General features: G+C 44.3%; 29 protein-coding genes, 2 long non-coding RNA genes, 1 other non-coding gene and 1 pseudogene across 36 annotated transcripts in view; 14 read left to right on the plus strand and 19 right to left on the minus strand.

Moving 5' to 3' along the window:
* LOC133907689 (CDPK-related kinase 3-like) overlaps nt 1-4736 on the plus strand; it is a 5253-nt gene extending 517 nt beyond the window's left edge. Inside the window, exons 1-11 of the mRNA XM_062349760.1 lie at nt 1-505; nt 1825-1955; nt 2224-2265; nt 2352-2460; nt 2576-2654; nt 2796-3092; nt 3225-3334; nt 3658-3768; nt 3899-3961; nt 4058-4225; nt 4312-4736. The exon at nt 1-505 is cut by the window's left edge and continues 517 nt beyond it. Of these exons, the coding sequence (XP_062205744.1) occupies nt 1-505; nt 1825-1955; nt 2224-2265; nt 2352-2460; nt 2576-2654; nt 2796-3092; nt 3225-3334; nt 3658-3768; nt 3899-3961; nt 4058-4225; nt 4312-4452 (1756 nt within the window). The 3' untranslated portion in view covers nt 4453-4736. The remainder of the gene's footprint in view (nt 506-1824; nt 1956-2223; nt 2266-2351; nt 2461-2575; nt 2655-2795; nt 3093-3224; nt 3335-3657; nt 3769-3898; nt 3962-4057; nt 4226-4311) is intronic.
* Nucleotides 4737-19543: 14807 nt separating this feature from the next.
* LOC133907516 (auxin-responsive protein SAUR32-like) lies at nt 19544-20742 on the plus strand. Its single transcript, XM_062349569.1, has one exon. The coding sequence runs from the start codon at nt 19879-19881 to the stop codon at nt 20233-20235; it is 357 nt and encodes a 118-aa protein (XP_062205553.1). The 5' UTR covers nt 19544-19878; the 3' UTR covers nt 20236-20742.
* A 3145-nt stretch (nt 20743-23887) lies between these two features.
* On the minus strand, nt 23888-28304 carry LOC133907310 (probable methyltransferase PMT18). Its single transcript, XM_062349325.1, has 6 exons — nt 28084-28304; nt 26453-27174; nt 26169-26379; nt 25754-26051; nt 25199-25663; nt 23888-24486 (listed from the first exon to the last, which is right to left on the minus strand). The coding sequence occupies exons 2-6, from the start codon at nt 27167-27169 to the stop codon at nt 24261-24263; spliced, it is 1917 nt and encodes a 638-aa protein (XP_062205309.1). The 5' UTR covers nt 27170-27174; nt 28084-28304; the 3' UTR covers nt 23888-24260.
* Nucleotides 28305-31269: 2965 nt separating this feature from the next.
* LOC133908097 (protein ROOT PRIMORDIUM DEFECTIVE 1-like) lies at nt 31270-33705 on the plus strand. The gene has a single exon (XM_062350224.1). It carries the CDS (start codon nt 31417-31419, stop codon nt 32581-32583), a length of 1167 nt encoding a protein of 388 aa, XP_062206208.1. The 5' UTR covers nt 31270-31416; the 3' UTR covers nt 32584-33705.
* A 152-nt stretch (nt 33706-33857) lies between these two features.
* LOC133907853 (uncharacterized) lies at nt 33858-35007 on the minus strand. The gene has a single exon (XM_062349947.1). It carries the CDS (start codon nt 34807-34809, stop codon nt 33952-33954), a length of 858 nt encoding a protein of 285 aa, XP_062205931.1. The 5' UTR covers nt 34810-35007; the 3' UTR covers nt 33858-33951.
* Nucleotides 35008-39780: 4773 nt separating this feature from the next.
* On the minus strand, nt 39781-40826 carry LOC133906931 (uncharacterized). Its single transcript, XR_009907876.1, has 3 exons — nt 40402-40826; nt 40126-40305; nt 39781-40031 (listed from the first exon to the last, which is right to left on the minus strand). It is a non-coding gene; the product is annotated as an uncharacterized LOC133906931 (long non-coding RNA).
* Nucleotides 40827-43606: 2780 nt separating this feature from the next.
* Nucleotides 43607-44308, plus strand: LOC133907859 (formin-like protein 18). The gene has a single exon (XM_062349954.1). It carries the CDS (start codon nt 43662-43664, stop codon nt 44229-44231), a length of 570 nt encoding a protein of 189 aa, XP_062205938.1. The 5' UTR covers nt 43607-43661; the 3' UTR covers nt 44232-44308.
* A 5543-nt stretch (nt 44309-49851) lies between these two features.
* LOC133908124 (small nucleolar RNA snoR77) lies at nt 49852-49987 on the minus strand. Its single transcript, XR_009908095.1, has one exon. It is a non-coding gene; the product is annotated as a small nucleolar RNA snoR77 (small nucleolar RNA).
* A 4402-nt stretch (nt 49988-54389) lies between these two features.
* LOC133907478 (protein RESPONSE TO LOW SULFUR 3-like) lies at nt 54390-55105 on the plus strand. The gene has a single exon (XM_062349531.1). It carries the CDS (start codon nt 54527-54529, stop codon nt 54857-54859), a length of 333 nt encoding a protein of 110 aa, XP_062205515.1. The 5' UTR covers nt 54390-54526; the 3' UTR covers nt 54860-55105.
* Nucleotides 55106-63487: 8382 nt separating this feature from the next.
* On the minus strand, nt 63488-65672 carry LOC133908017 (probable plastid-lipid-associated protein 10, chloroplastic). Its single transcript, XM_062350150.1, has 5 exons — nt 65472-65672; nt 65288-65392; nt 65013-65153; nt 64486-64581; nt 63488-63867 (listed from the first exon to the last, which is right to left on the minus strand). The coding sequence occupies exons 1-5, from the start codon at nt 65670-65672 to the stop codon at nt 63778-63780; spliced, it is 633 nt and encodes a 210-aa protein (XP_062206134.1). The 3' UTR covers nt 63488-63777.
* Nucleotides 65673-69165: 3493 nt separating this feature from the next.
* Nucleotides 69166-72504, minus strand: LOC133907825 (uncharacterized). Its single transcript, XM_062349920.1, has 3 exons — nt 72339-72504; nt 70159-71535; nt 69166-69544 (listed from the first exon to the last, which is right to left on the minus strand). The coding sequence occupies exon 2, from the start codon at nt 71491-71493 to the stop codon at nt 71062-71064; it is 432 nt and encodes a 143-aa protein (XP_062205904.1). The 5' UTR covers nt 71494-71535; nt 72339-72504; the 3' UTR covers nt 69166-69544; nt 70159-71061.
* Nucleotides 72505-82018: 9514 nt separating this feature from the next.
* Nucleotides 82019-91355, minus strand: LOC133907323 (uncharacterized). Its single transcript, XM_062349339.1, has 20 exons — nt 91001-91355; nt 90765-90896; nt 90135-90302; nt 89949-90032; nt 89636-89686; nt 88873-88929; nt 88714-88796; nt 88172-88295; nt 88038-88097; nt 86919-87161; nt 86644-86727; nt 86426-86573; nt 86037-86164; nt 85838-85885; nt 85138-85268; nt 84496-84578; nt 83786-83889; nt 83391-83461; nt 82749-83044; nt 82019-82627 (listed from the first exon to the last, which is right to left on the minus strand). The coding sequence occupies exons 1-20, from the start codon at nt 91214-91216 to the stop codon at nt 82449-82451; spliced, it is 2490 nt and encodes an 829-aa protein (XP_062205323.1). The 5' UTR covers nt 91217-91355; the 3' UTR covers nt 82019-82448.
* Nucleotides 91356-100324: 8969 nt separating this feature from the next.
* On the minus strand, nt 100325-103597 carry LOC133908020 (uncharacterized). The gene is made up of 4 exons (XM_062350156.1): nt 103312-103597; nt 102643-102779; nt 100469-102111; nt 100325-100358 (listed from the first exon to the last, which is right to left on the minus strand). The coding sequence occupies exons 1-4, from the start codon at nt 103595-103597 to the stop codon at nt 100325-100327; spliced, it is 2100 nt and encodes a 699-aa protein (XP_062206140.1).
* A 2411-nt stretch (nt 103598-106008) lies between these two features.
* LOC133907957 (uncharacterized) lies at nt 106009-107980 on the plus strand. Its single transcript, XM_062350096.1, has 2 exons — nt 106009-107192; nt 107568-107980. The coding sequence occupies exons 1-2, from the start codon at nt 106097-106099 to the stop codon at nt 107582-107584; spliced, it is 1113 nt and encodes a 370-aa protein (XP_062206080.1). The 5' UTR covers nt 106009-106096; the 3' UTR covers nt 107585-107980.
* A 1570-nt stretch (nt 107981-109550) lies between these two features.
* LOC133907958 (uncharacterized) lies at nt 109551-111791 on the plus strand. Its single transcript, XM_062350097.1, has 2 exons — nt 109551-110916; nt 111258-111791. Exons 1-2 carry the CDS (start codon nt 109788-109790, stop codon nt 111272-111274), a joined length of 1146 nt encoding a protein of 381 aa, XP_062206081.1. The 5' UTR covers nt 109551-109787; the 3' UTR covers nt 111275-111791.
* A 2101-nt stretch (nt 111792-113892) lies between these two features.
* LOC133907430 (uncharacterized) lies at nt 113893-114597 on the plus strand. The gene has a single exon (XM_062349474.1). It carries the CDS (start codon nt 114072-114074, stop codon nt 114513-114515), a length of 444 nt encoding a protein of 147 aa, XP_062205458.1. The 5' UTR covers nt 113893-114071; the 3' UTR covers nt 114516-114597.
* Nucleotides 114598-116164: 1567 nt separating this feature from the next.
* LOC133907429 (uncharacterized) lies at nt 116165-120385 on the minus strand. Its single transcript, XM_062349473.1, has 6 exons — nt 120207-120385; nt 120055-120110; nt 119845-119968; nt 118830-118936; nt 116768-116834; nt 116165-116687 (listed from the first exon to the last, which is right to left on the minus strand). Exons 1-6 carry the CDS (start codon nt 120286-120288, stop codon nt 116608-116610), a joined length of 516 nt encoding a protein of 171 aa, XP_062205457.1. The 5' UTR covers nt 120289-120385; the 3' UTR covers nt 116165-116607.
* Nucleotides 120386-120447: 62 nt separating this feature from the next.
* LOC133907424 (tubulin-folding cofactor D-like) lies at nt 120448-131070 on the plus strand. Its single transcript, XM_062349469.1, has 17 exons — nt 120448-120849; nt 122036-122583; nt 122818-122920; nt 123165-123341; nt 124440-124622; nt 125321-125437; nt 125579-125683; nt 125959-126129; nt 126250-126465; nt 126918-127116; nt 127231-127436; nt 127616-127840; nt 127962-128513; nt 128931-129200; nt 129606-129650; nt 130080-130262; nt 130345-131070. The coding sequence occupies exons 1-17, from the start codon at nt 120577-120579 to the stop codon at nt 130636-130638; spliced, it is 3867 nt and encodes a 1288-aa protein (XP_062205453.1). The 5' UTR covers nt 120448-120576; the 3' UTR covers nt 130639-131070.
* Nucleotides 131071-131128: 58 nt separating this feature from the next.
* On the minus strand, nt 131129-136301 carry LOC133907428 (methionine aminopeptidase 1A-like). The gene is made up of 16 exons (XM_062349472.1): nt 136232-136301; nt 135827-135877; nt 135209-135343; nt 134435-134510; nt 134211-134258; nt 134081-134125; nt 133891-133990; nt 133667-133718; nt 133537-133578; nt 132965-133026; nt 132784-132882; nt 132516-132589; nt 132353-132422; nt 132167-132232; nt 131771-131859; nt 131129-131471 (listed from the first exon to the last, which is right to left on the minus strand). Exons 1-16 carry the CDS (start codon nt 136294-136296, stop codon nt 131394-131396), a joined length of 1152 nt encoding a protein of 383 aa, XP_062205456.1. The 5' UTR covers nt 136297-136301; the 3' UTR covers nt 131129-131393.
* A 126-nt stretch (nt 136302-136427) lies between these two features.
* LOC133907431 (uncharacterized) lies at nt 136428-138398 on the minus strand. 2 transcript variants are annotated; one of them, XM_062349476.1, is made up of 4 exons: nt 138213-138397; nt 138061-138116; nt 137851-137974; nt 136428-136942 (listed from the first exon to the last, which is right to left on the minus strand). In XM_062349476.1, the coding sequence occupies exons 1-4, from the start codon at nt 138292-138294 to the stop codon at nt 136809-136811; spliced, it is 396 nt and encodes a 131-aa protein (XP_062205460.1). In that variant the 5' UTR covers nt 138295-138397; the 3' UTR covers nt 136428-136808. The 2 variants fall into 2 exon arrangements, 1 of the variants encoding a protein (XP_062205460.1); XR_009907963.1 differs by having other exon boundaries at nt 136833-136942; nt 137083-137974; nt 138213-138398.
* A 55-nt stretch (nt 138399-138453) lies between these two features.
* On the plus strand, nt 138454-148996 carry LOC133907425 (tubulin-folding cofactor D-like). Its single transcript, XM_062349470.1, has 17 exons — nt 138454-138855; nt 140042-140589; nt 140824-140926; nt 141171-141347; nt 142446-142628; nt 143327-143443; nt 143585-143689; nt 143965-144135; nt 144256-144471; nt 144924-145122; nt 145237-145442; nt 145622-145846; nt 145968-146519; nt 146937-147206; nt 147612-147656; nt 148086-148268; nt 148351-148996. Exons 1-17 carry the CDS (start codon nt 138583-138585, stop codon nt 148642-148644), a joined length of 3867 nt encoding a protein of 1288 aa, XP_062205454.1. The 5' UTR covers nt 138454-138582; the 3' UTR covers nt 148645-148996.
* A 138-nt stretch (nt 148997-149134) lies between these two features.
* On the minus strand, nt 149135-154542 carry LOC133907426 (methionine aminopeptidase 1A-like). Its single transcript, XM_062349471.1, has 17 exons — nt 154413-154542; nt 154238-154307; nt 153833-153883; nt 153215-153349; nt 152441-152516; nt 152217-152264; nt 152087-152131; nt 151897-151996; nt 151673-151724; nt 151543-151584; nt 150971-151032; nt 150790-150888; nt 150522-150595; nt 150359-150428; nt 150173-150238; nt 149777-149865; nt 149135-149477 (listed from the first exon to the last, which is right to left on the minus strand). The coding sequence occupies exons 2-17, from the start codon at nt 154300-154302 to the stop codon at nt 149400-149402; spliced, it is 1152 nt and encodes a 383-aa protein (XP_062205455.1). The 5' UTR covers nt 154303-154307; nt 154413-154542; the 3' UTR covers nt 149135-149399.
* A 702-nt stretch (nt 154543-155244) lies between these two features.
* Nucleotides 155245-160339, plus strand: LOC133907060 (U1 small nuclear ribonucleoprotein 70 kDa-like). Its single transcript, XM_062349058.1, has 11 exons — nt 155245-155469; nt 155571-155685; nt 155786-155865; nt 156527-156602; nt 156685-156749; nt 156866-156928; nt 158594-158675; nt 158764-158926; nt 159174-159239; nt 159356-160030; nt 160149-160339. The coding sequence occupies exons 1-10, from the start codon at nt 155371-155373 to the stop codon at nt 159867-159869; spliced, it is 1323 nt and encodes a 440-aa protein (XP_062205042.1). The 5' UTR covers nt 155245-155370; the 3' UTR covers nt 159870-160030; nt 160149-160339.
* A 781-nt stretch (nt 160340-161120) lies between these two features.
* On the minus strand, nt 161121-162899 carry LOC133907843 (uncharacterized). Its single transcript, XR_009908043.1, has 2 exons — nt 161901-162899; nt 161121-161804 (listed from the first exon to the last, which is right to left on the minus strand). It is a non-coding gene; the product is annotated as an uncharacterized LOC133907843 (long non-coding RNA).
* A 2796-nt stretch (nt 162900-165695) lies between these two features.
* LOC133907656 (protein YABBY 3-like) lies at nt 165696-169430 on the minus strand. The gene is made up of 7 exons (XM_062349726.1): nt 168767-169430; nt 168415-168678; nt 168166-168322; nt 167612-167660; nt 167220-167295; nt 166944-167021; nt 165696-165931 (listed from the first exon to the last, which is right to left on the minus strand). The coding sequence occupies exons 1-7, from the start codon at nt 168965-168967 to the stop codon at nt 165851-165853; spliced, it is 906 nt and encodes a 301-aa protein (XP_062205710.1). The 5' UTR covers nt 168968-169430; the 3' UTR covers nt 165696-165850.
* A 33329-nt stretch (nt 169431-202759) lies between these two features.
* LOC133907951 (protein GRAVITROPIC IN THE LIGHT 1-like) lies at nt 202760-204761 on the minus strand. Its single transcript, XM_062350085.1, has one exon. The coding sequence runs from the start codon at nt 204520-204522 to the stop codon at nt 203119-203121; it is 1404 nt and encodes a 467-aa protein (XP_062206069.1). The 5' UTR covers nt 204523-204761; the 3' UTR covers nt 202760-203118.
* A 7157-nt stretch (nt 204762-211918) lies between these two features.
* LOC133908100 (monocopper oxidase-like protein SKU5) lies at nt 211919-215794 on the minus strand. The gene is made up of 8 exons (XM_062350227.1): nt 215416-215794; nt 215197-215306; nt 214831-215101; nt 214597-214735; nt 212875-213607; nt 212719-212797; nt 212393-212595; nt 211919-212312 (listed from the first exon to the last, which is right to left on the minus strand). The coding sequence occupies exons 1-8, from the start codon at nt 215551-215553 to the stop codon at nt 212201-212203; spliced, it is 1785 nt and encodes a 594-aa protein (XP_062206211.1). The 5' UTR covers nt 215554-215794; the 3' UTR covers nt 211919-212200.
* A 1247-nt stretch (nt 215795-217041) lies between these two features.
* Nucleotides 217042-224092, plus strand: LOC133907712 (chaperone protein dnaJ 13-like). Its single transcript, XM_062349787.1, has 13 exons — nt 217042-217308; nt 218451-218737; nt 219374-219571; nt 219657-219771; nt 220729-220815; nt 221039-221127; nt 221227-221311; nt 221573-221626; nt 221853-221933; nt 222080-222157; nt 222497-222736; nt 223597-223704; nt 223809-224092. Exons 1-13 carry the CDS (start codon nt 217165-217167, stop codon nt 223863-223865), a joined length of 1623 nt encoding a protein of 540 aa, XP_062205771.1. The 5' UTR covers nt 217042-217164; the 3' UTR covers nt 223866-224092.
* A 6380-nt stretch (nt 224093-230472) lies between these two features.
* On the plus strand, nt 230473-231985 carry LOC133907811 (heavy metal-associated isoprenylated plant protein 39-like). Of its 2 annotated transcripts, none has more exons than XM_062349904.1 (3): nt 230473-230721; nt 230807-230885; nt 231606-231985. In XM_062349904.1, the coding sequence occupies exons 1-3, from the start codon at nt 230713-230715 to the stop codon at nt 231809-231811; spliced, it is 294 nt and encodes a 97-aa protein (XP_062205888.1). In that variant the 5' UTR covers nt 230473-230712; the 3' UTR covers nt 231812-231985. The 2 variants fall into 2 exon arrangements, with proteins under 2 accessions (XP_062205888.1, XP_062205887.1); XM_062349903.1 differs by having other exon boundaries at nt 230492-230721; nt 230804-230885.
* A 583-nt stretch (nt 231986-232568) lies between these two features.
* Nucleotides 232569-234537, minus strand: LOC133908021 (pentatricopeptide repeat-containing protein At1g55630-like; annotated as a pseudogene).
* A 1294-nt stretch (nt 234538-235831) lies between these two features.
* LOC133906900 (low-temperature-induced 65 kDa protein-like) lies at nt 235832-238217 on the minus strand. Its single transcript, XM_062348860.1, has 5 exons — nt 238039-238217; nt 237638-237934; nt 237369-237503; nt 236279-237232; nt 235832-236184 (listed from the first exon to the last, which is right to left on the minus strand). The coding sequence occupies exons 1-5, from the start codon at nt 238100-238102 to the stop codon at nt 236093-236095; spliced, it is 1542 nt and encodes a 513-aa protein (XP_062204844.1). The 5' UTR covers nt 238103-238217; the 3' UTR covers nt 235832-236092.
* A 20619-nt stretch (nt 238218-258836) lies between these two features.
* LOC133907412 (uncharacterized) lies at nt 258837-264186 on the plus strand. 3 transcript variants are annotated; one of them, XM_062349453.1, is made up of 8 exons: nt 258837-259529; nt 259618-259803; nt 259898-260017; nt 260150-260202; nt 260459-260597; nt 260903-262966; nt 263457-263578; nt 263682-264186. In XM_062349453.1, exons 1-8 carry the CDS (start codon nt 259449-259451, stop codon nt 263866-263868), a joined length of 2952 nt encoding a protein of 983 aa, XP_062205437.1. In that variant the 5' UTR covers nt 258837-259448; the 3' UTR covers nt 263869-264186. The 3 variants fall into 3 exon arrangements, with proteins under 3 accessions (XP_062205437.1, XP_062205438.1, XP_062205439.1); XM_062349454.1 differs by having other exon boundaries at nt 260462-260597; XM_062349455.1 differs by lacking the exons at nt 258837-259529; nt 259618-259803; nt 259898-260017; nt 260150-260202 and adding an exon at nt 260317-260334.
* A 6233-nt stretch (nt 264187-270419) lies between these two features.
* LOC133907613 (non-specific lipid-transfer protein 2P-like) lies at nt 270420-271227 on the minus strand. The gene has a single exon (XM_062349685.1). It carries the CDS (start codon nt 271009-271011, stop codon nt 270727-270729), a length of 285 nt encoding a protein of 94 aa, XP_062205669.1. The 5' UTR covers nt 271012-271227; the 3' UTR covers nt 270420-270726.
* Nucleotides 271228-272322: the final 1095 nt, after the last annotated feature.

The following is a 272322-nucleotide window of genomic DNA, read 5'->3' on the forward strand; positions in this document are numbered from 1 at the left end:
AGGGAGAGGGGGAGGGAGGCGGAGCGGGCGGCCGTCTCCGGCGGGGACGCCGCGCGGGGGGAGGGCGGGGGCGACTCCGGCGAGGTCGTCGGCGGCCGGGAGCCCCTGGGCGGGGAGTCCGCTCCCCGAGGGCATCGCGCCGTCGCCGGCGACGACGGCGTCCACGCCGCGGCGGTTCTTCCGGCGCCCGTTCCCGCCACCGTCCCCGGCCAAGCACATCAAGGCGTCGCTCGCGCGCCGGCTGGGGCAGCGGTCGCCGGCCTCATCGACGCAGGCGCCGAAGCCGCCGGTCGAGGTCCCGATACCGGAGCACGGGGCCGGCGGCGGCGGGGAGGTGGAGCGGGAGCTCGACAAGAGCTTCGGCTACGACCGCCACTTCGCCGCCAAGTACGAGCTGGGGAAGGAGGTGGGGCGCGGACACTTCGGCCACACCTGCCTCGCGCGCGCCCGCAAGGGCGACTTGAGAGGGCAGGTCCTCGCTGTCAAGGTCATCTCCAAAGCCAAGGTCTCGCCATTCGTGATCTCACGCTCCCCTTTTACTAAATGCACAATCCTTCGAGTTTCTATCGTCTTGGCTCACAAAAATCATGAACCATGTACTTGGGGATAGAATTGTGTAGTGATCCTTTGAGTTTCATTTAGTAGATCAAAGGATTGGTTGTTAGTTTCGCAACAACAATTCAACAAACCAGCAATGCCACTAGCACAGACGTTGTAATGATAAGTTCATCATTTGTTTCTTGGCTGCCTTGTGCAGTGGGCAGGGTATTTGCAATCGCATTGGCATTGGCATTTCCTGGAGGATTAGAACTTTAGAAGTACACTGTGGAGATCTTGCTTCAGCAATGCCACATTTAATGCTTTGTCTGTTTTTATGATACGAGTGCTTACCCATCTGCCACCTGTTTCTTGTTTTCTTGTTCTTTCTTTAAGATATCACGGGGTATTAGTTTATGCAGTGTCAAATCACTAGCTTGGAAGTAGCTGAGTTCTCTGTGAGACCTCAGAATCTAAGATAGCCTGTCGAATACTAGCATTGTAGCTGGAGTATTTCTAAGATATTGTTGACTGTCATGAGTTCAGGAGTTCCTCAATCCATTTTGCTGCAGTTCGATGGTATGATGAGAAGTCGAAGAAACATAGGAAAAATGGTTAGGAGGTAAAGAAATATCTTTTAGATTTGGGTATCAAAGCTGAGAACATGTTGACATTGGGAACAACTTCCCACTGAGATTGTCATTGTGGAGACTCAGATTGTTGCATTAGACAAGTATTTAGTTTTAATGGCTGTTTCCCTTGACATCTATCATGTTTGTGCAGCAAGTTTTCGAGAAAACTTAGTTTATACAATAAGCATGAGAAAACTTTACGTGCATATACGACTCTACGTGCATGCCAGCATTGATGTTCTCATGCCCGCATGTTGCCTTTTTTCATGACCGTTACGACTTATATTGATTATTGACTATTTCGGTCAGCTATAATTTTCTCTACCGCAGAAGCTTACTTACATAAATTATTTGAGCGCTAGACGTGTTTATTGAGTCTAATGCATTTCTTTTTTATTGTTATTTATTTGCATCGAATGCAATTTTATTCCCTGTTACCATATATAAGGTATTAAGGTATGAATTTCACTCCTAGTAGCAAACTGTTGCTCAAATGATTCTTTTGATTAAGCAAAGCGGTTTGCTTGGATGATGTATCAGTTAGCGCCAAATTCATTTTCCTCGCTTGTTAGGCTAGGGGAGAAAATATCTCTGGGTCGTGATTTAATATCTTATTTTGTACCTGTGATCTTAATCTTTTGATATTCTCTAGCAGATGACAACAGCAATTTCTATTGAGGATGTGCGCAGAGAAGTGAAAATTTTGAAGGCTTTGTCTGGACATTCCAATCTTGTCAAATTTTATGATGCTTGTGAGGATGGCCTTAATGTCTACATAATCATGGAGTATGACTTTTTCCCCTTACCTTTGCATATCATCAATCGAGTAAATGTAAAACTGTGAATATTCCATGTGCCATTTATCTTAGTACAAAATGTACGATTATGCTTAAAAAGTCAAAAGTCAATGTCCTCCTTGGGGTTGATGTTCTCTTGTAGCACATAACACTGTGTAGAAGAACTTGCTACCTGTTACGATAGGCCTTTTCTTTCTTGCATGATTAGTCCAAAATTACATGATAATTGGTATTTTCGTCACCTGTCATTTGATCAGGCTTTGTGAAGGTGGAGAGTTATTGGACAGAATCTTGTCCAGGTATTACATTTTCTTGAGAAACAGTTCGTGAATACCAACCAATACAAGCATAGCTTTGTTACAGTATTGGTTGTCTGCTTTTTCAGGGGTGGAAGATACGCTGAGGGAGATGCAAAAATTATCGTTGAACAGATACTAAATGTAGTTGCCTTTTGCCATCTTCAGGGTGTTGTTCACCGTGATCTGAAGCCAGAGGTCTGCTGTCTTCTGTATTGACTATATAAATGGAATATGATTTGTCTTGCTAGATAAACTGTGGTCTGTTGACTCTGTTCCTTCTGACAATTCCACCCTTGAACTCTTTTAACAGAATTTCCTATTCAGCACTAAGGACGAACATTCTCCTATGAAGTTAATTGATTTTGGCCTCTCAGATTTTATAAGACCAGGTATTATTTCCACACAAGGATTATACCAATCGCAATTGGCTTCTGTTTTGACAAATATGTTAAAGCCCACTGATATAAATTAATTATGTTAAGACCTGTTTTAAAATGTGTTCCAAAGCTGATGCTTTTTTCGTTTTACAGATGAAAGGCTTAATGACATTGTTGGTAGTGCATACTATGTTGCTCCGGAAGTCTTGCATAGGTCATATAGCACAGAAGCAGACATGTGGAGTATTGGTGTTATCACTTATATATTGTTGTGTGGTAGCAGACCATTCTGGGCACGAACTGAATCAGGGATTTTCCGCTCAGTGATGAGAGCTGATCCAAATTTTGATGACTCACCATGGCAATCAGCATCTCCTGAAGCTAAAGATTTTGTCAAAAGACTTCTTAACAAGGATTACAGAAAAAGAATGACTGCTGCCCAGGCACTCTGTAAGTACTCTTGCTGACGATTTTTTTTTTATTTTACTCTGTAGTGTCTGCATATCAACTGTATACAACATTTCATTTTGAAATTTCCAAATAATGGCAGTAATTTTCTTATGTGTTGTTTGCATGTTGCAGCTCATCCCTGGTTGAGAGATGAGCACCGACAGATACCTCTGGATATGCTAGTATTCAAGTTGGTTAAGGCATACCTTCATTCAACGCCTCTCAAACGGGCAGCATTGAAGGTTTTACCTTGTGTATTGTAGTTCCTTTGGGCATTTAACTATACCAATTCAATTGAAATACATTTTTTCTTGAATATCAGGTAGAGCACTGCACTTAGAGGCTTACCGTAGTGTTTTACGTGGCATGCATTTGAACTAAACCACCTTTACTTGTACCTTGCAAAAATATCTGGTTAGGTTTGATAGACTCGATGTAGGGAGCTGGGGAGCTGTAAAGATACAGCTGTATGCGTCATTGATACCTTTTCTCGTTGCATTGGTCTTGCTGAAATCATATTACCTGATTTGCAGTCGCGTAATCATTTCTCTCTTTCATTTGACAGGCTTTGTCAAGAGCAATAACAGAAGATGAACTTATCTACATCAGAGCACAATACAACTTGTTAGAACCAATCAATAGAGATGGTCGAATATGTATCGATAACTTCCGGATCGTAAGTGCTTAAAAACAACAATTTGCAATTGTTCAGATTCTAATTTGAAATGTATCACGATATATTAAAGTTCTTTCCACATTTGGGATACTAAACTCAGTTCTTTCTTTTCATCGCTTTAATTATGCAGGCTCTTCTACAAAACTCTACTGATGCTATGAAGGAATCCAGAACCCTTGAAATCTTAAATGCAGTATGAAATATGCACTCTGTAGCTAACCCTCTCCATTTTGGATGTATATGCCATATATGGTTCAGTGTTTCATTTTACCTGTGTAATCACCTTCAGCTGGAGCCACTCGCATATAGGAGAATGGACTTTGAGGAATTCCGTGCAGCTACAATCAGCCCTTACCAGCTTGAGGCTTCGGCACGGTGGGAAGAAATCGCCAGCACTGCATTCGAGTACTTTGAGCAGGAAGGCAACCGTGCTATCACAATTGAGGAGCTAGCTCAGGTATGCGACAGAAATATACTGAGTGATGAAATAAACCTTTGATCTCGTGTGTATGCTAATCTAATTACCTCCCCTCTCACATACAGGAGATGAATCTTTCCTCGGCAGCGTATTCTGTTGTTCGCGACTGGATTAGACCGTCAGATGGCAGGCTTAGCTCCCTAGGCTATACCAAGTTTTTGCACGGATTGACGATGCGAAGCAGCAATGCGAGGCGGCACCATTGATTCTTTTGTTGCCTTCGTTGCTTGAATTGGTTCCATTGGTTTTGTTCATGGGAGTTCGAGGGATGTTACTGTTTTGTCCCTCTTCTTTTGGTGGTTTAGCTTCTTATAGAGAATGCTTGTAGAGGGAAAGAAAAAAGAAACGAAAAGTGATAGCTCCAAATGGAGTTCTAGAAAAAAGGTCATGTTTTGCATTTTTTTTTTTTTTTTTACATCTTGGTTCTGATACATTATTGTCTTTGGCTATGAATGGGCATTGTACAGCTGGCCCATGCTACATGATTCAACCTGCTTCACCTAGTGATATGGGGAACTTGGGTTGCAGCCAATAAGAATGGTGCTGCAATTTTGGTGAGTGTTGAGGTGAACTATGGATCGTGTGGTCATCTTAATTGGTTGGGAAGATAACGTGGTTTAGCATCTTGCTGTTATCATATGCTAAAGCACAGCTATTTTAATGCTAAAGGGGCAGCAGAAAATATTACGTCTTGCTTTTTCCGGACACTTGTATGGCGCACTTTTCTTCAGGATAATTAACAAACACGTGCAAGTACAAAAGGTGTTTAGGAAACCACCAAAGCCACCGGGGAGTAAAGGTCTTATCCAGGGAGCACACTTAGAGCCTGTTTGAGTTGGCGAGTCTCTTGATTGACAGAGGAACTAGTTTATTTTTCCCGAGAGTTGAAAGAGATTACAAATAAACCCTCATCATCTGAACTATTCCTTAACGAACTTATAGAATAGAAATGAGATATTTTAGTGAACTAAAGAAACATATAGAGAGGATTTTAGATAGGATTAGATCTTCTTTAGAATAATAATACTACATCTTATTTATCTTGTATTGATCTGAGTTTGTTATAAAAGGTTACATAACTAGCCTAGATAGATATATTCTAGTCGGTAATTTTAACTAGCCTAGATAGATATATTTTAGTCGGTAATTTTCTTGCTTGGCTTCAAGCATATTCTGATTTCTAATGACTTGTTTTCTCTTTTCCCATGGAGTTCTCACGCTCTATATATACAGGGGGGCGCATGTTCTCTGGAGTCTTTCTTCTCGTTCTTGTAGATAAACTTATATATTTACAGGATACCTTAGGTTCTGACAGGTAGTTTTTTCCTCTAGGGATCTTCTTCCCAGAGACAGAGATATGCCTCGAGAATTACAAAAAATCTTAAGGTACCTAGATATAGCAGTTATCCAGTAGCCATCGTCAAGCCCTCCACCAGTACTTGAAGTAAGGCTTTGACGTGCAAGTTCTTGACCACCAAAGATAAGCATTTTGCCTGACCGCATCATGGTTCTCAGATTATCTATTCAGGGTTCTAAACGCCTTCGAGTTCTCAAACAAATCCTCGAGAAGGTGTTCCATCTGAGTAGAATTTTTGATTAGCCCAAAAATATCACCCCGTCCCTATGATAGGACAGGGAGGAGAAGACTTGTTACTAGTTGGGTTCGAAAGTTGGACAGTTGCAGTAGAGATTTTGGGTAGTAGTGAAAATCTTTTACCAGACAAGATATCATGATTACGGTGAGGAAACGCGAGCGTGTGACGATGTGATGCACCGAGTTCCTTGGGTTACTACTACAACTGTCCCGCATACATCAAGCGTTAAATGCGATGTGATGGTAAAGCAGGATATCGTGGCCTCGAGACGTGATGCCAGTTGAAGAGCCGTTTCCGAGAGTCATCGTCCTGTATAAAAGCAAAGGGTGAGCCCACTTCATCTGTCACCCCATTGTCATCGTTTAACTTCCGTCACCTCTCCGTGCCTCTTGCACCTTTGCCCCCCCCCCCCAAACCCTCCTCCTTCAATTCCTCCACCGCCATGGGTCGAAAGAAGATCGAGAAAGAGAGTTCCTCCACCAACAAGATGATGAGAGAAATTCTAGCCAGGCAAGAGTCCGAGATCAAGGAGGAGGCCCTGGAGAAGGTGGAGCTTGATGAGATGATTCCTCCTTGGGGCCTAATCCCCTAGTCTGGGTTAGGCCGGAGTATTCGGGTTCAGACCCTCCAGGTGAGGCTGGACCCTCTGGGTCAACCTCCGGTTTGTGTTCTCGGTTAACTCCTAACTCAAAATAGTCCAGACTATCTAGGCTAGGCCGAATACTTTGGGTTAGCCGAACTGTCCAGATTATACTCCAAGAGAGAGGCTCTCGGTTAAATTTCAACTAAATTACCCGGAGTCTCCGGGTGGACCCGAATACTCTGGATGCTGGCATACCAGATTCTTGCGGCGATTTTCGCAGTCGATTCAATCATGCATGTTAAATCCATTCCACCTAAACATGTATAAGGACTAGTACAAGGGTTCTAAACTCAAAACACATCGTAAACCCTAATGATTTTTTGAACACAAATCAACGGGGTTCTCACTGGGCTACACGGACTATCTGGGTTCTACCCGGAGTGTTCATGTTCCTACAGAACATGATTTCACGGTGATTCATCAATCAATTCGACTTGCATGTTGAAATACACACTACCTAACATGCAATGGCACTAATGCCTTAGTTCTACACCTACCACACTCACTCTAGCAACATGATTTACTAACTTCACCTCAGTCAACATCCTTTTAGCTCTAACACCTCAAGAACTCGACATTGCTCCGCCATTCTTACTAAAGAAAACCATAAGGACTTACCCAAGTCTTCATTGGGTGATGGTGACCTTCAGTTGGAGAAGAAATCCATGGGGGAAGCTTGGAGAGGAGATGAACAACACGTTGAAATTTTCAGAGAACAAGGTGGTGACGAAATTGATTGCAAAACCTTCAAACTTTCATGCATGTGAGGAACTCTTGGATGGATTTGAAGCCAAGAAAAAGGGGAATGCAATGGTATAACATGCATACCTTGATTTCTTTTTCTTGAGGGAGATTTTTGAGGAGAAGAGTGAGAACTTGAGAGAGAGGAAGGAGAGTTGCTGCCCCTTGCTGCTATCCAACTGAGAGAGAGAGAGAGAGAGAGAGAGAGAGAGAGAGAGAGAGAGAGAGAGAGAGAGAGAGAGAGAGAGAATGAGTGAGGTGGCATGAGGGATAAGGGAGGGGTGGGGCTGCAGCTGAGACAGAGAGGGAGGGGGTGTGGGCCAGCTCAAGTGGGCCCCAAGAGCAAAAGAGACAAGTAGTGTTCAGCTGAAAATCATTTCTTTCTCTCCCCAATCTATTAGCCTAAAAGCGAAACTCTAGGGTTTCAAAAATTCTAGGAAATTTGTGACACAATTTCAAAACGATATGAAACCTTTCTAAAAGGATTCATTTACAATGAATAGGAGGAGGTTTTAACTAACGATAATTCTGTCATCAGGTATTTTTAAAAATACATATAAATAAACAAACCATCAATTGATTTAATCAAGCAATCCAAATGCTTAACAAATAAACAAGATGCACAATTATGCTTAATGACCTGATTAAAGAATTGGGACATGACAGAAATGCTCGCGAGCTAGCTCGAGCCAGCTTGTTATCTAAACGAGCTAAAACTTTGGCTCAGCTCGTTAGATTTTGGAACGAGTCGAGTTGAGCCAGACATGAGCTAAGCTAGCTCACAAGCTTTGAGCTTTTTGTCCAACCCTACATATGATATCACCAAGGACTTCATCAGGTGCTGCCTGAGTCTCCTGAAGTCGAGGATCATCGGCGTCTGGCAATTTCCAGCCGAAATGGACTCATCTCGAGAAGGTGAGACAAGTACTTACCGATCCCGAGTAGCTACCTAAAAGGAATAGCGATCTTAGTCCTCACAATTTGTTATTGCTTGTCGCCTCCCACAATGTTTTCGCTAGAGATGACCGACAAGAAGACCAAGCTCATGTTCGATGCAATTCCCTCTTCTAGCCGCTCGGACGTCTTGATCCCCATCTTGAAGATGGATGCCAACGCTCAAGGAAGGATCATGTCGATAAGTCATATGAATTTTCTCATTTTTCCTTTGATGTTATCTTCTTTTCGAGTAATCGTAACCATAATGATGGTCACCACAAATTCACGAAGCTTCCTAGGCATGGGCAACCCGACCCGGAGGCCGAGAATGCAGGCACTCCAGCTGCGGACCCGGATGAGGTTCTGATCACTAGGAGCAGGGGTCCGAGCGAGAGCAATGGGGGTGGCGCCACATCGCAGGCCTCATCTCTTGCCGGAGGCACAACGCTAGAAGGGGATAACTTATTTGCTGAGGTCGACTCGCCGGCGAGGAACTCCAATCCACCGATGCTAGCCGCATCAGCTCCCCAGCCCTTGTGGGCTCGGCGCCTGCGCTGCCTGCTGGAGATACAACCCCAGTGACGGCCACCGAGGTTTTGGTCGCGGATCGAGCACCCAGAGTAGTGACCCTGACTCTGGTAAGTTCAGCATTAACTCAAAGCCTTTGTAGTCGCATTGTTTGACTTTTGCTGCATTTAGGCCCTGTTTCAAGACCGCGGGAAGGCGATCATTGTTATGGGTTCGTCAGGCAATGCTCCTATGGCCCCGTTGGGATTAGGGGCTAAAGGAGGCATCCTCGAGAAGACACTTAAGAGAGTGGTGTCCCTTCTGATCCCGGTAAAATCTTCCCTGATTAAGAAATGACCCATGTGAGCGTTGTTGCCGTAAATGTCTTTCCTATGTTGATAGGAGCACTTCATTCAAATATTTCTTTCTGCAGGCTACTCAAAGCACCACCTGCAGCTTCCAAGCCCTGGCTTTCTCAGGCCTTAGTCGTGACCTCCTCCGAGGGAGATGGGAGCAGGCCCAGTGAGCACCCGCCTTCTGTCGTCAACAACTAGGAAGAGGATCTTTCGGTTCCCTAAGCTCTTCGCCCGAACCTGATCTATGGGCTACCCGGGGAACTGACTTGGAAGGAGATTATCGAGGGTCCTCGCGGTCGTGACCCGGATAATTTCGTCACATCCTTATTCATGGTAAGAGCTTTCATGCAAAATAACAACTTAGTTGGAAAAATGACAGGTACTAACCTGAGGTGCCGTTGCAGTACTCGTCATGGCTATGTTAGGTCCGCAGGGAAGCCCAGCGAGCGACCTCTCGAGTAACCATAATAGAGAGGGAGGTTGTCGAGTTGCGTCAGTAGCTTTTCCGAGTGACCGCCAAAAGGAGAAGGCGGATGTTGAGCTACAGGGCCAGGCGAAGGGTAAGTCTCTGGTCACCCTAATATGTCACATCTTCATCTTGTCGCTTTAACACATCATTGTGCATAACTTCCCGTGGCCCAAGAAGCAGTGGCTCAACAAAGGGCCCAAATGTCAACCGTCCGACAACAACTCACTACAACCCTCAACGTCTTTTAAGAGGCGCTCGCCGGGGTCGGAATACAGGTGGAAGCTATCAGCGATGGCGATGTCGCTGGACTGGCCACCTAGGCGACCAATCTTGCCAAGGCATACGGAGGGCTCCAAGGGAATATGGCCACACCTCTTGAGCTAGGCCAAGAGAGTGTGAAGCAAATAGTTATCTTCGTGCTAGCCATACTAAAGGCCCACTACCCAGACATCGATGTTCTCCAGGGGTGCGCTTCGGGGAAAGATTACAAGAGCACACTTTTTTTTCAGAGGAGAAAGATCCACAGACTATGCGGTGCTTGATTTGTTCGGAGCCGTCGAAACTACTTCTAGTAGAGCTCTTTTGCTGTACCCTCAAATGAATATAAGGCCTCTATTTCTTCTTATGGGAAGCCTTTTTTAGATACTTCGAAGCTGCTGCTCCTGATTCACAGAGATGGACGGGAAAGAAGCCCAAAGGTTGAGCAGGACGAGTTCGTTTGTGCGAAGCCCAAAGGTTGAGCAGGACGAGTTCGTTTGTGCGAAGCCCAAACTTCCCTTTGCTTTTTAGCCCAGCCCAAATAAAGGATCTTTTCGCATTTCATACGGAGCCCATCAGGCGCGAATGGACCGCAACAAGACCTTGGGCTTGCACCACCGTCCCATCTACGCACAACACTATCCGGATCCTCATCTCAGCCATTCCATCCGTGATGAACGCTCCGGATCGACTTTTACAGTAAAAGCGCTACAGTACGGTAGCCTATGTACAGTAAGCTGAGTCACTGTAGCTACAGTAAAATGATTAATTAATGTCGAGCGCTATAGCACAAGACATATTCACTGTACAAACAGTATTCTCTACCTTAAACGTGTCTTAATGCAGAGGACTTGGATCCCACCGTTGGATACCTCCGCCCGGGGATCACCTGAAGATAAACGTCGATGCAGCAGTTTCTCGGGCAGGCAACAAGGGATGCGTTGGTGCTATATGCAGAAATGTAGAAGGGAAATTCGTCGCGGCCAGTCCTGTGATATGGAATGATATAACTGGCCCAACAACTTTGGATGCTTTAGCATGAAATGAAGCTCTCTGTCTTGCAGCTGATATCAATGCGACGAAGGTATGTTGCCAAGAATTTTGAAGAATGCACTAGATGCAAGTTCTCGACGGTAATCACTGAAGTCCAGGTCCGAAGGTGCCAGTTCGAAACACTGGAGATTCATCATGAAAGACGCGAGGTAAATGTAGACGGTCATAAGTTGGTGAAATATGCATGTTCACTTGAAGGAGGCTGCCATGTTTGGCTCCTAAATCCCCCATCTGTTGCAGGCATGCATTTAACTTCCATAATTATTGAGTAAGGACTCCCGGCTTTGTCTTAAAAAAAGTTATCCGTTTGGCTTCTTCTCTAGACTTTAGCCATCTCTCTTTCTCTTGGACGTCTCGCCATCAAAATCGAAATGAGAACAGAAACTAGATTGGTGAGCTGGATCTGTCCAATTGGCTTCTTCTACAAGTCCATTCAAAGCCGACTGATGCGTTAACCGAAGAAAATTAGGTTAGGGGAATCGATGAAAGAGGAACCAGTCCACCGCGCGCACAAGGAACGAATTATCCCATGAGAGCAGCCACGAACCAACCACTGCCGCCATCGACGACTCCATCCATCGCCAATATACGACCTGCCTTTTCCTAACCCGGAGAAGATTTCTCCTGTTCCAAATTCAATTGCTCGGTCAACTGGTACCTTCACCTCCATTTCACACAGCAACATCATGCAGCTCTTTGACCCATCATATGTTGGCACAGCTAGCAAAACGCTGTGTTTTGCGTTTCCAGACGAAGTCAGAATTGTTTATACGTATCTGTATGGAGTGAAGATCACTCGAGAAACTCACCAATCATATATGCAGTTCGAAACTGCCAAATAGAGAATATGTGCTGTTTTTAAAGGGCGACTGGAAATATAATATGGGTTGTGCTTGCGTAGTTTCATTTCCAAATGGAGTAGCACATATTGAAAATTAAAGAGTTTGATAAGATAAAAAAAAAAAGAAACAGACGTCAGTTGATCAACTGAGACGGGCACTATCTTAGCCCACATCAACCCCGTAGCTGTTTGCATGTTCTGAAATCTGCTCTCTTTCCATTGTTTATTTGGTATAGCACATAAGCATACTCTGATGCATCTGCCACTCTAACAGTCTGTCTCTTGTTGCAGTCCAATTGTCCAAAAATAGCTAAAAGAAAAGCAACTCATGTTACTGTAGATATGTAATTCGGCGATAGAACAGTAAACGGAAACACAGAGGAAGGATGGTATGTGAAATGTGCAACACAAGCATCGTGGCCTGCATGTTTGAAAGCTTAACGTACTGAAAGCGTCCGTGTGGCCTCTAGGGGCTTCAGAAAGCCAAAACCGTCTCCGCCTTCAACAGTGGAAACGAACGAGGCCATGCATGCATCTTTCCTTGTCCGACTCGTTCGGCGCCAGCTGCCGTTGACTCCGCAACAACAACGATATGTTCCTAAATAATCGGAACATACTCGAGACCTGCCGATGCAGTTGCATCATTATCTCCTAAACTGCAATTGCCTGGCTGCATTCGTAGATTAATATTACATCGGTTCTGAAATAGATATCGTACTTAGAATACGTGCAGTCAAATTTTAAAACTTGAATAATAATATATATAAAACTATTAAGATTTGACACTAAAAATGATAATAATAAATTTATCATAAAAAATATTTTAACATCATCTAATTTTTATTAATTTTATTAAAATATAATTGTCAAAAATAATAATCAAACGTACTTGTTAGAGACATATTAATATCCTAAATAACAAATAAAAAACAACAAAGGTAGTACACACATCCCTCAAGTTTCGATCTCCAAGTGTCAGCTCTTCTCGGCAAGCCAGGCGAAGTGGCGCACAAATAAAAAACGGTGCAAGAGTCGCATGCGATCGACAGCTAAAAGCTTGCCTCCAACTATCCCGCGTCCCCAAACGACAAGCGGAGCAATGGGCCATAGAGAATTGCTGCGCTTTGACTTCCACTACACAGCGCTCATGCCTATCTGTGCAAGACCTCGAGGTATTCTGGAAAACCTGTGTCGCGTGTTCTGGAGTCAGGCCCTATCCCTTGCACCTGCGGACTGCAAGCCTCCGATAGGCATGGAATAATCAGCAAAAGTCACAGGCAGTCAAGCACGTTAACCTCCTAACCGTCCGATGCACATGTGAGCATGTGAAGGCCGTTTCTGACTTCTGAGATAAGACCAAGCATATCAAAACCACCAAGTTTAAGTCCTGTACTTTTTTTTTTGAACTTGCTTCCAATGTGGTCTCATGTAACGTATACAGAGATGCCCTGAGATTGCAGAAGCACGTTTCGCAACGCGAGAAGCCAAAAATCCTCCGGGGTACGGGCGGCGAGCATGCGTGCGCTACTGGTGTAGGCCGGCCGGCCCCAAGCGAGACATTGCCGGCACGCAAGCGCCGGTTCTGCGTCCGTGCCTGCCTCCACCTGATCCCGCCTCCCCCGTCCCACCCAAAACCAATGCCGACCGAGTTGCCGACGCCGCACGATCCCAGTTTCAAGGCGAGGCGTCACGTACGTACGTCAGGTGCCCTGCGCTCCCTCCTGCCATGCGTGCGACACGGGACCTCCTCCAACCTTGGGCCCCGGGCGACGTGTCTACGCTTCGCCGCGATCGAGGCCGTGCTTGGTGCGTCATCTACCCGGCGACGGGTTGTCCCGTTTGGGGAGGCGATGAAATCGTAAGTCGCCAGGGTAAATTTGATCAGGATCAGCTGCAAGCATGCATGCGATCGATTTCCAAATCCTACAGGAGATTCCCAAGTACCACTGAACCTGCCATCTCTGACTTGCAAGTTCTGACCCGGTTGGTGGCACGTACGTACGCAGGGCCGTCCAACTACCGCGCGCGGAAGCTAGGCGCGAGCGGCGTGAGCAGGGTCCAGTCTGTCAAGTGTCAAGCCTCCAGGACTCCAGGGGACTGAAGCCGTCTCCTGACGCATCGAGCGGCCCAAAAGGCGGCGTCGGTCGGCGCGTGGCGCGGCACCGCCTCCCCTGGCCAGGCCCCTCTCCCCCCGCGCGCCGCGCGCCGAAACGCGGAAGAATGGCATCGATCGGTTCTTCCGCGCCCCGCAACCCCGCGTCCGCGCGCGGTGCGGAGCGGCACCCGACCCAACGAACCAGCCCCCACCCGCCCGGGCGCCGCTGGTGGCTCGCTCGAGTGCGCTTCCACTCCAAGGAAAGGAAAGAATTTTACGCGGGGCGCACTTATCTGAGGCTATGACTTTAATTTTATCTAGATGTGTATTAAACGATATATGAGTATGTTCAGAATGCTCGACTATACATGGCCTAAAAAATTAGGGGCCCAATTTCTACTCAATCTTCACTCATTACACCTCCTAATCTTGGTACTAGTAAACAGTGATGTGAGCAATCTACAGGTCTGCAACTGTTTACGTCAAAAGTTAACAGGTATGCAACTTCCTCAATGACATCCTGGCTTATTTCCATCTCTCTGTATAGTTAATAAACTCCCATCAGAACAGTACTCCTAACTAGCCCATAATTTCTAGAAGGTACTGAACCGGTGATTTGTGACCTCAAGCACACAACTTTTCCTCTTGACTTTATGCTGTTTTGTCAAGTATTTATTCCGTCAAGTGTTTTGTCACCGCCACTTAATGGCTAGAACAAGCTGTTTATTATGCCAAACCGTTCTATTAACTTATTCTTGATATTTCAAGCAAGTTGTTTCAAGTAGACTTTTATATACTAGTTTATCCTTTGGGTTTGTCTAATTTTAAGATGACTTAAAATTTACAAACTCTTACACGACCTAATCTATATGGATCCCCATTCTTGACCGTATCTTAAACGCAACTCTTCTATAGACACTATACTTTTAAGATCGTTTTTTAAGCAAGATGTAATTATGTGCTAAAAGTATAATTGATATAACACTATTTTATAATATTTTCTTAAGAATAGGACCCAATGCAATTTTCATGTTTTGCACAGGGCCCTCAAAATTCTAGGTACGGCTAGGAACTTTTAGTGCATTTGGTTGGAGTGAAAGGTTGCATGGGATAGAGTCATTCATATATTTTTTTATGTAATGATCTAATTTTTTATTTGGTTGGGATAGATAAAATGAGTTAGTTTTCTGTTTGTTTGGTAGGATTAGAGTGGATAGTATAAGTCAGTTTTCTGTTTGGTTGATGGGATTAGAGTGGATATGATGATCTATTTATATTTATATGTATTTTGTAAGTATTTGAATGAATTTGTACATATTTGAATTCATTTAAATTCAAATTAAATTAAAAAGAGAATATCACATTAAATGATAAAAATACATATAAATAGAGTACTATAAAGTAACTCACTTTTTCACCAAATAAACCAGGATTGGAAATATTTTTATAAATTAGTACATCACATTAGAAGAATATTAGTTAATTTTTCAGATTTTTGCGAATTTATTTGAGTACTAAAAATTACTAGAAGTTACAATAGTAGGATTTTTTGGAGAATTTTAGTTAAATATTGACTCATACTTTTTAGATCAAACCAATTAAAACATGTGCTAGTGAGCTCTAATTTGCTCATAAAATTTTTTATAATTTTTGAACCACTCTCGTGCTTATAAATAAAAATAAGAGTTAAATAAAAAATCACCAACGTGCACGTATGAGAGCACGGACGAGGCGAACTTGGATCGCTTGGTCCGATCAATTTCGTCCGGATCAACTGATCCAGTATATGAGAAAATATTTCTTCATATTAACCACCATATTCAACCCATACAATAAATTAAACACTAAGAAAACTAAATAACTTCTTCGGAATAGGTTCATAAACAAATCCTAATAGGATGTAACCACGTGGATGTGTGTCAACATGACGTGCATGGGTGAGCGTCTGCATCAGACTTGAAAAAACGCGCGGCGGGGCCGTTCTAACGCGCGTGGGTTTAGTTCGGCCAGGCGCCCGGGCGTGGTTGATTGTTCTAGATGGGCTGGCCGTGCTTCATGTGGGGTTGATGCGGTTGTACGACCGGGTTGGACGCGCATGGTTGTGGTGCGGCGTGGTCCAGTGGGATCGATGCGGTGAACCGGTGAAGTCCAAGTTCCGGCGTTTAATTCTGTGACAGTAACGGATCGATACGTGATTAGCGTGAGGGGCATGGCCCTGTATATGGCTTTTCAAGGGAAACGTGTTTGGTATGAGACCGTAAAGTCTGTAATTAATCATATGCAAATTTGACAGCGACCAGTAAATACTTTCTCTAGATATAAATATTTATTATCTTGATTAAAATTCGATCAAACTTTTAAAATTTTGACTATCAATACCTTCCAAACTATTTAGTTTAAAAATATAAAAATTATATTTGTAGATTTATCTTAAAAAATATTTTCAAACATTATATTTTATTAGATATTGTAACTATATTTTAATAAATAATAATAATCAAAGTTGTATATCAAACACCTTGAAAAATAAAAAGGGATAAGTATTTATGACTAGAGAGTGTACTAGATAATCATAACATGAGGCAGTGAATCATACATCCTCAGCATTTCTTCTTATTTTTCAATAGCACTTCTATATATGCTCTCCAAAAAGTATATATGGTCTGCGACGACCTGCAGCAACACTACACTTTATTCTATTGTTTGAAGGAGCACGAAACTTTTTTCCTCATGATACATGTTTCTGGACAGCGAGCCTATCTATATATAAGCAACTTCCCGATCCAAGAATGAAGTAGAAGCGCAGGCTTCGTTATTGTGGTTGTTCCAAGTCTCCTACTACTACCAAACACCTAGTCACCTAGAGTCTGCCAGCCTGCGTAATTTCCGGTGGTTGAGGTCAGACTAGCTAATCCCGTGTAGGCGTGTAGCTTTGATGGTGAACCAAGGGCCCAGGCGATGCTTCCAGGAGCAAGATGCCAAGCTCGGTTGAGGCGTTGAGCTCTGCTGTGCCGTCCGTCTCACGACCGATGCCAAATCCACCCGAACGGCCATGGAAGGCGGTGGCGCCATCAACCTCTCAGCAGCTGCCACAAACTCGAGTGTCCACCAAGTTCGTGAACGGTGACAGCCCGATTGGACCTGCTCGATAAGTTTGGCATAATATCCAGATCAGTTCATATATAGTCCCGTTCGACCATTAGAAATACGGTCGAATAATCGTCACCACGCATCGTGACGACACCAGACGAGAATCCAAATTAACCGGTAACGCTCGCGGCATGGGAAAGGGGCGCGCACGCTGGTCTTTATTGTGGAACGTACGCGGCCGCGACGCTGGCCACACGTACCGTTCGAGCCACACAAGCATGTGGTGCGGTGGTTCGCCCTCTCCAATCCTTCAAGAAAAAATCTCGCGCTCCCAGCACCAGAATCCGGAGGAGTTCCGGGATGAGGCGTGACGCTTCCGATCGGCTCTGCCGGGCGGGCCCCGTGCGTCGCGGATCGAGCTCTCCTGCGGCCAGGTCCGACGAAACGTCAGGTGATTGCCGCGAGGAACAGGACGATCTGGCCTGACCAGGCTGCGAGAGTGCGGGATCTTTCTGCAAGCCGTGCGCCTGTAGCTAGCTCATGGACCTTGGACAGGTCCTTGGCAAACATTAAGCCATGGCACTACTAGTGCTCCATAAGCACTATGAAACGTGTACTTAGGGCTGACAATGGTGTGGTCAGGTTTGAGTGGAGCAAAACTATGTCTGATCTGAAATCTGATAGCTCTAACCTGATCTATATCTGAAATACTAAATGGCTAAAGATTTAAATCCAAACTCAAATCCGTCGTACGCCCGTCGGGTTCAGGCTGTTGGGGCCCGGACGCGTCCCGCCCATCACGCAGGTGAGAAAACAACCAAAAGATGGCGTGCGCACCCGTGAAACACACTATGGCCTGGGCGGCGGCGCGTGTGACATATCTAGGTGAAACCCACCAAGTGTCCCGTGGCCAAAATTTGCAAGGTAGGGACCGCATACTAGCTCCAACTCGAGTCGACTCTCCATGCTGTGAGGGTCCCATTAGCTGCTACGCACCGAGATTCGAGCCACGGCACCACACCTCGCACCCCACGACGTATGACTCCCCATGAGCACGCACATGCTGACCCCACAATGTGTTGGGCTAGGCTACATACATACGCATCTACCGGGTGACCCGTGCGCACCCACAGGCGAAATACAAAACTCGAGGCCGATCCAACACAATTTGGGTACCGACTTATCAAGCACATGGGTGAAAATTTGACTTGAACACGAACCCATAGATCCAATTGTCAGCCCTACGTGTATTCCTATGCATTTTCCAATAGGGTTGTCAACAAGTTGAGCTTAAGTGGGCTTGCGAGCTCCATAAAAGATGGAGCTAAGCTTGAGCGAGCCAACGATGGCAATTGAACTTGCCTCGAGTTTGGCTCGCTTAAGTTCGATAACGAAATAAAGCTTGAGCAGATCTTGCCGTCTTAGTTTGTTGTTATGATGTGATCACCTATGTACGCTTGAGGATGATCTATTTTTTTTTGTCCTTGCAACGTTTCTTTAGGCTTTAGAGATACATAAGGAAAATTAAGATTTGGTAGAGTGATAAATTTAAATAAAAATTGTAATATTTATTAACTCGAGTCTTATCCTAGCTTCGAGTTTAGCTTGTTTTGAGATAAAGCCGAATTCAAATCAAGCCTAAAATAAATCAAACTTGAGTAACTCATGAGTTTTGAGCTTTTTCAACAGCCCTATCTCACGGGACATACCTGTTCCATGGACCTAGCTAGTGTGATGCAAGTTATATCGTCGATCGTGGTGAACTGGCAATAGGCATGTATCGAGGTTCCAGAGACAGCAATAAAATAGAGGTGCAATACACGATTTAAATTGAATCCTAGTTTTCTCACTTCTTTATTTGGTTAGTTTGTTTTGGTGACATCAACGAAGAAAAATTCCGTTCAACTTTGAAACTCCCTAACGAATAAATCAACATGCTTAGCAGCAATGATCGTATGTCAACCCCACGTAGACATAGCTCATCCTTTCCGTTATATATCTGAAACTCATTATATCCCAGTCAACCCCAATCTGAGGATTAAAAAAAAGCAAACGAAACCAAACACTCCATCATCATCCAGTAACAAATATGAAGAGCCAAACCCGTCCCAAGCAAACCCTAACCGTCCTTATCTGAACCCAACGCACCCCTCCCCAGCCGCAACCCGCAACCGCAGGCCACCGCACTTCTTCGGGATCTTTTTAATAATAGCATTTTAATGAAAAATTGTGAAAATTAAATTCAGAAATGGAAAATTGTAAAATAGTTGTTAATTGGTACTCCAAGTGTTGACATATCATGTACGACTATTTATCGACACTCGGAGTGCCCAGAGGCCTTCGGACATAGCCAACAAACCCTGTATAATCGAGTTGGACACGTGTCATCGAGAGTGAGTTTAGTCGGCACTAACACCTATTTTTGGAATTTTTATTTTTTTATTAAAATACTATTATTAAGGTCCCTCCTAACCCCCTCGCGCACCCGGCACCCTTCCTTACCCCCAAAGAAACGCAACGCGCTCGGCGCGCAGATGCACATAGCACCGCCCAGACCCGTACAGCGGCACCGCGCTGCCAGACAGTTAGGCACAGCCGCGTACGCACGTCTCCACGGCTCGAGTCCGAGTGGGAAACGCGACCCGGCCGTGAGAAGCAACCGGAGGCGCGCACCAACCAACCCCGCCTGGCGGCCTCGCGGGGGCTATAAAAGCGGCGCCCATTGCCTCCCCGCCTCCCTCTCTTGGCATCGCATCTCGCAACTCAGAGGAACAGGAAGAAATCGTTTTTTTGAGAAGGCAAAGTGGAGTAGGCCATGTCCAACGTGCCCACCTCCCTCCGCGACTCCTCCCTCACTGTCTTCCGCCTCGCCATCTCCAGCTCTGACCCCTGGCCCTTCTCTTCCTCCCTCTAACCATCAGCCTCCCTTAGTTTCTTCTTCTTCTTCTTCTTCTTCTTCTTCTTCTTCTTGGATTTCTTCTTCAACAACCAACAACCAAGAAACCAAACCTGACCTTGGGCTGGTGGATCGACCTGGCTTGCCTGACCATGCACGGCAAGCAGCAGCAGCAGCAGATGGTGCCGGTGGCGCCCAGGGGGTGCGTGACGGTGCGGGTGGGCGCGGAGGGGGAGGAGCAGCGCCGGTTCGCGGTGCCGCTGGGCCACCTCAAGCACCCGCTCTTCGGCGCGCTGCTGGAGGAGGCCGAGCGCGAGTACGGCTTCAGGCACCAGGGCGCCATCGCCATCCCCTGCCGCGTCGACCGCTTCGTCCAGGTCGAGCATCTCATCGACCAGGACCTCCACGGCAGCTGCGCGCACCACCTCGTCGACCTCGACGGCCGCGGCGGCGGCCCGCACCACCAACACGTCCACCTGCCACGCTTCGTCGGTTGCTTCCGCGCCTGATTCGTCAGCTCACTTCTTCCATATGTCGAGGTGGTTTCTTGTGTCGGTTGTTAGCTCTTGGTTTGTGTCGTCCTCCGTTCCCTCTCGCGTTGGTTTGTGAGGGTTGCATGATACCATTGGTTTGAAGCTTTGTGGTGAGAGAAATGGAGGACGATTCGTCTAGATGTTGATGGTGACGAAAAATCAAGACGATCTCAAGTGTAAAGATCTAGAGAATGTTGCTAAACTTTTAGCCTTAGTCGCGGATGGGCAGTTAGCCCGATGGCAAAACCTAAAAGGTGGGAGTGAGCCGATAAAAGTTCGAACCTCCGTCCGCATATCTCCGTTGAGACGTCCAAAACGAATGCCGGGTAAAAGGAACTCTGATCGAAAAAAAACTTTTAGCCTTAGTTTTTTCTTCTTGTCATACGTCAATATACTACTTTGCTAATATGCTCTGGAAAGTGGGTTTGTTCTTGTAAATTACCTCCTTTTTTTGTATAGAATGATTTGTCCGAATTGCTTTAATGTTACACTGTTGACATCACGAACGCGTTAATGCTAATCCAATCGATTCGATGAGCCAAGTCGCTTTCGCCTCAAGCCGACGCGAAATTGTGAGAGAAACTTCGCGAGAAGAATAAGTTGTTGTCAAGATTGCATCTTGAGGATGATTAATTAGGACAAAATTAGCAAGGGGTCTGCAAGTAGCTTACATGCATGGCAAATTCAGAACGGGTGGCATCACTCAAATTGATATGCTGCGTCTCTCCATCTTCTCGTTGTGAGCATATTCCACTGTAATATCCGGAGCATATACATATTCTTATGGTCATGTCAAACTGGCCTGGCGAAGTAGCTTAAAATAGGCAAAGTTACTTAAAATAATGAAAGATACATTTTCTAATCATTATAGTTAAGAAAAGTACACAGCATTACTTAAAAAATAGTGGAAGATATTTCTCCGGTCGCATTGGTTGTTAATGTTCAGATGATCAGATCGAATGAACAAGATGATATATATCACAAGACTTAGACTATTTTACAATCCTAATTCATCAAGAATTAGACTATACAGTTGATGTGTAGGAAAAAAAACTATACAGATGAGTTTGATGTTTGATCTGGGATTGGATAAGCATGCCACAAATGACTCCTTAAGTATCTAAAAAATATACTAAAAGGGCTTTCTGAAAGTCGACATCTCTACAAATGTCCCTTCCCTTCCTAACCTGCTGATCTTCAATCAAACACCAGATGTGTACACAACAAACCGCCTTTTGAATTAGTCCGGCCTAAACCATGCCGTCCATGAATTTTGCAAATCCTCGCACGTTTGATTTGGTTGCGCGCGGTAGTTGACGGTTGACGTACGCAAACGGTTGGAAGCGTGGAATTGAACAAATTACGGAGGTTGATTGAATTTTAATTTCACACGCCTACCAACTTCGAGTTTTTTCTTTTCTTTCCGAGGATAACATCAGCAACTTCAAGTTGAATCAAGTGGAGCTGGCGTCCTTGAGCCAAAAGTCCAAAGCCAGCTAGGCGTCAGCACCAGCACGGAATGAGCGCAAAACCTGATACCCTTTCCCACTATCCAATTAGTATTTGATGCCCCATAGTAGGCGCATTTTATTTTAGGAAAATTAAAATTTGTATAGCATTAAATAAAATTATAAGAATATTTAGTATATAAAAATTATATAACTAGGTTCATAATTCAAAATGATTTCACACTATATAGGTTTTGTAGATATAAATGATATATTTTGTGAGAAAATCTTAGTCAAAATCTAACTTCGAAGACCGAGCCAAAAAACTATGTCTACTATTTCTGAACGGAAGGAATATTCGATTAACTGTTATTATTTTGATTAAACTTCACCATCTTGTATTAGTATGGAAATTCTTTTCTGTGATACATAGACGTTTTTACTGTTGGGTTGTGCAACCCGTTCTTTGTCCCACTCTCCAAATTAATAATGCATGTATGCTAGGATAGTTTTTTTTTTTAAATCAGTATAACTCGTAGACGTACGTACATATTCACACCACTACAGAAAGATTGACGAAATCATTACATACGTCTCGTTGTCAATAGGTATGTCGTTTACCACTGAAAAAAATTCCGCTTTGGTAAGACATACAAAGAGTAAACATAAAATTTGATCCTAATGAGTAAGGAGTATAATCACATCTACTAACTATCCAAGCCAATTCTTGATTCTCAGATATTTTATAGTTTCCACATTGGCCAATTTCGCCATTTATTTGAAAAATTCATACTACCTTTCGTTGTAACGGACTGCTAAAAACATCCCAGCACTGACATCAAGACTGAACTCTGGTAATTTTGTATTGTGACTTGTCGGCACGAAATTGGGCTACAAAGAAGCTTGTTCGGTTAGCCGTATCTTTCAAGGGCGGACAGCGTCTAAGGCATAATGACATACATTAGCTTTTAACTTTCACATAAGAAATTCCATAATGAGAAAAATCAGAGCTTTAATAAAGTGGTTAACGGCTAAAGATCCAACAACGCCACACCAAAAGAAAAGAAAAGGACAAGGGAGTCATTAGGCTTTCCTCTTGAAATCGAACCATTAGGCTCTAAATTTGTTGTTAAATCGGTGAGCATAAGTGCGCCGAAAGCCTGAGGGTTGGAGGTGAGCAAAGTGGTTTTGTAGGGTTTATTTTTCCATCACCACGAAGGCACTAGTTTATACCGGAATGGCATCATAATATCCACTGAAGCACTGCTAATGGTGTAGCGTTTATAGACTTTTCCTATAACGAATTGCCAAAATCCCTTTTGTGAGATGTAGGTGCAGATGCTAAAGTGTATTTGTTGGGCTCTTGATGAATTCCACAGTAGGGGCCAAAATTTTGCAAAGAGGACCTATTGAACACTTTTATTCATGGGCCATTCACTAAAACAAAAACTTATTCATGGGCCAAGTCAGGGAAACGAAGCTATCATATTTTTTTTTTTTAAAAACTTCAACACTAGGTATAAGCTGTACGCACGTCCAAACGCACACTCTACACGTCCTATAACTCACGGTAGATCTACAACCTATACTCTCACGCGTCTACTGAAAATATTCACGAAACCTCAAGCTCCGCTAGCAATGGGCACATCGTCCTCCCATTGTGATCCACAGACGCTCGAGGCTCCCCAATGCGTGCAACGGGATCAAGCCCAGACAGGTAGCCTCCGCATCGGGATGCATTACCAACCAAGCTGAGCTCGGTTCACAACAAAGCTATCATATTGTTCTCTTCATCCGTCGGTTCAGACTTTCAGACTAAGATCTCAGAAGTCAGAATTGCTATCTACATGCTGGAACAACCAGACTCTATAACTGAGTGGCAGTGTTTGAAAATGCGACAGTAACCGTTCGATTATCGCAGTTACCGGCTAATTCAGTCAGCACCGCATTTAGAAACTGAGCGATTACTGATCAAACTCAAATTCAAAATTCAAAAATTTAACAAAATTCAATCGGTTTCTACCGAATTCCACCTAATTACTATGCAGTTACCGATCTCAGACAGTTTTCGAGGGTCTATCGAATTTGTGAACCCTGCTGAGTGGTAAGGCACACACAAAACTTAGAACTTGCATGAACTGAACTGACCATTTCAAGCAATTCAAAGTTCAGAAGCAAACTGAATAAATACCTATTTCAGTTATCGCAATATAGAGTAATAATAACTGCCTGTTCGGTGCCATCATATTACAAACTAAGATCTATGCTCTTCCCCTCGTGTGAAGCTGGGAGCCTGGGACAGTAACGTGTGCAAGATCTGCAAATCATCCCCTGCTACAAAACCAACTCTTGTATCACTAGAGGCCCAACCACACCCCAAAACCCTCCCTTGACTTCTCATTTGATTGGAACTACAAAGAATTGGAGAAAGGCGAAAGAAACAAGCGACCAAGTGGTCTCATACTACACTGAGATGACGGAACTCTGATGCCATCATCACAGCTGGTGAAACAAGCTCGGTTCAGGCTTTCAGTGAGCTGTGTTGCCTGTGTGCTAATGCTGCTCCGATGCGTCAGCGGTCCAGTATGTCTTGACCGCCATGAGGACCTTCTCCGGGTTGAAGGGGCCGTCCTCGTGGTCCATGATGCGGCTCTCCCACCGCATTCGTTTTGTTATTGCCTGAACTTTAGTGAGGACGTCGACCGTGTCACGGATGATAGCTGTGCCCTCGGGCCTCAATATCCTATCCATCTCCAAGAGGATGTCGGTAATATCACACCTGAAAAGTTCAGGAATTAAACACTATTAGAGCCTGTCTATAGTGAATTGTCTTATTGTGTGTTCTGGGTATTTTAGTGCTGGACCATTGCTCCCACAATTGTTGTCACTCAAGTGAACAAGCAGGGTCTGGTTTCAGGCAGCGAGGGTGTGAGCAGCAGTATAAGTATCACAAATGCGCTTTCAGAAATGTCTACAAGGATAGCAGTTAAACCAGAGTCTTGTGTAGTTGTGTTACAGGCAATATCAACAGTAAATTGTACTGCAGAGGACATGCAGTCATCAGCTGGGCAAGGTAATGATCTTGCAAGGACTGAAGGACTATCAAGACATTAACCTTTCATTTACTACAAGCTTGTGCCTCTGTTTCCCTCTTCTACAGTCTCACATTTAATATGTGATGAACATGCCGCACTGAGCTGTCTAGCATGATCTTCACTATAGTTGGTTAGTTGGTTTCCTAAAAGAAAATGATGCAAAGTACAGAACTACCTCTCAAATATCTTCTAAGAATCATAAACCACAAACATTTGTTTTGGTAATAGTAAGCTGGTGCATTCCTTAAAGGGCTATGCTGAATTATCAATTGATTATGATTTTCGAGTCAGATAAAAGTGATGACACAACAAAAACAAAGGCAATAAGAAGAAGATAAAAGGCAATGACGACTTGAACATGGCTAAAAGAAAGGCTGAAATATATAATTTCCTTACCTGTCTTGGTAGATGCTAAACAAATTGTCAGCATGTAAGAGGTCATAGGTTCTTGGATACGTGGAGAAAGCTTCACACCAGTCCTGGTATGTGCCGATGAATCCTCGCTCGTATATTGCCCCAAGGGTATCCCGGTCAGAATTAACCGGGACAACGTTCATCACCCAAACAGGGTACTTTACTAAAGAAGCAGCAAACCCGCCCATGTTTGCATTCATGTCCATCACATTTCTGTACCTATTCTCTGCTATGGGTGTGGTGCGCTTGTAGTATGCCACCCTCTTCTCCCACAACTTCTTGTCCTCATCAAATTTCTTAGCATCTAATCCTGGAATCATGCCCCTTTTAATCCTTGGGGGAACTGTAAATGCCCTCTCTGGCCATTTCTCCACCGCTCCACCGGCAACTTCTCCCTGGTTGCTTACTTCAGGCAATGGAGTAACACAGGCTTCCATCTGCTTGTACCTGTATATGGAAAGGGAAAAGAAGATAACTCAGTAGCAGACAACTAAATTACTTAAAGAGAATTTTATTGTTGATTCAGCAATTCCATACCAAGCAGCATCAGGATTGTCACTCTTGCATATATGGGGTATCTTATAGGTCTTCTTGATACTGGCACATTCGAGATGGTTCTTAGGCTTCTGCCAGATGGAGAGATCCGCCTTCTCAACCACCTTGTTCCAGCAAAGGCTCCTGGCGACATCCTCAATCTTGTCTTGCTCTTGCTTAAGGTCGTCCTTGGTCCTCTCCCACCCCTTGTAGTGCGTCTTCCAATTGATTGGAGGACCCGAGAGAATCCAATAACCTCCTGGCCTTAGGATTCTATCGACTTCAGCAAGGTATAGTCCATCTAAAGGAAATTCGAAAACATCCACTCAGTTAGTCAATTTGTTTTATATCCAAGAACAACTGGAAAAGTAGAATAAGATACACATTGGAGCGAATTTCAGAGTTATTAAGTGCTCACCATGTGCATACCAAGGAATCAGACAGCGCGAGCAATGCGCCATATCAAATGCCCTAGATGGGTAAGGCAACCGATGTTTCCCCATCACACCGATGATGGCAGGGACACCTCGTTCGAGTGCAAATTGCACCTGAGCTTCATGCGTGTCCCTCGGCGCAAACGACATGGCAATGATGTTTCTCTTCAGCAAGTAAGCCCCCCAACTAGCAACCTTCAATAATAACAAAAGCATGAGCACCATCACAACATCCATAAACCCGAGCCCATGATGTTCTTCCTCTTACCCCGCAGCCCGTGTCGATCGCCGTCCTGATCTTCCCGTCTGTCAACGAGATGAGCTTATTAATGTCGTCAATGTAGGCATCGGCGCCGCGTGGGAACATTGTGCCGCCACCGGGGAACCGGAACTTGTTGCCCTCCACCTGGATCCAGTTCTGCACGGCCTTCTCAATGCTGAGCTCCTTGTGGGGAATGTTGTTGAACCAGGCATAGTCTCTGCTCTGTGGCCACTTGAAGGGGGTCTTGTACTCGGGTGGCGCCGGGATGAGGCACCGGACCTGCTCGTCCTTGCCGGGGCAGTGCCGCTCCCGGTACACCAACATGGCGCGGTCAAACCGCCGCCCGCGCGTCCGGTCCTCACAGGGTGTGTACTCGCTGAAGTTGAGCGGGCACGCCGGGAACTGCTGCAGCGCCGCGCCGGCATCTGTGTCGCTGACGTTGAGCTGGTGGTGCGCGTCGAAGTCGAGGGCGTCATCGGAGCCCGATCCGAACGACGGCACGGAGCCGGAGGAGGTCTGCGTCGTGGCCGTGGCGGGGTCGCAGCCGACCTGGGTGATCGCCGCGGAGTTGCCCACGGGCTTCGGCAGCGTGGTGTTCTGCCATGCGCCGAGGACGTAGAAGGCGATGCAGAGCGCGCTCACCACGAGGATGTAGGTCAGGCGCTGCTTCTTGGACTCCTGCAGCTGCTGGGCTTTGGGAGAGGCTGGGTAGTCTTTCGCCATGGCTCCTGCAAGGTTCAAGAACCATCGAGGTGTTAACTTAGCTCGATCTCATGAAGAAAGGAACAAAATTTAGGAACGGCTCGCAGAATTCAAGAGTAGAGGGATAGACTGACGAACTTATGCTACACATATTTGATTTGAGCTGAAAAGGAAAGGTGAAATAACAGGGCTAGCACTGCTGAATAAATTAATTTTGCTCTAAGCAGTGAATGAAATACTTCAAGATTTGAAATTTATCATGCTTCACTGAGGATTTTGGGCGCCATTACTTGACCAATTGGTGAGATCTAAACTAGATAAGTTTGAACATGAGCGATAAATTTCTGATTACCAAATAGTTGGCTGCGACTTCAGATTTCAGAACATAGAAATTTAGACAGTGGAAGCATAGCAAGATAGCAAATTTGATTGATCTGATTTCTGAATAACACCTAAATTTATGTTTTCCTATATTTAAGCTGCACCACCTAAACAACCCATGAAAAACAACGAACAGGTAACATTTATAGCAGCAGTCAGAGGAGAAGATTACTAATTGGGGCCTCAGATCACGATAAAAATCTCAAAAAAAAGAAGAAGAAGCTCCACACAAGAGGAGAGAACTATACAGAAGCATATAGACGTGCTTCCAACTAAATCAGCATTTTCAGCAAGATTCATGCTTCTTGCTGACGGCGAGGATATGTGACTAGGATAAAGGGCAAAGAGGATAAACAGTAAAGATTACAAGCAAAAGGCAAAGCTGAACCTAGAAGACAGTGGCAGCTAAGCACCAGACTAGAGGAATCTAAAAGTCTGGCAAAACAGCAAGCAGACCCATCAATGTCACTCAGTGGAAGCCGTTGCATTTCCTAACGGATCCATCTTCTCCAAGAACCAAATCGCAAGAAACGAAATCAGCAAAGCTACCAGACCTGTAAAGAAGAAGCCAGCTCAGGAAGGAAGAGCAGTGGAGCACGCCAAGACGAAGAAGAAGCAGAGGCCCCCCAAAGCTCCAAAGGGCGAATGAGTCGGGAGAGTAGCACCACGGATCTGCCTATTTATGCGAGCTCTGCAGCAATGGTGAGTGAGTGAGGCAGGCACTAAGCCAGTATTGAGGGAGAGTGGAGTGGTGGCGTGATGCCGAACGCGTTGCTGACATGTCAGCAGCGCCCCCAGCTAAGACCACTTGCATCCATATCTCTTCTTAATTTATTTTGTTTTCTTTTTAATTCTCTTTCTTTTTTTATTCTCTTTTATTTTCTCTGATCTTCAATAAATTTTTTAAAAAAATTCGTAAAAAAAATTCCGTTCTGAAATAAATGACATTCAAAATCATTTCGTAACGAGAACTATGAAGAAAAAACTTTGAAACGCTGAAAAAAACAAAAATTCCTTTATGAAAAAATTCTATCCCCCCTCATAAGTAAAGAAAGCGGATCAGGCCTAATGCATTTGGGGCCGATCCCGTGAAGGATCTGGATCCCCTTATTAATAATAAATTAATGTAGAGAATCACAGTTTACACAGTAAAATAAGTCTAAGTACTACACTATTGTGCATTTATTTACTGCATTAACAGTAATATGGTTTCCTGTGCAGAAGTTTTGGTACTGTAGCGGTACTGTAGCATACGATCCGGTGCATCTATCGTAAAATCAACTGCTCAGATTAGGAGTAATACATTTTACTGTAACTACAACAGCCTGTTGCCGATCAGTGAGGATCCCGATCGGTGAATGGAGGGCCAAACCCAGAAAGATGAGGCCGACATGGGAATAAAATAGGGTGGAGTTGGAAAGAAAAAAGCGGGGGCAGCGCACCGAGGGCGAGACCCCTGCCTGTCCTTCTCACGTGGTAATGGCGATGGTCCAATGGCTATGGAGTATGGAGACCCCAGTGGACTGTGGCTTTTGGGAGGAAGAAGATTTGGAAGAAGAAACAGTCCGGTCCTTGGAATTAGGCCTCTTGCACGAATGTGGTCTGGCACTGACGTTTCTTTCCTTCGTGTTGTCAACAGACGATGGTGTGTGGACCATGGCAAGAAATGTGCTCTGAATTTCTGGCCTATTGGTTTCTGAACAATCTTTGACATTTCAAGAGTCCACTTCATTTGTTGTTTTGCTCTTAGGCAACAAGAACTGATCAGCTGCCATTTGCATGCAGATGATGATATTTTAAGTGTTTTGCTCCCAAAGCACAACGATAGACAACTTTTTCAGGACATTGCATCTACCCGTTTTTGAGACAATGTTAAGAACAATCTTGTTGGCTAATATAACTGACAACCTTGGAAGAAAAACAATTAACACTGTCAATGACCAACATGACAGACCATGGACCAAACATCACTCCGAGATTGAAAGCAGGAACACAACGAAATTAAACACACAAGAACAGCATTTCAAACTTGGAATTGCTCACCTTAACAACGTAAATCCTAGTATTCCCTAGTCACCTTAGCAAATTTGCTCTGCCTTCTCTGACTATCGCCCACTCTATCACTGCTCTGGGCAGCTTTGCCCGGCATGATGGTTGGTTGCAGTAGAAGCAGGGTAAAAACCAAAAGGCTCTCCTTTTGATCTGTTCCTTTTTTTATCTGTCTCTTCACACACCACCACTGGTGATTCTCTCTACCCTCCCTGGTTTCTGCCTGAATGGAGAGTGGACAGGATTTGGTCAATGACGAAAGGGCACCACACTACCACAGAGGGTTATGGGGAGAGATTGTCGGCCCTCCATTTGCTCCCAGCATTTCCAGCTTTTCCTTTTGACTTAGAAAATAGTAAACCTTAGAACCGGATGGAAAAAAAAGATGCAGTTTTGGGATCACATGCTTGGATAGTGTCGGTGCAATAAAATGCATGGACCACAGGCATAGACTGATGTAACTCTTTGTAATGATTCATGTGTGTGTCCTACTTGTGTTGGCCTGATATTTTGCACAGGATTTCACCAGGGAATAATAAATGTTGTGGTTCCTCTGATTCTCGATTGCAGCACACCTGATTCCTGAGTTTGATTTTTTCAGAGAAAAACGATATTACAAAAACTAAGTGGATATTCAGAGGTGCACTATTTCACATTTGACATGGTAGAAGCACATCCTATTTATGGATCAAAAGAAATAGAAAACCACGGAAAAGTAAAGGAAAAGAGAAAAGGCATGCCATGGATGAAATCTCAAAAAAATGAGGAAAAAGTGGACGCACACCGCATCCCTCCTCTTTTCTACCGAAGCCCGCACGGATGTTCCTTCCCGATGAGGGTTTCTTGGACGAAAATCCCCTCTCTCACCGGATCCAAGAATCGGAGTCCCTCACGCGATCATCAAAACAAGGCAAAAGAGCAATGCGATTCCACGGAGAACTTGAAAGTTGAAACTCACCTGACAAGGAACTCAACGGCAGAACTCGAGGGGGAGGAGACGATCCACGCAGCAGTAGCAGAGATGCCAGCGTACGATCTCTGAATTCGTTCCTATTTTCTAGGGATTCTGGGGTCGTTTGAAATTTCGTTGACGGCATATCTACCACGAAAAAAAAGTAAAAAACTTGACGCCAATATCCATATACAGTCAATACAGAATATAGCAATTTGAAAAAGGTAAAATAATATTTTCTCTAATTACAAATATATGTCGTTTTGGACTCCTCAACTATTTTCTAAATATAAGTTATTTTAACTTATATGTATTTTTTTTCTCTTTTGTTTCTTACCCTTGTTTGATAAATACTACCACTCTCACAAATAAATAAGTTATCTTTTTTAATACAGAATAAATAAAGAACAACAAGTTCATTTGATCTATTTTCTTAATTTTTATGTACAAGTCTAAAATAACTTACATTTCAATCAGAGTATAACGTAGAAAAAAATTATTTGCATATCAAATTTTTAAAAAACACACGTGCATGGTTGCTAAAAAAAGAGCACAATCACCATTAATTCCTTGATTCATGAATGTGGAGATTAAAAGTATTTTTGAAAAAAGAACATAATTCAATTTTATATAATGATCATTTGATCTATTTAAATAGATGATAAAGATTGTTTGAATCTGTCGTCACTCGTTTATTTTATAAGAGTTAGATACGGACTCGGCAACCAAACCCTTATGCTAGCAGGCCGCCGCACCACCACAAGCCGAGCCCGTTAGGCCCAACGGCCCAGTTCCCAGACGCAGGTCGGCCCATCAGCCCAAGACGCGAACGCAGCGGCGCCAGAAGACGAGCGCGAGCCGTGCCGGCCCGGCCGGAGCCGTCCCCATGCCGCCGCTGCGGGTGCCGGCGCGGCTGCTGCACGCGCGGGGCAAGACCACTGCGGCGCAGCACGTGGCGGCGCGGCACCTCGACTACGCCTTCGAGCGGCTCGCGGCGGCGCACCTCCCGCTCGTCGCGGCGTCGCCGCTGATCGACGCGCTGCGGGCCTCGCCCGAGCCGCTCGCGCTCCCGGGCCTGGCACGCCGCCTCCCGCTCCGCCTCCACCGCAGGGGCGCGCTCCACTTCATCCGCCTCTTCCCGCGAGTCTTCCACCTGCGCGCCCCGCTCCCGCTCTCGCTCTCGCTCACCCCGGCCGCGGCCTCCCTTCTCGCTGTCGCCACCTCGCCCGCCGCCGCGGCACGGACGCTCCATCGCCTCCTCGCGATGTCCGGCTCCCGCTCCCTGCCCCTCCGCGCTGTCTTCCGCGTCTGGCGCGAGCTCGCCCTCCCCGACGACTTCGAGGACTCCGTCGTCGCAGGGCATCCTCACCTCTTCCGCCTCGCCCCCAATCCCGCCGAGCCCAACACGCACATCCTACACCTCGTCGTGGATCCGGCTACCGAGGACTTCCCCCTGGCGGTGGAGAAGACCCGGCCGGACAGGTACGCCTTCAAGCTGCAGTTCCCGCCGGGGTTCAGGCTGACCAAAGAATACCGGAAGAAAGTGAAGGAGTGGCAGCTGCTGCCGTACGCCGGGCCATATGAGGTGGTGAGTCAGAGGGCTGGTGGAAGCAAGAAGGTGTCCAAGCTGGCGAGGAGGAAAATGGAGAAGAGGGCGGTGGCCATCGCGCACGAGTTCCTGAGCCTGACCGTGGAAAAGATGGTGGAGGTGGAGAAGTTCAGCCAGTTCAGGAAGTGGTTTGGGATCGAGGTCAATGTCCGGGACGTGTTCTTGGATCATCCTGGTATATTCTACCTCTCGGCGAAGGGGAAGCGGCACATGGTGTTCTTGAGGGAGGCGTATGATCGTGGGAGGCTTGTTGAGCCAAATGATGTGTCTGAGGCTAGGTCCAAGCTCGTTGAGCTGATGCTGCTGCGCCGCCGTGGGCTTGGGAACGCCAATTCAAGTGCCAACATGACTTCAGGTGCCACTGCTGACGCCAGAGAGAGCGATGACGGTTTATATGAGCACGAGGATTGCTTGTTGGACGAATCAGAGAAGCAGGAGCAGTAAGGATGTTGTCGACATCATGAAGAATCCTGTTTAGCACAACATGTTCAAGGGTGAGGGTGCTTCAGTGCTTGGCACACCTTCGATGTGGGCGGTGGTGCAATTCAGAGGCAGGAGGTTTGCGTGCCGGCCATTACCAGCTGAGAATGTGGATATTTTTTTCAAGGAACATTGGTCGGTTGTGTGCCATGGTCAATACGCTTGTGGGATGGGTTCAATATAGCTCTGGCTGTGCATTCTTGAAACTTAGATATTTGGCAACTGGCTGTGGGTAGGCAAGGATGAACCGTTGAAGTTTAGTTCCACTTAGTTCTCTGGTGAGAAGAGTTTGTGCTGGCAAATCAATCTGCAAAGCTTGCTTAATGTCAGGTAATTCTATAGGATATGTTTCTTGAGTTTTCTCTAGTCCCTCACTCTGGTCCTTCGGAGGTAGTCTTTTGGCTAGTGTCTGGTTGGCGGCATTGCCTGAATTGAAGAGCAGGCACTCTTCAGCAATTTGTGCAACTCTGGTCATTACAAAAGCATTCTCAGCTTTATCAGGGACAGCAGGATATGCGGATTAGCGATGGACAGTTTCAGGGACGCACACTGCCAATTCAGCTTACCGTGGATTATTTTGGGGATCAGTTCATCCTGTCAAGTCAGCCCTGATTTGGAAACAAAGGGTGCCTCTGAAATTTTTCTGCAGGTTCGCATTGCAGAACCAGTGCATGATGTCCTGATGATCGAATAACCCTATGCTACCTAAGATAGAGTTATGCTTATGGAGAGACAGTTCAGCGCCTTCTAATACAATGCTCATCTGCAAGATTGGTGTTGCTGTCTGTTTCTTCATAGCTAGCAATTTCGTTGCCGGCAAATGTACCACCAAAACTCTGTCTTGAAGATCGGTAGTTACAGTCCCCCTCTTGCTTGGTACATAGCACGGCTGTTTTCTGATGTTTACACCACACTACAGTTGTATTCTTTCCTCCCCTGTAACTAGTGCTTAGTGTTCTCTTAGGAACAAAATGTGGTTAGAAGAGAAGAAACATGTGCTTTTGCCATGTTGTCTGTTGTCACCATTTTTGAAATTTGAAACTCTCCTTCAGGTTCTTCCAATTCTCAGTGTGCCGTCCAAATATTGCATTTTGGAGAGGTTGGCCATGGATTTACCTGTTACATTCTTTCCCATTTATGATCCATTCACTATGCTAACTGATTTCCAAGTACAAATTTTGTTCGTTCATCAAAGTTTATACAACATTATTAGGGAGATGGAACGATTCTGTTCAAGAGGCAAAGAGTAACAAGTCAGCCATCTGAAGCTGATTACTCCTGCACATTTCCTATTTGATCCTCTGAAATCCTGACTGTAACTCAGTTTGGGAATTACAACGGATTATGGATGTTCAGGAGTAAAACTCTAGCCTGCAGCAGCTTCCTGAACACCTTCTCGCTCCCGCTCTCGACCGCACCAATGCATTCCTCTAGCTCCTCCAATGCTGCCACCGCCGTCTGCGGCACTACTTTCCTGTCTGCCAGCACGACGCCCAGCCTCGCTAGCCACTTGCGCGAGGACAACGTATGTACCACGGCCGACACGCCCGGCGACATAGCCGCGCACCCCAAGAAGACGACCGCAGACGCTTCGGCTATGGCCACGGCCGCCTCCGCCACCACGTCGACCACCTCGGTGTCCGTGGTGACACCTGCCGGCCTCGACGACGCCACTGTCGCGTGCCGCATTGTTGCGGCGAGGTGACACAGCTCCTTCTCAGTTCGCCTGTGCGCGCACACAGACGCGGCCAGCATCGCGCCGTCCCCGCGCCGGACGCCGGCCCGAGCCTCCGCCACGCTCTGCTTCGCCGCGAGCAGCGCAGACCCGAACGTGCTGTACGCGTCGGCTAGCGCGAGGAAGCCTTCGAGGACCTGGTCGTCGGCGTCGTGGAGGGCCACCGCGGCTCGCGGTGCCGCGAGCAGCTCTTCTAACGCGACCAGTACGGCCTCCACGAGCGCGAGCCCTGACCCAGAGGACATGCCCGAGCTCGAGGCCGAGGCGGACCACGACCTGAGCTCGCGGACGCCGCCGTCGAGGCGCGCGAGCGCGGGGTGCGAGTGGTGGCATGGCTGGCTCGCCGACCGCGCGTGCGCCGCCGCCTTCCTCGTCGTCCTCACAGGGCTAAGCGTTAGGTGCATCCTTGAGACCTTGATTCTTTGACTAGTATTGGCTTCTTGGTTTTGCGGCATGTCCGTGAGCGGAACTGAGCGACGACGACGGGAGTTTATATGGGATGGCCAGGGGAGAGGAGGCGGTGGTTGCAAGTTGCACCAAAGAAATCGTCGGCTTCACAGGTCGCGCTGCTGTTTTCGGCATCCCGGCATGCCAGCAAAACAGGTGGAGCATTAGAGGTGGTGGTGGTGGTACCATGGAGTTGACTCTTGGCGTAGGACAAGTGAGTTCAGTAGGGAACAGCTCTGCCTATGGACATACATATTCTTCTTCTTGTCATGCCAAGGTGGGTGCAGCGCTGACAAGACTGGCACGTTCAGAAATTCAGATAAGGCGCGAATGAACTGTCAACCTCGCTCGAGTCGTGGTCTTCCGGTTCCGGTTTGCTGGGGGCTTTGGGGCCTCTGTTTCGTGAGGTAGAGGGGTCATGCGGCCAAAACCGGCTTTGTCAAACCCGAAACCTGTTCCCGTTCCCGGTTCGATCCTACCTGCTCAGCCACCGTTCCACTACCCAAAAGAAGTAACCGTCGAGGCATGAACGTTGGAGGAGGTCCGTGGCTTGGCGCTCTTGCCACTCACATCCGGAGATGTCATTATAATGTAACTCACTTTTTTACCATATATATTAGAGTTAAAAATAATTTTAGAAATTAGTCCATCATATAAGATAAATATTAGTGAATTGTCTCATATTTTTAGAAATTTATTTGAGGCTTTAACAATTGTTAAAAGTTATTAAAGTAGTCTTTTTTGAGAATTTTAGTTTAAATTCTACACATATTTTTTAGTGAATCCAATTAAAATGGGTTACACATGAATTATGAAATATGTACAAAAATTTTAGGATTTTTGGAGCAACATAAGACCACAATTTTATGTAAGGAAGAGATGAAAATATTGATGGAAACAGTGATTTCAACAAAATACTGTTCACTCGGCACAGCGTGTCAGCCTGTTTACCGCTAATTTTTTCTATCAAAAATCTATTTATTTAAATATTAATATTAGAAAATATATAAAAAAACTCCCGTGTGGGAGCCTCCGGGTTTCCCCCGGCCCTCCTCAGTCCGAGCTGCATCACCAGGCCCGGTGCAACCGTGCAAGGCCCGTTCGTCAGACGGCCGAGGGCCTACCACGGCTTGCTTGCTGGGGCTGCACGCATGGAAAGATTCGTGCGACGACCGTGACAACTGACCACGCACATGTCTCGTGCGACGCTACTCCTATAGTCCTGTCCTATTTTTTTTGACGCAAATCTTGCATCGTACATCGCCGCCGCAAGAACGGCCAGCCTAGAGCCTGGACGGAGGAATGAAAATTTTCATTAGCGTACGCGGACATATAAGTCATTTATTTGCGTAGTTTTTCTTTTTTTAAAAGGTAGGTGAGATAATCAGATGAGTATAAATGTAAAGAACAAATAAAGATTGGCCGTACTGGCGATATGGGGAGCTGAGTTGCTCCAAGCTGTAAAGGAGAACAACGAGGGACTAAGGTAACTTGGTTGCAGATAGTAGCTAACTTTTATTATTGTGATATACAGGTATACAGAGAAGAGAAGTGTATAAGGTGAAAATAAAGCTGATGTAGAGGAAAATTTTATTCATGTGGAAGAGAATTTTGTAGGATTAACTTTGAAAAAAGAAAATACGAGATAACTTTAAATATTATGAGGTATGAAAAATTAAGAATAGAATTTTTTAAAATATACTAAGAAAAAAATAGCAATTCGAGATAAACACTGAATATAGCCTGAGAAAAATGCGACCGCGAGACCAGAGGCGTCTGGCATTTCAACCTAGGAACAGTATACTGTTTGTCTCGTTGTGCTTTAACTAGTGCCGTTGTCTCTTTGTGCTTTAAACTAGTGCTGTTTGCTGCCCCGAGGTCCTATCCCGGCACGAATTCCGGCCCTGATCCAACCAACCGAAACATGTCTATATGTCACGTATTCACGTGGATATGTTAACACCAAACAAAACGAATTTGTATGCACTAATAACCATACACATGTGATATGTACGTACAATTTTTATACACGTACATATATATACTCCACATCAGTGGCGTATCCAGGATGGCACAGTGGGCTATGGGTCACCTATCAGCCCTTGAATTTTACTGTATCTTCGGTACTGTAGCATAATTAGTTTATTTAATTGTGTTAAGTTGAATCACCTTTATCTACAATTCTGGATCCGTCGCTGCTCCACATTCAGTATATTGCATTAGATGGAATCAGACATCTTGCATCGATTTCCTTTACATCCTCACCTTGGGACAGGTGCTTTAGGTGTTTCGAAGAAAATCAGGCAACTACATAAGTTAACATTCATTTTTTTTATAGCCCAGTCCCTATTCTGAGGTTTATATTGTAGGTCCTAAATGGAGGCGTATGTCTGGGAGTCGAATCTGGAACCGATAAGGTCGTGTTCGTGCACCTTGCCAATGAGTCGTTTGCTCGCATGCAAAGTTGTCTGAAACTAGGTTAAAATTCATCTTCAGTGGAGGCTTTTATGATTTTATGTTGATAACGAGAAAAGGGCAAAAATGTAAAAATAGATAACACGCTGGCGTATTTATCAAAATAGACAACAGATCGGCGTATTTACAAATTTAGCATATGTATCCGGTATCTCAAAATCCGAAAACCCGATTTGGATGCCTCAAATACCGAAAATGAGCAAGCCCCACCTTTTTCGACAACTAAGGTGCCAAATACGATACTGTTCACTGTGCTAGCCAGCGAGAAGCTAGGAAGCTAAAGTGCATAAAATTGCATGTTTTTTATTTAAATTACCATGTTTTTTAGAGTAAAAAATAGTCCAAAATTTTTAAACATGAGTTAAATAAAAACTTGCATTTTTATACGCTTCAGCTTCCTAGCTTCTCACTGGCTTGGTGCACAATAGAGGGTGTATTCGGTAACCAAGCTGTCAAATTCGACAGGTCAATTGCGGCAACTGAGGTACCGTATTTGGCACCTTAGTTATCAAAAAAGATGAGGCCGGCCTGTTTTTGGTATTTGAGATACCGAAATTGGGTTTTCGGATTTTGAGTACCAAATACCGTGCTAGATTTACAAATACATCGATCGGTTGTCTATTTTAGTAAATACATCTACGTATATTGTCTATTTTTACATTTAGACCCGAGGAAAAGCGTTCGCCTGATCTTCTTTTCAGCTAAACGTTCAGAAAGTGCCTGAAACCAATTATTCCAACTGATTATTCTAGGTTACATCAAATGGACCAAGGTCGTGTGAAAAGTTTAAAGACCTGTTTGTTTCGGATTGTAAATCTAGATTGTGATCAAAGTCTAAAAGCTAAAATAAACATCTGGATTGTAAAAATTGGATTGTGATCACAATCAAAAAACTGAAACAAACAGTTGGTTGGAAAAACTGAATTGTTACAATCCAACATTCAGATTGTAATAATCCAGTAATCTGTCTTTCACCAGATTGTAACAATCCATAATCCAGCTTTTACAATTCAAATTTTACAATCTAGCTTCTTACAATCCACAACTTACAAACTGTTTTTCACAATCTCTAACTAAAATAAACAAACCCTAAACCCAATAACTAACCAGTGCATTAAATGAAAATCGAACAGTCCTAGCTTCCAAGCCAGAAAAGGCTCTTACATCAATACCAAGACTGTTAATGCCAATCAAGCTTGCTTCCTGCGGAACATATCAGATTGCAAACTCAGCTTACTCTAAAGGAATACGTGTCCTATTGGCAATATTAAAGTGACAAACAACATCATGCATAATTAACACAGGAAATGGTAGTAATGAAAAAAAAATGAGCATCAAGGGGAGGACGTCTCACTAGGATTTTATTAAGAGGATGTAGTATCCCGAACTCGGACTGAGTAAGTGAAATCATATTCGACTGATCGTTAGTACCGTAAGAGATTTGGCAAAAAAGAAGAAGAAGAGAAGTGTATCGTATTCAAAGTCCAGGCATTGCAGTAATGAAATCACAAGGCAAAAGAAGTGCTTATGGGCAAAAGGAGATACTGCAAATTTATTCAAAGCCACAACAACTAAACAAGAAAAACAACATGTATCGTATTACCATTTTTTACAATGGAATACTAAATGTGGACATATGGGCAAATGCTGAGCATTCCAAACATAAGAATGGTACTTTCAGATTGTGAACATGAAAATAAGGCATCAATGAAAGAAAACACACCTCAACAGTAAGGCTCTTTTTCCTATGACAGTGACTTGAGAGCCATTGCGCACTTATCATTGTTTTCTTTGATCCTTTCTATAATCGCCCGTGCAGAATTTGTTAGAATATCTGGTTCTGCATCTTGAAAATCTTATGGATCGATCATCAGTTGCAGCAATCCACATAATAGAAGAAACTATAATGACCATCATATCCGCTTTGGTTGTTGTAAAATCTTTTTTTTTAATATAACAGATAGCTCTCTTGCTAGTTCTTTTAAAATATATATATAATGACCATCATACAAATAAAAATCCGGCTAATTATATGATATTCTGAAACAACACCAAATGATATGGGTGGAGAGGGAAGCGCATTCATTACCTGCTTCCCGTAGATGGAAAACAACTCAATTGTCATTATCTCCAGCTTGTAGATTATTGAATCTGTGCTCAAAGTAAAAAACCCAACAACATACCTAACAATGAAGTCATAAATCGGCCAAGCCATAATTTGTTATTATATAGAAGAGATAACTGTGGAAAAAATGCTTACATGATGTTACCTGCAATGACAGCTTTATTATCTTTTCCCTTTGTGATTTCAAAGAGGAATCATGAATAACCATAACCAAGAATCTATTCTCCTGCCAGAGGTCCACATGAACAATTCAGAATTCCAGCATAATGCATGCAAAGGTGGCAGTTATAGTAACATTATTGAAACGTTGATTCTTCATAAAGCATTTGCAAGATGCCAAAAAAAAAGAACAGAATAGCAGCATACGAACCTGCTCCTCTACCATCGAACCTGATATCGATCCAATAGACCAGCAGATAGTATTGAGGTTATTCCAACTCCAGTCTTCTCCATTTAATTGCTTGCTCAGTTTGTTCAAGATCCGGAGTTCAGAAGAAATTAACCTTAACTGCTGGTTTCAATTCACAAAAGGTGACCACGGTTCCTCGGACATCTTCATGTGGGACTTTGAAGGATTCACCGGTGATCATACGCTGTCTCACCTGCCCTTGCGGCAGCATCTTGAGCCATCTGCAAGAAAAGATGTTTAATCATAGTGTTAGACCTCAGACTTGGCATTGACATAACACAATTTTTTTTTGCAATGTGCAAGACTCTGACGGACCTGCAATGCAGCCATTTGTTCATGGAAGGCTTCCTCCAAGGACTTGATCTTGATCTCATACTCCAGCCACCTAATGTGGTAGCCCTCGATCTGCCGCTTCAGCACGACGTTCTCCTCCTTCTGCCGTAGCTACGCCTCCGCCTCCACTGCCTCCCTCTCTAGCTCTTAACCGATCAAAATCTACAATCAAAAACCAACATCGAATCCATCAAATTGTGCCAAATCGTCCCTCGCTCGAAACCCTAAATTGTAGGTTCGTGGTGGAAGCCGCCTGACCTACTTGATGGTGATGAGCTCTCCAGAGTCCAGATTCATGCTGAGGTAAACCTGCCTGAACGCGCCGCTCCGATGGGATCTCCCTTTCGCCACCGGATCGGCGGGATCTCCTCTCCTCCTCCTTCTTCCCATATGGCGCTACCCCCCACCTCTTCTGTCGGAGGCCGCGGGCACGGGCGGCGGCGACGGCGGTGGCAAGAGGCGGTGCATGGGTGAGGGGCTCTTGGACGTCCTGCGAAGGCGGTTGCTGATCCGCTCCCTGAACCCACCACCAGTGGCGGTGACGGTGGAGGAGAACACGGGCTCATCAAGGGCGGCGCCCGTGTGGAAGGATATGGAGCGGCACACGAAGTCACAGACGGCATCCGCCGACTAGGGGCTGCGCTGCGGCGAGCTTAGATTGGGCAGGGGACGAGGCAAAGGTGGTTGCGGCTAGGGTGGTGGAGGAGGTGGAGAGGAGGGTGGAGGAAATGGAAGCGGCTACAGCGGCGGTGATGTGGGGAGGCGGATGCGGCGATGACTGGGTGGCGGAGGAGGTGAGCGGCTCGGGTGTGGAGGAGGAGAAGGCAACGACGGTGGGTCGATTGCGCAAGGGCCCACCTGGTGGCGTGACTCTTACGTGAGAGACGGGGATGGGGTGGGAGAGGGACTCATGGGACTACGGAGAACGCGGGACTCATTTTTTCGCCCACCGCCGCCACTCGACCGCCGACGCCCTGATCCACCCCACTGTTGTTGGATTCGTCTGCCCCGCTCGTCATTGTCCTAATCGGGCGCGCCACTCCACCCAGATCTGCGCCGCCCGTTCCGATCCGACGCTGCCCTGTCTAATGCCGGCCGCAGCGATACGTGATTGGAGGGAGAGAGAGCAAGCAAGGAAGAGGGTGTCGATGTGGCGGCAGCACGGGGACTGGGAGATGCTACAGGGCCAACCGCGGACGAATGAGACGGCAGAGCGAGGCGCGGGCAAGAGGGGGTGGAGGGCGAGCGCGGGGAAGCGGGAGGAGGAGGGCCGATATGAGCGGCGCAAGCCGTGTGTAGGGGCGGCGTGTGGGGTGAGTAGGGGTGTTGATTCTGTTGTGGGGCCAGGTCAAGGCAAAAGACAGAAACATGTGACACATTGCGGTAGGATGCGAATCCTCTGATTTTGGCAAAGCAAAGTTAGAGGTGCTATAGTAATTCGTGAGTGCGTGAACTATATCATTGAAATCCTGACCGTCCATTCATGATTCGACGGACGGAAAAATTACTGTAGCACATCTGACTTTGCTTCGGCAAAATCAAGAGGATGCGAATCCCATTGCGGTGAGGATAAAGGGATTGTTGGATTCTATTTAAAGGGGTTGGATGAAATGCTCGATACCAATAGCATTCTCAACTTTATAGTTTAGATAAGAAGAGGCTAGGGGCTCAGGCAGAGAGCACAGGAAGCAAAAGCCGGAAGGAAAAGAGAGCAACAAGACGAAGCAAAACAGAAAATAAACAGCAATGAGGCTCCGGCTTCACGCGGTCCTCGGCCTCGCGCTGGCGGTGGCGGTCGTGCTCATCGTCTACTGCCTGGCTCACACGCAATCTGCAGGCGGCAGCGCCAGCGCGGCCAATGACTCGGGCTTCCGCGACGATAACACCGAGGAGGTGGTGCCGTGGTGGTTGGCAAGGAGGAGCACGGCCGGCGACACACGGAGCCGCGACGGGTGGGCGGTGGCGGGAACCCATTGATTGCATCCATTTTGTTTGTGCCAATCTAAAAAACGGGAGCCTCTGCCTAAGATTTTCCAAACAAATGCAAGTTCCAGTACAAAATCAGCTCGATCACCTGGAGCAGCAGCGGCCGCTCTTGGCCCACATGACTACACGAGTCTGTTCAAGCTCTTCGCCATCCTGATCATTCTGTCCACCGCAAGTGTGCCATGGCAGGTTGCTGTTTCTGGGTAAACCAGCGAGGGCACCACCAGCGCCGAAGCCGGTGCCTTAAAGAACTGTGGTTCGCCAGGCGGCGCAGGGCGGACGGCAGTCGTGACATGCGGAGCCGCGATGGCTGGGCGCAGAGATCGGGAGGCCGGCATGGGACGCTAATATTCATCAGTGGAGCTTCCGGTCCCTGCCGCCGGCGACGTCGTCCGTGCAGGAGGCGGCTCGACCGTGCGCCGACGAGCCACGAGGCGAGCAGATGTAGCTGGCTGTGGACCTGTGGTTATGCATTATCAGGGAGCGATATCAGCTGTGCGCGCGTGGGCACAACGTTTGTGCTCCAGCGCGTTGTGGTCCATTTGCTCCGTGCATGGTTTTAGCTGTGAAGTGTCGCCCTCACTCAATCAATACTATATATTAAAGCTTGAAGGATTAGAGTGATTCTAGGGGTCCAAGTACTGCAGCTATGGTTTATGTGGATTATACATATGTATATATGTATATATATGTGTATGTATGTATATATATATTCATATATTTACATATATAATATAATTTTTTGGGAAATTTTAGAAAAATAGCGAAAGGTACAATAGTTATATTATAAATCGGTTGAAATAATCTAAAATGCACAGAAAAATATCTAAAACTCAAAAAAATATGAAACAAATGTTGTTAGGTTGGTAGTATTGTCGTCTACATATTAAAATTATGTGCATGCATAAAATAATATTATTTTCTTCATAATTAAATGAATGTGTTAAATATTAATAAATTCATAAATAAATATTGAGATGTCTAAAATTGATGAACATAATTTTTTGTCTTCTTTTATCATGTTCTGTGAAAAAAAAAACAGACGCGGCGTAGATACACCAATCCACCTAGTATCATGTATGCACCGAAGGACATCAAATGGATCTCATTTTACCGCCTGTGCGCCACCAGCAACTGAAGACATAATGTCAAAATGGATGTGTAATGTCGCTCGAATGAACATATATCTTTTGTAACAGGAGAGCTATTACGCACCCACACAAAAGCTCCGATCCTTGCCGTTTTACTCGATTTCCATATTGCAGAATCTCTGGGAATTCCACTTCAGGATTGTGCAGCTTACTACCTTGCCGTTTTCCCCTAGGGCATTAGCACTGGTTTAGTGGTTTACCCACTCCCTGTTTCAAACGCACAAAACCTCGGGCTTTAGGCTTCAGCAGTTCACCTCAAGAGATCCAAGCGAACTTCCTCCCTATGGCAGGGCAAAATACTGGATGCTTGCACTTCGCAAATTAGATCTGGTAGCTGGAAAGCATGACCAGGGCCACAGCCCCAAGACGGGACTCGGAGTCATGTCTCGTGCTGGGTCATGCACATCCACTGGTATCAGTACCACTGCCGTACCAGTGGTTCAACAGCTCATCCACAGCACCTTGCGAGTGAGACCAAGAACAAGTGCCAAATTTGTCATGCTTCCCACAAGCCCAGGCCAGTCTGATCCACATTCTCTGATAAATTCAGGAGGCAGGAGATGCCATTGCCATTCGAGGTTGGAAAGCGTCACCAGCATGACACTCTCCTCGTGCCTTGTCGCCGGATCCCTCCTGATCGTAGCAGTAGTAGCTCCGGTTTATTCGAGCGCCGAGCAGAGGAGCAACGGGCGCGGGCAGTTTTTGGTTGCCAATGCGAGCTCCGCTCGTGATCAGAGGCAGGCTCCGTCTTGCCACACATCACCTGCGCCTCCGCCGCCACTTCCACCATGTTCTGGCCACCATGATCATCGTCAAGAAGCTCCGGTTCCACCGTTGAGACTTCTTGGTTCGCGGAGGCCTGTTGCAGGCCCGCCCCCGCCGCAGCACGGACCTCCACGGGGTCGTCGTACGAGGTATCCGCCGCCGCCCCCACCGCCGCCATGCTTGTAGCTGTAGCTGTTGCAGATGGCTGTCTTGCTGGCGTCCCGTTCCCTGTATTACTTTAGTAATAATATTTCCTCGACATTTCCATGCCATTGCATTATTTTAGTATGCCATTTGAAGGAAGTTTCCAGGATATGAACGCGTTTTTTTCAATTTCCTTGTGCGCAATGACTCGAAAGCGTTTGTTTACGTTGCTGACCGGTGGCCATTTCATTTGAACGCACAGAAACCTCGGATTTGTGAACTAAACGCTTGATCCATTGACCTGCGCAAGCCAAGAACTCTGATTGCATCATGTGTGCGTGTCAGTCTCAAGGTGGACATGCCATTAAGTATAAATTCAGGTAATCAGATCAGCGAGTGCAGACGTTCTTAGCTTGTTAGCCAATAGCCACCGGACGAGTATCTCTTGATATTGCGCGCCCGTCGCTAACGTGTGAGGCCGAGTCTATGCGTCAGCGACGAAATCAATTAACGTCACGTCATGAGATCCGGATCCATAGCCACCATGATCTTTGTCGGCCTCGCTGTCCTGGCTGCTCTGTTCACCGTGACATGGTCGGATGACGTGCTTGGGACAGTGGCGGAACTAGGATTTTTGTGTTGAGTGTACATTCCAAATTTACAAAAGATTGCAGATCCAATATACGAGTATAAAATTTGGCAAAAATAAAATACAAACATATTTAAAAGGTATCATAATATCGTAAATTCAACAAATAATTGTGAAATTTGCACAAAAAAGAGAGAGAATACAATAGAAATAGTTCAAATATGAAATAAGGCTGTTTTTGGTTCATTGTTGCAATCGCAACCGGTAACGGTATCCAAATACACTGGTAGTGGCAAAGGAACTAGACCGCGATCTGATTTGTTCGAGCTACACAATCTAATTCTATCTCCTAAGTAGCAAGCCAAAATTTGCATCTATTCTATCTTCTGAGTTGTATTATATATCTCATAATGAGCTTTCTTTCCCTCATGAACAAACCGCAAGATCTTCTACTTGCATTCCAATTCAATTTCAATCAAACTGCCGATTTATGTCTAATTCAACCCAACCTCACAAACCCCACCTCAACCCACAAGCCAGCAACTTCGGCTTGATCCAAGAACCCCACCTCCCAGCATACATACATCAAAAGAAAAAACTACGGAGATTCAAATTCCTGATCCCAAAACTAGAAGCGCAAAGCCGTGGAGTTGGGTGAGAGGGAGATCTTGGGAGGAGGGCTTCGGGATCGAGCCCTACGCCCTTGGCACCGCCGGGGACTAGTTGAGCATGAGGGGAGGGACTGAGGGAGGAAGATGATATCGATGTCGTGCCGATGCGTGTAGGCGTGCAACGATTCGTGGAACCTGGCTTTTTTTTCCACTGTCGTTTCTAATGGGCTAGCTGGCTAGCTAACTACTAACAAAAAATTAGGCCAAAGTCTAGGGTACTCCTAGGCCAATGCAGCTACTGAACTAATATGATACAGTCTCTGCTCAAGGAACTTGATGCGATAACTTAGGAGCAACCTACTTATCTGCTTACCCTATCTTTCATGTAAGGATTGAGCATATAGAGGTTGACTTCCGTTTTGCTCAAGAACGAGTCGCCAAGAAACTGTTAGAGATCAAATTCATTTCATTTCGAGATCAGCTAGCAGATATTTTGACAATGCCATTGCCAACTCGACAGTTATGTGCAAATTGATATTGCCTTAATTTAGATACTGTAAGCTGTGATTGAGGGGGGGGGGGTTAAGATATCTCCTTGTATAGATAGAATAGAATGGTAACTAAATCACGTTTACAACATTGTAGACAACTTCATGTTGTATTCTGTTTTGCGGATTCTACTATTCAGGATCCGACACGCTAATATAAATAGCACAAAGCGATCCCAAAACCAATCTCTAGTTTTACTATAGTTTTACACACTCTTGGCAGATGTCACTGTATGTCAATATTGCCTTCTTGCCTGCTTAGCATTTCAAATGTCATTGAACTATTTTAGTATGGTATTTGAAGGAAGTTTCCAGGATATGAACTTTGTCAATTTCCTGCGCGCAATGACTCGGAAGCATTTACTCCATTTTCATTTACCTTGTCGACCGCTGTACGTTTTCATTTCAACGCGCAAAAGCCTCGGATCTGTGAACTAAATGCTAGATTCATTGACATGTGCAAGCCAATAACTCATTGATTGTATCCACGTGTGCGTGCCAATCTCAAGGGGGGCATGCCTCTTCAAGAGACTTCCCAAAAAGAATCCAAATCAAACATACAAGTTTCAGACTTTCAGTATAAATTCAGTTCACCATATCAGCGAGAGCAAGTAAACCCTTTCAAGTTTCAGTACAAAATTGAGCTCACCACACATCACCGAGAACAGCAGCCGTTCTTGGCAACCATGAAATCGATCAAGCTCTTCGTTATCCTGGTCGCTCTGTCCACCGCAAGCATGCCATGGCTGGTTGTTGTACAGGGGAGGCCGGCGAGGGCACCACCAGCCCAACTTAAGTACATGTTTCCACGTCCCAGGCCCTCGCCGCCGCTGCTACCACCGCATCCTCCAACCCCGTCGCCCCCGGCACTACCACCATGCCATCATTAGATCTTGTTGTTCAACCAACTCCCTGCAACTACTGCTCACTCTTGTACGGTTGTACCCTGTTGTGACTTGTGACATTTAGGCATATTTTTACATTCCCATTTGTAATTCGTAATTTCTATGATTAGTCTAGAATGTAACAATGCTGCAATGTACTGATATGTTCATCAAACAACTGCTAGCTGACAAGCGCGACAAGGGCTATCAACACCCCGAGGACATGTCGCATGAGTTGCAGTCATGTGTCATTCACGTGCATAAGTCCATTGGTACCACAGCCGTACAGGTGATTGAACAGCTCATTCAGAGCACCCCGTGGGTGAACAAGAACACACGCCAAATTTGTCGCACTTCCCGGACTCCATGCGAGTCTGATCTATTTTTCCTTTTGTGCGTAGAGTTCGAGATACTGGTAGAGACTAGAGAGGCCATCACCGTAAGGCATAAGAAATTCAAAGCATCAGTACATCACCACCATCACCATGACACTCTCATCTCGCCTGGTTGCCCGCGTTCTCCTGATCATGGCAGTAGCTCTGGTCTGTTCGAGCGCCGAGCAAAGGAGCACCGGGCGCGGGCAGCACCAAGCTGCCAGTGCAAGGGGCTCAGCTCATGATCAGGGGCAGGCTCCGGCTCGCCACAGACTACCTGCGCCGCCGCCATGTTCCTGTCACCATGATCACCGTCAAGAAGCTCCGGTGCCGCCATTGAGGTCTCTTGGCTTGAGGACACCGGTGAAAGCTCCGCCCCCGCCGCGGCCGGGAACTGCACGGGCCAGTATAAGTCCATATCATCCGTCACCGCCGTCACCGCCGCCACCGCCACCGCCACCGCCATGCTCGTAGCTGTAGCTCCAACAGTCTAGCAGGAGACTGGATTGTTGGCGTCCCATTCCCTGTAGGCCTGTAACGTTGTTCGCTAGCCCGGGCATAACTGGGTACTGTTTTTTTTTTCAGTTTGGAGTTTTCAATCCACAGTGTAATCCAAATTGTTCATGGATTCATTCTAGTGTCCGGGGCAGTGTTCCAAAGCAATCAGCGTATGCTGATATTTCCTTCTTGCCTGCAACATTTGTTACATTTCTGATCCATTCTTGCTTGGCATTTGAAGGAAGTTTCAAGGATATGAACTTGCTTCCCCCAAGAAGCTCCAGAACGCGTTTGACTCAATTTCATTGTGCGCATGACTCGGAGGTGTTTGTTTACCTTGTCGGTGGATTACCATTTCAACGGGATTTATCAGAAAGAAGTGCTGGACGCATTGACTTGTGCAAAACCAGACAAGAACCCATTGATTGCATCCATGTGTGTGCGTGCTATTGTCAGGATCAAGGGGCCTCGATCTCCCTGAGATTTCCTAAACAGATCCAAGTCAACCATCCAAGTTTCAGTATAAATTCAGCCCGCCGGACAGCCGAGAGCGACAGTTCTTGGCCACAATGAGACTGCTCAAGCTCTTGGCCGCCTTCGCCATCCTGGCCGCTCTATCCACCGCCAATGCGCCATCGCCGATTGTTGTACTGGGGAGGCCGGTGAGGCCACCGCCAGCGCCGAAGCCGGGCCGTTCTAGGAGCAGGGTGAAACCCATGCCGCTGCCGCCACCACCGCAACCGCCACCATCACACTACCACCACCACAATCATCGGCACTGCGCGCGGTCACTGCATCGGCCACCGCCACCGTATCCTCAGCGCGGCGTGCAGGCATTGTGCCCTCCCGCACCGTCGCCACCAGCTCCACCACCGTGCCACCATTAGATCTTGCTGCTCATCCAGTTTCCCAACAGCTAGTCTTTACTCTTGCACTCAGTTAGCTTATGATCTTCGTTTAAGCTTACGATCTTTATGCATAATGTACACCTAGTCTTTACTCTTGCACTTAGTTGGCTTATAATCTTTATGCATAATGTTAATGTGTTAAGGCCCTGCCAGAGTATCAGGCCCAGATTGGGTCTAGGCGTGAGCGTATGAGCTGTAGCGTGTGTTGCCAGCTGATGTATAAAGCTGAGGCGTGTGTGTGTTAGGATCATCATCGAACATGTAATGAACAACTCAATCTCTCCTCAATACAATACTTCCGTCCTCCCGATTCCAATTTCGTTCTTCTCCTTTCTATCTTGATCCCCAGTTCCTTTCTCCTACCAGTCGCTAACATAATGTATCCCAATTCATTATTTCTTTGATTAGTCGATACTTTTTCGAACGAAATTAGTCTATAATCTAACAATACCATGTGCCGTTCAGTTGTTCAAAGATCGGTTTTTGTTACAGGCATAATGCAGTCAAGCTGTGATAATTGTCTCATTGATTGCATCCGTGAGTTCGTTCGGATCTCGAGGGGGCTCTGACAGATTTCGCAGACGAATCCAAGTCAATAATCCTAGTTTCAGTATAAATTCAGGTAATCAGATCATCGAGTGCAGACGTTCTTAGCTTGTTAGCCAATAGCCACCATGGGTCTGTTCAAGCTCTTTGGAGGCCTCGCTGTCCTGGCTGCTTTGTTCAGCCTGACATGGCCGGACGCCGTACTGGGGAGGCCGATGAGGTCACCGCCGGCGCCAAAGCCGGCCCCGAAGTAAAGGACTCGATCACGGCTGCCACCACCACCGCCACCGCCACATCATCGGCAAGGTGTGCGGTCACGGCGTCAGGCGCCACCGCCACCACCGTATCATTTCGGCGTGCAGCCATTGCTCCCTCCAGCACCGCCGAGCACGCCACCACCGCCGTGCCACCATTAGATTTTGCTACCCTTCTACCTCCCCGCAACTAATCTTCACGCTTGTGCCCAGTTAAGCTAGCTCATGATCGTTTGAAGCACAATGTTGTATTGCTATTCTAATTCAGATTGTCTTGATTTGTCCTGAATGCAACAATACAGTCTATCGTTTGTTACTGTCTTTTTAACCGCGGTCAAGCTGTGAAAATCATCTCAAGAAACATTAGCACAAAACATTACCAACAACTTAGATTAACGAAACAAACTTTTTTAAATTAAAGAAAACAAGAATTGTTCAAAGAAAGAAGCATATATTCTTAAGACTACTAGACCAGCCTCAATGAGGGAAGGCGAGCTCCCCTCTCAGCCGATCTGAAGAGCAGAAGATTCGTTCTCCGAGCAACGCAACACCTCCATTGCCATTGCAATCGACAAAGGGGCTGCCTGAATCGATGCTCGTTGCACCTCTCTTCTCCTTCGAGATGAGATCGGCTCGATGCCAAAGGGGCAAACAAAGCCACCACGAAATAGAACAAAAAGGATTGCAATAGATGGAATCAAGGAAGAAAAAAAAAACAGAAAACCGCGAACAATCGGCTGATCGCCTCCCGTATCTGCTCGAACTTGATCGTGGCGGCGTTGCCCTCGTTGTTGGATGTGCCGGCGGCGTTGCCGTCTCGCGCGGATTTATAGGGAGAGGAGCGGACGGAGGAACCCTAACTAGGGGTTCCGATACCCCTGGCCGCAGCACGATGCATGCTGTTCGATCCCAATCGGACGGTTAGTACTCCGTAGCACACAAGCGCTCCTTGACCCAACAAAGCTAGCCCGTTCCAAGAACAGGCCGCTGGGGCATGTCCATATCTGGTCCAGCACAGGCCCAACCGAAAAGTTTCCGGCCGAATTGAGCCCAGACTAACATTGAAAAGTTTCTGCCTGAATTGAGCCCAGCGTAACACAGAGCATATTTGGATTTTTTTTTTGTTTTTATATTGCAAAAATCAAAAAAATACAAAAATAGATATCCATTTGAAACAATCATAAAAATAGACATCTATGGTCCCATGGCATATGTCTACTTACTACCCATGATAAGCTTTAAAAAAATAAACATATCACATTTTCAATTTAAAATTGTCGAGCACGATAGAAAGAGGGGGCTAGGTTTTAGAGGCCCGAGGTGGCCGCCGCACTTGTCCCTTCCAGGGCCAGCCCTAATCAGATCGAATCCTGGCAGATCGTGAAAGGGGACCTGCCACTCCTGCTTTCGGCTTGTAAGCCTTACGCATTTGTCAATTTGGACTCGTCACTCGTGGCCACTATACATTAACACTACACAAAGAAAGATCAACCTGTACAGCTCCGTCTCCATGATGGCAAAGCATCTTCAGCCGACAAAAATGGGCAGGACTCGGCAGATTTTTGTGCTCGAGATCTCGACAAAAAAGTTGCAGGCTGATCTTTAGCCGGAACGATGATTGCTCAAATAAAGCGATCGCCATGAAAAGAGTGGAGCACCACCGCCGCAGGCCCACACGCGGCGTAGGCAGGCAGGGAGGAGGCCGCGGAATCGACTCTGCGAACGTCGGAAGAGCCAGACGTGAGAGAGTGAGTGTGAAGACGCGGCGGCCGAGGTGACGTCACTGTGCCGGCAATTCTCGTTGTGCAGTGCAGGTAGTTTAAGCCCTGCCTGCTGGTTTCGTTGAAGTACCTGTTTTTGCTGTGGTCTCTCTCGAGTGAACTTTTTTGTGGCAGAAACTTGTCACGGAGTGTGATAGAATCATGAGTGACTTTAGCGTCGGTTCTGATATTTTGGTGGTCCAGAATGAGATTAAAAATGAGATCTTATTATTAAATATAAATCGTTCAGATCTAATTTTTTCAGTTTGCTTTTAGACCGATATACACAGTATACATATACATATGAGGCCTTTGAATTTTAGACCCTGGGCGGGTGCCCCGCTCGCCCCCCCTCAGGGCTGGCCCTAGTACTTTTCACAAGGGCCGCACAGTTTGACTACAAATTAGAGTATCCAGAAAATAATAAAAAAGAATAGCAGCGTGTCAAAAAATAAATACTCCATCTAACTGCGTATAAATCGACAGACAAGCAACTTTTTTTAGGAAATATAAAAGGGGAAGACAGACAACTTTTTGGAGGGAAATACACGAGGAAAAACCCCTTCTGTAAAATTGGTGGGAATTAGCGTCGAGCAGGCTCCAACGTGGATGGCACGGGCCCAACAGCACACACTGGCCAATTATGCTAGGCACAACATCAACATGCAACTTTTCAAATTTATGATTTGGATTCACCTCGGGATCATAATCCAAAGGACCGGTGTCTCACCAGCGGTGATGGCCATGGCTTTCGTTCATCAATCATTATGTGCAGGATTTAGGTTAATAAGATCCCTAGTTGTGTAATGAATTTGAATATTAAAAACATTGAAGATAGAGAAGATGACGCTGATAACGGTGCGGGTGAGGAGGGGTCGCTCCACCATAAATAACATATATACGAGTACAACCAAAGCGAGGGTGATGCCGATGGTAGCTCGCAACGGAGGCTCAGCACAAGACCTAATATCACTGTAGCGGTAAGGGACGTTGGTTGCAAGAGGGAGTTAGGATCCGACAATAGTTGAGAGAGAGAGTGTGTTATTTTTTTGTGTGTGGATTGGAAATGTAAGGTCACATGCACCGCCCGAGAGGCTTGATTCATGAGATATCACATGCACTGTCCGAGAGGCTTGATTCGTGAGATAAGTGGCAGACTCACGTCACGGAAGATCAAATGTGTGGGTTTTGTCTTCCTGTCACCTTGCCGCATAGAAGATCAAAGGTGATGGCCCATGGCATGGACCGTGTCTCTTTGCTGGCTTGCACACATCAGCTTCATGTCAAAACATCATTGTACCGTCCAATCGGCCAATCGTTCTCAACTATTTTTTCAGATAATAATGGCAGCAGTGGCCGAGCAACAGATTAGGCTGGACATTCGTGCCCTTCTTCCTCCTCTAACTCTTCTCCCTCCTTTTTCTCTATGGAAAATTTGTAGGGCCCAGTCCCCTTCCTTAATGACAATGTATTATCATAATCAGAACCATGGTCACCCACATCCTTTTATAGTATACCATACTTTCTAGTATATCATACTCTCTTCATTCTTTTTTGTTTGCAGTCATTGACTTTTCATGATGTTGGAGGTACATCTTTGACTACTATTTTATCTCTACTATATAAAACAAGAGTTGATTCGTATGTTATCCCCTCTCACCTCCCTTCCTCACTCCAGCTAATAAAAAAAACAGATAAATATCGTTGTCTAATAAAATACATCTAATAAAGAACCAGATACCTCTCATCTCATGTAATGGAAACAAAAAACTAGCCTCTCATTGGCTCGACTCTATCCTCCTACATTGCCCGTATCTGTCCCCCTCGCTGAGCCTACGGCATCTGCCGCATTGTTCCTCCGCCGTCATGGTCGTCGCTGCACTCCCTTGACTTCTCCTCGCTCTCTTTCCCCACCAATAGGCAGCCCATCCACCGCCTCCTTGCTCGCCCCATCCCCGCTAACCCCGGTACCTTCCTCCTTAACTACCACTATTTCCTCACGGCTTCCTCCGGACATCGGCGAGGCCGCAAGAAGGGTCTTCCAAAGTTGCCAGCTCCCTCGGATGGTTGCACACTGGACCTCTGCCGCCTGTTACATGCTGTGAAGCGGTTCGGTGGGTATGACTGTGCCTGCTAGGGGAAGCGGTGGGGTGACGTGGTCTACTCTTTAACGACAAGGCACCAATGCATGGATCAGAGTGTACCAAGCATGTGCTTGCACAACTTTATTACGAGCATCTGTATGAGTAAGAGAAATTCACAAACAGATCGGTGCCATGGCAAGGGAAGAAGGGGAAGCAGCCAGATGTTGAATTTGATGATCAACCGCAGTTTCTAGTTTAGAATATGAAGAGAGGAACAATTCTGATAATAGAGAGATGGATGGGGAGGTTTCAAGTGTTAGGAGTTGGAAAAGTAGAAATACCATTCCTAAGAAAGCAGTCGAGGGACTTGTCATGGTCATCACGAAAATGATGGTGGTAAATAATGCTTGAAATTCGTTACAACGTACAAGCATTTGACTATGTAACTAAATATTAACATGGACTAATAAAAATATATTTTTATGAAAGAATTTCAAAAGATGAATCTAATAGTAATACACCAATTGTTGATAGGTTTGAACATATTAGTGGTTAAACTTAAGAAACTTTGACGGCATGGATGCAAGGAGTACAAACATAAAAGAATGGAGTGAGTATAATGATTTAAATAGTGTTTATGCAGATGTAGAACATATAATAAGTAGTACTAAAATAAGCTCGTGCCTAACGTGAACGCATTTCACCATCGTCTACAAATTAAGTTATATAACCGATGCTGATCTTCACTCGTTACCTTTTTCAATTGGACCACAAGAAATATGTCATCTTTTTATCTCTCTCTCTCTCTCTCTTCTTTTTTTCAATTTGATCGACTTCGTAATCTTAGAAAGGAGGATAATGTATGCGACTGCTTGACCGGTGGATTTTCATTTCACTCCATTGCTTCGTAAACGCATTTCGCTTTCCATTCACGCTCACGGATTCACAACGCCAAATGAATCTGGGGGAAGAAAAACGAGAGGGAGAGACGTGCGGTACGGGTAAGGTCTTAGCGGCGATGCTGTCAGCTTGTATGTTGCATTGATGTACCCGTACACCGACACCTCTGCTCCTCGATTGGTTCATTGAACCTGGACACCATATCGTCATTCACCCATTCCGGCCTATATAAAGAGAGGTCCAGAGTCCAAGCCAACTCGCCACAACACCATTACACCAAGGCTAAGTTAACAAGCCTGAAACTCGCACAAGAAAGAATCGAGCATATACATATACTTATATATATAATATAGCAGTGCGTTGTACTATAGTGTAGTAGCCATGATGACGAGAAAGGTGACCATGGACAGCAGGGAGCCTGAGGAGATCAAGAGGAGGAACGCCGAGCTCGAGAGGGCAGCGGCGGAGGCGGCGGCAAGGGAGGAGAGGCTGAGGCGGGAGCTGGAGGCGGCCTTGGCGCGGCTGGCCGTGGCCGAGGAGGGCGAGGAGCGGCTGTGCGTGCAGCTCGGCGAGCTGGAGGCCGAGGCCGTGGCGCAGGCCGTCGAGTACCAGGAGCAGATCAGGGCGCTCTCCGAGCGGCTCGCGTTCGCCGACGGCGCGCTCAGGTCGTCCGGGCAACGGAGCGTCGCCGCCGGCGTCGCGGGCATGGATTGATCCAAGTGGTACCATGTTATTTATCATCTACGACAAGCTTCATTCCTTTGGTGGCTTGCGATCGAGGATGGTTTTTATGCTTATGATCCGTGTAAATTTGTACATGTATTGTTTTTTCTAATCACGTTGATTTGCGCGTGGCGTGTGTAGATCGTGAACTTGTACATTAGCTTCAGATGCTACGATCCTTTTAGTTTGCTGGTTTCAGTTTAATAAAATGTGACCAGGAACTTTACCCTCTGTTTCTACTTGGAAAAAAAAAATCCTTTTACTTTGCAGGCTATGATGGCCGGCAGCTCACGTGGCAGTGAAAGTGATATTGTTGGACAGCCAGGAACGTGAAAGTGATGCGAACGCGCTCGTAGTAAGTTGGTCGCTTCGCTGGTGGGTGAACGAGCGGTCGGTAGTTCGACTCTCCTGGTACAGCGTCGCACCAGGGTTTGCTCTATTTCTTTTGGACAGTCTAGAGTGCTTGTGGATCACAATTGAAACGCCGGAATGCATATGATCACAATAGAAACGCATTTAGAGAGGCTGAGGCTTTATAAATCTCTTTAATAAACGTGTCTCTATAAGTTATAGACGTACATTTATAGTGTTGAGGTTTCAAAGAAAAAGAACGCTCAAACATCAGCAACATGGCTTATTGGCTTGGATGTTCAAAAACTTCTATGTTAAGGTCAAAACTTGAAACATTTTTTTTAATTCTAAGAATGGCTGGTTGGCAGGCGATTTGCCCACTTTCATTACAAGCATGAGAAGTTAAGGTTTGCAGGTGACAAAAAACAAAAGGGTGGCAAGCAATGAAACTTGAAGTGCTTAACAAACAATGAAACAACATTGGTTACGAGACTTTCAGCGAAGCTGGTAAAGAGAGGCACCAAAATTAGAATGAAACCAACTGAATGTAATTTCCCCCCTTTTAACAAGAAGTAAAATAGTGAAATGTTATTCAGTGAGCATACCACTGCAACATCATTGGTTACGAGACTGCAAAGCACGTTTACGTCTATCAGTTACCCCGAAACGATTTGGCCATATGAAGGTGATCTACGTGGTTGGGTTGAAGGATGACGAAGACCAAGCCACTGGCGATGAAAAACCTACACCACAGAGCACACATACGACATTTAATTCTAGAAATATGACTTCGACTCCCGTATATTCATACATTGACAGAAAACGACTGCACCAGCTGCTACATTAAGCAAGAGAATAACGAAACCGTGGACCAACATGAGCACAAATAATCGGTGGAATTTGTCACCAGGTAGGCACACCTGGACGGCTCGACCCGGAGCAAGCTGGGCTCGAGGCTCAGTTTTGAGCCCGTCAAGCCAACACCCGGCTCGGCCTAGCCCAATACAAGGACATAAAGTATGTTTTAATACTTTCTTCAGAAAACAAATAAAATATTACTCCATCTACTCAATAATATAGGAGTCTTTGGGCATGGTAAGGCCGAGCAACTTCAGCCATCAATTTCCGTTGTACTAATATGTTAGGAAAAAACATAAAATATGGCATTTGAAAAGTGCTTCTCATAGCAAATCTAATTATATTATTTTTATACGATCAATCTAAATAGTTTTTGTACTCATTTGTGGTTCAAGTTGAACAAACTTGACCACTCAGATATTAAATCAGAACAGAGGAAGGGAAGTATAAGTATTTCGTGTTTTTCAAGCCTTGGGGGTACAATAAGAGCCCAGCTCAATATAGATCCGGTCTGTTTGTCACGGGACGTGATAATAACCAGTACAATATATAAATTATGAAATGAGGGCAGAATCTTGTCGTCATCTAAAACTAAAATTCTGATATCTCAACAAATTTTCAACCGTGGAACTCACAAACATAGACTTTTAATGTAAAAGCTTCAATCTTTAATTTACAACAGCAAGTTTGTGTTACTGGACAATAGCAGCAAAATATCTTGTTCACCAAAACCCACTTCCCACATGCTAGTTCATTTGACATATAGTGAGATTAAATGATCTTATTGGCAACAAACTGTGTGGTTCTACCTTTTTTTTCTTGGGTCCATAGGCAGGGTACTAACCTACCGAATGAACATTATGAGAAACCAGAATTAAATATGATACATGTATAAAAAAAGATAATTAAACCAAGCAAAAAGAGTGACATGCCAACTGCACTAGATAATGCCAAGAATGCTGATAGCATATGAAAAATGTAATCATCAACTGAACTAGAAAACAATATCTAAGAAACTTATAAAATGGCAGTATATGAACACCACCTATTGGCATCTAGTCCTAAAAAAATTGACAGAAGCATGAAAGGAAAATGGTCAGCTATTTTCCTTCTCGGCTATTTTCTACATGTAGCTTTTATCCTCGAAATTATCTTTACATAACTGATTGGTTACTATTCTTGTGAACTTGTTGTTTCCAGAAACTAGACATCGATGCAACAAACTTGATTTAAGAATCGAAGCAGATACCGTGAATGGTGAAAAGCTTGCGAAACATGAGATAAAGAAACCGATGGGCTGATGACATGTTTCCTCTTTGAATTGGGGTAGCATGATAAACAGTATATGATAGTGGTAACGAACTCCAAATTACCACTAAGGTTTCTAGTAGATTCAAATACACACTTTGTTTTCTTTGAGCTATCATAGATATGGCCTTACTTCTTGGATTCCTAGTGGAGAGGAAATCCTCGTGTTTCCATTCTCTAGGAAAATCATAAAATTGATTGGTAATCCTCAACAGGACTTCTGCATCTATCATAGACAAAGAAAGATGAATTGTCCAGCATTCTAATAAGTTTCGTAGAATAACAAACAATGCTAAGGCTGCAAATTCTTTCTGAGGCTGGGAGATTGTAGAGTGTAGCAACGTCCAATGAGCAACTTTGGTGTAGAATCGAAAACATGATACAGCAAGTTTGAGGCCCCACCATGACCTAAAGCATGTGGTGTAGGGATTACCACATGCACCTCGCCAGTAAAGCATCATACCATTTATGAGATTGTCTCAATGAAGCATAAAAAAAAAGAATATCCTGGCATTGGGAAAAGCATATTCCCCTAATAGAGGCAAAGTAGCACTACTCAATTCCAGTCCCAAGCTTGGCATGTGCGACATTAGTGTAGTTATGGCCATTTTCAGTCACGAATCATACCAGGAAACAAGGCATCCTACTTTCCATTAGAACCAAATCGGCTGCCACGATTTCGTCTGAGAAGAAAGACTGCCAAAATTTCAGCACAAGAATTTTCGTTAAATGTACTCTAATAAAATCATAATTCTATAATTTTCTAGTACAAAAAAGACATAAAGTTATAAGGCTAGGAAGTTACCATAACATAAGGTGAAATCACAGATCGGAGGCCACCACAAAAGTCAACGTCATCAAGTAGAATAGAACAGGTGCACTATATCAGCACATTGATTTATTGATCCAGATGTAAATCTAATTTAACAATTACAGAGTTCAGTGGGTACAACTCCAGTAATCATAGAACACTCGAATAAAACAGAACTATTTCAGGAAGCTATTTGTATCCACTAGCAAGCTGCATAATCACCGCAACTGGTGTGTAACAGAAAGCGTGTTGCATGTAATCTCTTCAAATCAAATCAGAGCATGGTAATCTTTTTTAAAAAGAACTAGATTAAGGTGATAATCACATATTCACATGCCCAAAAAGAAAGATGCATGTAGTGTTGCCATGTAAGGTATATATACCTCTTGTAGGTGGATAAGCTCAAGTACAACTGGAATGCCTTCACATGATATACTCTTGGTTATCAGAAAACCTTCATAAAAGAGGTTGTGCTCTTGTGAAAATAAAAAGTTTACCACCACCAACCGAACGACCCAGGAGCATATCATGGTCAAGGTAAGAAAGATAATATAATCCTCCAGGTGATCGTCTGACATTCAATTCGGTTTGGTAATTACAAAACACTGGAAAATATGAAATGAGTAAATTAGTGTGGAAAATTACCTTTCAGGACCACTAACAGGAACTTGAGCTCGAAAGGTTTTAAGGAACTGCAATATCTGCACGAACTAAGGCCGTGTTTGTTTCCGCTTAAGATTATAATAATTAGCTTATAGATAGTGGATTATAATAAGCTGGATTATGATAAGCTGGAGGAAAATAAGTTGTGAGTTGTTTGGCAACTTAGATTATTGGAGTCTGGATTGTTGGTAAAAATCTGCAATGCCCTCAATAGGGAGCGAGGGATTCTGGTGTGGGGTGGGAGGAGTGGTATTGGTGGGTAATTTTCTCTAAATTCAATAGGTAGTATAGTAAAAAGTCAAAATAAACTGAAATAAGCTTCTCTTCCACAGCTTATGAGATTATTATAATCTGGAGTTCAGCTTATAATAATCTGGACAAATAATCTATTTGTTTGTTTCCACTTTACATAAATAAACTAGCTTATTATAATCTTAAGTGGAAACAAACATGCCCTAATTTGCTGCATTGAAATTTGAAACATCTGTACTATGATAGTTTTATTTTAGATAATGTGTACTATGGTAGATGATAAAGAACTACAACAAACATGGTGAAAGAGCAAAAGCTGATCCTAAATATTAATATTTTTAACTTTATATTTCCTTTATGCAGCAGACAACAAAAGTAATGACATGTTGCAAACTGTGGGAACTAGCAGCTCTCAAAACTATCAGTATTCAGAACTGTATAATGGGGAAAATATAGATCGATGCCCGTATTTGTCAATGACCAAGAAAGAGAAAACAAGATTTGATCAAATCAAGGATAATATGCAATTCTACGATGCACTTATTTGATATAACTTGGCAGTATGGCATACCTGAACGCTCAAAAATGACCGAGGAAGTATAGCACGAGCCAGGGGGTATTTTGGGTGTCACAGGCACACCCAAAATACCCCGATGCTAGTACAGATTAGTTCTTTGTTGAATAAAAATTCGCAGATGTTAGTATAGATTACTGTCACATGCACATATAGAATTCTCGTGTAGAGAGTGTTCTAGCTCCGCCATTGGCAAGAGCTATTAGTGCTTGCAGCTGCTCGCTAATCTTGATGTTTTCGACAGCAACCTGTTAAACAATGGATCATAAGTTCAAACTAACAACTAACACTAAAAGCCAAGGCCGCACAGAAAAAAGAAGATACCATTTTTTTTCTTTAATGGAAGAGGGAAGAAGATATGATGTTCAAGAGGGTAGAAGAGTTAAAACACTGAGTCTGGGTCAGGAGCCAGGCGTCAAATGTTTAGGCTTTACAGTACAGGGAAAAATAATAGCCACATCTAGACCAGCAATGGCTGAAAATCCCTGAAAGGCTTAATGGTCAAAGAAAGCAAATGATAACGCAGAAACAACCATTTAAAAGGGTTAGCTTAAGACAGTGGATGGAAATAGGACAAAAAAAGAAACAGAAATTTCCAAGATTGCAAATGACTTGTATGCATCATTTCGTCATAGATACGTTGTCTGGCTATATAGCGCCATCTTGCATGTGAATATAATCATGGAGAATGATAACTGCCAATGTAGCTTAAATATTAATATAATAATACTACTTAGCAAGTCAATACATCAAGGCTCATGCCTTTTATTTACCATTGCAAAATTAAACGTCACAATATATTTGTCCTGGTTTCACATCATAAATGCCAAAATTTTCCATTGCAGTTCTTTTATCAAATAATCATATTTAGATATTTTTGAAAAGGAATATTACCGCCTCAAATTTAAGAGAGATGTTGCTATCACGGCCGTGAGGCAGTGAACGGATTGGGTACGTGTGGGAGGTCTCCGGCCGTTCTTTGGCTGGCTTCCTGCCCGTGGTAAGGAAGTTGATGCCGGCAAGGCGTTGATCAGCAGGGAGATGAGGTTTAGAGAAGGGAGATGAGAAACTAGATTGTTTGTATTGCTTGATCTCAAGGATGCGAATTCAATGGGCATATATAGCCCTGCCTATTACAAACCGACACAGTTGTAATCTAAACAAACACCTAACCAACTTGCAAACCAACTCTAAGCCAAACAAACTTCTAACCACCCAAAGGACTAATCTTGGACGACTCCCGCAGATCGCTCTCACACTCCATCCGTGTTGACTGTGGACCCTTGCTTCTTCCTACAATGATAATATTGCCCGACCATGACTTGACTTGACTACGATGATGACCTTGAGATTGTCAATAAAAACATCCTCGGTTCTCGACTTGACTACAATATCATCGATACAAGTTTCCACATTGCGCCTAATTTAGGGCTATAGACAGTTTTGAATACACCATTCATAAGTAGCATCAACGTTATTTAAACCAAAGGGCATCTTTGCATAGCAAAATACACCAAAAGGAGTAGTAAAAGTAGTTTTCTCCTCATCCTCTATTCCCATGCTAATTTGGTGATACCCCAAATAGGTATTTAGAAAACACAACAATGTACAACCCGTTGTAGAGTCGATGATTTGGTCGATGCATGGAAGAGGAAAATGATATTTTGGACATACCTTGTTGAGGTTAGTGAAATCGATGCACATTCTCCATTTACCATTAGCTTTCTTGACGAGGACGGAATTTGCGAGCCATGTGGAGTGACGAACTTCTCGAATAAAGCCCACCTTAAGGAGATTGTCGACATCCTCTTGGATGGCTTGCTTCCTATCATCTGCAAATCTTCGTTGCTTCTGCACCACAGGTTTAGAGTCGAACCTAACAGCTAGTCGATGCTCGATCATTTCCCTAGGAACTCCAGGCATATCAGACGGTTGCCATACGAACACGTATTGGTTTGCCCGGAGGGAAATGATGAGCTCGAATTCCTATTTAGAGTCGAGGTTAGTCGCAACCTTAACCTTCTTTGGCCGGTTCAGACGGGTCAAGAGGGATCGCCTTGACGCCATCAACTGTCTTTTTGTTGCTAGCGCCGTCGTTGTTCTAACCCTTGGCGGCATCGTTGGAGTTAGAGGTGTCAGCAAGACTTACAAGCTTGGAGTCCTTGACTTCAATGGTGGCTTGATGCTTTTGACACTTGGAAACCGCGCCTTTAGAAGTGATTGCCGCTTGACTGAGGTGTTCGACCATATCTAGGCTCTGCTTATCGCATTTGACCGCTGGTGTTGATCTCCCCTGACAGTTATGACCCCTTTAGGGCCCGGGATCTTGAGCGTCTGGTATGCATAGTGCACCATTGTCATAAACTTGTCCAGCATTGGGTGGCTCAGGATCACGTTGTATGTTGTCTCGAAGTCCACAATATCGAAGGTAAGCTTCTCTATATAGAAGTTGTCGAGTGTACCAAATGTGACCGGCAACTCGATCTGGCCCAGGGACATGGTCGATGAGTTGGGGGTTATGCCATGGGAAGGCTTAGCTCCCACCTTAAGCTCTGACATCTGAACTCCCATCTTGTTTAGGGTCTTGGTGAAGATGAGGTTAAGCGAACTACCCCCGTGGACTAAAGTTCGGGAGACTTTGATGTTGAGGATAGTCGGTTGGATCACAACTGAGTATCGACCAAAGTGTGGAACCGCGGCTGAGTGGTCAACTTGATTAAAGATGATCGGAACCTCCAACCACTTGAGGTATCTAGTAGGCCTAATCAGAGCTAAATTTACCTCTCGTTCGACCATCTTATACTGCATTTTAGATTCATATGCGGTGGATCCTTCGAAGATTTGTGCTAGACTTTAGCCCCGATGTAAAGAGCTGCTTCTCCTGGTTCTCCGTCAGTGGCTCCGTGCAACTCAAGAGGGCGAGGAAGCAACACTGGTAGTCTTTCACCAATCCAGTTTGATGTAGGTGGCGCAGTTCACCCAACGGGTTGCTTCGGATGGAGGCCCGAAGCACGTGTTGCAGAGCTGGCGAAAATCCAGTCACGGGGGCACGCGGCTAGAGCGCTCTAGATGGGAGTACCAATGATGCGCGTCGCCGTCCATATTAAACGAAGCGAGCTAGACCTTGTGCTTTTCCTCAATCATCTGGCCACGGAAGATTTGCTCACACTGATTTAACCATGGCAGTGGATCATCCCTACCGTTGTACTTCGGAAACTCGAGCTTGAAGTACTTGGGTACGCCGCTGGTGAAACAGCTGGCGTCGTGGCGTTGGTTGTGGTTGGAGGAGAAGAGCAACTCCTCGAACATCTTGTTGGACAGGAGGGTCGTGCCGTGTTGCAGGGTGTCATCCCGGTTAAGGATCCCCTAGCCACGCGCGGAGGTGCATCCTTGGATGCCGAGGAAGCAGCCTTGGACTTGGTCGCGGCGACCGGTGGATCCGGTGGCTCGATGCCATCCTTCTTCAAGGCGGGGTTATCAACAGTCGCATCGGAATCACCCGTGAGCGGCTCCTCGATGATCTTAGGCTTTTCTAGCCGTGCCAGTCGATCGATGATGTCGTTTATTACCTCAGTCAGGGTCTTCTAGATGCCAGCGAAGCCAGACTGGAACTCCTGGCGCAGCGACTCCTCTTGCTCCGTGAGGAGCTTCTTGACTTGCTCTTGAATCTTGATCAGCCCCAGAACCCATGGCGGAAGTACTGGAATCTGATACCAAATTGTCACAACCGTGAGGCAGTGAATGGATTGGGTATGTGTGGGAGGTCTCCGGCCATTCTTTGGCCGGCTTCCTGCCCGTGGTAAGGAAGCTGACGCAGGTAAGACGTCGATTAGCAGGGAGGAGATGTTTAGAGAAGGGAGATGAGAAACTAGATTGTTTGTATTGCTTGATCTCAAGGATGCAAATCCAATGGGCATATATAGCCCTGCCTGTTACAAACCGACACAATTGTAATCTAAACAAACTCCTAACCAACTTGCAAACCAACTCTAAGCCAAACAAACTTCTAACCACCCAAAGGACTAATCCTGGACGGCTCCTGCAGATCGCTCTCACGCTCCATCTGTGTTGACTGCAGACCCTTGCTTCTTCCTACGATGATAATATTGCCCGACCATGACAGTTGCGCTTAGACAGGACAACAAATTTTGCAGAGACCATCAGTGTTGCACCTTCTTGCTCCTATGGAGATTGCTAAAAGAATCAAACATGACAGAACTGAAAAAAGGAGATCTAGAGACTAAAAATAAGATGGTTCATCATAACATGCAAAGAATTGGAAGATGACTGCTTAAAAAATGCAAACTATGTCAAAGAAGGAAGTTAAATTCTTCTAGGTTTGAAACACAGCTGTACACTTGAACTGCAAAACATGAAAATTAACCAGATTCTGCAAGCCACTGCACATCTGCAACTATCATACTTTTATGTATTTCATCCATTTAAATATATCAGCAACTATGTTGACAATGATACAGAGGGACATGCTCTCTATATAGGAAGCATTTTCCTCCTATTGTTGCAATAAATATTAAATATTTAAGGTGTACTTGAAATAAGCAAGCAACATGTCAGGTTGGTCAGCTCAGTAGAAACTCTCAGTTAACAACGGAACCACCCTTTTGCATTTAGTCTGTGCATGGCAAATAAATTCATACAGCTCTGATCTCATTTCCAATCAACTGAAATCAGGCGTAATAATGACTAAGATCACCAGTGTAGCGGAAAGTTAGCGGAAAGCTAGGATGATTAATACAAAAAAGCCCAAGAGGTACAATACAACACCCATAGAAGCTTTACCTCCAGCAAGTTCTCAATGCTCCACCGTACAACATTCCTCACAACCCCACCATCTGACTGGTCTTTGCACTCGAATTTCTGGTATATTTGCCCCACCTACATAAATTTGAAAACACCACCCTGATCATAAGGCCCCAAACCCTTCTGCCATATTTGTCGAATATGATCGCCTACACACACCAGCAATAAACAGTAAAAATCAATGCACTACCCAGCGAAAGCATCTTATTGATGTACGAGCAATTGACTCATCATCTCCAATAGCTCAAGTGTTCAACCTGTCAAGAGATATTTTTAGTGCACAGAGCTGAATTTAATCGCACTTTTCAGCTAGCATTCCTCAATATCAAACATACAACAATGTGGAGATAGCTAAGCTAATGGCATCTGGAGTTGATCGCAATGGTACTGTCATAAAGTTGATTCCGAAGGTAATGGCATGTGTAGCTGATTGCTGGGTGATGACTTTTAGTCGGAATCAAATTGCAACGAGGAACTAGGTCAGATTGATGAACACTCAGAGATACCTGAAGGAGTGGGAGCCTCTCGGCTGCCTCGAAAAGCACGAGCACGTCCGACGCCGACGTGTAGCACAGCCTCCAGGTGCTGTCGAGCGCCGCAAGGTCCAGCAGCGCCCCCTCCACGGCGCCAAGCTCCTCCACGCCCACCTACACATCAGACATGACACAGCAATTCAATCAAAACCTCCCGTCGCCATCACAAGCGCCGCCTGCCACGGCTGTGTAAGTAAGGGAAAGACGAGAAGGGCTTAGGCTCCGGAGCGGGCGGGTCTCGTACGTACGATGGCTTCCTCGATGGCGGCGCGCTGGTCGGACCCCGCCACGAAACCCTGCCGCGTCTCCTGCACCGCGCGCAGCAGCTCGTGCTTCCGCCGCTCCGCGTCCGCCTGCGAGCGACCAGAGCATCAGAGAGCGATTGGGGTCGGTTGCGGTTTCCTAAGAGTGGAAGCGTGGAGAGAGGAGTACGGGGGAGTAAGCGGCGACCGAGGCCGTGGCCGCGGCGGCGAGGAGCGGGCAGAGACGGAGACCGCGCCGAGGGTGCGGGCGGAGGCGCGAGGCAGCGCGCAGAGACGGTGGCTTCGGTGGCGTGGGAGGGGTGGGAGCAGAGCAGGGTTCGAAAATGCGACCGAATGCGACCGAATTTCGCCAATTTCGACCGAGCCGCATCACATTCATAAACCGACCGAATTTCAAAACTTGAATTCAAAATTTTCAAATTCGAAAAGAAAAAAAATCAAAATATCCTAAAAATACAAATGACAACTAAGAATTTCTGTGATTTTTTTTAAAAAAAATAATATTTGCATCCAATTTTGTGGACGAGAAGTTTGAAAATTAGAAAATAAGAAAAGAAAAAGATCGAAATAGATTAGGCCCGTGGCCCATTTTGGCCCACCTTTCTTGAAGGATAAGGCCGCCGATTCTCCTTCTCTCCGAGCAGTACAGTGGCACTGGATTACTTTCCTCTCCTCCCTGAATGGCGCAGTAGCGAGCACTAGCGGATCCATCACCGCCGATAAAGAAATCATGCCAGCAACGTCGAAAGCCGAGCGGAAGAGTCGATATTCGACCGAATCGAGTTGAATATCAAGTTTGGCCGAGCGGGTGCCGTCAGGTTCGACAAAGCATCGAATATCGAAGGTGAGTTTTTGGTTTTTCGAAGAAATCAGTCAAATATCGAGTTCGGCAACTGTAAACTATTGTAGTTGTTTAATTTCTAATGATGGTGATTGGCTAAAGTTGTCCTAGTAACTATTACATCTAAGTAACTAAGAAATAAACAATTTACAGGGAGATATGAAAAGAGCACTCTGATTCTCATTTAGAACATCACCAATCTCATATGTTCTATATGCAAAGGCAATACGGCAGTGGCTAGCAAAAGTTTGACATCTAAATTTTATATGTTGTTTTGTAGTAACCGATGGTGAACAAAGATACGGTGTGAGAGCATGGCGAGAACTTATACCCAGGATTTAAGTGCAAGTATTGTCATAAGGAAAGGAGAGGCGGTGGTGCTATGAGGTTAAAACAGCATTTGGCAGGGCGCGGCACTAATGTTATACATTGCGACCGGGTGACTTCTGATATGCGTGATTACTTCATATGTGAGCTCGATAGGACGGTAGAGAAGAAGAAGGAAAGGTCTGAGGTGAGGATTTGGAGGGAGGCGACCCACATAGATTTGACAAAGCGATTGTGAGGAGACATAAGAGGAACATATACGGCGTGCCATGGCCCAATCTAGGGAGGAGAAAGAGTTTAGGAGCCGAGCAGGGGGCTTCTATGAGCACGGTGGTGGCAGTGGGAGTAGTAGAGGAGGGGGTGGTTCTATTAATGTGTTGAAGAAGATGTTTAGGAGGACATCTTCGACAAGGGAGACACCGAGTGTAAGGGATTACAGGCAGCAAAAGACCTCGTGCAATAGAGGATTGACACTCGGACATGGACTACAAATGAAAAGAATACAAAGACAACTATTGATTTGGTATGATCCAAATTTTTACATACTTAAGGTATTCTTATAGTTGAACAGCAGATGACACATTCTTTATTGCTGCAGTGAAAGAAACACAGAAATGTAGTGAGTGATAAAGTTTGTAATGAATGTTATTATTGTCATATTTATTTATTTATTTTACTTATGAATATCTATTCTATTGTTGTCAACAAAATTATGATTTTTTCCTTATTTTTTCCATATATTTTCTTTTTTTTAACTTCACTAAAATTCGAGAAATACTTTTAATAAATTGGAAAAATCGAACAGTTTTCGAAGAATTCGAGCGATTTTTTACATTGATCGAAACACGAAGAATACGACCACTTATCGGTGGATTTCGTTTGAATATGGAGAAAACCGATCGCATTTCGAGAGTTCAATTCGATCGTTTTTTCCTCCGTCAACCGAGTTTAACTGCACAAATTTATTCGAATTTTTACTCGAATTTCATGCATTTCGCTAATGCAAGGGGTTCATATTTCTACCCTCATTGCATTTGTGAACCTGGGTGGGAGTCAACATAGGGGAGCAGTAGCAAGCGCCATTTTTTTGCGCTGCTCCTGCGGCCCGAGTGGATGAACTGCGACGAAGTTTAGTAGCCTGGGCACAACCACGGATCGAGATAATTTTTTATTTTAGTATTTTTTAAACTAATATTTTAAAAATAATACGTGAGACACTAAATTTTTAAAAACTAACCTATTTTACCATATCAAAGTATATAACGTGACTCACAACTTAATCACATCAATACATATGGTGTGACTAAAATGGTCACGCTGATGTCCTGTCCGGACGCCTTGCCATGTGAACCTTTTTATCACGTCAAAGTACATAACGTGACTTACACCTTAATCATACTGTATACATTAGCATGACCACATGATGAGTTACTTCATATATTTTGACGTGATAAAATGAGCTAATTTCTAAAAATTTAATGTCTCACATGCTATTTCTAAAACATTGGTTTTAAAAGGGCTACAATAAAAAATCCCACGGATTGATTTGCATCGCCGTTGGTAGGAGATTTTGTTTTAATATTTTATTTTTGTACGGCAATTTCAGAAAGATTACACAAATTAAAAAATTTACAAAAATATTACACTGTCGTGAGATGGTTTAGCAAAAACCAATTTTCGTGAGTTGGAATAATAAAAAATTATATTTTCGCAGTTCGGTTTAACGGAAAAAATATTTTTCACGGTTTAAAACTGCGAAAATATTTTCGTATCTCCAAAGCGCAAAAATATGATATTTTCGCAGAACCGTTCATAGAAAACTGAAGATTTCACGTGACCATTGAGCGAAAATACCTTTTGGGGGACCGCAGTGTGAAAATCTATTTCCGCTGGACCAATTTGCAAAAATTGCTAATTTCCGCACAGCGGTAGCGCAAAAACTATTAATTGATTCGCCGAACCAGTCCACAAAATTTAAACTAAATTTTGCATGCATAGAAAAATATAAACTAATTTTTAGAAAATAAATACAAAATCGCTGCAGGAAAAAACATATTTTTGCGTCAACAATTAGAAAAAAATATTTTTCCATTTTCATTAAGTGAAAATATTTTCGGACAACCAATCCATGAAAATATTTTCATCACGGGACTGAAGTGCAAAAATAAGATTTATTCTAACTCGTGAAAATTGATTTTCGCAAAACCATTTCGCGACAATGTGATATTTTTGTAATTTTTCGAATTGGTGCAATATTTCCGAAAATGCCGTATAAAATATAATATTAAAAAAACGTTGGTCGGAAACGCGTCCTCACACTTGGTGTCATCACCGTCCACGTCACGTTCGACGGCCGAGATGCTGCTCTGGCCGTCGTGAGAGCTCTCACCACCCGTCGTCACGTCACTCGTCACGACGTGAAGCCCCCATTCTTTCACGCGGAAGGGTGGTGTTTTCGACCCAAACGCGTGCCACCAACCAGCCCACCGCAAAACCGCGTAGTCGTGAACAGCTTTGCTGGTTATACAGGCCGGGCCGGGGGCTCCATGTCATAGTGACGAAAAGACTGTCGGCGCTGCACCACACATTAGCAGTTCAAGATTGCCACGGGCAGAAAACAGCACAAAAGAAACCCTAGCAACTCAAAACTTACAAAGTGTAGAGCACTTTATCCTCAACATTTTCTCAGGAAGCATAAAGGCAAATGGTAGTTCGATTTCATTGACCAACAGCACTTGCACAAAAAGGAGGGTGGGTACCAACAAAACTTCATGCAAAAGAAAAGCACCCACTACTTAGGACATAACTTTTATCAGCTACAATAATACAAGTATGTTTGGGTTGAAAGAAGCTTGTTGGATGAGAACTCCTGAAGTCTCCGAGGGCTTTTGATGTTTCTTCAAATCACAGATGCGGCTGCTCTTGCTGATTTCTCCGAGCCCACCAAGAGGAGAAACCAAAAATTAGTTGCGGCTGTAGTATCTTCTTCAATCTTCACTTTGAACGTCAAAAGTTGGCTTCAATGCCTTCTTGAAAACTAGTTGTACAAAGCTTCTCTTCCGACAACTTATGCTCTGCACAACATACAGGACAACTATGAAAATGTTGGCAATAGTTGTTAGGATTTGCCAAATTTGATTCTAATCATCGCATATGCAACGGTTTCACTTCATCTAAATTGCATCATCATTGTGGCCTGCAAGGCTGCAATGAAAGCATTCATATCTACGCACATGAAGCGGTTTATGTACTCATAAAAAATCGAGCCCGGATCAAAGAGATGATGTAACTAAATCATGTTCTGAAATTGCTACACATAGTGGTCCCATTAGGGAGGACAGATGCAAAATATGTATAATAAGATCTGAAAATATGCACTAAATTCTCCATTATGGAGATGAAATCATGCATAACAATTGGCAGAAGCAGTAAGTTATATTAGCATGCACCAGTTATCAGGATCCACAACTTCGAAGAACCCTTTTGCTGGGTAATATATACTCATGAAAAGGCAATAACATGAAGAACAGTGAACATCTTCAAATTTGGAATATGTAGCCAGCCAAACAAAAATGCAATACTAGAGGGAATGGGGTCACAAGAGAATTCGAGAGCAAATACAACAGTTTACAGCAAACATATTAACAAAGAGTTGAAATGTCTTCAAAATCGAATGACCAGCAGTTACCTGGAAAGTGTGCTGCTCCGAAGAAGCGTAACAGTCTTCCATTGCAAAGGATTGGCACAAGTCTCCTTGATTAGTTCGTGTCCTCCCACCGATTGAAAAGCATCAGAGATCAGCAGCTTACCTGAAAAATTGAAAAGAAACATGCCTCAAATGAACAAACATAATCAAATTGAAAAATAGAAACTTATACAAAAGACCAAAATATTTCCCAAAATAATTAGCACCTGGATTGTCCTGTAAACATAAAAAGTTAAGGGAAAAGGCAAAGCAAAAGAGAACAGGAGATAAACAGGTAAGTGTTAGAAACATAACCTGCACAAAACAAGTTATATAAATGATAGGATAAAGAAAAATGGGAACAAACCATAGATCATTCAAACTTGATCAGCAGCGAGCTAGGCAAAACACAAGTGACAGCTGTGCAGGAATTTAAGTTAGCAAGATCACACCCCCGAAATATAGGACCAAAAAATTCTTCAATGGATTTACATCGTCAGAATAATCAAACAAATTCACGCAGCTCAATTATATTGAAGTGCATTTGTCAGGCAATCAACATTAGCCAAACATAATAAGTAAATACTTCAAGAATAGAAAGTTAAAGGAAAAAAACTACACTAGAATAAATAAATTAAGAGACAGCAGCGAATGATTATCTGAAAGGACTACTTAATTCTGAATAGGCAGTTCAACCAAAGTTACGAGTTACAACAATGTCCCATGAAACTGAACTGATGCTACATAAACATTTATTTAGTGCATCTAAGGAGTCTTATATCCCTTCATAAGCCTGCAAGGAAGGAAGCTCTTGTAATCCCATCCTGTCAACAAAGGGCTAAAGGAGTAGAAAGAACGGGATAAGGTGGCTGGTGGCTCGTGGAAGTAAAGGAAATCTCATGAGCTCTAGCTCAGGTCCATGCCATCTCCAACCTGGCTTGGGATTGGAGAAACAGCAGAGTAGGACCTCTCGAAAGGGGAAGGATGCAGCTGTGCACCACGCCTGCGCTTAAAGGAGCACCCTTCATTGCTGTCAACTTCATGCTTCCTTCGGATCCCCCTCACTGCCTGCTGTTCCAGTGGTGAGAGCGGGAACAACTGCCCACTCACTAGGCAGAGCGAGTTATGGTTGTCGTAGAGGATCCTCTGGTTACAGTTTTTGTCACAGATGTGGGTGGTTCCAGTCAGTTTGCAGTGGTACATGTTTCCAAATATGTGCTCATTCTGGCACCTCTTGTCACACTTGTGACTAGGGTTTGACCCTTCTGTGTTAAGAATGGTGGACAAGAAAATCACAGTGCTGGGCTCAGCAATCACAGATTTGCCAAATACCTCCATTGTACTGCCGCTAGAAACCTCTTCACAGACCCTTTTCAGTTCCTGAGGTCAAAACAAGAATTTGCTTCAGAATTTTGTTTTGGAGATCCTGCAAATGACCACGCTGTGCTTCTTGTAGCGACTACTGAGCCAAGTCAACAAATAAATTTGCAATAAAAGGAGAGGGATTTGAATTGAGAATTGCATTGCCATGAGAACAAAATAATCAACAGTGGTGTAACCTCCAGTAACTACCAGTAAATTAGCTCACTCGGTAAAGTATCACACAAGATTTCAGCGTAGAATGCAGATTTCGCGATATCGTAGACCACAATTCTGAGTCAAAAAAATTCTTGGGCATTTGCAAGATCTATGATATGATGTCGCTAAATTTCGTCACATTTTCGCCAAATCTGTAACAATTTCATAACGCCGGACCCCAATTTGACCCACGGATAGCACAGCTGGCATCGAATCTCAGACGAATTCAAAAGGGCTAAAATGGCCAAAGCTGAATATTAAAAAAAACTCGCAGATACAAACAAGACAACAAAACCTTCACAAGTCAACACCCACCCATCCCCTTCAATCGCGTAGGTAAACCAGAAACGAACTGCCCCCTTCCTTTTTTTCCCTTTTACGACCACAATTTCACTAGATCTACACAGTAAAAACCCCAACCACCCTCACCCCCCGCAATAAAATCACAATAAATCCTCACACGACCGCGTCTCGACGTCAAAATCCTCACCAAAACCAACCGATTCAGATTAACGACGACTAATCCAAAAAGAGCCCCCATCCTTCCCCGAAACGCCACAAAATCTCAAGCAGAAACCTAGAGAGCGGAGGCAGAGGGGACTTACCAGTGAGGTCGAAGGGGAGGCACGAAAGGGATTGGGGAGAAACGACGGGGCAAGACGAGGAGGACCTCGCCTTCTCTCTCTCTCTCTCTCTCTCTCTCTCTCTCTTCGCCTCGTGGACCGGCGTAACACGAGCCTCGCGGTCAGCACCAACGGCCCGGAGGAGAAGGGGAGGGGTCTAATTTATAGGATCCGTGGCCTTGGCCAAATGACCAGAATGCCCATCCGTGGCTGAGAGCCTGAGACGTCGACACGAAGCTCAGTTAGCTTGTGTACTTTCCTGCACCGGCGGCTCGGCTCGGCTCGGCTCCGCGGCTCGACCAGCCCGGTCTCCCGGAAACGATCAAAGTCAAGCTAGTTCGTTCGTCATTTCGTGGTAATCCCATGTGGGCTCTGTTCATGAGACTGTTGCCAGGACCCACGTCTCAGAATATATAATGGAAAATATGTTTCTCTTTTTTTTAAAAATACAGTAGGAGACCTGACTATGAAATTGGTGGGAACCGGTGTCCAGCTGGTCTCAAGCGCGGATGGTATGAACACAGTAATACGCTCTGGACAACCTTTTTGGAAAAAATGTTTCTTTTAACAAGGATAATTGGCAAGAACATTGTACATATATCTGTGGCAACGTTTACATAGCCTAACAGTATGATATCTTCACTTTCTGGTTAAAGACTAGATTTTTCTTCCCAGCAACCTTAGGTTGAGTGACGATATTTGTGATTTTTTTCATTGTATTTCTTCAACATATGAAAAGCCTTAAATTGACTAGACTTAAAGTGACCACTTCAGCCACTTGTCCCACGCCCTAAAAAGAACACATAAATGCCCATGGGATTAGGAGAGAAAAAACTCGCAATAGTGTCATGGAAAAATCACAAGTAACAGAGTCTAGCGCTACGGATTTGCTGGATAACTTAGGTGTACTATTGGTGGGGCCATCGCTATTTTTTATCTATATGTATAGTTCATTCCAAGAACACGACATCGAGATTGTTCTTTCCATTTTCCTTTTATATGACTACTGAACTTCTTTTCAACCCTTCCAACGGTTGTACAAAAGGGTTTTTCATGCTATTACCTGGGGCTGCAACTATATACATAGGATCTCCAACGATTGCATGTTCAGCTACTTATTAAAAAAAATTAGACAACTGCTACCGAGATGGAAATGTCGGTTATTAAATAAAGCGGGAAGGCTACCTCTCGTGACCTCTGTTCTATCATCCATCCCAACATACCACCTCACCATCCTCCCTATATCAGCATGGGTGACAAAACAAATCGACAAGATTCGGCGTTCATTTCTCTGAAAAGGAAAATAAGAGGCCAACGAAGGACATTGCCTTGTTAATTGGAATCGGGTGTGTCGCCTGAAAAAGCTTGGCGGCCTTGGCATCTTGCATCTAATTTTTTTGGCAAGGCACTAAGACTTCGATGGTTATGGCATGAATGGACAAATCAAGCTAAGCCATGGGTAGTGTCGGTGAATCAGGAACCGAGGGTCCTCGAATTCCGAGGCCAGGCCAGCAATCCGCCACACAGCGCCATCCCGCGGAGTCTCCTCCGCGAGGTAAAAAAGATTAAGTCCCGAGAGAGGGCGCTTGGGGCCACAGTCAGTGGTCCCCGAGTGCCCGAGTTCCCCGATGATCTACGAAGTCTAAGTGCCGGGAAGAAAGTGCTCGGGAAGGTATACGGTGGCCCCCCAGCACCCGAGTCCCCCGACGGTCAGGAAAGCTAAGTACCGGGAGAAACGTGCCCGGGGCCGCGAGCGATGGCCCCCTGGGCACCCAAGTATCCCGAGGACCCACTGAAGAAAGTTCTGAGAGAGAGTGCTCGGGGTTGCGTGCAGCAGCCCCCGAGCACTCGGCCCCCTGAGGATTCGTACAAGCGTGCCCGGGAGAGAGTGCTCAGGGAGGTGAACAGTACCCCCGAGCACTCTGTTTCCCGAGGATAAGAAAAGGTATTCTCGGGAGAGAGTGCTCAAGGAGGTGAACAGTGACCCCCCGAGCACTCGGTTCCCCGACGACTCGGAGAGCCCCCTGGCAGTAGCCCCCGAGGGGTCCACTGATGAGGTGTCAGCCAGTCAAAGGTCCAAGGCCGCATTTAAAGAGCGCGCATGGCCTGTCACCTCCAACTGCTCCCGCCATGCTCAGTGTCAGTTCCTGCCACATTCTAGCGGAAGAGCGTGGGGTCATTGAATGCACGGGTCACATCCCGTGCCATCCGGCCCGTCTCGGGATAACATCGTAAGGACCGAAGCATTCCGTCTGCCACGCTGCTGTGGCAGGAGAACAAGACAGGGCGGGCACGCTGGGCCGCTCCACTGCTGCCCGGTGGGCCCTCTCCACGGCGCCCGTTGCCAGTGCATTTATGGTGACGGATGACCGGGCGTGGGACGTATTTTCCACCCCGGTCACTTCGCCCAGAGGTGATGATGACGCCCTTTCCATATATGGTGCCTTGAAACTCGTGCCATCCCGTTCGAGGCACGCTGCTGCCCGTGGGTATTTAAAGCCGCCGGCAGCACAGACAAAAAAGAAGAACAACACGGACAAAACGAGCTCTCCGGCGCTCAAGAATATCAGAACAGGCTTTGAGTAGAGAAGAGAAGATCGAGAGCACCCAAAAGCCAACAGATACGCGCAGACCGAAGAATAAGGAGCCCCAGGCTCTAAGATAGACAGACATTCTTGTAACCAGCAACATCCTTGAGGGACATTCTCAAGGCATTTATAGTATCCATATAGGAGTAGAGTGTTACGCCTCCGTGCGGCCCGAACCTGTCTAAACACCAGCGCATTTACCCCGTTCCGCATTAGATCATCCACCCACCGGCCATCGCATTCATCCCCATTTATTTCTCAGACGGACATATTCAGGATCATCCCCCCGGCCGAATCTCTAAAAAGGGGTCCCCTAAGATCCTTGCGATAGGAGTTAACCCTCCGACAGGTAGGCACTGAGATTCCATGCAATGCAGTGGACTACCTCCTCTTCAATGCATCCACAGTGGTAAGAATTGGCACTAGAAAGAAAACCAAGTTCTGGCATAATAGCTAGCTGCAAGGTACAACCCCAAGAACCTTAGCTCCTCATATCTTTGAACTTGTCAGGCGCAAAAACAGAACGGTTGAACAAGAGCTCCATAATAATAATTGGATTTGTGCACTCCGAGAGAAGATTAATGATGCCATACAATTGGAAGAAATTGTATCTCTTTGGATTAGACTCCAGCCTATCACCCTCCAACATGAAGTTGACGACACCATCACATGGCGATGGACTAAAGATGGAAATTACTCTGCCAAGTCCGCTTATCAAGTTCAATTCAATGGTGCTTTTGAGCGCTTCCCAAAGAAGCTAATCTTTTTTTTTCTTGAACTGGCAAGAGAACTGCTCGTCATTATATTAAGAAAGGAAAGAGGGGTCCAAACTAGAAAACCCTGCAGAACAAATGACAACCCCACAAATTGAAGGCAAAAAAAGAAAGGAAAACAACACATGCACTACAAAACTATGCACTCATCAACAGCGCGCCTTAGGCAGTTCGAGAGGCGACCAAAGCCTAAAGTACCAAAGGCCAAAGCAGGCTCAAAAACCGAGCGCCTGCTAGACACCACAGCATAGCCTCTTCTCTAATGGCCCTAATGAGACACTGCACGCTTGGCCTCTCACCCTCAAACACACAAGCATTACGATGCTTCCAAATGAGCCAAGCCACCAGGATCACCAAGGAGTTGAACCCCTTGCGCTGATTCTTGTCAAGTTGTTGTGCAGCAAGTCGCCACCAGTCTTGGAAGGAGGCCATGCTCATGCTCGCCGGTGCCACATGTTGTAGACCAACCTCATGCAGAGAATCCACCCAAATTTGTCTGACGAAGACGCATTCGACCAGAAGGTGTGTAATGGTTTCCGGTTCCTAATCGCAGAGAGAACACGAATCAAGATGAGAAAATTGGCGTCGGGCTAGGCGATCGGCTGTCCAACAACGATTGTGGCAAGCCAACCAAATGAAGTACTTCGCTTTAGGAGGCACCCAAGATTTCCATAACCTCTTCCATGACTCGAAGGTGATACGTCGGTGAAGAAGGACTTATATGTCGATCGGGTAGAGAACACGCCGGACAATGTGCCCAGCCATCTATGCGTATTCTCCACCCCATCATGAAGCTCTATCTCTGAGACGAGGTCCCATAAATTGAAGAACTCAGCTATGACTTGTACTGATGCATCCCCTCTAATGTCATTAACCCAGCACCTATTTGTGAGAGCGTGTTGGACAGTTCAACTATTTATAAAGCAATTGGGCACTAAAACGAGCACAAGAGGGTCCAGGTCAACAACTGACTTACCCGTTAGCCAGCGATTTGTCCAGAACTTAGTGTTAGAACCATGGCCAATTTCAGAGCACATCATGATAGAGAACATGGTTGTATAATTAGCAGGCACTGAAACTCCAAGGTCGGCCCAAGGTTTGTGAGGATCTGATTTCAATAACCACAAGTATCACATCCGCAATTCCCAACCAAGAACCTCAAGATTGTGAATGACCAAGCCCCTAGGCTCCTTAGACATACAAATTTTGCTCCAAGCTAAGAGACAGTGACCACCACTAACATCCATATGACCTTTCCACAAAAAGGCTCTCCTTCTATTGTCAATTGCATTGATTATCCACTTAGGAATATCTAACGCCATTAATTGGTAAGCTGGTATGGTTGTGAGAACTACTTGGACAAGTGTGGCTCTGCCAACAGGATGGATTAGGGCAGCCTTCCAGGTCAGTAACCGATCAGCAACCTTATCCACTAAAGGCTGCAGTGCAGATTTGGTGAGCTTCTTCATGGAGAGGGGTAGTCCCAGATAAGTGCAAGGAAACTCAGAGATATCACATGATAGTTCTCCCCGCACAATGTCAATGTCAGCTTGTGCACACTATATTAGTGTCACTGAATACTTGTTAATATTTGTCCGCAACCCAGAAACCTCTCCAAAACACTGAAGAATCCTTTTGACAACATCAAGCTCCTCAACAGCATGCCTCAAAAACAGTACCATGTCATCAGCATACATTGATACTCGATGATTGAGCGCTCTAGCGGAGAGTGGCCAAAACAGTCTGACCTCACAAGCTTTATCTAGAACTGAGTTCAAGACATCCATAATTAGTATAAATAGCATTAGCGAGAGCGGATCCCCTTGCCTCAGTCCCCTCCGATGATGAATCAACTCCCCAGGATCGCCATTCAGCAAAACCCGAGCAGATGCCGTGGCAAGCATATTTGGCAAGCAAGCTAATCTGGCAAGCAAAGGCAGAAAACAAATGCAATTTTTTCACTTGGACGCTAGTACAAAACAAGGTGCTCACCTCTGATAATCTTGCAACGAGAGGTTGACCTCACCAAACATCCTATATGCTATGCAATGGCCCACAAGAAACTAGTCTTCACCTATGCTTGCATTGCCCCTTTGCGCAGGCGGTTTAGAGCCAAGTCTTGGTCTAGGAGGATATAAACCTTGGTTCAAACATTGTCCCAACTTGCTATCAATCTATAGCGGAATGGTGGGAAGCGGCGGCACGAGCAATGCCAAAGGAACGACGATGGGCCTTCAATAGAATTATCATCTACATCATGTGATGGGCCTTCAATAGAATTATCATCTACATCATGTAGAATATTTAGAAAGAATAGAACCGTCAAATTTTTCAGAGTCAGACAATAATAGCCTAAGAGGTAGCTTCTAGAACTAAAGATGACATCAAACAATGACGACGAGCCTTCTCTATGTTACAACGCTCTCTTTCTTATGTATCGTCCCCTCCTTTCTCTTCTCTTGGCTTAGGCCGCTCTTTTATGTCGCCAAGGCCCGGGGCTTTTCGGCAGGACTCTGGTCCTTATATTTTGTTATCCCTAAACATTTTTCTCCTTAATTACAAGGCAGAGCTCCTGTCACGTTCGTTCCAAAAAAAACTTCTTTTCTATGACAATCGAGTGAACTTACTCTATTACATTTTGCTAACAACATGTGCTACTACTTATATCCAAAAGGCACTTGCTTCACCTTTTCTTAATGCGGCCTTTCCCCTATTGCTTCCGTTAGGCCATCTCCAGCAGCTACCTCAAATTTTCATCCTCTAAAATACTATTACAGCATCACATATCACTATTACAGCATCCCTTATTTTTTCATCTCCAGCAGCTACCTTATTTTCTACCTTCTACTCCTCTTTTTCTCTCTCCGGACCCGCTGTCAGCCTCTGTGAACAGCACTGCTACAGTGTTGCTACAGTAACAAACATTTGTTTTCTCCCTTCGGGCCCACTGTCAGTCTATTTTAGCACTGTGCTACAGTGTTACGGGTGCTACAGTAGTTCCGCAAAGTTGCTGGGTTGTTTTCTCTCTCCGCAGTACTGTAGCACCACTGTAGCACCGGGTACCCGACTCTGCTGGAGCTGCTACAGTACCCCCCGCAAAAATCACTGTAGCAGCCGGATCTTCAAAAATGCAAATTCTGCTGGAGATGGCCTTACATGGACCAAAGGTCGTGCTTCTATCTTCCAATCGAGTGTTAGCTCACCTAACGCATCCACTTGATTAAGCACCATTGCTCGGTTCTAGAAGACCCCAAAAGTCCGAGCGTGGCAAAAAAGAAAGAAACAAAACTCTTATACGCTTACAGTCCGAATTTTTTTTAAAAAATATTATTATTTTATTAGAAAATTACACAAATAATATTCAAAATAGAAAAGTACCGACTAACCACCTATCAATAATCAGAGTGCTAACTAGTCCTTTCTCGGCAACCGGATAGCCGACATGTAATTGTGCCGATGTATCTTGTATCTCGCAGATAATATTTAAAGAAAAATTCATAACTCTTCATATGATCTCGTATAGAGATGATCTTTATATAAAAATTGTACCTATCGATGATATTTACAACTTTATAATTGAATATTTTTTTCATTTAAATTCGTTTAGATATTAAAAAATAGTTATAATTTTTTATATGAAAAACTAGATCTTGAATTTGACCTCGTGCAACAAGGTTCGCAAGTCGTGAGAACAAGCCAAAGCATAGATGGTTAGTGAAGATAATTGTAATTCCTACCTATCAGAGATCAAACTTTAGATTTTTTTTTCTCATCAAGATATATATTTTTATAATAGATAACATACCCATCGGCAATAAGACTCCTGTTATAACTTCATCGGTCTACAAATTTCATATTTTCGGCCATTAGGTATGTGATGATTTATAGGGTTTCTTTAAAAAAAAAAGTTCGCAGGTCGCAACCAAGTGGCAAGCCTAATGGTTGGGTTGCACAAAAATAGTCCGAGCCGAGCTGAGACGACTGCCGAGCCGGCTAAGCCACGAAACGCCGCAGCTTGACCGCCCACAAATGGCATCCCTACACGTGTCCACGCGCCTTAGCGACCAGCCACGTGACGGATGCAATCGGCAGCAAGCAACGTTATTATTCCCCGCGAATTCCGTGGATAGCATCGTCGTCGTTTCGTCCCATCTGCTCCTACATTTGCCTCTGCAAGAAATGTGAGGCCACATTTAAAAAAAATAGAAATGTGGGGCCAGGGATTTTAGTGATAGGGTGGCCCACCTGCCATTGAGTGGGTAGGGAGTAGCACGGCACGGTGTGGGTTAGGTAGGGTGGAGAAATATTGGATGTAAATAGGCTATTCGATGCAAATGTGTAAATATCAAACTCTCACCCTGATCTAATTCTAATGTTCATCCTGTCATCTTACTTAGGCATAATTGTCTAGATTTTACCGCCGTATGTGATGTTTTGTGTTAAAGTGTTTTATTGAATAAGTGAATCTTGCTCACCGGACACAAGCCGCTAGATTAGAATCCAATCATTGCTATCTATTATTTCCACTAAATAGTCCATTTACACTTAATATTTTTCCGGGTAGAACCGTAGAAGGATAGCAGCACCGCTGTTTTTAATTTCGAGCGTACGCAGTGAAACAAGCGGAGCAATGGGCCTGAGCCGGGCAGGTTGGGCCCACCTACACAACACGTGCTGCAAATTGGATGCGCGTATGCTCCAAAGTCCACGCTTCATGGTCCGTCGTCGTTATCACTAATCACGCGGCAAGGGGGCGTAGCCGTCCGATTGGGATCTAACCGCTCCATTTAACAGTCAAACTTGACACCAAATCTTTTAGATCAAGGTTTTTATGTATTAATTGAACGAAAAATAATAACGCGTCCAAGTCCATTCCCCTTGCTACAGTTCAGAGAGGAGATTTTCAGCGATCTTTGTTTCCAGGCCAGATCAGGCCCCTCTACTTCCGTCTCTCGCTCGCCGGCGACGTGAGTTAGGTGAGAGTTTCCTACTTATGGTACTTTAGTTGTTAGCTTGTAGGTTAGACTGTTTGATGTAGTGTTGAGGTTATTTTGTCATCTGCGGGGTGTTTCGCCATCTCTTGTTCCTCCAGAGCGTCTCCAGCGCGATCGTCGTTTTTGTTGAGCTCTCCAGCAGCAGCTCTAGGAGGTTTGTGTTGCTGATTTTGTTGACGAATAGTGGGGTGTATGTTTTCATCACCGTTGTGGTGGTTGTTTCCGGGTCAATGCCTTAGTGCCGGCGACCGCGGAGGTTCGTGTTGGGCGTCCATCTTTGCTTGTTTTGAGTGGAAGCGACCGGTTATATTTCCCTGCTCTTTTCCGACTCAGCAATGGCCAACGCACGTTTAACGGATTAGAGGCGTCTCGAATTGCTTCGAAGGCGTTGGTTGATGCGGCTCTTCAAAATCCAATCATGCGTGGTGACGCGGTGGGAGGTGGAGGTTACCAGAGGGGAAGACTATGCCAGCAGGCTCTGGATAAGCTCGTTGTGCATTTTCTTTGTTTCAAAGCTCTTTCCCTAAAATAGGGATATGCTGTGCTAAAATTTTAATATAATCTTTACCCCTTCGCTCAAAAAAATTGAACGAAAAATAACCACTTACCAGTACAGAAAATAACACCGGAGAACAATCTGAAAGCCTGAACGGAATTGTGGAGTTCATCGCTGACTCGACCGGACAGGCATGTCAACTAACAAATCCTTAGCCAAGAATAGCGATGTCTTCGCTATCCTAACAAAACAAAAGTAACCATCTAGCATTGACACGGTCTCTAGTAACTTTGACGAATATTTTTTTCAGTAAAATGTTTATAAACCAATTTTAATTGCAATATAGTGACGATCTTTTTCGAAACAAATCCACATATTTCGTCTTGCATGCCTGCCTACACGAAGAATGTCTTTCTTTGCAAATCTGGCATTCCAATCGGTGTTTCCTCCGAATAGAAGGCGACACAGGGTGTTCGTGCTCTTGTTTTAAACAAAATCTGGTAGCCTTCAAACACGACATTATCAGCACGGATAGCGCGGCAGGTCTTTTTTCATTGATGCTGCCGACAGAAGCGGGCACCCGCTACTTACCATGTTACTCATCGAGAATGCACATGACTTGCCACACGGTCACAACATATGTTGCTTATCCAGACAGCGCCAGATTGCTTCAGATTATCTGTAAACTCAGAACATGAGAAACGAAACCCAACGCAGAATTCCCATGATCGGATAGGGAAGTTGCTTGGAACGATCGTCCAACCAACTTTCCTGTCCTTGAACAATGAACACAGATGGATTGTACCAGAAGTTCTACAAATGAGTAAACTTTACTAAAAGTTCTTTTTGTAAATGATTGGACCATATGGTATCAAATTCCACATGCTGCTCAGAAACGTCGTCTCTACAATGTGGCCATTTCCATGCCCCAACTAATGCCAGAGCATTTCAGTTTCGTACAGTGAATGTAATACTCCTAAACTTACAGCTTAATGATAAATTATAGGAAATTGTTTTTACAAGTGATAATCATTAATTGGAAGCTTCTGTGCAGCGGCTTTGAAGCTTTTGTTAATAACTAAAACTACATGCAGGCGATGAATCTACAGTTGCACTTGCATGATCATATGATTAGTGAGAATGCGGATGCAGGCATGCAGCAGATGAAATGCTTTGTATGGAATGAAACAGCATTCACGTACTTATCTGAACCTCTTCCAAAGCTGCGTAGCTCAATTTTTCTATCTGGATACTCTCCGCTTCTGAATCTTAACATCTTTCAGCTTTAGTTTGAGCTTCATCATACCGGCTTGGACTTGCACTTCATTTTTAGACGAATCAAATTTGACTACAGTAGCTTGGTTCTTGAGCTTGGGAACATAAACTAAATCTCCAACTTCTGGGGTCCCATCTTCTTCATCTAAGTACAAAAAGGAAAGGAAAATTTGGCAATTTAACTTGTCTTCAGAATATGTGGAGGTTAATAATAGAGACAATAATGATAATACAAAAATGATAAAGTTCCCATGTAGTGTCTTTACCATTGGCTGCTGCGTCCAAGATGGTATCTGTATTCTGTGTCTTTCCGATGACAGAAGTACTTGCAGGCACTGGATCCTTCACTCTCTCAGATTTGGCATTCTTCGCAGCCTCTTCTTCTTTCGCTCTTTCTGCTATTGCAGATTCCTGGAACTGCTGAAACTTCTTACGAATGATAGAACGGGCCATAACAGCATACTCTGAAACTACTCTTGCCTTTCTTTTTCTCTGAGCAGAAGTGTGGTCTACAATGTTCTTTTGTGCCAGTTCCAAGTTATTATGAAGCTCCTTGGACTGCCTGAGAAAACAACGGACACAAGATATCATTTGACTTGAGAAGTTCATGAAGAAGACACATTAAGATAACCAGTTCTACTTTGAGCTTACACACTATGATCCTTCGAACAAGCAACCAAGACATGAGGAAAGATATGGAAGTAAAAGTTCATTTAGAAGGCAGGAAATATAAAGGCAAAGCAGCGATTAAACATCAAACTCAGTTATACTTATTTTCATCAAAGCAAGTTATAAGTAAAGCATGATAATACAATATCCAAGCAAGGATGTGTGGTATGGGAAAGAGAGCCACAGCATAATCAATGTAGATCTGTAGAGTACACGTATCTAAGTAGAGATATTCTCACATGAGAAGATGTTGTGCCTCCTGAAGATGTTGTTGATATTTTTGTTTGAACCTTTCCATGTCCATTATCAACTGCAAAAGATGGACTTAGGGTACTGAGGATCGTATCGACCCATTTTGGACAATAAGTCAATCATGCAAATTTTGAGTGCAGAAAAGGGCCCAAAAACATATACATGAACCCCAAAGATGAGATAATATATTTCTCAAAGAAACATGCTGCGTTGGCAATTCGAGGGGAAGCATTATGGAGCCTCCTATTCCTCTTAGTCAAGCATTATGGTGAAACATACTGGCAAGTAAGCAACACAAAGTTAACATACCCGACTTGTTAATGCAAATAAAAGACGACCAGAATTTAATCTAAGAAATAAAGGATCATGCAGTCAAACTTACCGCATTTATCTCTGCACCAGCTGTCCCAAGTAAACGCCTTGAGCTGTCTATTATATCCAAGGGCAAACCTAGCCTTTCAGCAATATTGACTGCATTTGAGCGGCCTACATGTGTAACGAGATATGAGCATAAAAGAAATCAAGAATGAAATAAGATCAGATGTTAGTGCAGGCAACAGTTAAAAATACATTATATTCCCCTATATAAATTATGAAGTCATTCAGCTAATTTGGCAGGTCTGAGGACAGAAGGCTGTGTGCATTTGAAATGCAGAGGCTGGAATGAACTTTCCATTATCTAAAAAAAAAGGTCTGAGGACAGACAGTATGTCACAAATATTACAAGCATATGAAGTGTCCCACTAGTTCATCAGAAATTGAAGAATGAAGGTAACTGGTAGACTAATCTGGCATCATCAGAATAGTGTTTCCTAAGGCTTACAATTTTCCATGCTATAGGATCATAAAAGGTGCATAAAACAAGCAGTAGGATTCCATCATCCACGATATAATTGACTTTCACTCAAAACAAAAAACGAAATAATTGACTGGAGGGGCTAGTCACCCGTTTGAAAGAAGGGTTTTCTATGCAGAAAGTCAGATTAAAGATGAAGGCCTTCTAGCATCTACTAAGGGCAGTGACCACTGAGAATGTACATGCAAATCTGAACATGCAGATGATTGAAAAGGGAAGGGAAAACATAAGGCAACCTGGTATCCCCCAAAGTATCTTGAATGTGGGCTTTAGATTTTCTTCATCAAATTCCACGCACGCATTCTCAAATGAATCATTGCTGAAAGCATTTACAATAATGAGCCATGTTTTCCACAGACATCAATACTATGTAGTATTTGTTGGATAGCAACTAGTTTGTATTTACTATTTAGGGCACAAGACATGCCATATCATATATTGCCATATTTTTTAACCATCTTTTAAGTGAAATCTTCCATTAAATCATGCAAAAATATCTGTGTCATTACTCATTACGTAAGTTGGAGAGAAGTATTGTCAGTTTAAAAAATTGCAACTTTTACTAGTATCACTCTCAACAAGAAAAGTGATATTTCAAGAGATAAAACTATGTAAGCCGTATCAACATCAAGGGATATAGGTGCAACCAACATCACCTCACAAACAATAATTTGCACAAGACTTGGTGGGTTTTTACAGTTGTGAAAATCATATTGAATTGGAGGGATTTTTTATATTTTGAAAATGGGAATTATAAGAAAGTCAACAGCAATGTCAATATGTAAAACAAAAGATGAATAAATTTCATTTACGGACAACCTCATTTTACAACTTTACTGTACCATAATACAAGACTTTAAGCTTGGAACGATAGGAACCTGTATTTTAGTGTTTTAAGTTCTCCATGATGAGTTGTTGCTAGAGTCAAAAAGGAGCCAGCTTCAGCAAAAGATTCCAAAAGAGACATTCCCAAAGCAGCTCCTTCGAGTGGGTTTGTCCCAGCACCTACCTAAAACATTTCACCACCAATTTTCGAAGAGTTAAAGTTCAGCAGAAGGCGCTTAGATCATGAGATAGTTCTTCGTCAGCAACATTATTCTAGTCATGACTTGGGCATAAGATGTTACTGAACACCAATGCATTTTGAAGATCTTAGAATACAAGCAATGGTCACATGCAATAGACATATAACGTGTCAACAGCAATTTTTTATAAGTCGGCAGAAGACATTACGTCATGAGTCCTTTGTCACAAACAATGCTCTGGTCATGATGTGACCATGTGGGCATAAGGTATTACATAACATCTATGCATTTTGGGAATCTTATAACACAAACAATTTCCATGTGCGATGGATATTCGTCAGAATTCAGAAATATGCATTCGTTAATCTAAGCTGTCTACAGCATGGATGATAATATTGGGGGGGGGGGGGGGGGCAGTCAGAACAAGAGACAAGAATTGCATGCAAAGCATGTTGAAAAACATAATCAGCGAACAAGTCCATGCTTAAGAACATAGCCACATAGGAATCAAGATGCATCTAGTATTTATCAAGACAGTGAATAAACTACTTACCTCATCCAACAGGACCAAGGACTGAGAAGTTGATTTTGCACGAATGGCCTAATAAAAGAAGGCTCGAATGTCATATTAATAGCTAAGGATTCAGAGAGTTAAAAATGAAGCGTATTTTTTTAATGATAGTTGCATTCAGTAATGCAATCATTTAAATGATTTGGATTCATGACTAATTAAGATAAATACTAAAACATACCCCAATCTGCTTCAGATGCCCAGAAAATGTAGAGAGTGACTGGGTCAATGATTGCTCATCTCCAATGTCAGCATAAACAGCATTGAACCATGGGATTTTTACTGGTTCAGAAGCTAGAATGTATAGACCTGCAGCAGAATGGACAATGTTATGCAAGATATCCCTTTTGTGTGCTCATTGAGAACACATAGAACGTATGTGGAAAGTGCATAATATCATTAGTTTGATAGTTTCCATTGCAAGAAAATTTACCGCTGGTGACTACATCAATCAAACCGAAATTACAAACATTTAGAAAAATCTGCAATTATATAATCTACAGAAGCCTATAAGTAGGTAACGTTCACAATTGTAACAGTGAAACAATATGTGCGCCGTTATTCCATTACCTATCTTGGCCATCAAAGATGCCAGGCCAACCGTCTTCAAGCTGATTGTTTTACCACCTGTATTTGGGCCAGTTATGACCAAGACAGTAGTTTCTTCAGAAATCATAAAATCTACTGGTACTGGATGGTCTTTCTCCAGCTGGGAAACCTACAAACTGGAACATAAATTATCCAATGACACTAACAGCAATCATCATACATACCAAACAAGAACTAACCCTAAGTTTCATCGAATCGAGGTGTGATGCCAATTGATCTTCTTCTGCAATATCTTGTCCATAAATCCTCCTCCTTCGGATCTCCTACAACATGGAAGCAAAATGACAATCGCACAACTACAGATTGACAAACAACAAATGACAATGGAACATGTGCTGTTCTAGACTCGAGTGCATTCAGAAGTAAACAAATGTATCCTCATTTTCAACTAATATACCATTTTTTAGAGGGGGGGGGGGATTAAATAGAATAACGTGGGGCCAGATAAACTCACTGCTGCGGCACTTGCAACATCCCTTTTGGCACAATGGAGATTTTCCTGGTGGTGCTGGAGCAGTAGTGGATGGTATGCATTTGCCATGTACAGTTTCCATGACTTCTTAGGGAGGTGAGCTGAGGAAGTTGTATTGACAGACCCACCTGTAGCACTAGTGACAGTTTCATTCTCACAGTTTGGCAAATACAGGTCAGGAAATGTACCATCATGTGCTATGCTATATTTTGCACGAGCTGTGACCTGCAAAGCAAGTGGTGAACATGTTCAGTCAAAAAAATGAGTAAAGCATGTGACAGAAATGCCATTCCACAACCAAAACCAAATATAAGTAACTAATATATATTTCATATAGTACACAGTCCATGATTTAGACACTTCCAGTTTTCAGTCTGGGTTTTTCCAAGGAAACTATATTCAGCCAGGCCATCGAGACCCAGGTCCAACTAGAGCAGGTCTTAGACTCTTTGGTAGCTTATACGATGAAGTTTGACAGTGTGTAATGTCAACACTATCATTCAGGTGAACTGTGAACTATATGATAGCAAATAATGGCATACAACTTCCAAAAAGGAATGATGCCAATCTGCCCGACACCTTATCATCAATTGAGTACATGCTGGAATTCGGTAAATGCCATATGGTCTCACTTAAAATGCCAACATATATCAATCTAAAATTCTAAATGCTTGGTATGCTGCTGCCTGGCTGTCAATTCTAGCATAGGTCTGGTAAGATATTTTGACAGTACAAAGTAAGAAAGGTAGTCCAGAATTATGAAAACATATCATCAAGTGCCGGTAAACCAATGCACAACTGATCAATGGCAGCACCAACCAGAACTGAAACAACTCAGTAATGTCTTATGGTGCAAATGGTTTCAACGTATCACAATAATACACAATCAATACCATAGAGAAACAAGTACAGAACTGCAGGAAATTATAGCCTGTAAGCATTTAAGTACTGAAAATTAAGCATATAACTTTTTATGTACATATATATATATTCTATGCACAAATTCCTAGACGAAGTTATTGAATACACAAACCATGAAGTATTAATATATTAAGCAATAATTGCTTTCCATAGGAAATACTGAATTAAAAACAACTGCACCTTATCAAGTTTAACTGTTTCCTGCAGCAAACTCTGAATACTATCAAGCTCGAGAAGAATCTGCAAATAAGAGGTAGAAAGCAGACATAAGAGAACAGCATATTACAAAAACCAAATGGACCATCCTCTACAACCTTGTCAGTCAATTTTGATAAGACATCCAGTTCAGCTTTAGCCACTAGTGCTCTTGCTTCCTGCAACTCATCATTCAACGGAACAGCAGCAATTGGTTCTACCATGCTCCCAGCATCTGACCCACTACAGTACATATGGATCTTGATCAAAATACAATATTGAATTACAGAATCAAATTCAATTAGAGACAGGTTTCATTTTACACACTGGTCAGTGGTCACAAATTGTAGTAAATTGTTGGGATTACTTGATCTTCTAACAAAAACTGTCTAGCGTGCAAATATTATTACTGACAAGCAGACAAATTTGTGGTACATGATATAAAAATAAACCCAGTATCTTTTAGGATCCAAACAAATTGAGTGGAACTTAGTAAATCATTCTGTAAACCATTTAAAAATCCAGATCTTAAGGGAATTTGTCAACCATAAAGCAGGAGGATATATATGAGTCTTATATCTTGCTAGAAGAAGCAGAAAAAATGATTGAAGGAAAAAAAACATTATTGAAGAGCATGTATATGTAAAAATGTTTGACACACCTGGAGAGCAGTAGTCCGTCAAAAATCGAAGACTTATCTTCGGTTGTTCTAATGCAGCATCTTCCATTTACAATGCATACTTCCTAGAGAAAAATATATGTTTGTAATTCATTGAAAATGACGCTTCCTTAGCAATAGGTGAGTTACATAAAACAATACCGACAAAGAAGCTTCATTCTCAGCATTGCGCATCAACTTGTCCATAAGCTGGTATAACTGAAAAGTTAACAAGATGCAAAGTTTAGCAATTAATTATCACCAACAAATTTCCATGAAAGAATAGTTTTATCCCCTCAAATAAAATCAATGAACGGCTTTAGATTGTAAAATGTAGCTTTGGCTAGTTTAAAATTGTTAGGGACTCCTATACATGTGACGGAGTCAGGAAATCATCATCCGTGAGCAAGCAAGACATAACAAGTATCCTACCACTACCTCTCTATCCATGCAAATTTATCCCTCTAACTCTCCGTGCTGAGTTATGTTCTCTCTTTCCTTGACTTTTTTATCTTTTGATTCGGTTGGGTCATGTCAAATGTATCAATAACACCTATATAAGTTATCATTACACAACAGCACAGTATAAAAGATGATGTAATTTACAAGTACATAGGAGGGAAGCTATGGTGAAGATATAGACACTGAGCTTAGAGAACTTATATAGTCCAGTAATAAATAAATAAAATTAAGCATAAGGTGTTGCTGTAGAAACACAATTGTTCCAGTCAAATGAGTAAAAGGCAACAATTACATTGGTGCAGTGTCACTGAGGCACCATGGTTTGATCACTTAAGTACTAAGTAAAAAAAAAGACCAGGAAGGATAATTTATACTGCAGGCAGCACACCCATAGAGCTGACGAATAAGCCAGGCATTAATAAAATAATTTTGAAAAAAAGAAAAGGTCTCCAGAACCACCTACCTTGTTCTCTAGGAGCTGAACTTGTTCTCGATACCGTCTTAGTTCAGGACTCTGGAAAAGAAATTTCTTCGAGTTAAACAAGCATATTCCAGAGGAGCATAATCACCATGGTCTTAAAAATGTGAAAGAAAAAAAAAACAGTTAGGAAAAGCAATAAAAAAACATATGAACAGCAAAAGATGATAGAAAAGGGGTATGAATTACAGGGAACCAACATGATAAAAAACTTTAAACATGGATGACTGCCACTGAAATGCTAATCACATCAACTAGAAGGAAAACAGAAGTAAAAAAAAGGATGCAAGAACCAAACTGCAGTATCTTTTACAGAGCCGTCATCATCAATGATATCTTGTATGGACTTCACTAGTGCCTTGTTAATGACAGCATCTAAAATCTGCAGGTCAGAAGAAGAATATTCAGCATATTGCGCTGCCATTAATGATTGTATGATTGTGAAAAAAAGGGTGCAAGATAGCAAAAACTGAGAGGTGCTTACTGTTTCAGTAAGAGGCATTAGTCGACTATGTGAGTTTTCATCCTGCTTCATGGTAGCTTTAATACTTATTTGCAAGGATTCAACAAACAGCATCAAGCTAGCAACTGCCATTGCTTCCAGACCTTTTATCACGGCACCTCCAGAGACACAATGTATTGCTGACTCTATCTTTAGTTAAAACAGAAAACATATGACTCAATAGCGTGTTCACACACTTCTGTAAGAGGATATTTGACATCTAAGTAGGTAAAGCAAAATGAGGTGCGAAGAACAATGCTGTACAAACATCATCAGAAACAATTAAGATCGAGATTGACAAACTGATTCAGAAACATGTGCACTTCAGTCATTATTTTTCATGGATGATTCGGTACTGTTTTTCAACATTTACATCATGTAGGCGCACTATTTTGATTTCTTGAAAGAAAAAAAAATATAGAAAATATAGAATGAACTTACACATAAGGCAATAGAAGTTAACTAGTACCAGTCACAGGGACATGACACATTGGTTGGCTCCATCCTAAGTTACTTCTACTGATTACTAGTAGCTATATATAGTTGTATAATGGCAAATTCGTACGGACATATTGCGAAATGGAAAACATTCCCAGTGTCCAGAGTCCTCACCACGACGGTATCCAACCCCGAGAAATCCATCGCTCCACCGGCGTTGTCAAGCAGCCACACCGCCGCCTCGGTCTCCTGGAGCAGCCTCCGGCTCTGCTCATAGCTCACGTCCTCCACCCCCAAAAGCTGCTTCTGTACTCACCCACACACCGACAAAAACAAACCACACTCGGCGTCAGAGGCGAGCCCCGACGGGGCAACGAGACATGACACCCCAGGGGATCGGAGCGCGATACCTTGGTGGCGTCGCGGCCGTGAGAGGTGCCTGCGAAGGAGGCGACGGCGTCGCAGACCTTGCCCCACTCGAGGAGGCGGAGGCTGCGGGCGGAGGGCGATGACGCCGCGGCGAGGGCGCGGACGCGGAGGAGGCGGCGCGTGCGGAGGTGGTGAACGGTGGAGGCGAGTGGGGAGAGGAGAGGGGGGTTGAGGACGGTGGCGCAGAGGCGAAGCATCAGGAGCCAGGAGGAGGAGGAGGAGACCGCGAGTGGCGGTGGTGTGATTTGGGGAGGACGCGGAGCGGGAGGAGGGAGGTGCCCGCCGTTTTTGGATAGAGCTCGGCGCCTGGGCGGATGAGTAAAACGTTTCCGCCTTCGGAGTTGTGTTTTTACGCCTCTGGGCTTGGTTTACGTATATAGTTTTACCTTTTGTTTTTGAAAAAAAACAATGGCAAAAGAGTTCTATATCATACCGATAATGAAGACAATACAACACCAAAACCATAAAAGGAGAATGCATCATGAACACTGATAACATCGCAGGGGAGCGCATGGTGCTTCATCCAAGTCACATTCAAAACAATTGTTGCTCTGCACTAGTCATTGTTTTCCAAGAACATAGGGCAAGCTTGGAACCTTTGCTAGCCTCGCCTTGCTTGGAGAGGATAGCCTTGTTGGGCAAAGGAAGGCAATATTATGTTTGTAAGTTTGGTTCCTTCGCCTCCTTTTTCTTCTCTCGAGTAGCAGACTTTGGCGGCGGGGAGCTCGATCCCAGCAGCAGCACGAGACCCACGACGAGAAGCTCAATTGATGGTAGCAAGAATTCGACTTCGACGACTCGCAACGGCACCTAGCCAAATCAACGACGCCCTCCCAGCCAAATCGATGGATTCACAGCAGCGAGAGCTCGATCTTGACAATTTGTGGCAGCAAGAGCTGAATCATCCATAGCATCAATCGATTCACGGTAGCAAGATCTTGATTCGGGCGGGGAGGCTTGATCTTGGCAGCAAGAACTCGATTTTGACGAGGTGTAACTCAATTTGCACCATGAGTCGATTGGTCAGCGCGAGTAGGGAGTCAATTCGGTAGGGGAGCTCGCTCTGGTGGGGCGTCAATTCGGTGAGAGAGCTTGTCTCATAGGGGAACCACGAGAGCAAGCGAACCTTGCCAGTGCGGAGAGCCGATTTGGCTTGCTCATGCTGGCGTGCCCCGGCGTGGTCAAGGAAATCCTTGCCAAGTGGAGCAAGGTTGCCGGGCGAAGCAAAATTTTGGCTACCCTACCCAACGTATATCCTTGCCGAGCGAGGTGAGGTGAGGTTTGTGGGATGGTTAACAAGAACAATTTGAAGCATGGTTACAAATGTGTTTCATGAACCGACAGCTGATAATTGAAGCGAGTGAATGGTTGGTTCACCGCCAATGATCGATCCTACAAACAAGCTAAAAATGCCTAAATCAAACAAAGGTAGAGAGGGATGCAAATCTTTGAGGCCCAGTGCCACGTGGCCAGTGATTTTGTTGCATGTTGTGGTCTCGTGTGGAGGATGATAGAAGTTTGAGTGGAAGCGGGAGGAAGAAGATGTGACAAGGATTACACTCGTTAATATTTGGGTTCAACGCTTGAAGAGCTTTCGCAATATTATTTACACAGTTGCTAACCAATACTCAGGGCTCATTTGGATGGCCCAATCCTCGCGGGGATCCTAGTCCATTCCACGGGAGCAATTTGTCACGTAGATTGTCTCACCCATGAAACCCCAATGACCATTTAGGTGTTAGACGGGCCAAAAATCTAGCGACCAATTCCACCCTGAAACCCATGGAATAATGGGGAAGTAAAAAAATGCCTCCTGACTCGTGGTAGGAGAACCCCGTCATTGTCACCCTTGCTTGCTCCACTCTCGCGACACCTCGCCACCGTCGCCGTCATCTTCTTCTCAATGTGTGGCCTCATCGCGGGTATCTCCTCCATGGCCATGCACGACATAACAACCGGAAGCACCTCCACACGTGAATGCCTCTATCTGCACATGCCTTGCCGCCAGCCATATCTCTTCTTCCAGCCTTCCATCCTATCCATATAATGCATCTCCTCCCTAGGCATCCTTGCCGCTAGCTTCATCTTCAATTGCAACATCCAATTTGGTGTGGTCGTGCGCTTCACCAAGGTGAAATTTTGATTCAATGTGATGCTACAGATGGTGAAGAAGAGATGGAGATGACACGTACATTCGATTCAGGTTTGCAAGTTAGAAGCTGGCTGCCAGATGCATTTTTTGTGAAAAAATTCACGATTTTATTATTGGATTTGGTGATTTTTCTAGTTTTCAATGGCTGGGGATTTCATCCTCTTGTGCCCCCTTCCAATTCCCAAATGCAAAACTTTGTTTTCCAGGGTTTTGCTGGGGATTCATGACGGCCATCTCAAATCCTCGCCGGGGGATAAACTCTTGTGGATTTTTTGCTTGAGCACCCAAACAAGCCCTCAAGCTAACAATTTTGTTGATTTCAGACAAATCCTAGGCTGTTGGGTGTGCTTTGCAATTCGAACTTGATTTTGTGACTTTTTGCTTTGCGCATGTTTTTTTTTACAGGATTCATTGTTTTTCTTCCTTGTGGGTTTTTGCTTTGTGGGAATAATTCGTGTGTTGTTTTTTACCCATAATTTACTGCTTTGGTTCTTCACGGACCTGAATCATATACAATCTCATATATTCAAAAAGTTACACATCATGTATGCTTAACTTATAGTTAATTTTATATCATAGTTTTTTGTTTTATTTATTAAATGAAGATTTTTTAATTTGAAAAAGAAAGTGAAATTTCAAGGAGAAACTAGGGCATGTTTGGCTGATAGCCACATGTTGGCACACTTTGCCATGTCTAAAGTTAGGCAAGTATGACTGAGTTAAGCGCGTGTATGGTTTGCAGTCACAACTGTAACAAGTATGGCCATGAACTAAACAAGCCCTAAACAACTGAGCAAGTGGACCTCAGTCGGCTTTAATGACCCATCAGTCAACCAATGCCACGCTTGGGCTAGCATTGGGTTAGTAAGGCCATTGAAAATCGCTAGGAGAAGCCCCTGCTTGCTCAGTAGAGCGCAGTTGCCAGCATGTAATTTTTTTGGCAAAATTTGTTGTGGGACACTGAACATTCGTTGCCTTTGATATTTCACACCCGACTTTCATGAATTAACCGATGGACACTGTAAAATTATGGTTCTTTGCCACATTACACCGCAACCATTAAAATATTATATCCTATTATTTCGGTGAGATAAATTACTGTAAATGACGATGGATGCCCTTGGCTCATCGCTTCGCACCTGTTTCTCAATCCAGTTGGACTGAACCATTCTCGTATCGATCCCAATACACAGCTCCCGCTTGTTCCGTCTCGATCCCCATCATGAGAGCCACCCCGCCTTCGACTCCGCCTCCTGTCTCGTTCCCCATCGCCATCCCTCCGCCCTGCTAGAGAGCCGCCACCGTCGCTGCCTGAGAGCAGCCACCGTCCTACACGTGAGCCACCGTCGCCCCCTCCCATCTCGTTCCCCATCAGCATCCCTCCACCTTCACCCTGCCTGAGAGCCACCACCGCCCCCCGCTTGAGAGCCATCGCCGCCCTGCGCGTGAGCCACCGTCGCCTTGCCCCCTCTTGTCTCATTCCCCATCGTCTTCCCTTCGCCTCCGACCTACCTGAGAGCCACTGCCGTTATGTTCTTGAGCCGTCGTCGCCCTGCCCCCTCTCGTCTTGTTCCCTATCGCCATCCCTCTACCTTCACCTTGCCTAAGAGTCGTTGTCGCCCCATGCCTGAGAGCCACTGCCACCCTGCGCGTGAGCCACCATCGCCCTTCACAAAACGCGTTGTCGTCCGCCCTAGAGGCTACAACTCGCTCGCCCGCCCGCCGCCCTGTGGTAGGATTGCGGCTAGAGGACAACATTGCCTCCCTTGCTGCCCCTCCCTCTCTGTGGCCCTGCCTGCTCGAGGAAGCATGGAAGCTCTGAAAGTCTTGTGCTTGGAAGCTCCGGAAGCGCTATGCTTGGAAGCTCCGGCACTCCTGTCCATGGAAGCACCCTCAAAGCCCATGAATTGGTCATGGGTGCCTCAAGAGTATGCATTTATGTGCTGTCAAATTGTCATGGGTTGCACAAATTAGGTTACTTTTGCTCTAACTTCTCTGATTATAAGCGATTGATTGTTGATTTCCTTCCTGTTATTTAGGATGGACCCTATGACAGCATGTAGAGTTGTTGTGTCCGTAGGACCTTATGTTGAGATGTGTGATGATGCAACCAAGAATATCATGTTACCAACAAATTTTTGATAGTCATGGATAGAGGTATTGCTAATATGAATAATTCGTTGGTTGCTCTGGTGGCTGAGCTGAAGCATGGGATGGACCAGTGCATGTCTTTGACATTTTGGGATAGGAAAACATCTTCTTTTGCTGAGATAACCTCTGACTTAGGGCTTATAGATGCTATTGATCTGTACTGGGATATTAGGAGGCTTCCTTTGTGTGTAACCGTGTCTGAGGTAGCCATCCCTCCACCTGATGCTGAGGTGCCTAACTTGCAACAGGGTGGCTTGTCAAGTGAATAGGATGAAGAAGGTGCATGGGTAGATGATTGGGATGAGTATGTCGGATTAAATGATGAGGGTCCATACAGTTCACTTGTTTCCAGATGTGGAGTCTGATTTGGATTCAGATTATGAACCTTCCGATGAGGATGCTAGTGATGATAGAGCTGAATGTGAAACACCAGTGAATGTCACTGATTTGGAATATCCAACCATAACTATTGGTGTTAGATTTGAGGATGGTCAGTGCTTTAAGAGGGCAATTAGGCAACATGCAATATTGAAAGAGTTGGAAATTGTAGCTACATACTCTAATTCCATGAGGTATAGAGGGCGTTGTAAAGCTAAGAAATGCAAGTGGGGGATACATGCTTCATAATTGTAAGATGGCCGAACTTGGCAGGTATAATATAGTCTCGTCTCCTTTTCATATGTTATGGTTATTATTTAATTGCATCTGATGCCTATCTATTATTTGTGTAGATCAAGAAGCTTCAGTCCAAGCATAATTGTGCAAGCACATCCAAAGTTGATATTAATTGCATGGCAACTAATGCATGGGTGAGGGACATAACAATTGATTTGTTGCAAGAACCTACTTTAGGAGGAGCAGCTTTGAGAGAGATATTGGAAAAGAAGTATTCAATCAAGATATCATATAATGTTGTCTAGGATGGAAGACAAATGACCCTGGAAGAGATAATGGGAAAATGGAATGACAGTTTTGAGGATACTTTCAACATCAACAAATGCTGGCAAGGGAATTGACATTGCAGTTACACAAGTGTTCTCAAATGGGGTTGAACATAGAGAGTGCACGCGTCATCTAGTAAAGAACTTTCAGAAGAGGTATCGTAGTGATGTGTTCTAGAAACACTTGTGGCTAGCTTGCAAAGCATACAATACATTGAAGTATGACTACCACTACAACATTATGAAGACCACCTGCCCTGCTGCCATCAAATGGATAGAGGACAACCACATGCATTTGTGGAACAGATGTAAGTTCTCGTATGCAAGCAAATGTGACTATGTCACAAATAATATTGCCGAGACATTTAACAGATGGATTAGGCATGAAAAGTCCCTTCCAGTCATCCTTTTTATGGATAGGATTAGATAGTTACTCATGGAGAAACATGAACTCAGGAGGAGGTTAGCCAACAAGATGAAGGGCGAGATTCTCCCACACATCATAAGGGATCTCCATGCTAAGAGCAGGAACTTGGTATTTGTCATACACAAAGGATATAACCATACCGTAGAGATTGAAGGTACCAGTTGATCTACTAAAGAGAGAGTGCAGTTGTCAAGAGTGGCATATTACTGGGTTGCCATGCAGACATGCTCTTTGCTACATTAGCTCAACGCGTAACCACAAGATAGAAGACTTTGTGGATGATTACTACTCTGTTGATAGGTTCAAGAAAGCCTATGAGGGATGTGTGATGCCAATGACAGATAGAAGGCAGTGGCCTAAGGTGGATTTAGGCTTCAAGCTTTGCCCCCCTATTTTGAAGAGGGCTGCTGGTAGGCCACGAGAAAGAAGGATTAGGGGAGTAGAAGAAGGTGGGAAGATAATACATTAAATGAGGTGCAAGAGGTGCCATCAGTTTGATCATATGATGAAAACTTGCAATGAACCTATTTATGACTCCGATGTGCCCCCTCCAGCACCGCCTAAGCCAAAGAGAATCATGTCCAAGAAAGCAAAGCTATCTGTAGGGACTACTTCTACTGAACAACCACAAATTGAATTATCCTCTCCTGCAAGGCCATTAATTGTCCAACAGTCCAGCAGGAAACACTAGGAGGTAAGCCATGCTCCATAATTTATCTCAATTTTAGTTTTTTGGTACATGAAATTAATTTCTTCTTTTTTCATTTCTTCAGTCGTAAGAGGCAAATGGAAGTTGAAGATAGTGCTTCTTCTCGCAGCCCAGCAGAAAACACTAGGAGGTAAGCCATGCTCCATAGTTATTCTCAAGTTCAGTTTTGTGGCTCAATGAATAAGTATGTTCTCTGTTACATTTCTTCAGTCATCGGAGGCAACTGAAAGATGGAGGCAATGCTTCTTCAGTTAGGCAATTGGAGTTTGGAGGCAATGCTACTTCTCCACCTAATGCCAAAGGGAAAGCACAAAAGCTGAAGCCACTGAAGAGAAAGACAACTTCTGATTGACACAAGATATATGTGTTGTTCTGATCATATTTTGTTCACGCTATTAGTCTGTGTATGCGGTGATATTTGTGCCAAGCTTGCAAGGCTAATATGTGATGTTAATTTCTGCCAGACTAGTAAGGCTTAGATGTGATGCTTATTTGTGATGTTTATGCTAGGCTTAGGCTCGATCAATATTTTATGACGTTTCTCCTTGCATATATGTATGGAAATTAAGGCAGCTATCAGTAACAGACTATATACATGCAAATTTATCATTCTCCATATTCAATACTGCCTGTTACATCAGCTTTTTTATGGAAATAAATCAGTTACAATGCCAAGCTAAAAATGGATACGCCACTTTCAAGAGTGGAAAATGGTCCCGTCAAGCTAAAAATGCTGCTACAAGTCGGAAGGGCAAAATGATCCTTTCAGAGCACTCTCTTACCTGAAATCATATTATGATATAATATTTTAATGGTTGCGATGTCATGCTACAAAGAACCACAATTTTGTAATTTTTATTGACTAATTCATAAAAGTTAGGCATGAAATAGCAAAAGCCACGAATGTTTAATGTCCTATAGCAAATTTTGCCTAATTTTTTTGCCGTCTGTAAAGTTGTAAGTCTAAGCTCAAACACAAGAGCAATGGCTAAGTGTGGTCCCAACTAGGTCACGATAATGCCCACGAACCGAATTAGAATGAGCCAAACTAGGTTGTAATAAATTCTCGCGATCCAAATTTGAATGGACCAAAATGGGTCATGCTCGGCCGGTTAACATGGATTTTTTATTTTTTAAATAAAAATACAATATATATGCTCATTTTAAAAAATTGTAAATCTTGACTCATGTCATCCATTTTGAGTTTTTTTAAGCGAGATGATAGCATTATCTATACCATAGAATTTTTTTATGACTATTTAGCTAGTGTTTTGAATTTTGAGAGCATTGAAACATAATATTCTTTTAATTTTTAAACTTGTCACATGTTGGGAGGCGATAAATTTACAATTTTTTAAAATGACCACATATATTTACAATTTTATATTTAAAAAATATTAAAAAAAGTTCGGTTAACGTGCCTCACCCTGAATCAAACCTATCAAATAGCAGTGATTGATTGTTCTTGTTGTCATCCTCGTTCTGCCCCCAACTGTCACAGCTCACCGACTGGCGAGATCAAGGCATGGCTATGCCTTAGCCGACGAAACGTCTCCGCCACCGCTCGCTACTGGATCTGGCCGACGACCTCATCCCCGAGGTTCTCCTTCGCCTTCCACCGTACAAGCCCAAGCGCCTCGTCCGCTGCTCGGCCATTGGCAAATCCTGACGACGCCTCCTCACCGACCCCGCCTTCCTTCGTCGCTACCGCGCGTTCCACGGGATGCCACCCATGTTGGGCTTCCTCTTCAACGTGAAACTCCCCCGCAATCACTTCGTTGCGTGTTTCGTCCACACCACCTCCTTCCGTCCTCGTACCCTCGACCACAACGACTAGTACGTGCGTGACTCACGCCACGGTTGCATCCTCTTCCACAAACCCCAGCCAGAGCCGTCTCTAGGAATTTGAGGCTCCGATGCTAAATGCAAAATAGGACCTAAAATTGGAAAATTCATATAACAAAATATACTTTTACTTAATTATATAACGTTAATACATATTATTTCTAACAATACTTAGTAATATATCAAATATTAATGCTAAAAGAGTAAATATAGTACTCAAGTAATAAACTGATCTCATGTTCTACTGAAAGCATCATCTTTTTAGTATTTCTTGAAATAAAATCTTCAATTATATCTTCATACTTAATCTTCTCTAAAACATCATTTTCAAATGTTATTGTCGTCAATCTTAAGTCTTTCTTGTGTCATAGTAGAATATAAGTAGGATTTCAATAACTTGAGTTTAGAAAAACTCTTTTCCGCATAAACAACAGTCACAGAAATGGTTAACAAAATTCTGCATGCAATAATGATTTTGCTGGACTTCTTTTTTCTCTGATGAAGTAAATATTTAAGTAAGTTAATTAGGATTTAAAGACCCCAATTATTTAAGCTCTGTGCGAGTATCCACTCTGCCCCTGCTAGTCGACGGCCCCGACCCCAGCTACGTGGAGAGTGACCCTGACTTCATCGTCTGGAACCCCATCACGAACGATCGGTGGGGGCTGCCCATGCCGCCGGTGCCGTTCACGTACTGGGACGTGGCGGTGCTCTGCGCTGTGCGCGGCGGCTGCGACCACCTCGACTGCCACGGCGAGCCCTTCTTCGTGGCATTGGTGGGCACAAACAACGATGGGCTGACGTTCGCTTGCGTCTACTCGTCGGAGGCCGCCGCCTGGAGCGACGCGACCTACGCTGAGCACCCCGATGACCTCGCTGACATGGACATGAACCCCAGCGCGCTTGTGGGGAACACGCAGTGATGGGCTCAGGATTTTCAATTTGGGTGTACGTACCAGCACCGTAGCCGACGTCGTGCCTCGCCTTTTCAATTTTCAACATTTCTCATATATAATTTGAAAACAAATCCACCTAAATTGAGAAGTAACCAACCATATGCCATAGCAGCAAGTAGATTACTCAGAGTAGGAAGTCACAAGCTGCACATGTCACCCTGCATCAAGAACAATTCAGTAAGATTAGCGAATAATTTACCAAGTTTAGTGTAAGCACAAAATGAGAATTGCCCTTGCATTGCCACATCACCTTAGAATTCGAAATTACAATTCAACTTTACGGTTCCTCGTCTTTTGAAACGCAGCTATGATGATATCATCCTCAACTTGCAAAAAGAAGTCCCGCTCAATAAAAGTGACCAAACAATCATTCATGTATTGACTCCCTATTTTATTCCTTAGCTTATTCTTCACATAAGTCATTGAAGAAAACACTCTCTCAACACTAGCTGTCGCTACAGGAAGAATTAGCACCAATTTGAGAAGCTTGTAAACAACTTCAAAAGTGCCGTTCTTCTTTGTTTCAATAAGATTAATAGAAAGATCGGCAAAAGTTTTCACATCTTTAAACCTCTCATCCCTTCGCACATCTGCGATATAATTTCTTAATTGATTGGGAAGTTTCAACATTTCATCCTTTGTGAAATCCGTAGGATAAAATTGAGCAAGCTTAACCAAATTCTCCTTATCAAATGCAGCAAATGAATCAATAGGATTGAATGATGCCATGCAAATAAGTAATTCTGTGTTCACCTCATCAAACCGGTCATTAAGCTCTCGAAGTTGCCTATCAATGACACCCAAAAACATATCAACATGAAAGCGGTGTTTATTTGTAGCTTTACCATAGAACCTTGCAGATCTTCCAACCGGCTTGTAGTGACCATCCATATCAGCAATTTTGATCTTATGCTTCACACAAAAAGAAATGACACCTTGAAGGAAAGTATCCCATCCACCATCTTCCCGCAATAACTGCAATTGTTCCTTTGTGGTATAAACAAGAGAAATAGCATCAACAATATCTTGTTCCCTCTTTTGCAAAGCATTGCCTAAGTCATCTGTGTACCCAAATATTTCTTCCATCAAATGTAACATGAAAACGAACTCGAATGACTCAAATGATGTCAACATAGTTTGAGCCGATATAGCCTCTGTCCTATTATAGTCTTCCCCAATCTTGATAAGAGTTTTTCGAATTGGTTGGTACAAAGCAATAATATGCAATATAGTTTTATAGTGAGATCCCCACCTTGTATCACCTGGCCTTCCCAAACCCATCTCTTGATTCAAACCCTGACCGCTTTCAAGTTCACCCAATTCCAATGATTCAATGATAGACTCAGCTTGAGCCACTCGAAGCATTTTTATCTTCTTACAAGAATTACCAAGAACATTTAATAAATATGAGAGTTGTTGAAAAAACCATTGACAATCACCACTCTCCTTAGCAACAACAACAAGAGTTAATTGAAGTTGATGAGCAAAGCAGTGAACATAATAAGCAGAAGGAGACTCATCCATTATAAGTTTCTTCAAACCATTAATGTGACCCTTCATGTTACTAGCTCCATCGTATCCTTGCCCACGGACCATAGAAAAGCTCAACTGATGATCCATAAGCAAATTTCCAATTGCAGTTTTTAGTGTTGAAGATGTAGTGTCTTCAACATTGACAACACCAAGAAATCTCTCAACTGGCTTTCCCTTTTTATCAACATAACGCAAGCAAAGAGCCAATTGTTCATTTAGGGACACATCACTAGATTCATCAGCAAGTATAAAAAAATGTTCATTACCAAGATCCTCCATAATAAGCTTAGTAGTTTCCTTGGCATAAGAGCTTATAAGATCCTTTTGTATCTTGTGGTCTATCATTTTACTTTTTTTCGGAGCATTCTTTAGAACCACCTTGTTAACTTTTTGAAAATTATTTGCTAGAAAATTTAAAAGCTCAAGGAAATTTCCTTTATTTTTAGAATCTTCATTTTCATCATGCCCACGAAAAGCCAACCCTTGTCTCAAGAGAAACCTTATGCACCTAAGTGACCATGTCAAGCGGGCTATGTAAAGAACCTTGTACTGTTTGGTTGTTGAAGCAAATGACTGTTCAATTGATGTTTTAGGTTTCACAAAGAAATCATATTTCTCTTGAGCTTGATTGTGGGCACTATTAATATCACCAACATGTTTCCTAAACACCTCTTTATGGTTCCAATTTTTAAATCCCTCATTCACAAAAGCATCTCCACCAGCACGACTATTATCCTTGAACAAATAACAAACAAAGCAAAAGGCAGCCTCTCTATCCACACTATACTCAATCCAATTATAAGTATCAAACCAAGCAGGCACAAATCTACGCATACCTCCAATCATTCTTCTTTCAAAATTATGGTCCCGTGGTTGACAAGAGCCCAATGCAATGAATCCTCTTCTCACCCTATCTTGATCATTGATATCATAATCTGCAATTGGAATCCTCTTCCCAGGATCACGCGGAAGCAAGTCAACATCATAAATTCCATCATCATTGTCATCCACTTGAGCCGTTTCGTTCGCTTCAGCCTCTTCATGAACTGCATCATCATTGTCAGGAATAGGCAATTGAATGGAACTGGGAGATTCAATTGATGTCTTTTTTGACTTTGCAGTTTTACTCCACATGGTTCTCAAATCAATAGTCTTTCTCTTGATAAGCTTCATAGTCGGCTCTAGAGAGAAAAAACAATGAGCATATCAATATGTGAGCATGTTGTACAGCTAATGTTAAGCTAAACAAATAAAAAAAACAGTATAACAAACAACCTAAATGCTCCTGCACATAGACAATTTTGATTTTTGAGTCACATGTTCAGAACAATTTTCAATTTGTTCATTCACTCAATCACATGTTCATACTTCTTCAATTTGGAAATTGAAATCATGTTCACTTGTTTAGTTCAGCAGAGAGCAAACCAACACATGTTCAGTCCACTCCAGACATTCACTTTTTAGTTCAGTTCAAAGTTTCAAACCAGCACGGCAGCACATCTGCACACAGAACACAGCTCTACACTTCTTGATTTCTACAGCCTCTACTTCTTTCTTCTCAAAAAAATGTGTACATACTCTGACTTGCCGCCGCTGCTGTCTGCCTCGTGCCCGCGCATGCGCCTGCACTGGCAACGCGCCCCGGCACCGCCTCGGCCAGGCTCGCGCCAGCACCTGCACCCGCGCTGCTCCCCGGCACCGCCTCGGCCAAGCCAGTGCCGGCGCCTGCACCCGCGCCGCGCCCCGGCGCCGTCTCGGCTAGGCTCGCGCCAGCCCTTGCACCTGCGTCGCGCCCCAGTGCCACCACCTCGGCCAGGCTCGCGCCAGCGCCGGCGCCTGCACCCGTGCCGCGCCCCGGCGCCATCTCGCCCTGGCTCGCACTGGCCCCTGCACCCCGCGTCGCGCCTCGGTGCCACCTCGGCCATGCTCGCGCCAGCGCCGGCGCCTGCACCCGCGCCGCGCCCCGGCGCCGTCTCGCCCTGGCTTGCCCTCCCGCGAGCGCCGCCGCCGCTGCCCTCCATTTTCGGATCTGCAAGCGAGTGCTGAGTGGCCGTCTGGGCGTCTGGCCGAGCCAAGTGACTGGGGCATGGACGCTGGACCTGGAGGCTGGAGTCCTGGACGGTGTACCGCGTGGCAGTCGCGTGTGCGTGGTGACTGGTGGTCCTGGACTGGTTTGCGTGGGAACGGGCGAACGGCCGAACGGGCTGCGTGCTGCGTGGGCTTGGGCTGAGTTGCGGACGGAGGAAGACTTGCGAGCTCAGGACTGTGCGAGCTGCTTTTGTTGGACTGAATAGAAATACATTTGTACACCCAGAAAATACTACATATAAAAACAATTGCTTAAAAATTTGGGTGTACATCTGTACACCCATGACCCAACGTGGGCCCGCCCCAGGGCGGAGCCAAGATTGAACCATAGGGCTGAGAAGAGATAAATTTGAATCAGTTCTATAAGTTATTGAATTAATCATAATAAAAAATTATAATTTTCTCTTAATATTGATTAATCTATTTTATTTTGAAGAATAAAATACAAATGTTACGATAAATCTATGTAAAACATCTTTTTTCTTATTCACACACAAATTTGCCTACGATAGCAAATGTATGACATTTTCATATAATGGATGATGATACATATCCATTTAACATCATGATATTATCTTTGCTAGTTCGGTATGGTTCTATCATAGAAGTTACTAAAAAAATCTTTATAACTGAAAATAACTTGAGCTAAGGTTAATAAAGAATAGAGTAATAGAATATGAATCATGATCATTAAGGACAAACACTTTAGACTTGGTATAGTTTGGTAAGAAAAAAAATATTTTGTTACATGTGTTCACAATAACTATGGACAGTAAATTATACTTGGCGATATATAATACCTAAAATGTGTTAAAAAAAGACATGATATTTGAAACGTAGATAATAGATAAAATGTATGAAGCACATTATATACATGCGTATTGTGGAAACAAAAGAATTGATCTTGATGGAGTAAAGTACTTGCTTTACTGGGGCCACCCCTTGTCTCCGCCCCTGGCTCTTGCTTTGACCTTACAGGCGGCAAAAAATTACATGCAGGCGATTGCACTATACTGAACAGAGGCTACCGTTTTACGAAACCTAAACCTGAACCTGAAACTCTCAGGCTACTGAGTACTGAACAAGATAATTGCACTTGCACTCTACTGGACAAGACAATTTCTGTACTAAACCTGAACCTGAAACTCCACTGAACAAGACGACTGTTTACACACTCCAAGCAACTGCACTCTACTCTCTACTGAACTCTCAGGCTCAACTGCAAGAAAAGGCGTTGATGTGCACTTCGCTGTGATGCGGCGTCGAAGGCGCCGGATGCGCGCGTCCCCGGCGTCGGATTGGTGCTGGCGGCCTCAGCGCCGACGCGTCGACGCGTGGGCTGTGGCTGCCCCGGCGTCGAGCTCCGGCGAACCGTGCAAGGGCTCGGGTGGCGCCCTAGACTGGCTCGAGGCTCCGACGCTCTGTGCACCATGACAAGCTCGTTGCCGATGTTGAGGTGCCCTATCACGGCGAAGCGCATAGCACTCCATCCAGGTCGCCTTGGAGTGTGATTGCTGCGCTAGCTGTTCATTCCTGTCCAAGAATACAATGGAGGCGAGTCGGGCTCACGAGATGGTGACCAGGGACAGTTGACGCAAGGTTAGATCGCATCGTGCTCCACGAGCTCAAGCACCTGTCTCACTACTAGCTAAATAAATAAGTCAAGACGGGCAATGGCACCAAAAAAACCTGTACAGTTTAGTTTACCCTGCCAAGAATTGATCCAAGAAACAATCTGAAGGTGTGGAGGCTCAGCGATGTGGTTGCACGTTGTGATCTTGGGAGGACGACGACGAAGTTTGAGTGGGGAAGGAGGAGGAAGATGGGATTGTAGTCGTACACGGCACACGTTAATATCTAATGGGCCGAATTGGGTCGTGAGCATAGATACAATTTTTGTATTTTTTAAGGTTGTTGAGTCGATCTAAAATTCAAAAAATAAAGGGATTCAATATCACCTAATTAATTTTAAAAAAAATAAATAATGACCTAAAACTACCATTCGGATAACTACTCGCATCCTTATCGCGAGAATGCCCACGAACAGAATTTGGGTCGCGCTGGCCCTAACCATCCAATTGACCAATTCCACTCGCCAGTAACTCAGGCGGTCCCCGTTAACGGACCCACCTGTCAGAAATCCTCCTAAAATGGTTGTACCCGATCAAGTAGCAGCAGTTCCAGCAATCACGCATTCGGCATTCGTCGTCGTCCTCTCGCCTGCGAGCGGCTCTGCTCCCAACCGACGCGGCGACACCGAGTGGCGAGAGCAAGCATGACCACGCCTCCGCCGCCGCAACTCCTCCACCCCTCGCCGCAGGATCAGGTCGACGACCTTACCCAGGAGATCCTCCTCCGCATCCCGCCGTACAAGCCCAAGCGCCTCGTCCGCTGCTCCGCCGTCTGCAAACCCTGGCGCCTCCTCCTCACCGACCCCGCCTTCCTCCGCCGCTACCGCGCGTTCCACGGGGTGCCTCCCATGCTGGGCTTCCTCTTCAACGTGAAACTCCCCCGCAATCGCTTCGTCGCTCGTTTCGTCCGCACCACCTCCTTCCGCCCTCGCACCCTCGACCACAGCGACTGGTACGCGCGCGACTCACGCCACGGCCGCGTCCTCTTCCACAACCCCAGCTACGTGGAGGGTGACCCTGACCTCGTCGTATGGAACCCCATCACGGATGAGAAGTGGCAGCTGGCCTTTCCGTCGCTGGACTTCGAGGACTGGGACGCGGCGGTGCTCTGCGCCGCGTTTGGCGGCTGCGACCACCTCGACTGCCACGGCGGACCCTTCCTCGTGGCATTCGTGGGCACCGACAACGAAGGGATCACGTCCGCCTGCGTCTACTCCTCTGAGACCGCTACCTGGAGCGACGCGACCGTCGCTGAGCACCCCAATGACTTCGCCATCATGAACATGAAGCCCAGCGAGCTTGTGGGGAACACGATCTACTTCATCGCTGTAGATAGCAAGACAATTGTGGAGTACGACTTGGGCCGTCGGCAACTTGCGTTCATCGACCCGCCGTTCGCGTACCAGGGTTGCGGTGTCCTCATGCCGGCCATGGGCGGTGGGCTGGGGTTCACCGGCGTACGGGGTTCCTGCCTCTACCTGTGGTCGAGGGAGGCCGGTCCAGATGGAACTGCGGCATGGACGCAACGCAGAGTCATCGAGCTCAACACACTGCCCACTCGTGCCCCCTTGTACGGACCTACTGCGGCTGCGGTTGGCTTCGCTGCGGGCCTCGGCGTCATCTTCGTCACGACAGACGCTGGCGTCTTCGCGATCAACCTCAAGTCTTGCATAGCCAAGAAGGTGTCCAACAGGGGAAGCATCGACACTATCATTCCTTACACGACCTTCTATACTCCAGGTAATCTATAGTAGCTTGTAAAGCTCCTGTGTTCTTGCTTAGTTGTGATTTTCGAGTATTTAGTCAGGCTGCAAGCAAGATTTCTGTTTGTCATATAAAAGTGTGGATATATCTGCGCGGTTCAGAAAATTGGGGAATGAGAATATCACTGTCTAATATGCACTAAGTCAATCCCTAAATAACTTTTGGTGGGTTCAACTATAGAATGTTAACTCTTGAATTGTTGATCCATTTCCCCCCTCTTATCTCTGTTATGGCCGATCCGAAGAACACGTCCAAAACGAACCCATTCACTTGAATGTTTGAAATATCATGCCTTATAAGTTGGAATCTTGAGCTATAGCATGGATAAATTTGTCAATTGTATCTTTTCAGATCATGCTACGGGATGATCACCGCCGCCAAACGCCGGATCCATCCATTAACATGATGAACCTTCTGCTGTTGGCTTTGGCAGACCTGATGCTTCGAGTGCTTTATTTTCAGGTTGGCACTTTAAGCAAGAAAAAAAAGTTAGTGATCATGGTCAAAACTGTTGTTTCCGATTCTTTTTAGTACGAAAAGGGTGAGGCATCATCGTCGATTAGTTGTCTCTATTCTTGTTGAATTCTTAGCGATTGTGGCCTGAGATCTGTGTGTCCGGTTTACATTTCTGCTCCTTTTTGAGTAAATTTTCATGTCATGCTTGGCAAGGCAACTGAAATCGATAGACGAATCTGTTCCTTTTTTTCCTGGAAAATGGACCTCCGTGGTTCAGCGTTCCTGAAAAATGCACAACTCTTGCTGAATCCTGGCCTGTATTTTTAGACTAATTTTCTGATGCTGAATCTTGCATTTTTGGTCACCTCTGCTGGAATATACACTTCATACACGCAAATATGCTGCTGGTTTGGCCTTTGGTTTTGAATTCAGAAATTCAGCAAAAGGATTGATACCTTCTGGAGCATGCACTCTGCTGGAACATACATGTTGCTGAAATAAGCCAGTTTGATTCACACAAAGAAGTCATCATGGACAGGACATTGCCACTAAGAACAAACTCCCATATACGATGCTGAAACAAACAATTATGCTCACATATCTGAAGCTGATACAACACACTTAGTCACTTATAGTTGCAATTATTCATATATTTGGCCAAGAAGCAGATTGATATTCATTCATTCACATGATTGCTCTTGTTTTGAGCCTTTTTACTTGGCAGAAAAATTACGTGAAGGAAAAAGACTATTGTTTTACGGAACCTGATCCTGAAACTCTCAGGCTATTGAACAAGATCATTGCACACATTAGGCCCACGATCGGCCTCCTTTCTTCTTACTGGCCCCACCGGTTGCACGATGCATCCTTCCTCCGCCGCTGTCTCCACGCCGTTTCCAACTCCCTTCTCCCTCCGCGCCATCTTCGCGCTCCTCTTCTTTTTTCGTGTTAACCTTCTTCTCTCCTCCTCCTTCTCCAGCATGATGCCACCACCCTATCCTCCTCCCCCGTCTCCAACGGCTTCCGTCACCATATCCGCGCCCATCACCCTCTCCCTCGCGCGGCGACACCTACACCCCGACACCGCCTGACTAGCAATTCACCTCCTGCTGGTAGCGTCCCTGACCCCACGTTCATCACCACCGTCGACCTCCCTCTAGAGCCGAAGCTCTCTCAAACCTTAACCCAACCCGTAGCACTAAACCCTAACCTTAACGGCTCGCACCGGCTGTCGCTGCGGCATGCTCCGGAGGTGACCTCGCGAAAATGACAGGAGAAAGAAGAGAGATCAGCCGTCGAATAGGCAGCAGTGAGCTACCTATCTCTTTCTATTACAGCGCGGTAGTACCGCTCACAGTGAGGCTATCCACGTCGGCTAGAAAGCGTGCGCCCTCGGATCATTATCGTGTGGTCAAATCCCATCGCCTGTCCATATCGTCTCGCACGGAAATCGAGAGTGCACCTCCTTCTCCTTATCATCTCGGGGAAGCAACTGAGAAATCGGCCGACAGCCAATCCCAGCTGCCGCCGTGCCGCCGTGGCATGCGCTCCCCGCTGCCTCCGCCGCACCGTGTGGTCTCCTATCACAGCGACGGGTGATCTCCACACGGCTCCGGCACCGCACGTCCTCCCCTCCCCACGCCGGTCCTCACCTCCTTCGGCATAAACACATCCCAATGGTGCCAAGATCCGCCCGCCAGCTCCGATCTTCCCTCGGGCGACTCCAGCGCCGCCGGCCCTCGTTCCCTTGCTCGGCGACGGGTAGCACCAAGCAACCCTTTCTTCCCAGACCGACGCGCTTCCCCTCCAAAAACGGCACCACCTTCTCTTGCAGGTCTGCACTGCCCGCCTCCTCTGTCCTCTGTCATATTCGTGGACAAGAAGATCGGCACGAGCACATCCCGAGGGCGCCTGGTGGCCGGTGGGTCGGGGGCGAAACGGTTTTATGGGACGAAGTGCTCAGGCCCAAGCCTGGCATGATTGTCTGACTGGTGGACCGAATGGACCGAGGCCCACTTGCCCAGTCGTTTACTTTCTCCTGGAACCCGTCCACGTAGGCGGCGGCGGAGGCGGCAGCACTCATTTCTCGCCTGCGAGCGGCTCTTCCCCCAACCGATGCGGCGACACCGAGCGGCGAGAGCAACCATGACCACGCCTCCACCGCCGCAACTCCCCCACCCCTCGCCGCAGGATCAGGTCGACGACCTTACCCAGGAGATCCTCCTCCGCATCCCGCCGTACAAGCCCAAGCTCCTCGTCCGCTGCTCGGCCGTCTGCAAACCCTGGCGCCTCCTCCTCACCGACCCCGCCTTCCTACGCCGCTACCGCGCGTTCCACCGGGTGCCTCCCATGCTGGGCTTCCTCTTCAACCTGGACCTCTCCAGGGATTGCTTCGGCGCGCGGTTCGTCCGCACCACTCCCTTCCGCCCTCGCACCCTCGACCACGGCTACTGGTACGCGCGCGACTCCCGCCACGGCCGCGTTCTCTTCCGCAACCTCAACTGCGACCCTGACCTCGTCGTCTGGAACCCCATCACGGATGAGCGGTGGGGTCTTCCCCTGCCGGTGGCCTCGTACACGTACTGGGACGCGACAGTGCTCTGCGCCGCGGCCGCGCGCGAAGGCAGCGGCGAGTGCGACCACCTCGACTGCCACGGCGGGCCCTTCCTCGTGGCATTCGTGGGCACCAATGACGAAGACGGGATCACGTGCGCCTGCGTCTACTCCTCGGAGACCGCCGCCTGGAGCGACGCGACCGTCGCTGAGCACCCCGAAGACCTCGCCGAAATGGACATGAAGCCCGCCGCGCTTGTGGGGAACACGATCTACTGCCTCGCTGCACAGAACAAGACAATCGTGGAGTACGACTTGGGAAGCCGTCAACTCGCGTTCATCGACCCGCCGTTCGCGTATGAGGATCGTGGTGTCCTAATGCCCGCGGCGGGCGGTGGACTGGGGTTCGCCGGCGTGAAGGGTTCCTGCCTCTACCTGTTGTCGAGAGAGGTCATTCCTGACAGAAGTGCGGCATGGACGCAACGCAGAGTCATCGAGCTCAACACACTGCCCACTGGTGACCCCTTCTACCCACATACTGTGGTTGGCTTCGCGGCGGGCCTCGGCGTCATCTTCGTCACGACAGACGCTGGCGTCTTCGCGATCAACCTCAACTCTTGCATAGCCAAGAAGGTGTCCAACAGGGGAAGCATCGACACTGTCATTCCTTATATTAGCTTCTATACTCCAGGTAATCTCAAGTTACCCTGTACAGCTCCTATATACGTGCTTTTGTTACTTTCGAGTATTTAGCTAGGCTGCAAGCAATATTTCGGTTTGTCATATAAAAGTGTCGATGCAGATATCTGTGCTCAAGGAAATTGATTTTATTAAATTGGAGGATCGCAATCTAACTAGAGAATGTTAAATCTTGAAATTGGCTTGATACAACTAGGAACTTGTTGATCCTTTTTTTCTCTTATCTCCTCTATGGCCAATCTGAAGCGCACATCGCAAACAAACACAGTCACATGAGTACTTGAAAATTGAAATATCTTGAGGTTTATAAGTTTACCAATTGTATATTTTCAGATCATGCTACGGGCTGATCACCAGTTCACCACCGTCATGAGAAGGCCAGGAACCATCCATTAATATGATGAACCTTCTGCTGTCGGCTTATGGCAGACCTGATGCTTTAAGTGCTTCGTTTTCACTTGGGCAGTTTGAGCAAGAAAAGAGTTAGTGATCATGGTCAATTTAGTAAGTATTGTTTCCAATTGGGCAATTCAAGTAAGAAAAGAGTCAGTAATCATGGTCCATTAGTTGTCTGTATTCCTGCTTAATTCTTAGGGATCGTGGCATGAGATCTATGTGTTAGGTTTACATTTCTGCTCTGTTTTTAGTAGATCGTTCGTTTCATCATTGGCAGGGCAATCTGGAACTGATAGATGAATATGTCCTTTTTCCTGAAAAATGAACCTCTGTGGTTAAGCTTCAGTACACAACTTCTTGAATGATGTTATGTGAATATTGTCATTGTAGCGAATGATGTTTTGTGAGCACGAAACTTGTATCGGCATTTGTCAAGTTGTCAAGCACCTATGCAACTTCCTAAACTTATGCATCCGGAGATGTAATATTTTCGCATCCCCTGCTCATCTTATGCAGCATACACCACTTATATGTCGCTGAACCCTGCATTTTTAGACTCGTTTCTGATGCTGAATCTTGCATTTTTGGTCACATGTATGCTGCTAGAACATATACTGCATCGATGCTGCCAAAATCCTGCACTTTTGGTAAAAATATGCTGCTGCCTGCTGGTATGGCCTTTGGTTTTGAATTCAGAAATTGAGCAAAAGGATTCATACATTCAGGGTCATGCACTCTGCTGGAACATACATGCTGCTGAATAGGCCAGTCTGATTCACATATAAAGGTCGACTTGGACAAGAAATTGCCGCTGGAAGCAAACTTTACATACACGATGCTCAAACAAGCAATTATGATCACATACATGAAGCTGATACAACAGACCTAATTTCTTATAATTGCTTGCATACTACTGGCAACTGCACTCTACTGAACTCTCAGGCTCAACTATAAACCAGAACAGGGTTGCCCGTGTACTAGCCTAATGTGTGTGTCTGAAGATGTCGTCTGCTGTTTGGCTCCGACATTCTCTTTGTGCAATCACGCACCTTATTAGCGCTGAATGTACCTGTTTGTGGGCTAATAAATCTCACCTCGGAAAAGAAAAAAAAAAGTACAACACAGGCGTCGGGTGCGGTGTCCAAAGTCAAAACAATCCTGTGCACTTCGCTGTGATGCGGCGTCGAATGCGGGTGGCCCCGGCGTGGACGCCTGGGCGGCGGCTGCCCCGACGGGGCGGGGCGAGCTGGGCTTATATTCTGCTTCTCCTTGCAAGTTTCAACGGCTTCATGGGGACTAGAGCTCAGGCCGCTGGCATGAGTGAACTGGCGGGCCGTCAAGGCCGCAAAGTCATCATAATGGACCGAGGGTCAGAGGCCCAGTGGCCCAGTTTTTTCTTTCTCCCGTCGTGTTCAGTGTTCACGGAGTTAGCGGCGGCGCGGCGGCTGGGTTGTACGGCGGCGCTCCGGGCGGGGACGTGGGAGGCAGTCACCAACCGCCGGAGCCATAGAAGATAAGGAGCAGTTCACAGCACGCCATCCACTATTCCGAGTCAATGACTGGAGGTTGTGTCACTGTACTTGAGGTGGCGTTTGGATAGCTCGTGGTTTTGGATTAAGGAAATCAGATGAGATATGATGGGTAGGTTTGAGTTAGAGTTATGAAGTTTTAATCTCATTCTTTTGTTGGGTGTCATTGTTTTGGATCAAGTTAGTGAAAGAAGAAGAGTAATTTCAACAAAAAGAAGCGGCAGTGACAGTGTCTTCACATTTCTCGATCATAACTCATCCTCTCCGCTGGGTTTAGATCGGTGAAAAATAAGTCTCTCTTTTTCAATCTCAAACCTATATTTTTTCTCATTCCCTCCAATCAAACATGGCAAAAGATATCCTTCACTCCCTATTTCCGTTTCCCACCTACCATTTCCCAGAATCCAAACGCCATCTCTTCTCTGGCCTGCTGGACAAGGAGGTGATAAGGGTTTCCGATTGAGCTGTAGGAGAAGAGGAGAGCCATGGTTGGCAGCACCCTGGTTCATCCGTCCATTGCAATGGCGTTGGAGTTGCTTGTTCTGAGAAACACTGAGCCTGGGATGACAAACTCCTCGCGTTTGCTCCATTGCCTGAAACTCGATGTTCTTGGGAGGTGCCTGATTTTGTGCCTGTCACTGGTTTCCCTTAATCCCGTTACGCTCTGGCATTAATTAGTCTTGTGAGGAACATCAATCCGATCAGTAAGATTTCAGGTTGGGTGACCTGAGAACGGTGCTAGTGTAATCCAGAGAATCAAATGGTTGATGTATAGTGTGAATGGACGATGCTGTATTTCTTTTCAGTTCAGTGATGTACATGTTCAGTGCAGGGTCCCCTTTTTTTTGGTCAAGAGTTGGAGGGCCAAATCGTACTTTGTCAATAATTCAAGGGCCAAAAATGGACTTCTTAAAAAAAACTTTTATGCTTATCTCAAGTTTAGATGTCACAAATGTACCCGTCAGCCGCTGAAACCACATATCTCAGTTAACATCTGAACATTTAAGAAGAGAATTTATTCAGGTAACATTCCTCATTGTGTGTTTGTTACAAGATCTACTACAAACCTGAATCAATGTAGTAAAACTCTCTGCATTAACGTTTACAAGTTACAGAAATTTCCTATAAGTCTTTTCGGAAAAAAGAAATTTCCTATAAGCACCATCTGCCTCACCTAATCCTTCATAGCAAGAAAAGGTTGGCAAGACACAGAAAAGCAAGAATGAATGCGTCACGTACTCTTGTGTCACTTTCCCTACTCTACCTGTGCGCCGTGACTCTCTTGCTCTCGTCAGCGTCAGCCGAGCCGGCGCTGCTCAGCCCTGCCGCCGCCGGTGACAGATGGCCCGCGGACTCGCCCGCCGGGACACCGATGGCCGTGGAAGTGACATTGGGAGGTACAGAAGACGATGCCGCCGCCGCGGACGTCGTCGCTGACGGGATCGCGGTGCCGCCTCTGGGGAGGCAAAGGTTCAGGCCTCGCCACCCTTCCGCGCTCAGCCCGGAGGCGAGGCGGGGGCTGGAGCACGAGGCTCGCTGCGGCCCTCGCGTGCCGGTGCCGCGGGGATTCCCGTGGCCCGGGTGGAAGCCGCGCTGCTGTGGGCGTGGCGATGCCACCGTCGCGCCGGGCGTGCAGCAGCTGCTGCCTACGTACGACGAGCCGTAGCAGTCGGCAGCGTCAGCAACCACGCAGTATCGTTCTGCTATCGACATGCACCGTCTCACGTAGTCACGTGCCAAGAAAAGATCGTAGGAGTAATAAACGCTTCAAAAGTTCCCACAACAATATATATCACTCGGTAGAATTTTCGTGATACTGTTCTTATTTACACAAGCAAAACGCTGTATCTTCTTTCAATTTCAAAACTCATGTCAGATTTGTCAAGGGAATATATTGTGGTTACGTATCCAGTATAAGAAGGGAAGCAAGTATATGGGCATCAGAGAGATGAATTTCGAACAAGAATCATCTGTCTTAAGTTCACTCTGCTGGTACTGAATATCCGAGCATAGAAGTGCGATTCGGTTAGTTCTGCTGCTGGTAGTGTTGAACCCCATGCTTTAAAAAAAAACGGTAGAAGAACTGCCCGTTATATTGATTAGAAGAAGCCCATGGACGAAAAGTACAAATTAACAAGAAGAGCAAAAGACTCCCCAAAATGAACCCCAATGCTGACCTGATGCTAACTCGCACAAGGAGCAGATATGCATGCAATGAAACATCAGATCACACGGTGCAACCGACCAATCTTCTGAATCATTTCCCTGACTTCCTTCACTTGTTCAGCCCCCACAACTCCTTTTCTGCAGGTCTGATATCTCTGGTGTCCCCTCTCAGCTCTCAATGGGATTTGCCTTTCGCATCATCCATTCCATATCCGGAGAATCCTTCGTGCTGGACCTACCTGCACCTATAACTGTAAGGAGGAGTCTGATGCGTTCATGATCATCCATGTTGACATTTTATTTTCGTTGTCTGAATGCATTTTTCTTCTTCTGTGCTACGTTATACTCTTGTCGACCAGGTACCAGTAGACCTGTCCAATTCCCGTTGGCCAGTAGCGGACGCAGCGAAGTCATGGAGGGGGGAGTGATCTTCTTTTTCCTCTTCCTCCTCCACCTCATCTCCCTCTTATTCTCTTGCAAAAAATGAAGGGGAGGCGGGGGCTATAGAGCAGTGGCAGCCGGTACGAGAGCTTGAGCCCCCGAAGATCCGCCGCTGCCGTTGGCAATTCAGGGTGCAAGTTGCGGATAAGAGATAGTATCATATCGCCATATCGGTTCCAACTTGCACGATCTGAGGTAGCCCCGTACCTCGCGACAAAGTGGATGATCGTCGAGTGAACGCTATCATACATGCTCTACATTCGGCAGAAGAGCAGGTTGAATAAAAAACTTGTCAGTAGTTGCGACACCAATCGAAGTTGTCATACATTGTTCATCGTTTTCTTCAAGACTGATGCGACGAGAAAGAGACAACATCGAATGATCCAATACTAGATGGAGCAGAGTCAGTACCATTGCTATCGGCCATTGTGTGATTTGGAACAACCAGCTTTGATCTTGTCATGCGAGTTCAAGCCATGGATGGATGCGATAGACAGACAGCGCCTTGCCTGTACATTTTGCTGCATTGTTTCCAGGGAGCAGATGATCCTCCCCTCGAGGTCGCCGCGCCCCGCGGCCGTGTCGTGTAGCCATTTCCACCCCTCCTGGCGTCGACCTTTTCTTCCGCAACGAATGCTTCTGCCTCTCTGTCCGATTTGGAGGGTATATGCCAATATTTGGATCACAGAGAATAATCACGTTCCGATATGGTGGTATGTGCAAACTTGGATCACAGAGAATAGTCGCGATCCGACTTAGGGGGGTTTATACAAATATTTCGGTCATGGGGAGTAATATCGATCCGATTTAGGGGGTTTATGAAAATACTTGTATCGCAGAGAATATTCGCAATCCAAATGAGGGGCCAGATTGCAAATATTGTTGACCGTTGTCCACCCTAACTGGGTCATCCGGAGTCGTCGGATCTACGATGTGTGGCCCAGGTTGAGCTATGGCCCAAGTGACGACACAGTCCGCGACCTCTTTTGCCTCTCCCCTCATGTCGCCTAGTGTCGATGGTGACTTTTCACCTCCTTCCTCTCCACGCTCGCGACGCCTCTAATCTCCTTACATGTCTAGAGCACTCGACTAGCACTTACCTTGGAATTTGAATCCTTTTTAATGGTAAAGCACGTCTACAATGGCATCATTCATGAAGCTTTCTTGGGAGGAGACATATTTTGCAGAAGCCTGGTAGTTGTAGCTATAATCACCATTTGCAACAGGACACCTGACATAATGGAGGGTAGACCGCACAAGTTAGCAATAAATATTTTGACTATTATTTAAAGAGATTCATCTAGAACTTACCAAGAGCAACATGAACCGCATCAAACAGTTCATAGCTTGTTATGGCTGCAGTGTTTTGCTTTGTAACCTAGGCAACAACCAAATGAGAATAGCTGATGATATTCATACTCCCAAAAGAGTGTTGCAATTGTGACTTGATAAAGCAAAAGACCAATTCATGCACAAAAGCATGTAAAATGAATTGCAAAGTGCACAGGTGATGCATCACCAAATCCCAGTAGCATCAGGAGGTAAGGAAGTGAAAGGAAACAGAAATGTGGCCTTGAATCGACTAACATATAAGATTAACTCAAATTAACTGACACTGGAATACTGGCATGATAACCAGTTACCGGATCGAACTTGCAGGCCTGAATTATTGCTGGTGGAATTATTGAGATTAAGATACGTGTATAACTCTAATTCTATCAACTAGCTCAGCCATGTAGGCATGACACTGACAGAGGCATCCATCTTTCAGATGTATCATGACAATATCATCCACCTTTTTTTTAAGAAAAAACAAATAGAGGGACCTACCTATAGATATTTTCTTCTGCAAGACAGATCTATATTTCTGCTCACCGAATTATCAAACTTCTCAAATCTAATTTGTTATGTACTTTATAACGATGCTCTATCATTGATCTGTTTCAAAAATCGGCTGCCTCACCCTCCTAGAGCCTAATTGCTGCCTAGACCGCTTTAGGTGGCTGCCTAATTGCTTCCTAGGCACTACCCCTCCGCCCGATTAGCACCTACACTTTTTTAAAACATTGATCATTCCTCAATGCGGAGGATATGGCTTCTCCATAGCTGGCTTGATCATACTTGTCCTCAATTTGTCCATACTCCATATTCTATCAGGTCATCAGGTGACAAAGTTTAAGTGATATGGACACACTAGACTAGTACATTCACCGCCATAAATTTTGATGAGGTTTTCTTGTGCTAATTCGATACCTGAAGCAAAAATGTTTTTTGGCACTAGACATGCCACCAAAGATGAAGCCATCACTTCACAATTAGTTTGTTCAGCAGTTCTGCAAAGCCCGGTTCAAACTTAAATGTAAGGACATTACACTTTGCTAGGAAGTTGAAGTTTGACTTCTTTGAGTCACAAGAATACAATTTATACTTGTATATATTTATGATGACATGACAACATGTTCCCAAAACCAGAAGGAACAATATATTTAGCTCCAGCAATATATAAGGAAATATGGGCGATTTAATGTGACAGGGTGCTTTCATATGCAGGTTTTCTCTTGCATCTAACTTAAAACAAGGATGCTAGATAGCCCCACAGCACCCCACTCTTTCAAGAGGATTCACGGCATGCCAAGTTCACGTAAGCACATGCAACGTATTCCCCAGGCAAGACATTAACTAGCGACCTATTTGGTTGGACGTAATTGGTGCAAGGGAATGAGAAGATAGGGATGATTGTTTTAAAGTATTTGGTTAGTAAACATGTGATGATAGGGATAGGAAATGAGGTCCAACTAACCATTTTAAGCCCATGGGGAGGGGTCGTAATTGGTAGAGAGCTGCTTTTTAAAGAAGGATCTTAGTCCATCGTGACTTATGTAGCAAATTTGTGAACCACATATCAATTCTACACTTTCGCCAAACAAAGTATTGGGATAAAAAATCACATTCTCATGGTGAATACTACCATAAACTCCCCTTCCCCTTTCCAACAATTGCTAAAAACCCTGTAAGGGTTTTATCCGCCTCTTAAGTTCCTGGAAAAGGGTACTCTTCGCAGCATTTAAATTACGTGTGAGGGTCAGTTGACAACTGGACTACCTAGCACCCAGCTTGAGTTTGTCTTTGAGATAGACCATGCTCTGTGCTGATAGGACAAAGGCCAGGACAATAACATATATAATTGCTGTTTAAACAAACCCTCTACAAACAACGCCATCTAAACAAAGTAGCAGCCTTAACGAGACAGGCTGTTTTTCCAAATGTCGAAGAAGGTTCAGTTCATGCTTATACTTGGATAGCATGATAAGGCATAAATAGCATGATATAAACCTTACAAAAACATTTAGATTCTAAATTTTATAGTCCAAACCTTTAAGAACAATTCTGACCGAATAATGCACGTCACTGAGAATGCAACAGCAATCGATGACAAGCTTGTGTACAGCCGAAGCAGCACTGCCATAGTCCGCCTCCGCCCTGTGGAGCACCAAACAACAACATCAGCCCAAATACAATGAACAATCTGACAAAGGGTAATTGATAGAATGACACTGGAAATGGAATTCAATGTACAAACATGAATGGAAGTGTGGAATAATTTCTTCAGATGTCCTGACCTTAAAAGCACTTACATATGTTAAAAGAAGGTGTGGTTGAGGCTGTTAGAGCCTTAGAGGAAAAAGATCAGAAGCTAGTTTTTGTGGACATTGATACCATTTGCTGCGGTATGGAAGGCTCAAAGTGATCTGTGCTTTAAAGCCTTCTGTCTGATCCTAATATGATTGTGCCTAAAGCATGCAAGCCAATGTACAACTCTGGACCAAGGTTTACAAATGCATTTTACCTTCGAAAACCGCTCGGCGGCGGTAATCGCGGTTACCGCGGTAACCATGCAGTAATTCAGTAGAAACCGGTCGAATTTTGTCAATTTTTTGAATTTTAAATTTAAGTTTGGTCGGTAACCGCGATAAATGAGCGGTTACCGACGATATTTGTAACCCTGCTCTGGACAGGGTTTTAGGTTGTGAATGCCAATAAGAAGAGAGCAGACCTGCCTGCTAGCTTTAGCAAATTGCAGCTGAATTACCTAAATACTCAATAAGGTGATTCAACAATCTTGTCCTATCTCCCTATCTTAAATGAAGCAGTGCATCGACAACAACCAATACCACTGATGTCTTCTGCAGTCTTAACTAACCTATCCTGTACCGCTTCCTATCTCGTGCTAGTTTCTACTTCCAATTTTTTTATCAGTGCCATGGGCACTTTGATTGAACTCGAAAGCGAGGTAGATCTGGTAAGTCCGTCTGGAATCAGAACAACTGAGTTTGTCTGGAATCAGAACAACTGAGATTAACCCAAGAAGTTGAACATCACGTCATCACCTAATTCGCCCACCACAATTGCCAGCAGTCCCGCAGCCACGGACAGCACGGCGAACTTGTTAGCCTCCGCCCCCTTGGACAACGAGAGCAGAAGCAGCGCGCCCCCGGCCACCTGGTGCAATGCCTGCAGGAGCAAACCACGAGCACACATCAGATCAAGAACCGCCAACGACACAAGACAGAGAAGATTGAGCCGAGCTTCGCCGTCACCTGCACGAGGATGAGGCGGGCGAGGCGGGATCTTCCGTTGGCGACCCTCTGGTACCCTGCAAAGGCTCGCAAGAATCGCAGAGGTTAGAGGAGAAAGGTGGGAGTGAGGAGTTGGAAGCGAGGATTCGGGGGTTTGGGCGGCGGGTGCTTACGGGAGTCGACGACCATGCGGTAGGAGAAGTCGGAGCCGTCCGTGCCTGACGGCCGGCCGGAGGCGCCTCGCCGCTGCTGCATCGTCGGGACTGATGACGACAGGGATGGGGTTGCTTCGCCGTAGAGAGAGAGAGAAAGAGAGAGAGAGAGATAGAGAGAGAACAGTTAGCAGAAGGCGCCTTCTAGTCTTCGTGTGAGCCTTCTAATAGGTGTATCTTCCAGGCAAAAGCGGAAACCAAGGAATACGCTTACGGACTGGTTACGCGTATCTGACGGGTCGCACTGGCGCACGGAGCACAAGCGAGAGACGACACACACACTCGAACGCGACGGCGCCGTCTCGCGCGCACGACTACCCGAGCTCCGGCGATGGAGGAAACCGCCGCCGCCGCCGCCGTTCCAGCGCTTAATGCCTCCGCACCCGCCTCTCCGGAGCCCTCCAGAGCCTCTCCCGACGCCGACGCCTCCGCCGATCCCACTGCCGCCGTCGGCGGCGGCGGCGACGACGAGCACGAATCGAAGGAGGTCGTCCTGCGCAGGTACTTCCTCCAGGAGTGGGAGCTTGTCGCCGCCATACTCCACCGCATCGTCGCCGGAGGCGGCGTCGTCGAGCCCGCCGACGTCCACAGGATCCGCTCCATAGTAAGTTCTTCCTCCCATCACGGCCTCACCCTATTTCTGTTCTGAGTGTCCCGTGTTGGTAAACTGTAGATCTATGAGAGAGGAGCGGCTGGCTCTGATAGCAATGTTCTTTTTTTTTTTTGGAATGGACGGCATGAGACAATGTTCGCTTTTGTTTGGGTGATTGGTGACATAGTGTTGATTAGAGAAGGAACTAAAATGTTTCAATGTCTGTTGGTAAATGCGCATGAGCAAAATTTGAAGAGACCGTGTTAAATTTTAAGCAACCTTTCCCACAAATCTCCTATGTTAGTTTTTTGCTAAACACTGGATGAGTAGTCCAGGATGCAATATAAACTGTTTGGTTGAGGCTATTCAGCAGATGTGCATTATATTGCAAATGTAGGATAGTAGGAGCAAAAGCTGAAGAGAGAGCTGAGTTGGGCTACAAATGATCCACACAAATCAATCGTAGGGCCTATGAAATGTATGAATGCAACTTTGGTCATTTTTTAGAGAAGACGTTTAATCATTTTCCTCCTTGGTTGCTTAACTTAGGAGGAAATGCTTAGAATTAGTAATGCGAAACTGTGAGGTGTAAACACACGTGCACAATGAGTCAAATCCAGTTTATTCAGATTATAGCTTCTAGACATAGCTGAACAGAACTACAGAATGTCTGTGACATGAAGGTATGGAGCAACTGCATGCTGCTTTTCCTGGTGACAAATGTCGATCTAGGAGAGGCTTATGATCCACTACCACCTCGATGGGTAAACATAAGAGTCAAAGGTCCACTGAATGTGGAAAGTGTAAGTATTAGGAAAACAGTTAAAATCTGATATATTTAGATGACACTCAGACATATCCTATTGCTGGCATGAAGAGTTTGTTAGATTTTACTCTCTTCGGTCCACAAATAAGTGACGTTTTGGACACCGACACGGTATCCAAAACGCAGCTTTGAGCCTTTGACCACTACTTTTTATTATAATTTATGTATAAAACCTAGTGAAGATATAATGTTACAAAACTACTATTCAGGAAAAATCTTTAGATATCATTTTCGCATGTCCTATCTTAATATTCATAGATGTATCAATAGTTAAGTTTCAAAAGATTGACTGCAATCCATGAACTAACTTTATGCCAAACCTATTATGCTTAAGAACTTGGTATAAATATTACCTTTTCTGTTGAACAACAGATGGACAAATATCAAGAAGAGGGTCAACTACTAGAGCCATACCTGGAGGACATTGTGTCACCGCTTATGTCGTTGGTTCGGTCAAAGACAATGGAACTTGATTGTGGAACCGATGAGCTTCTTGACATTATCAAGCCTCTTTGTATTATCATGTACACTCTGGTCACAGTGTGTGGATACAAGAGTGTCATCAAATTCTTCCCTCATCAGGTTTCAGATCTAGAGCTTGCAGTTGCTCTCCTTGAGAAGTGTCATACAATGAGCTCAGTGACGGCTCTTAGGCAAGAGAGCACAGGAGAAATGGAGACTAGGTGTGTTGTTCTATTGTGGCTTTATATACTGGTCCTGATCCCATTTGATATCTCCACTGTGGATACGAGCATTGCTACTGCTGATAGCATGGATGGGCTTGAGGTTGTTCCACTTGTGACAAGGATATTGGACATCTGTAAGGATTATCTGTCCAATTCTGGTCCAATGAGAAGGATTTCAGGGTTGTTGCTTGCAAGGCTCTTGACTCGTCCTGACATGGCAAAGGCTTTCAGCAGGTTGTTCTTACAATTATTTTGATGCAACTCCCATGCATCTACATTTCAAATTGCTGTAGTACCTTCGAAGGAATCCTATCACTGGAGAGTTACCATTAGCACTAAAATGAAGATTTATTGCTTGTGAAATTATCGAATATCATTAATTGATTTCTACTCACTCAACCATTTCATTGTATTTCTATGCAACATTGTATTGGACAATGTTTTGAGTTGCCCTGGTTCTTTTTTCAGTTTTATGGAATGGGCACACAAGATGTTGTTGGCTGTCACAGATGACTTTGTGGATCAATTTAGGTCCATTGGTATAGTAGAAGCTTTAGCATCAATATTTAAGGTTTGTCTATGCCTCATTTTTACTTCTTAACCAGCATTCTGCACATGCAGTAGATATATATTTTCCTTCTAAGTTAAAGTTTATTAGAAGACTTCCACCTATTTCTCTTAATAGTAGCTTCTGTTTTACATATATAATTATTATTTTTGCTGCTGTCAACAGGGAATAACATGACTATTTGTGTGTATGAATTACAACCTGTCAATTTACATTGATGTCTTCCTTTTCGTTCCTATTGTTGTAGATTGGTAACCGTAGGGTGCTGTATGCTGCTGTTTCTGGTACTTGGAACGATTGTTCAGTTGTGATGAAGACTAATGTCTCGGCCAGAAGTCCGCTTCTTAGAAAATTCCTGGTGAAACTGGCCCAGCGAGTTGCTCTCATTAGCTTGCCTCATCGTTCGCCATCATGGCAGTATAAGGTTTTAAATCTCTTATTGTTGTTATAAGATCTCAGTATTTCACAATCGTTACTTGTATTTTGACTTTTTATTTAAATCATCAATGATGCGGGGTTTAAGAATTCTGTCCTCTTTAAGGTGGTGCATGCAGAAGCAGAACATTTAGATTGTTTTGTAGATGTGCTTGTCCTTTGTAGAGTAAAGCTCTGAGTATGAGGTAAAAGTTGGTTTATTGCTGGAGTGCCTGATACTTGTGTTTCATTACCTAGTTCACTATAAAAATAATAGGACACCTAACCGACACTTGTTTGCAGCCTGATTGTATCCACAATGCAGAACTCCAAATAATATCCAAATCCCGGAAACTGTTCACTAAGTTTAGATATGTGAACCACTCATACAGTGCCAGTTGGTGACGACTCTACTATGCTGGAATTCCAATACCTGATCAGTTATGGAAACATTCATAGCTTGATGATTTAGCGTACACAACCATTCATGGAGATCTGCTAACTCTGAACAGTAACTTCTCATAAAAAGGTGCCTTGAATTAACACTCTGAAGGCAAAACACTATCTCTTCCTTGGGATTGATAGTGGAAGTTGTTTTTGAACTGAAATTTGTCGGAAGTAAATTTTGGTGAATATTTATGTATATTATTTTCTTTGCATGGAAATGCTTCAACTTGTTACATATTTTGGATGTACTTCTGGAAGTAAGGTCATGCATATGCTGGATTCTATATTGGAGAATACAGTGCTTTTAGTATCACATGAATCCGATGAGAATCTAAATATATGGCAAGAAAATGTCTTGGCACATTGGCTTAAACATTTAAGGATCAGCTAGGTGGCAGTAAGCTGGTTAGCTCCATCAAAAGCACATCATTTACTTAGCCATGCCACCTGCTCTGTTAGATTGTTCATACCAGTTTCCCAGATGGCTCACACAAAAGGAATCAACTGACAGGTCATGCCATGTTTTACATCTTTCTTTTATGGTGCTACCTTGGGAAATGTTTGCTCATATTTTGAGTTGTTCTTCAGTCTAGTCTTCTTTCCTTCCTGGTCTTTAAGGTGATGTTTCAACCATAATGGTCACTGTTTTCCCCTCATGCAGTCAATAAGTAGTTCGCTGGGTGCAAACCTTTCAAGTTCTACTGCCAGAGAAGGGTATTTGAGTGGATCAAGCCAACAAGTGAACATTGATCACACAGACATGTGTTTTTTGGAAGAAGATATGGATGTTCCGGAAATTGTGGAAGAGATTATCGACTTGCTGCTGACTGGTTTAAGGGATTCAGTATGTTCTCATCCTGATATTATGCTGTAAAGTTTTGAATTTGTTCTCTGGAACGTGCTAGTAATATTCACCAACTATATGATGTCTTCTCCTTTACATTTGGCAGGCCCATTGTTTGTGCTTGAATTATTTCTTTATTTCATCCCCCCCCCCCCCCAAAAAAAAAGAAAGGACCTTTATTTGCCAGTCGACCTCCACTGCATCTCCTATTATAAATATGTAATAAATTCCAGATTGTCCTGTAAACTGAACTCTAAATTCATTAATCAAAACTTTTAGAAGAGTTGATGAAAAATTTCCGTGGAAGCATTCCTGTAGGCTACTATGATTTGTGAACTGGATTGCTTCAACAATCAACAGGACTTCCTGCTACTCTAAGGACATAGAATCTGCAGCAATGGTTGTATCTGAAATGAATAAGTTCTCTTAATTGGGTATATGAGAAACTATGTAAGCAGTTGGAGAAATGATTCACTGCTCTACATACTTTTCGATAACAGTAGAGAGCTGCTTTGCGTACTTGTTATCATGCAAAAAATACCAAAGGCGTATTTGGATATGGAATGCTATTAGTAGCATCGTCATCCCAGATGAAGTTGTACTCTGGGAATAATTTTATGAATTATTGATCTTCTTCATTGAGCCTCAAACACAGTTGTCCTTGAACTAAAGGCGAATGTTTCTTGATTCCCTCTCAGGATACAATTGTAAGGTGGTCTGCTGCCAAAGGAATTGGTAGGATAACTGCACGTTTAACACCTGCACTGTCAGGAGAAGTTATATCATCAATCTTGCAACTTTTTTCTCCTGGGGAGGTCTGTGTATAACTTATGAACTTCACAAGATCCTTCGATTATTTGAAGATATATCTCAGTTTATCTTCAACTTGGCAAGCTGCTAGTTTTCTTAGTCAATGATTTACTTGTGTAATAACATATGACTTTTGGTTTCTGAAGGGTGATGGTTCCTGGCACGGAGGCTGTTTGGCTTTGGCTGAACTTGCTCGGAGAGGGTTGTTGCTGCCTTCTAGCTTTCCTGATGTTATTCCTGTTATAATAAAGGTACATAATAATATAATAGACCTGAAAGATGCAGACCTTTTTTTTGCAACTTTTGCTTGACAACAAGAATGTTTCTGAATGGTTGGCACATGGCTTATTTTTATTTCATTGGTTACAAACTTACAATCTGGTGCATATTTCATATGGTCACACTTGTATTTGATAACATATTTTAAGACAATTAGGTATTGGTACCCTTGCTTAGTGCTGGTTCAGTAAGACAACTAGACAAGTTTAGTGTCTCAATTGATTTCATGACCTATTTAGCTTTGCAGGCTTTACACTATGATGTACGAAGAGGTCCACATAGCATTGGCTCACATGTAAGAGATGCTGCAGCATATGTTTGTTGGGCATTTGGTCGAGCTTATACCAATTATGATATGAAGGCTGTCTTGGAACAACTTGCTCCCCACCTTCTGACAGTTGCTTGCTATGATCGAGAGGCAAGCTTATTTCTGATTTACTTGTACATTTGTAGCATTCAGATGTTGCGTTCTCTGATCTCACAGTATTTTTACTACAGGATCTTATCTTACACGTCCTTATTGTCTATGTGATGGTAGGTTAATTGTAGAAGAGCTGCTTCTGCTGCCTTTCAAGAGAATGTTGGAAGACAGGGGACTTTTCCACATGGCATTGATATTGTGAATACAACAGACTACTTTGCACTGGCTTCCCGATCAAACTCTTATTTGAGTGTTGCTGTTTCTGTTGCTCAGTATAAGGAGTATCTTTATCCCTTTGCAGAAGAGCTACTTTGCAATAAAATTACTCACTGGGTATTGTAGTTCTCTGCAATTATTTTCTGGTTTGAATGAGATTGCATTTTTATTGTTGCCAATTTCTTCACTTTTGCCTGTGCTTCAATTCCTATCTTCTCGACTTCTGCACTCCTTACCTGGAACCAGTAGCTAATTTGGGAAACTGAAGTTAAAATCATTTGCAAAGTAAATGTACTGTAGCGTTATTTGCTTCTGAATATTATTGATACAGCAATTCCACCATTTAAAATAATTCTTCTGTCCTATGACGTCAATTTTGTACCGCCTTTCATCAGGCATTTCTTAACATTTTTTTTAAGTTTTTCCCCTCCTTTCACTTTTATATGAAGTGCATCAATATGCAAATTCTGTTTTCCAAGGAGCATTGCTTTCATGACATTTCAAATTTTATGAAGATGAGCTTGAGATATTTCAATACATCATTTAGGCTGACTTTTCTTTCTTTCTAGGAGAAAAGTTTGAGAGAATTGGCAGCCCAGGCCCTTTCTTTGCTTGTACAATATGATATGGATTACTTCAGTGGGCATGCCCTCGAAAAGTTAGTTCCTTGCACTCTGTCATCGGACTTGTGTACACGCCATGGGGCCACTTTAGCTGCTGGAGAGGTTGCTTTAAAGTTGTACCAACTTGGTTTTACCTTTACCTCAAGTAAGTGATGGAATTGCCCATGTCTATTATGTCTTGGGTTTTTTGCAATACTTAATTTTAAAGTTAAACTACTTATCTGAAAAGTGACCTTGCCTCTGTGTCTTTATTTTGTAGACACGCAGAAAGCTTTGTCAGGTATAGTTCCCGCAATTGAAAAAGCACGACTTTATCGGGGCAAAGGAGGAGAGATCATGCGCTCTGCTGTTTCCCGATTCATTTCATGTATTTCTATAGCTGGGATATCCTTGAATGAAAAGACAAAGAGAAGTTTATTAGAAACCCTTAATGAGAATATGAGGCATCCCAATTCTCAAATACAGGTGAACTTTCTTTTTTCTCGATGTACATTCACCCAAAAAGTGGCCCTCAGTGCTATCATCTTTCTAGTTGTAGCTATTGTTTGATATGTCACCAATCCCTGATTTATTGTGTACTTGCTTATTACTATACAAGCATGACACTAGTCATCTGAGGGTTTTTTTCTCACAACTTTGTCCAGTGTGCTGCTGTTGATGCATTGAGGCATTTTATTCCAACATATCTGGTATCTTCTGGTGAAAGGATTGCCAATGATATCATTTCAAAGTATGTGGCACTTTTAGATGACTCAAATGTAGCTGCAAGACGAGGCGCCGCACTGGCCCTTGGAATATTACCATACAAGTTCTTGATATTGAAATGGATGCCTGTCATGAGTAAGCTCTGTAGCTCTTGCACAATTGAGGTAATGGAATATGTATCGACAATTCATAGTAAAAGAGAGATAAAGAATGCAATAGTAACTTGTGGTGTTGATGTAATTCTGTAACACTGTACTTAAAACTCTGGTTTGATCTTACTTGTAGGATAAGCCTGATGACCCTGATGCTGAAGCACGTGTGAACTCTGTTAAGGGGCTAATTTCAGTTTGCGAAACTCTAACAGCATCTTTTGATCAGAGCTCAAATGGTGGTGATTCTGTATATGCATACATAAAAGATTATGTCATGCGAGCTTTATTTAGAGCACTCGATGACTATGCTGTAGATAACAGAGGAGATGTGGGTTCTTGGGTACGTGAAGCAGCAATGGATGCGCTAGAACGGTGCACATTCATTCTCTGCAAGAGAGATAGTGTTGCACTGAGAACGGCACCAGCTTCTGGGCATGAGTCTGAAATGAGTGACATGGAAATAAATGCAAGTAGTACTGTGCCACAACTATTTGATTCTGGCATTGCGCAGGATCTGGTTGCAGGGATTGCAAAACAGGCAGTTGAGAAAATAAATAAGATGAGAGAAATAGCTGTCAAGACTCTGCAGAGGATTCTGTACAACCAGGAACAGTTCATCCCATTTATACCTCACAGGGAACTGCTGGAAGAAACTATTCCCAACAGCACAGATTTGGAGTGGGCAGTAAGTGATTGCTCACTAATTTCTCTTCTATTGATTGCAAAAACTCGTGAAAAAAATCAAATCTAGTTTTGGCATTGTGTTTTGTTGTGACTTGTGAGAATTAGCTGTCCTACCTTCAATTGTGATCTTTTAATGCCCAATACCTCACCAGGTTACTTTTCTTGCTCTAGGAATCATAGTCATGTTGGAAATAACGTGTCAAGAGTTAGGTCTACAGTAATTGAATGTGATCCAAAAGTTCATCTATTTTCATGAATAATTGATGTTGTTTTCTTCGGACAAATGTAGTTGCCTTTTGACCATATTGCCTGTTTAATGATTACGCACAGATCATTCTGTCGCCAATTTGTGCATAATATTTGGCTTGATGGTGGTTTGTCGTTTGACATTTAACTGATAGACCTTTTACTTTATTAGGTTCCTACAGTATCGTATCCACGATTGGTGAAGCTTCTTCAGGTCAGCTGTTACAGCAAGCCTGTGCTGTCAGGGTTTGTGATTTCTACGGGTGGATTGCAGGAGTCTCTGAAGAAAGCTTCAACATCAGCTTTAGTAGGGTACCTGCAAGATTCAGATATCAATACAAATGGTGAAGGAAAAAGTAGAGAGTGTCTTTTAAGTTGTGACCTTCTATGGGTCCTTCAGCGTTACCAGAAGTGTGATCGTGTAGTTACACCCACATTGAAGGTAACAAAGGTCTATACACATTGCTGATGGCACCATATTTTGAGCCTAAATATGTTAAATGTAATTATTCTTCAAAAAGGTTGATACATGTAAATGCTATAATTATGATTAGAGTAACAATGAACTACACCTCTGATGCTATTGTTTGCTTAGTGCTTTGAATAACCTTTTTTTTTGCTGATTATGTAATATGTTTGCTTTTCATCAGTAGCACTTGATGTATTTTTTCTACAATTGAACTCATGTCTGCTCACATGTACATTGTAATGTCATTATCACCAGTGCTTCTAATTCAGTTCCGATTTCACGATTTCAAATAGTATTCACATGATTCTGCATTCTTGTTTCCCACATTTGATGTTATGCATCTTTTGTTTTAAATCTGACAAGGGCCTTGTATTGCAGACTATTGAGTCTCTCTTCAGTAGAAAGGTTTTCTTGAACAAGGAGGTGAGTTTATTTCGACAATGCACTAACAAAGATGTGCCAATTGCCAAAAATGTGTGAATGTTGAGCTAGAGCAGTGTGAGAGTGTGAAGTTGGCTGCAGTACATGTCTAGTGGCAGATAAACGCAAAAGATGATTTAGTTAGGCCATGAAGACGTATTAAGAAGTGGAAGCTTAGAAAAGTGGGACATGATCTGATCACATCAAAACTATCAATGCACCGTTCATTGTTAGTACAATTCTGTAACTTGAAAGCTCATAGAGTAGGAAACAACTTGACAAAATTCTCTTCACTGTATAGGAAATAGTACCATACCTAGAAACTTAGTTATCTCATGTTGATCAAATGCTTATGCTGTCAAAAGAAGCATTTAGCTTTCGTAGTTATATTTTACAAGGTGTATATCTTACTGGTTTTGCGACATTCGACAGGGCTACAGTGAGTTCTACAGTGGACTGATTGATTTGGTGGGCTCTGAGCTGAAGGGATCGAAGGACTTCACAAAGTTATGTGCAGGCCTCTCAATCCTTGGATATATTTCTTCACAATCGGATGGAACTTGCACCAAGGCATTTTGTCAGCTCCTCACATTCCTAGGCCATAGATACCCCAAGGTAACGCTTACCATTGCTTGCCTTGAGAAGTGCAGAACGCCACACAATGACAGTTAAGCTCAAATACTCTTCCAACTTGCAGATCCGGAAGGCTGCAGCTGACCAGGTGTATCTTGTACTGCTGCAAAATAATGATCTGATCCCGTCGGAAAATACAGATAAGGCCCAGGAAGTACTCTCAGAGACATGCTGGGAAGGAGATGTTGGTGAAGCAAGACGCAAGAGGTCGGAATTAAATGAGATGGCTGGTTTCAGCGCCGCCACTTCACAGAAGTGTGAAAATCGAGAAACAGGGAGAAAAGCCGACGTGCAAACTGCTGTTTCGACTGATGAGAACAAATCTTATTCATCGTTGGTCGATTTCAGTGGATACTAGGGGGCAGGAAGCAGTTGCTTTTCCCTACGGTTTTTATTTCGATGAAAGGCGTCAACCGCACACTTGTACACTACTGTACATCACCTTACGGGCTGTTTAGACGAGAGGGGACATTTAGGCTTTGGTATGTTTTGTTTGGCATCTCCTTCATCATTTTGTGCCGAAGTGTTGTACTGGTGCCTGTGCACGATGTAATTTAGCTTTCTAGTGGAAAGGCTCGGTCATGGAGAGGCTGGACAGAACATTCACTCGTGCATGGAACTATTCATACGATTGCAAGAACCGTGCTTTGGACAAGGTTCCAGAAACCTATGTAACTACACTTTCCGCTGTATCGCACACCCCGTTGGCATCCCGCGTCCGGCCCCCCACCTCAAACAAATGAACAGCTCCTAGCCTTGCTTAATATCACAGCAGCTGCTTGTGCAAAAACTTTGTAGCCATGAGCAGGTCCCAAATTGGAGATCGCACTGGGTACCTAGAATGTTGATGTCGTTTTGAGCCGCATGTTTTTTTGTTTTGGGCTATGCTTGATAAATAGATGTTTGAAGTTGAAAAGCATCAAGAACAAAGGAAGATTGAAATGTGACGGGCCAGCTAACAGCTCCTGCCTCCTGGCCATGGTCAAGGAAACTTTTGAAAAAAAAAACGTTTTTAAAACCATTCGAGACATCAATTGTGTGTACTGGAACAAATATATCGATAGCATCAAAAAATTGTTGTTCCGGTGCTTGTTGGTGCCTAGAGCAGCTGTATCACGGCTTCAACCATGGAAAGACATCCGGTGATGAAGGTAACCGTGCCGTCAAAACTTCACATCCTGTCTCCGTCACCTGGAGAATAGAAGAGCAAACAGACAAGAAAGTTTCACATATACCATTAAACAGCATTAAGATCCAAATGAGCTTTCTTGTAAAACATATCAGATAGCAACAAGCTTAATGGCTAGAAACCCTGTTTGGTTTAAATTTGTCACCGGTGCAAGTCAACATAGGATTAAATTACATTGCAGGTGCGAGACTTGTTCTTCTTTACATATCAAAAACTGTATGCATAATAAATAGTATCCACTTGGACAAGACGTTAATTCCTCTAAACAACATGATAGAAACCCAAAACATATTAAACTTACCAAAAGTGTATGCTCAAACTGAGCACTCCGTTTACCATCTGCAGTCACTGCAGTCCAATCGTCAGGCCATAGACGATCCTGCCAAACTCCTACAGAATATAAAAAGTTCACAATAACGCTGAAGGCCCAGGTATTTTGATTTAAGACGTGAAAGGTAGTAAAGGCACTAGTAATAATAAAAAATACCATTTTTTTTTTTTTACTATTACTAGTACATTTATTATCATTATTGTTTTCTCATCATCTTTTAGTAGGATCTTGTGGGTTTCATCTCTAGCCTACCCAACTTGCTTGGGACAAAGGCTGTTATTGTTGTTGTTGCATCATGAAAGGAACATTCTTGAACTGCACATTATAAGCTTTGAAATTTGCCAGTGTTACGCAATATCCACTTGCCTGCATTAATCATTGGCTCAATTGTAAATGTCTGCCCAGGTTTCATGATACCGACAGCCTTGTTTCCTACATTGAATAACACAAGCGCACCACAAATTGAATATACCATCTGTAAAGTATTACAGCACGTACTGCACTAATATAAGAAGAAACAGAGACAAGTGGAACTAGTTGCAAGAAACGTACTTGAATAATGAGGGATGTTTGGGGCACAGTGGAACAGTTCCCCTATGCCATGGCCACAATAAGATTTCACCTGAAACAAAGATAATCAATAGGGCATAGGTGCAAATGAACAATAGATACAGTAATAAAAAAAATGTTAATTCAATGCCAATCTGATACTGACCACAGAGAAACCTGACATCGATGCATGTCTATTTATGATTTCTCCAACCTCTCGAAACCTAACTCCAGGTTTAACTGTGCATGAATATGATAAGTTCAAATGTCAATTATGCCATATCTCCTTTCCATGTATGACCTGATGTTCTCATAAATGTAGTAGTAGGGAACTTCAAACCAAAGGAATTATTTTTTTCCTTCTTTTTGAAGTTTAGAAAGAATAAGAGAGAAATAGAGCAAAATAATAAAGGTCAAATTACAAAGAATGTCACCTATTGCAATAGCTTTCTCCAAGCACTCATAGGTACAACGGACAAGCTGTTTGGAAGCTTCATCGACATTTCCAACAAAATATGTCTCGTTCAAATCACCTGAAGTGGAGTTATATGCCAATTAAAAAACAAAGCATAACATAAAGCATTTAAACATCATATCAGGGTGAAGAGACTTTACCATGAACACCTTTATAATATACAGTTACGTCGATGTTTACAATGTCACCGTCCTCTAGTTTCCTGTTAAAAAGACAAGATCGAATTATAGAAATCGATTGTAATCAAACATGCAAACTTAGACACAAAAGTTATTGATAGCAAAACTATTAGTGATGCATATCTAAACAACAGAAGCCAGGCTCCATTGGTGCTCAACATGATATTAGAAAGTTGGAGTCTGGCTTTTGCACATCTAAATCCATTTCTACCTACTAAGTGAGAAGCCACTAGAATAACAAGCTAAAAGCGCATAGTGCCACAGGCCACAAAACCTGTTGCCCTGGAATTTAATTCGATATTTAGAAAGGGTCTATGCGATGTCTTTGAACATATTTGTAAATTCTATCCAGTGCAGCAAGAGTATAGCTGTTGTCCTAACTTGTCCAATCAAGTAAATATAGAAGATAGGTAATATTTATACATGTAAATCAAAAGTAGCCAAAGCATTAACTTGTTCGAGTAAGGCATCAAAGAGATCAATATCACTAAAGAAATGAAAAAAATATCTTAATGTGTAAATTTCAATAGGACCTGGCATCTGGGATTCCATGGCAAATAACTTCGTTGACGGACCTGGGTACAAGTGACAACAATGTGAGCAATATCACTGTGCAGTCTCCTAGTCCTGATGCTAATAATTATTAAAACAAAGACAGCCTACGTGCAACATGACTTGGGGAAGAAATGGTAGTTCAATGGAGATGGGTATCCACCTGAGGATGAAGAATGAAAGTTATGATCAGTATGAGAATGAAATAAGCAAGATTAAGACGCAGATAATATTTCTTAAGCGTTTCATTGGAGTGATTTACAAATTAAATTCATCACTCAATTAACTGGTGTTAGATGTGTTTCATTTAAATTTTAAAAGGAGGTTAATCTGACCTCTAGCAACTGTCTCCTCATGGACGACTCTATCAATTTCATCAGTAGTAATTCCAGGTTTTATTACACGAGCACCAGCATCTAAAACCTCTCTTGCAATCTAACAATGACAGTACGGAAAGAAAAACAGAAATGGTTAGTAAAGCGATATTATAATATGTCAGCACTAATTTATGTGCTGGGAACTTACTCGACATGTTTCTCTCATCCTTTCTATTTGCTCAGGGGTCTTAATCTACAGAGTCACAGAGACAGCAGTAATCATCAGATATTTGTGTGTGCAACATATGTGATACTCACAAATCAATGATGAATTTTACCTCTACTCTTTTCTGCAAATCACTGTCTGGCTCAATCTTGGGGATTCCCTAAAAATGTAAGATAATGTCAGGAGAGATGAAAAGGAACATATTACAAGGTACCAATACACAGGTCCAACATAATCTTTTTTTCATGTTTAGAGAGATATATCAGTTCAAGTGATAATGACAACATGGCATGCAGACAATGGAGGAAAAGACACTCAATAACAATGAGAACTTACATCCAGCGCCCAATCAGGCTTCTCAACTTCATCTGGCACCTCACGCATCTTTGATATTGGATACGGTCTCAAAGGACTGCAATAATAATCATTCAATAAAATGTGAGAAATGTATTGCTCCCTCAGATTGCAAATATAGGTCGTTATAGGATCTGTGTTGGGTCAAACATTTTAACTTTGACCATCAATATATAAATAATTATATAGATTGAGGACATAAAATTGGTATAACTAGTTTCATCATTAAAAATACTTTCATAATATATAATTTGTTTTATTTGAAATGACATATTTTGGTAGAAAGCACTAGTCAAAGTGTTACGTTGGATGGTGCGATGCATTTGTTCAACTAAATAGGAACTAGCATGCTTTTGAGCACCATGCATGCAGCAAAATTGTTGCTCAAATATATTGGAACCCTTTCCTAAGCATTTATTGCTAAAGAACTTGCTTCATGCATGCGTGAAGCATAGATAAGTAGGTGAGCCTATTGTAACTATACCAGAGACATTGGTTTGACGTCAAGATATGTTGGACTTAATTTAGCGTTTCATGCATAAAATACTATACAAAAAGAAAGTAACTAGCTTGTTTGCCGCTTTGAACTTTTTGCATGTCAGTGGCTAGATTCTTCTAAATGTTCCATATGCGCTATGGTTGAACATATTTATTTAGTAAGGTCAGATATCCAGCAATCTAGAGAAATGGTATGCTGGATAATAGACACAACAGACCCAATAAAACAAATGCGTATACATGGTATTAATATGTTACCCTGTCCAATCAAAACGAGGAAGCTGCAATGTACGTGTCCTCCCTTTTTTCAAACAATATTTCCAACCTTCTGGGGACTGCTGTGTGTGGACAGATTTGTGAGAGCTCCATGCTGCCTTAAAACAATCCTGCGTGCTGTAAATAATTTGTGCACACAAAAGCATTAAGTGTTTTCACTAGTTTCAAATGATGACGGCCCTATTACTAAACATGATGCATAATTCTTCCCTGCGCTAGTATGCTGACACTTCCAATGGATGCTTTAATATCGAAAGTTTTCTTCAAAATGAAAAGGACAAGGATTCCAAATCTATTATCCTCACTAATAAATGTATCTAAAGAAATATGTTACACTAAATTCGTATGCATAGATGATGGGAATTTCCGCATAATGCCATAGCTAGATGCTACAGAAATCTTCAAAACGTCAAGAATGTTTTACCAACACTTGTTCATCTAACAGGGGCTACTATTACAAGGTCATTCAGAACTCACATCACAAATATTGAATTCAAATGCTCCAAGATAAATCCTAACTCGTTATTCAGTCAAACAGCTACCTACTATGATGATGTTGCAATGCAAATTTGACTAAAAAAGAGGGAGCTTGCCACTCACCAGAAAGCAGCGCCCTCACGCGGGAGCTTCAGTTGTGCGCAATTGGGGCATCTGAAAACCAACAAAGCGTAAGTGAGAACTTGGACGAAGTAACATTCCTATTACGTACTTCTTGCCATGGTACGAACCATAACGTTGCTTGTCAGACCGCACATGACCACCAAAAAAAACACACACAACTCGAGGTCCTCGTTGAAAGTTCTAACATACTATAAACGAAAACTAGAGATCCATCTTATATAACTTACTAAATAGCTTCACATCATTGTTGCCCCAAGAATCAATTCCTGGTAGCAGATAGAGAATTCTGATGCGTCGAAGCAAAGCAAAGCCATAACCAAAAAATAACAAGACAGCAAATAGCACTTGCGGCGACGGGGAGGAGGATGAGCAAGGAAAACGTACTGGAGGAGGGCGGGCTTGCCGCAGCGAGCGCAGGCGAGCGACGACTCCGAGGCCCCCTTCTCCATCCCAGCTGCGCCACAACGATAGGATCAGACGGATCAGCAAAGAGCTGGAACCGAGCGGGGAGAGCGCGAGAGCAGAAGAGAGGCGCGGCGGCGTCACTGCGCTTACTCACCTGCGGCGTCACTGCGCTTACTACCATAAACTCCCCTTCCCCTTTCCAACAATTGCTAAAAACCCTGTAAGGGTTTTATCCGCCTCTTAAGTTCCTGGAAAAGGGTACTCTTCGCAGCATTTAAATTACGTGTGAGGGTCAGTTGACAACTGGACTACCTAGCACCCAGCTTGAGTTTGTCTTTGAGATAGACCATGCTCTGTGCTGATAGGACAAAGGCCAGGACAATAACATATATAATTGCTGTTTAAACAAACCCTCTACAAACAACGCCATCTAAACAAAGTAGCAGCCTTAACGAGACAGGCTGTTTTTCCAAATGTCGAAGAAGGTTCAGTTCATGCTTATACTTGGATAGCATGATAAGGCATAAATAGCATGATATAAACCTTACAAAAACATTTAGATTCTAAATTTTATAGTCCAAACCTTTAAGAACAATTCTGACCGAATAATGCACGTCACTGAGAATGCAACAGCAATCGATGACAAGCTTGTGTACAGCCGAAGCAGCACTGCCATAGTCCGCCTCCGCCCTGTGGAGCACCAAACAACAACATCAGCCCAAATACAATGAACAATCTGACAAAGGGTAATTGATAGAATGACACTGGAAATGGAATTCAATGTACAAACATGAATGGAAGTGTGGAATAATTTCTTCAGATGTCCTGACCTTAAAAGCACTTACATATGTTAAAAGAAGGTGTGGTTGAGGCTGTTAGAGCCTTAGAGGAAAAAGATCAGAAGCTAGTTTTTGTGGACATTGATACCATTTGCTGCGGTATGGAAGGCTCAAAGTGATCTGTGCTTTAAAGCCTTCTGTCTGATCCTAATATGATTGTGCCTAAAGCATGCAAGCCAATGTACAACTCTGGACCAAGGTTTACAAATGCATTTTACCTTCGAAAACCGCTCGGCGGCGGTAATCGCGGTTACCGCGGTAACCATGCAGTAATTCAGTAGAAACCGGTCGAATTTTGTCAATTTTTTGAATTTTAAATTTAAGTTTGGTCGGTAACCGCGATAAATGAGCGGTTACCGACGATATTTGTAACCCTGCTCTGGACAGGGTTTTAGGTTGTGAATGCCAATAAGAAGAGAGCAGACCTGCCTGCTAGCTTTAGCAAATTGCAGCTGAATTACCTAAATACTCAATAAGGTGATTCAACAATCTTGTCCTATCTCCCTATCTTAAATGAAGCAGTGCATCGACAACAACCAATACCACTGATGTCTTCTGCAGTCTTAACTAACCTATCCTGTACCGCTTCCTATCTCGTGCTAGTTTCTACTTCCAATTTTTTTATCAGTGCCATGGGCACTTTGATTGAACTCGAAAGCGAGGTAGATCTGGTAAGTCCGTCTGGAATCAGAACAACTGAGTTTGTCTGGAATCAGAACAACTGAGATTAACCCAAGAAGTTGAACATCACGTCATCACCTAATTCGCCCACCACAATTGCCAGCAGTCCCGCAGCCACGGACAGCACGGCGAACTTGTTAGCCTCCGCCCCCTTGGACAACGAGAGCAGAAGCAGCGCGCCCCCGGCCACCTGGTGCAATGCCTGCAGGAGCAAACCACGAGCACACATCAGATCAAGAACCGCCAACGACACAAGACAGAGAAGATTGAGCCGAGCTTCGCCGTCACCTGCACGAGGATGAGGCGGGCGAGGCGGGATCTTCCGTTGGCGACCCTCTGGTACCCTGCAAAGGCTCGCAAGAATCGCAGAGGTTAGAGGAGAAAGGTGGGAGTGAGGAGTTGGAAGCGAGGATTCGGGGGTTTGGGCGGCGGGTGCTTACGGGAGTCGACGACCATGCGGTAGGAGAAGTCGGAGCCGTCCGTGCCTGACGGCCGGCCGGAGGCGCCTCGCCGCTGCTGCATCGTCGGGACTGATGACGACAGGGATGGGGTTGCTTCGCCGTAGAGAGAGAGAGAAAGAGAGAGAGAGAGATAGAGAGAGAACAGTTAGCAGAAGGCGCCTTCTAGTCTTCGTGTGAGCCTTCTAATAGGTGTATCTTCCAGGCAAAAGCGGAAACCAAGGAATACGCTTACGGACTGGTTACGCGTATCTGACGGGTCGCACTGGCGCACGGAGCACAAGCGAGAGACGACACACACACTCGAACGCGACGGCGCCGTCTCGCGCGCACGACTACCCGAGCTCCGGCGATGGAGGAAACCGCCGCCGCCGCCGCCGTTCCAGCGCTTAATGCCTCCGCACCCGCCTCTCCGGAGCCCTCCAGAGCCTCTCCCGACGCCGACGCCTCCGCCGATCCCACTGCCGCCGTCGGCGGCGGCGGCGACGACGAGCACGAATCGAAGGAGGTCGTCCTGCGCAGGTACTTCCTCCAGGAGTGGGAGCTTGTCGCCGCCATACTCCACCGCATCGTCGCCGGAGGCGGCGTCGTCGAGCCCGCCGACGTCCACAGGATCCGCTCCATAGTAAGTTCTTCCTCCCATCACGGCCTCACCCTATTTCTGTTCTGAGTGTCCCGTGTTGGTAAACTGTAGATCTATGAGAGAGGAGCGGCTGGCTCTGATAGCAATGTTCTTTTTTTTTTTTGGAATGGACGGCATGAGACAATGTTCGCTTTTGTTTGGGTGATTGGTGACATAGTGTTGATTAGAGAAGGAACTAAAATGTTTCAATGTCTGTTGGTAAATGCGCATGAGCAAAATTTGAAGAGACCGTGTTAAATTTTAAGCAACCTTTCCCACAAATCTCCTATGTTAGTTTTTTGCTAAACACTGGATGAGTAGTCCAGGATGCAATATAAACTGTTTGGTTGAGGCTATTCAGCAGATGTGCATTATATTGCAAATGTAGGATAGTAGGAGCAAAAGCTGAAGAGAGAGCTGAGTTGGGCTACAAATGATCCACACAAATCAATCGTAGGGCCTATGAAATGTATGAATGCAACTTTGGTCATTTTTTAGAGAAGACGTTTAATCATTTTCCTCCTTGGTTGCTTAACTTAGGAGGAAATGCTTAGAATTAGTAATGCGAAACTGTGAGGTGTAAACACACGTGCACAATGAGTCAAATCCAGTTTATTCAGATTATAGCTTCTAGACATAGCTGAACAGAACTACAGAATGTCTGTGACATGAAGGTATGGAGCAACTGCATGCTGCTTTTCCTGGTGACAAATGTCGATCTAGGAGAGGCTTATGATCCACTACCACCTCGATGGGTAAACATAAGAGTCAAAGGTCCACTGAATGTGGAAAGTGTAAGTATTAGGAAAACAGTTAAAATCTGATATATTTAGATGACACTCAGACATATCCTATTGCTGGCATGAAGAGTTTGTTAGATTTTACTCTCTTCGGTCCACAAATAAGTGACGTTTTGGACACCGACACGGTATCCAAAACGCAGCTTTGAGCCTTTGACCACTACTTTTTATTATAATTTATGTATAAAACCTAGTGAAGATATAATGTTACAAAACTACTATTCAGGAAAAATCTTTAGATATCATTTTCGCATGTCCTATCTTAATATTCATAGATGTATCAATAGTTAAGTTTCAAAAGATTGACTGCAATCCATGAACTAACTTTATGCCAAACCTATTATGCTTAAGAACTTGGTATAAATATTACCTTTTCTGTTGAACAACAGATGGACAAATATCAAGAAGAGGGTCAACTACTAGAGCCATACCTGGAGGACATTGTGTCACCGCTTATGTCGTTGGTTCGGTCAAAGACAATGGAACTTGATTGTGGAACCGATGAGCTTCTTGACATTATCAAGCCTCTTTGTATTATCATGTACACTCTGGTCACAGTGTGTGGATACAAGAGTGTCATCAAATTCTTCCCTCATCAGGTTTCAGATCTAGAGCTTGCAGTTGCTCTCCTTGAGAAGTGTCATACAATGAGCTCAGTGACGGCTCTTAGGCAAGAGAGCACAGGAGAAATGGAGACTAGGTGTGTTGTTCTATTGTGGCTTTATATACTGGTCCTGATCCCATTTGATATCTCCACTGTGGATACGAGCATTGCTACTGCTGATAGCATGGATGGGCTTGAGGTTGTTCCACTTGTGACAAGGATATTGGACATCTGTAAGGATTATCTGTCCAATTCTGGTCCAATGAGAAGGATTTCAGGGTTGTTGCTTGCAAGGCTCTTGACTCGTCCTGACATGGCAAAGGCTTTCAGCAGGTTGTTCTTACAATTATTTTGATGCAACTCCCATGCATCTACATTTCAAATTGCTGTAGTACCTTCGAAGGAATCCTATCACTGGAGAGTTACCATTAGCACTAAAATGAAGATTTATTGCTTGTGAAATTATCGAATATCATTAATTGATTTCTACTCACTCAACCATTTCATTGTATTTCTATGCAACATTGTATTGGACAATGTTTTGAGTTGCCCTGGTTCTTTTTTCAGTTTTATGGAATGGGCACACAAGATGTTGTTGGCTGTCACAGATGACTTTGTGGATCAATTTAGGTCCATTGGTATAGTAGAAGCTTTAGCATCAATATTTAAGGTTTGTCTATGCCTCATTTTTACTTCTTAACCAGCATTCTGCACATGCAGTAGATATATATTTTCCTTCTAAGTTAAAGTTTATTAGAAGACTTCCACCTATTTCTCTTAATAGTAGCTTCTGTTTTACATATATAATTATTATTTTTGCTGCTGTCAACAGGGAATAACATGACTATTTGTGTGTATGAATTACAACCTGTCAATTTACATTGATGTCTTCCTTTTCGTTCCTATTGTTGTAGATTGGTAACCGTAGGGTGCTGTATGCTGCTGTTTCTGGTACTTGGAACGATTGTTCAGTTGTGATGAAGACTAATGTCTCGGCCAGAAGTCCGCTTCTTAGAAAATTCCTGGTGAAACTGGCCCAGCGAGTTGCTCTCATTAGCTTGCCTCATCGTTCGCCATCATGGCAGTATAAGGTTTTAAATCTCTTATTGTTGTTATAAGATCTCAGTATTTCACAATCGTTACTTGTATTTTGACTTTTTATTTAAATCATCAATGATGCGGGGTTTAAGAATTCTGTCCTCTTTAAGGTGGTGCATGCAGAAGCAGAACATTTAGATTGTTTTGTAGATGTGCTTGTCCTTTGTAGAGTAAAGCTCTGAGTATGAGGTAAAAGTTGGTTTATTGCTGGAGTGCCTGATACTTGTGTTTCATTACCTAGTTCACTATAAAAATAATAGGACACCTAACCGACACTTGTTTGCAGCCTGATTGTATCCACAATGCAGAACTCCAAATAATATCCAAATCCCGGAAACTGTTCACTAAGTTTAGATATGTGAACCACTCATACAGTGCCAGTTGGTGACGACTCTACTATGCTGGAATTCCAATACCTGATCAGTTATGGAAACATTCATAGCTTGATGATTTAGCGTACACAACCATTCATGGAGATCTGCTAACTCTGAACAGTAACTTCTCATAAAAAGGTGCCTTGAATTAACACTCTGAAGGCAAAACACTATCTCTTCCTTGGGATTGATAGTGGAAGTTGTTTTTGAACTGAAATTTGTCGGAAGTAAATTTTGGTGAATATTTATGTATATTATTTTCTTTGCATGGAAATGCTTCAACTTGTTACATATTTTGGATGTACTTCTGGAAGTAAGGTCATGCATATGCTGGATTCTATATTGGAGAATACAGTGCTTTTAGTATCACATGAATCCGATGAGAATCTAAATATATGGCAAGAAAATGTCTTGGCACATTGGCTTAAACATTTAAGGATCAGCTAGGTGGCAGTAAGCTGGTTAGCTCCATCAAAAGCACATCATTTACTTAGCCATGCCACCTGCTCTGTTAGATTGTTCATACCAGTTTCCCAGATGGCTCACACAAAAGGAATCAACTGACAGGTCATGCCATGTTTTACATCTTTCTTTTATGGTGCTACCTTGGGAAATGTTTGCTCATATTTTGAGTTGTTCTTCAGTCTAGTCTTCTTTCCTTCCTGGTCTTTAAGGTGATGTTTCAACCATAATGGTCACTGTTTTCCCCTCATGCAGTCAATAAGTAGTTCGCTGGGTGCAAACCTTTCAAGTTCTACTGCCAGAGAAGGGTATTTGAGTGGATCAAGCCAACAAGTGAACATTGATCACACAGACATGTGTTTTTTGGAAGAAGATATGGATGTTCCGGAAATTGTGGAAGAGATTATCGACTTGCTGCTGACTGGTTTAAGGGATTCAGTATGTTCTCATCCTGATATTATGCTGTAAAGTTTTGAATTTGTTCTCTGGAACGTGCTAGTAATATTCACCAACTATATGATGTCTTCTCCTTTACATTTGGCAGGCCCATTGTTTGTGCTTGAATTATTTCTTTATTTCATCCCCCCCCCCCCCCAAAAAAAAAGAAAGGACCTTTATTTGCCAGTCGACCTCCACTGCATCTCCTATTATAAATATGTAATAAATTCCAGATTGTCCTGTAAACTGAACTCTAAATTCATTAATCAAAACTTTTAGAAGAGTTGATGAAAAATTTCCGTGGAAGCATTCCTGTAGGCTACTATGATTTGTGAACTGGATTGCTTCAACAATCAACAGGACTTCCTGCTACTCTAAGGACATAGAATCTGCAGCAATGGTTGTATCTGAAATGAATAAGTTCTCTTAATTGGGTATATGAGAAACTATGTAAGCAGTTGGAGAAATGATTCACTGCTCTACATACTTTTCGATAACAGTAGAGAGCTGCTTTGCGTACTTGTTATCATGCAAAAAATACCAAAGGCGTATTTGGATATGGAATGCTATTAGTAGCATCGTCATCCCAGATGAAGTTGTACTCTGGGAATAATTTTATGAATTATTGATCTTCTTCATTGAGCCTCAAACACAGTTGTCCTTGAACTAAAGGCGAATGTTTCTTGATTCCCTCTCAGGATACAATTGTAAGGTGGTCTGCTGCCAAAGGAATTGGTAGGATAACTGCACGTTTAACACCTGCACTGTCAGGAGAAGTTATATCATCAATCTTGCAACTTTTTTCTCCTGGGGAGGTCTGTGTATAACTTATGAACTTCACAAGATCCTTCGATTATTTGAAGATATATCTCAGTTTATCTTCAACTTGGCAAGCTGCTAGTTTTCTTAGTCAATGATTTACTTGTGTAATAACATATGACTTTTGGTTTCTGAAGGGTGATGGTTCCTGGCACGGAGGCTGTTTGGCTTTGGCTGAACTTGCTCGGAGAGGGTTGTTGCTGCCTTCTAGCTTTCCTGATGTTATTCCTGTTATAATAAAGGTACATAATAATATAATAGACCTGAAAGATGCAGACCTTTTTTTTGCAACTTTTGCTTGACAACAAGAATGTTTCTGAATGGTTGGCACATGGCTTATTTTTATTTCATTGGTTACAAACTTACAATCTGGTGCATATTTCATATGGTCACACTTGTATTTGATAACATATTTTAAGACAATTAGGTATTGGTACCCTTGCTTAGTGCTGGTTCAGTAAGACAACTAGACAAGTTTAGTGTCTCAATTGATTTCATGACCTATTTAGCTTTGCAGGCTTTACACTATGATGTACGAAGAGGTCCACATAGCATTGGCTCACATGTAAGAGATGCTGCAGCATATGTTTGTTGGGCATTTGGTCGAGCTTATACCAATTATGATATGAAGGCTGTCTTGGAACAACTTGCTCCCCACCTTCTGACAGTTGCTTGCTATGATCGAGAGGCAAGCTTATTTCTGATTTACTTGTACATTTGTAGCATTCAGATGTTGCGTTCTCTGATCTCACAGTATTTTTACTACAGGATCTTATCTTACACGTCCTTATTGTCTATGTGATGGTAGGTTAATTGTAGAAGAGCTGCTTCTGCTGCCTTTCAAGAGAATGTTGGAAGACAGGGGACTTTTCCACATGGCATTGATATTGTGAATACAACAGACTACTTTGCACTGGCTTCCCGATCAAACTCTTATTTGAGTGTTGCTGTTTCTGTTGCTCAGTATAAGGAGTATCTTTATCCCTTTGCAGAAGAGCTACTTTGCAATAAAATTACTCACTGGGTATTGTAGTTCTCTGCAATTATTTTCTGGTTTGAATGAGATTGCATTTTTATTGTTGCCAATTTCTTCACTTTTGCCTGTGCTTCAATTCCTATCTTCTCGACTTCTGCACTCCTTACCTGGAACCAGTAGCTAATTTGGGAAACTGAAGTTAAAATCATTTGCAAAGTAAATGTACTGTAGCGTTATTTGCTTCTGAATATTATTGATACAGCAATTCCACCATTTAAAATAATTCTTCTGTCCTATGACGTCAATTTTGTACCGCCTTTCATCAGGCATTTCTTAACATTTTTTTTAAGTTTTTCCCCTCCTTTCACTTTTATATGAAGTGCATCAATATGCAAATTCTGTTTTCCAAGGAGCATTGCTTTCATGACATTTCAAATTTTATGAAGATGAGCTTGAGATATTTCAATACATCATTTAGGCTGACTTTTCTTTCTTTCTAGGAGAAAAGTTTGAGAGAATTGGCAGCCCAGGCCCTTTCTTTGCTTGTACAATATGATATGGATTACTTCAGTGGGCATGCCCTCGAAAAGTTAGTTCCTTGCACTCTGTCATCGGACTTGTGTACACGCCATGGGGCCACTTTAGCTGCTGGAGAGGTTGCTTTAAAGTTGTACCAACTTGGTTTTACCTTTACCTCAAGTAAGTGATGGAATTGCCCATGTCTATTATGTCTTGGGTTTTTTGCAATACTTAATTTTAAAGTTAAACTACTTATCTGAAAAGTGACCTTGCCTCTGTGTCTTTATTTTGTAGACACGCAGAAAGCTTTGTCAGGTATAGTTCCCGCAATTGAAAAAGCACGACTTTATCGGGGCAAAGGAGGAGAGATCATGCGCTCTGCTGTTTCCCGATTCATTTCATGTATTTCTATAGCTGGGATATCCTTGAATGAAAAGACAAAGAGAAGTTTATTAGAAACCCTTAATGAGAATATGAGGCATCCCAATTCTCAAATACAGGTGAACTTTCTTTTTTCTCGATGTACATTCACCCAAAAAGTGGCCCTCAGTGCTATCATCTTTCTAGTTGTAGCTATTGTTTGATATGTCACCAATCCCTGATTTATTGTGTACTTGCTTATTACTATACAAGCATGACACTAGTCATCTGAGGGTTTTTTTCTCACAACTTTGTCCAGTGTGCTGCTGTTGATGCATTGAGGCATTTTATTCCAACATATCTGGTATCTTCTGGTGAAAGGATTGCCAATGATATCATTTCAAAGTATGTGGCACTTTTAGATGACTCAAATGTAGCTGCAAGACGAGGCGCCGCACTGGCCCTTGGAATATTACCATACAAGTTCTTGATATTGAAATGGATGCCTGTCATGAGTAAGCTCTGTAGCTCTTGCACAATTGAGGTAATGGAATATGTATCGACAATTCATAGTAAAAGAGAGATAAAGAATGCAATAGTAACTTGTGGTGTTGATGTAATTCTGTAACACTGTACTTAAAACTCTGGTTTGATCTTACTTGTAGGATAAGCCTGATGACCCTGATGCTGAAGCACGTGTGAACTCTGTTAAGGGGCTAATTTCAGTTTGCGAAACTCTAACAGCATCTTTTGATCAGAGCTCAAATGGTGGTGATTCTGTATATGCATACATAAAAGATTATGTCATGCGAGCTTTATTTAGAGCACTCGATGACTATGCTGTAGATAACAGAGGAGATGTGGGTTCTTGGGTACGTGAAGCAGCAATGGATGCGCTAGAACGGTGCACATTCATTCTCTGCAAGAGAGATAGTGTTGCACTGAGAACGGCACCAGCTTCTGGGCATGAGTCTGAAATGAGTGACATGGAAATAAATGCAAGTAGTACTGTGCCACAACTATTTGATTCTGGCATTGCGCAGGATCTGGTTGCAGGGATTGCAAAACAGGCAGTTGAGAAAATAAATAAGATGAGAGAAATAGCTGTCAAGACTCTGCAGAGGATTCTGTACAACCAGGAACAGTTCATCCCATTTATACCTCACAGGGAACTGCTGGAAGAAACTATTCCCAACAGCACAGATTTGGAGTGGGCAGTAAGTGATTGCTCACTAATTTCTCTTCTATTGATTGCAAAAACTCGTGAAAAAAATCAAATCTAGTTTTGGCATTGTGTTTTGTTGTGACTTGTGAGAATTAGCTGTCCTACCTTCAATTGTGATCTTTTAATGCCCAATACCTCACCAGGTTACTTTTCTTGCTCTAGGAATCATAGTCATGTTGGAAATAACGTGTCAAGAGTTAGGTCTACAGTAATTGAATGTGATCCAAAAGTTCATCTATTTTCATGAATAATTGATGTTGTTTTCTTCGGACAAATGTAGTTGCCTTTTGACCATATTGCCTGTTTAATGATTACGCACAGATCATTCTGTCGCCAATTTGTGCATAATATTTGGCTTGATGGTGGTTTGTCGTTTGACATTTAACTGATAGACCTTTTACTTTATTAGGTTCCTACAGTATCGTATCCACGATTGGTGAAGCTTCTTCAGGTCAGCTGTTACAGCAAGCCTGTGCTGTCAGGGTTTGTGATTTCTACGGGTGGATTGCAGGAGTCTCTGAAGAAAGCTTCAACATCAGCTTTAGTAGGGTACCTGCAAGATTCAGATATCAATACAAATGGTGAAGGAAAAAGTAGAGAGTGTCTTTTAAGTTGTGACCTTCTATGGGTCCTTCAGCGTTACCAGAAGTGTGATCGTGTAGTTACACCCACATTGAAGGTAACAAAGGTCTATACACATTGCTGATGGCACCATATTTTGAGCCTAAATATGTTAAATGTAATTATTCTTCAAAAAGGTTGATACATGTAAATGCTATAATTATGATTAGAGTAACAATGAACTACACCTCTGATGCTATTGTTTGCTTAGTGCTTTGAATAACCTTTTTTTTTGCTGATTATGTAATATGTTTGCTTTTCATCAGTAGCACTTGATGTATTTTTTCTACAATTGAACTCATGTCTGCTCACATGTACATTGTAATGTCATTATCACCAGTGCTTCTAATTCAGTTCCGATTTCACGATTTCAAATAGTATTCACATGATTCTGCATTCTTGTTTCCCACATTTGATGTTATGCATCTTTTGTTTTAAATCTGACAAGGGCCTTGTATTGCAGACTATTGAGTCTCTCTTCAGTAGAAAGGTTTTCTTGAACAAGGAGGTGAGTTTATTTCGACAATGCACTAACAAAGATGTGCCAATTGCCAAAAATGTGTGAATGTTGAGCTAGAGCAGTGTGAGAGTGTGAAGTTGGCTGCAGTACATGTCTAGTGGCAGATAAACGCAAAAGATGATTTAGTTAGGCCATGAAGACGTATTAAGAAGTGGAAGCTTAGAAAAGTGGGACATGATCTGATCACATCAAAACTATCAATGCACCGTTCATTGTTAGTACAATTCTGTAACTTGAAAGCTCATAGAGTAGGAAACAACTTGACAAAATTCTCTTCACTGTATAGGAAATAGTACCATACCTAGAAACTTAGTTATCTCATGTTGATCAAATGCTTATGCTGTCAAAAGAAGCATTTAGCTTTCGTAGTTATATTTTACAAGGTGTATATCTTACTGGTTTTGCGACATTCGACAGGGCTACAGTGAGTTCTACAGTGGACTGATTGATTTGGTGGGCTCTGAGCTGAAGGGATCGAAGGACTTCACAAAGTTATGTGCAGGCCTCTCAATCCTTGGATATATTTCTTCACAATCGGATGGAACTTGCACCAAGGCATTTTGTCAGCTCCTCACATTCCTAGGCCATAGATACCCCAAGGTAACGCTTACCATTGCTTGCCTTGAGAAGTGCAGAACGCCACACAATGACAGTTAAGCTCAAATACTCTTCCAACTTGCAGATCCGGAAGGCTGCAGCTGACCAGGTGTATCTTGTACTGCTGCAAAATAATGATCTGATCCCGTCGGAAAATACAGATAAGGCCCAGGAAGTACTCTCAGAGACATGCTGGGAAGGAGATGTTGGTGAAGCAAGACGCAAGAGGTCGGAATTAAATGAGATGGCTGGTTTCAGCGCCGCCACTTCACAGAAGTGTGAAAATCGAGAAACAGGGAGAAAAGCCGACGTGCAAACTGCTGTTTCGACTGATGAGAACAAATCTTATTCATCGTTGGTCGATTTCAGTGGATACTAGGGGGCAGGAAGCAGTTGCTTTTCCCTACGGTTTTTATTTCGATGAAAGGCGTCAACCGCACACTTGTACACTACTGTACATCACCTTACGGGCTGTTTAGACGAGAGGGGACATTTAGGCTTTGGTATGTTTTGTTTGGCATCTCCTTCATCATTTTGTGCCGAAGTGTTGTACTGGTGCCTGTGCACGATGTAATTTAGCTTTCTAGTGGAAAGGCTCGGTCATGGAGAGGCTGGACAGAACATTCACTCGTGCATGGAACTATTCATACGATTGCAAGAACCGTGCTTTGGACAAGGTTCCAGAAACCTATGTAACTACACTTTCCGCTGTATCGCACACCCCGTTGGCATCCCGCGTCCGGCCCCCCACCTCAAACAAATGAACAGCTCCTAGCCTTGCTTAATATCACAGCAGCTGCTTGTGCAAAAACTTTGTAGCCATGAGCAGGTCCCAAATTGGAGATCGCACTGGGTACCTAGAATGTTGATGTCGTTTTGAGCCGCATGTTTTTTTGTTTTGGGCTATGCTTGATAAATAGATGTTTGAAGTTGAAAAGCATCAAGAACAAAGGAAGATTGAAATGTGACGGGCCAGCTAACAGCTCCTGCCTCCTGGCCATGGTCAAGGAAACTTTTGAAAAAAAAAACGTTTTTAAAACCATTCGAGACATCAATTGTGTGTACTGGAACAAATATATCGATAGCATCAAAAAATTGTTGTTCCGGTGCTTGTTGGTGCCTAGAGCAGCTGTATCACGGCTTCAACCATGGAAAGACATCCGGTGATGAAGGTAACCGTGCCGTCAAAACTTCACATCCTGTCTCCGTCACCTGGAGAATAGAAGAGCAAACAGACAAGAAAGTTTCACATATACCATTAAACAGCATTAAGATCCAAATGAGCTTTCTTGTAAAACATATCAGATAGCAACAAGCTTAATGGCTAGAAACCCTGTTTGGTTTAAATTTGTCACCGGTGCAAGTCAACATAGGATTAAATTACATTGCAGGTGCGAGACTTGTTCTTCTTTACATATCAAAAACTGTATGCATAATAAATAGTATCCACTTGGACAAGACGTTAATTCCTCTAAACAACATGATAGAAACCCAAAACATATTAAACTTACCAAAAGTGTATGCTCAAACTGAGCACTCCGTTTACCATCTGCAGTCACTGCAGTCCAATCGTCAGGCCATAGACGATCCTGCCAAACTCCTACAGAATATAAAAAGTTCACAATAACGCTGAAGGCCCAGGTATTTTGATTTAAGACGTGAAAGGTAGTAAAGGCACTAGTAATAATAAAAAATACCATTTTTTTTTTTTTACTATTACTAGTACATTTATTATCATTATTGTTTTCTCATCATCTTTTAGTAGGATCTTGTGGGTTTCATCTCTAGCCTACCCAACTTGCTTGGGACAAAGGCTGTTATTGTTGTTGTTGCATCATGAAAGGAACATTCTTGAACTGCACATTATAAGCTTTGAAATTTGCCAGTGTTACGCAATATCCACTTGCCTGCATTAATCATTGGCTCAATTGTAAATGTCTGCCCAGGTTTCATGATACCGACAGCCTTGTTTCCTACATTGAATAACACAAGCGCACCACAAATTGAATATACCATCTGTAAAGTATTACAGCACGTACTGCACTAATATAAGAAGAAACAGAGACAAGTGGAACTAGTTGCAAGAAACGTACTTGAATAATGAGGGATGTTTGGGGCACAGTGGAACAGTTCCCCTATGCCATGGCCACAATAAGATTTCACCTGAAACAAAGATAATCAATAGGGCATAGGTGCAAATGAACAATAGATACAGTAATAAAAAAAATGTTAATTCAATGCCAATCTGATACTGACCACAGAGAAACCTGACATCGATGCATGTCTATTTATGATTTCTCCAACCTCTCGAAACCTAACTCCAGGTTTAACTGTGCATGAATATGATAAGTTCAAATGTCAATTATGCCATATCTCCTTTCCATGTATGACCTGATGTTCTCATAAATGTAGTAGTAGGGAACTTCAAACCAAAGGAATTATTTTTTTCCTTCTTTTTGAAGTTTAGAAAGAATAAGAGAGAAATAGAGCAAAATAATAAAGGTCAAATTACAAAGAATGTCACCTATTGCAATAGCTTTCTCCAAGCACTCATAGGTACAACGGACAAGCTGTTTGGAAGCTTCATCGACATTTCCAACAAAATATGTCTCGTTCAAATCACCTGAAGTGGAGTTATATGCCAATTAAAAAACAAAGCATAACATAAAGCATTTAAACATCATATCAGGGTGAAGAGACTTTACCATGAACACCTTTATAATATACAGTTACGTCGATGTTTACAATGTCACCGTCCTCTAGTTTCCTGTTAAAAAGACAAGATCGAATTATAGAAATCGATTGTAATCAAACATGCAAACTTAGACACAAAAGTTATTGATAGCAAAACTATTAGTGATGCATATCTAAACAACAGAAGCCAGGCTCCATTGGTGCTCAACATGATATTAGAAAGTTGGAGTCTGGCTTTTGCACATCTAAATCCATTTCTACCTACTAAGTGAGAAGCCACTAGAATAACAAGCTAAAAGCGCATAGTGCCACAGGCCACAAAACCTGTTGCCCTGGAATTTAATTCGATATTTAGAAAGGGTCTATGCGATGTCTTTGAACATATTTGTAAATTCTATCCAGTGCAGCAAGAGTATAGCTGTTGTCCTAACTTGTCCAATCAAGTAAATATAGAAGATAGGTAATATTTATACATGTAAATCAAAAGTAGCCAAAGCATTAACTTGTTCGAGTAAGGCATCAAAGAGATCAATATCACTAAAGAAATGAAAAAAATATCTTAATGTGTAAATTTCAATAGGACCTGGCATCTGGGATTCCATGGCAAATAACTTCGTTGACGGACCTGGGTACAAGTGACAACAATGTGAGCAATATCACTGTGCAGTCTCCTAGTCCTGATGCTAATAATTATTAAAACAAAGACAGCCTACGTGCAACATGACTTGGGGAAGAAATGGTAGTTCAATGGAGATGGGTATCCACCTGAGGATGAAGAATGAAAGTTATGATCAGTATGAGAATGAAATAAGCAAGATTAAGACGCAGATAATATTTCTTAAGCGTTTCATTGGAGTGATTTACAAATTAAATTCATCACTCAATTAACTGGTGTTAGATGTGTTTCATTTAAATTTTAAAAGGAGGTTAATCTGACCTCTAGCAACTGTCTCCTCATGGACGACTCTATCAATTTCATCAGTAGTAATTCCAGGTTTTATTACACGAGCACCAGCATCTAAAACCTCTCTTGCAATCTAACAATGACAGTACGGAAAGAAAAACAGAAATGGTTAGTAAAGCGATATTATAATATGTCAGCACTAATTTATGTGCTGGGAACTTACTCGACATGTTTCTCTCATCCTTTCTATTTGCTCAGGGGTCTTAATCTACAGAGTCACAGAGACAGCAGTAATCATCAGATATTTGTGTGTGCAACATATGTGATACTCACAAATCAATGATGAATTTTACCTCTACTCTTTTCTGCAAATCACTGTCTGGCTCAATCTTGGGGATTCCCTAAAAATGTAAGATAATGTCAGGAGAGATGAAAAGGAACATATTACAAGGTACCAATACACAGGTCCAACATAATCTTTTTTTCATGTTTAGAGAGATATATCAGTTCAAGTGATAATGACAACATGGCATGCAGACAATGGAGGAAAAGACACTCAATAACAATGAGAACTTACATCCAGCGCCCAATCAGGCTTCTCAACTTCATCTGGCACCTCACGCATCTTTGATATTGGATACGGTCTCAAAGGACTGCAATAATAATCATTCAATAAAATGTGAGAAATGTATTGCTCCCTCAGATTGCAAATATAGGTCGTTATAGGATCTGTGTTGGGTCAAACATTTTAACTTTGACCATCAATATATAAATAATTATATAGATTGAGGACATAAAATTGGTATAACTAGTTTCATCATTAAAAATACTTTCATAATATATAATTTGTTTTATTTGAAATGACATATTTTGGTAGAAAGCACTAGTCAAAGTGTTACGTTGGATGGTGCGATGCATTTGTTCAACTAAATAGGAACTAGCATGCTTTTGAGCACCATGCATGCAGCAAAATTGTTGCTCAAATATATTGGAACCCTTTCCTAAGCATTTATTGCTAAAGAACTTGCTTCATGCATGCGTGAAGCATAGATAAGTAGGTGAGCCTATTGTAACTATACCAGAGACATTGGTTTGACGTCAAGATATGTTGGACTTAATTTAGCGTTTCATGCATAAAATACTATACAAAAAGAAAGTAACTAGCTTGTTTGCCGCTTTGAACTTTTTGCATGTCAGTGGCTAGATTCTTCTAAATGTTCCATATGCGCTATGGTTGAACATATTTATTTAGTAAGGTCAGATATCCAGCAATCTAGAGAAATGGTATGCTGGATAATAGACACAACAGACCCAATAAAACAAATGCGTATACATGGTATTAATATGTTACCCTGTCCAATCAAAACGAGGAAGCTGCAATGTACGTGTCCTCCCTTTTTTCAAACAATATTTCCAACCTTCTGGGGACTGCTGTGTGTGGACAGATTTGTGAGAGCTCCATGCTGCCTTAAAACAATCCTGCGTGCTGTAAATAATTTGTGCACACAAAAGCATTAAGTGTTTTCACTAGTTTCAAATGATGACGGCCCTATTACTAAACATGATGCATAATTCTTCCCTGCGCTAGTATGCTGACACTTCCAATGGATGCTTTAATATCGAAAGTTTTCTTCAAAATGAAAAGGACAAGGATTCCAAATCTATTATCCTCACTAATAAATGTATCTAAAGAAATATGTTACACTAAATTCGTATGCATAGATGATGGGAATTTCCGCATAATGCCATAGCTAGATGCTACAGAAATCTTCAAAACGTCAAGAATGTTTTACCAACACTTGTTCATCTAACAGGGGCTACTATTACAAGGTCATTCAGAACTCACATCACAAATATTGAATTCAAATGCTCCAAGATAAATCCTAACTCGTTATTCAGTCAAACAGCTACCTACTATGATGATGTTGCAATGCAAATTTGACTAAAAAAGAGGGAGCTTGCCACTCACCAGAAAGCAGCGCCCTCACGCGGGAGCTTCAGTTGTGCGCAATTGGGGCATCTGAAAACCAACAAAGCGTAAGTGAGAACTTGGACGAAGTAACATTCCTATTACGTACTTCTTGCCATGGTACGAACCATAACGTTGCTTGTCAGACCGCACATGACCACCAAAAAAAACACACACAACTCGAGGTCCTCGTTGAAAGTTCTAACATACTATAAACGAAAACTAGAGATCCATCTTATATAACTTACTAAATAGCTTCACATCATTGTTGCCCCAAGAATCAATTCCTGGTAGCAGATAGAGAATTCTGATGCGTCGAAGCAAAGCAAAGCCATAACCAAAAAATAACAAGACAGCAAATAGCACTTGCGGCGACGGGGAGGAGGATGAGCAAGGAAAACGTACTGGAGGAGGGCGGGCTTGCCGCAGCGAGCGCAGGCGAGCGACGACTCCGAGGCCCCCTTCTCCATCCCAGCTGCGCCACAACGATAGGATCAGACGGATCAGCAAAGAGCTGGAACCGAGCGGGGAGAGCGCGAGAGCAGAAGAGAGGCGCGGCGGCGTCACTGCGCTTACTCACCTGCGGCGGAGGCTAGGGTTCAGGCGGCGCGTGCGACGGACGCGAGGGGGGGGGGGGCGGCGTCAGCCGAGGAGGAGACCGAACGGGAGGGTGGGCTGGCTGGGGTTTTTTAGGGGCGTAACGTGACGGCGGAAAATGACGGTGAGGGCGCGTGCGCGTGTTGTTGTTTACTTGGAGCCGGGCCGGGGCGGGTTAGGTGGGCGGGGCCGTGCGCGGCCGAGCGAGCCAGGCGGGCCGGCCTTTCCCGCAGAAAACGTGGTCGGGTCTTGTGGTTTCGTGACGAGTTGCCGCTGTGCCTGGAGGCGCCCGCCGTTTGGGGCCTCGGGCCTCGGCACAGCGCGCGCACGGGCCCGTTGGGCGCCGGAAGAGGCCATGGCGTGCTGGCGTGGGTCAGCAGCAGATCTCTGGTGGTCCAGGGGCTTGCTCCCGAGTCCGGGCCTGAAGCCCAGAACCGGCTTTCCATCGATCGCAAAACGGAACGGGAGGACAACAGAATGAGTTTTGCTGCGTTACTGTCCTAACATGAACTAATCCGGGGCAGTGGACACAAACATATCCCTTCGAAATAATGTAAAGAAACATATAGTCAGTTTGTCATGTAAAGAAACATGTATAGTCAGTTCATTGTGTTACGTATCACAGCATAATGGCTTTGTAAATACACGGCATCTTGTATATAAAAGTCTACGTTCTAATCGATTCCTACGAATACGTTTGAGGCAATGTATCTGGACCTGAACAAGATCTTAGCCCACCAAAAAAATGAAACACGCGCGCGCGGGACTTGGCCGACCAGCCCGAGGCCGACCGAGGCGCGAGGCAGGCCGCTCGGACAGCGTCGTCCGCGACTTGGCCGCAAGCGAGCGCGCTCGGAAAAGTTTCTTCGGTCTCGTCTTCGCTTCTACCGTTTCTCCCCCGTGCTCTCAAATCTCTAGCGGCCGCCGTTGCCGCCGCCGCCATGGGCGACTACGGCAACGCGATGATGCGGGACCCAGACGCCGGTGTGCAATCTCGAGCGAAGGCGCATAACCGCTCCAACGCTCTCCAGCTCAAGCTCGTAAGCCGCCGCCGCCTCCTCCGCCCATAAACCCTAACACTACATTTTTCGCCTTCTCCATTTGATTCGATTCGCTCTGACGTGTTGCGGTTTTGTGGCAGATCGGGCAAAGCCACCCGACGGGGCTCACGTCAAACCTGCTGAAGTTGTTCGAGCCGCGGCCGCCGCTCGAGTACAAGCCGCCCGTCGAGAAGCGCAAATTGCCAGCTTATACCGGTACTCGACGGGTTCCCCCGGGTCATGTGTAGGGGGATCAGAAGTTCCGTTTGTGATCTATGGCAGGAAAGTTTGATCGGCTGTTGTTGATTTGTTGCAGGGATGGCACAGTTTGTGCCGCAGTTCGCGGAGCCCGGGGACCCAGAATACGCCCCTCCCGTCCTCAAGGGCGAGACTAGAGTACGATTTTTGGTCATTGCTCTTGCTGTTTGTGCTGAAGTTTTAGGTGCCATGCAGTGTTATCCTTATCCCTTTGCTGTCTGGTCATAATCATATAGTATGTGCTCAAGATACTCTATCGAGGTAGCAGTAATTTCATAACCTAGGCTGTGTGATTATGCCTTTGAGGAGGTTGGATTGCATGTTTAGTAAAAAAAAATGCATATGTTATGTTAACCTGCATAAAGTGAGAATTTTAATGAGCATGGAAAATTTAGGGGTGTAGTTCTTAATATGTGAGTGTTGATACTTGTGTCTGCTTGAATAGCATACACGAACTGAGTTTGCTATAGTTAAGTTACACAAACTAGTTTCTGGCAATCATAATTATACATGAATTTGCATTGGAGATTTCGTCATGTAAACAAGAGTCAAATTAAAATGTTTCACTTTGGGAAGGCATCTTTACATTTTATTCAAACAACTAATTTGTCAATTTAGGATCATTTAAAAATGTCGAACGAAATAATGTTTTGCTCAGATTTCACCCCCTTGTTAATGTTAAATCGATTAGTTAACTTATGCCCTCAAGTTTATCTATTTTACTGTATTGTCTGTGTGTATTTTAGTGCAGTTTTGCTATTATATCTCTGGTTTGAGTATTATATATTGCTATGTACAGGCTGAAAAGAAGGCCAGAATCTGCCAGCTTAAGCTTGATCAAGGTGCAGTCAAAGTTGCTGAAGAGCTTCAGAAGTGTAAGTTCTTCCTCAAGGTACACTGCTCTTCTCTTTGAGATGGTTGGTATAGTATCATCGTTGCTTTGAACTTTTTGTGCAGATGACCAGCAGAGTGACCCCAATGCCACTGGAGATCCATACAAAACACTCTTTGTTGCAAGGCTTGTAAGTATACTTGGCATGTCATTCAGTCTACCTTCATTCCTATGAAAGCAGCATAGTTGGCAAGTTGTTTTTGCAACTTATTGCTCAATGGTCATCAAGTTGCTTAACTGTTGCAGAGTTATGAGACACCCGAGCATAGGATTAAAAGGGAGTTTGAAGCTTATGGGACTATTAAAGGGGTAAGTATATGTGGTAAATCCCAGTGCAGGTGAAGTTATTCCACTTTGGTAAGGTTCAATTTGTTCAAATCGGTAGCAATCATGGGTGAACACTGAAAGAAAAAGAGAGGTTGTTTCACTGCCCTTATATATCTTCCTGGTAGTTCTTGTGATAAGGTGCTATAAGGAGTTCTATCTTTTATCCTGTTGCTCCCACCACACAGAATTACAAACTTTCCTTTCCAAAGATTCTCTAAAAGTAGCAGCTGTTTGCTATCTTTATTCTTTTTGTGCTTTTGGACAAATATGCTTTGCAAGTGTTCATTTTCTAAGAAAAATGAAGAACTTCCCTTTGTGAAACCTTTTCCTTTTTCTTTCTTTTTAAGAAAAATAGTATTGATAGAACTCTACTTTTGTAGTTAACAATATATGTACTTAGTGCTGTGATTCATGTATGGAGAACACAGCATACATTTATTCTTTGCTCTTCAATAACTTGTATAGGCACACCTCAGTTTGGGAGAGTCGGATCCTGACACAATCTGTCTTCTTTTTAAAACCACGTGGGAGTTAAGTTCCACTTATGGGTTTCGTACACCGGATTACCCGAATGGCCTGATACAAAAGGAGTAGTATTTGGTTCAGGTGTTTGTCGCTGTTGATATTTAAGTTAGTCCCTTGCACTGAATATTCGGTTAGCCATTTTAATATGCACATTGTTGGTACAAAATCTCAAGACTGGTAGATTTTTCTGGGAAAATACGCAAAGGTAATTTTGGCTGCAGCTGGGCACACCGTACAGCCTTGATGTTATCTTTTTTACGTATCTATATTTTTGGTGAGATATTTCTCAAGGAACAAAGGAAATTCATTTGTTTCTGCCAAAGGAAGCAAGGTAGAGATATTTCTATGATTAGTTTTTCCCATTGCACAAACTTTCATCTCCCACTTGAGCAAACAAGCTTGATGAATGGTGACGGTGACACAAATAAGTGTATATCAGGGTTTTTTTTTTTAAGCTGCTTATCTGCAGGCAGGGGGTTTCAACATTCTGACTTAATTGCGTAGGTCCGCTGGTGAGTATAGTGTTTATAGTTACTTTAAATGAGCTGTTAAAGCTATTGCTGCTGCCAACTTATGCTTCTCACGGAGGAAACAACATCAAAATGTAATGCTAATGGCATCTCTCAACTCCTAGAGTTCAATATTCTTCCATTTTCCTGTGTGTAAGGAATAACTTCCCATCGTTCAGCTTATATTTATCACCTTAATTCCTGTAACTGCTGTTGTTATTTGTTTGTCTTGATCACGAAGGTTGAACAAATTATTTACAATGGAGAGGAGTAACTGGTATAGTATTTAGTATGCTGCCATTCACTTTATTTCCCTTTAGTAAGTTCCCTGGTAAGGGGATGTGCAATGTATTTTCCAACATGCACCAACCGGCTAGCCTTCGCTTTTTCCTCCAACTTTGTCGGTGTGTACGGGATTTCAATCCTCATGTGGAAGCTCTACACATGCAAGGTTAGCACGGCTAGTTAGGCTTTATGCCTTTCTGTCGTGCACGATAGAATATGTTAAACCAAACAAACTATCGTAGTGATAACAAGTGATATCTTCTTGTTCTCAAGTTCAATACAGCTTTATTTCTAGAAAGTGCCTGATTACTATCTTGGAGCTTTGCAGGTATGGCTTGTGACTGACAAAGAAACAAATAAACCCAGAGGATACGCATTCGTAGAGTTTGTGCACACTCGGGACATGAAAAGTAAGTTTGTGGTAGCAAATGTTCCATGCATACTAGTTTCACAAGCTTGATGTCTTATCATTTCCTCCCTGATTTTGGTTGTTACCAGATGCATACGAGCAAGCTGATGGGAGAAAAGTGGACAACAAGAGGGTTCTAGTTGATGTGGAGCGCGGTAGAACTGTTCCGAATTGGCGACCCAGGAGGCTAGGTGGTGGACTTGGATCGAGCAGGATTGGTGGTGAAGGTGCTGACCACAAGCGTGGTGCTAGGTATAATCATTCTCTCTTTTTGATCGCTTCAAAAGTCAGTGATTTTAGTTATGTTCAGGACAAGGTATAAATAATCTGATTTGGCAGCAAAGGATCGGCTTGATGTTTTGTATGTTAATGGTGCTTGTATGTTACCTTATTCTTTCTTTTCTCGATTTATCCGTCATTTGGTTTCTAGAAGTTTGGTATTGTTGTCTAGGAATATGGACAGCTCGTTACTGTCTTGACACCTGTTTCTGGTTATCAGGGAGCAACAGCTTGCTGGGCGCCCCAGATCAGAGGAGCCTAGGAGGGATGATCGTCATGCAGATAGGTAACCCTTATCACAAAATAACAAACAAACAATAATAACAATAATATGATGATGATGATGCGTACCTTACATTGGTGTTTATATTATGCTTCTTTTTCCTATTATATTTGCTGCAGGGATCAGGACAAATCTCATGAAAGAAGGCAGGGAAGGGATCGGGATGGTAGAACCCGTGAACGTTCGCATGACTGGACTCGTGATCGTGAATCAAGAGAACAGAGGCACAACCATAGAGATCGTGATAGGACACAGGACAAGGACCAAGAGAGGGACAGGGAAAGAGACCGTGGGCGTGACTGTCATGATAGAGATAAGCACAGGGATCATGGTAGGGAGAGGGAACACGAGCGTTCTCATGACCAACATCGTGACAGGGGCAGGGACCGTGACAGAGATTACAAGCGTGCAGGTCACCAACGTGACCGCGGTCACTTGCATGATAGTGATGCTGAGTGTGGCACTGGTGACCCTAGGCATGAAAGAAATATGGCTGATTATGGTCAGGAATATGGCTATAACCACTATGAGCAACACAAGGGTCATGACACATATAGTTATGGTCAAGATGGACATGGATATGAAACTGAGCGCTCAAAGCGACATAAACATGAAACTGAGCGCTCAAAGTGACATGAACATGAGTACTATCCATAAGACTCGTACAGCAAGATGGCAGCCAACTATCAAGCGCAACCTAACAACACAGAACATGAAGCCCCTGAGGAAGGTGAGGCATACGAGGAAGGTGCGTACCAGTTTCACCGAGAAGCAGATGAGTACAGGAACTGAAGGTACTATTGGTGGTGCAGTATGTTCTTTCAACTCACAGCTTAATCTGTCTTGTCTAGTGTGTTTCTGATGCTAATGATGGTTTCTCTGCAAAACATTCACATCATTTCAGGCTTTCAGCTGCTCAGTGGATGTCAGGTGTCATTTTGGAGGCAGAAGATGTCAACTTTTGCACTTGTGCTGCTGTTCTGCCTTTTGCGTCGTGTATTCGGCTAGTTTGGTGTTAACTTGTTCATCTCGGACCTGTTTTTTTTTTTAACTGTAACAACTCGAATCATATAATGTAATATTTGAAACCTGTGGATTCACAATGTGAACTTGTTTAATGTGGCTTTGGCCGGTGCTTTCGGATTTTGGCCGCTGTTTCTATTGGCCGCCAAGGCAACAACGGCCTTGCCATACCAGAACAGAGCTACGCGAAGGCTGTTTTGTCCGTTGCTATTTTGACTCGACTAATCTGTAGAGATAAACCAGAAGCTTTCCCCGGGTTCTTCTGAACAACCCACAGGTGCGGCCTTACCTCAGGTCAAGGGTGTACATATGTGCATCTAATATTTTTTTGCAAAAAATTAGTAGTTTACAATTTATATTACATATACATATCGATAGTTAGATCAGATTAGGTATATTTAAGTCCAAAACTGTGAAACAACCTGTTTCGCGGATTCGAAACGTCTCGCGTTTGAATTTGTATTTGAAACTGTGTATGTAATATTGCGGGCGTGTCAGTATACAGAGTATACAAGAGACAGGAGAATGTAATAATCGAAAACATGTAACTTTATTCATTCATGTCGAAATCATAAAGTACAGTTTCTCATATACATTTTTACTCCACAACGCACACGCTATCTGACTATCTTCACGATCTGGCGATTGCTTTGTCTTGGTTCCCGGGGCTTCGTGAAGCTCTCCGGTTAATTACGCCCGTCTTCGGGCTACCTCCGATTAAGTGCGCTGGCGGTCGTCATAGCGAGGTCGTCTCTGAGTCTGCAAGGCTGTAGTCATATGTAACAAAGATCAAGCAAAGTAAATGTTAGCAATAAAATGCGGTAAAGTATGGGACAACAGTCTGGCATAAGCTTTTTGAACTGTTTATGTATCCCGGATCATCATCGGCCACATAGGCCTCAGAATTGTGTTTTTATGAAGAGGTGGGCTAGGAGCGCGGCACGACGCGTAGCTTCGACCGAAAGCAGCAGCATGGCCACAACCGGGAGCTCCGACGCCGTGCTTGACTCACTAGCTCCTCTTTGGGCCTCGGACTTGTCCTCATCGGCCAACCGAAGGCAACGCGCCACAAAGGCGAAGACCATAAAGACGAGGGTGATCACTTTTTAGGCCACAAAGGCAAAGCCACAGTACCAACCAATCAACAGAGCCACAAAGGCAATGACGTGGTGGCAACCAGTAACAGAATCTCTGCAATTGTATCACTTGATACAGGGGCAGCCAGAAGAAGCCCACAACAACATCATCCTTTCATCAGCTCGGCAAAAGAGCATGCCAAATAGCACATCTGTCGGCAGGAAGATAACAGTGAAGCAACACAAGCGGCCACTTGACAGTGCCATAACAACTGAGTAGCAGCAGGTCAAACATGCAGGCAATAGATCATAACCCAGCAACACCTTTAGCAACAGATAGCTCTTTAGCAATACCACCAAGTCACCATCAGGCTTATTGAACAAATCAACAGGGCTACCACAAATGAAGCCCTTTGAATAACTTTTCCCTGCGCATAGCCACTGCAAGCAATCTGGATAGCAACCACAGCTGTGTCATCACAAAGTACCCAAACATTAGCGCCATCAAGCATCAAATGGCAATCTGCAGCCATCAGTCAAGAATATGGCAATAATCTCCATATACCAGCAAGATTAGCCGAGAAGATGATTTTTAACGGCGGCCAAGATGTGGTGGCTGGGCTCTTTTGAAACACAGCAGCGCGCATAACAGACAGGTACATGGCGACAACCGGGCCTCAGTTTTAGCATCACCGGCCACGGCAAGCAATGCGCACGGCATGACGGCCGGGTTTAGGCGTCACAGAGACAACATATGCAGCAGCGCCACGGCTCGATGACTGGGGAGAAGTGTGAGCGCAATAGCAATGCGACCATCACGGAGAGGAGGAGGGGATCACAGCCGGGCCTCAGTTTTTTATCACCGGCCACGGCGAGCACGACGACATCACAGTGAGCTCAAGGCGGCACGATGGCACGCACAGAGGCACGGGCAAGAACAAAAAGAAAAAAAAATGGCGATCGGGCCTCAGTTTTAACATCACCGGCCACGGCAAAAGCACGACGGCGCGAAGGCCGGGCTATCACAGAGCAGAGAGGGAGAAGCGCAACGGCGCGGCCGGAGCACCGGCTACGACGGCACGGCCGTGCACGAACATAAAGAGGGGAAGTAACGGCAATCATGCCGGGGGCTCACCTTGCGAGTCAATAGCGGTGGAGATGCAGCTGGTGTTCATGGCGACGACGGCTTGCGCTCTGTGTTCACGGCACGCGGCGGACTTGCGCGGCGGCGGCGGCGATTTCGTGCGGCAGCAATTGGATGCAATAGGGCCTCACCAAGGTGTCCAAGCCTCCCCCCTCCTCTAATTTTTCTTCCTCTCTTCAACAGATCAAGACCTCCTCTTTATATAGGTGGTAGCAAAGGTAAATCGGTTGGGATTTGAAAGATTTGGTTGCAGCTCTATCCGATTGGATTTGGGTGGAGATTTGATCCTGTATGGACTCTTGGAGATAGAGGAGAGAGATTGCAGCTGGGCTCACGTGGACTCTTGGAGATAGAGGAGAGGATCTATGGTGGTTTGGCTTGGAGATAGAGAGGAATTCAATCCGGATTTGATTTGGTTTGGGGAGGAGATAGTACAGGTGCAGCTCGGCTGATGTTATTGCGGCTGGAGGAAAGAGAAAAGCATGTGGCCTGCTCTCTGGTTCTGTGCTGCAGAAAAGGAGAAGAGGAGGGCGTGGGCTGGTTCAACAGGAGAAGGAAATGCACATGGGCTGAAAAGAAAATGTGCTTCCCAGGCTTCTTCTTTTCTTCCTTTTTTTATATTGTTAAATAAATAAATATATATATACACACACATATACATGCGTCTTGCGTATATATACGACAAAATATTGTCGTACACAACCCATGTGGCCACATCCATCCATCCCCTCACCTCCCTTTCGTGTGTTGTGCCTAGTGGCTACGTCCGTCCATCCCCCCCCCCCCACCTCACCTTCCCTTCTCGTGTTATGCCGGTGCAATGCAGAACTATAGATCCATGCTACCCACTCGTTTGGCCTAGGTGAAAACCACTAGGAACAGATCAACAGAGCTAAGCGCAGATCGATTGCCTCCCCCTCTCGTCGTTGTCTCTCGCTCCTTGCTACTTAGTCAGGAGCTACTTAGTCACTAGGAAGGTGAAACCATGCTACATTCCTTGTCCTAGCAACGTCATCCCTGTTTTGGGAACGTTGGAATGATATGGTTCTTTCCTTGACGCAACATTTCTCAAGTGTTGCTCAATCCTAGTTACTCGACCCCATCAACTTAGGAACTTGGTGACTATGCCCTGCTCTTGCATCCACATCAACTAATCCTTGCCCTGGTCCCCCTTCTTCAGCTAGGGTTTCTCGCGCCGCTGGTCCTCTGGCCGATGACGACGGTCAACACCGTGACACAGCGACACATGCCTCTCCTTACTAGCCTGGTCCATGGGAGCACGCATGGCAAAGCCGGAGTGCAGCGAGGGGCGACCTGTTGTGGAGGCAGCTATAGAGGAGGCCACGCCAATAGTGCCAACACCGTCCGTGGCACTTGGTTACAGTAATACAGAAGAAATGTTTTCTATATGCCAATGATGAAGCCATAATCTCTGTTTTTAAAAGCCTTCTGGAATTAAATTGTAATATTCCTTAATTAGTTTGTGAGTTTCTGAATATTATGTTGTATGGATTAAGGAACTATTTTTTACTCTACCCTTTGCCTTTTGGACCTTTTTCTTTATGGGATAATTCTTCGGTTCCTTTGTACACTCAATTTTAAAATCCCGCGTCTGCCACGACAGCCCATGAAAGGGCACATGCTCTTTTGAAGGGTCGCGAGAGTTTACAGTGCAAGTCGCCTACTCGCATGCATTCGTTAGTTTTACTGGAGGCAAGAAGCTTACGGGGTTAATATAGCTTGAGATTCTACTTCTTGGTTTGGTGATAACTCTGATCAACCTGCAGGATTCTGCTTCCTAGGAATGGACAAACGGGATAATCGATACCCGATCCATGCTAGACGCCGGGCTACAGGGCACAGGCTGCAACGTGCCGACGAGCATGGGGCTACATACGGCAGTTGCTTGCATGAGCTCTTGTATGTCAGTGCTCAGTACGTGGTGTACCATGCTCCCCTTGAAACCGAGCAGAGCAGCTCCCCCCTAAAAATTATATGGATTTCTAAGAAAACATGGAGCTAGACGTCCAACTATTTTCAACTTGTAGCAGCAGGTGGATCTCAAAGAACTTAGCGACAGTTACGATCGATGAACTGAACCCTCGATTTCACTTTAACCGATTCTTTGGCAAGCAAGAGTTTCACAAGAATTCTGTAAAAAAAAAAATGAATAAAATAAACAGTTCAATATATTCCCATGCATGCTTTGTTGGATCGATCTGCCAGCTTCCCAAAACTCAGGGAACCCAATCCGACCCGTGCATGCACATGTGCATGTGGACTCAAGAAATGCCAGCTCTCGGAGCAAATTCACCTCACCAGGAGATGCATGGGCACCGGCCGCCGCCGGCTACAAACATAGCAATCCAGATACCACCACGCACCACCCTTCCCCGGAATTCAAACGCCCAGCTCCTCCACCAATGGTATACTGGCATTGGCACCACCACTGCTCCAGCTCTCCTGTGTATTCTCTTGTCTCCTTCCCTCACACCACCCACAGCTGGCCCGCGGCACTCGTGTACGTACGCGCGTGTGCATTCTCCTCCGAGCTCCACCGCGTGTTTCATGTGATCCGCGAATGGGGATTTCGGGACGTGAACGAATGAAGGACGGCGCGCGAAGCATGCACGAACGAACGTAGCCGGCCGCCGTCTGGTGGGCGCACGAACGCGGGACGAATCGGCGACGCGCGTAGGCTGGGTGGAGCTAGTAGCGGGTGGCGCTCAAAGCGGCGGCGGCGGCCGCAGGCAGGCAGGCCGGCGCGGAGCCTCGGAGCTAGTAGCTTTAACGGCGTGGCGCGTTTTTCCGGTTGCGCGTGCCGCGCGCTCGCTTTTGGCCCGGCCGGGGCGGCGCTGCGCTGCGCACGCCCCCCGCGTTCCGGGGACCGAGCGGCACTGTGCGGTTTGACAAGGGAATTCGCAAACAGGGGAAAGTGCCGGCCGGGGGTGCTTGCTTTGAATCATGGCGGTGTTTGGATGATTCCAGACAGTGCACGAACGTGGCTGCCTGGCCTCCCTTTACTCGACAGGGAGCCAAGAGCAAAAACAAAGAATAAAAGAAGTTTAAAACATAGTAGTATCAGATCGGAGAAAGTTGCTGCTGCTGCTGCTGCTAGCACAGTAGCACATCAACTGAGCAAAACAAAAGCACATATACGAGAGCAAGCTAACCATGCAATGATAGGTAGATCGATCAACATTACAGGTACGTGATTCGAGCAGCGGACCGAGCGGACGTGATCAAGTAACAAGAGTACAGTACGCCCCAGATATATAGCTTGCTGATAGGAACCAGTAGCTAAGGAGACTCTCAGCAGCAGGAGGTAATTAACTGCAGTAATATTTTGCTAGCTAGTTCATTAAGCTTGATCAGTATGGAGCAACCCCCATATTGGCAGCCGTCGTCGCGTAGAACCCCTCCTTTAGAAGGCCGTCCTTTCTCTCGTAATCCTGGTAAAACAACATCACCAAAGGTCTGGTAAGTAAAATTCACCCTGAATCGTTCGCCCGAGGAAATGCTTAGTTCTAGCTAAAAACACTAGCGCTCTTATATATCATACAAGAGTCCATAATTGTGGCTACATATATGAACAAAAATGTGTTTCATGTCTCGATTTGAACTATTCGATCAGAATAATAAATTCCAAACATATTCTTAAAGCTTATCCAGTGGCCAAGGAATTCAACTATGACTTAACAGAAAAGGATCGGACAGCTTACAAATAGAGAGAAAAAAATTACAATGGAAGCTCTTCACAGTTAAACATAAATTTGTAGAATTTATTTCCGGATAATAAAAAAATAGCGATCGAAGGCCTAGACTATTATGGACTCTTGTATTATACCCTGGTTTGAATCCTAGCTAGGATTCATCCACATCCTAGTGGTTTAAGCTTGAATAATCTAAGAAAAGCAGGCCGTGATTTACCCTGTGGGATTATATATTGAGGGATGGTTTTAGACTTGCACAAAGATATATTCCCTTCAATTTGTTCTTTAATTTTGTGTTTGACGTCATCGAATCTACACCATCAGTTTTGAAGGTTTAACCACCTATATGTATAAAACAATATATAGATTGTTTAGATAAAAATTGTATTACTTAGTTTTTCTCATTATAAATAGTTAAATACATTCATAATATTATATATTTTCTTCCAATATTAATATAGATTTACACAAAATTAATTTTCAAATTGACACCCCGACAACCGTGAAAAGTCAATAGCATCAAATAAAAAAGAACAAAGCTAATATAAAAAGTTCATTTTGTTTCAGAGCATGGGAGATTAACACCCACTTCTCTCCTTTTTCGAAAGAAACGCTGAGATCTGAATATCACATTGGTTTTCACTTTGAACCTTGAAGAAAAAGGAGCATGGTATTAGCAATTTAATTTTATGCCTTTTCTTTTCTTCATGTAGTATGTAGATTGGCCAGCTAGATTTTATTGCTTAGTCACCTGAGGTAGCATGCTGGTCTTCTTGAGCCCCTGGTGGTCCGGCATGAGGCCAAAGTGGATATGCGGAAAGTGAGCCCACTGCAGCAGCAACAACAAAAACACCACACCAAACAAGGATTCAGAAAGTGAATTGTATGGACTCTCCTATCATGCGATTTTGAAAGATCGGGAAACCCTAGGGACAGTAAAGGCAGGAGCAAAACCCTAGAGGGATCAGACCAGAAATTAAGAAAGAAAGAGAAAGATGTAGTTAGGTGAAGAGAGGAGACCACTGACGTTCTTGGCAGCCGCGCTGAAGGCCTCCCTGTGCGAGATGTCGGGATTGCCAGCCTTGATGCGTTGGATTTCTTCCCTGCAATTGCATTCCCCACAAGAGGAAGCCAGAAAAAGGAAAGGTGACACTCCCATTATTTGCCATCACCGATGCATCATTTGCCACGTCTCATTAATCTCGCTACTCAGAGAGAGAGAGAGAGAGAGAGAGAGAGAGAGAGCAAAAACAAGCAGGTCTCTCTCTGCCTCTGCAAAAGCTCTTGCTTCTGCACCCCGGCCCCGGTCCAGGCCGGCTGCTGCCACCGAGGCGACATTGCCGTGACCGAGAGAACCACCAGTAGTCACTTGCGCACTGTAACGCACAGCATGGAAAATGTAGCATTAGTACTACTCACTTGATGAAGCGGTTGTACGCCGACGGCACGCGCTGCCTCTTCTCCGGAGCTGTAGAGAGACAAGCAAACCTGTTAGCCACGCAGTCATGCATGGACGACCAGTGCTCAGCAGCGCACACGGCTGCTGGACCGTGACGCTGGAGCTCGGCGCACAGCTCTGCATGCAGGTAGCACCGCAGCAGCATGCGCGCGTCACTGCTCGGTTCCAAGTGCAGACACGCGAGGTCAGTGAAGGATGACAACTACTATTTTTCACAGTGAAAAGAGCTCGAGAAGGAAACAAAGAGATGTGCCGTTCTCTCTTGCCTCTCGGACAGTTGAGAACCCGGTGTGGGCGACTGGGCGTCGCACTTACTGTGGAATCTTCACATGTACGTACACACACGCGTAGTCTCTCTCTCTCTCGTCAGAGCTATCGTGGGGAAGACGAGTTTAACGGCTTCGCTGCCACAAGGCCGAACGATCTCAAGAAACCGAGCAAAACTTGGACAATCTGATGGCGAAAAAAAAAATCAGCGGATTACGTGCATGGAAGTTTAATTAGGTGGACTCACGTCTGTTGACGACGGGGTTGGTGCGCGGCGACGGCTCCTTGGCTCCTTTCCCTGTTGCGGGCGGTGGCGCGGCCGCGTTCCTGCCACCGGCGATCAGGCCACCGAGGCCGTGCTGCTCCAGCAGCTGCAGGCTCGGGTTCGTGCTCGATATCTCGTGCTGCATGCACGCACACAGGCGCAAGATTAACCATGCAATATGTGAGATCATAGCTAGCTCCGGTAATTTTGGCGCATGCAAGGACGTGTTACCAGGAGGGAGTGGTGGGGAGTGGTGGGCGCGAGATTGAGGGAGTGGGGGAGGTGGAACGGGCCGTGGTGCGCCCCGGCGGCCGGCGGCGGGGGCGTGGTGGTGGCGGTAGTAGTAGTGCTAACGGAGACCGGTGCGGCCGCGGCGGCAGTGCTCGTCGGGGTGCCCGGGAAGAGGAGGCCCCTCATGTTGACGGTGAGCAGGCTGCTGCAGTGGCCGCACCGCACCGTCACCGTCTTGAACAGGCTGCTCGTCGGCACGCTCACCTGCACCCACGCGCACCTCAAGCTAGTTAAAGAACATGGAAAATTGAAGGTACATGGAGAGTTAGAGAGCAGGGGTTCGATCACGGACGACGAGGACGGTGTCGCAGAAGTGGCAGTGCAGGTAGCAGAGCTGCTCCGGATCGGAGGCGGGAGCCACCGCCAACGGCGAGAGCTGATGCAGCGGCGGGAGGTTCTCCACTAGCAGCGGCGGTGGCATCTGCAGGTGCGGGGTCTGCGGGAACACGGCGGCGGCGGAGACCGCGGAGGCCGACGACGACGAGGACGACATGCCGACCAACAATGACCGATCGATCGCTGCTTTCTTCAGGCACGTGGTGGTAGCAACAGCAGAGCACGCGAAGCAAGCTGGTTTCTTGGGTCGATTTGACGCGGCAACGAACGAACTGAGCCGAGCTTAGGGGAGGATGGTGGTGTACGTGAATGGAAAGGCGGTGGGCGATTGCTGGCGAGCTACCTGACTGATGGATAGATGGATTGCTTTAGTAGTATATCTCTCTCATCTTCCTCCTCTCTGTTTCTCTCTCTCTCCTCTTTGCCTGTGTGATTTGATGGGCGTCTGATTTGATGGTTTGGGGTGACTGATGTGTGATGCAATGGAACCTAGTATGTATTGGATCTGTTGTTTCTGCTGCGATTTGGGAACTAGAGAGAGAAAAGAGGGAAGAGAGGGATTTGGTTGGTGAGGAGAGGGGAGAGATATAAGCAGAGGGGAGAGTGTAGCGTACAGGAGTGGGGGCATTACTGGAAATTCTGGTCAACAACGAGGGACAGTGGCAGCCGCAGCTGTGGCAAGGCAGCAAGCTAGGCGACGGCTTTGTGGGGCTCTCTCTCTTGCAACTCTCCTTTTCTCTTTTATTTTGGAAAAGTTTGGATTATGTTATTGATTACTGTTGTGTACATCCACAAACTTACAAAGAGACCCTTGACAAACATAAAAGTTACAAACCAAGAACACACAGACCGAAAATTGAAAATGAAACTGAATATTACATCCAGATCCAACACAGAGATTCTAACGACCTTGGTAAACCGCAAGAGACAACATACAAGGATATCCACTGAGACTCGTAGAATCCAATGAACGATGGACATCGGCCATCTCTTTGTAGAGAGGGAGGAGAGAAGAAACTCTTATACCACCCCTTCAGAGTAACCCAAAAAGGTGATCCAAACCTCCAATCTCCAGCCACCAGAGCAACCAATGACTTAGAACAACACATCCTTAAGAAGGGGAACAAAAGAATCCAACCCAATCACATTAGGTGGATAAAGCCATACCTCACATGCTTGTCACCGTCGATGACCTCACCGAAGCTGATGCTATCTAATTGAACCTAGCTAGCTAGAGACACATCGCCCATAGAGGATTGGTCGCTCTCCTCCTTCGACGCTAGCGAGGGCACCAGTGGAGAGAGGGCTGGCCAAATCGATGGCAGAAATGAAGACGCCTCGATCGCTACTGTAGCATAACTCTCTCTCTCTTCCGCCATGCCATGCCATGCCATGCCATGAGAAGTTGAGAACAAACCAGACTCTAGTGGGAGATGGTAAAGACAAAAACAAGTCATTTTCATGTACTAGTATACTACTATACATGCCATGTCCTCATGTGCATGTACGTGTACTATTTGTGATTTATTGTGAGTGCAATACGTGCTATGAGAGATTGTATTAGAATCAAATTAATAGCAATACGTGCTATGAGAGATTGTATTAGAATCAAATTAATAATGTAAGTATACAGAGACATGGGTATATATGTATGTATGTAAAGTATTTGACCTGTTAAAGCGAGGATCACATACTACTATGCACGCATACCACGCACCGTACCACGGGTGAACACACCACGTTTTTGTGTATGTCGGAACCATGACTTAAAACCTCGTGATTAGAGTCGTATCTTCACGACTCTACCATCCCACCAAGAGTTAATCCCCGTACATGGTTTGTTAAAGCAAATTGAAAGGTCGTGTACAATGTCAAGCAATTGTTATTAGGCATTCAGATTTGTGATACACTGCTATTGTACATTGGTACATACATACGTGCATACCAGCATATGCCAACACATAAGCATGCATTCGTAAAATAGAGAGCATACGACAAATCTTATTGCAGGACACTTTAGATTTGTGATCTTTTCTGCAAGACAATGAAGAATATTCTTTGCTACAGAATACTCCAGCTAATTATTCATAGTGTCCTGCAGATTGCAGCAAAGAAAATTTTACAGTATCCTACTCCAAAAACCACACATTCAGTGTCCTACAACCCAATAACTAGTGAGTTGCATCTATTATCCACACCCTAAACTTAAAAAAAAACGTCTAAACAGTCCCCTGAACTATGCAACACCCCCTAGGAAAGACCAAATGATCGATCAGAGGGAAATTTGTGCAGTTAAAACAAAAAAAGGGTTATGAGAATATTGACTGTATGGCAAGAAAGCACGAGCTAGTACATCCTAGGGTAACAACTAGATATGACGATCTTCAGGCTTACAGTTCCCTATAAATTAATTTACCCCATCAAAGCATAATGCTTCTATAGTCGGTACTCACCGCTTCTTTTCCATGTGTAAGCTAGAGTGGTATTTATGGTGTTGTCGACTTTGACCACTAATGCCTTCGTTTCAACACAAATAAAGATTGGGACTTTTTGATACGAGTATGTTTCATAAGAATAGGTGTGTATTAGAGGCCATCTCGAGATGAAGCGGTATATATATTTAGATCTTGTTTTGCAGGTTACATCTTCTAGTTTCACCTTAGATTTGATGTTTATAAGTTAATATAAAATGATTTAAATATCTATTATTAATGTAGGAAGTAAACAAGATGAGCCACTTAAACACTTCAATATGCTCTCAGCTCTAACTCTATAAATTAATGAGTCAGGAGTACAGTGCTTAACAATTTTTAGATCTAAAGCTGTGCCAAACAGACCTTTAGAGATATGGCACGTGGAAAATAAGAGCTTGTTTAGTTTCCTTATGTTACATCAAGCGGTGAGTTTTTATTGTTTCATGTAATAGCAACCACATAAAACCTGTGACTTCTTCTTTTTAAATGAAAGATAAATGCTCTTGCTCACGGTTTCGAAAATAATATAAGAGGGAAAGCAAACTCCATTCAGCACGTACACACATAAAAAAGAGTGGTGAATATTTTGTTGCGGGTGGGTTTATGAAAACTCTCTAAGTTGCAGGTTTTTTTTTTTTTTACAATTTTCCATTTTGTTGGCACAGTATGCCCTTCACTGATTGTGTGTAACAATTTCTCTAACAGGCACCGCCTCCGAATGAAAACAAACGATTATCAAGGGCATTAATTTGGTGGACGTATTGTCTGACAACCCAAAATGATATCTATCTGCTATGGAGGAGTAAAATAAATCTTTAGAGCATCTGCAGAAATACATGTCAGCTAGCTATAAGTTTGTGCACATCAGATTTTTGTCTAGTTCTTAATCTATATATAGGCTATAACGCAAGACAAAAGATACATGGTAATTAGTCAATAACGAACATAGGTGGATGAACTAATTAAAATATTAATTGTATTGTAGACCAACCATTAGAGAGGTAAGATTTTACACTATCTATAGATGACTTCGAAGAAATAATAGACACCACTAAAAAAACATTATCCCAGTCAGTTCATAACCTCCATTTCAGTTGGTTTTCAAACCAACTAAAACAAAGCGACTATGAAAATCAGTGTTTTCCCTAGTTAGTTTCTGTCTGACTAGAAAAATTATTTTCTTATGAGTTGTATGAACCTATCCAGAGTCTTCTTCTTTACAAGCCCGGTCCTCCCCTTTATATAGTAGGAGGCGAGGTGTACCGTGCACATACAAGTAGACCATGCCAAATACGGTGGCTATCATATACCTGACGAAAATAGCTACTCCTAGGTCATCAGGGGTGGGCACGCTCGGCCCACCCTGGCCATCCAGCACGCCATGTCCCATCCGCAAAATGTCGTCACACCCGCTGCAAGCCCGTCACACTCGCGTACCATGCCATCTCGTAGCATTAAATGCTACGGGACAGGTCACACCGTCTCGGCATCGGCCCACAACTTCGCCTGCTGGGAGGGTGTCTAGGGAAGTAAAACATATGAGTGGATGACATTAAATGGGATTTGACAGGTTAGATGAGTACCTGCCTCGCTTCTAGCAAGAACTGGTCACGGGGTTTTCATCTGTGATCAGGGGATTGGTCGCTCGAGCCCTGCCTGGTCGCGCAAGGGGGCATAGTTTTTAAAATATCAACTGCTAGCTGGCATCTGCCGATGTAGGTCCTCTTGGCAGGGGATCCCCTTATTGTTTACATTGACAGTAGATCCCAAGCTCCATTGCGGATGGGGTGGACTAAATGATTCACTGTATGGTTCCAAGGTCATTAGACACCATTTGGCCATGGTCAAGCCTAGTCAAATCACTTAGGCCTCGTGTGGAAATAAGTCCGCCTAGGGAATGGTCATCAATGCAGCCTACTTTTGTGGTCAACTTAAGAACCTCATCCTAAGTGGAGGTTTAAACGTCTAGAGAGAGAGAGAGAGAGAGAGAGAGAGAGAGAATCTGGGGAGGGGAGAAAAATGTGAGTGGGAGAGAATCATGGGAGAGAGAAATATTAATTGCCACCGGACCCAAGGGAATTTCAGTTCTCCATGCTCATCCTTTCAAATTTTGAACCAGCTAGACTCTATGACGGTTGGGATATCACGCATGCCCTATAAATTGAAAAGCCAAAGGTTCCCCACGAATCCTTCCGCCACCTCCCATAGTCTCCAGGCCTTTGCATTCAGAGCCCTTCTTCTCCGTCCCCATTCTTGAACCCGCAATGGTGCCGCACACCGGTAACGAGCCAGATTTCCCCAAGTCCAAGTGTAACACGGTGAGGATGAAGAAAATGCGTGACAACCACCAGCTCCCTTGCTACTTATCCTTAGGGTACCGTGTCGGCGAGAGCGTGCCAGGGGGAGATTTATAATGTTCATTTCCTTATTCTTTGTTAGCCTTGTGCTGCCCTTCTCTGAATTCTTCATCACCATCATTTCCTTCTACGGGATCTGCCACCTCCACCTCAACCTTAATTCCATTATCATGATGAGTGTCTTTGCCCACATGCTTGAGAATTTCATCGGGGTCGAGCTGTGCCTCGATCTCTTTAGGTTTTTCTACATAGCCAAGTTATAGACAAGGCTGGCCACCGGAAGCTGCATGTTTCATCTCCATGATGGTGTCGCAGGCTCCTACCTTGAGACGGGCCTCAAGTCATCGTGGTCGGACTCGAGGGAGATTGGTTCTACCTCGTGACAGAAGACTCCTTGAACAACATCTGCGTTTCACATCATCAAAATATGCCTCAACATTTCTACTGGGTTGTGGTAGAAGAACAAGTTGAATACACCGCTGGTAAGTGGCATCGGTGCTGTTCAAACCAAAAGGCATTTTTATATAACAAAGGACCCCGAAGGGCATTACAAAAGTTGTCTTCTCTTTATCTTTCCTACACATGGTAATCTGATGGTACCATGAGCGGGCATCTAAGAAGCATAACAGATCTCTACCGGTGGTTGAGTCAACAAGCTGGTCGATCTCGGGGAGAGGGAAGAGATCTTTTGTGCATGCCTTGTTGGGGTCGGTGAAGTCGACGCACATCCTTCACTTGCCATTGGGTTTATGAACCATGACTGGGTTAGCTAGCCACTATGGGTACTACACCTCCCGGATGAAGCCTGCTTCCAGGAGCTTATCGATATCCTCACGAAATGTTTCCTTTCGGTTGTCCGTGAACCGACTCGCCTTTTGCTTTACTAGTCGCGTGTCTGGTCGCACTAATAATTTGTCCTTGATCACATCCCTAAGGACTCCGGGCATATCAAATGGACTCCAAGAAAAGACAGCCATGTTCGACTGGAGGAAAGTGATGAGCGCGAGTTCCTATTTGGGATTCGAGCCGACCCCTATCTGTAACATCCTGGATGTGTTAGAGTCGTTTAGCCAAATCACCTTGAGCTGATTGTCTGGACTAGCGACGATGGACCTTCATTAGGTGACCATTGGGCCCGGTGTTCTCGGGATGCGACCCGGGAGTTAGCTCAACCATGTCGAGGCTCCTCTTATCGAAGTGCAGGGCCATCTTTGTGTTGCCAAAAATGGGGAGATGGCCCTTGTCAGGCCAGGGATCTTGATTGCCTGGTAAGCGTAGTGGGCGACATCCATGAATTGGGCCATCGTCGATCACCTGAGGATTACATTGTAAGCGGTCTCGAAGTCTGCCACATCGAAAAGTACATTTTCGGTCCTGAAGTTACTCGGTGAGCCGAAGGTGATGGGTAGCTCAATTTGCCCCAATGGCTTAGCCGAGGAGCCGGGAGTAATTCCGAAGAAGGGGGGAGATGGTTTCAACACACTCCGTGAATGAGCAAAATGAAGGTTGCCCTCCATCGCGCCTTCTCCTCCCTCATGAAATCCAAATTTCCTGTAATGAAATTCGATTTCATTCATGCTACTCAGAATCTACAGGGCGTCCAACGTGTCGGCGAAGACGAGGTTAATGGAACTCCCTCCATCGACTAGTACACAACCTAGTCAGATGTTCTGTACCGTGGGTTTGACCATGATGGGATAACGACTAGGGCGTCTGACACACGTGGGGTGGTCTATCTGGCTGAAGGTGAGGGGTACCTCTGACCACTTCAGACACGGGCTCGGGCCCGACATGGTTGTCCACACTTCACAGACCACCGACTGGTATTCCCTGTTCGAGGAATACATTGAGGTGCCCCTAAAGATATAGTGGACCATGTGATCGGTATGCTGGAAACCCAACGCCGATTGGCCAGGGTCAGCCCGATCCTCACCATTGTCGTTGCGCCTGGGTTTACGCTCCCCAAGCTCCTTGTCTATATATTTATTGGAATTTTTTGTGTTACAAATCATATGCATACTAATTATTAGTTGTGCAAAAAATTTCATAGCATTATTTTAAAATATTTTTATCAAAAATTATTAATAGTGAAAATTTTTATTATCGACGATTTATAAGCAAAACGGACTTGAATAATAACGTTATTATTCTATTTGTTTTGGAAGTTAAACTGACTGAAAAAAAGTAATTATCTTAGTCAGTTGTTTAACTTTTCAACTGACTAAGATAGAGAAGGCGGACATCTGACTGCTATCAGTCGGCTGACGAGCCTAACCCTACGGGGTCAGGAGGCCGATCCGACTAGAATAGAAGATTTTAAGCAGACTATGATTTTATTATTTGTAGTAGTGAGCAACTAGCTACGCTACTGGAGACGCTCCTAAAAATCATCCCATTATATATTCTCCAACTAATGCATCCATTTGACGCACATGCACGTTGTAATCAAATAAATCGCATGTACTGTACTTGCGCCATTAACCGAACTCTAGATAGATCTACGGAATCAACATAGGGCCGTTGCTGTCGTCTTTACACACCTTGAGGCCCCCATCACATATTCTTCACCGACCCATGAGATACCCCTACGGCGTAGGCGCACTGTTGCGCTATACATGCAGGTCGTACCTCATTGAGCCTGACCAGTCACACAGCTCGTCACGGCAGAAAATGAGCGATCGCCGGCCGGTTGGCCAGCGAGCTAGCCGCGACGTCCGTTCGATCTCCCGGCCACGGCGAGCTCGGCCACCAAAATCAGCAGCCATCGCCTGCCGTGTCACTGTTGCTGAGAGGCGCCGCTCGACGCCGGACGCGCTCCGGCCGGCCGCTTCTTTGTCTGAAAAGGATGATGCGTCGTACAAGCGCCGACGGCGACAGTCGGATCCATGACATACGTACGTGCAGCAGAGCTGATCAGCTGAGCTGCACTTCTCCATGGCCATGTACCTAAAGCTAGCACATGCAGGCAAGGCAAGGTGAAGCAGTCAGCGCTAGGGATGTGTCCCGGTTGCCCAAAGGCGCCGGCAACCGGTCGACCAGGTTGGTGGTGACCGAGAAGTCCATGGGAGCTGGGGCTCCATCGTTGATCGAGTTCCAGGACCCACCGGTCGATCGGTGGGATGATGATAAGGACTATCTGACGGCATGGTCGTTTTCGGCCCCGGCCTGGCGCGCACGGAAGGAGGACGGCCGCCAGATGCTGCGTGATGCCCACCAGTAGTCCAACCACATGTTGCTGAAAGGAATGAAAATCTTGGTCAAGTAGGTAAGCCTGCTTATTAGGTCCTGTTTGAGACGCGAGAATTTATCTGAACCTGAATTTGGAGTAGTTTTAGTTTAAAAAAATGGTGTGGTTGGGTTTAATTTCTTATGTAGGCAAAAGTCCGCAAGTGATAAGACATAAACTTACGTGAACCAGGTATGTGTAACTTTGCGTTGTGCACTGGACCAGGTTTTATGTATGTATGACCCATGAAAAGGACCTTGTCGTCCCCTCCTCACCCTCACTTTAGATAACTTGAATCAATTCAAAGGTTCAAAGCTCCAAGGCAAAAATGAGAATGAGTAAGAGAGAGAGAGAGAGAGATGTGGTGCACAGAAAGTAGCTTTAGAGAGAGAACGGCCGAGTGGGTAGCTACGTAGTATGGGCGCCGTGTCTTCCTGCTTCTGCTGCAGCAGCAGCATACGTAGTACGTACCTGCATACGAGGGGCCAAGATGCATGCGCGCGCGACTTTGCTACATGCATGCATGGCGCGGCACGCCAAAACGAACCAAGTAACACTTGAGAATTATGGTCGGCAGAGATTTAATTTTAAATTTTTTTAAGCTAGATATTTTTAGCTCTAAAAATTTATAAGCTATAGCTATAGATATATTAAGTGTGTTTAAGTGCATCATTTTATTTTTATTGTAGTCTAAAACTAAAAACTTAAAATTATTTTATTTTAATCTATAAATATAAATCTGAAAGCAACTGAACTACACCAAAAGGGGAAAATGGGCACCCCTCCCCCTTCCGCCCGCCGCCGCCAACCCCCCCCCCCCCTCCCACCTGTCAGCCACCATGGTTGCTCCTCTCCCTCCCTAGAGTTAGCCACTCTAGCCACGCCATCCACCTTAAATCCCCTCGTTGTCCCCTTTAGCCTCGGCTTAGTCGGACCCTTGCCCTTCAGGTCGGAGCTGCCTAAATGGCTACTGTTCAGCCCCTCATCTATCTCTACTGCGATCTCCGACGGTCCTTCGTCGTCTAGGCTGCCGTCATACGTCGAGGTCGCCAAGGACAGGGCTCCCTCGTGAGGCCAACAAGGGCACCAGTCTCCTTCGGTTGGGCTTTTGGATGCTGCTCGTCGGGCTAAGCAGCTACGTCTCCTAGCACGCATGTCCCCGCCTCTGGGTCACCGGCCCCCGCATACTGGTCTCCAACCATCGCAGTCCGAGGTTCAAGCCCTTGGTCGCTCGGTCGTGGATGCAGACAGGTGGCAGCAAGTCGTCAAGAAGAAGAGACGTAGGAGCCGCGTTCCACGCCCGTAGCTGCCACCTTCCTGACCGGTCCCGACTGATCTGGTCGAGAGGTGCTTCAACTACCTCTCCACAAACCATGTTGCGGCTGCTTGCTGGAATCCGTCTCGCTGCTTGAGATGCCGGTAGGAGGGCTATCAGGCTCACCAATGCAAGTGACCTCGATCTCCACTTGCCGCTCCGTCAAGACCGCACAATCTGTAGCCCACGCGTCTCCCTCGGTTAGGGAGGCCCCATGGGCAGCCTGGCTGTGCTCCACTTCAGTCGCCTTCATCCCCAGAGCTGTCGTCGGTGCAGTCTCTCACGCCTTCCTCTGCCTCACAGTCGACGGGTCGCACCTTCCCCCCCCCCCCCCTTCCATCTGTGCGGCTGATACCCCGCCCTCAATGCCACAGCTCGTCAGACCTTCGACATCCCTCATAGTGCCAGCCCATGGTGATGCTGAGCGGCCGGCGCGTCATTAGGTCTGCGCCATCCCTCGTTCGGCTGAGCTAATCCAGGGAGAGGCATATCTCTCTCTTGCGCTGGTGGTGCTCATGGTTGGAACCAAACCTCCGGTTTCCACGGAGCAGGTTCGGTCGCTGTTGGTAAGTTCCATCGGTATCGATGCCAGAGAATTCACGGTTCACCGTGGTTACCAAGAGGACTTTGTGATTATCTTCTGGACCTCGTTGATTCGCGACCGTGTGCTCCACTCCAACATGCCTGCCGGAGCGCCCTTCCAACTGAGGTTTGGACCATGGACATGACAGTTGTTGGCAAGCGTGGGTACGTTGTTGTACCGTGTGCTCACTACTGCAAAACCAGTCTTATATGCCGGCCCATCACTGTCAGTTTCTAATGGACCGGCAGTGATGTTGCATCACTATTGGTTCATAAGCCGCGCGGGTAGAATCATCCATCATGGCTTATGAATCGGTAGTGATAAGTGTCATCACTACTGGTTAATGGATTGAGCCAGCAGTGATACCCTACTCCCTCATCACTGCCAACTTAATCCACCAGCCGGCAGTGATGCTATCACTATCGGCTGATTAAATGAGCCGGCAGTGATGCCACCCTTCCCCACCTTCTCCAAGATCGAGCTAACAGACAGTTCAATCAGAACTTTCTCTACCCCTCACAAACTCTCACATGACAGCACTACTTCATTCCTTCTCCCCCTTTGATTCCCCGTCACTCAAGCACATTTTTAGTAAAGAAGAAAGTCTAGATGAGCTCTCTCTAGCTGTCCAAACAAAATTCCTTCTTTTCTCTCCATTTGCTTATTTGTATTTTCTTCATTTTTTGGGCAAGTGAACCCCTGGATTTTTTCCAAACAGCAAGCAAGCTTCTAACAGCCTCTTGAGCTCAAGTAAGTTGAAATTCCCAAGTTAAATCCTATATTTAGCATTTTAACTCAAAATGTTACCTTAAAAACCAAAGTTGATCTTACCCCTTATTTTGATTTTTAATGGATTAGAAAATTTTGCCACGATATTTAGGTATGTTGCAAGATCCAATTGTATTTTTTATATTTTATTTAATTAGCAAACTCCAATATAGAAACTTTATGTATCAGCGTATTTCTTTTTCATGTTTCCTTAAGGAGCCATATATAAGGGGTTAAATAATAAAGAAAATTTTTAGGGATGGCACCAACAAATACTCATCGAAAGCGGATGCGAAAGCATGCAAAAGGCGGCTCCTCCAACCCGGCCAATTGCCGATAGGAGATGACGAGATAATTTATTTGTTGGTGATCGCAAAATATTCTATATGTTATGAATTTGGGTTTACAATAATGATATAATTGTATGGAAAGAAGATGGATCGATATGGGTTGTGTGAGCGCAGAGTACAAGAACGGCGTAGATTGTTTCCTGGTACAAGCCACGGCACACAAGTCAAATACACAGTCTTAATACATGTGCTATCAATACGTCGATTGCAAGAACAAGAAGCAGCTTTCACCACCCAACAGATACATTCCCACTTGATGCCAAGGGGCTTTATGCCTCACTATACTCGTTGGACCGAGCACGGTGAAACTAAGATTGTACAAGAAGAGCAATACATTGGCAGAGAAGACGAAGACTTGTGCACCAATATGCCGGCCAATGAATACACCGATATGCCTCCTACCTAAAATACATTGGTCGATGATGATCTAGAGAAGATGTTGGCCGACGTCGACTCTGACGCCGACGCAAATGATCTGGAGTAGATGTTGCGCGATGGGGAGGGGAACTTCACCGATGAAAGAGAGTTTCAAAAGTTTCATCGTATGGTAGAGGACTCTAAAACACCATTGTTCTCGAGCTGCGAGAAGGAGCACGCAAAGTTACGTACCGTACTTTCACTGCTACAATTGAAGGCAAGCAACGGGTAGTCTCATATAAGCTTCACAGAGTTGTTACTATTTTTGCAGAAATTGCTTCCAAAGGGAAATATGCTGCGAGAAAACACATATCAGACCAAGCAGGTTGTGTGTCCATTACGATTAGAAGTGCAGAAAATACATGCATGTCCAAATGATTACATGTTGTATCACGGAGAGCATGCAGACTTGGAAGTGTGTCTCGTCTGTGGTGAAACATGGTACAAGCATGATTGTGATGATATCAACGGTGAAGGAAAGAATAAAAGGCATCTCATCAAGGTGATATGGTATTTTCCTATAGTCCCCTGTTTGGAGCATTTATTCGTGAACAAAAGGCACGCCGAGGAGCGTAAGGATGATGGAATGTTGAGATACCCCGTTGATTCTATGCAGTGGAGAAATATTGATAGAAAATACAAGGAGTCCTTTGTAGAAGATGTGAGCAATATAAGATTTGGGTTGAGTACGGATGGGATGAATCCATTCGATAACATGAGCAGTAGTCATAGTACTTGGCATGTGACTCTATATATCTACAACCTTCCTCCTTGGTTGTGTATGAAGCGGAATTACATTATGATGTCAATGATGATACCAGGGCTGAGACAACTTGGTAACGATATCGATGTCTACCTAAAACCATTAATGGAAGATCTTGTAATACTGTGTAATGATAGTGTGCAGGTATGAGATGTATACAAACAAAAGAACTTCACCCTACGTGCAATGCTGTTCATAACAATCCAGGATTGGCCAGCCCTTGGCAACCTATCGGGCTAGACTGTCAAAGGCTATTGTACATGCACGCATTGTTTGGATAAAACTGAGAGCTTGTGGCTGAAGAATAGCCGGAAAATAATGTACCTAGGTCATCATAAATTTCTTCACAAGGATGACCTGTACCGCAGCAACAGGAGAGCTTTTGATGGAAAATTTGAGACTCGATCACCTCCTAAGCATCACACTGGGAGATAGGTATGTGAGATGGGAAAGGGACTTAGGGTTATCCTTGGAAAGGGACACGAGAGTACAACGGTTCCGAATCTAATCTTAGAGTTCCTATGTTAAAAAAGAAATTTATTTTTTATGAATTAGCTTATTGGCTGAATTTGGTGGTTTGACAGGCCATCGATGTCATGCACATTGAGAAGAACATGTGTGATAGCTTGATTGATATGTTACGAGACATACCTGGCAAAACAAAGGATACACTCTAAGCACGGAAGGACCTGAAATGTTTAAAACTCAGACAGGATCTACATCCTGAAGATATGAAAGAAGGCGATAAATATCTTAGTCCCGCTAGCTACAGTCTGAGTAAGGTGGAGAAAATTGCAATGTGTAAGTGCTTTGATGGAATCAAAGTTCCATGCAATTACTCCGCCAACATAAAGAGACTAGTAAACATAAAAGATTTGAAATTAATTGGCATGAAGTCTCATGATTGTCAAGTGATGATGACACAGATGCTTCCAATTGCAATTAGAGGTATTCTGTCGCCGAAGGTTCGAAACTCAATCATAAAGTTGTGTTCATTCTTCAATACGATATCACAGAAGGCCATCGATCTGACCAAGCTAGATAAGCTGCAGGAAGATGTGATCGAGACTCTATCCTAACTTGAGGTGTTTGTTCCCTTCATCGTTTTTTGATATCATGGTCCATCTCATTATTCACATTGGGAAAGAGGTACGAATTCTTGGCGCATGTGTTTCTACATCAAATATACCCTTTTGAGAGGTTCATGGGAGTTCTGAAGAAAAATATTCGTAACCGAAATCGGTCGGAAGGTTGCATGGTCAAGGGCTGGGTAACTGAGGAGGTCATTGATTTATGTGTCGACTACATGAATCTAAAATCGATTGGTGTGCCTGCATCTCACCATGAGGGGGCTAAGGGGAAAAGGACAATAGGTGCAAACTCATTCCACAATAACAACCACGTTTTATTCACGCAAACATATTTCGTAGTTTTGCAACAATCAGTTTTGTTAAGGAAACTTCAATTTGTAGTGAATGATGGAAGATGTCTTTATTATTGAGCATATTGATTTTTTATTTTTAATAAAGAATTAGCAATAGCACAAGCTAGCACTATTGCTATGTATTACTATTTTTATTTTCAATGAATTACCTTTAGTTATGAGCATATTTATTTTCAATTTTTAATGATTTAAAATATTTATCGATGAAATTAAGATATATAAGAAGCTCTAATTATATTTTTTAATTAATTAGCAAGCCCCAATATGAACATATTTGTTTTAATTTTTTATTGAATTAGAAAATTGATCCAGAAAATTTAGGTATATACAAACTTAATTTTGGTATATAGCAAATTCAAATTTAAATAAATATGTATTAGGATTTTAGGTCCACATAATGTTAATAAATGTAGATAGTACAAACTCAATCGAAATCACTTGAGTAGTGCAGCGGTTTGTTCAGTCTTACTTGGTGCAGGTCGTGGATTTGAGTCTCTACGCGAGTGCGAAGCTAAAACAAATTCTTTGCACCCCTCGGCACCAGTAGTGAAAGGAATTTCACTACTGGTGGATATATTGGGCTAGCAATGAAAGTAGTTTCACTGCCGGTGGACTTATTAGGTTGGTAGTGAAAGTACTTTTACTACTGGTAGTCCTCTTGAGTCGGCAGTGAAGGTACTATTTCACTACCGGTGGTCATATTGAGCCGACACTGAAAGTCCTCCCCTGTAAAATAGTTCGACACCCTGCGCCCTTTGACACTTAGAAAACGCCTCCCGAAGCCAAGGAGCCCACGCCACCAGAGACCACGAGCCCGCACTGACGAGCCCGTGCCCGATGTCCCTGTCCTCCTCGACGTCGTCGTCCTCCTCCCTGGCGCCATCGTCGTCCTCCTCCCTGGCGCCGTCGTCGTCCTCCCCAGCGCCATTCCCGTCCTCCTCCACACCCAGCCCACGCACCCCGCCACCTAGACCCTTGCCATCTTGCAGGTACCGGCCGTTCTGAGCTTTAATTGTGTGTTGCATTTGACCGATTTGAACTCTGAGGAGGTTCCAGTGGTGATTGTTGGGGGTAACTGGCCGATCATGAGGACCACATTAGCTTGGAATGTTGGACTAGAGGAGGAGAGGAGAGGGGGTTCCAGTGGTGATTGTTGGGGGTAACTAAATGATCTTTGTTATTTTCAAGTTTGTTGATGTGCTATGAAATGGTATAGCATTGGTACATCATTGACATATTCGAAGAGAGAAATAATATGTGGATATTGCCAGTTGGACAAAGAGATTGGTTTATTTAGTTGTAAAGAGAGTTCATGTGTTTAATAGAATCAATCATATGGCAATGTAATTCGATATTGCAATGTAATTACACATGCATATCACCAATGCAATATATTGGTTGATTTAGTCCAAAAGAGAGTTCAGCATGTATGGATATAGCCAACTTAAAAGAATATGTTTTTAATATAGACTCCTAGTTCTCTGCATTGTTTCTTGTTTTTCTATGTGTGGAGCATATGCACAACTTGTTAGTTTCATGTTCTTCAGTCGCAAATGGCTTTACCTATGCTAACACTCTGTTTGATTAGGTTGTGGATAGGATGCAGTTTTTTTCAAGGTTGTTTTATAATTAGAATTTCCGACTCATGAATTTTGTATGCATGGTCTTTGGTGTTAGTTTGGTTTGTAGTATATCATTTTGGAATATTCTCTGAAATTTAGGACTGTTATGATATAGTATGTTGTTCATCGTGGTTGACAAAGTGGAGTGTTCTCCAGTGGGAGGAATACCACACACAAGTTAATGGATTTAAAGTAGCATGTTACAAAGGATATAAAGTCCAAACATAAAGCTGTTACGGCATACAACAATCAAGTCATCCAAGCCAAGCTAAAATTGGCTAACTTTGAAAATAAGAAAAGTGTGATTTCACGTGTAAAGATATCACCATTCTATTTCTGGTGTAATCATCATTATTTTGCTATGTAAGATGATGTGACTTGTAAGATTAATGTGTCAACTGTCAGTACTTTTATGCCTATTTTGCTATGTAAGATGTGACTTTTTTTTGTTAAATGTAGTCGTAACGTGCTCATTTATAAAATTATATGTGTATGCATTCTATCTATCAACTCCTTCATGGTTATCTCACTCTTTCAACAACCTCCCTCCCTCCCTCATCGGTTTTATCTCTATCTCTCTCCTTCCTCTGCTCTTTATATGTAGAATACTCAATCGCTCGTCATCATCGTATGCAGAACTCACAGGAAGGGATGGCATCACCAACTGCTGATCCAGCTCAGGTGCTAGAAGGAGATATAGTGCCGTTGTTAAACATTGAAGAAGGTAGCTCGAGCCACTACCTCAACCTAGACCAAACAGACGCCTATGGAGGCGATGAGGTAATTCATAAGTAGATGAATGCATTTGTTCTACATATTATCATATAGCTTCCTAATAGTTTTTTCACTTATGCGCAGATGCTTGATGCTCCAGAGGGTCTTGACAATGAGCAATCTCAGGAGCGGCATCGTGTCTGAGGTCCCTCTAAGATGCCTACAAGATGATTTGTGATCACGGAGGTCTCATCAGCAGGGGAGCCAACTGCGCCAGAGAGAGTTTTGGGGCCATACAAGTCAGTCTGTGAGATTGATGTTAAGGATCACATGCCTATCAGCTACAGATTGTGGACTAGCGAACGAGGTAATCCGCAAGTGGTTCCTGATTCGATCAAAAATGACATCTTGTGACCCAAGATATTAGAGAAGTTTGACTTTCCTGAAGAGACATATATGAAATAGTCAAGCGTAAGACGTTAATGATCATGGGTCTTTCATTTAAGAACTGGAAGGGGATACTGAACATAACGTATGTGTAGAAAGGTACAACGTCAGATTTCTGTAAATGGCCGTAACTGTAAGATCATTGGCAAGCCTTTGTGGAGTACAAGTTGTCAGAAGAAGCACAGAGGTTGAGTGAGGTGAACAAAGCAAAATCAAAGAAGAACTTATACCCTCACAAAGTCGGCAGTCATGGGTACGTGAGGAAAGAAAGGCAGTGGCAATAACAGCTAGATGAACTATGAGAGAGAGGTGTCACGCCTAAGACAAAGGGCTGGAGTGAACAATCGACACACTTCCTTCTTGGGAGGGGTGCTTCTTACTAGTCTGATGGAAGCTCATCCTTTACGACCTTCAAAGACCCAGAAGTGACACAAAATCTTGCAAAAAAGCTTGCAGAAGCCCACGAGCAGTCTGCATAATGCTCTTTCAAGATAGACAGGGATAGGGACGAGCTCACCTTGGCTCTGGGAAACAAGGAGCACGATGGTCAACATGAGGCGTTGGGGTGATGGGTTGGACATATGGATTCCCAGGCGACATCAACAGCAACAAGAGTCAAAAGAGATCCCAAGCAGAGTGAGATGCAGACGAGAGGCTGAACAATTTAGGATGATGGAAATGCTTGAACAAGCGCAAAAAAAGAGAGGGAACATACAGAAGAAAAAATAGCACAAGCGGTACAACAAGCCCTCATGCATGAACGAGGTGCCATTGTGAGTGAATAGGAATGGCCGACAGCATCTCCTATATTGCGTGCTCCAGCCCCGATGGTCGTCAGAGTAGTTGTGCATCCACGGGAGTTCTGAGAACTGACTCCATCACAAATGTTGTGGACCTCATCACAGCACGGACACCGTGTGAACTACACATTGGTGCTAGAAACATTACCATCAAGGTGGCTTCTGGGGTGGCTTATCCTTGAGGCTCCCATGAACATTTGCACAGACGTTCGATACCGGAGGGCTACATCGTGGTTGAAGTAGACAAGACAGTTGACCAGTACCACCAAGTTGAGGTGGACTACCCAGTAGAAGAGGGGGCAAACACTATAGGAGATAACAAGTACACATTCATCACGTGAAAGAAGCTCTACATAGCGTTTTCACCAGGTACAGCTCCCAAGAATCTATACTCTCCACTACTCCTCGGGCTACCGTCGCCTTGAAGATCTCCCTCTCCTCAGCCATCTCCCAAAAGAGGTCCACCTCCTCAGCCATCACCTCGAAGAAGTCTATCGCTCAAGAAGCCAGCACCATCAAGAAGCCAGCCATTAGCTCGAAAAACAAGATTAAGTTCTGCAACATCCAAGCAGATGATATCATCTAAGAAGTCGGTGGCATCTAAAAAGTTGGCAGAACCCAAAGAAGTCTATTTACTCACTGCCGAGGAAACCAAAAAGATTGTGGACTCCAGTATCACGTCTCATTTCCATCCTACACCACCTCCACTAAAGCCTGTAGTGCCTGAAGATACCTTGAAACAAGATTAGGTGCTGCAGCTTGAAGAAAGGATCAAGGAGTGATCCTAACTTGTACCGTGAGGTACACCTACACCTTGGAGTCTTAGTGACTCACCGGCATCTTAGGCCTTGGTGGTTCAAGCTTGTTGAACCTCTGACTTGGTGTAGAGTGGCGGCAAGACACATGTACAGGCACACGGGGACCCTTGCCTTGGTGCCTCATGCTCCAAAGTGATCACGACGGCAAGTGACCGAAAGAGATGCTACTGGTGAGACCTTGCCTTTGTGGCTTGGTGACTCATCCGACTTGAGACCTTGCCTTGGTGGCTCAGAGTAATGACCGGGTGCCGATCGGGACCATATTCTTGGTGGAGCTCCAACGTGGACTAGAGGTGGCATCCATACCATCGATTCCAAAGAATAAAAATCTCTTATACCGAGTTTATCTCTCAACCTTATTTATATTTCCGCATTTACATACTTGCAATTTACCTTGCTAGAGTACGTCGCAATCCTCTTGAGCAGTAGAGTAGACACACTAGATAAACGTAGAGCACATTTAGATAGAAATTAAGATAGATTTATCTTGTGAAGTTTTTGGAGTCAATTTGGTTTAGGTTTCTAAATGTCCTAATTCACCCCCCCTCTTAGGATGTCACTGTTCCTCACAACCACCTCTCGACTGCGGAATGCATTCTGAGTTCTTCCTGCTCCAACTTGCAGTTGACGCCACTCACCATTGCCAAGGAAGATTTGAGTCGTTTCTGCGTGGTCTCCTGGTGCGTTGATCCTGCTCCCATCCCTGCAGAGGTTTCCCTTATCGTGCCTGAACCCGTCGAACCATACATGGAGAGCGACCTCTTCCTGTGACTGGAAGAAATTGTACACTCCAAGCAGCCCTGCCTCTGCTACAGGGACATCGTCGACCGCAGGGAGGTGAACGACTCGTGTTTGCCCTCTGATTCCTCTAATGGGGGCCCCTCGCCGGACAACTAGGATAGTGATGGGGATGATTATCCCAGGTTCGATAAGCATTGTCGGACCAATCCGTGGCCGAAGAGTACGAAATTCCAAGATCCATTGGGGGGCCAAGGCACCGAGGCTGGTCCTGATGGCACCGTCAGTTTCCGTGGTGCAAGCAATTTGCTTCCTTTTGACGATACCCTCTGGGTTGCGGTGCCGCCGTCGTTGATGCTCAGTTAGAACGACTGTTCGCCAGTGGCGGATCTGGGCTAGTCCCTGTGGGGCCCACTCTGGTTCGATCGTTTGAACACTAGGTTGTCTGCACCCCAATCAGGGCGCACTCTGTCGCCTGCAAAAGCATTCCAGGAAATCTCTCTACCGCCTTTGCTGTCGCCATTGTCCCATGCGACTGACCTGCTCAGTCCTGACCTGCTCAGTCTTGACCCTTTGACCCCATGGTTGTGGAATGTAGCTCTTGTTCTACGTGTCCACGCCGTGTGGATTTGTTGTCTACGGATGCCTTCCTTGTGGTCCCTTGCGCCACTCCGGTGCTAGATTGGGACCCGATGGTATTGGAGGCTTCGATGACACCGACTGGTCCTGTGGATGTGGTCAAGGCGCCGACGGGGCACGTGGATATGTCCTGGATTTGCGACATCTGTGGTGGCCTGTCTGTGCCGGATTTGGTTGATTACCTATGGTTGTGGGATGCGTTGGAGGGGATGCTTTTGCAAGAGGGGGGACCAGACCAGCACTTGTGGACGTCGTCGACTTTAGGCATGTTCTCGACGCGCTCTGCTTATCGCCGATTCTTCACGAGCGCCATTGCGTTCGAGCCAGTCAAAAGAATCTAGAAGAGCTGGGCGCCCCTTCGTGCCAAGTTCTTTATTTGGTTAGCCACCCTCAATAGATGTTGGACAGCCGATCGCCTTGCACGTCGAGGTCTGTAGCACCTGTCGTGTTGCCCGTTCTATGATCAGGTGGATGAGACTGTCCAACACTTGCTCACGGAGTGCGTTTTCGCCAGAGAGGTATGGTTCAAGGTGCTCCAAAGAGTTGGTCTACAAGGGTTGGCACCAGACAGATTTGAGGCTATCTTCCAATGCTGGTGGCGACATGCTCAACGCCGAGTTCCCAAGACTATTCGTAAGGGCCTTAATTCTTTAGTGATCTTGGTGGCTTGGTCTATTTGGAAGCTTCGTAACCATTGCGTGTTCGATGGCGACCGACCTAGGGTGACTAGGCTACTGCAAGAGATCTTCGAGGAGGCTAGACCCTGGGGAGCGGCAGGGGCGAAGGAGTTACGTACTTTGTTGCTGTGAGGGTTGGGATCAGGATCGTTCTTTTTTATTCAGACGTGCATGTAACAACCTGCAAATGGCACATTTTTGTAATCGGACGGTTCTTGATCTTAATTAAATGACAGTGCCTCTCCCACGGGTTAGAAAAAATATATATAATTTGATGCGAAGCTGAGAGCGGTAGCTCTGGGGTGTTGCGCCGCGCGAGTGTACACGCGTGCATGCAGCCCCCAGCCACAGGCCCGGCACGCACTATGCGTCCAACAAAACCTCTGTGCCGTAATAGTAAAGCAGATCGAGCAAAAAGGGTGTTTTTTTAGCTATGGCTGGCATGCATGCAATGCCGTCCTGCTTTCTTTTCTCATCAAGTTCCATCAGAAAAAAAGAGGAATGATGTGATTCTATCAGAAAAAAGAGGAATGATGTGACGAGGGTCCTCGACTCGATCTCTCGATTGAATACTGCTTGTCTCCGATGCATATCACGTAATGAACTCGATGTCGAAGTAGATGATGCAGGGGTGCTAGAGTTTAGAGTTTAGTCAACAACTTTGGCTAATTTAGCTTTCAGTTGCATGAATCATCAACGGACGCGTCTTCAACGTCTCTGATGACAATGAGCTCTCACTGATGGCGTGGTTATGGTTCCAATTTATCAAAATCCCAACCTTAAAGGGATTAAGTAGAGGTAGAGGCACAATGGTGGCATCGCTGGCTCCGGAACTAAGGAGAGCAGGGGAACCGTGGTACAGGGCGGCTTGAAAACGAGGAATCGAATGAAAGGGGACAATGGGAGGTGCTAGCCTGCTAGGTGATCTGGACATCGGGTGTCGCTGCCGCCAGACACTACATGAAAAATATACAATATAAAATTAATGACGGTTCCGACGACTCATCACTGAAGAACCTTTTGTGACTGATCCTTCTACTAACCGTCACTTATGTAGCATTGACTCAGGACTGAATCATGATCCGTCATCAGTGACGTGTTATACGAGTCGTAACTACATCCGCCACTAATGTACTCCCTCTGATTGCAAATATAGGTCGTTTTAGGCTTCTCAACTATTCTCTAAATATAAGTCATTCTCAAATTTCTATGTATTTTTTCTCTTTTATTCCTGTTTTGCTCTTGTTTAATAAATGTTACTACTCTCACAAATAAATGAATTATCTTTTTCAATACAGAATAAATGAAGAGCAACAAGGTTATTTGATCTACTTTCTTAATCCTTGTGCACAAGTTTAAAACGACCTACATTTGCAATCGGATGGAGTATAACATAGTAGTAATGGGTCTTTCTGGGTCAGTCATCAATGACAGGTCATGTTACATCCTGTCACTTATGACATGGCATTAATGACGGGTCATGTTAGGACCCGTCACTAATGAGTCAGCTCTGTTATTAGAGTTGGCTAGCTACTGTGTGCCCAGCAGTTACAGAGCGCGATCTTGGTGCCAACTTCTAGCGATTTTCTTCGGTTCTACTAGAGACTCTCTAATATTTTGTTGATCTGAAGTTTGAATTGTTGCTAGGTCTTTGAAGGTTTGTATCTCTACGTATATATGCTTATGACAACGATATATAGAGGGGCACATACTACGGTTAAATAGAGGAGATATGAGAGCTAAACTAATTGGGATTCAAGGTAGCCCTGTTTCAGTGCCGTTGGGTACAGGGGACAAAGAGCGTCGCTAATGATAAGTATGGATTTACTAGCATTGATCTCAAATATGTTGAATACAAGTCTGAACCCTTCATACTCACTAAAGATGTTTGTCAAGTCTTTTATATGATTGACACAACAAAGAAAAATGTCATGTAGTTCTCGCTGTAAAAATATGCATCATCGGAGTTGCAAACATCGTTGATGAGGAGGAGTTCAATCAATTCGATAAAATCCCCCATTTTGCTACTGCAATCGTGCCACACCTTTCGCCGACCAAGAAAACTCAATACCTGCACTCTGACCATAACGAAGCGATCTATGTCAAGAAAGCACAAAAATGGCGAAATTGAGTTTGAGTGTTAAATTTGTAATATTAATGTTAAATTTGTAATATCCACGTCCAATTTGAATTGGAATTAAGTGTCAAATTATATATAAAAAGTAATGAATTTGAATTTAAGAAATTTTAAGTTTCAAGTTATTTGAACTTTAATTAAGTGTCAAATTCTATATATTAAGTGTTTGTTTACATAGAACAAGTTAGATGATTTTGAATTTGAATTAAGTGTAAAATTCCACATAACCAATTATGAATTTGAATATAGAAGATTTCAGTCAAGTGATACATGTATATCAGGCCCTGCAACTAAATGGTTAGTTGTAATCAGCCTACATCCTAAGTCAAAAGTGACGAGTGAAGAGTATCACTCATCACCTACAATCATACGTGACGGGTGATACTCTTCACCTGTCACCTTGTACTATCTTCATATGTCACTTATTACAAGTCAGAGGTGATGAGTGGGGAGTTTCAACCGTCACCTATGATTTATTATAAGTGATGGATTGTTGTTATAGGTGATGGGTAACAGTTCTCATCTATCACCTATGACCATATAGCTATATATATAGACTGAGTCGCAGCCTTCCCATATTATTTTGCGTAAGTCCTAGCCCTAATTGGCGTCGCCACCCTCTGCCCTCCACCACATGCCTCGGAGCACCAAGCCATCGACCTTCACCCCCCTTCCCCCACACCATCGCCCTCCACTGCATCGAGCCGCACCTCCTCCATCGACCTCCTGCACTACCGCCACACAGAGGAGGAAGACGACCGCCACCGCCGTCTGCCTCTTCGTCCTCCTCCATGGGTGGCTCCTCAACTGCATCACGGTTGCTCCTCAACCGCATCACGGTTGCCCATGATGCCGGTCTCCCCGGTGAGCTCCCCGATATAGTGCAGCCATTCTCAACTGCACAAATTAAATTTAGCTAGCAAGATCACATTTAGATGCACCAATTAAACAATACAATCAATGCAACAGAACAGCAAATAAAAAGATCCTTGAGGAAATCCAAATTGTTGCATACTCTGTCGACTAGTTGTGCCATATGCAGTTTTACACAAGGGATCCAAAAGAAATGTTAGCAAAGATAGCAATAACCTGAACTCAAAAGGCTACTGAACAATTAAGATTAGTATGCATGTATGTGTGGATATGAATTTGTAGAATTCAATTTGTGTATGTACACTGACCTAATTCAAATATAAGTTTTTAAGGTAATGTCGCTACAAGTCATGTAATTATGTATGCCTAGGTGTATTTTAAAACAAAACAAGCTGAAATTTCATGAGTGCGGTACCCGCTGGAGCCTTATTAACTTGTAATTATTTTTTTCTTCTAATTGAAAGGTAGCACTCCTCTGCCAAATTCATCAAAGTTATGTTTGAACGAATCAGAATAGGAACCTTCGCTAAATGAATGAATGAATGAATGAGAATGAGCAGCACGATCACATGGCTCAATTCCTCCAAGTGGAGTGTGATATTCTAAAGCTATAAAAATAAACTTAAGAAGCAACGTACTCAGAGCATGCGTACAAACACTACTCAGAGCAGTTTAGCACGTAGCCACACACAAATAGCGGCTAAAACTCAGGGTACGTTTGACAACAGGAAACGTTTTAGATTCTGGCCAAAATCAGTGGAATCTATGCTAAACGGTGTTTTCGGCAAATGATTCGAATTTGAAATGAGAGAAAGTTTCTCTTTTTTACACTTCGAGGGAGAAACAGGCAAAAGATGATTTCTCCTATTTTTTAAATCACTTTCTTCTCATTTACAATTGACATCCTCTCTGATTCATCAAAGAAACATTTCTAGCGAGAAACTGAAATCCAAACATTAATGTAGCCTCGGGTCAGGACCGGACTATGACCCATCACTGATAATAGGTCATCAATAATGGGTTATAAAGTTAACCGTTATATTTTGGTGCTATCACTTTGTTCCAATTTGAATGATTCCTATTCTATTGCACTCTTGACATCATTTACTCCTTATCTACTAATTTGCATGACATCCTATTCTAGCTATATCCTTATCTCTTCTCTCTCTCTCTCTCTCTCTCTCTCTCTCTCTCTCTCTCTCTCTCTCTCTCTAGATGTATGTCAACGCATCTTCGACAGCATCCTCTGACCCGTCACATGGCTGTGAGGAAGCACACTCTCCAAGTTAAATAGCTGGTAGTGGTGCACGAGCATGAAAGTCAAGGACATAAACGCTGTGGCCGACGGACAAGATTACCATCATGGGAATCGATGCGGACGGGCTACCTACAAATGAAAAGGTCTTGAATAGATTCTGGAGGGTCGCAGGGCTCTTTGCTCGGGAGAGGGTGCCAATAACGACTAAGTTCGATGACCTCAGTGACAAAGTAAAGAGGGACTTGTTAAATAATGTCGTCAAAGAGTATCTGGAGTACTTGAAAACATGAGTGAGTGTCAAACGAATGTTGTGATCAAGGCAGCGATGAAAGCGATCGCTAAACATCACCAAAGCATTAAGAGCAAACTTGTTAATTAGTACTTGGCTAAAGGGTGGCACCCTTTAAGAGCTATAAGCACTTGAAAGGGGAAGATTGGAAAGTTTTTGTGCATATAAAGAACTCAGAGCAGTTCAAAAAGGAGAGTAAAGAGAAGAAGCAGCTTCGGGTTATGAACAAGCACAACCACAGAACCGGCCTAACCGGGTACTTAGGAAAAAGGGCGAAATGCCAAGCAGAGGCTTGATTACGCGTCAACCAGGTACATGACATTGGTTACTTGTCAAATTATACAGGATTACGAGGCTTGTTTTTTCAACGAAGGTTCACTCCCGGGGATTCGACAATGGATCGTCGAGTTCATAATATCTGAAGTCATTAACCCACACTGCGAGTTTCACTGTAGAAACCCAAGATCGTGAGGTCTTATGTAATACGAAGTGACTATAACTTTATAACTTGTGATTTTGTGATTAATTGATTGGAACTTTGTAACCTTTGTGATTCTGTGATGAAGTGAGTTCTTATATAAGTGTGTTTGATAATATGGATATAGATGCATTGCAGTTGTTTACAGGGAGAAGATGACTACAAAATCCTAGCTATGCTCCAGGATGCAGCTAGAAAATAGAAGAAACTTACAGGGAGGTGAGGTCAATAGTGACAGGTGAAGACCATTACCCGTCACTTATAACCTGCATATAAGTGACGGGTAACCTCGTCATCCGTCACTAATGTGTTTCTCCCCAGCACATGGGGGACGCACATCAGTGACAAGTTAAAGACCATTAACCGTCACTTATGACCTACACATAAATGACGAGTAATCTCGTCACACATCACTGATGTGTTCATATAAGTGACGAGTAACCCTATAACTCATCACTAATGCGTTTCTCCCCAACACATGGGAGACGCACGCCAATGACGGGTCACTATTATAACACGTCACTATTGTGGTCATTAGTGACGTGTTCGGGGTGACGGGTCATAACCAGTCACTAATGATCTCTCATTAGTGATGTATTCGGGGTGACGGATGCGAGATCCGTCACTAATGATAGTTACCCTGTCACTAATGAGCTTTTTTTATGTAGTGAGAGATGGGAAAGGAGGAGCATATATATGGGCAGGGCCAGCCCTAGAGGGGGCAAGCGAGGTGGCCGCCCTGGGCCCCTCCCATATAGGTAGATATGTATACTACTTGTGATCCAACAAAACACAACAGTCCAAATTTCAATCGACTACAGTCGTAGTTACAATATTGTGTATGAGCTTTGGCCTTTGGCCAGCTCAAAAGAAGCAGCTTTACTGTTTTGGTTCCTTCACAGCAGATTAGAAGCGGTCAAAATTAACAATCCTCTCGTGTCCAGAGAAGTTGATGAGATCTCTTCCTCTCATGTAGTCCTAATCCGCCTCCCTGGACGGGTAGACGACTCTCGTGCTCCGCCTTGTCAAGCACGTCGCACCTTCGCCAACAGTCACCGTCGCTGCCACCTCCTCCACCCGCGTCTGCAACATCGTGTTATAGCTGGCGTCCGTGTACGCGGTGCTGGCGCTGGTGGGCACGGGCCCGGGTGGTGCGGTGGTGCCACGCTGGAGCAGCTGCTCGACTTCCTGGGTGCACCCTCGACTGCGACCCTCACCTCCTTTAGGCATCGTGTGGCAGACCACATCCTCGTCGGCCGGTGCAGACCGTATGACCCCCCTGAGCCGCGTATGCTCTCCAGAGGCGACGTCTAGGTGGACACCTCCCGCGGCGGGCTCACCGACGTGTTCCGCAACATCGCCGTCGAGTCCTACAAGTCCAAAGCGAGAACCATCAGCTTTGCCAAGGACGTTAGCAAAATAATTCCCCTTGCTAATTCCATTGCAAAAAAAAAAAGTTTTCTCCTTTACTCCATTTTTGCCAACAAAAACTTGTTTTCTACAAGTCTGATCTCGCTACTTGCTACTCCATTTTGCAGTAGAAAAATTGAATAGTATGTTATTTGATCTTTGGACTCTGAATTTTTTTTAGAATAGTCATGCGTGCTTCATTCGACGGCCATCAGAGTCATCGACAGACACAACAACCATCATAACTGACTTCACATCTAGAAATATTAAAAGAAATTGTTTAAGATGATCTTTAAAAAGTGTTTGAGGTGAGTGTTGATTTTTTATACTTTAAGTGTCTATCAGAAACAATTTTTTTAATACACCGAATATTATCTTTACAATTTATATATAAATTAATTTTTGATGTTTCAATTCAATAAGGTGCCGTTTTTAGTTTCGTCCCTGGATACCAAAATATCATAATCGGCCCTGTATACGGGGGAGGCGTAGTTGCAGATACGTCCCCAAAGCTAAGGAAAAAATGGGTAGCATAGAATAGAGGGGGGCCGAAGAGGGTTAGGGTAGATGATATGTATATAGCTTAGGAGAGGAAAATGGAAAGGGGCTTACTTTTGATCTAACGACTGATAACGAGTCACAGGGTAAATAGCCGGACCCCTTAGACAAATACCACCATTGTACATGCTTGTGCTAGACTTTTTTTTTGGGAGCTCACACCGTTGATTGTCAGTCCTCAGCTGAGCGATGTTTTGATGAGAATAAACAAAACAACGCTAATGTATGATGATTAATTTTGATGTACTATGTCATACCAGCGTATTGATTGTAAAGACTACTCTACACACCGGGCGATCGCTGGACCAGTGCTTAGATAGATATACAAATATAGTCTGCAAAAGTAGTTCAAAAATCTGCAGGCAAACCCTAGGTAACAGAGGGAGGGAGATAAGCTAAAGCCAATTTAGCCAGCAGCTGGGCACTAGCCAGGTAGGTGCTACCTATGCTATGCATGTACGATCACCCGCTTGGTCTCCCGGCCCCGGGCGCGATAGGCACTGGCTGTCTGGCTGCTAGAGAGAGAGATTGGGAGGGAGAGAGAGTAGTGAAGGAAGAGAGAGAGAGAAAGGAGAGTCCTAGCAGAGTAGCAGCTAGGTGCGTGCTCTGTTCATCTGTGCTTACAGAGTACTGAAGTGTATGTGTCCAAAAATAATGCAGTGGACCCTCAGGAAGATTACTATTAAATACAAGTGTATAGACAGAGAGGAGAGAGAGAAGGGCATGAAAAATATGAAAAATAAAGCGTCATTCACTTTTGGTGATTTGACCTCACCATGCAGTCAGTAGTAAACAGAAGGGCAGCATGCAGCTGCAGTGTTGTGGCAGAGATCCACCATCTTCTCTATGCCCACCCTTGTCCATGCTAGACCATCTCTCTCTCCCTCCCTCCTTGCTACACATTCAGTCAGTCATTCGCATATCCACCCCTATCTTGGAAATCACCGTGCACGAAATCCTGCTAAAATTTACGCAAGAATGTTCCACATGCTTAAGGGGCCACAGAAAAGAACTGTATAATTGCCAGTAGCCATTGCTACTTGCGAAAAGAACTATATAATTGCCAGTAGCCATTGCTACTTGCTAGGTCTGACTTAATTGGCATGTTCATCTATTTTCATCGTACTACTACTTTGCTTGTTACATTTCGAACGGAAAATATATATGGTTCTGCGAGAATATGTCACATACAATTTTCCGTGTAGATCAGTGCTTAACGATATATAGCGCTTGCATATTATTTAAAGGAAAAAGAAACCACAAACTCTTCATCGTTATGATACGTTGGTTAGATCGATACGAAATTACATGTACTTGTCGGCATAAGTCATAACCCATGGAATAACATACAACCCTGCGAAATGGAAAGGCTACATTATTTCACCATCGTGGTGGACACCTCCATCCTTGCAGATTTGTCGCCACCCTGATCTCTCTCTCCCCCCTTTGCTACAGCTTTCTCTTTCATCTCTCATGCACGCCCTCCCCTCTCATTGCTCCTCCAATTAGGTCACAGTAGGGTTAGATTACTTGAGGCCAGGCCTGGTCTCTGCCCCTGCCCCTGCCCTGCACGGCTGCACCCCAGCATTCTTGCCGTTGCCATTGACAGTCTTACGCTCCACACCACCTCACCTTATATTTTAGGGCATGCAGTGCAGCCGTGCATGGCTTAGGCATGGCATGGCCGCATGGGCATCATTTTGATGGTCCATGGTGTGGCATTTCTGTTCCTGCTGCCTGTATTGTGCTTGTGCACTTTACTTTGTGTGGAAATTAGAATAGTGCTCTACTCCCTCTAGCCCATCAGCAGCATCAATGCATCTACCGTTGCAGAATACTCCATTGCCACTTATATTGTTGGCAAATTTTGTTTGCGCGTGTGGAAAAATGGCCATAATGCCTGAGCCGTGCTTCTTGGATGATAGATCTCGTATATATGTAGGTTAGTATCAGGGATTAAAATTTCACCGAAATTTCGTGAATTTCGGTAATTTCGGTGGTGAACTAAATATTTTATTCCGGAATTTTATTTCACTGACATGTGGGACCCACGGAGCAGAGGACGAAAAATTACCGAAATTTCGACGAAACTTCGCGAATTTCAGTCTTTTCGCCGATGAACGAAAAAAATTATAAAACGAAATTGAAATCCTTTGTTAGTATCACATATATGGTGTACTCGTGACTTATTCCTATCGGCAGGGTTTGTTTGTAATGGTAAGCTTAATATAAATAAACAGTCTAAATAAAATAAAAGAAACAATAATTGAAATTGGGGGTTAGAATAGAAAAAAGAAGGATCTATGTCAAATATAGTCTTAGAAAAAAATCAAATTACTATCAAAAAATAAATAGCTAAATAAAGAGTTCATGTAAATATAATTAATTAAAAGTTATCGTAAAAATATTAAAAAGACTAACCATGCTATTAGCATGATCCACCTTATTGGTTTAGGAATGTTTGGAACATGGGATTATCTTATAAACTTTATAGGACTAACTATGTATTGGTACGTATGTACTTTCATGTGGATGTCCCGTGTTCCAAACATGTCGCAAAAACTCTCTTCGAACTCAAACAAATTAAGATGGCTATATACATTGGGCTTTTCTACATGGGATTTTTTTTTTTTTGTCTTGACCTACTGTTAATTCGGTCATGCAAGCTCAGTCCCCACAGAAAAGAAACCGTTTATGAAAGGACACTTCATGTTCACTCGTCCATGATGGGGACCAGTATCCTAATTTCGATGACTGCAAAAGATTTTATTTTTCTAGAAAGAAACCCGGTGTCACTGTCACAGTGTCACATATGCATATGCTTGTGACTTCTCTCTTCTTGCTTGGCAGACGGGTGATGCTACATCTGACGATGTGACCAAGTCCCAGTGGTACATAAACCACGCAGAACACGAATAGGAGCATATACGGAGTCGTCAGAACACGAGTTTCCTCGCGGTGGTACATAAACCATGCACTCTACTGCACAGTTTGATTGGATCATGGGAATCCGCATGGATCTCGGTGGTTTTGCTCTGTTTCCTCGTGAAACCACGGCGTTTCAGTCAGGTAGGCGCGCATGCACCGATGGAGCGGCGGTGGGTGGGGGTGGGACGACCACGGCCAGGCAGAGAGGGAGAGGGAGAGGGAGAGCAAGAGAGCACAGGAGGGTGACCTGCACGCAATCCCGCCCGGCCGGGTGAGGGACGCGGCATTTACTGGTTTTGCTCGGACCAAGAAAGAAAGGCTGCCTGGCCTGGCAGCCTGCGCGCGGCAGCCAGCCCAAATCTAACAAGAGCCCGCATGGAACACACCCATTCATTCACCTCCCTTTCCGATTTTATTACTGCGCATGCATGCTCGCCTCTCTCTCTCTCCATTTAATTTGTTCAAGCGCCCGAGGAGAGGAGGCAGGCACTGACTGGCAGGGCGCCGCGCGCATGGCGTACGTACTGATGCTGATGCCGATACGCTCATAGGCTAGCCTCACACGGCCGTGCACTGTGCACAGCGACGCAACCACGGCCATAACGGTGGCGCGCACGTCGGCGTGTACGTACGTGCATACCGTCTACCACGGCGTGAGTGCATGAGACCGCTTTTTACAGAGAGATCAAGGAGCCGATCCAAGTCGTTGCGTTATTCACTGTCGTACGTACGACGCAGCTTGTTGGGGCTTCCCGTGGAATTTGGTACGGGCGTGCATGGCTTACGGAGGCGTGATACCGGGATCGGCGAGGCGAGTAAGTGTCTTTTTTTAAACTCTATCTAAATTTTTTGTGGAGAGTAATTTTATGAAGTAAGTGATTCTGTGATTGAAGGTGTTTTTTATAATTTTTTAAAATAAAATATATAGAGTAAGTGATTCTATACGGGAAGTAAATCAGGTAAAGCTGTTTTTTTAACTCTCCAGTTTCTAGTTCATTTTAGAGAATCACTCTCACAGATTTCACTCAGAAAACTAAAAATTAAAAGCTATTGTTTGACAAATATCTCATTTATTACAACCGGTGAGCTACTCTGTAACTCTGCCAAATAGATCCTAAAGTGATGATCAATTATATTCCCGGTCCCCTTTGGATTACGGAGGCGCAGCGCATACGGCAAGTAGAGAACTAGTCGAGCACGCGCGCGTCGCAGCTCGGTCCTGAACCAACGACTCACTCTCACCTTGCGCCGGTGGCATGAGCTTACGAGCCCAGACGCGGTGCAAGATGGCCGCGCATGCATGCAGATGCAGACTCACCGTGCGCGTACCGTACGGAGCCTCGACGATGCGTGGCCGGTTTCACATCGCTCGCGCGGAACCGCTCGCCCCAACCCGAAGATCGCCGCGCGGAGGATGTGGTGCATGCGGGTCGCGCGGCAGCGCAGCCACTGGGGCATCCGCCCCCGTGAACGCTTCGGCCGAACGGGCTCCGCGCGCTGCATGGAGGTGGGCGCGTTGGTCCACACCCCGCGTGAGTGGTGCGGTGCTCCTCGCGGTTGTCGCTCGCGTTTCTCTGCGCGGAGCCAATATTTGGCCCGTTTGTCCTCCATCAGCGGGCTGATGGGCTAAGCCGGTCACGCCCGGAGGTGCCCACGCAACGCAGGCCCTGTGTGGGACGGAGGGCCTCATCGCTCTACCCACTAGGCCGATGCGTCGTGGGCTGACAGATGAAACAGCCTTCGTGACCCAACTGCCATGTCTCGAGAGGCCAATAACTCACCATATCCGTTCTTGCACTGGGTAGGATCCAGCGGTTTCTAGTGGGTGAGGCAGCTGGATCTGGATGCTTAAAAGAACAGCTCGACTGAAACAGTGAGTCAATCTAGATCTGCAGGAGTAAGTAAACCGTACATTTCACAGGATGCGACACACAACTGCTAAGTACTGCTCTCTATTTTTCAATACTTATCACTTTAAATTAAATCCGCATACCAAAATATATTAAAAATAGTATAAATTGTAAATATAAAATAACAAAAATACCCTTATAAAGGAGCTAAAATATTCTAAAATCTATCGTAAATAAGTGGATAAGAAATATTTTGTAAGAATAAATTTGTAAATTATGTTTTAAAAAACATGAAGTGACACATATTTAAAAATAAATAAAATAATCAAAAGTAATAAATATTGAAAAAGGAAGTACAAGACTAGTATTGGAGTAGGCGAGTCGCAATAGCTTCCGATCCAAAGTCCAGACTCCAGACAATGACAGCAGAAAAAATTCAGACCAAACAAATCATCGTCCAGGATCTCGTCGAGGCCGTGACTTGTCGACGAAAACAAGGTGCCAGGATCGCAATAAGGACGGTCTCAAGGGCTTGAAAAACCTCACGCATTCCAGTGGTCCTGCATCTCTTACGCTGAAGCACAAGTTCGACCGAGCTGAAACCCTGCCTCGCCCGTCGCCCCACGCTGTTGCTCTCTCAAAGCAGCAGTAAAATCTTCATGCTCTCTCTCTCTCTCTCTCTCTCTCTCTCTCTCTCTCTCCATGCTGTATCAGTCCTCCCAACGGCAGCATGATGGAGCACCCAGCCGCAGCCTCCGGTATCCGCAGGTGGCAGGCGACCGCCAAAACAAAATATGCTCGCCTTCGTTGGCAAGAACGCACGGGAGTAAAGTGAACTCAAAGAATAACGGAGGCCGCGCTGTAAGCCGCCAAGGAAGCACGACAGGAATCCGGCGAGCCATTACTTATTGCGAGGTCAAAACCCAAAACGCAAAAAGGGCGAGCACACGGACACAGCATCAGAGTTGCAGTGCCCGGCTGCTGGACCGAAGTAGAAGCAACGAACATACCAGCCCCACACTCTGTACGTCTTCAGACTATTATACGGCCAGCTAAGCTTCTTAACTGATCGTGGGCAAAGACAATGTTATACCAGCTAGGCCCTACTTGGGAGGTAAAAATCTCTCACGACGTAGTTCAGTTCATGTAGAAATCTGAAAACTACCCTGCTCCAAACAGGCGTCGAGAATACATCATCATTTCTGAATACTGAACTGATATACAGATGTTCATGTGGAAATCTGAAATCTCTCACGACGTATTCATGTGGAAATCTGAAGAAGACGAAGACGAACTAACAGATGTTCCGCAAGGTAACACATTGTCTCGAGAATGGAGCAGAGGACGTTGCAATTACTACTTGCAAGTATACCGCTGCTACTATACCACTATACCAGGTGACATTGTGACAAGATTCAGTTAGTTTGGTAAGCCCAAACGTGAGGATTTATTGGCTGGCCATGAGGGCTCAGTGGTGTGACAGTAATGGGAGCTCGGTCCGGACTCTCAAACAGCTGTGCAGAGTCAAGGATGGGTGCTATTAGGAATCAATGCGAAGTAGCTGCACGAGTACGAAAACTTTTCTTTGGAAAAGAGGACGGCGACGAAAATTAGCTCGAGTGCTGATAATTGAACGATGTGATTGAACAAACTTTCGGTGAGAAACGGCCGAAAGATACAGTAAAGTAGACTGAAACGATGTTCATGGGTTCCAATACTTTGTACCGGGTGGAAGGAAAGTTTGTGTCACCTGACTGAAACCTGAATCCCACTCTGAAACCTGAATTCAGTGTCACCTGACTAAATTCTGAATCCGAATTGATCTAGCAGACACTTACCATGTCCTGGAAAAAAGTATACATTGATATAACGGGCATTTCATATCAGAGCAGGCGAGCAGCCATATTGAATTACAAAGAGCCTTGTGCTGTTGTTCTGAATCAAGTAACTGGCAGATGTTTCAGAAAAAAAAAGGCACGAACTGGGAACAATGGCAAGATGACATTTCACAATGACAGAATGCAGTATCTGATTACTGAAAAGGCAATAGATTGACGAGAACAGGATCGTAAATTTACATTTACAGATGAATCAAATTACACACAAATAAGTTACCAAAGATTAGATGAAAACTGTTCGACACGGTTAGAACACAAAGCTCTCTGAATCTGATGACCTTTGTACAACTGTCTACTAACACCGCCTTTCAGCCGAACCAAAAAATAAAACAAAAGATAAGTAGTTTTCTTTATACTCATCATTGAGCAACGACATTGATCCTGCAAGGTTATTTCGACAGTTGGTCGCCTTTACACAACCTCCTTTTGTTTCCAAATGTACAGTTTCTCTTTTTTACTATATTGTTTCACTTCGTTTCAAAATGAATCTATAGTTCCTTCTTCCCTCTTCCCACAGTCTAGGTACACCCTACATTGGATCACAGTCCCACCGAGCCGGAAACCCGGCACCACTGTGAACCCAACCTTCGGTCGCACCGACTTCCAAAGCTCCCTGCTCCCTGAAAAATCCTTCGACCGGACAATGTTCTCCATGTACACGGACGAGTACTCGGTGCCCCGGCCAACCTGGAATATGCCGACTGCTGGGTCATACGCCCAGGCTAACCTATGGAGTGTCCAAATTGAGCTTGCCATTGCAACGAACAGCTCGTAGAGTGGACCAGCCACACCCATCACCGGCAATGTCCCGCAGTCTGAATTCCCAAAGAGTGAGGACTCAATGCCAGGATGGATGAGCTGCTTGTACTTGCGGTCACAAAATTGGGTAAATTCACAGTCCGGACTTGAATGCATGAGCTCCATGGGGTCTGCATCTGAGTGCTCGATGAATTGCTGCAACGACTCATTCCGACGGATTGCAAGCTCGATTCCTTCGAGCGCTGCGGTGTCAGTTGTGCCACCGAATTGGTAGGAGTCGAAACCGTCGAAAATGGAGAGGCATACGCGGGAGAGGAGGGCGTAGCGGCAGTGGCCGGGCTTGGAGTAGGAGACGCCGGGGTAGGCAGCTACTGCAGCTGCGGCCAGGTCCCATCCAGCGCATCGGAGGACCTCGGCGAGCGCGCGGGCGAAGCGGTGGGCCACACGGAGGGCGTCGCGGAGCACGGAGTCGAAAACGCCCGCGGAAAGCATGGCGCCGACGGCGTCCCCGCCGCCGCAGCCGGCGCCCGTCGGCGGAGGGGCCAGCGCGCGGTCGAGGCGCGCCGCGAGACGGGCGTTGCCGTCGTCGAACGCATCGTGCTCCCGCCGCAGCGCGGCGGCCGCGGCGTCCTTGGCATCGAGTGCGGCCTGGAGGCGGTTCACCACGGCGTCGAAGGACCGTAGCAGCGCCTGGTTCTCGCGCACCTGGGCCTCGAGGTGCGCCGTGAGGGAGCCCGGCTCGCCCCTCGCGAGTCGCTTGAGCTCCGACAGCCGCCGGAGGTGCGACACCGCGGCGGTGTCCGCGGACGCCGCAGCCTCCGGCAGGAACGGCGCGTGCGCGGCCTGAAGGTGCAGGTACGCCGCCTGGAACGACGACGCCGTCGCGAGCGCCGCCGCCATGGCCGCCTCCTGCCCGGACACCGCCGCTTCCCCGTCCCCGTCCGCGCTAGGGTTAGGGTACAGCGGGTCGGGCTTCAGCACGACCACCCGCTGGTTGGCGAGGACCCCGTCCGCCGCAGTGCGGGCCGGAGAGGGCGCGAAGCCGTCGGCGTACTCGTCCTCCTCCTCGGCGAAGAACTCGATGGTCTTGGTCTTGAACGCGAGCGCGAACTTGTGGAGCATGGCTGCGCCCACCACCGCGAGATCGGTCCACTCTTGTCTCCGCCGGCGGGCGGGGCGGCGGGTCGCCGATGCGAATTGCGGGAGTGATGAGGCAGAGAGGAAGCCGAGTGCGGAGAGGAGGCTAGTGGTGGGTGCTGGGCGGTGGGGGAAGTGGAGGAAGCGAGCGAGGAGTGGGGGGGATCTGGGAATTGGGATGGGGGAGACTAGAGCAAAAGCAGCAAGCTGCCTCCGTGTAGAGAGGGGGGCGGGGCGGGGATTAGATGTAGAGATGTATGACTTCACTCACCTTATCTAACTTTATCACTAACATCACTGACATGTGAATTTGATTTCATATATTAGTAATAAATAGTAAAGTTAAAAGATCTCTATTTAGAGAGCAGAAGATATATAATTTATATATTAAAGATAAAGTATTTAGCGATGTTTCTATGCTCGTATAGAGGAAAAACAACTCTAACCTGTATACACGGCTATTTTGATCTATTCCTTAGTATGAATCTTATACGTATATAGTTAGTGGAATTTTTTATTTCAAATCTCTTAAGTTTCTATTTTGTTTGTAGAGGGAGGTATGTGTATGTGCTGGACGGTAAGGCCGTAGATAGACTAAAAAACATTTTTCAGAATCGGTGATTGGAATGTTTTTGAAAATGGTAGCTCTCCTGCCATTTCTTTTTCTGAAATAAGAAGTTTGGAATGTTTCGTCCATGCTTAATACCCAAACGTAAAAGACCCCCTATGAGAACATGTGGACTTTCTTAAATTACTGTTTTTATTTTATTTTGAGGAACACGCATAGCTTTTGCATGCCAATTTTGTAAGAGAAGGGTCGCAAATGGACCAAGATTATAACGCGCAAAGGCGAGCATAGTAGGTGAGAAATCAAGTAAAAATATGTCTTGGTTTGCCGTTAATGAATCAGTGACAACAATAAATTTGAAATTATTTTGGTTGGTACGAACTTATATGTATGAGATCTTATTTATGAATAATTAAAATTTGAAATAGAACAGACTATTTCAGAGTCTAGAAAATTATGTCTCATCGAAACATTCGGTATGTGATTTTTTTACCATACCGAATAATCCGATGTTACGGTGAAGTGAGCACGGGAATATCTTCGATGCTGAAGTAGAAATAAAAGCAAACATTGGATGGTCTGGTGATGGACTTTGACAGCGCCGGAGTATTTTCTTCAGAGAGAAAAAAATCTACACCAAGTTTGATTATGTACGTCGGATAATCTGGTGCCGAGATTTTGAACATTGGATAATGCATTGAACCTTTTATTACAAAGAGGTTGCAGAAGGGTGGTTCGGTAAATTGGCACACATCGGATTATCTAGTGATAAACATGAGTTCATCGGACCTTTTCTTGTAGAGGGCAAAAATTTACTAAAACAATAGTGTTACACTCACCGGATTGTCCGGTGTTCAGAAGCATAACACATTAGAACATCCGATGTTCACATTTTCTACAGAATATGCTCTGAGTTGAAGTTTTTAATTTTATGCTAACCTGGAGATATTTTAGAGTGTGGAGAAATGTATTTGTTTGTTTCAAGGTATGCAGGTGACGGATGCAACTTAGCGATCGACGGCGGGTGATCAGGGCTAAGCGGATACTTAGTACAGGATGATCAAGGAGAGCCAGGAGGAGTCAAGGGTGATCCTACCTGTACACATAAAGGTCAAGCAATACATGAAATGGAGGATAAAGATGGCGTGTCGATAAAGTCAAATAAAGGGGATATCGGGGCAAGTGACAAGGTGCCCCGAGAGATCGGGAGCGGAAGAGATTTATCGGCAGTCAAAATCATAAGATGGAGGACACGTGTCATCATCGGAGCGCTTACTTCAGGTGAAAGCAAGTGGCGGCTAGTCACGCTCTGAGAACCGTGCTAGGGTTTCATGGTTTGGTCTCAAACTCGTGGGAGGACGGAGGAGTACGTGGTACCATCGTAAAGCTTGCGTCCATACAAAGCTAAGTCGTAAAGGTGTCATGATCGTCCTGTAAATGAAGAAGAAAATAGATTAAAATACCCTCGATGGTAGATAGAAGTATACTACAAGATAAAGGTATTTTGGAAAAAAAAAACTAAGAAACTTGAGGTCAAATTTTCTAAGCCTATAAATAGAGGAGTGTGGCTATGGAAGAGGATGAATCAGCCATTTGAGCCTCTTATGTCACCTATGTGAAAACATCGTACTAGGGTTTTAGAGAAGAGGATGATGACTGCTTAGTCTATATAATATGTGAGAGTTTTGAGAGAAAAATCTTTGTAAACCATTTAAAATATGCCTGATCTCTTTGACTTAGCGAAGTTTATTTTGTTTCATATGCTTGAATTCTGCTCTTTCTAGTTTCCTCCTTTTGGTTCCCTTGCCTTGTGTGCACTTCTTCGGTATTGATTTTTGTTCCTCTTTTTAAGCTGAATTTTTAACACCTTGGAAGGTTGTTCTTTTTGATGATAAATGTATAAAATTCACATACACATACATATATGATAGGATCTTGAATTTTCTTCTCTTTAGACTATCATCTTTGAGATCTTCTTCACCCAATATTCATTTCTTGTTCATTGAGTGATCTTTTCTCAAGATTCAATTTTTGTGTAGGGATGAGTCATGAATTGATTTGTTGTAGAACCTAGTGTTCGAATCTAACCATGAGACTCACTTTTTGTTGAATCTTATAGTTTGGTTTTTGATCTTTCTCCGAAATTTCTACGTAGCTGTAGTTTTTTTTGCTGTATATTTATCTTGCGTTCTGTTGTGATTTTTTTTATATGTGTTGGGTGTTTAAATAGGAGAAGACTATCAATTTTATAAGAAATTTATCGAAACGCATATTTATCTACTTTAGTCATCATTCTCGATCCTACGGTAGACCCATCATTTTGTTGTGGTTTACAAACAAACCATGAACATAATGAACATTGAAATGTAATTCGTACAAATTAAATGTATGCATTCTGAAACATTGCTGAAGATTCGGGGGACTAAGTCTGCTTTTCCTTTTATTTTCACTAAAAGTACCCAAAACATCACACGTTTAGGTGGGAGATAGTAGTTTGTTTTCGCTTTCGAAATCATACTAAGTATGAATAAGTGCGAGGTTGACCATTTATTCTCGTTACACTAGTATAAATCCAATAAACATAGAATGTCACAATAATATTCTCGGTCCAAATATTCTCTATTGATTTCACTGACCAATCAAATATGAAAAATATTATATGTCAAGACAAAATAGGTTGATTATATGTGTTATAGCACCACTTATGTTGGCTATAGGGAACATATCGAGAAGGCAACAACTGACTTAGTTTTATTTCAATCATAAATGTTACTTATATTACACTGTCAAGAAAAAACCAAATGCCAAGGACTTGTTGGAACATCAGTACTTCACAAGTGTGTGGAGTTTGTAGAATTTGTTGAGGCGTCTCTCCATAAGATTCGTGCTTGTAACTTGCCAAACATCTAGCAGTTCAATCTTGCATTATCGCAGAACTGATGATGCAATACAATTTTTAGGCCTCCTCTAATTCAACCTGAGGGAGCTCGAATTCGGATCAGACTTTTACGAAACCTCTCTGAAGCTTGAATTTCGATTAAACCAATGTGAAACCTGACACCTTTTATCTGAAACCTCCGCGAAACACTGGAACTGCTACGTGACTGCTACACTGAAACTCCAATGGGATCCGTTGACAAATCAGGCTCCTTTATTAAAAATGTCAGTTGCTGCATATGTTGCTGCGTCGGAGTGAGCTGTAGAAGCAGAAACCACGCACGCAGTGGCCAGGGCAGCGCTGCAGCGCACCCAATTTGCCTATCTGTCCCCGCGTGTCATGCTCTACCAGAACGACGTTTGGAGACTGGCGTCCTTCACTTCGGCTTGCTCGCCTGGTTTGAAGTGGTTGGTTTTGTTCTCTTGTGGTCGCGAGAATTCAACTGTCACGGGAGGTCTGGGTTGTAGTCGACAAAAGCGACACACAGATGCTTACAAGCTACTGCAACTACGAACTTTTTCTGGCCTTGTATTCTAGCAGCCTTCATGTGGCCCACTGTGCTACTGCAGCAGGAAAAATATCCCACATGTCACAATTTTCTCACTTGTGTGCCTCTACTTGATTACATGGCCTGTTTGGTTGCGAAAAAGGAACAGTTACGGCAAAATCTTTTGAAACTTATTGTGAAATTCAAACGTTTCGCCGTGGTGTCACCAAAATGCCGCTTCGTTTCCTCGTCGACTAGACACACATAAATTTGTTATGCGAGTCACAGACAAAGTAACGCTTAAAATGCCGATGTCAATAAGCTCATCAAACACATCTTCACGAGGCTATTTTCTCCACATATGATAATAGCTCATGGAAAATGTTGTAGCTGACCTTAATGCCGTACAGAAATCACATGCTTTTTTCTTCGTATTTACTAATTTTTATATGCTTGAAATTTAGAAGGTGCGATTAGACGACCATGTGAACATGCGTGATTTGTTTCCTGCCGAGCTTAGAGGGAGGTTGACGGGTGGCTTGCTGGCCCTACAAAGGAGGCGGTGGGGGCATCATCGGCTGCGGGCGGCAGAGGACGATCGGATGGATGGTGCCGGGGTAGATCTGGGGTTAGAGTAGTGGCAGACGATGCCGGTGGATCTGGTGATAGGAACACTATTGAGATGAGTGAAGGAGGAGGGAAGGTGGGGGCAGCCAAAAATTCTTGATTGTGGAATATTTGTTATTGCAAAACGACACTTGCATAGGTGCCGCATCTTACTCAGCAGCAGTGAAGGTTCTTTCATTCTTTTTGTCTGTCCACGCAAATTGAGAGTACACTTTCCTCTGTAAATCCATGCAGTTGCTCCGATCGTACTATCTCACAGCATAACCCAGAAAGGCAGAAACTGATAGAGCACCAAAAACATGCATGATGCAGGAGTAGCGAGTGGTTGGCATCGTCGCACTTGCGCACCTGTGAAATCAAACATTTTTAGCAAGCATTGGGATTTGGAGGGTCAGTAGAGGTGGTGGTTCCTCTTACCTATTAGACCTATTAGAGATTAAATCTTAGATTTGATTTTTATATATGTCTCATCAAAATATTTTTTTTTTAGTATGCAATTTGCCCATCGATAATAAAGTGTTTAGAGTAATTTCATTACTCTTCAAATTTCACATCTTCGATCTTAAAATATATGCATACAGCGATGTGACGTGTGAGTATGTGCCCGTGTTTTGTATTAGAGTTCTAAAATAGATCCGATATGCACAGCCACTTTCTTTTTCATGCGCGCTTCAGCGCTTATGACTTTTGGTACTTGATGGGTTACTTTAGTAAGTTAATTTTGTAATCTCAGTGATGGCCATAATTAAAGATGCAAGGACAAGCCATTGCACTTGGGAGACTGTGGATAGAACCCAAACCTTTGTCTTGGGGTCTTGGGGATGTCTTGTTTAAAGCAGCACTGCAGAATCCAGTGCAAATAGTTTTTTTCTTTCCTTTTTTGCTGATGATAAAGAAGAAGCTTAACGGGAAAATGGCATCAGCACAACGGTGCCCTGAGATGAAAGCTCCAAGTAGATAGTTGAGGGCAGTGCGTAGAGATACTGCCAGAGAAAATAAATTCTGTAGCCTGTCAGGCCTGTTTGGAACTAGGAATTTGGGATAGTTTTTCTAAGAGAAAACTTATATATATGGTTTGTTTGTTAAAGCTCTTTCTGATCTAAACTATCTGTGAGGAGTGATTCTATGGAGAAGATGATTTGATGACTAAAAATAATATTTTAAAATAAAATATATAGACAAATCGATTCTGTACGGTTGCGGTAAGTGAATTAGTGAAAGCTATTTTTTGACTTCGCAGTTTCTAGTTAATTTTAGAAAATTACTCCTATAAATTTTACTTAAAAAAACTAAAAACGGCTATTTCCGATCGATATTCCTGAAACCAATTGAGAAGCAACTCTATGTAACTTTACCAAATAGATCCGTAGTCTTTCGAAGCTGCTGCTAGATTCTCGGGTGCAAGTCGGGGCATTACTGTACTGGGTACGGATCCGCCTGAGGTACTTGTTCGTCGTCGCCTCGACGGCCTCATGGACTGCACGCACCCAACGGGCCTTGCATATGGGACTATGAGCTCCTTTTGCTTGCTCCATTTTTGTTGGGTCAATGAAGCTTGCGGGCCTAAAAGTTGCCATATCCAATCCATATTCGTTACAAGCGCACCATCTGTTTCATCCAGACATATTCAAACTTGTGGTCTTTTAAAAAAACTGAATACATTTGGTTCGATTACAGGAATGTCAGATGTGAACGTCCAGCACTCCAAGTCTCCAATTGAGCAGCTACTGTGACGACCATCAGGGATTTCAATTTTGTTTTATAAATTTTTCTCACTAAAGAAAAAACCGAAATTTCGATCATTTTTCGTCTTCCACTAGGTGTGTCTAACATGTTAGTAAAAGAAAAATTCTAGAATTAAATATTTTATTCTCCTTTAAAATTTCAAAATTTTAAAAAAAATCATGAGAATTTCAACAAAATTTTAACCACTAACCACAGTTACCATCTGAAGCTTAATTCAATTCAACCTGTTTCAAGCCCATTCATGCATTTCGCAGTTTACCACCCAAAAAAAATGAAAGCAAATTCTATAAGATCAGATCCTACTAAAGAACTCATTTACTATGATAACACATATTCACTCCCTATCTCTCTTCTTTAACCAGCCGTTAAATCAGAGAATATGTAACTAGATCAGAATAAAAAAAATATATGAAGATCTTATAAAACTTATTCTAGAAAAAACAATTGGAAAACGGCAGACGAGGTGCAGTCACTGATCCGCCAGGCTGTGCCGCGGTACGACCGTGGGCTACCCAGGTCCACCAGCCCGCTGCCTGCCGGCGACTGCGAGTCCAGACGAGCGATGCGATGACTGTCAAAATCGGGTCCGTCTGCCCAGTCAAATTGCTGCGTCGGCGAGCATGTGCAGGTGCAGCAGCGGACACAGAAAGCAAAGGCGCCGGCGGCACAAGACTCAGACCGCAAGCAGTGCGGTAAATGCAGTAAGAAAAAGAAGAGAAAACGCTGCTCCTTTGACCCCAGATTGTACAGAACCACCGTGCCTGCATGTGCTGCACTCATGCCGTTCGTAATCCTCCTCGGCCGTGTCAAGTGTCAAGGACGCAATAAAAAATCAGTGCAATCACAGCGGTGGTTTTGCTCATAAACTGTAACAAGAAGGCAGGCAATTACCACACTGCAAGATTGCCGTCGCTTAGAATGTTTATCTGAAGTTCTGAGCCAGTATGAATGCTTTGCTGTCACTGAACGAACACATATGCCGGTTTCAGATGAACGTAAGAAGTTAAGCTAGACAGACAAAAAAAAAACTAGGATTAGGATTGAACCTGGTGAATAAACGCATGAACAAATCAAATCGTAAGCCGTGGTAGCACTTGTCAAGGAAACAATCGACCCTTCCTAAAAACAGCCCAATGTGAGGGCAAAAAAGAACCATGGGCAATTGGGCGCACAATACACAAACAAGCTCATATCGACAAAAGAAAATAAAACGGCTTAGCCTAAAACCTCTGACCCTAAAGAAACCGACACAGCAGAGTCGTCTCAGCGCAGGAACACACACAGCAGCGACGCCACGCTACGGCGCGAGCACGACGGCTCCGACCAGGAGCAGCGTCGCTGCGAGCAGCGGACTCGTCGCGGACGACGACCGCGCCGACGCCCCCATCTTGTGGTGAGGAGTTTGCTCCCTGAAACAAACAGAACGTTGACAAGTTAGGAATCGAATCATGCAGGATTCAGATGGAGGGTTGTGATCTGGAGGCTGTACTTCTGGTACTTGTGGAGCTGGCCGCAGTACAGGGCGTTGTCAGGGATGGCTATCTCGGTCTTGTTGCCGGTGTCTTCAGGGTTGACGACCCTGACGTAGACCTCCTGCCCCAGGTACCACGAGTCCAGGTTCTCAGACCGCACGTTCCAGATGCCGACGTTGTCCAAGGACACCAACACCGCCGCCCACGCGCCCGGGTAAACCTGAACAATACAAAACAACACGAATTTTAGAACCATTTCAACGGCAATGAGAAGCTCAATGATAACCATCAACAGTCACTTGGGCCAACAAATTTTTAAGCTGACGACTATGGATTTCCTCACCTGTACAGTGCTGCGCGCAACGCCGTCGCCCTTGTTGTACGTACCCCTGCTGTCCTCTGTCCATTCTCCATAGTCCATCCTGCGTCGACGAACACGGACACGACTTAGTAGCCAAGATTGACAAGAACGCCAGGAGCAAGCTTGTCGATTAGTTACCCGACGACGAAGAAGGCGTATCCGTCCATGTGGTAGCTCTGCATCCTGGTGTCGTTGTTCTGAAAGATGAGCTCCATGAACCCGCGGTAGGTGCCGTTGATGATGGACCGCGCGATCCGGGGCGCGCCTTGCAACGGCCGCTCCGGGAAGTCCAGCGTGTACACGCCCTTCACCCCGTACGCGTCGGCCAGCCGAAGCGGCGTCTCCGGTGGCGCGTAGGAGAGTCCGTTCAGCGTCGCCCGCCGCCTCCCGCCGATGGACACCGGCGCCGTGCTCCGCAGCAGGTACGCCTGCGTCACGTTGATCGACGAGTACCGGAACGAGCCCTGCGGGTTCGGCCGCGCCGCGCCCGCGCTCAGGTTCCACCTGACGGACCTCGCCTGGTTCATGGAGAAGGTCTTGTCGTTCTGGTCCTGGGGCGGGTCAGGGAGGGGGCCGGAGGCGGGGCCCTTGGAGTTGGAGTAACGGAGGACGGCGACGCCGGTGACGCGGCGCCAGAGGGTCTCGTTCACCATGCGGGCGCTGGCGACTACGTAGTAGTCGGAGCTGGCGTTCTGGTCCGTGGTGACGAGGAAGGAGTAGGACTGGCCGACGTGGACGTCCAGATTGGTGTAGTTCTGCTGCGTGGTGTAGGAGCCCTCCGTCTCGACGAGCAGCATGTTGTGGCCCTGGATCCGGAAGTTGAGGCTCGTCGACGTGCCCACGTTGTGCACCCGGATGCGGTACGTCCTGCCTGCTCCATCCATCCATCGGTGCACAGGTTCATCAGTGTGGAAACGGTGAGTATCAGGCAGCTCCATATGATATCGATGTGCGAAATGTGCAGATTTGTCATGCCAGGATAAAAGCATGTACAATAAGGTACTTAGAGGGGATGTTTATAGAAAAAAAATCGAGTTTTTTTCTCAACCGCACTAGCACATGTGTTTAGATGGAGGACGGGGTGTTTACTTAAGCACCACCGCTTATACTAGTACTAATAAGATAATTAACTATATCTAAGCATATATAGTCTTTATTTGTATTGAAAATTATAATTTTTATGTAGGTGTTTAATGCTCTATTTTCTTAAACACCTAGCTATAAGCATCTAGCATTATTCATGACCTAAGCATTGCTGTTCTTGAGGGGGAAAAAACTAGTCCAGACTCAAGAGACGTTGAAGTTTCATGTGTGAATTTTTCACAGTAGGAGAAGCAAGTGCCCTGCTGTCTGTCTAAGAACTATTCACAAGTATCCTGACAACAAGTAAACTCTACCGACGCATTCAGGAACCCTGGCAGCACTCTGCAACCTAACGACCTCTTTCTGGACCGCAAGCATTATTGACAGTTAAGACTGCACACAGCAAGCAAATAGCAGCAAAATGCGCAGCACTGGTGTGATTTAAAATGTATAGTGATCAGTGCAGCTTGATGAACTAACAAAACCAGAGTACTGCACCCTCAGAAAAAAACCAGAGTGCTGCAGCACTAGATGACCAGAGTCGGCAAAATTCTCTCTTGGTATCATATTGTAACACTCTACAAAAGTGAAGGACCATTAGCTAGAAAGTTAGTACTATGAAACAGGGTGTCAAGATTCTTATCCGAAGAGAAAAACAATGCTCTGCATAAAAGCAATGCAACCTGCTCCTCCACTTGCCAGCCGGTTAACTTTACGGATTACTGCAGAACTAGTAGTACTAAGTACAGTGCTAACAGGAGGGGCCTAATCAGTTACCCGGATGCACATTGAAGGTCTCGTACTCGATGCCGGCCGGCACAAGGCTGTCGTTGTACCGGTACGGCCCCTTGCCGTTTATCAGCACGCCGTCCGGCATCCCGAGGTCCTTCCCGCTGTCCAGCGTCTTCCTCAGATCCTAAAATCCAGACCAAAATCATCCGCTCAGTGGGCATCGCGACTGATCTGTGAGGTTAGTTACGAGTTACGACGGTATCGCCGAGCTAGTATTACCGTGTGGTTCTTGTTGTACCAGTCGCCGATGAAGATTGTGATGTCGCCGTCGGGGCGGCCGAAGGGCACGGCGATGACGTCCCGGTTGTTGACGATGACGCCGCCAAAGCCGCCGGCGGCGCGCTGCAGGCTGGTGGAGGGGAAGTAGAAGAAGCTGCCGATCTGGTCCTTCACCTGGAACTCGTACGTCCAGTTCCAGCCCGACGGGATGGGGCAGTTGGTGCCCAGCACCCCGTCTTGCCAGCAGTTCTTCCGGTGCTGGATCCCGTTCCTGCATCTCAAACCAACCGCACGGTTTTCACTTGCTGCAACGTGGGATAATGTAAGTAGGAGTGTGTGCTTCGCTGCCGTTGAGTGCGCTCGCACCAGGTGATGAGGAGGGGCTCGTCGAGGTCGTTGAGCACGTTGACGACGACGTTCCAGTTGGTGGAGATGTTCACGACGGGCCCAGGGAACTTGCCGTTGATGCCTATCACCTACCGGCAGGTTTTCCAACGGTTCGTCAACACTCAAAACAAGCTGACCAACGAATGCGAAAGATGGAGGAGCAGAGAAGGGTGTGAGTGGTGGCGCTGGCCGGCTTACCTGCTGCTTGACGCCGAGCGGCGCTGCGGTGACGTAGGAGACGTCCCAGTCGAAGAAGGCGTAGGGATCGGTGCCCAGCGCCGGCCGCAGCTCCAGCGCCGCCAGCACGGCGGCCACCAGCGCGAGGAGCCGCCGCATTGCGAAGCTCTCCGGTCTGTCGCCTTGGAAAACGAGAGCGCGAGTGGACTGGACTGGACGAGGAAGTGGCAGATAAAGCGAGATGCGAGGCGGATTCACCTGCAGTGCTGCATTGTTGTGGCGAGTGAGACGGACAGGAGCAGAGAGTGGTGGGGGTGGTGGGGGCAAGCCAATCGATGGGTCACAGGGTGGCAGGATTGGGATCGGGACCGGCCTGGCGTGGCGTCGCGTCGGACGGTTCCCGCGCGGCGGGGTGCGTGCCGTTGCGCGGTTTTTGTATGGGTTTGGTGCTCGTTTCGTCGCTCAGCGGCTTGTTTCTTCGTTGGTTGCGAGAGATGCTGGCCGGTTTGGGGCCAGGATCTTAGGTGTTCGAAGGTCGTTCGGTTACCGTTTGAGATGGATAAGATGGCAGTATACTCCTTCTGCCATCTACTTGCAAGGTGAGAGGTAGAGTTCCCAACACGGAATGCAACATGCAGTCTGACACCGGCAAATGGGGGCAAATCAATACAATACATGCATCCACAAGCCGGAATGCGTACGCCCATCTCACTTCGAAGTTCGAAACCTGAGCTCGCCACCACAAGTATTAAAATCTCTCCTCCGGACTACGGTCGAGAGAGGCAGCGAGCCCATGTCGCGCGGCTTCACTTGCGCTTGCACATGCGCCGCCGCGCGCCACGGGGTCGAGTGCGCGGCGCCAGCCGATCGAGAGGCCAGAGTCCGCGCGCCGATCGGTTCGGGCTGCGGTCCACCGATGCCGCACCCCCGCGCCGCGCGTGGGATCCGCTGCGGTCCACCGAATGCGGGCGCGGGATGGGGCCACCGCGACCATCGGCTCCGGTCGGTGCATGCGCGGCGTGACCGTGACAGCTAGTGGTTCACGTGCATGGGCCCGTAGCCGGCCGAGGCCGACAGCCGGAATTATTACCCCCTGGCTACGAGCGCGGGGACGGACGGACGGTGGATCCTGGGTTTACCACCGCATCTGCCGTCTGCACGTACGTACGATCCTTCGCGCGAGTACCAAAAACCGAGGCGTCCCTAACCGTCTGCCTCTTCTCCGACGAGCTAGCTCTGTCTTCCGGCAGAGGGGTGCGCGGATGGGAAGGCAGACGCGGAGGTCCGGCGAGCGGCGCCCGGACCACCGGTGGAGGAACTGAACTGTATGCGCGTGCGCGAACCTTCGGCCGATCGGCAATTCGTTGCCCGACCCCCACCCCGGGGCGGTTGTTTCGCTCCCCGACCCTTGTGGGCTTAATGAGATCCGACCCGTTGTGTCACCTCCGAGGATGTATGGCCCAGATGGAGAAATGGGCCATGGCGTCACATCAGATATGAATTGGCCTGGTCCAATAGAATCGAAGCATACGGCCCAGGAATGCTACCTGCGATGGACTGGCTGGCGTCTAACAAGTCTACGCTACCTAGAAAGGGAGACGGAAACGGGTGATCCTACAAACCCGGCCTTGCAGCAGCAGTAGTAGGAGAGCATCATTAGCAAGCCCAAATCCATCTCCAAATAAAAAAAATAAGGGAAGAATTCCGCATAAACCCTCGCGTCCAAAAAAACCCATTCATCACCGTAGCAAGCCGCCGCCGCAGGACGGGATGGCGTCGGCGCCGGAGCCGGAGGACGGGAGGGAGCTCTACGCGCTGCTCCACCTCTCGCCGGACGCATCAGACGAGGAAATCCGCAGGGCGTACCGCCAGTTCGCGCAAATCTACCACCCCGACAAGTACCAGGACCCCCAGGTAGAGCCACCCCCTTCCTACGCGATTCGTTCGTCTCGAGCTGCTTAGCTTAGGGTTCAGGGGTGCCGTGCTCCGCTCGGAGTTGGGTTGGTTCTGGAGTGGTGGTAGCTTGGTGGGGCAACCGGCATCGGGATTCGATCGGTTTGAGCTGGCTGAGCTGCTTGTGTCTACGGGTTTTATCATGAGTACCGTGTTGATCTCGGATTGAGCTTTGGTCGGTATACATTAGCATTGCTAATGCGCTATGCTTATTTGTAGTTCTACCAGTTACCTGTTTTCATTGCGAGATAGAGATCAATGTGGATTTTTTTAGGAACGCGAGATTAATTAAGGGGATGGTTTGGCAATATGTATGCAAAATGTTGTAAAATTTTGTTCCTTCACTACCTATTTGACTTTAGGAGATAATTAGGAGAATCAGAAGGGTCATCAGAATAGGCTGGTCATGTGGAGCAGTGCGTATTTAGGCGAGTTTATTTGTGCTTGTTGCCAAAATTTAGTCTGGGCGGTACTTCGGGAAATTGGAATGTGCCACGAGCATAGGGCTATCTATGATGCTATTCTGTGAGGAGTCTCCTGGGGTCAACTGGCTAGTAGCAATGGTTGGTGTGCTAGCCACCCGGGTTTTAATCATCCCTCCTTATGAAACATGTTGGGTGGCCGCCTCTTCGCTTGTCCTCATTTCCCATTATGTTGCTATTCCACACATATGCCCTTTCGTCTTAAAGAAAGAAAGCCCCAAACTTGTCCTGTGCATATCCCTTTGGTGCAAACGTGTTCGTTTGTATTCATTTTGTGAGAAACTGTTCTGCTTATATTTGCTCAACAGAATGGAAGTTAGAGAGGGAACTGATGATTAGCTAATTCAAAGTTATGTGATGCGTATTCCACACATATGCCCAGTGACTTTGAAGTTACCATGTAGTCTTTAGCTGGTAGCTTGGCAGATGCTATCAGGTGTATCTAGTGCACTACTGGAATCTCCACACTCCATTTCAAGCAATAAAAATTCATTTGGAGTTAGTTAGATTCTTGCACTTCTGAAATCTGTATTTTGTTGAACTAGTCGTATCATACTGTTTACATTGGTGAACTCTCCTGAACTGACTAGGATCCTTGTTCATTTTATTCTTGTTGTCTAGATGAAGGATGTGGCAACTGAAAACTTCCAACGAATACGTGATGCGTATGAGATACTATCGGATGAGAACAAAAGACAGATCTATGACATCTATGGTATGGAAGGGTTAAATTCTGGCCTGGAGCTTGGCCCCAAGCTAAGTAAACCAGAGGAAATTAAGGAACAGTTGGAACGGCTGCGACGCCGTAAGGAGGAAGAGAAACTTTTCACCCATGCTCGATCCACTGGCTCAATAATTGCTAATTTTTCAGTGCCACAGTATTTAGATGGCTATGGCATCATGAGAGGGTACAGAGTGTTCTCCATTTTAATATATGCTTGTACTCTCGTTGTCCAGTCACATCATTGGGAAGCTTTTAAGAATTACGATAATATGGAAGCAATCTATTGTTTAGTTCGTGGCTACAGTATGCTGCAAATTACTTAATAATTTAGTACTTGTAGGCCTTGTATGTTGATTGTAATTTTGTTTGTGAAATTGTTGCTTGCTATTTCACATTCTTCAGCATTTGTGCTCATGATGGGCCATGTTTTATACCTTCCGCATACTGGCACCCAGGATTATGAAACTTTACTTATTCACGTTCATAATTACTATTTGCACCCTTTTGATCTCATGCGAATTCTGAGTGCTTAGATAGCTAGGTTAGGGGTTACAAAACCATTTGTCAGGAATTTTACCAGACCGTGCCTGGGAGCTAGGAACCGGCTGTGGCTACTGCCTGCTTACCTTTCATGTTTTGTTTTTGTCTCATTTTTCTTTCACTTCTCAACAATTTTCAACTTCCAACAACTTATGGTGGCACTTTAGCTATTTATTTAGAACCTCTTGACACATCTTTTCATTCAAGTACTTCTTTAGATTTTTTTATGAATAATTATAGGCAGTACCATGTTTTAATTATTTGATTTGGAAATGGCTAGAATGGGGATGTCTAGTGAAGTTCAGTTGCCAGTGTCCAAGCAAAATACTGTTGTTTTTGGTGGGAATTTGGTTGTCAATGGTTCAGCAGGAACTGGAGCAGCAAGCACTGTGCTGCGGCACCAGTTGTCTTCAGTTTCCTCTATCGAGTTTATGGCAACAGCTGGACTACGTTCTGTTATTGGCATGCAGACATTTCGGTGAGATTCGCCATCCCTTATTCGTCCTCTATTGCTAATTGCTTGCATCTTGCAAATCGTAATTCGTTGGCATTATGTACTTCAGTCAAATTTCACCACATTCTACAGCAACTTCCGGACTTGCTGTTTCTTTGAGAGATGGATCTATCAACCTGTCAAATGCCTGGACTCGCCAACTAACTGAAAATGCTGTTGGGAATGTATGGACCCCTATGCTCAATGCTCTCTTCATGTGCCCGATACACTGTTACTATGTAACTAATATATGCAAGTAACTTAGCACTTCAAATACTATGATAATGACATGAGTAACTTAGCTTTTCTCATTTAAAAGTTGTACTTTTCTAGTTATAACGCAGAGCTTCCAGCTAATTAGGATTGCTAGAGCTAGGCAAGCTTTTAGACAGTATGACTTTAGGCCTTATAATCTTATATTTGATTTGTGTCCAGAATGAGATGTCAACTGTTATTTTTACAGTTAATGCATAATTTTGGACCTCCACCTCATAAGATCCCGTATCTGATCTGTGTCCAGAATGAGGTGTCAACTGTCTCTTGCTGAATAGGTTAGAGCAATGGTTTGTGCAGATTGCATGTTAGAATCTTTCAAATGTGATAAATCCAAATTGTGTTCTATTTTAGGCCTCGTTTGGTAGCGCTCCGTGGAGTGATTCCGTGCGGGAATCAGCTCCTGCGCTGCCAAACGCTCTGTCTGGGAGCGGATTCCGCGCAGGAATCACTCCACAATTTGTATTACGAGGTGGGAGCTGAAAAATCTAGCTTACACCTGATTCCCGGCTGATTCTCCTCAATTTCAACATAATATTCTCTCAGGAATCACTTCCACCACTAGCACACCAAACGATTTTACAAATAGAATCATTTCCACCACAGAATCAATTCCACCCTACTTCCACCACAGAATCAGAGCTCTACTAAACAGACCCTTAGTTCTCACTGATTTGTGCTTCAGTGAGGCGTCGTAGCATAGTTATATGTTACCTTCTATCTTTTTATAGTGTGCATGGGATCTTACAGCTCCATTACTAAGTGTGGGTTGATAGTTCATCTGCTGCATGTATATATTTGTTATGCAGGTAAGCTAATGGTATATTTTTCCCTTGTGTCTATTACTTCCTCTTTTCACCAATCTTCAGATACAGCTAGTCCTTGGTACTGAATCAAGTATTTCTGTTGGATGGCAAAAGAAGGATGAAAAAAGTTCTGCAGCAGGAGAAGTAAAGGTAATTCTGCATGGTTGGGCTTTATGTATCTTACCTTTTACAATGCAGTTATGCAGTATAGCCTGCACGTTTCAATTGATTTTGTGTTCTTTGGTTGTAATGCCTTCTGCCTTCAAGAGCTATCTGTTTATATATTTTTTTCACCTCTTACATTAGGCAAACATCCAACGCTTGCCTTTCGATGGATGTTTCATTTTTAACCACCTTTCCTTTTTCTCCTCAGTTTGGAACTAATTCTTTTGGTGCATCTGCTCATTACACCCATCGTTTCTCCTCCAAGTCTCATGGTCGCATTGCTGGGAGAGTTGGAAGGTACCTGCACTTTTTATATCACTCGTTTCTGGCTGTATAACATGCATTTTTATGAGTTGGTAACTCCTGTTACTTCTTTCTTGAACTATTCTCTTGCAGCACAGCTCTTGATTTTGAAATTGGAGGAGGGAGGCAGATATCAGAATTTAGTACTGTAAGGATGATGTATAATATAGGAATCCAGGTGAATTGCTTGTTTCTAAGGTTCCTTGAGTTTCATGTGTTCTCAGTTTTCTTCTTGAACTTGTATTCGGTTTCTGCAAGATTGCTAAGTTTTTGTCGTTTGTGATCTTAACATTCTTAACCGCTTTGCTTCTTATATTATATTTTGTATTAACCTTTCATTGCTTAATGCGTTTCACCACAACATATCTTTTCTTGTAGTTTTGACAGCTTGCCACATTTTTATCCATTTGTGTTCTCAATTCTTTCATATCTGATGTAGGGTGTCTCTTGGAGATTTGAGTTACATCGTGCTGGTCAAAAATTAGTTATCCCTGTAAGTTGAGCTGGTCCACCTTGGATTCTCTCATGGATTTCCTATGCTTTGTTTATCTGATAGTTTAGATATAATATAACTATGGCATAAAGATCACAGCAATACAAGGCGATTTTACTTGCTTTCAGTTATTGATCCCTGCAACACAACATGGGGAGGTTTTACTAACATGTTTTTTCTTTGTCATTCACTTTTCAGATTTCACTGACTTCTGCTAATTGTACAGGTCTTGCTTTCAACTGATTTAAATGTGTTATTCGTTACCAGTGCCTTTGCTATTCCTTCAACACTATATTTTCTACTTCAGGTTCTACATAATTCCTGACCTACTTCTATTATTACCCTGACTGAGATATGTGATAGTTCTACATATACAAGACTCCTATCTCACTTTCTCCACCTTTGCTGCATCTGTTAACTAATGCCTAGGTGTGGCCTCTTATTGTTTGACAGACATATGTTGTAAAGCCTTACCATCTTAAGCGGGAAAAGCAGAAGACACTTGAAAAGATGGAAGGCTTATCTACACAGGTAAACTGAGGTTATCTGTGTATTTACATGCTTGCTTATCTTACTCGGATGTACATAAAGGGTGGGACTGGTCTTTCCTGTTTTAACCTTCATATATAAATTATTGAAATTATTTTGGAATAATTGCCCAACTTTGGTTGTCACGTGCTAGTTTAATTAGTACACATATATACATATACTGGTAGCATGCCTTTCACTTTTCAGAATGGAACAATCATATCGTAGTTTCTCTTTCTTGCAGTTTGTAGCTTTGCAACATTTCCCTGACTGCATTGCTTTTCCCTGTTTAGTTTCCTTCAAAAGGGTTGCCAAGTAACCGAAATGTCTTTTTCTGTATAGTTAACTGAAGCCAGAAAAGCAGCTAAAAAAGCACAAAAATTGCTGGAACCTGTCTCCAATCGTAAGAAGAATAGACAGCTGGAGAACAACGGATTGGTAATTACAAAGGCTCTGTATGGTAATCACAAAAAAATCAAAGAGAGCAGTGAATTGAATGAGATAAATGATGATGTGGCTTCACAAGTATTGGATGTGACCATCCCACTGAACTTCCTCGTTACTGAGGCAGGTCAGCTCAAGGTACAATCTAATTACATTGCTGATAAGTTTTTTTATCTGAAACATGAACCTAGCACTTAGCAAGTACTCTCTCCGGTCATAAATACTTGTCGCTTTGATAAAGATTCGTTCAAACTTTTAAACTTTGACTGTCAATAGCTTCCAGAATATTTAGTTTGGAAATATAAAAATCATATGTGTAGATTTATCTTGAAAAATATTTTTATAATATTATATTTTTATTAGATATTATAACTATATTTTAATAGAAAACAATAGTCAAAGTTGTACATCGTAGACCGTGAAAAGTTAAAAGCGACAAATATTTATGCCTGGAGGGAGTACTATCATGTATCATAGTTGATCTTTTGCATTGTATCATAGTTGATCTTTTGCATTGTATCTATGCTTTTCTGGTTAGTGGTTCCATTGGAAGACCAATATTATAGTATGGTACTTGTGGGTCTGGGTTGCAACTTGCAAATAGATAGGAACTGCTTGTTACATAATCATCATGTATTCGAACCATGTATCCAGATTTATATGTATTTGAAACCCGAAAAATCTCCGGTTTCTCTGTTTGTTTCAGTTAGAGATTGTGGATTGTGATTTATAATCTCCAAGCTGAAACAAATAGATCATCATCACAATCCAGATTGTAACAATCCCAGCAATCCGAGTTCTATCAACTTCTGCAGATTGTACAATCCAGCTTATTATAATCTAGTTTCTTATAATCTAAAATCTATATGTTGCTTTTTATAATCTCCAGCTGAAATAAACAAACCCTTAGTAGCTTCTGCTTCACGTTTCTGCAAGCTACGCTAGCAAACGTTTGTCTAGTTATCTGATACTGAATGCTATTTGTCTGCCACCTGCAGCTTCATGAGGGGATAAAGAAGTCTGGAATAATGGGCTTCTACGACCCTTGTCCAGGAGATCCGAAGCTATTACTGGTTGAATACACATTTCATGGTCGAAAATACAAGGTAGAGAACACCGTAACATCTCCAGTACATACCATCCTGTCGCAACTGTTATTTAATGCCGTTGTCTATGCAGAAATTTTCTTGACCATTTGGTTTGTTGACAGGTCATGGCGGATGACTACGAGGCACTGTTGATACCACAAGATATCCATCAATCTTAACATGTTACTGATGTAAAGCAGCATCAAAATGATTTTGAGTCGCCATAGCTATCTTCTCACAGTTTTCATTTGTGTCGATGAGTTCTCTATTATTCCCAGTATCATTCCTTTATGCGGCCCATATGTTGTATACACGCGTGGGTTTGTACCACCTAGTTAGTTTATGTGAGGGCCATACATACCCCAACAGCTAATAAATTACGGTCAATCAAAAGCTTACGATCTCAGTGCAGTCTTGACCTGACAAAACATGGATGCGAATGATTTGACTGGCGAAGATGAGGCTGTATCGTGTGCCCTTATTCACTTTTTTTAACTAAAAGTAGAGCACTGCCGTATCATGTAGGTTTGTTTGGTAGAGTTTTTTCTAATAAAAATTATCTGTAGAGAGTAATTTTTTTTGTGGGAAATGATTCTTTAAAATAAACTATATGGAAGAAGTGATTTTGTATGAGAAGTGAATAGGGGAAGTTGTTTTTTTAAGCTTTTTAGCTTATAATTTATTTTAGAGAATCATTCTCACGGATTTCACTCAGAGAGTTAAAAACTGAAAGCTGTTATTTGACAGAACTCCCTCTGATTCTAGTCAGGAAGTTGCTTTGGGAGCTCTGTCAAATAGATACTAAGAATAAGTTATCTAATATTAAGGAAAACTAGGTTGATTGGCGTGTCTACGTCGCGTTCGTTTTTTTCACAAAGTATAATAAAAAAAGTCAAAAAAATGCGTTCACAAATTTTAGACATATCAATATTTATTTATCAATATTTAACATATTCACTTAATTATAAAAAAACAGTAGTAATTCCATGCATGCATATAATTTTAACAAGTAGACGAAAGTAATATAAACCTAACAAAATTTGTTTCATATTTTTTTGAGTTTTAGATATTTTTTCTATATATTTTAGATTATTTCAACCGATTTATCAATATAATTAATATTCATTTCGATATTTTGTAAAATTTCCAAAAATAAAAATTATATGTAAATATATGTATATATACGTATACATACACATATATATAAGTGAGACCCACTACTACTATACATTCCATGCATACATACATACATATATATATATATATATATATATATATATATATATATATATATATGTATATATATATGAATACATACACATATATATATATACACATGTATACACATGTTTACATATCCATATATCTATCCGTATATATAAGTGAGACCCGCTGCTACAGTAACTTTTACCTAGAATTACACCAAATCTTGACTCTTTAATATATATATAATAGATAAGGACAGATCGTACAAACCCTCTATTAATTAGGAGAAACCAACTAAAATCATGAACACTGCGAGCAAACAACCTAACTAAATTAGGCCAGGAGTAAGCATGATAGCGAACGTTCGGAGTTTTTGACCATCCCTCAGCACAAGCATCTGCTGGTCTCACAATAAGAGAGAACAAAAACACATGCATGTGCTTCTCTCTGTCCGCGTGGACGCGGCAATGCGTTGCTTTGCTTCGCCGTACTCCAGTGTTGCTCCATCTCCTGTGCATGGAGTGTATCGGCCTTAGCCTCTTCAAGATGGATTATAATTTGTACATGGGAAACGAAAAGGAGAAGATCTTGCTGAACAACACCCTGCACCATCGAGGCATCGATACCCCGATGATGCCTATTTTGGGAATGCACTGCCTTCAAGTGCCTCCTCGATCCACGGACTTCCTCCTCAGCACAGCCGCAGCGTGTGGTCGGCGTTTGATTCTCCGGCGTCGTCGTCTCTCTGTTACAATAAGAAGTCAAAAGTTAGAATAATTGAGTTCTGGAGAAGTGATTTCTGTAAAAAATAGAAGTCTGTTTTCGAGTAAAATAAACTAAAGCTAAAAAAAACTCAATGTAAGATGTTTTTCTGAGAAACTATATGCTCAAAAATTTAAAATTTGTTATAGAAGTTATTAACCTATTTCTAAAAGTAGTTTTTCAAAAAAAAAACACAACCGAGCCCTAACTGTCGTGCTACAGCAAGGGGTTCGTCGTTGTTTGATTCTCCAACCTGCCGGCTTCCTCGCCCTTTTTTCCCCTCACAAGTTTATCGTATCCGATGGACCACCAACCACATGCCCGTCCCTTCTCCTCGGCAGCCGTCAGCCCCTGGCCTGCCGATGCAGATCACCAACCCCCCGGCGCTGAACATGCAGCTGCTGGCATAACCGAGGCTCAACACATCTTATCTGTTCTGCTGGAGCTGTGCTCCTGCTCGGCTACCAGCAGCAGTCTTTCCCCCGCATAGAACCCAGCGGTAGTTTGTGATGACCCCTCCTGTCCTGAGAGACCGTTGGAAACCCCTGCCGACTGCCGTGCGCGCTCGTGTAACGAACGAGATGCTGTCGGCGACGGCCGAGGCCGTGATGCGAATTGCATGTGCATGGCATCCATGTCCTTGGCAGTTGTGGTCTTCAACCTCCATGGCTCCATCTGACGCTCCCGTTTCTGGTGAGATCCTTTTAGATGCCCTAGACCGGATGACTGAAAATTTGGGAATTGGGGTGTCTAAGTAAGTACTAGTAGCAGCTTAATGATGCAGGCAGCAAAAGCTGGTAAATTTAGTGGTAGCAGCATGAGTGAAGTAGCTTAGTTTTTATGCTACTTAGTGTAACTTTGTGGTAAAGTGGCTTGAAAAGGTTGCCTTTAACCATCACTCTTGTTTGGCCAACTTTGCATCCTATGAGCTTGAGCTTGGTGGGGGTTCACTTAACTTGATCCGAAGGTACTTCGCTCTTTTTGCAATCCAATCTAAAATTCGAAATGTACTCCACTGACAGGACAGAAGCACAAGGCCGTGAAAAAGCTGCAGGTAAATGAGCAGAGAGGCTTCCAAACGGACAGAGCAACGAGCAAGACACTGTACCAAACGTAGTGTTCTGAGCTTCTGATCGGGGGCAGTGGCTGCTCGTGCGTTCGACCGGCAAGGGGTTCAGCTACTCCACAGCACGGCGTCCTCTCCTCCCTCCACGGCTCCACGAAACTTGCAGCCGCTTCGACGCTGACAGCAGTCGAACGCAAGAACCCCAGCTGATCTGCATCTGCCACCACGGATACTGTAGCACGATGACTTTGCTCTATAAAGACACAGAGGATCTCAGTTCAGAGTAGTGAGTCTGCTGCAAGTGGGAAAGCAGCAGCTCCAGTATTCCAGTAAGTGGAGAACTTCTCCCGGATGAACCGTCCCCGCAAGGATATATCGTTTCTCAATGGATACTACTTGCAAGTTCGGTTTTTTGTTTTGACAGTGGGTTAGAGATTAGCAACGCTCGTGTCTCTGTTTAGTGCGCTTTGGTATGGAAGGAATTCAGGCCACCAGGGCAAACATTCTCCTCGGCGTCCTCATGTGTTAGAGGAGCATAACAACTGCGGTTTAATTCATAGAGGACTTTTTTTAAAAAAACTTTATGTTGTGCACATTGGTATGTATATTTAACGGGGCCTGGTGTTCATGTGCATTCTGGACCAATGTGAGATGGATCTAAAGGGGAAATTTTATTATATGTGCCAAAGTGATCAACCTTTGGTAATATATTTCAAATTGATCATCTTTTTATCGTATACTCACAAAGATTAGTTTGTAACAAAATTTATCTTCCACCTCTCATAACCAATACAAAATTAAAAAGCTAATCAACTTCAGATATATTATAAAAGGTTAATTAATTTTACGACGTATAATCAATTTTCCGGATCTAAAGTGGGAGGAGAGTAAAGATGGCCAACTCGACCGTGCCTACTGAACCAGCCCGAAACATGGTACTGTAGGCATGGCTCAGACACGAGGGTAGACGGGCTGGGTTGGCATGGCACGGCTAGCCGGGTCGTGCCTGGGCCGACACCTCGGCACGGTGGGCCGGCACGGGCACGGCCCACCCTACCCCGCACTGGTCGCCCACCCCTGCGCCGCCTCGCCGCCTCACCCCGCACCGGCTGGCTGCCTCCGCCACGACAGCCCACCCCGCCCCGGCCACCCGCCCCCACGTTGCCTCGCCGCGCCGCCCGCCCCACTCCTGCGCCGCCTCACTGCCCAGCCCTGCTGCCCAATCGCGTCACCCTGGCCCCGACTGTCTGCCCCGCCCCGTTGCCCGATCGCGCCGCCCCCGCCCTGCCGCTCGGCCCCACCGCCCAGTGGCTTGGCACGATCACTCGTGCCGCAACCGTGCCCGAGCCGACCCGGCACGGTACTGTGCTTCACGGGTCGTGCCGTAGGCCGAGAGCGCGGCACACAGGTCGGCACGGTACGACCCGTTACAGTATTCGGACCTATCGGGCCGTGCCAAGCTAAGCCAGGCCCGTACTAGACCGGTACGACTGATCTATTTGGTCATCTCTGGAGGAGAGCGAAAAGATGTCTCCCATCCCACACACTAATTATCTATCTATTTCATATGATGTATATCGAAACTTTGTTCTAATGTGGCGGACATCTTTACTGTTCACGAGAAAAAAATGTATCTTTTGTGTGCACATCAAATTCATTTTTTATTTCCTAAAAAAGCTTTTTAACATGTGACCGCAATGACAAATGCATAACTTATATTTCATCATACGCGTGTTCTGACTGGGAGCACCGGTCGCCTGTGCTCTGCTCGATCCGCAGGGGATCCAGCTGTGCCACTGCCACAGCGCAGCGCGGCGTCCGTCCTCCCTCCACCGCTCCACCAGACACGCAGCCGCTCTGACGTTGACAGCGGTCAGACATAGAGCACGTCTGCTGCAAGCCTGCAAGTGTAACAGCTACTCTACTGTTCCGGCCAGTATTTGCAGAACGTCTCCCATAGGAAACCTTCCTCGCATAGGTCGTTTCTCTCCGGGGATGCAACTGCGAGTTTGGATTTTGTTTTGTCGATGGGTTAGTTGGAGATTAACAGCGCTCGTGTATGTTTTGGGCACTTTGATATGGCACCAACTAAAAGGCAACAAAAACGAACATTCTCCTCGGCATTCTCACGTATCCTCGCCGTATTTCTTTTGTACACATATAACTGCAATCACAATTTACATTGAGTTTTTCTCACCCAATTGACAAGTCACAACCCAGATATGCCCCAAAGGTCAGCAATGTTAGTACTATCGTTACTAGACCAAACTAAGCACAAGCTCTCATCGATCATTTCCTAGCATGCATGGTACTCCATCATCTTCTTTTACCATAGCTGCTTCTTTTAGAGTGTATTTGGTTGCTTGAATTTACTCCAGTTTGATTTGATAGATACGTAAAATTTTATGAAAAAATATGTTTAGTTATTCGCATCCATTGTTACAGTTTTATCCAACGAATGCAAATATACGATCGTCACATCGTCCAAAACTGATATAGAAAAACCCAAAAGGAATAAAAGGGGAGAGAATAAAAGGATTGAAAAGGAAGAAAGAGGAAAGTGTACAGCACAATTGATCCAGGAGAAATCAGAGGCGCTAAGGCATAAGGGAGTTATTCATCCTATTGAGATGTAAAAGTACATTATCCACAAAGCAGGATCTCCAGCTGTTGAACAAGTAGTAGTATTCTGGAAGATTTTCGAATTCCTCTGTTTCCAAATCTCCCAAGCTGCTATAGAGAAAACTTCCATAAAGAATCGGTGTTGAAAATGATTTTCTTCTTCTTGAAGCATGCTGAAAAAATCAGCCAGGTGATTCCATGAAATGCCAATGCAGGACCAACATCTGACACTAAAAGAGCAGATAAAAAAAATAGGTGACAAGTTGTCTCCTCGACACTTTGACAGGAGCTGTTCCGACCGAGTAGGAATTTTACAGAATTTGTACAAATTTGCAAGCCAAAAACTAGGGCCTGGTTGGAACCCGAGGATTTTCAAAGGAAATTCATCGAATTCATTTCTATGCGACTATGCCCCAAACAATCACTGCCTCTGCGAGAGGTGATGCCTCCGAGTTTTTATCCATTCCTGAGACAAACATTTCCAGCCGCACACGACAGTTCTTCCTGGATGCTCTTGAACCACTGTCGAATAAGTGGTGAACAGCCTGCCCGTTTTCTCCCCTCCTTCCACTGCATCATGAAACGCCCGAGACAAATCATTCGCAACCGTTACACGTCGCTCGTTCAAAATGGAATCGTGTAAAGAAGAATCGTCACTCGCTCGAAATGGAATTGTATAAAGAAGAGTCGCATCAGGTAAAGAGACACCATCCACGCTCACCGCCATGGTCCGGCCACGCCGGCGCCGACGACTGAGACCCCGGTGTGGTGGTGTTGCCATCCTGTGTCCATCCTTATTCCAGAATGGAACCTGGCGTCTTTTGTGCGCACGGTGGCGTGGACTTACACCCCTACACAGCAGCTGCACACATATTCAGGCTTCAGACGAAGGGGACCTCACAATGGGCGTCCAGAAAGAACGCCATCAACCAATGGACTTACACGGTGTTGCAAGAGTTAACAAATCCGTACCTCTTCCCCAATGCAGACGTCAACGAGGTGGAGTTATTAATCATGGCAACAGAAAAATAATAAAGTCCGACTCATCTCGCATCAGCGCCGAATCGGCCCAACCGAACTACAGAAACAGCAATATTGTTTCCTTCAAAAAGAAGAGAAAGAAAAGTGAAATAGAAACATGGTTGGCGAAATTAACAACCTCACCCTTAAGTCACAACCAAAACAGCCCCCTAGCCTGTTAGGCTACTCGGCACCAAGAACAGACGGGCAAGTGCACTTGCACCTTTATATAAAGGAATCCACCAGCATCATCAGCTTTGGTTTCTTCTCCTTGTACATACGTCCGCAAGGCATTCTCAAGTATAGCCGCTGCCTTTCCCCTCCTCCTCCACTCCATCCAGAGGCTTCAGATGGCTCAGGTATGCAGAATTCTCCCTCCTAGCTTTGGTTCTTCAGTTCCTTCGATTGCTCATACCTCTGTGTTGCTTGGTCAATTCTCAGCAGAAGGTGGTGCTGAGGGTTCCAACCATGACTGACGACAAGATAAAGCAGAAAGCCATTGAAGCTGTTGCGGACATTTACGGTAACAATTTGCACCCTCTGATGGTTTTGCTGTTCTTTAGATAATGGATTGCTTTGATGTGTTCTGATAAAAAAAGATATTAGATGTGATACTGGAAACAAGGATATTGTTTGCTCATCGTCAAATTTGTAATTCACATATTTGGAATAATTAGCATGAGTTTTAAGTGAGAGTTTGGGAGGATAAATCATGTTAGGTGGAATTTGTTTATCACACATGCTAACAAAAAGATGAGGACCCTACAGTAGGTGTACATGATACAGCTAAGGATACAAAAAGGCTCTTCTTTATTAATGAAAATTGTTACATGAGTGATGGGTCCTTTGCAGGTGAGTAGTCGTACATGAGGTTGGTATATGTTCCACAAAAGGATTGATTTTTCAAATCCAATACATAAGCATAAAAACTTGTATATTGAAATATATATATAGGAAGCATTTTATGTACTCCCGGGTGTAGATATATAATGGCAACTTGTGTATTCCATCTTCATTGCTATGGGAAATATTTTTTGTCAGGTTTATCATGTATGCCAATTATAGTCTTCGAAAGAAATATTTCCCGATCTGGTTTCTGCACACCATATCTTAACACCACATATAATGGAGAATAAATATATTTGTAGAAAGGGGTGAACAGGAAGTCAGGAACAACAAAAGAACAAGTATTATTATGTCAGCAAGAAAATTTGATGCTACATATACCTCAACTTGTGCACAGGTATTGATTCCATAGCAGCGGATCTGAAGGACAATAAGATGATCATAGTAGGCGAAATGGACACTGTGGCAATTGCAAAGAAGTTAAAGAAGATTGGGAAGATTGACATTGTGTCTGTTGGACCTGCAAAAGAAGAAAAGAAGGAAGAAAAGAAAGAGGAGAAAAAAGAGGAAAAGAAAGAAGAGAAGAAAGAAGAGAAGAAATGATAAAACTACAAAGCATATAGCAATATAGCATCACCACATGGTCTCGCTCCTGTCTGCAGTTACAAGAGCTTTGACTTCGGATAGATGTTTTTATGTGAAGTTACTACGTAATATTATACTGCAGGGTACAGATTAGTTAAAAATAAAAGTGTGATATGTGCATCACTTTTACCATTTACGCTCCCTACCTCACCATCTTGTCTTCATAAATAACCAAATGCTCAATCTACAAGCAACTAGCAATAATTAGGAAATTCAAATAACACAAAAAGATGGCTTTTATGCAGAATCCTTACAGAGCTGCACCTAACAGATGAATCGTATGAAAACTCATTCAACATTAGACGTCATGGAGGACTCGACACACGAAATCTTGAAAATTGAAATTAACTTGAATCATATTTAATTATTAAACTGCCATGTTACACCTCTTAGTGCTACAAGATAATCTACAATGCATCTATGGATCTTGTCTGATTTGACATATAATCTACTAAGTCTATGCTTAGGGTTGGCGACAATGAGACTGAGCAGTATAGAATGTTTTTCATTCTATCAAATCAGAGGGCATGTAGAAGTTTGAAGGTAGGTTACTTAACAAGATACTGTTCTGCTGTAATATAGTAAAACCATTTGCCCTATACTCCTATTTTATTAGAATGAGCTATTAACACTGGAAATATACACTGTGACAATGACAGTGACTGTCATCTGGTTTGGGGGCCTAGGATAAGGAATAGAGCAACAACAGTGCAGCAGAACAAAGATTGGATATTCTATTTAGGACTGGTGAATCAGGATTCACTAATCCTGACTTCATGAGTCATGACTAGTTTTCACCATCCTATCATATTTCATTGTTACACAAAACAATTACAGTATACAACATTACATTTCTGTACTTCATCAATAAATAAGGACTCCCGCATGGCATGTGCTACAACAATTAGAGCGCAACTGGTTTCTAGGATACTCCCTTATTATCCATATTTCTGAAATGGAAACAACCAAAGGAATGAACAACTCTGCATCTAACTATGGGGCATCTCATCTCAACATCTTCTATATCCCCCAAACCTTGACAACAGATGAAGATAATGGCCCTTATCTGTCATGTACTTAATGACATTATTAGCTTGAGAATCCTTCCCAGCATTGTGCAATCTGCTCACTAGATTACCATACACTGAGAAGGTTGGTGTGCATCCATGCGAGTCCATGTCCTTCAGCATAGATAATGCTTTATCAAACTCCCCTACTGTGCAAAGACTCCCCTATTGTATGTGTACACATTTGGAAGCTGCCCTCTCAGTAACGTATCATCAAAGAACTTCTGTGCTTCCTCAAATTCCCCGGCTGCCACATAGCTTGTGGTCATAACAGTGTAACAAACATCTGGCTCACACCCTTTCTTGATCATCTCATCAAAGAAATACTTGCAAGCTTCTAGGTTTCCAGCACAACCGAGACCATCTATCAAGTTTGTGAAATGCAGCACATTCGGTACACACACAACATCACTCATATAGTTCAGCAAATTGAGAGCTGCAAGGGGTTTGTCTCCTTTACCAAGCACATGAAGCAAGAGATTGTAAGTATGGAGGTCAGGCGTAAGCCCATTTTTTTCCCATCTCATCAAGCAGCCTGTGGAACTGATCCAGCTTCCCGAGCATATAATTTGCACGCATCACCACATTGTACGTCAATACATCAGGCAAGTGCCCCTCGAGGAGCATTTTCTGGTGAACCCACTCTATCAACAAGTACTGCTCTATCGTCAGAAGCGTGTGCAGTATCACGATGAATGTGTTCCTGAACGGCCGGTAGTTGAAAGTGCTTGACTTGATGAACCTCTCCACCAGCCTCCGCCTCAACCCAACCTGCCCAGATGCGCATATCAAGAGATGGAAAGTCCGGGCCGAGACAGGCAGCCCCTTGTCCGCCATCTCCTCAAACAGTCGCCACATCGCCTTGACCTCCCCACACTCAGCAGAGACCTTCATCACGAGGTTGTACATGCTCGTGCCGTGCCGGTACCCCTCCTGCTGCCCTGCCACACGAAAAACTTGTACGCCAGCTTCGGGTACCTCTCACAGTTCACACTGTCAACAGACGTGATAATCTTGAACAGCACTTCCCTCACCAGCGCGTTCGACACCCTGGGGCGCATTTCGTCGAGCGTCTGGCGAGCGCTGAACCCCGGGCCGTCCTGCAGCAGGATCCTGAAGATCCTGTCCGCCTGCAGCCTCACGTCCTCGAATGACCTCCTGGAACCGTGAACACGAGAAAAAAATTCGCCGTCAACGTCGTCGCTCTCCGGTGGGCCGGGCGGCGGCAGCCGGAGGAGAACTTCCCACGGGAAGCAGCCGGCATCTAGGCCTGCCCCTTCGTTCCCTCCCTCGCGGATGCAGCAAGCATCGCGATTTCCAGTGTCGGGGGGGGGGGGGGGCGCTCTCGCCGCCGTGTGTTGAACCATCGCCGAAGAGACTCCGCGACGGCCAGAGCCGGGTGGAGAGCGCCCGGGCTGCTCGGAGCGGAGGTGCGTGGGCGCCCAGGATCGTATGGAGAGCTCGCCCGAGCGCATATCGAGCAAGCGGCCGCGCGGAGAGGTAGTGGTAGTGGCGAGGTCTGGACGTCTGGTCCGAAGGGCGGCCGCGCGGAGCGGAGGTGCGTGGGCGCCCAGGAACTGAAAGCTCGGGGATAGCCCAATTTCCGTCGCCGCCAGATTAGGCCGTTGTGGATGTGGCGGGCCTCGTTCTGGCCTACGCCGCAGTGCAACGCATCGAATTTTTTTTTTGGAAATGCTTGCCAATATACGTCCGGAGCAATATGACGTTTTTGGAAATGCTTGCCCATATACTTGAATCAGAAAATATAATTTATTTGAGTTATTTTTTTATTCTCGTATCTCTAATATTTCATACGTTCAAGTTTAATATTTCAGATGTTATGAAAATTTATTATGATAGTTATTTTCGTATGTTGTATTTTGGAATCTCTTGCGTATGGATACAGATCTGAAAAAATTATCTATTCAAATTAATTTTTAATTTTTCGCATCTCTAATGTTTCAGACATTCGAATTTAATGTTTCAGATGTTATAAATTTTTTTTGTCATAGTTATTTTCGTATGTTGTATCCCGAAATCTCTTGTATACAGATCCGGATCTGAAAAAATTATTCATTTGAGTTAATTCCTATATTTTTATATCTTTAATATTTCAGACATTCAAATTTAATATTTTAAATATTATGAAAAATTGTAACAGAAGTTTTTCAAGAATGTTACACACTCTGACGAAATTAACTCAAATGGATAATTTTTTCGGGTTCGCTAATTACTTTTTCGATGTATGTGTTTTAATGTTACAAAAATTGATTTTCGATGTTGCAGAAGTATCTTTTAGATGATATAGAAGTTCTTTGACAATATTTCAAGGAACCGTCCGACGCTGCGTCCGAATCGAACGTCCGGACGCTAGCAGCCCCGATTTTTTTTTACCCTTCCTAATCTCTCATGCGTCTAAAATAGTGCGATGCCTGTGTAAACGCCGACAAGTTTAGGGTAGGAGTTATAGTTCGGGGTTCCATATTCACTGGTGACACAAAGTGTTATAGGAAAAATGGGATGGCGGCCAGACTGACGGGGATTGCGGCGAGACGGCGGTGGCATCATTGAAGTCGCGTGCGGTGTCCCACTTGAAAATGAATTGGTTAATATGACCACAGGCGGTGGATCCGACGGCGAGGGCGCCGCTGGAGATAGGAGGAGATGGATAGCACAGGGCGAAGCAGCTAGAGCAAAGCAACAAGAAAATCGGTACATTAGAAATAGAAGACATAAGAAATGATATGAACTGTTACAGATTCGTAAAAGAAATAGACAAATAGCATCCGCCATTTTTCAGAATTTTCGAATACCTACGATGACTTCTTCCTGAACAAAGTACAAAGTCGAGTAGCATCAACGGTACTTAACGTCTTTGCGAGGTAACGAGGTACTGTGCAGTCGACACAAGTGATGAACACAAAATACAGAGCAACTTTGAACATACAAAATTCAGACAGACCTGTGGATACTTGCACGAGACCATCACACGAACACGGTCAAACCAAGCCCAAAAATACACTCAGAACAGAAGCCACAACACCACTGCACGGTGCACACGACCAGTGCACTTATTCCAGCTTAGACTCCACGGTACTAATCACATTATCCACACGTGTACACGCACTTGACACGGTACTAATCACATCATCTGTGCTCTCACGACGTAATTTCACATTGTATTCGTGTTCAGCTTCACGCCGCCGATTTCCTCCCTCCGGATTACTGGCGCGTCTGCCGCGGCACCGCCCTTCAGGTCTTCCCCTGCATCGCACAGAGCTCGTCAGCTCCTGATCCAATTGTTAATGGGCGAGAGCTTTTGTGGGCTTAACAATGGGTTGTGCGCGTGCATATGTACCTGTGGTTGTCGGCTGCACGGTCTCGGAGACGCGGTTCCCGCCGGTGAGCGACGTGACGGCCTCCCGCGCCTTGGTCATAACTTGGCTGGGCGCTGGCACGCGCTGCGCCACCGTGCCACCGACGTCCTCCTTGCGGCGCTGCACGGCGCCCGAGATCGCCTCGCTGAGCGCGCGGTCCTCGTCCCCGGGCCGCAGCTTCTCGGCGATGTACCCCATCATGGTCACCCCCTTGTCATGCCCGCTCCCGGGGCCGCCGGCACCGGGCGTGACCGTCGCGCTCGTGTCCTCCTGCTGCGCGCCGACCCCAGGCGTCACGGCGCCGGTGGAGTGCGTGGCCAGCGGCACCTTGCCCACCACGGCGGTGCCGACGCCCGCAACCTTTTCGTACACGGTGGTCGCCGCAGACTTAATCTTGTCCGTGTAGCCCACGCCCGACGCGCTGTCCGTCGCGTCTTTCCGCTCCACTGCACCGGCGTCCGGCACCAGAATTGCCTCATTGCGTCCGACAACCGGCTTCCCCACGCCCACCTGTGGACGGAGGCTGGGCGCAACGGCGGTGCCGACGCCGGCGACCTTCTCGTACACAGTGGTGGCCAGCTGCTTGCCGTACTCCGTGGTGCCCGCCGAAAAGGACTTGAGCTTGTCCGTGTAGCCCGGGCTGGGCGCCCTGTCAGTCGCGTCCGTGGCCGCGGAGGCGTCTTTCCACTCCTCCCCGCCAGCGTCCGACACTGGCATTGCTTCTGTGCGTTCGTCGTCGCGCTTCCCCACGCCCACGGCAGTGCCGACGCCGGCGACCTTCTCGTCCACCGTGGTGGCCAACTTCTTGCCGAACTCCGTGGTGCCCGTGGCCGCTCGGGCGTCTTTCTTCCCCGCGCCGACGTGTGGCGGGTCATCGGACACGGTCATCGACTCGAATTGCTGCACGACGGGTGTCGTGCCTATGTCCTCCCCCTCTGCAAGCAAACACATGACAGCCAAAGAGACGTGTGAGCGCGACATATGGCCGTGAGATGCGTGTCAAAACTCAAAACACACATGAATACATGATCGAGCGGAGTGCCAAAGACATGATCAAGCTGTGTCCCATACCTCGCGCCGCGGGCGCCGTGGAGCGCGGCGCGGCCGGATCCTCGACGACGGTGCCGCCGAGGTCGCCAAGCCGCACCCGGGGGCGGCCATCGCCCTCCACCTCCTGCACGGCCGGTATCCTCGCCGACTCGTATACTGCAACGGGTCGCACGCGCCATATAAGTACGAGACTTGGATAAGGAAGCATCAGAACAGAGCACACGCGTACACGACGCATGTAACCAATCAGCTGTGCTGCTCAACACGGGGCAACAGGTTGTAGCACTTACTGGGCGCGCCGTGTACCTCGGGGTCGGACTCCATGACGACGGGTTTGTCCTCGACGTCCTCTATGTACCCGCCCTTCTCCGTCGCGGCCTCCCTCTCCAACGCCACATCCCCCTCCTCCTCCTCGTTGCTGATGCTCTCACCGTCGCCAACGAGCTCGTCGTGGCCGTGGCCGTGGCCGTGGCCGGCGAGGGTGTTCTTGATCTTATTCACCTTCTCCTTCATCTTCTCCAGCACCGGCTTGTGCTGCTTCTCGTCCCGGTGCAGCTGCTGCTGGCCCCCGGCTCCCTCGCCCTCCACTGCACGCACGCCATCACCAAACAGAGTAATTAAGCGAAACGTGCCAATCGCAACGTGGAGCGTGTGGTGTAGCGACGGGCTCGGTGGCCGGCGTCGTACTCACCGATGTTCCGGGGGGCGACGTCCTCCGGGACGTGCTTGCGCGTGAGCATCGCCGGCGCGTCCATCGCCGCCGCAACGCCTCGCTACCGATCGAACTGGATTTCGTGATCGAAGATGGCAAGGCTGTTTTGGGCTCGTGATTCCAAGAGCTTAGAGGTAGCTGAGCGGCAGAGTTGGTTAAGGCCGTGAGAGGTTTGATGGGGATATAAAAGGAGAGCATGAGCAGGTTGGAGGGGCGAGGGCCACCTCGACGCACACGTGGTGCTGGGCGGGAGGCGGGGCGGACGCGTGGTGGGTTCAGGTGCTGCCGTGCCGTGCTTCGGGTCGGGAGGAAGAATCGACTGGAAGGTCCACCTATGCGAGGCCGGGCCGGGGCCGGGGCCGGGCGAAGAATGATCGCGTGCCGGCGTCCGTCAGGTGGCGGGGTTTGACGCGGGTGCATGGCGATGAATCCGTCGCGTGGCGTCGATCGGTGTACCGTGTAAGGGAAACGCAGCTCCATATGCGGGTGTGCGTATACGGTTATCTCGTCCAGGAGATGTTGCTGTGATTTGAAAGGCCCGTTACTCTTCGCACGATTGTCGGCTGTCAGCTGTGATCACACTCAAAAATAAATAAACTTCACTTTGGACCGTATATAAGTGTATTTGGTATATTTTGAATCACGTTTGATAGTAGGTGTCATTTTAAATCATATATTATACGTTAATATTTTAGTTTTTGATCGTGCTCACGTGGCGAGTAGCTTCATCTACCTCAGCACCATAACTTCAACTAGAAGGGAGGATTTTTGTTTCCAGCTCAAGCTTTTTTCTTCTCTGTTCATTCTTCGTTCTCTGCTTCCCATTTGGTCTCAAATTGCTAAAGCCATATCTCCATATCGAATCTTCAGAGTACAAGTGTCACCGCTCGCAGACTTCGTCATATACTTATATTCATCGTTGACGCCGTCACCTCAAGTTACCGCCTGCATGGCCGCTCGTCTCCATTCATGTGTAACTTGCCACTGTCTCTCCACAAGTCACCACCTGCACTACCTCGGCCATATCTACCTCGCCGTCGGCTATCTCCGTAATGTCAGTGAACAAATAATGAGAGGGTCAGATTATAGGTAGGATGTTGACTTTTTAATAGTCGTGGCACCGTAAACTCGATATCATTCTACATGATAGGGAGAGACGACTCTAACAACTTAAGGCAAAAGAGGAAGCAAACAACAAAGAATGAACCGAGAGAAATAAAACTTGGTATAAAAACAACCGTCCATCCTCTTAGATGAATATTTATATTGAGGTAGATGGAACTGCTCATCACGTTAGTATGGTTAAAAATTAATTATTTAAATATAGTACAGATTGAAATACTAACATCAAATATATGGTTCGAAATAGAAGTTGTTATTAAAGGTGGTTTAAAGTGCACCAAATACATTAAGACATGTGCAAAGTGAAATTTACTTTTAAAAAAAAGGGAGACGTATGGATTCAATCTCAGAAGACCGGCCCAGGAGATGTCGCTGTGATTTGAGCCCGTTACTCTTCGCACGGTCGGCTGTCAGCTGTGATCCCACTAACAAAAAAAAAAGTGCGCTGTGTTCCTTGGTAAAAGAAAAGGATGTGTCCGCAAGCACTTCTCACGGGGCCTTATCCTCTCCTCTGCTACAGTTGAGTGGAGGTGCAAGGAGGCAGTGAGAGATCTGCTGGCAAGGTCCCCAGTCTCGCCTCCGACGGCCGTTCCAGCCTCGGAAGAAAGGGGTCTGTGGTCTTTCGTCCGTTTGTGTAGAATAGTTTTAGTTTTGTCTAGGGTTTGGTGTACTAATGGCGATGGCAAGGTGGTGCTGGTATCGTCGGTCGAGAAAAAGATCCTCCGGTCCTTTCTCTGTCTCGACAGCGTTCACTCCGGTGTCGGCGATGGGCTAGTGGGGTGAGAGTCTGCCAGATCCGAAGTTTCGTCTGAAGCCTTGGTTCATGATGGTTCCTGTGTTGGAGTCTTTTGCCTTCCGGGCTTGGCAGGAAGTTTGGCGGTGGTGATGGCGATGTGGCGCAGAGTGTGCAGGGGAGCGACTATTGAGCTTGTGGTTTTGCGACGAGTAGATCTGGGCTCCTTCTTTGTAGTCTTTCGACAGTCTGTCAGGTGGGGCATGTTCTTGGACGATGGACAACGTCTATATTCTCGTTCCCATTTTCGATGTATTGTGACTCTCTTCAGAGACTTTTTGCGATGGTGCTTCTCCTGATCCCAGTTTGGTGTTGCGTCTCCGGCAAGCACAGAGGTCACGGGGACATGTTTGTTTTTCCTTTTTTAGTCCTCTATGTCAGTAAGTTGGAATAATTGCTTCCTTCATATCCTTTGCGTATGAGTCTGTATTTTTTACTCATCTTTGTACGCTCTCCTTACGTCGTAATACACGCACATGTATGAAAAAAGAAACGGATGTGTGCATGACTCTCCCTTCTGCCGTTGTTGTGTGTGTGTGTGTCTATATATCTATCTATATATATATATAATTTTTAGAAAAACATCATTGTATTGTATAGTCAGTTGCCCCCACAGTATGAGAATAGTGGATTTGGATCTTTTGACGTCGACGTCACGGTAACTTCTTCGTCGCTACAGCTGTGAGTCAAGATCCTCGTCCGGGAATGATATGGGCCAATAAACTCCAGCCGCACATGCTGCGGCCCACTTTGTTAGGCAGGCTTAGGTGCTTTGTTGGGCCAGATTCGAGTTATTTTTCATTTCTTTTTCCTTTTTACAGTGATGTATGCTTTTTTTTTTCTTGAGGAGTCTACTTTGTTACTTTTTCTTTCCTGTTCTTCTTATTTGGTTTTCTTACTTCTCTTCGTGTTTTAGGAGGAATTTATTGTTGTATAGTATATTTTATAGCTTTTTCTTCACTGTCTATAAGATTTTGTTGTGCTATTTTTTGAATAATTCTTAATAGTTACTTAAAAAAAATCCATTATAATATTTTTTTGTTCCTAGAACAGAATTTTATTGTTCTCTTAGCATTATAGAGGTGTTACATGGTATATTTTGGATTGTTCCAACAATACAATATTATTGTTCCTATAGTACAGTTTAATTGTTCCTCTAAATTTTTTAAATATTCCATATTACATTTTGTGTTGTTATAGTTGAATAATTTGAATTTATACTTTTGTATACTTTTAATTCTGCATATGGCATTAGTCCGTTGCTCTTGTGGTATAATGTTTTTAAAAACGAAATAGCAAAAGAAATTAAAAGAGAACCCTTCTAATTGGGCCTTTCATCAAACTTGAAGGCCACCACTGGCTGGCCGACCGTGGTGAACCTTCCTGAGGGGTGCGGGCCGAGGTTTCGAGCCGCATATGTGGCCTATAACTTTGTACCTGACCTAGATGACGAAACTCTAGGTTCATTTGATCGAATGCTTGTTTGTATAATATACCCGCCGAACTCCATGTATCAACCAAAACACGTTTTCTGTTTCCTCCTATTTTCAGGGAAGGGAATTCTTGTGTAAATTTATGGGAATTGCTGGTGGACTGTTAGTATATTCTTAAAGAAAGCATCACATGATCACGAGCTATCTAACAAGAAGATTCGAACATGAGACAATCAGCCATTTAAGCATCACATGATTACATGGAAACTGCAACGTTCCCTGACAGATCGAAATTTGTGGTACATGCATGTCATTGTCAGAGAACGTTGCGGTGTGTGTGCAGGGATCATGCATGTCATTTGAGCACACTGCAACGTTCTCTGAAAACCACAATGAACAACGAACAAGTGGTACATGCATGCCATTTGAGCAGACAGACATTCTCAACCTCTCCTTTTCCTTGTGCTTGGAACCATGCAAAACTCCAACAGCAAGCTTCCTGCGTATGAGCGTTTTCGTACCTTGAAGGCAAACTAACAGATCAACAGCCCTGCATAAAACCAGCACAGCATAAATAAAAAAAAAGGTTTTTCCATTTTTTATTTATTTTGATTTTGAAATGTGAAAGCCAATACAGGCCTGGCCGGCAGTTCATACTTGCTACAAGCTTAGGTTTGGCTAACCGTGACATTAACAGCTCACTGATAAGTCACTGGTGCTACGATCGACGGCGTTGGCATAAAGCATATGCGTCGTACGTGACACTTTCCAACCAGAGGAACGCAGGAAAGGAAGGACGAAAAACGAAGAGAAATTAAACCACAAGATTACGATCGTAATAAAGCCTGCATCGATCTCCATTGGGGATGCATGATCAGTTGATCACCAATGAAAAGCAACAATAACATGTCACCTTCTAAGGCGAAAAAGGACCGTCAACTTTTGCGAAAGAACTGTGGGTGTAGTTACTCCAACTTTAGGTGAAAACAGATGATTGCACAGCGAAATAACAACAACCTAAACGGAGAGAAACTTACCCTTGGCTGACACACCTCTCTTACTGCACTGTGTACGAACAATTTGTAGTAACTATATCCCGTTTGGAAGTGGGAACTTTTCTTCTTCCTCTTTAGAAAAGGAAGCTTTATTAACTCTCAACACTATATTATAGTGATATAATTATTTAAAATTTTATTCTCAATCTCTGTATAACTAAGGGTTGATTCAAATTATCTGCGAAGAGTAGTTCTATGGGGAAGTGATTTTATGATTGAAAGTGATTCTCTAGTATCAATTATATGGAGAAAATGATTCTGTGCGAGAAGTGAATCAGTAGAAGCTGTTTTTTTCAGCTTCCTAGCTTTTGTTCATTTCAGATAATTACTTACACAGATTTCACTCCGAGAGTTAAAAACTAAAAACTATTGTTTGGCAGAGCTAATCCTAATTCTAACAAAAAAGCTGAGAACTTTGTCAAACCACCATTGTTTCTTGTGAAATTTCGATGGAACTCATGAGTCCATAGTAGTCGGCATCTGTGGAACTCACGCCAATTCGCCGTGCGTAACATCTTCACCGTCCACGGCCAGCACACACAGCGTTACCGTGTCCCGCGCCACCGGAAAAGGGAAAAGGACCAGCGAGTCCCGGCACACTTATTCCCCGAGTTGACTACAGCCTGACACCACGGGTCCACGGCTCCGCACGATCCAGCTGCGAGATCGCAACTACCGCACGTACGCGTACGTGAGTGATCACGGCGTAGAATCGGCTGACCGGGAGTACCGATCCGGCGCATGGCACGGCGGAGCCGTAGGCAACTAGCGCGCCCACTTGTGTGCACGCCCGGCCGGGGACACGAGACGACAGGCAGTTGTCGAACGTCCGATCACCCCCGAAAGGCCACGGCGCGCGCGTCAATCGCACCACATGGAGGGGCTGGGCTAGCTGGGCCTGCCGGCCGGCCGGCCGGTCTCGACCAGTCAGCGCAGTGCGGTGTAAATGGCAAGGTGCCAGATGCTAAGGCCACTTCTAATATGACATCACGAGCTAATGTGTAAAGATTATCACATCATATAAATATAAAGTAGATATAAACTACACTAATATATTGTATCTAAAACAAGGTTTACATAATTAATACACATTATGTTCTCTCACCTCACATCATATAAGACATAAGTTATCTTAATGTATGTTAATACTATGTTTATTTCTTAGATTTTGAGCTAAACTAATGTCTTATAAGACACTGACTTATTATCTTTTTCATTTAATTTCTTACTATAACATCTTTTATCTCATATAGCTATTTAATTAATGCATAAAACATTGTAGTAGCATTAGGAGTGGCGTAAGGTCATTCAGGGGAGAGCTGGGCTACGCGGCAAGACGGATTAGTGGCCACTGATCTTTTTGCGTCTTTATTTGAGACCGTGGCACGTTAATGTGCTGGCGGATTTTCTGCGGAGCTGTTGCGCCATAATTGGCTGCCGACTCAGGTACGAGTTCAAAGCTCTGCCTGCCGGCCGACGATGTTAGTCTATCTCCAGCAGATACTTTAAAAATTCATTATCTATAATACTATTACAGCATCCACTAATACTATTACAGTATCCCTTATTTTTTCATCTCCAGCAGTTACCTATTTCCTACCTTCCATTACTCTCCTCCTCCCCTCGGGTCCACGTGCATACGCTGTGAACAGTGTTAGGGGATGCCGTATCCTGCGGCAAATATGCCGAACTCCAGCTGCATGCCGTATCTCTGTAGCTTTGAAAAAGCTAGTTTGCGGATTCCGTTGGAGCTGTTTGCGGCAGCTGTGATCGGCAATTATGTCAGGCACAGGGATGCGGAGCGCGGAAGCCTCCTCCGCTGGAGACGGTCTTACAGGGCAGCTTGAGTTACTGATCGACCGGCATAAGATGCCTTTGAGAATGGTCTAAGGTACGTTTGTTTCAGCAATTCAGTTTTTAACAATTCAATTTTAAGATTATAACAATCTAACAATCTGTATTATATCAGTTTATATAGATTGTACAATCTAATTTTTAGAATACAATTTCTTATAATCTATGATTTACAAACTGTTTTTCATGGTCTCTATTTGAAACAAATAGACACTAAGATTTGTTTTCCAAAAAGAAAAAGAATAACCCAAGAAACACTAGCATGATACTAGGGCATGTTTGTTTTTTTACTCCACAGGCTAAGCTAAAATTTGGCAAGAAAAAATGCCAAGTTAAATCAAAACAATGTCAAATTTTAGCCTTAAAATGGTGTTTAGTTCGTGATCAAGCCAAATTTAAGATAGGTACCAAAATTAGAGGGAACAATAGTGTTTAGATTAAAGCTATGCCAAAGTTTGATAAAAATCTTGGTATGACATGTGAGTCCCACTTATCAATAAAAAAAATCATCAAAATATAATCAACTGAAATCTTGTTTTGTAAATCTAATTATAAAGAATATTATGTGTAAAAATATCATAAATTAGACATACGATTTAGAAGATAAAATGGTTTGAAATTTATTAACCTAAAATTTTGGAACCAATGCGACCTCTCCCTTGCTACCACGTCACACATGGAAAATGGTTTGGCCGATTGGGCAACTCGATCGAGCAAAGTTGCCGCCCGGGACTGGCCCTGGCTTTTTGGCATGACAATTTTTTTGGACCAAAATTTGCCTCCAACTAAATGACAGCCAAATTAGCAGGACAAGCCCAAAAATTGGCTTGGCCAGCAGGGGCTTGCATCCAAACACGTCCTATATTTGCTAAACAAGCCATGGTAGTCTCTTTGTGTCTTTGTGTATCCTTAGGTTCTTTTGCATCTACAGTTCAAATCTGATCTACAATAATTATATGGGATCCGGTCTTATATATTTAAATGCCGAATTCAATTCGTATTGTGATATATATATTATAAATTATCATAAAATTTATAGATAAGTTAGAAAATAATAGGTAAGAAAACAAAGAAAAAATAAAATATTGTATACCACATCATCAATCGAATCCAGCACTTAAATGCACGAGACTACCTACCCTGTAACGTCAGGATATGTCAAAGAGAAGGATTTATTGTAGGTGAAACATCTTTTTCCCAGTAACAATAATGAGATACCGGAGAGTGAGGGACGACTCCAAGATCAATAGAAAAAAAAAGTAGGACCCACTATGCGCCGGCTGGAAAAGTGACCGTTGGGCTGGTAGGAACTACCGTTACGTACCATGCCCTGCTACACGCCAGCCCCCAACGACGAAAGATTCCGAAAATCCAAACCCGCTTTGACTTTATTTCTTTTGCGCCTTTTTTGTTGTTTGTGAAGATATGAGTCATGTGCACTGAAAAAAGTCGTAATATTTTATGTTTTCGAGGATATCGTAATCTTTTGTTGTTATATGCATTATGAAACTGTTGGTGTCCATGATTGTGATTCTCTTGAGGAAAACGAATGGAACAAGCAAAGCTAGCACATAAGCTCCAACCACAAAAGTGGAACGGTGCACTGATCTTTAATTCATTCTTCCGAAAGTGAATATAATAGTACACTGATGATCTTTGTTAAGATGTGCAACATCCCAGCAATAGCAAAGCCATGGACCGGAAGGATTAAAGTAGCCATCGTACACATCATTATCATTAATTGGGAAAGAAGATGAGTCCATGGGTGATGGGTTTAGGTGATCCTTCGGTAAGCTACTACGTACGAGCAACAGTTCTTGCATTGGCGCACTGCGTTGCTGCGAGACCGAGCATGACCGAGAAAACATGAAGAGAGTTTGTTAAGTGCTCTGTTTGTCAGAGTTTTCAGAGTAGTTTTTAGATTGAAATCAGTAAAATTCTGTTAAACAGTAGTTTTCAGCTTTTAGCTTTCTGAGTGAAATCTGTGGTAGTAATTATCTGAAATAAATTAAAAGTTGAGAGTTGAAAAAAGCAACTTCTCTTGATTCACTTTTCGCGGAGAATCACTATCTTAATATATTTTATTTTAAAGAATCACTACAAAATCACTTTCAATCATAAAATCATTTCCTCTGTAGAATCACTTCCTACAGAGAATTTAAATTAGATCTTAAATTTCGAACGAAATAATTTTTTAGAAATTCTGGCACCAACTTCACAAAGAACCGTTCGATTGCCACATGTTGCAGTGTTGCAACTGCAGGAGCTCAAGATTCCTTGCGGATTTAGACCGAAAGGCGCACGTATCTGCAGGGCCGAGAGGTAGTTCGATTTCCGACGTGCCGAGATGCTTTGATTCTCCATCAAGCAACGCCCAGCTCCTGTGTTGGTGATCGTTAACAGATCGAAGGCGATGCCACAACGGAAGAAAGCGGAGGCTCACCGACAGAGGCCAGCGTCGATCGGCCGGCGCGTCGTAGCAGATCTACCGAGGCAGTCACCCCGTTCCATCCGTGGACGCTGGAGCCGTCCTTTAAAAAGCTAGGCAGTCACCACCGCGCAAACGAAAAATAGAGGACTTTTAAAGAATTTAAATTTTGTAGGAATTTTTTTTATGAAGGTCTTTAGAACAAATGATTAGACTTTTAGAATTCCTATGAAATTCCTATAGAATGGTTTGTACTATAGAAATTTTGGAGGTTTTCTAGCATGAGATACAACCTCATGAAAACATTCTTTTGATTCTCTCTCTCTTCTTTTATTTCTCTGTTTTTCCTTTATTGCATCCAAATGATCTACTAGAAATTTTCCCGTATTCTATTTTTCTATAGAATTGCAAGTGACAAACAACTTTAATCTTACATTTTTTTTCTATTCCATATTTATAGAATCTTCATACGGTCTAAAGAGACTCTGAATTTTCTCCCTAACCAGCACTCGGCAGGCCGGCCCAGCACTATTGCTCAGAGCACAGGACCAGCCAGGGACAAGGTCACGTTGTGTCTCCCCGGTGCACTGGCACCAGACTAAAAAACAGCTTAATACTAAGTAGCATATTTTGACCATATATAATAGTAGAAATTATTCGTTTAATCATACTGTACAGCACCGTAAAATTCGTTCTAGCTTTGCTACTGCGACCAGCCACGGAACCACCGGCCACGACGCCGCTGCGCGCTACAACGTACGCTCTGCTCCCCGATCTCATTCCGCGGGTTAGAAAAGATGAGACCGCGGGCGCGTACTGACACGCGGCAGTGGGATTGTTGGTTTCTTGGACCTGCGTCCAGCGAGTGCCGTCGCGTCTCCGTCACAGCCATGCGTCACCGCCCGCCGTGCCAAAATACTTTTATAAACGAATTTTTGTTAACTTCAGTGTTTTAACGATTTATCTTTATAATTCTCATCATTACAAAATTACTAAAATCATTATCTTCAGAATAGGATTTTCTCCTTTTACTTCCCAAATAACTTCGAAGTGAAGCTGTTGAAGATGAAAAAAAATAAAAAGAATAAAAATAAAAAAAATCAGAAAAAAATAAAATAAAAAAATATATAATTAAAGATGATCTAATAGGTGACGAAATCCTACTTATAGCAGGGATTAAATCACCTTAACTCGAAGCCTTCTAAAGTTAACAAAATTGAGCTAGCTTAGCTTCCCTATTTTCCCTTTGGATAAACTTTTTTGAGAGTACAAATCGTCTAAACAAATTAGAAGCATAACCTCATTTAGCGTGGACATACTTTTAACCACTAAACATACATGTGCATATACTATTTTTCTCAAGAATTAATTAAAAAAATATAAATGCCCATACCGAGTCTATAACTCGAATCCGAATGAGTAAGTTACACAACAAAGACCTTAAGCAACTATGCTCAATTTGCTTCCCTCTGTACAAACCGCTAGTAGATTTTACAAGACTTTTGCACACAAAAAAAATAGAGCTGGACCAGACAACGGGTCCTACCGCTCATTCAACAGGATGACATCCGAGAAAACAAGTGGATATATATATTAGTTAATATGTGATGAGTTGTTGATAAAGTTTGAATGAGTTGAGCTTGATTTATATGAACATGTCTATGTATTTCAATGCATGATTTATGATTTTGACTAAAAAGAGATGGAGAGAAATAGAGTTGAAAGTTTTATCTTTGAGCTAAGAAAATTGTTAACACCAGATGGTTCGGTGTCCAGAAGAATTCACACTGGAGCAACTTTGACTCAGAAGAGAAAATTGAAGAACTCACCGAATGGTCTGGTGTTAAAGTGTTATGCACATCGGACTATTTTCTAGAATGTCTTGCAATGACGTGTTTGGTGTGGTTGTACACATCGGATAGTCCGGCGATGAGCAGTTATGCACACCAGACTATTTTCTAGGAGATGTTGTAATGGCATGTTTGGTGTGGTTGTACACATCGAATAGTTCGGCGATGAGCAGTTTCACGCACTAGATGCTTCATCGAAGCATTTTTCAGAAGATTTTCTTCGGTTCGATGGAAGATAAAGTAATACACGCTGGATACTCCGGTGATTAAAGCTGTGCATGCCGGTGGCTTTACTGGAGCTTTTTCCAGAATGTTTTCAGTGGATCGAAGAATTGCAAACATCGGATGGTCTAGTGATCAGAAGACTAAACACACCGAAATATCCGGTGTTCACGATTTTTTATGAGCTTTCGACAATGAATTTTAATTATGATTAACTGGAGATGGAGAGAAAATGTAGAAATTTATGTGCTTATCTTATGATGTGTAGGTGATGGATGCAACTTGACGGTCGACAGCGGGTGATCAGAGCTAACAGGGTGCTTGGTGACAGATGATCAAGGAGGGGCGGGTGGAGTCAAGGATGATCCTAGCTGTACATGTGAAAAGTAAGCAATGTGTGAGAAGATGAATCAAGATGGTGTGTTAACAAAGTCAAGCGAAAGGGATGCCAGTGCAAGTGACGAGGCGATCCGAGGGATCAGGAGTGAGAGAAACTTGCCGACGGTCAAAATCACAAGATTAAATGCACGTGTCATCATCAGAAGGATTAATTAGAAAGCAAAAAAAACTAGGTTACTTAGAGAACAAAAAATCTAGATTACTTAAGGCAAGAAAGTAATCTAGAAAAAATAGGGGTTAAGGAACCTCCCAAATATCTATAAATATGGAGGGAGGACTGTAAGAGCCCCTTAAGCCATCCATTTTAGAGTATTTGAGAGTGAATTCTAGGGTTTTATAAAAGACAGAGGAGAGCTTTAGGAGAGACTTGTATCAAAAATACTTGGTAATTTATTGAAAATAGGACGTTCCTCTACAAGTAATAAAGATAATATTTCCTCTTATGCTTATGTTCATCTTCTTCTAGTTTTTCTCTTTTAGCTCCCTTGCATGATTGCAAGTTTTTCATTTTTGTTGTGATTTTTGTTTTTATTGGAGAGCTGAATTTTTCTACTATATTAGAGTTATTCTTTTAGTTGCTAGAGGGATAAAAATTATTTATGAGTTGGTCTTAAACCACCCCTACCTCTAGATCCATCAAATTGGAGAATTTCGTCATCTGGTGTCTTAGTTCTTTGGATCTAAGTGTTTTCCTATCAATTTGCAAGTTTTTATAAGCTATGATATTTGGATTAGTTTCCTATAGAGCCTAGGTTTCAGATCTATCCATTGGTGCTATGTTCTTTTTAGGAGAATTTTGGTGTGATTTATTTCTCTCGGTTTCTTGCTTCCGCTGTTTGATTTGAGATGCGTTGAGTGAAAGATTAGAATAAAGTATTTAAGAATTTGATGAGGCTCTTATTCACCCCTCCTCTAATCATCTTTCTTAATCCTACAACAGCTCAACAACAGTTGCACATAAGTTTCGTCCAAAACGTCTTAAATTTTGGAGAAGTTTCATCCAAGTTTCTGACTGGTTTCACCCAAAATGGAAGATTTAAAGAGGTTTCAAAGTGGTATTTGGCGTCATCTAGAGTGGGATACCATTGTATATACTTTCTGAAAGAATAATGTTCTGAACCAGAAAGCGGACAAGCATGCTGTCGGTGACATAGGAACCAGGGGTCCACGATGACCCGAGAAAACCAAGTGCCGGGAAGAGAATGCTCGGGCCGTGAACAGTGGCCCCCGGGCACTCAAGTCCCCCGACGACCAAAAAAGTCAAGTACCGAGAAGGGTGTGCTCGGGGCTGCGAGTAGTGGCCTCCGAGCACCCAAGTACCCCGAGGATCCAAGGGAGTTAGTTCCGGGAGAGATTGCTTGGGGCCATGAACAGTGGTCCCCGAGCACTCGGTTCCCCGAGGACCCGAACAGCTATTTCCGGGAGAGAGTGCTCGGGGCCGTGAACAGTGGCACCCGAGCACTAGGTTCCCTAAGGACCAAGAAAGGACATATCCGAGAGAGAGTGCTCAGGGCTGTGAACAGTGACCCTCGAGCACTCGGTTCCCCGACGGTCTCAGAAGTCCTTCGCCGGTGGCCCCCGCAGAGGTCCAGCGGTGAGGTGTCAACCAGTGAAAGGCTCGATGCCGCATTTAAGAGGGCGCGTGGCCTGTCACTTCCAACTACTCCTGTCACGCTCAGTGTCAGTCCCTGCCATGGCCTGGCAGAGAGGCGTGGGGATATTTAATGCACGGATCTCATCCCGCGTCATCCGGCGCGCCTCGGGATAACATCGCAAAGCCCAAGGTGCCCCGCCTGCCGCCCTGCTGTGTCAGGTGTATAAGACCGAGCGGGCGCGCCGGGCCGTTCGGTGGCTGCCCGGTGAGCCCTCTTTGCGGCGCTCGTTGCAGAACGGCATCATGACGAATGAGACCGGACGGGGGCGTGTTTTCAACCCTCCCTGTCACTTCGCGCAGCAGCCCATGATGGTTGCTTTCCATTTATGGCGCCTTGGAACTCGTGCCCTCCCTTTCTGGACACGCTACCGCCGGTGAGTATTTAAGACGGGACGGGCTCCCCGAAGAAGACAAGTAATAGAAGTTGGAGGAAAGGAAGCTGAGGAAGAAGACAGAGGTCCAGTACAAGCACAGAAGCTGAGATCACCGAAGAACAAGGAGCCCGAAGCTCTAGGATAGATAAATATTCTTGTAACCAGCAACATCCCTGAGAGACATTCTCAGTGCATTTATAGCATACATACAGGAGTAGAGTATTACGCTCAGTGCGACCCGAACCTGTCTAAAAACCCCTCCTGTGCATTTACTGCATTCTGCATACGATCCTTCCATTCCATCCTACCTGCCATCGCATTTACGCCTATTTATTTCACCCGCAAAACAGATTCAGAATCATCCCCCGACCGAATCTCAAATGGGGTCCCTACAGATCCCTGCTTGAGGAGTTCACCCTCCGACACATGCCTACTTGAACTGATTTGCCTCCAAACGAACAAATATAGCCCGGCAAGCTGAGATTGAATTAATAATAGTATGATCATGGCTGCCGGCTGGGACCACGGATTAAAATTTCTCCGAAATTTTGCAATTCTTAGAAAGGAATGAAATATCTAATTTTAAAATTTTCTCTGACATGTGAGACATACATAGCAGATGATAAAACGTGACTGAAATTTCGATGAGATTTCACGAAGTACCTGCAGGTATCTCAAAAATTGCAAGTATTTGTCTTTCGCGCAGGGGTGTGAGAGGTCAAAGAAAGAGAGGGTGGAGAAGAAAATGAAGGGGAGGGGTATCTCGGAGATATGTAATTTTGTGTAGGTACTTGTCTGATTGTCGGTATTTCTTTTTTTATTTGATGTCACACCCTAAACTGTGTAATTCATATTTATATATATTCTATAAGAGTTTGGACGAATTTGTGCATGCCCCAATTTGTTTAAATTCAAATTGAATTAAAAAGAGCATATCACAATGATAAAAATGCATATAAATAAAGCGTTGCAAAGGAACTTATTTTTTCACCAAGTAACCTATAATTGAAAATAATTTTAAAAATTATTAAGCCACACAAGAGGAATTTTATTGAATTTTCATATATTTTTGAAAATTTCTTTGAGGCCTTAAAAATTGCTAGAATTTTAAAAGAAGTCCTCTTTGAAGTTTTTTTTTTATTTTAAAACCTATATAAGGTGTTGATGTGAATCTTTTTAAAATGGATTCATCATGAATATAGGACTAAATTTTTTATAAATTTTGGAACACAATAACCCTATTGTCCAAATAGAGAAGGAAGGAAGAAGAAAAATCAGAAATATTACATAAAATCACAAAAATATTAAAAATATATTTTTGTGTCCTAGGCCCATGAAAATTAGGCAAAAAATATTTAAAAAATAGTTTTTGCGTCCTGATCTAAAAAAAATAGTTTTAGGGTCCTGGTCCCGTGAAAACTACTATTTTCGTATCTTGATAGTGCAAAAACCTCTTTTTCACGAGATCGGGACACGGATATGTATTATTTATATAATTTTATGTAATATTTTTAAAATTTCTATAGACAACAATAATATTTAAAAATCTAGACCAGATCCGCTACTACAGTACCGGTCACCCACCACTCACCTGCCGCTGGAAAAAGGTCAGAGGAGAGGAATGCCGTTCCCGTACTTCTCATGAACAGGATAGCAGATGTACCCAGCATGAGGTGCGCGGCCACAGCTGCCAGTGACTGATCAGGTGATGCGAGCTTCTTTTGTACTGAAATGAAAAAGATATATCTGTACGGACAACAGCAGGGAATCCTGCTGAGTTGATCGACCTGCTCGATATTTCTTTTGCCGTTAGATCAACCTAACCATATTCGTTTCATTTTATTTCCTTCCTAATTTTTTTTTTGTCATTCTTTTTATTTTCTCTCATCTCCAACAGCTTCACTTCGAAGAAATCACGAAGTGAAAGAAGAGAGAATCTCATAATAAAAAGAATGAATAGGAATCCCGTCGTGAAGGGATTCTCGTTCTCTTCAGCACTCCAACAGTTTCTCTTCTTCCCTTCACGACGGGAATCTCACCCGCGAAGGAAAACTGTTGGGCGTGACCTTAGTTTGATCTGCTCGATCGGATCCGGATCCCTGACTTCAGAAGATGAAGTCACGAGAGAACAGTAAATTGTGAGTAGATAAACAGTTTCTTTACTTTAATTACTGTATCAAAAGTACTGCAGCAACAGCTCCACTAATTTACTGTACCGATTTTACTGTTCTCGTTGCACTGTAGCAGTACATCTGATTCATCCACCCACGATTCAATGATCCACGAAGGTTTGAAGTCACGTGAGTGAAGTCTGAGGATCCGATTCTCTGCTGGATCACGCCAACCTAGATTGCATTACACAAATGGTTGGTTTACGTTACCCAGGCGCAATCAATCGCCTTGAGGATTTGATTTATGTACAGTCAAAGGTAAACTAGTGATCATCAGCCAAAGCACAAATCAGCTTACAGTGGTAAAAAGATGCGTTCGCTAGAAGGAGGAGGGCCCCACAAATCAGCTTACAATGGAAAGGGGAGCAGATGATTTAAGAGACAAGATGCACGTATTTTTCGGACGAGCAAAAAGTCAGAGGATTCGATGTCTCTTCTGCGAAGGGAAGACGAAAACAAAACTTGTGGTCGGAGAAGAGCCAGCATGAGTACACAAGCCTATTCTCGCCGACTAAAATGGTTTGCATGCGAAAGAGAACTAATATTCTCACTACAAAGATCATGTGCTAGCTATGAAATTTAGGGACATTCTAGTTGTTTTTTTTTTTTGAAAGTGACATTCTAGTTGTTTGTTGACAGACTTTACCCCTCAAAACATATCCGTTTATTGACGGTGTAGGGCTTCCCCTCCCCAAATAACCATCAAACACCGTCATCACCCCTCAGATTGCAACTCCTATCGACCTATGCCCACCATCACCCCACCTAGCACACCATCTCTCACCGTCTCGCCATCATCGTTTTTGGCGCGGTTCGCTAATGACCGCCTCCGCTGCCACCTCAATTAGCTTCAGCTATGTTACTGTCGGTCCCGTTGAAATTGCCCCACACCTATCATTTCCCTAACCCTACAAAGCTCATCGCCCCCACCTCCAGCCCTGCTAACCGGCCATCATCTATCACCACACATATGACATTTCCACCGTCTTGTCGTCACACCCACCACTCGCCATCACCATCCTGGCATCACTCTACAGCCCCGAGGGCCACCAAATTCCCTAAATCTCTTACCCTAAACCCCAAATCTTCTACCTGTTTCTAGATGGATGCATCGCGTTCACATATATGTAAGACCTTAATTTCTCGGGATCTCCTAATCCTACTATATCTATTTCTGAATCAAATAACTGATACATATACTATACAAAATACAATATCACAGTCAGACTTCATACATAAAACATTAAGATTATAGAGTATAAAATATTTATAAATCATATTATATATTACAAACATGGCCTAATGACCAATAAAAAACACAGCGAAAGACAACAATCCAAAGCCACAAGCAGCTAACGTACGAACATGACTTCTAAGTCTACTCTCCATCCTCATCTTCTTCTCCAGTGAATTCACCTTCATTTATCTCATCTGAATGACAGTATAGTGAATACGAAAATTACTCAACAAGTTTTATACTACTTTGAGATTTTGATAGATATATAAAGGTAATTTAAGGATACAATTTTACAATTTAGTTTTTAAAAAAATGTATAAAGGTGTACCCTGTCCATGAAGAACAAGCAGATCATGTGGGCATATAAAAAAGGTCGCCGGGATCCGATGTCCGCCACGGCGTGCCAAGCTGTAAACGCGAGGACTGCATGCAGAGAGAAAAAGGGCCCCGACTGCAAGCACGTCCACATGCGCAAAGGGCCGGCACCACGTTGGCTGCTGAGTGGGGGCCACTTGTCGAGCAGAGGTCTCCCTCCCAAGGACTGGACAACACCCTCGCCATCAGATGCTGCGCAGGGTAGCCGCCATGGACACAACTCACAAAAGCTATAGCCTCACCTGAAAACGTCTTGCTCTAGCTTCTTGTTCCCTTGCATGGTTAGGTGTCTGTTTCTATGCCTCTTGGCGACCACAGTTGGTGAGATTTAGACTGGATGTCACGTTGAGGTTGTTTGATCTTGGTCTCACGAATCTCGACGCAAATAACTGTGATGTGTTTGTGATATACTGTTGTAAATGTACTAATGTAGTGGTAGGTTAATCGTTAATATACATATATATCCGAAATATCTCCGGTGAATTTTCCACATGTTCACAGAACGAAACCCCCAAGTTTCCAGCACGAACCATTTCTCTCTAACACTAAAACCCCCTTCAGTCACCTAGTATTTCAGTAACTACTAAACAAGCTTTGGCCTCAAGTAAGAGTTTGTTTGGCTGGTTTTAGGAATTTGTGGAGTTAGAGATATAGTTACATTAAAGGCATTTAGGTGAGTCAGTCTTATTTTTATTTTAAATAAAAGTAATGACTTAAACTACTAATTATAACATATAACCTTAAAATTTAATATGAAGTTGTAAGCTAGTGTTATCTAAAATTGAGATTAAGGTAGCGTTTGATTGGTTGAACAAAGTTAAATGAGATAAGATGATTCTGGACAGTATAGTCCTGGATGAGATGGTACAAGTATGTTATTTAGTTAGATATATAAGATGGTACGAGAATGTATTTGGTTGGATGAACGAGATGATACGAGAACATATTTAATTGCTTAAAAGTCGTGTATTATATCCATGTATAACTTAATTATTTTAAAGAAATAATAAATTTATATTTATCATTATCAATAAACTATGCTAATTAGTACTAATCATCATTAATTCCAATTAATGATAACTTAAGTTGTTAATAATCATCACTAAATACCTATAATAATAATTAGTTATGGTTAATATCATTTAATTCTAACTAATGTTTAACTAAATTTTTTTAATAATTAATAATTATCATTAACTATAAGTGATTAGTAGATTTGATAGAACCTGCATGAGATCCTTCGGTCAATTTTTCCTCACGGAAGCATTCATCATCTGGATGAAATATTTATAAAATTTGTACCACTCCGTACTAGATGGTTTGGTTTAATTCAACAAACCAAACATAAGGACACCAGCCTCGTCCTTTCGTATTCAGCATCTAAATGAAATATTCATGAAATCTGTAACACTTCGTACCGAATTGTTTGATTCAATTTCATGAATCAAACACAGAGACGAGACCTCATCCTAAACTATCCCATCCATAGCGAGGGTCGTTCTATCCCAACCAAGCAGTACCTAAAATATTCCTCCTAGATACGTCGTCAGGTTGGGCATACAGGCTCGTCCTGGACGGGATCGTTCAGGACAGGAGATGATCTAGTGTTTTGATTGGGCATATGAGGGCTCGTCCAGAAAAAGATTTAATTTAAATTCCTAAAATATTTCTCTAGACGCTGCATCACCCGATACACCGAAATTTGCCGAAGTACTAGCCGTCAGCCGTCAGGTTGCGAACAGTACTCATTTTTTAATTCAAAAAGTTGGTCTTATGTTGCTTCAAAATCCTATTTTTTTATTCTATAATCCATTTACACCCTATTTTAATTGGATTCACCGAAAAATTATGTAAAATTTAAACTAAAATTATGAAAAAGGCAATTTTTATAATTTTTAACGATTGTTAGAGTCTCAAATAAATCCTCAGAAATCTAAAAAAATTACTAATATTATTCTTATATGATGTACTAATTTGTAAAATTATTTTTAGCCCTATATTATATAGTAAAAAAATAAGTTCCTTTATTATCCTATATTTATATGTGTTTTTATCATCTTATACAGCACATCCAAGATTAACCTATTCACACAACCAAATAGAATATTGTAACATGTCGTCATATTTCATACAACCAACCAGATATATTTCCGTACCATCATATACATCTAACCAAATAACTTAGGTGATGTTTAGCTCAAAAATGGTAACACAAACACAAATATAATTAGAAAGCACCAATATAGTATACAAAGTAACGAAAGACCAATATTGTTTGGTATCATAATTAGAAAGCACCGGTATCATAAACAAAGGAACACAATGGCGTCGGTGCCATGATGCGCACCCATGGAGCCCTCAACGGTGGGCGGCGCGGAGCCGTTGTGGAAGAAGTCGAGCTCCCGATCAACCTCAGCCTGCTCCTCGTCCTCCTCCTGCCGCCGCCATGGCTCCCCCCGCATCACCATCTCGATGACCATCACCACCAAGCACACAAAGGTGGCGCTGCCTCTTGCAACATTAAGCACCACTACACAGTAGCCTACTATAACCCGCAACACCCAGTAGATTGGATTCTAGACAATTTCATAGATTAAGAACCAGATTTTTCCATGACTGGACTGCCCATTGCTATCCCAATCACAGCTTTCTCCACCTCGGCTCTTCACCAAATTTGAAAAAGATGGTTCGGGGATTCAATAAGCAATCAGAGCCTAACGGGACGGGCGAATTGAACCCATTACGTGAGAAATGGGATTGAAAATCGGTTAATCCGTTTAGGATTTGAGGAGGAAAACGAGCTAAAGCAAGGTCTTTTACCTTTTCTTTTCTTTCTTTCTTTCTTTTTACCGCACTTGCGTTCCTACACAGGGGCTGGAGCTCCCCGGTGAGGGCTGAGACGAGCGGGATGTGGAGGCACTTGAGCTCGTCGATGAGCACGGCGACGACGAGCTTGGATCTAAGGACCTCCTCCTGCTCCTGGTTGAGTAGACCTTGTATCAATTTTCAATTATAGTGTGGGAGGGGTATCGAATTTGTACATGATATCTGATTACACAGCAAATGATTACGGCGGGATGAAACAAACCGAAACTAATGTAATAGATTAGCACCTGTAATCTGTTTACATTATAAATACCTCAACCAAACACTATCTTATTTGTACCATGCCGTTCAGTCCCATCCAATTTCATTACTTAAGGCTATCTCCAGCAAATACTTTAAAAATTCATCCCCTGTAACACTATTACAATATCCCCTAACACTATTACAATATCCTTTATTTTTTTCATCTTCAACAATTAATCTATTTTCTACCTCCTATTACTTCCTATCTCATCTCAAACCTATAGTCATTTAGTAGCTATAGTAAAACGGTCTTCTTTTTCTGTCTACAATTTTACCGGCGTGGACTCCATCAGTATCCCTGTAGAACTGGATGACATGTTGAGCTGGATGCCGTACTCGTTGGAGAGCTATGCGGACTCCGGAAGGAGGCAAAAGGATGGCACAGTGCGTAGCACAGTAAATCCGCAGCTGGAAACAAAGCTGTTGACGGTGGCACAGTAAGTTCCTCATATAGATCCACAAGTACAGAAACAGAAGTAATGTATCCAACATGCAGAACTTAAGAAAAAGGTATCCAAGTATCCAACTTGCAGCGTCCAAGCAGAGCAGGAATTGCCATCGCCAGGTCCACACGGCACAGTGGTCGATCACGCCCTGCCGCTGCAGTTGTGAGGCTCACGCAATGGCGGCACAGTAATGCAGCAAAGCAACGCTGCAGCAGCAATACAGCATCCACAGGCACGAATTTTATAATCCATCACTTCTCACCAGACCCCAGTCGCCCTCCTCCCAGCTGTACCTAAAAATCAATTCGATTTCTCCTTTTCCCAAACAATTGACCACCATTTTATAGCCTCAGAAATCAGAACCTGCTCTAAAATTTCTTCTCTCTCTAGCCCCCTAAACCCCCAGAAAAAAGAAACAGAGAGGAGGGAGGGACCAAGAAGCAGAGCTGTAGAGAGAGAGAGAGTTCAGTTGAGCTCCGTTCTCTTCTCTATCTCTAACTAGATCTATCCTCCACTGCCTCCGCGGCTCTGCCTCGTGTTGGTTGCCTTTGCCCAAAGGCGCCTGCTCGCTCGCTCGCTTCGCTTGCAGAGGTTCGTCCCACGCTCTATGCTTGCTCTGCCACCATGTGGTTGGTCCTCTCGCCGCTCCAACTAACTACCACCACCTCATCGCACCACGATGCCAAGCTTAGTGGCGTCACGCTGCTCGGGAGCTAGCTTCCGCCTCCGGCATTGCAATGCTGCTGCTGGTGGAGGCGTGACGGAGTAATCAGCTAGCCCGGCGGGCGAGACCAGAGGAAGAAAGCTTCGATCTTTCTTGCTCCCGAGTGAGCGCGGCGCCGCCGACATGTTCAAGTCGCGGTGGCGCGGCGGCGGCGACCGCGGCAAGGCCAAGGCCGTGTTCAAGCTGCAGTTCCACGCCACGCAGGCACGGCTCACTCGCTCCGGAGGAACCGAACCTTCGATTTTTTTTTTTTTTTTGAGGCGTGACGTGAGGTGGTTCTTGGTGGCCGCAGGTGCCGGAACTCGGGTGGGAGGCGATGATGGTGGTGGTGAAGCCGCAGGACTCCGGGCGGCCAACGGCGCGGTCGGAGCGCGCGGAGGTCGCCGACGGCGCGTGCCGGTGGGCCGCCCCCATCTTCGAGGCCACAAAACTCCCCTCCGGCAAGGACAAGATCTTCCAGTTCCTCGTCTACGAGACCGTAAGCCACCGGCTGCCGCCATTAATCAATTCGCGATTAACCGCCGGCGATGACTCCGCTCTCGATCTTGACTCGGGCAATGCCATCGGTGCAGGGGTCGAGCAAGGCGGCGCTTCTGGGTGAGGCGACGGTGAACCTGGCCGAGTACGCCGACGCGTTCAAGCCGTCGGCCGTGACGCTCCCGCTCAAGGGCAGCCCCGGCGCGCTTCTGCACGTGAGCATCTCCATCTCTCCCCTCTTCTTCGCTTCCCTTAAAGAGTCATGGCGTTTTCATGTGACCTGTGTCAGCGACGTGCTCGCGGTTTCTTGATTTTGATGTTTGCTGGTGCTGCGCTTCCTGTGACAGGTGACCATCCAGCGGGTGGTGGGTGGCGGCGGTGGGTGCGGTGACGACGCGAGGTGGGTTGTGTGGGGGATTAATCTACGCATACACTTCTCCCGCATTGTGGTATGAGCTTTAAGGATCGTCTCGCTCCAGCTAGATTTAGCCATTGCTGCTGCTGCTGCTGCGGCTGCATTGTTATTTTAGCAGTAGGGATCGAGCCATCTCAACCAGATTTGTAGTCATTGCTGCTGCATTGTGGTTTGAACCTTAAGCGTTCGCTTGGTTGAGGCATTTTTTGGTGGCTGATTGTTGTTGTCCTCCGGGTGGCAGCAGTGAGAACGGCGATGCTCCGGCAGCGGCAGTGAAGACACCGCAGCGGAGGACGACGCTGCAGAGCCAGCTGAGCCGGTGCGAGGACGAGGACGGCAAGAAGGCAAGGGCGGCAGCGGATGCGATGAGTCCTGTGCAAGTAAGTGAGGCTTTGGTGCATTTTTTTAGAGCTTTTCCTCTTTTGATGCATTATCATTGCATTGCTTTGTTGTTTCATCTTGTGATGGCTAAGAAAGAAAGCTTTTGGCACACAAAGATGATTGCAAAAGAAAAAGGGGGCAAAGGGAGCCCAAATTTATCTGATTGATCATTTGCCGTGTGACACTTTTTGTTTGAGATCTGAATTTCTCGTGCCTGTGTAAGGGGGAGCTTTTGGAACTGAATAATGAATGATGTGTGTGATTTTTCCGTGTGTTCATAACATAGCTGACATTTCTTGTACAGGATGGATTGTTGATAAGAAAACCACCAGGGATGAGTTTTCCGTCCAGAGGAAACACGCCTATGTCTGTTGAGCCAGTTGGTCACCTACACAACGGCGGCAGCTTTGATGCCGTCTCGGTTTCGGGTTCAGATGGAAGCTCAGGGAGATTTACCCCCAAAACCAGTGCAAGCATGCACAGCACGTTTCTTCAGGATAGTAGCAATGTGCTCTCTCCATTTGCCAACAACGGCACCCCGAGGAACCCATTGACCAGCTCCGGTGACTGGTCGGGAAGCTCAGCTCCTGATGCTAGCACGGATGGGTCAACCAGCAACTCTGGTGAGGCAGGGTTAAGAGGGGCCGAGGATGATGCGGAGAAGCTAAGAAGTGAGATAGCCACTTTAACACGGAAATTGGATGTCTCTGATATGGAGTTGCAGACACTCAGAAAGCAAATTGTGAAAGAGAATCGGCGTGGGCAAGATCTCTCCAAGGAAATGAGTAGCCTGAGGGAGGAGAGGGATGCACTCAGAAGAGAATGCGAAGGACTCAGGGGGGCAAAGAAGATGATCCATGATGTCAATGGCTCAGGTAAACGGCTCTCAGACGGTGAAGACTCATGGTCACAGATTGAAGAGCTGAAGCAAGAGCTGAGTCATGAGAAGAATCTAAATGCAGATCTTCGTGTACAACTGCAAAAGATGCAGGAATCCAACTCTGAGCTGCTTCTGGCCGTGAAGGATCTTGATGAGATGCTGGAGCAAAAGAACAGAGAAATTTCCATTTTGCAAGAAGATACACGAGAGGATCCGCAGGAGGCAGAATATGAGCATGCCCTGTCAAATGTGCACAATTCTGGACACAAGATAGACTTATCTGAAACGAGCTCTGAACAAGAGAAAGAAGATGAGCTTATGCTGGATGCATTGGCAAAGAAGCGTGATGACATCACTGCCTCGGAATTTGAAAAGAAAATTCTTGAGTTGAGCAATGAAATTGAGCTGTACAAGAAGGACCGTGAGGATCTTGAGATGCAAATGGAGCAACTTGCACTTGATTATGAGATTCTGAAGCAAGAGAACCATGACATCTCTTCAAGGCTGGAGCAAACACAACTCAGGGAACAGCTAAGGATGCAGTATGAATGTTCAGCACATTTGTCTATAATAAATGATCTTGAGTCCAATGTTGAGAGCTTGGATAATGAACTCCAGGCACAGGCTAAAAAGTTTGAGGTTGATATAGCAGAAATAATGAGTGCAAAGGTGGAACAGGAGCAAAGGGCCATAAAGGCCGAAGAGTCTCTGAGGAAGATCAGATGGAACAATGCAACTACCGCTGAACGACTCCAGGAGGAATTCAAGATGTTGTCTTCGCAAGTATCTTCTGCTTTCAGTGCAAATGAACGGCAGCTTGTGCAAGCAAGAAAAGAGGCTGCAGAACTGCAATTGCAGAAGAGCCAATTGGAAGAGTTACTGCAAAAGGCCCAAGAAGAGCTTGGATCAGTTCAGGATCAACACCGGGTGAAGGTTCAGCAGTTGATAACCCTTGTGGATTTCAAGTCAAAGGAGACTGACAGGCTACTGACGGAGCTCAAAAGCAAGAGTGACGAGTTCCAGAATCAAAAAAGATCCGATGAGGCAAAGTTGAATGCCCTGTCAGAAGAAATCGACCAACTCAAAGTCAAGATTGACAGGCTATCAGATGAAAGAGACGATCTCTTTGAAAAAAATGAACAGAAAGACAAAGAATTAGCTGTAAATAGTGAAAATAACATGCTCTTGCAAGACAGAACTGCCGAGATTACGTTGCTCAATAAAGAGATTGCATTGCTCAAGGACCAAGTGAAGATGCATTTGGAGGAACTTCACACTTTAAAACGTTCGAAGAATGAGAAGGAGGAGACAATAGGAAAGCTGCAAATAGATATTGGGTCCTTGAAACTCCAGTGTGACAACTTGAAAACTTCGCTGTCCAAGAAGGAGTCTGAGAAAGACAACCTTGCTTCTCAGATGCTGAAGCTGAGAAGAGCCCTTGAAAACAGGGAAGGTGCCAAGGCAAATGGTGTCACTTCACACATGAAGGTAAACTTTGCAAAACAAATATGCTTGTGGTACAGATAGTTCTCCTTTTATTTAGTTTGTCTACTGAAATAATCTTTTATGTTACTCTTTTGGCATATCTATTGACTAATAAGGCTATGATAATGTAGATATGAGCAACTGCAATGCTCCAAACACAATGTAGCTGTACCTTTCCATTTTATATTTAACTCAGCAGGCTGAGCATACTGAAAATCTCATGAAAATAAGTATGGGCTGGCACCTGCCTATGAAGAATTCTCATGGTCTATGTCTCTTTGCACATGGGAAGACAAAATGTGCTTTGGTTCTATCCACCAGCTCTCTGCTCATCATAGCCCAGGGAATAGCTTTATGAATAGAGGTCCCCACTGATGAGAACTTGATATTATGCTTTACATCATTGAGCCATTCGACATTTACATAGAGCTGCTTAGATTGTAATAATATCCTTTGGTGCCTAGAAAGTTACACAAAGTGCTGTGTTTTGCAGGACAATCAGCATACTAATCATAAGTGTGTCAAGCACAATACCGGCACCAGTGGGAGCAGCACTGCACTGTCAGGCACCGACACACACAACACAGACGGTGACTGCAATGGGCATGGCATGAGGTTATCATCTGAACTTTGTTGCTACATTTACCTTTTCAATTTCAGCAAACACCAACGATCCATGACTGACACCTTGGTTCTGGTGACGATTCATCAATTTTAGGAACGCTGTGACCGACCAGTCAGCAAAGGAGTTGACCTCTCTGAAGGAGAGGAACAAGGCGATGGAGGAGGAGCTGAAGGAGCTGCATGAGCGGTACTCGGAGATCAGCCTGAGGTTTGCGGAGGTTGAAGGCGAGAGGCAGCAGCTCGTGATGACGGTGCGGTCGCTGAAGAACTCCCTGAGGTGACCGATGCTGCTCAGGCTCAGCTCACTCACATCGTAGCTACAAGATTTAGACGATACCTGAAGGCGTTGTACAGGCGGGCTTCGCAGAGGCCAGGCAGACACCCAGGATAGCAGGGTGTGGTCTGTCCAGTCACAGTACACAGCATGTAGATCTCGTCCCAATAATATTATTTTCTTTTCTCTTCCTTCCCCATTGTTGTGTGCAGTAAGTTGTAATAGTTATCTTACCCTCTCTAGAGTGTGCTGTGCTGTATAATTTCCCCTGATGTTTGGTTGTGTTGTGAAGAAAAGGAAATGAGAAGAAAAAGATTGCTGTGATGGTTTGGTCTCAGAATACCCGTCTGTACATATGCCTGCCTTGTGTTCCAGGTTCCTGACTGAATGTGGATCTGCGGCTTCATCCTGGCTGTGAAAGTCGAGACCGGAGATTTTCCGAGTGATACGGAGTGCTAGTTTAGGGAGGAGGCTCCCGTGATGGACTTTCGCAGAGAGAATCTGCAGTGTGTGTACGAGCTGGCGCTCAAACGGAAAGCAGCAATGCAGCATTGTTTTTGCGGCTGAAGCCCCAACTGAGCATTACGGGGCCGGCATAACCAGCAATATGTGATGTTGTCAGCATGGGCCTCGAAACCTAGCCAGAAAGGCCGACGCGGAACACAGCGAGCGGCCCGGCCGCTCCTGCCCACGCGGAGCGCGCGCACGCGCCCAGCCCAGCACACCAACCGCGTTCGTTGGTTCCGCGCGTCGCGGTTGCGGCACGCGACCTCTCCCCGCGGCACGCGACGCGCCTATGGATGGCAACGGGGCTCGGGTTGCGGCACGCGACCTCTCCCCGCGGCACGCGACGCGCCTATGGATGGCAACGGGCACGAGCCCCGCGGGCAAAGGCTATACAAACTCACCCCCGCGAGGTGATTTTCAAATCCACTATGGGTAAGAAACCACACCTGCGTTCGTCGCCTGCGGGCACTCCCGTGTGACAACTAGGTTGGATGCTATTAGCAGGGGTTATCATCACAAAACTAAGTCAACAAAAACTGAACAAATTAGCTGCTGACAGTAAAAAATTGATAAAACAAAGCAATAGCAGTTGACCATCACAAATCAGCACTACTGTAGCTGTCGGCCATCATAAAAATGGAAGAAATAGCACATCTTTCAGCTTCCCGCAACTCGTAAATCACGAGTTCTTGCTACTGACTCACCGCTACTAGCTACTATAGGAGTCCAAGATGGAATTTTGAGGTAAATGCAAGAATCTTCAGAAAATCCAGCCAAACAGCCTAACAGTTAGCGCACAAGATCAAGATGATTTCGGCGAGATCTCTATGGCATCGTCCCGAGAGCCAACAACGAGTATATTTTTGCTCTCTGTTGTATGTTGTATAGTTGATCCCTTGATCAAACAAAGGGGATGTTCCTTCTCCCTCTTTCCTTCTAGACGCCTCGTAGTTGTGCTTTGCGCCCCTACCTGTTTCTCTTTTTTTTTCTTTTAATAGGTCTTTTGTACCTCTTTTATTCCTAGTCTAATAAAATCGGCAATCTTCGTTGCCGTCTTTTAAAAAAAAAGAATTTTGAGGTAAAGCAAGGAGCAAAGGGTCACAGATCCGATACTCTGCATAACAGTGGTGCAATGGAGCTTGCCTACGAGGTGAGGAGGTGGGGGCTGGCAGTGGTGTACTGGTGCAGCTTCTGGGTTTGGGTCTGGGGAGCTTGACAACAAGTTGGGGGGTCTGTCATTGTCGCGATTGGAGCAGGCCTCGCAATTGGACTTATGGGTTCTGTGTCTGACAGTTCCGGGTTCGGATTTAATTTTTCACTCACCGATCTAGTAGGTCGGGTACTTAAAATGTATCGGATTAGATTCAAGTTACTGAATTCACTCGCGGGTCAGGTCGGGTGCCCATAAAATTTTATATAAGTCATTTAATTTTTACTTTCCATCGTTCCATCCAATCTATTCGATCCATCTATCCCCCTTTCTCTCACTGGTCGGTGTGTCCGTTCGTGGCAGCCTAACATGCCAAATCTATCTCGGCACTACCCCGCCTCAGCGCTGCCCCTTCCACGGCGCGATGGCCCCTCCCCGCCCCGGTGCCACCCAGCCACACTGGCCCGGCGTCGTCGCTCTGTCATTGCCTCGCCTCCTCCCTGGCGCTGCCCCAGCCCATCATATCGTCTGCCCCCTCCCCAACCACATCGGGTCGCCGCCGATGCCCCGCCCCCTCCCCGGCGTCGCCCCACCCCGACCTACCGCCTCCCCGGTGTCGCTCGGCCATGCTGACCCGCTGTCGCCGCTTTGCCCCCTCCCCGATGCTGCCATGCCTCTGCCTACTGCCTACCCCCGGCCCGGCGCAGCCCTGCCTCGCCCGACCACACCGGCTTGCCGCCACGCCGTGCCACCTAGTGTTGTCTGGCCCTGCTGTCCCTCGCTCAATGGACGCCCAAAATCCAACTAGCGCTTAATGTGTTTGGGTTTGGGTTTTTATTTTAGCCTGTTTGAACACTCGGGTTTAGGTAGTGTTATGGTTGGTAGGTTTCAGACCGGGTATAGTTTTGCTCAATTCAATCTATTGTCAGCCATACGATGGAGACGGGGAAGGCGGATGGCAGAGGAGAGAGAGGAGGGGTCGCATGTGTCCCCGTGCTGCACTCAGTGGAGGGGTGCCCGTGTGCCTGCGTTGCACTCGGTGGAAGGCAGAGATTGAGGAGCCGAGGCACGTGGAGCCCGCATGCGCACTGTCTATTTTTGGTGGCTCAGTGGGTAAGCGATGAGAAAACTATAGAGATTCAGCTGGTGAACTATATACTGGTGCGTTGAGTAGGTACACAGACGAAAAGGCACGGGTGAGTTTTTTTTCATGTTCGTGTCTACCTATAGGTTTATAATCAAACACATATTTAGATCTAGATCTATTAGGGATGGCAACGGGGCAATCTCCGTTAGGGAATGTTTCCTCATCTCCGTCCCTATTTAGTTATTAGGGGTAAAGATTTCTCTCATCCCCATCCTCGTGGAGAATTTTGCGGGAATCGGATCCTCAATGGGATGTAAAATTAAATAATATTTAATTATTTTTATAAATTAACAATATATACGTTGTATAAATAAGTAATTTATTGATATATACGAGGATAATTAATATAAGATTGATTAAATATCGTAGGTTAGATAAAAAAAATAAAAGTAATTTATTATTTACTCTACGTAATGTAATGTTTATATATATATATATATATATATATATATATATATATATATATATATATATATATATATATATATCGGGGATATAGCGAGAGCACCTTTCCACCTCATCTCTGTATGAGTTTGCGGGAGACAAAATCTTCACATCATGTCCCCTATAGAGAAATTCCCCGTGAGTAATAAAAATCAGATCTCCATTAACATCCTTAAGATACATAGACGAAGAATACAACTAGACCCACATTCATTAGAGTTTCTAACCACGGATACACGATTAATCTATGCACATTGCCATCCCTAATCTCGCCTACGTCGGCACGTCTTGTCCGGGCTCAAGCCACTCTCGGCATCTATAACATATATTATTCCGCCAAGATTTCCAGCTCTTTAGGGGGTCTGTCTACTGTAGATACTGTAGCAGTGGCCTACATATGTGTCCGTATAGATATACGGATACACATACATACCCATACATATATGTATGTATATTTACACATATAATATAATTTTATTTTTGGAAAATTCTAAAAAATATTGAAAGGAATATTAGTTATATTGATAAATCCACTGAAATAATCTAAAATGCAAAGAAAAATATATATAACTCAAAAAATATGAAACAAATTTTGCTAGTTTCGTATTACTGTTGTTTAGATGCTAAAATTATGTACATGCATAAAAGTACTATTATTTTCCCTATAATTAAGTAAATATATTAAATATTGATAAATTTATAAATAAATATTGAGATATTTCTAAATTGGTGAATCTAATTTTTTAGTTTTCTTTTATTATATTTTATGAAAAAAACGAGCACGGTGTAAACGTGTCGATCAGACTAGTACACCCCGCTGCCCCCATCACCGCGGCCCGACCCAGCACCATACTATGTGAACGGGGGAGCTCCAGCCACGTATGTGAACCGAATAAATGGATCATCGACAAGGCTCTGTTTGGCCTTAAATGAGATTTTACATGCTTTGCAGCGGTGCTACTAGCGCTAATAACACGCCATAGCCATCTGCCATGAATGTTCCCCACAATAGAAGAACATCTTCACGTGAGACGATGACTCCAAACAGCGAAACAATGATACCCAGTCAGTAGCGTTCAGGGATGCAAGTGCGCAGCTTGTGTCAACACTTTAGTTCTTGTAGCCTCTTATTTAACTACTTGTATAATAGAGTTTTAGCTACGAACTCTATATAAAATTTAGAGTTTATAAGATAAAATAAGATAACTTAATATTTATTTTAGTCTAAAATAAAAATAAGATACCTCAATTAAATTAACGTTTCTCTCACTACTAAAACTCCAGCTATAAAAATTTCTAAAGCTGTGAATGACAAATAAAAAAAATAAAGATAGAACTCTGTTAAATAGACCTTTAATAAGTATTGTACTTTTTTCGAGGATCTCAAACACTCCTTCCATAGCACTATATTTACCATAGTCCGCCCTACACACTAACCGAAGAAGTATTAGATAAAAAAGTTAATAGAAAATGACTATCCATATCCATATTAAATAATATGATACAACCACTTTTTCTTTTTCAATGCGTTTAATTGTGGATATAGATTAGAAATATTGCAATGATTATACTCTTAATTTTCTTGATAAACAAACATTATAAAACATATTATTTCAAGGTGTAGCAAAAATGGTTTTTATTAGATCATGATTGTAATTTTGGTAATTAATGATAATATAGTCAATGAGACTAATATGTTTGTCAAGAATATATATTAGTAAGTCTAATGAATGCAATATATGAAGAAGCCAACAAAATCGGAACAAAGTTTGATCAAATTGGAGAAGATACAAAGAAAATGATCTCACCAGATGGTCCAACGCTAGACAAGTTTATACACGCCGGAGCTTTGTGTTCAAATGCAGTTGACCTCACTGAATGATATGGTGCTCAATGCATAGTACACACATGAATATTTCCCAGAATGATGGAAAAATGAGTCGAGATCAGATTGTACTCATCGGAATATCTGGTGCTCAGGAGATTGCATACACCGGAGTGTTTTCACTGAGAGTAGGAAGTAAATGACTTCACTGGATAGTCTGGTGATCTGTATGTTTTACACACCGGAGCATTTATTCTAGAGAAGACTGCAATTATTGAAGATTGAAGATCAATACACCAGAAGATCCAGTGATTAGATGACAGTGCGCACCGGAGTATTTTCCAGAGAATTTGCAAAGAGATATAAATCAACAAACCGGAAAATCCGCTGATCAGAAGATCTACACACCGGACTAATTGCACAGAGAAGAAGTGGCTCGACTTGACGCAAGATAACACGCCGGATAATCCGGTGATGGAAGTGAAGGATACACCGGATAATCCGGTGTTCAAAATATGTTTGATGGGGTTCCAACGGCTAATTGATGATATTGTACTGACCGGATGGTCTGGTGCTTGTAGTACTGTTGTCATCGAACCATCCGGTGTTCATAATAAAAGTGAGCCGTTGGAACAATGGCTAGTTGACGGGTTTGAGATTATAAATACTCACCCGTTCGGTAATTTAAAGATGCTAGAGTCTAGAGAAACCTACATACACTTAAAAAGACATCCAAACTATCAAAGTGCTAAAAGTGTTCATCCAAGATGATTAATCACATAATTAGAGAGTGATTAGTGTTTATAGGCCTAGTGAGAAACATTGCTAGGTGCTGCAATCTAAAGAGTGGATCAAGGAGTGATCCAACTGTGTATCGAGGGGTACGTCAGTGCCTTAGAGTCTTTATGACTCGTCAGTAACCTATTGACCGGCTGACTTAGTGTGGAGCGGCGACAAAAAGATTATACAGGGACGCGGAAGTCCTTGTCTTTGTGACTAAAGTTTTGAATTGAAGACGGCGTACAAGTGACTGAAAGAGATGTTAGTTGTGAGATCTCATCTTGGTGGCTCATCGTGTTTGAGGTCTTGTCTTGGTGACTTAGTAGCTTAAAAACCGTGATCGAAAAAGACTTGACGACCGGAAGCATATTCTTTGTGGAGTTTTAACATGGACTATGAGTGACCTATGTGCCACCGATACTGTAAGATAAAAATCTTTTAGGTTGAGTTTGTCTCTCTACCTTATTTATATTTTCGCATTTATATTCTTATAATTTACCTTGCTAAAGCATGTTACAATTCTTTGAACAGTAGAATAGACACACTAGATAAACACATAGCACATTTAGATAGAAAATAAGATAGCTTTATCTTATAAAGTTTTTAAAACTATTAGTCTCTAAATATTCTAATCTAACTCATTCTTAATCCGTCACCATTTCTTACCCTTGATCTTAGATAAGTATGGTGAAATATAGGGAGGAGTAATTAGACATCACTTCTCAGTACTACTCATATATTCTTGGGATTAGAACTCACAATATACCAGTTGACGCATACATCACTTCGTAGTAGTACTCCATATATTCTTGGGATTAGAACTCACAATATACCGATCGACATCCGTCAACCGGTTAAGCTACGCACTCGATCCACACACAACGTTTATTCATACACCACATCACACACAAGCAGCCAAGCACAATCCGGATGCGTACGTATAAAACCAATAATCCACACGTACGCGAGCCGCCCCGTGACAGCCAGCCGGCGTACGTGCGCGGCGCGGCGCCTAGCAGCGCGGGATGGAGACGCCGCAGGACGCGAGCGCGCGGCGGGAGTTGGGGCTGTTGATGTACCCGCTGTACGCCGGGTTGCGCGCGTACTGGCAGAAGCACCCCCGCTGCGCGCGCAGGTTGGAGCAGCACGCCGCCGTGGGCGCCGCCCCGCTGACGATCGCGGGGGCGCACACGGCCAGCTGCCCCGCGTCGCACTGCTGCGCCGACGCCCCGCCCGCGCTCATGGTCGCCACGACCGCCAGCAGCGCGACGAACGACGTCACCGCCGCCCTCGCCATGGCACGATCGGTCGCCGCCTCTTCTCCTCGATCTTCCTCTCCGGTCACTTGCGGTGGTGGTGTGGGGCTGTTGGCCGGTGGTGCACGGGGAGCGTGTTCTTGCGTGGTATTTTATGGTCGGTTTGGCACTTGGGCAGGCAGCGCGACGTGGGGAGGCAAGACAGCGCTTCTTGCGTGAGTGCGTGCTCTCGATTTGACTGACGCTTCGGCCCTTGGGGTGTTGGTAAGTTTCAATTCGAGCCACATGCCAACAATTGATGCATTAAACTCACTGCTGGGTCAAAATGGGAAGTGGCGCTACTAACAGGTCGACATAGTTTGGCACCGAATAATCATATAATCCCTATATACGGAGTATTATTTATTATGAAGGTGACATGTAGAACTTGAACCCACATATTATTGATACAATCATGACAAGTTATTCAATGTCAAATCATACGTATATTGTTGCCAATAAGTAACAGGTATTAATCTGAAATTACAGAATGAGGCTTTTTTGTTGGAGCACATTCACAAGTTCTACAAACAGGGTTGATCTTCCTCGGGTACATTTAGTTTGGCATTCTTACTACCTAAACAATTTAGTTCCTCATGTGGCCACTGAAAGGGCTCTTTGTGGTGGAGGTATATCTTCAAGTTTGTTGACCATTTTAAGGGAATTACCCACTGCCAACTGGGAAAAGGTTACTCTTGAATGACTTTGTGGAGTGACTCTGCTCAGAGACTAGCTACCTAGGCTATCCTCTTTTGCTAAGAATGAAAATTTATCGGTTGCGGAGTTCAGAGAAGATATGTCCATCCAGAAGTATTTTCACATCCCACTTCCTAAACAAGCTTTTCAAGAGCTTACAGTGCTGCATTATAATTTAAGCTCTAGACAAAATCATTCAGAACAAGTTGATGAATGACATTATATATAAGGATCTAATGTTTACAAAGCAAAGAGGTTCTACAGTATCCCTTTCAAGGAAATACATCCGCCAGCTCCTCTATGTTGGATTTGGAAGTTTAAATGCAGCAGAAAACTCAAAGTGTTTGTTTGACATCTTCTGATGGATAAACTAAATACTAGGAATATCCTGAGAAGGAAGCATCTAAAGATTGAAGGCAATAACTACAAGTGTGTTTTGTGCACGGGTTCCACCAAAGAAACTGCCTTTATCTTTTCTTTGATTGTCCATTTGCTTCGAGTTGTTGATCTTTCATTGGGGTCCATTGGGATCACAATCTCTAGTTTTTTGTGATGATGCAGAAGGCAACAATGGATTTTCAGAGCTCTTTCTTCGTTGAAATGTTCATCCATGTCAC

Source organism: Phragmites australis, chromosome 24 (assembly GCF_958298935.1).
Source record: "Phragmites australis chromosome 24, lpPhrAust1.1, whole genome shotgun sequence".
NCBI lineage: Eukaryota > Viridiplantae > Streptophyta > Magnoliopsida > Poales > Poaceae > Phragmites > Phragmites australis.

What these genes read in the sequence shown, in the direction of transcription:
- LOC133907516 (XM_062349569.1), top strand. Translation starts at nt 19,879, where the DNA reads ATGCACGGCAAGCAGCAGCAGCAGCAGATGGTGCCGGTGGCGCCCAGG.
- LOC133907310 (XM_062349325.1), bottom strand. Translation starts at nt 27,169, where the DNA reads ATGGCGAAAGACTACCCAGCCTCTCCCAAAGCCCAGCAGCTGCAGGAG. An exon ending in CGATCGACACGGGCTGCGGG is followed by an intron (nt 26,380 to 26,452) that starts GTAAGAGGAAGA and finishes TTATTATTGAAG; the next exon opens with GTTGCTAGTTGGGGGGCTTA. An exon ending in GACAATCCTGATGCTGCTTG is followed by an intron (nt 25,664 to 25,753) that starts GTATGGAATTGC and finishes TTCCATATACAG; the next exon opens with GTACAAGCAGATGGAAGCCT.
- LOC133908097 (XM_062350224.1), top strand. Translation starts at nt 31,417, where the DNA reads ATGCCGCCGCTGCGGGTGCCGGCGCGGCTGCTGCACGCGCGGGGCAAG.
- LOC133907853 (XM_062349947.1), bottom strand. Translation starts at nt 34,809, where the DNA reads ATGCCGCAAAACCAAGAAGCCAATACTAGTCAAAGAATCAAGGTCTCA.
- LOC133907859 (XM_062349954.1), top strand. Translation starts at nt 43,662, where the DNA reads ATGTCTCGTGCTGGGTCATGCACATCCACTGGTATCAGTACCACTGCC.
- LOC133907478 (XM_062349531.1), top strand. Translation starts at nt 54,527, where the DNA reads ATGATGACGAGAAAGGTGACCATGGACAGCAGGGAGCCTGAGGAGATC.
- LOC133908017 (XM_062350150.1), bottom strand. Translation starts at nt 65,672, where the DNA reads ATGCGGCTCGGTCGAAATTGGCGAAATTCGGTCGCATTCGGTCGCATT. An exon ending in CGGTCGCCGCTTACTCCCCC is followed by an intron (nt 65,393 to 65,471) that starts GTACTCCTCTCT and finishes GGTCGCTCGCAG; the next exon opens with GCGGACGCGGAGCGGCGGAA. An exon ending in GCATTGAGAACTTGCTGGAG is followed by an intron (nt 63,868 to 64,485) that starts GTAAAGCTTCTA and finishes CAATCTCCATAG; the next exon opens with GAGCAAGAAGGTGCAACACT.
- LOC133907825 (XM_062349920.1), bottom strand. Translation starts at nt 71,493, where the DNA reads ATGGAGGTATTTGGCAAATCTGTGATTGCTGAGCCCAGCACTGTGATT.
- LOC133907323 (XM_062349339.1), bottom strand. Translation starts at nt 91,216, where the DNA reads ATGCTTCGCCTCTGCGCCACCGTCCTCAACCCCCCTCTCCTCTCCCCA. An exon ending in ACGGCCGCGACGCCACCAAG is followed by an intron (nt 90,897 to 91,000) that starts GTATCGCGCTCC and finishes GGGTGAGTACAG; the next exon opens with AAGCAGCTTTTGGGGGTGGA. An exon ending in CTTAAAACACTAAAATACAG is followed by an intron (nt 84,579 to 85,137) that starts GTTCCTATCGTT and finishes AAATGCTTTCAG; the next exon opens with CAATGATTCATTTGAGAATG.
- LOC133908020 (XM_062350156.1), bottom strand. Translation starts at nt 103,597, where the DNA reads ATGGCGCCGGGGCGCGGCACGGGTGCAGGCGCCGGCGCTGGCGCGAGC. An exon ending in ATATCAATGATCAAGATAGG is followed by an intron (nt 102,112 to 102,642) that starts GTGAGAAGAGGA and finishes AAAGTTAACAAG; the next exon opens with GTGGTTCTAAAGAATGCTCC. An exon ending in AGGAACCGTAAAGTTGAATT is followed by an intron (nt 100,359 to 100,468) that starts GTAATTTCGAAT and finishes TTCTTGATGCAG; the next exon opens with GGTGACATGTGCAGCTTGTG.
- LOC133907957 (XM_062350096.1), top strand. Translation starts at nt 106,097, where the DNA reads ATGACCACGCCTCCGCCGCCGCAACTCCTCCACCCCTCGCCGCAGGAT.
- LOC133907958 (XM_062350097.1), top strand. Translation starts at nt 109,788, where the DNA reads ATGCGGCGACACCGAGCGGCGAGAGCAACCATGACCACGCCTCCACCG.
- LOC133907430 (XM_062349474.1), top strand. Translation starts at nt 114,072, where the DNA reads ATGAATGCGTCACGTACTCTTGTGTCACTTTCCCTACTCTACCTGTGC.
- LOC133907429 (XM_062349473.1), bottom strand. Translation starts at nt 120,288, where the DNA reads ATGCAGCAGCGGCGAGGCGCCTCCGGCCGGCCGTCAGGCACGGACGGC. An exon ending in CCGCATGGTCGTCGACTCCC is followed by an intron (nt 120,111 to 120,206) that starts GTAAGCACCCGC and finishes GAGCCTTTGCAG; the next exon opens with GGTACCAGAGGGTCGCCAAC. An exon ending in AATTGTGGTGGGCGAATTAG is followed by an intron (nt 118,937 to 119,844) that starts GTGATGACGTGA and finishes GGTGCTCCACAG; the next exon opens with GGCGGAGGCGGACTATGGCA.
- LOC133907424 (XM_062349469.1), top strand. Translation starts at nt 120,577, where the DNA reads ATGGAGGAAACCGCCGCCGCCGCCGCCGTTCCAGCGCTTAATGCCTCC. An exon ending in CGCCATCATGGCAGTATAAG is followed by an intron (nt 123,342 to 124,439) that starts GTTTTAAATCTC and finishes CCCCTCATGCAG; the next exon opens with TCAATAAGTAGTTCGCTGGG. An exon ending in GCACAGATTTGGAGTGGGCA is followed by an intron (nt 128,514 to 128,930) that starts GTAAGTGATTGC and finishes TTACTTTATTAG; the next exon opens with GTTCCTACAGTATCGTATCC.
- LOC133907428 (XM_062349472.1), bottom strand. Translation starts at nt 136,296, where the DNA reads ATGGAGAAGGGGGCCTCGGAGTCGTCGCTCGCCTGCGCTCGCTGCGGC. An exon ending in GGAGAAAGCTATTGCAATAG is followed by an intron (nt 132,590 to 132,783) that starts GTGACATTCTTT and finishes ATTCATGCACAG; the next exon opens with TTAAACCTGGAGTTAGGTTT. An exon ending in AGTTTGAGCATACACTTTTG is followed by an intron (nt 131,472 to 131,770) that starts GTAAGTTTAATA and finishes TCTATTCTCCAG; the next exon opens with GTGACGGAGACAGGATGTGA.
- LOC133907431 (XM_062349476.1), bottom strand. Translation starts at nt 138,294, where the DNA reads ATGCAGCAGCGGCGAGGCGCCTCCGGCCGGCCGTCAGGCACGGACGGC. An exon ending in CCGCATGGTCGTCGACTCCC is followed by an intron (nt 138,117 to 138,212) that starts GTAAGCACCCGC and finishes GAGCCTTTGCAG; the next exon opens with GGTACCAGAGGGTCGCCAAC. An exon ending in CCCGCCTCATCCTCGTGCAG is followed by an intron (nt 137,975 to 138,060) that starts GTGACGGCGAAG and finishes TTGCTCCTGCAG; the next exon opens with GCATTGCACCAGGTGGCCGG.
- LOC133907425 (XM_062349470.1), top strand. Translation starts at nt 138,583, where the DNA reads ATGGAGGAAACCGCCGCCGCCGCCGCCGTTCCAGCGCTTAATGCCTCC. An exon ending in ATGGCAAAGGCTTTCAGCAG is followed by an intron (nt 140,590 to 140,823) that starts GTTGTTCTTACA and finishes TTCTTTTTTCAG; the next exon opens with TTTTATGGAATGGGCACACA. An exon ending in AACTTTTTTCTCCTGGGGAG is followed by an intron (nt 143,444 to 143,584) that starts GTCTGTGTATAA and finishes TGGTTTCTGAAG; the next exon opens with GGTGATGGTTCCTGGCACGG.
- LOC133907426 (XM_062349471.1), bottom strand. Translation starts at nt 154,302, where the DNA reads ATGGAGAAGGGGGCCTCGGAGTCGTCGCTCGCCTGCGCTCGCTGCGGC. An exon ending in GGCAAGCCCGCCCTCCTCCA is followed by an intron (nt 153,884 to 154,237) that starts GTACGTTTTCCT and finishes GTTGGTTTTCAG; the next exon opens with ATGCCCCAATTGCGCACAAC. An exon ending in CGATGTCAGGTTTCTCTGTG is followed by an intron (nt 150,429 to 150,521) that starts GTCAGTATCAGA and finishes TCTTTGTTTCAG; the next exon opens with GTGAAATCTTATTGTGGCCA.
- LOC133907060 (XM_062349058.1), top strand. Translation starts at nt 155,371, where the DNA reads ATGGGCGACTACGGCAACGCGATGATGCGGGACCCAGACGCCGGTGTG. An exon ending in TCCTCAAGGGCGAGACTAGA is followed by an intron (nt 155,866 to 156,526) that starts GTACGATTTTTG and finishes TGCTATGTACAG; the next exon opens with GCTGAAAAGAAGGCCAGAAT. An exon ending in GACCACAAGCGTGGTGCTAG is followed by an intron (nt 158,927 to 159,173) that starts GTATAATCATTC and finishes TCTGGTTATCAG; the next exon opens with GGAGCAACAGCTTGCTGGGC.
- LOC133907656 (XM_062349726.1), bottom strand. Translation starts at nt 168,967, where the DNA reads ATGTCGTCCTCGTCGTCGTCGGCCTCCGCGGTCTCCGCCGCCGCCGTG. An exon ending in TCTGCGACACCGTCCTCGTC is followed by an intron (nt 168,679 to 168,766) that starts GTCCGTGATCGA and finishes GCGTGGGTGCAG; the next exon opens with GTGAGCGTGCCGACGAGCAG. An exon ending in CTCCCCACCACTCCCTCCTG is followed by an intron (nt 168,323 to 168,414) that starts GTAACACGTCCT and finishes GCGTGCATGCAG; the next exon opens with CACGAGATATCGAGCACGAA.
- LOC133907951 (XM_062350085.1), bottom strand. Translation starts at nt 204,522, where the DNA reads ATGCTCCACAAGTTCGCGCTCGCGTTCAAGACCAAGACCATCGAGTTC.
- LOC133908100 (XM_062350227.1), bottom strand. Translation starts at nt 215,553, where the DNA reads ATGCGGCGGCTCCTCGCGCTGGTGGCCGCCGTGCTGGCGGCGCTGGAG. An exon ending in CGCTCGGCGTCAAGCAGCAG is followed by an intron (nt 215,307 to 215,415) that starts GTAAGCCGGCCA and finishes ACCTGCCGGTAG; the next exon opens with GTGATAGGCATCAACGGCAA. An exon ending in GAGCCCCTCCTCATCACCTG is followed by an intron (nt 215,102 to 215,196) that starts GTGCGAGCGCAC and finishes TTTGAGATGCAG; the next exon opens with GAACGGGATCCAGCACCGGA.
- LOC133907712 (XM_062349787.1), top strand. Translation starts at nt 217,165, where the DNA reads ATGGCGTCGGCGCCGGAGCCGGAGGACGGGAGGGAGCTCTACGCGCTG. An exon ending in CTGCAGCAGGAGAAGTAAAG is followed by an intron (nt 220,816 to 221,038) that starts GTAATTCTGCAT and finishes TTTTCTCCTCAG; the next exon opens with TTTGGAACTAATTCTTTTGG. An exon ending in TGGAAGGCTTATCTACACAG is followed by an intron (nt 222,158 to 222,496) that starts GTAAACTGAGGT and finishes TTTTCTGTATAG; the next exon opens with TTAACTGAAGCCAGAAAAGC.
- LOC133907811 (XM_062349903.1), top strand. An exon ending in AGCTGTTGCGGACATTTACG is followed by an intron (nt 230,886 to 231,605) that starts GTAACAATTTGC and finishes ACTTGTGCACAG; the next exon opens with GTATTGATTCCATAGCAGCG.
- LOC133906900 (XM_062348860.1), bottom strand. Translation starts at nt 238,102, where the DNA reads ATGGACGCGCCGGCGATGCTCACGCGCAAGCACGTCCCGGAGGACGTC. An exon ending in CACGGCGCCCGCGGCGCGAG is followed by an intron (nt 237,233 to 237,368) that starts GTATGGGACACA and finishes GTTTGCTTGCAG; the next exon opens with AGGGGGAGGACATAGGCACG. An exon ending in CGTGCAGCCGACAACCACAG is followed by an intron (nt 236,185 to 236,278) that starts GTACATATGCAC and finishes TGTGCGATGCAG; the next exon opens with GGGAAGACCTGAAGGGCGGT.
- LOC133907412 (XM_062349453.1), top strand. Translation starts at nt 259,449, where the DNA reads ATGTTCAAGTCGCGGTGGCGCGGCGGCGGCGACCGCGGCAAGGCCAAG. An exon ending in TGCAGTTCCACGCCACGCAG is followed by an intron (nt 259,530 to 259,617) that starts GCACGGCTCACT and finishes TGGTGGCCGCAG; the next exon opens with GTGCCGGAACTCGGGTGGGA. An exon ending in ATGCGATGAGTCCTGTGCAA is followed by an intron (nt 260,598 to 260,902) that starts GTAAGTGAGGCT and finishes TTTCTTGTACAG; the next exon opens with GATGGATTGTTGATAAGAAA.
- LOC133907613 (XM_062349685.1), bottom strand. Translation starts at nt 271,011, where the DNA reads ATGGCGAGGGCGGCGGTGACGTCGTTCGTCGCGCTGCTGGCGGTCGTG.